The sequence below is a fragment of the Hermetia illucens genome, chromosome 2 (assembly GCF_905115235.1).
Source record: "Hermetia illucens chromosome 2, iHerIll2.2.curated.20191125, whole genome shotgun sequence".
NCBI classification, from domain to species: Eukaryota; Metazoa; Arthropoda; class Insecta; order Diptera; family Stratiomyidae; genus Hermetia; species Hermetia illucens.
This window is the reverse complement of record NC_051850.1, coordinates 140996062-141284419: the sequence shown is the minus strand read 5'-3', so window position 1 is coordinate 141284419 and position 288358 is coordinate 140996062. Positions and strand designations below refer to the sequence as shown.

General features: G+C 41.8%; 3 protein-coding genes and 5 non-coding genes across 9 annotated transcripts; 4 read left to right on the top strand and 4 right to left on the bottom strand.

Moving 5' to 3' along the window:
- Positions 1–9881: 9881 nt before the first annotated feature.
- LOC119649531 (leucine-rich repeat and immunoglobulin-like domain-containing nogo receptor-interacting protein 1) lies at positions 9882–11663 on the bottom strand. The gene is made up of 2 exons (XM_038051718.1): positions 11580–11663; positions 9882–11523 (listed from the first exon to the last, which is right to left on the bottom strand). Exons 1-2 carry the CDS (start codon positions 11600–11602, stop codon positions 10032–10034), a joined length of 1515 nt encoding a protein of 504 aa, XP_037907646.1. The 5' UTR covers positions 11603–11663; the 3' UTR covers positions 9882–10031.
- A 50946-nt stretch (positions 11664–62609) lies between these two features.
- Positions 62610–62691, bottom strand: Trnas-aga. Its single transcript has one exon. It is a non-coding gene; the product is annotated as a tRNA-Ser (tRNA).
- A 4620-nt stretch (positions 62692–67311) lies between these two features.
- Positions 67312–67393, bottom strand: Trnas-aga. Its single transcript has one exon. It is a non-coding gene; the product is annotated as a tRNA-Ser (tRNA).
- Positions 67394–78868: 11475 nt separating this feature from the next.
- Trnas-aga lies at positions 78869–78950 on the top strand. Its single transcript has one exon. It is a non-coding gene; the product is annotated as a tRNA-Ser (tRNA).
- A 7425-nt stretch (positions 78951–86375) lies between these two features.
- Positions 86376–86457, top strand: Trnas-aga. The gene has a single exon. It is a non-coding gene; the product is annotated as a tRNA-Ser (tRNA).
- Positions 86458–96300: 9843 nt separating this feature from the next.
- Positions 96301–96382, top strand: Trnas-aga. The gene has a single exon. It is a non-coding gene; the product is annotated as a tRNA-Ser (tRNA).
- A 29426-nt stretch (positions 96383–125808) lies between these two features.
- Positions 125809–262766, top strand: LOC119647827 (protein I'm not dead yet). 2 transcript variants are annotated; one of them, XM_038049066.1, is made up of 16 exons: positions 125809–126309; positions 200510–200539; positions 226588–226651; positions 226773–226911; positions 237643–237759; positions 237832–237980; positions 253822–253936; positions 254029–254114; positions 254177–254302; positions 254371–254493; positions 254733–254942; positions 255046–255146; positions 255214–255300; positions 255495–255688; positions 255760–255897; positions 261208–262766. In XM_038049066.1, the coding sequence occupies exons 3-16, from the start codon at positions 226608–226610 to the stop codon at positions 261340–261342; spliced, it is 1764 nt and encodes a 587-aa protein (XP_037904994.1). In that variant the 5' UTR covers positions 125809–126309; positions 200510–200539; positions 226588–226607; the 3' UTR covers positions 261343–262766. The 2 variants fall into 2 exon arrangements, with proteins under 2 accessions (XP_037904994.1, XP_037904993.1); XM_038049065.1 differs by lacking the exons at positions 125809–126309; positions 200510–200539 and adding an exon at positions 208939–209059 and having other exon boundaries at positions 261208–261342.
- A 10043-nt stretch (positions 262767–272809) lies between these two features.
- LOC119648947 (protein I'm not dead yet-like) lies at positions 272810–280754 on the bottom strand. The gene is made up of 13 exons (XM_038050862.1): positions 280622–280754; positions 280451–280567; positions 280243–280391; positions 280066–280180; positions 279943–280007; positions 279760–279885; positions 279564–279686; positions 279294–279503; positions 279140–279234; positions 278983–279069; positions 278728–278921; positions 278531–278668; positions 272810–273061 (listed from the first exon to the last, which is right to left on the bottom strand). The coding sequence occupies exons 2-13, from the start codon at positions 280535–280537 to the stop codon at positions 272921–272923; spliced, it is 1530 nt and encodes a 509-aa protein (XP_037906790.1). The 5' UTR covers positions 280538–280567; positions 280622–280754; the 3' UTR covers positions 272810–272920.
- Between the last annotated feature and the right edge of the window lie 7604 nt (positions 280755–288358).

The following is a 288358-nucleotide window of genomic DNA, read 5'->3' as shown; positions in this document are numbered from 1 at the left end:
TTTGGATTAGTCTGAATTTTTCATCTAGATTTTAACAAATTCAGAAATATATTAAATTGAAATGTTAGAAATGAAATACAGGCATACCTCGACGTGATAAACGTTAATTGGTTCCCAGAAAGTGCGTTATAAGTCGAAAATGTGATAAGTCGAAGCGTAAGAAATACATGCTCGTATGCATGGGGTAAAGAAGAGTTGAATTCTTCGTTAATTGTCGCTTGTAGCTTATGAAGTACCAAATGAAGCAGGTTAGCAAGTACAGTGAGGGGGAGTTTTCGGAGTGGTGGGTATCTATCCCGCTGTCTCAAAATGAGAAGTAATGATGGTCGCGAGATTACGTCGCTTGTCAGCAACCTAGTTCCGTAGTTGCACTGAAAGGATGCTGAGATTGGTTATTTCTTTACCAAGCTTTTAAGCAAGCATGGAGGTTTTCAGTATTCATCATCATCAACGGCGCAACAACCGGTATCCGGTCTAGGCCTGCCTTAACAAGGAACTTCAGACATCCCGGTTTTGCGTCGAGGTCCACCAATTCGATATCCCTTAAAGTTGTCTGGCGTCCTGGCCTACGCCATCGCTCCATCTTAGGCAGGGTCTACCTCGTCTTCTTTTTCTACCATAGATATTGCCCTTATAGACTTTCCGGGTGGGATCATCCTCATCCATACGGATTAAGTGATCCGCCCATCCTAACCTATTGAGCCGGATTTTATCCACAACCGGACGGTCATGATACCGCTCATAGATTTCGTCATTGTGTAGGCTACGGAATCGTCTATCCTCATGTAGGGGGCCAAAAATTCTTCGGAGGATTCTTCTCTCGAACGCGCTTGCTAAGAACCCAAGTTTCCGAGGAATACATGAGGACTGGCAAGATCATAGTCTTGTACAGTAAGAGCTTTGACCCTATGGTGACACGTTTCAAGCGGAAGAGTTTTTGTAAGCTGAAATACGCTCTGTTGGCTGACAACAACCGTGCGCGAATTTCATCATCGTAACTGTTATCGGTTATGATTTTCGACCCTAGATAGGAGAAATTGTCAACGGTCTCAAAGTTGTAGTCTCCTATCCTTATTCTTCCTGTTTGACCAGTACGGTTTGATGTTGTTGGTCGATTCGTCTTCGGAGCTGACGTTGCCACCATATATTTTGTCTTGCCTTTATTGATGTGCAGCCCAAGATCTCGCGCCGTCTGCTCGATCTGGATGAAGGCAGTTTGTACGTCTCGGGTGGTTCTGCCCATGATGTCGATATCGTCAGCATAGGCCAGTAGTTGGGTGGACTTGAAGAGAATCGTACTTCCTGCATTTACCCCAGCATCACGGATCGCTTTCTCGAGTGCCAGGTTGAAGAGGACGCATGATAGGGCATCCCCTTGTCGTAAACCGTTGTTGATTTCGAATGGTCTTGAGAGTGATCCTGCTGCTTTTATCTGGCCTCGCACATTGGTCAGGGTCAGCCTAGTCAGTCTTATTAATTTCGTCGAGATACCGTATTTTCTCATGGCCGTGTACAGTTTTACCCTGGCTATGCTGGCTATGCAACTGTTGTCCATATTCCAACAGTTTTTCCATCGCTTGCCACACAGAAAAAATCTGATCTGTTGCTGATTTGCCTGGAGTGAAGCCTCTTTGGTATGGGCCAATGATGTTCTGGGTGTATGGGGCTATCCGGCCTAGCAAGATAGTGGAGAATATCTTATAGATGATACTCAGCAACGTGATACTTGTATAATTGCTTCACTGTGTGATATCTCCCTTTATATGTATGAGACAGATAATGCCTCTTTGCCAATCGTCAGGCATTGATTCGCTGTCCCATACCTTGAGCATAAGTTGATGAACCACTTGATGTAACTGGTCGCCTCCATATTTAACCAATTCGGCTATAATTCCATCGGCTCCCGGCAACTTATGATTTTTTAACCGATGAATTGCACGGACTGTTTCTTCTAAACTTGGTGGTGGCAGTATTTGTCCGTCGTCTTCAGTTGGTGGGACCTCCAAATCGCCGATGTTTTCTAGGTCACAGACTTTTTGGTTCTCCCAGGCTTCCTTTTTCCATCTGTGAAGTCGCTTCTCCGCTCGACGGAGTTCGTGATAAGTCTCCGCGCTTGCCCGCGTTCTTTGAGAATGCAACATTACTCGGTAGGCAGCATTCTTCCGTTCCGTTGCTAGCTTACATTCATCGTCAAACCAACCGTTCCGACTCCTTTTGCGGCTGGGGCCAAGTATCTTTGTGGCCGTATCCATGATAACGTTCTTCAGGTGATTGTGAAGATCATTTGTTGATGCTTCATCTCCAGGTCCTCTGTTGACTGCGGTTATTGGGACATCCATTTCCCTCTTATAGATGTCGCGGAGGACTGTGTTGTGGATGGCCTCAGTGTTCACTCTCACCTGATTGTCAGAGGGGCTTCTACGTGGTATTGTTATTCGAGCTCGGAGCACCATGCCAACGAGATAGTGATCCGAGTCTATATTGGCCCCCCTATATGTTCTGACATTCATCAAGGCTGAGAGGTGGCGGCGTTCGATCAACACGTGGTCAATTTGGTTGAAAGTGGTCCCGTCTGGAGAGGCCCGTGTATGTTTGTGGACCGCTTTCCGTGCAAACCAGATACTCCCAACAACAATTTCGTGTGACCCTGCTAACTGAATAATCCGCAGTCCGTTATCATTTGCTTTTTCATGTAAGCTATGGGAGCCAACGTATCGCCTGAATACGTCCCTATTTGACTGTTAAAGTCCCCAAGTATGATTTTAATATCATATCTGGGACAGGCTTCGAGGGTTCGTTCTACTGCCTCGTAGAAGGTATCCTTCTCCGACTCTGAATTCTCCTCTGTAGGGGCGTGAACATTAATGAAGCTTATATTGCTAGAGAGACAGAGAGTATCTAGATTTGATGTATCCCTGGGTCCAAAACTATAAGTTGCGGGGTCAGCTGAGGCCATCCATGCGTTTGAGATAAGCAAACAACAACTTGTTGAGGCAACACTGCTGGCATTTCCTTAGTCAGATGTTCCCCTAGCTGTGTTCTTCGATGCCTCAGATACTGCGGTAGGCACCGCTCTGCACCAACGAGTGAATCAAATCTGGCAACCGTTGAGCTTCTTTCCAAAACAGCCTAACCCAGCTTAACGTAACTACAGCGTCTACGATCGTGAACTACTCGCAGCGTACCTCGCTATAAAGTACTTCTGGTTCTCCCTTGAAAGCAGGCCGTTCACTATGTTCACGGACCACAAGCCCCTCACATTCGCGCTTAGACGAAAGCCCAACAAAACGTCCCCTGGCAAACTTAGGCACTTGAGTTATATCAGTCAGTTTACTTCTGATATCCAACATGTCTCTAGTAAAGACAATATTGTTACAGACGTTTTGTCTTAAATTTCGAAGGTTACGGTGCCCGCCTTCGTGGATAATACGGCAATCGCCGAGGGACAAAAAGACGACCCAGAGCTTCAGAGCCTGAAGGCAATTCCAAATGTAAATTCAAGGAGTTCCCTATTTTCGGCTCAAACTCTTACTTACTCCGGCCGATGTTTGCAGGGAAATATTCCACGCGATTTACGATCTTGCGCACCCAGGCATCAGGACGACAAATTGGTAAGTCACCGAAAAATATTTCTGGCCGTCCATGAACAGCGACGTAAATTCTTGGGCTAGACAGTGCATCGCGTGCCAGAAGTGCAAGATCAACAAACATGTTCGAAAGAAGTAGGTGTGTTCCTTCGGTCAACCAAGGGCTTTCACATCATTCATCTCGACATCATCGGCCCTTTATGACATTCGCACGGATTCAATTATTGCCTCACAATCATCGACAGGTTTTCGTGGTGGCCTGAAGCAATACCTCTATTTGACATTACAACGCAATCATGTACCGTTGCCCTCTGTCAAGAGTGAATTTCTCACTTTGGTATTTCAGCCGTCAACATCACGGACCAGGGAATGCAATTCGAATCTACTCTTTCCGCGGAGTTAGGAAAGCTCCTTGGCTTTAAACGGCATAGAACTACTGCATAACATCCACAGTCCAATGGTATGCTGGAACGTTGGTACCGGACGCTGAAGGCCGCTCTAATGGCTCGCGACTATCCGTCGTGGTCGCGATCCTTGCCTTTCGTCCTCCTCGGCCTCCGTATAGCCCAGCAAGAGGAGTTCGCGGCTAACCCAGCGGAGATGGGTTACGAGGAGAATCTATGCCGCCCCTGTTGTGGACATCAGAGCAGGGTTAAACGACTTGGGAATGTTGCGTCTGCTTAGCGATGCGATTTCGAAGATGCGGCCGATTCCACTGTCCAGACACGTGACATTGGAGGTCAACAACCCCAGGAGTCTCGAGACGTGTGTCGAAATCCTCATCAGGATGGACGCCCTTCGGAAACCGCTGCAACCACCATACGAGAGCCCCTTTAAAGCTCTGGAACGAGGCGAGCACTCGTTCATACTCGACATCCGAGGCGGGCCCAAACGGGTGTCCTTGTCGAGGCATAAAGCCTCCGACGAGCTGGTGGCCGTTTTGAAAAAGTAGCTGTGAAGCGTCAGATTCGCCCGGTGACCTCCATTGGCGGAATCACGCAGATGGTTTGCTTCGCTGAACCCGCGCGGTTTCAGCTGGGGGCGGAGTGATGTGGCAGCACACGGGAGGCGCGAACCTAAGTGCTAACACCGCTGCATTCAATGGCCGCAGAAACAGCTGACGAACTGACATGAAACTGAAGCGAAAAATGTCAGGGAATGACAGTTTTTGGGTCAACAGAGTCAAGTCACTTCCGCCATTCGGAGAGAAGGAAAAAAGAAATTTAATGTTAACGGATTGAACATATTGGAAGTTTAAATATATTTCGGTGATATTGTTATTAACATAAAAGAGTTTAAATCAGAAGACGCTAAACTTCTATAAAGACCATATTAGCTTTCTGCCAAGACGAAGGCACTAAGCCCAGAGCAAAACATCCACGAAAAATATATCTTAGAAGTCGCTCTAAGTGTTCTATACCCTACTTTAGCATCACTGGGTAAATGCCATGTTTTGTGTTAGTATTCTCTTATGTGGTCTCATGTGTTGTATTGTATGTAGATCGTTAGCTGATTGGTGAAAAGGTTCACTGGGCTGAATTCAATAAGGATGTTGGGGTGTGCTCTTCCCACGTACTCGAGGAGAGCGATCGGATCTGACTCTGAAAGGCACTCATTTGGAGTGACTTTTGCTACGAAGTCGGAGGTTACTCGGTATCATTGGAACTGGAATAGCCCTCTGAGAGCATATACACCTAGAGAATTTTCGGAGGAAGTGCTCTTGGCTCGGTTGGCTCTCTATCCAAAGCAAGCATAGTTTGGTTTGGTATGAAATAAACATGGAATAATGTTACAACCGAAACCGCCTTCTCAGCTATTGCCTGAAACCATATTTTACCCTCCGTTAGCCGTGGTGTCGGATATATTGGAATGCCACGATAGCGAGTCATTCTCTCAGCATGGCTATCCCTTATCTCAGTACTACTGTGCATATTTGCTTAAGAAGTGTGGATTATGTTTTCTGGCATTTAACTTTCTGAAGCGCCTCATGATAATAATTCTTTTGTAGTTTTATAATGAATTTTTATTTTCTTTATTTACTGTGATATCTGGCGAGACGATCATGACTACCATGCGACCATGGTGTGTGTGTGTGTGTTTTGGGTGGCGGAGAGGCAATGCCTCAGAGCACTCAGACCTTAGTGGTCCATTGTACTCGATTCCCCCGTCTAACGGAATATCCCTGATTCGTTTATGTATGGCAGAATTTCCGTTAGTGGATGTGATGCTATCCGCTGCAGTTGGAGCACATCAGCCCCTAAATCTGACGTTTGATGCGTCCTTAAGCGGGGCACTCACAAAGAAAATGTTCCCTGGATTTCGGCTCCTCATTACAGGATGGACACGTATCATCTTGGATAACTCCTATTCTCAACATATGCCCAGCTGGTGATTTATGGCCAGTCAGAATGCCCACAATACTTCTGCAAGTCTTCCTGCTTTTCGACAGAATATGTATGTTTGTTTGGTTCTGACAGGAACAGTTTGGTCTGTCTAGCAGCATTAAGGCTTCGCCACCTGTCATTATGAGAAGCTTGTTCAGCCAATGCTACCGACATCCCAAATGCTAGTTCCGGTCCGGGTAAGGGGAAAGTTGAAGCCTCTTTTGCCAAGGCATCCGAGATTTCATTTCCCTCTACATCGCCCACTTCTCGTTTTTTTTTAAACGAGAGGTGGACTCCGGCTCCAGAACCATTTTCTGTCTTTGAGCCATCGGTGTAGAAGACGTCAGTATATCCTGACACGTATTCTTCTGGTTCGTCCTAGTTTTCTCTCCGTTTCTAGATAACAACGTATCTTGTACCAAACAGATATATGGGAATCTGAGAATCGGAAGCCATCACGAAAACTAGATTCAGTTCTCCCAATAACTCTTCCACTGCTTTGTGCCCTCCACGTCCATTGTTTTCCCATAGATCTAATCGAATTAGTCTATGAGCCGCTCTGATTGCAGTGCTCTCAATAAACAAATCCAAGGGCTGCAAATTGAGCAACGCATTCAGAGCTGCGCCGGATGTGGTGTTCATGGCACCTCTGTTACCCAGACACACAGTTCTTTTCAAAGTGGCTAGTTTACAGTGAAGCCCATGGTGTTTTATGTAGGTACCTGTCGAGAGACTTAACCCTACGGTCCTCTTATGACACGGATTGAATTTCTGACCACAATCAGAGCCCCGCTGAGACAAGCAACAACGGTACCAGTCTATACCAAGTGCATGGCTTAGCATTCATACTGGTGGATGCAAGAATTACCTAAATCTCTACCGAATTATGGAGTACGGCACCCGAGTTGATACGCAACACCACGCCGAGGTCCGAAGGGATCTTCTCGCTTGAGCATAACCACAACCACCATGAAACTCCCACTAGGGGGGACCAACCGCAAATAACCGAGCTGTCCTCACATACAACAGGAGTTCACCCGAAATATGTGAGTCCAGGGGCTTTCCCGGTTCCCATGGTACCAGTATACCCCTGGTAAGGTTTCGTGACCAATTTGCCACTTCAGATGAGACCCCGTGCAGACTCGGGTCTGATCGCCCTGATTAGGTCTTTGGAGCATTCGCCTACTGAATCACGGCCGGCAAACCAAGGTTATTACAGCGTCTCCCGGTGCTACCACTATGGAGGTTCTCCTCGGCCACTTGGTTTTGGTGTGGCCGATAGGGTTGCCGCCCCATCTTCCTCGCCGCCACCTCTGAGCACCTGGCTAGTTTGCAGCGAAAACTTTTCTGTTTTACCTTAACATCGGCTTAATGATAGCAACATATATCCACATTACTACCTGAGGCCTAGGTCCCCATGCCAAGGCAAAGACCCGCCTACACAGCCCATAAGCTGTGAGAGCTCGTTTCGTCTTTACCTCTACATGTACATAGCGTAGATCCACTTTATTAGAGTTTCGTCAACACCATGCTCTCTGGCGGCATCACAGACCTTTTGGAAGGGCGCACAGTCAAAAGCCTCTTCAATGTCCACGAATACCCCCATCGCGTACTCACCCTTCAGAGTTGCATCCTCTATCTTTGAAACCAAAGAATGAAAAGCAGACTCACAGGACTTTCCATGTGGGGTAAGCATGTTGGTTTTAATTTAGAGGATGCAACTTTAGCGCCTTCTTGCGAATGTGATGCTCAACCAGTCTCTCCACTTCTGAGACCTGTTTTCCCGTGTGGTAGTTCCAAGAGAGTCTGTATAGGCTCAACTCTGGAACTCGTGAAAGTACCATCCGGTTTTCTAAGAGAGTGCAACTTGGCCGACTCATCCTTATTAAGGACTCTGCACCACCTGGAAGTCTCCCTTTCACCTTCCAGTTCCTCACAATATGCTCTAAAAGGGTCCCGTTTCGAACATTTTACGAGCCTCTTATATTCATGCTGTGAGTTCTGGAAGTTTAGCCAGTCTTCATCTTTATTGCTTTTGCAAGTACGATTTATAAGTCGTCTGATTGACTTCCTGAGTCTGTGCAGTTCTCAGCTCCACCATGCCTCGGGAAATAGGACAAGCCTCTTCAAAGCACTCTAAAAGTGTGCGATTCAGAGTTTCCAATTGATCTTCTATCGACACAGGAGTCCTTAGTCGCCTAGGGAGCTCAACTTTGGCGCCAAGAAGTTCATTGAACTTTGTCCAATTCGATTTCTTAGGATTCTGTCTTTGTATTACAGGCTGTATGCCTAAATTCTAAGTAACGGTGATATGAGAGTGAGACTTCATCTAGTACTCGCCGGTTTCTTATCAACTCTAACAACTTCGAGTGCAGATTGTTAGGCCAATTACTTCACTTTTTCCAAGTTCCACGAACGTAGAGGCGCACCCTACGTTCGCGGTCATCAGACCAGCTGAAATGATAAAATCAAACAGCTTCTCTCCTCTAGGATTGCATTTGCTACTGCCCCAACAAATATGCTGAGCATTCGCATCACAACCTATTGAAAATTCAAGGCCACTTGATTCTGCATACACTACCAGATCGTCGGCGGAAGGCACAAAAAATCATAGGGCAAGTAGGCAGAGGCAACTATAACGTTTCTCTTCGTATCATTAACCTGGTATTGTAAGTTGATCGCAACAAGGTCCTGTGAACAGAATTGTCTCAGAACGCAGGCCCTCGGTCTCGAGGATCTTTCATCGAAGAAGATCCTGGTCCCCTTGACTGATCCAATACCACAGATTCTCTTAAAACGAACCCATGGCTCTTGAACCAGAAATATATAAGGACAGTCCTGCAACTTTGCCAGCTTTGCCGCCAGTAGATAGGAAGAAGCTTTGGCATGCTGCCAGTTGATTTGACTAACTCTTATGTTTGTAGTCATAAGTGCAGTCTAATATGAAAACCGCCGCTAACTGAAAAGTCTGCTGCATTCAGTGTGGATCTCACCGGGATTACCAGCTTGTCCTCACCTTCCACCGAAAGTTCCACTTTCTTGCGTCCGATTTCTTTGGATATCGCCACACTTGATGGTGTAGCAACGTCCATGTCCTCATTCGCAAGAAACTTCGTCTTCTTTCGCAGTGCCTTCCGTTGTCGTCGGCTAGAAGCCTTCCCAGATTCACGGAGTTCGGGCTACATGGATCTATTTTCATATACCAGCGTTAGACCAGTTACGTCCACATTATCAGTTTCCCTTTCTTCCGTTTTTCCGGGTACAGGCGGAGGAGAAGGTTCTGACAAACAAGCCTATAGTCCCTTCTCCTTTGCGGCTGAAGTTTCCTTCTGCCGAGCCTTCTTTCCCCGTATTTTAGAAGAGTTAGGTAACAGTGTCACCGACCGACCAGCCATAGTCAGATTTCTAGTTCCTCTCATTAAGGGAGTTGCTGTACTATCCTTTTTGGCTGACCGCGCCGTAGACGCCGGGTGTAGGTTTTCCACTGAAGTGGAAAGCCTGTCTTCCACAGATTTCTCCGTGGGGGAACATGAATTAGGTGAGGTCTCCAAAATCCGTGCTTCGGCTACGACCTGATTTCTTAGATTCGCGGGTGGATTCGAAGTCTGTGACTTCTTACCACTTGGAGAGTTACAATACTTTGTTTCCATCTTCATGTGTTTTTGGACACTCTTAGTGTAGTTGTAAACTACCACAAGCTCCCCCACCACGACAAGGTGGTGTCCGAGAGGGACCATGGTGATTTTCAACCATATTTTATCATTTAAACTACTTCAAGAAGGGGTGGCGCCACTTTATGAAGTTAAGATCTCATGCAAGGATAATGAGGAGATTGTCCTACGATAGCCCAATAAGAATTTTAGAGAAGGAATGTTGACTTCATTGTTTTAAGAGAAAAATTAAGTGAAAATTTCTTGAAAACATTCTCAAATTTATTCTTCATTTTATTTTTTTACAGTAGATTTTGTCAAAGGTAATTTTATTTAGCATTTTTGTACAGTTACAATTTAAAGAGAGTAGAAACAATATTAATGATTACTTTCAGAAACTGATCTGAAGTTTATTTCTTCCATACAAAAGTGGTACCATTTTCGCTGCATTCAATACCGCTTCTGTGTTCCACGCCACTCATGAACTCATCTGCATCCACCTGAAGAACCACGTCAGAACTTAAATTCGGAGGAGTCATAATTTGCAGTAAATAGGAACAGTTGAAGAGATTTCGACCCAAACCCAACTTGCGGAGAGATGAAAAAGCGTTGAACCGATAGCGTCCTGATATTTCTGTCAAGTTATTTCCACTTGCATAAAATTCCTCAAGATTGTCATGCATGTATGCCATAAACATTTCCAGGTTCAAGTGACCCAAACCATTTTCTGAAATGTCCAGAAATTTGAGTTTTCTTTGCTGTGAAAATGTTTTGTAAGTTATGCGTTTTAGATTTGTATGTCTGAGATTCAGTTTTTCCAAGTTTTTTAGCTGAGTAAAATCAGATGTCCTCACTGTCCCGAGACTGTTATATGACAACATCAATTCCTTTAAATTAATAAGTTTGGACACGTTTGCCAAACTGGTTAGGCTATTGTATGACAAACCGAGGTGTTCCATTGCTTGGCAGGATGTAGTACTCTCCCGAGCGTCGTTTCCATTCAAGCACTTCACATGGATTGAACTAAGCAGGTTGCTTGCAACATATAAGGTTGTCAAATTACCGCTTACAACTAGATCCAATTCCTTGAGAAAATTGTTCGACAAGAAAAGGGAGTGAATGTTGAGGCAACCTCGAAAGATATTAGAACCCAATGTGGACAGCAGGTTACTTGACAAATCTACATTAGTCAAATATTTTAAGTGATAAAACGCATACGGGGAAATATAACGAATCAAATTTCCGCGGAGATTCACATTTTCAAGTTTACTAGCACTATCAAACAAATTTCCTTCTATTTCAGTGAGTAGGTTTCCTGCGAGGTTTATTGTAGATAAATACGGGAATCGCTGCAAACCGTCGTCAGTTATTTCGGAAATTAAATTGTTGCTTAAATCAATTTCTTGTGCATTCCGGGCGAATATTAAAGAGTGTTGATTAATGTACGTAATTCTATTCTTGCTTAGGTTAAGCTTTGATAATTCCCATACCAATCTTTGCCTGTATATGATTGGGTCCAGCAATCGGATTCCAGTATTGGAAAGGTCTAGGTTTACTAAGTTTGGGAATTGGCGGTAAAAGGGATATGTGATTGGAAGCTTTTCGAAATAACAATCGTAAAATTTCACAGAAGTCACTTGCTTCATGCTGAACAACGCAGTTTCGTCAAAGATAAATCTTTCACCGGTGACCTTAACGAGAGAAACGTTTCGTCTGAAGAAGTGAGTGAATTGGGGAAACCTGTGTAATCCTGTTATTGTGCAGAATTCCCCGGTGGAACCGTATTCAGAATCCTTGCTATCATCGTCAGTTACATATTGGTTCTCTTCATCACATTTCAACTCTACCCCTTTTAACAATTGACTGTTGATTATTCTTATGGCTATAAGAATAATTATCCATCTGCAAAAGATCAATTATGAGCGTCCTAGGTTGTTTTAGATTTTAATACTATTTACCGAAGACACCACTTGCGACACATTTTTTCTCACTGAATGAATGAAGCCGGTGAAGATTCAAGATAAAAAGTCAGAATCAGACTGTCATCTAGGCAGAATACTACACTGATAGATTAGTTTATCTCCTACAGCAAAAGGAGATGCTGACACTTCATATCTTGAATCGAAGATAAGATGTAGAGCTGCAACATACTCGTAATAATAAACATAACTCATATTACAGCTTGAACTTCCATAAAAGGAATCATATGCCAAAGAGATTCCATAATGCAGAAAGTGATGTTGCGTGTCTTCTGATATTCGGTCGGGATTAGTAAATAACAAATCAGGTATGAAAGGTTTTGAGTATTTCTTATATAAAAAGATTTGAGTGGACATTTGTCCCATTAGTTCCTAGCACGCAATGTATGTGCATATATTATGTCAGAACATACCCTTTCGTGTGCTACTGACATTTAAAGCCTTCGGATTTACACTCCAGCACCAACTTTAACCTATTATAACTTTGTTAGTAATAGTGCAATTTCTACCAAATTTGGTAGGATCATGCTTGATTACAGCAAAATTTCATGATTCTAGGATGAACCTTATTACTAAAAATTATAGTAATGTACCCTTATTAACTTTATTTGAACAGATGTCGATAAGGGGGTATTTCTAAGCCAGATTTTTCGAATGAGTAGGTTCTGAAAATGTTTTCGTGAAAGAATAGACCACTTTTCAGCCACCCCTCTCCCCCCTTGTGCATTAAATGTCAGAGCTCAGACCAGCTTTGAAAAGTACTAACCGAGATCTCTCGTTTGATACCTCACATGACTATATCCGGTGAAAAAAAAATGTTATACCTCCTTTGGATATATGGAGATCCCCCCTTAAATTCCATATAGAATGATGTGACTCACTGTATGCGTAAGCGTTCACAGTTCCCACCAAATTTGGTATTAATCGGTGTAATTGCTTCAGAGAAAAATGGTCTTGTCACACAAGCACATTTTGAAAATTCATCATCAAGTGTGCATGTTGAGGGCATCATTGAAACCTACCATCCTGAATTCCTCGAGATGCTGAGGCAGAAACTAATCGCATTCGCAGGTATCAGAAGAGATTTCAACGAAAGACCAAAACCAAGGAAGATTTTTTAAAAACCTCAATGACTCCCGTGAGGAGAGAAAGGCTGTGACACCTTATACGTTTGAGCAAAGTCCTCCTCCTGACGTGAAAAAACAAGTAATGGGATGGGACCAGACGTTGATAGGATTCACAACTTAACCGTTTCAAGAGCACAGAGTATTGGCAAATCATTTTAATCAGATCAGCGCAATTGTTACAACTAGAAAAAAAAACTAACCTGGACCCCGGCACCTCTCCTAAGAACAAAGATAAATAATTGGAGAATGAAACTATCGGTATCCTCACAGACATCAGAAAAGATACCACGTGGTGATCGCTGGAAATTCTTTCTGAATAAAAAACTACAGACGGAGAAAGATGAAGACGAGTCTCCCGCAAACGGGAGAAATACCAACTGATCCTCCAGTTTGGGGTTTGAGTAGCGCAACGAAAAAGGAACAAATACAGAAAAGGAGCTGCTTAGCAGATAACCAATGCCCTATCCCAATATAGGACTGATGTAACAGCGTTGCGAGAGATGCGTTGGACAGGGAACGGTTTCCTAGAGAAGAGCCACTACATATATATTATAGTAGCCATACAATAAACCGTGTGCTAGGAGTAGGCTCCAATCTCTCCAATCGCAAAATAGATGTCAAAACGACGGGTTCGACGATAAAGGTAAGCTAGCAATAAAACGGAAGAATGCTCCATACCGGTCACGGGCAGAGACCTATCACAGATTTCTTCGAGTAGAGAAATGACTTCACAGACGGATAAACAATACTTGGGAGAACAAAAAAGTGTGTGAACTAGAAGAGTACAGGGAGCTACCGGACAAGACGCGCAAGTTTCTACCAACAAGTCAGCAGGATGGGCATATTGGAGTGATGGGTTGAGTATTTTGACGAACTGCTCAACAACCAGAGTTGGAGTTGGAGGTACCGTCAACTGAAGCCGATCGACAAATGCTGCCACCACCAAGTGTAGAAGAAACAGAGCGTTTAATTCATCGGTTTAAAAATCGTAAGTCGCCAGATGCCGGTGGAACTACAGTGGATTAACTAGACCAACCGATTAATTAATTTATGTTAAAGGTGTGGGGCAGCGACGACGATTGGCAACAAGGCATTATCTGTCCCATACATAAAAAGGAAGGTATCAGGCTGTGCAGAGAGGTACCACGTTGCTGAGTACCATGTATAAGATATTCTTTGCTATCTTGCTAGTTTGGTCAGCCCAATATGACCAAAACATCATCGGCTCATACCAAAGGGGCTTCACTCCAGGCAATTCAGCAACAGATCAGATTTTCTCTGGGCGGCAAGTGATCATAATGTTGGACTATGGCCATCAGTTTCACCAAGCAATCCACTTGGGCTGCCTATGATAGCACAGCCAGGATAAAACTGTACACGACCATGAGAGAATTCGATATCCCAACGAAATTGATAAGACTGACTAAACTGACCCTGGTCAATGTGCCACCACCATTCAGCATTAACAACGGTCTAAGGCATCCTCCTTAACCTTTACCTGGAAAAAGTGATCCACGATACTGATATAAATGCCAGAAGAACCATGGGCCAAGTTATGGGAAAATCAACCCGAGACATACAATCCACCATCAGGCAGATCGAGCAGGCGACGCGATATCGTGTGCTGTGCATTAATGAAGGTAAGCAGAATGATGCCATTTTTGTTGATTGTGGGACTGCAACAAATGATATGGAGGAGGTAACGAACCCGCATCCCTTGAAGCGAAGTGAGAAAACAGGTCCGTGAAGAGAAATGGATGACGAAGGATTGATAGAGACAAGGGCATAGCAAGGAAAAAGCGGTTCATGTCAACGACGAGAGAAATGGTGCAGTGCTAGCAAAAGTACTCAAGGTGGAAAATTTGCTGGAAGAGAGGGTTAATATCCTATATCCTATACACTCTACGAATTCATCGGGCCGAAGCATAATATTCACCGCTGTATTAAGGTGATCTCCTCTCTCTGGTCCGAAATCTTAAAGACACCTGCGAAAAAGTCACGGGCGAGTTAGGTTCGACGACCCAATGCAAGGTCAATACTAGACTCCACTGTAACTCAATTGCGGCAGGTACCTATTGCTACCAAAAGGGCGGAACGAGCCACTAAAATAAATCAAAAGTGGAAAGCTGCAGAGGGCGTAAAGAGGAACAGAGAAAGAATGGAGGGTACTGGCTAAACAACGACAAAAAAGCCGGAGTGTAACGTTTGTATTTCAAATCGGCCTCACAAATGAAATCCCAGAATAAAGGGGAGATATTTGGATAACTGTGAAGACAAAGAAGTAGCTACGGTAGACCTCGGAGACAATGTTACAAAGATTAGAAGAATGCAGAAGGGAAGAGCGCTCCTGGAGCTTTGGAAAGCGCAGGACGAAAGGACGCTTAACTACCATAACTTGGATGATAGATCCTTAAGTGAGGAGGTTACGATAAGGCAATTGATCCACGAGATAACTGCGGAATGCAGGAACCTTGACGAGATCACGATGAAGAAGAACATATAGAGGGAACTGGTGCGGCAATTTCAAATTGCAGACGGGAGTTTCGACGCAATAAAGAACGTGAATAAAACATACAGTGGCACGCAAACGGCAGCCAGCAGCTTACCAGCTGTTTGGGCAAACAATTTGTTGGAAGGTGGGAAAGTCAAGCTCGGATGGGTTGAATGCCGGATTTGGAGAAAATATCTCCTACCATGTGTTTTAAATGTCTGAAGTACGGTCATATAGCCAGATCTTGCACAAGCAAGCATGATAGATTTGACCGAAAAGCACACCTGGCACGAAATCCTTAATGTATATTGTGGAAAGATGAGGCTTTGATGACAAGGATCTCAACGCAGGAAGCGGAAAATTCCCCGTGCCTAGGAGGGAGCCAAAAGCAAAAAATAAATGAGGTTTGTTCAGATAAACCTCAACCATTGGGAGGCTGCACACGATCTTTTGAGCCCGTCAGTTTGAGAGGTCAATGTGGCCATTATTAGCAAACCATACAGAAGAAAAGTTAACGGACCACCGACAAAAGTGGAAGAAATAACCGCAACGCCTGGTAATGGGTTCGTAAGAGTATAAATTAACGGTGTTCATGTCTATAGCTTCCACGCTGCACCAAGCGCAACAAGCGTGGAATATGAGCAAATGTTATATGAAGTAGCATTATACGCAATTGTACGATCCCCCATTGTCATCACGGGAGGCTTCAACGCATGATTTACCGAGTAGGAAAGCAAGTTTTCTAATGACAGTGGACTGATATTGCGGAGAGCTTTTTCTTCGCTGGACATTGTTCTTGCTAATATTGGAAGTACCTATACCTTCCGTAAAGGGAGGGTAGGTTCATTGGTAGATATTAGCTTCGTCAGCAATGCGCTGATTAGGAATATTTCCTAGCGAGTTAGTAAACAATACAGGCATATCGGTCATCAAGTTATACTGTTCTCCATTACAGAGCAGGAAAATGGGGCATCCGAGGGACATAAAGTTATGCTTGACGAAGCAGGGGAGTATTCGCTGAGATATTTAAGGATAGTTCCATACCAACAGGTACAGCGAAAGAAAAATCTGTGTAATTTGTCAGAAACGTGGTCATAGCCTGTGATGACTCTATGGAAAGCACAGAAGTAACGCCCATAAATTAATCAAACCGTGGTGGAATGACGAAATCAGGCGACAATGTGTCAAATGTTTGCAAGCAAGAAGAAATTACCAATGCGCAAATAATGAGTAGGAAATTGCACAGAGAAAGGCGAAGTACAAAATTCGTCGGAGGGAGCTGCGGAAGGCGATCCGTGAAGGCGAGCGGAATTTCTTTAAAGAACTGTGCGAAGAGATAAACATCAACCTGTAGGGTGGAGTCTATAGAGCGGAATAGCTAAGTTGATCGGAAGCAGGGCCCCGCAGATCAAGTGCCCTGTTTTATTGCAAAGCACAGTGGCCAATTTATTTCCATAGCAAATGTACTATTACGGCCGAAAGAGATAATCCCCCAAAGGAGATAAGCCTCCCAAGTATAACAGAGGATGAGTTTACCATTGCCTGCGAAACATTTGTTTGGAAAGGACGTTTTCCCGACTCAGTGGAAAAGCAAATGCTGATGCTGTTACCACCATCTGGTGAGCCATCGTCCTATCGTCCCATTTGTTTACTGCACAGTATGGGCTGCTCCCAATCGTACAAGAAGCTGGAGGCATATCCGCACAATAAAGATTTCGCGGACGATCAAAGATGGACGTCATCAACACAGTAGTCAATCTGGCAGATGAAGCAATTACAGGTGTAAAGTAGTAGGGCGGTACCAAAACATACTATCATCACCCTCTATGTGAGGAGCGCTCTCACCTTACCGTAATGGCAGCTTATAATAAGATCCCTAAGCCAGTTGAATGTACCCATGTATATTCAGCGAATTATCAGGGACTATCTCGCGGATAGTAAGCTCCTCTATGATACTGACGTAGGTCCAGTTGAGTATTTGGTAACCGATGGTATGCCTCAAGGATCGATGCTGCGTCCACTACTCTGGAGCGTGATGTATGACCATATACTGCGCATCAAATTCCCGCAACAAACTACCCTTATTGGCTATGCAGACCAGATTGCAATATTCGTAGTTGACAAACACCTGGAGGATGTTGTCTGGGTATGTGAGACATCGGTTAGGCTGATCAAGAATTGGCTGGTATCGCATGGATTAGAGCTGGCGGCACACAAAACTGAGGCTGTACTATTTAACATTCGCAGACTGGAAGACAGTCTCCGGCTTCGTGTGGGACAGTATGTCATAGAGCCTTTCATCAACTACCTCGGTATTATGCTGGATCATTTATTGACCTTCAAGCACCACTTGAGTTACGCGGGCGAGAAAGAAGGGAAGTAGCAGTGTTAACTGGCATGATGTCCAATATTGGAGGACTCAGACCACCGGGGCTGTTGCTGGCCAGAGTGTGGGCATCCATTTTACTGTATGCAGCACCAGTTTGGCAAAGGTGTGCTCAGCCGTCTGAGCGCGTTAAGAATCGCTAGTGCATTCCAAACTACGTCAATCGGTAATTTACATAGTCACAAGAATGGTGCTCATTAATTTTTTTTTCTGAGGAGATACGAAGAGTATACATCTAAAAAGCAAAATTTTGCGAAGCTATGGAGACGTCCATTGTCACTTGACTTAGCTTCTGACTGTGCATGGTGGATACCGTAGATCCATCGTTGACGATTCTCGCTTCTATCCTGAATGTCTAATCGAATACGAGGACCTGGAGCACATACTCTTCGTGTGCCCGAGATTCGCTAATGAGAGAGGGCAGCTTGAGCTCCTCTTAACGATACCCTCACAAGTTGAGATGATCATTCCGCATATACTCGAATCCCAAGAAATGTGGAATGCAGTTAGCTTCACCATAACCTATATGTAGAAGGAGTTTCGAAGGTTAAAGCGCTTAGGAAAAAGAGGCAAGGGGAACAATTCACCGGCGGGTCGGAGTAAACCGGTAGGGGTTTAACCTGCGCCACGATGTAATGTCTCTAGATAGTTCCGTGCGGCATAGTGGGTAAGAAGAGGCGGTTCTGGTTGATTAAAGTCCCACACAGTGGCTTTCGATGTTTTCCAGTATAAATATATATATAAACAAAAAAAAAAACGAACAGACAGGCAGACAGACAGTAAACCAATTTTAATAGGGTTTGGTTTTACACAAAACCTTAAAAACGCCATCACAATGATCTAATAAGAATTAAAAGTATCTGCAGTAGTTTTTTGTGGCAATTTATGGACTTGTGGTGGAAAATCGGAAGAATTTTTTGATGACATGGCCATAAATCCAATTGCGAATTATTTTTTGAAATATTAAACCGTTCAAAGATAGCACAGAAAGCACTACAGCTGCATAATTTACATTGCAGAACATTGAGACCAGAAACATCCTATTTATTCATTTATTTGAGGGGAACAATACACAGAAAGATGCAAATCTCAATTAGGTATTGTGCTCATAAGAAGGAAAACTTATCGTGGGACGAGAAATTGAGTCAACGGAACCAAGCTCTAGAACGAAGAAGATACAATTCTGATGATTACGTAAAAGTAAGCGTCGTGCTCTACAAGGGACACCTCGAAAATTTCCGCGCTAGGTGAGAATCAATTCGGCAGACAATGTCTGAGGGAAGAAAGCAACCCAGCCTATGATCAGAGGACCAGAGCACAGAACTATCTAAATTACAAGAGGGAAGTATCGGTTCGCATCAACCATTAAGATATTAGAAGAGCACACCACTGTAAGCTCACAGTTACAGTAAGATACAAAGACAGAATTATTCATACTACCGCTAAAAATTATGCAAACTATGCATACATTAGTTGAAGCACTTCGGAAAAGCCGCAACAGATTCAAAAACTTCTCTCTAATTGGACTCCCCTCGGACGAAATGTTGTGGTGGGATAGCCTATAGTAATTCACTATTCACTAACAGTGTCCAAAACACATAAATATAGAAGGCACAGATTTTAACTCTCCAAATAGTAAGGGGTCACAGACTTTGAAACCACCTACGACTTTGAGCAATCAGATCACGGCTGAAGCACGAATTTTGGGAGACGTCAGAAATCTATAGAAGACATGCTCACCATTTCAGAGGGCTCATTGTTCACGGCGTGATCAGCCAGAAAGGACTCCCATAGTGAGAGGAACTGTAAACCCAACTACGGTCTCTCTGTAGCACTGTTGCCTAAATCTTAAAGAAAACAAACGAGGAAGTCACGGAAAAAAGGAAATTCAATAAAAAACTAGAGGAGACTAAAATTAAATCCAGCCTGGCAGAACCTTCTCTTACGTCTCTACCAAGAACTTCTAATCTAATATCGGTATGTGGAAACAGATCCGTGCAGCCTGGGCACCGTGGACTTGGGAAGGTTCCCAACTAACAGCAGCGGAAGGTACTGCGAAAGAAGGCGAAGCTTTTTGGGAATCGGGATATAGGCGGCTGCACCGCGTAGTGTGGTAATACTCAAAGAAATCAGATGTAAGGATGCAAAAGTTTCGGTGGAAGGTTAGGACACGTGTTTAATCAAGGCGAGATCCACGCTGGACGCAGAAGACTCTTCAATTAGCGGCGGTTTTCCCATTAAATTATTAGACTATGTTCACAGACATAAAGGTGTGTAAAATTAACCTGCAGCATGTCAAAGTCTTTTCCTACCGGTTTAATAAAATCTGTGTTATTCGATGAGAGATCCTCCTGATTGAGAGCCTGCGTCCTGATGTCAAATTTCTCAGAAGTAACCATGCTGATGCAATTCCGTTCGGGGAACTAGTTGCCTCAACTTACAATACCATATTAATGGCGAGAGAAGAAATGAGAATCCTATAGAACATACTGTGAGAAACTGGAAGCCGAAAGAGAGACTTAAAGGCTGTGCAGAGTTCTTAAAAGGGAGGAATCGGCCAAGTTGAGGTCTTTCAGAAAACCGGATGGAACTTTCACGAACTCCACAGTTCAATCAGCACAGACCCTCTTGGAAGTATACCATTCGGGAGGATGAGTGCCAGAAGAAGCGAAGAGTTTTGGCTATCGAAAACGGATTATGACTGGTTTCTGGAATGTGCGCAAACTACTCAACAACGAAAGCGACGATTCTCAGAATGTATGGTTCCTCCGATTGGAGCGGGAATTCCCACGATATTAACTAGACATTCTGGGCTTTTGTGCTTTTGTCCTCTGGAAAGTCGGGTGGTAGCAAACACGAATCCGATGTCGGGCTGTTTCTAAGGGCTACCGCAAGACATGCTCTTTTGACCTGGGAGCAGATGTCTGACCAGATTCTGACTGTAAGACTCCGGTCCAGGTTAAGGACCATCAAAATTGTACAATTCTATACACCAACAGAGACTTCCGATATAGTGGAGAAGGGGAATTTCTACGAGCAATTGCACGTAGTTCAGACGAGCTTTCCCAAAGGGGGATATTGTGATTGTGATGGGTGATCTGAATGCCAAGGTGGGCTCTGGCACCTCGCCCGGATATGTGATGGGGAAGCATGGTCTTGACGATTGCAACGATAAAGGTTACAGGTCTATGGATTTTTAAAGCTCCCATCGTAATATCATTGGCGGCACATTGTTGAAACGCAGAGCTTGCCATAAAGTCAGGTAGATTTCAACTGACCGACACCATACGGGCAATCAGTTTGATTATTTTACGATCACCAGTAGATTTAGGAGTTATCTCCTGGGCATGTTTAACAACTGCCGCTGCATCAACTATCTTGTTGATCGGTCGGCAGTAGTAACCTCTCTGAGAATAACTTGAGTATTGAGTTACCATTAGAAATGTTCTTACGTCGGGTGCTACGCAGGTGGAGGGGGTGCACTGCGGAATCGAGGAAACGCTTTGATGAGCGGAAAGAGTTGAAGACTCAAGGCTCTACCGCTGCGAGTGATGGTGGGCGTGGCGCGCTTGAACTCCAATACCGAGCGAAATCCCTTTCGATGGTGTGAACAGGCAGTGTATATGACATAGGCGGCATTCTGGTAAAACTAACAACATATGGTAGCGCAGAAAATCACGTGCTTCATTGAGGTAAATTCTCAGAGAATTTATACTTGTTATCGGTGACTTTCTTCATGCTGCCTTGTCCGAAAGACGAGAGGGTTAACGCGCTATACCCCTCCAAGGAATGAATGGCATTCACATCCCGACCGGAGTTGCAAACGCGTGTGTTATGGATTGCGGATAATGGCATGACCCACTTGGTCAGCTACGAATATCGCAGGTTCATTTTCCTTGAGAAAACCGTAATTCGGGGTAAAGGAATTGACTTGCCAATCGGATGAATTGCAGTGATGTTACATAACATTTTAGCAGCTCCACTGCAAATACCCCCCCCCCCTATTTTTGGAGTTAACGACGGGTAATTGCAGCATTGGGGCTCTGTAGCAAAGTTAACTGCTTCCTCACTACTCGTGGAATACAATTTGGGATAATATTTCAGATTCTCTTGATAGGAACGCAGACTGTACCCAAGACGGTTGAGACTTCGTTCTTGGATGTTTTAGCGGTTATGCCGTCAATCACCCAGGACGGAAGACATAGGCGTCGTATGGTTTGGACGAACCGACTGAACGAATTTATCGTCCCCGTCCATAACCCGATTTCCGGAACAAAGTCATGTTCCGGAATAGAACGTCATCAATCAATATCAGGTGATAGTGAAGAATAATGAACTTACCTTTCCAACTAGGCCATGAATCAGAGTGAAATTATGCGGTGTTTCCAACGATTAATTAATTGAAGTAATAAAAACTTATTGTTTCTTTTCCGTTGGTGTGGGTATTTTATTCTTGCAAATACCGATATTTCGGGAACCACTTGTTCCCTTCATCAGTGCAAACAAGTGAACTTGGACCAAACTTTTTTCCACTGTCTTCCGGCATGTGTTCTGACTGACGTGTTCTTCATTCGGGATTGAATTATAATATTAATAATCGTTGGTGCAACAATCCAAATGGATCAGGCCCTTGAAGTGTGTTAGAACACTTAATTCAAGACCGTAACAGTAGACTACTCTAATCCTAGAGTACCCTATATGAGGTAATAAGGTCAGCATTGCGCTCGCCTAAGATTATTACCCTGATTTGACTCAGGTACTCATTCACAGCTGAGTCGATTGGTATCCCACGTCAAATCACGATCGCTGTAGCAGTTAATGTTCTGTTTAATACCGGTTGCTAGGAGAAGAGCGCGCATCTTGAAAATGCAGTAATCATTAACTTACCACCGGATTCATACTTACTTACATAATAATACAATGCCGCGAACAAGGAAGGATTGCCCCCAGAGTCCGTTCATCATACCTGCCTTAATATATACTGATGTCTAGCCTTTATCGCTGAAGTTTCTACTAAAGTTTGGAGAGCTTCAAAATTCTCATCATTCATTTCACGCCTGAGTCTACACTCAGATTCCATTCGAGACCAATCCAATTGGGACCCAACCCTTAACCTCAGCAAGCCCCTTCTGTCTGCATTCCTGATCCCTGGTTCCAGTCGGCGCCACCTACTGAATTTAAAGTCTTACCCATGCTTAAGTATCGACCTTCGCACAAAAAAAAACATACAGACAAACGTCTTTGTGGCAAAACATTGCATTCGGTCAAATCGCTACTCGCCAAACAATAACCCTTGGGTTATGCTAAGGCTGAGGCGAATGGAGTGGCTGCGACTTCTGCCGCTAAAGGCAAGCCGAAGCGGCAGGAGTCCTCTCACAACCCCAACTGCTCAGCTCAAAAGGCACCAATCGAAGCCGATGAATGGGCGCTAGGATTGCGCGCAGCTTAGGAAGAAACTACTCCCAACTTTAAGGATTGCATCCTTGCAAGGCATCAAACTTTACTTTGACTCAGTACGTATATACTGCAAAATGTTACGGTTAAACTTTGGCAACGAAAAACGAATGATTGGATTAGACAGTACTGTTCCCCCTTAACGATGTGTGAGAGGGTGCGTGACTAACCCGGGCCGGAAACTTTTCTTATTCTCGGACCGGATATTAAGAAAGCTAGAAAACGGCCTGCCGAGTCTACTATGCACTTGGGACCGTTGCAAGTCTCGGCTTCAAAGGCCAATGAAGAAAACGTGCAGCGTGCGTAGATGAGATGCAATTTTCCCAATTAAATTCGCATAATCAACAGCTGCAAAACATTTATATACCTCATGGGTTGTTGGTGCAGAAATCAGAAACTTAAATTTCTGACATGTTGACCTTTGCATGCAAATAGAAGTTGTAGACCCCGCTCCTGCATGGTGGCTTTTAAAGACCCCCGACCTATCCTCGTTAACGGCCTATGGGATAGCGACACCATGACGTCCTATGAGGCCCAAAAACTCAACAGTGGAATATTCGTTAGAGCAATCCAATAGGCCAAGAGTAAAAGCATCGGGTTAATAGCAGGATGCGATATTAACGTCCACTATATATGCTGGGGAAGCTCGAGATTATTAGAGTATCTGGTAGGAATTGAACTGCAGATTGTCAATTTGAATAATGAACACACTTTTTTCAAGATGGTCACGCGAAGGGCTAAAGTATGTTACAGATATTGGCTGGAATCGTTTAAAAGGGACTCAAAAAGCTCTAAAGAAATGTGTAAGGTCAGCTTAACGATCATCATGAAGACGCTTTTGCGAACTCACCTGAGATGACTTTAAAGCTGACGCGAATCCTTGACTTGAGCGAGTAAAACTCGTTCCATAGATATAAGTCTGCGTACTGGATGGCATTATCTCTGCTCTAATTATGGAGAGACTGTATAATCCAAAATTCAGTGAAATCCACCTTCACGAACGTGAAAAATTTCCCACCTGTCACCAAACTTAGGACTGAAAAGAGTAGTAGATCAGTGCATAAAGGATACATGCATTCCTAGGTGGCGTTTTGCTGTAAGCAACACGCCTACCAGAAAGGGAAATCTTGGGAATCAGCACTCCATGAGCTTAAGGCAAAAATTGAGAAAACGTTATCGGAAAAGGAGTACTCCTTAAGCGCATTCTTGGACATGGATGGTGTCATCAATTATGCCTCATTCGCGGCAATTTGTGATGCAGTAAGGCAGCTTGGAATTGATCCGCTGGTAATCAGTTGGATCCTTCACATGTTGTAGTGGAGGAAGATTCACATATTGGCTGGAGGTAGGATGTCTTGTGGGCTGTTCACAAGGAGGTTTTCTCTCTCTTCTGCTATGACTTCTGGAGGACACAAAGGTTTTCACTTACTAGCAGATAATCCATAGTTGGTATCTCGGTAACGGACTTACGGACACCTTATCGGGGGTGGAATCCAGCTGGTACAAACAGTCAAGTATTGAGGTATACATCTTGGCGGGTTAGTCATGGAAGATAGATTGGGGTCAGGAGTGTTTTCGGAAAACCCGATTCCTGGTGAAGATGTAAGCAATTTTATTAGTAGCAGCAAAATATGGTAGGGTTGCACCGTTCGAATCTGTTCCGAGGGTCGGGCAGCGTTATCAACACTAAATAGCGACAGAATATCAAGCTAGATGATGAAGAGTTGCAACCAGCTGCTGCTGAAACTTGACAAACTAACTGAAACATTCCTAGTGTCGGTACCGGAGGACTCGAACAACACTGATAAATTGGCTCTGCAAGGGTCTGGATCTACAATTTTGGGACTAAAACTAGCATTTGGCATTCGGTCAGTCACTGCCAAATCTACTCTCAAAGGTGAAATTGCAAACGTTCGCGCAGCCGAATGGAGATATTTAAATTACGGCCGGTTGGCGAACATGTTTATTCTCTCTAATGAAGTGGAACATGAAAACACTGCTATGGCTATTAACGGAGCACTCCTCCTTAAACTGCCACATTGAGAAAGCTGGTCTCGTCTAAAGGTTGCTAATGTGAGGAAGGGGAGGAGACGGCCTTGCATTTAAATGCAGCCACCCGATCTCCTCAGACCTTAGAAAAAAACCTAGGTAAGAAACTTGTAAAGGCACACTGAGGAGACCATTGGATATGCTATTTTAGGAGACCGATTTAATCTTCACAACAGAACGTTATCATTGATACGGCCACAAACATACTTGGCCCCAGCCGCAAAAGGAGTCGGAACAGCTGGGTTGACGGCGAATGCAAGCTAGCAACGGAACGGAAGAATGCCCCATACCGAGTAATGTTGCATTCTCAAAAAACGCCGGCACGCGGAGAGACTTATCATTAACTCCGTCGAGCGGAGAAGCGTCTTCACAGTCGGAAAAAGGAAGCCTGGGAAAACCAACAAGTCTGTGAAGTAGAAAAGTACAGGGAACAACCGCACCAGGCACTGAAGGCACTGAAGGAAATTTTACCAATAAGTCAGCTGGATGAAGCCTTATACACCTCGATGCTCATCCTGCCGAGACAAAGAGGGAAATCTGATTTCCTACAGAATGGGCATATTGGAGCGATGGGTTGAGCTATGATGGGTTGGCTTTGATAAGCTGCTGAACAACCAGAACATCGGCGAGTTGGAGGTCCCGCCAACTGAAGACGAGAGACAAATACTGCCACCACCAAGTTTAGGAGAAACAGTCCGTACAATTCATCGACTAAAAAATCATAGGTCGCCAGGAGCCGATGGAATTATAGCCGAATTGGTTAAATATGGAGGCGACCAGTTAAACCAAGTAGTTCATCAACTTGTGCTTAAGATATGGGACAGCGAATCAATGCCTGACGATAGGCAACGAGGTATTATCAGTCTCATACATAAAAAGGGAGATATCACACAGTGCAGCAATTATAGAGGTATCATGTTGCTGAGTCCCATCTGTAAGAAATTCTCCTCTATCTTGTTAGGCCGGATAGCCCCATACGCCCAGAACATCATTGGCCCATACCAAAGAAGCTTCACTCCAGGCAAATCAGCAATATATCAGACTTTCTCTGTGCGGCAAGCGATGGAAAAACTGCTGGAATATGCACAACAGTTGCACCATCTATTCATCGACTTTAAAGCCGCCTATGATAGCGTAGCCAGGGTAAAACTGTGCACGGCCATATGAGAATTCGGTATCCCGACGAAATTAATAAGACTGACTAGGCTGACCCTGACCAATGTGCGAGGCCAGATAAAAAAAGGAGGATCACTCTCAAGACCATTCGACATCAACAACGGTCTACGACAAAGGGATGCCCTATCATGCGTCCTCTCTAACCTGGCCCTGGAGAAAACGATCCGTGATGCTGATGTAAATGCAAGAGGTACCATCCTCTTTAAGTCCACCCAATTACTGGCCTATGCTGACGATATCGACATCATAGAAAGAACCACCCGAGACGTACAAACTGCCTTCATCCAGATCGAGCAGGCGCTAAACGGCGCGAGATCTTGGGCTGCACATCAATGGAGGCAAGACAAAATACATAGTGGAATCGTCAGCATCGAAAACCAACCAACTAACAACACCAAACCGCACTGATCAAACGGGAAGAATAAAGATAGGAGAATACAACTTTGAGACCGTTGAAAATTTCTCCTATCTAGGGTCGAAAATCACAACCGATAACAGCTACGATGATGAAATCCACGCACGGTTTTTGTGAGCCAACAGCGCCTGTTTCAGCTTACAAAAACTGTTCCGCTCGAAACGTCTCACCATAGGGTCGAAACTCTTACTGTACGGGACAAAGATCTCGCCAGTCCTCATGTATTCCTCGAAGACTTGGGTTCTTAGCAAGAAGAATTGCGAACTCTTGGCCGCGTTCGAGAGAAGAATCCGCCGAGGAATTTTTGGCCCCCTACATGAGGATGGACTATTCCGTAGCCTACATAACGACGAAATCTATGAGCGATACCATGACCGTCCGGTTGTGGATAAACTCCGGCTCAATAGGTTACGGTGGGCGGATTACTTAATCCGAATGGATGAGGATGATCCAGCCCGGAAAGTCTATAAGGGCAATATCTATGGTTAAAAAAGAAGACGGGGCAGACCCTGCCTAAGATGGAGCGATGGCGTAGGTCAGGACGCCAGGGAGCTTTTAGGGATATCGAATTGGTGGACCTCCGCGCAAAACCGGGATGTCTGGAATTCCTTATTAAGGCAGGCCTAGACCGGATACCAGTTGTTGCGCCGTTGATGATGATGATGATTTAATAAGACAGACAATGGACCTAATTAAATACCTAACTGCTTAGAGCTACGTCCTCCCTTAATCAAACTGGATTCGTAGGAAGAAAAGTTGCGAATTTTTAGCCGCAAGAATATTCTGATTAATTTTTGCCCGCTTACAAGAGGGGAACCGATTAATTAACCTATCATCATCAATTAATTAACCTATATAGCAAAGAAACCGTTGCTCTTCTAATAAAATCCGGCTCATTGGGTTGCGGTGGGCGATCGCCTACCCCGTATCGGTAAAAATGATCTAGCCCGGAATGATTATAGAGACAATATTAATTGTAGAAAGCGAAGCCTACCTTAGATGCCACGATGGTGGAGGCCAGGATGCGAGGCACCTTTTAGGAAAATTGAATTAGTAGACCCCAAAAACGCAGCGCAAAAACGGCATGTCTGGAGTTCTTTCCTAAAGCAGGATTACACCGAATACTGATTGTTGAGACGTTGATGATGGCAAGAGGAAGGATGATTTTGTAGCTTGTATATCGATGAAATTTATGAGTGACATCATTAACCATTTGGTTGCGGATAAAATCCAGCTATTGGCCTGTAGCCTGGCATGTCAAAATCACTACATTTTTTTGACGTTTTCCAGAAGGCATCTGAAATCATTGAGGACGCGCTTTTATTGCTTCTAAAAGAAGGGAGATGAAAATAAAAAGGACTACACTACAACTGCGTGAAATTCGGAGTAGTAGGCTTCACTATTTATAGCAATGCAAGGAAAAGAAAGAGATAGCACTATACTTCACTTGTAACTGTAAGGACTTCTTAGATTTAAGTAAATGTATTAAAGAAGGATCTTCATTAACAAAGAAACTACATGCCGACTACTTTTAGGAGACTTTCTAAGGTTCGATAAAACCTACGAAAGGTGGAAGCGGGAATTTTCCGAATAATTGTAACTGAGATACTACAATGAGTTTAATGCAGCCAGCGTGTTTGGAGTTGCGGTTCCCCATAGTTCCTTTACCTAATCTACCCGGCGCCTCAAGACTCCAAAACTCTTATATGCTATAAGGAGGAGAACTCGGCTTAGATGGCGGACTGCTGTTTTAGGCAAACGATTTGGAATTGAGCCAACAATCTCAACTACGCACTGTATTTACTGCTCTAAATTCCCAAGTATTTCCCAGCTAATCAGACTACTTTGACTGCCTCCACCCTCTTGTCAGGGCTGAAATTTACAAAGAAAGATAATGAAGGCGAAAACATTGAAGTTTGCTGGTCACTTAGTCGTTACCATTATTAGGAGCCGCTAAATAAGCTCTGCGAAAGTTAGCTGGGTTTATTCTTGTTAATTTCCTGAAGCGTTGTTCACTAATTATACGGCGTCAACCCTCTTATATATTCATCAATTCCTTGTGATACAAAAGAGAAGTTTGCAAGGATTAGTACAATACGGTCACTCAGTTGTTAGGTATAGTTTTGTCAAGTTTTTTATTGTATTGAAGATGTTTAAGTTCCGCATCTCTCGCTTGATATTATACCTCAAAAACTAGAGATTTGAAAAGTAAACATGAATTAAAATTAGATATATCCATGGAATTCAGGTTTCTTGGTAAAGCCTAATAATTATTAACTTAAACGCATAAGAAATGAAAAAGAGCAGCTAAATATATGAAAAAGCCACTAATCGGATCAGTGTTACTTTTGCCGAATATTTGTCACATGCAGTTGCCTTCGAAACGAACCATAAGCAACTTCCACAAATCTAATAAATGCTTGGTTTATATGGAATGAATTTATAGATGTAAAAACCACGGTATCAATCCGACCGTACATTAAAGGAGGCAGAAACGTAAAAGACCTTCAAATTGTGCCCTAAAATCCTCACCTGCAAACATTCTTGGAAAAAATTTCCTAAATATCTAACAATATTGAAATTTTCTCTAGAAACCTCAATATTTTGATAAAGTAACGAAATCTCACTTTAGTTTCCATAAAAACTCCAAATAACGAATATTCCGGACCGTGGGCAGTGAACAAGTTGACCGCCATTTTGTCGCACCTCAGCATGCAACAAATATGTAGTTGGTAATCAAGGTAGCACTTTTACTATTCAGATTGGTTGCACGATAATCCATTGCAAATTGTTCAAATTTAAACTGTTTAAATGCTATGCTGCTCTGCACTTGTTGCAAATTAATACCGCATCCTTGAAGGCAGGACCCCACAAAGGCAACGACGATTTTCCAATTGGGTCCTATTCAAACTGAATTTTGGATCAATTTTATCGATGAATATCATACAGTGACCAAGTAGCTGTTTATCAATTAACTTGTTCACTTTTTATTAGAAAAATATGCAATATTTGCGGTTTCATCAAAAAAGAATTTAAAGGACGCCATTTCGGTTCCACTCGAACGCATTTCAATATTCAGTCCAACGCGGCACTCAAGTGTCATGACATGTTTTCAATTTATTCAAAACTTTTCATTAATTATTTACTAATCTTTACCGATAAACAGTTATTTTAAAGGATATTTTCTGCAAAAAAAGCAGTAAACTTAAACAAATTTTTAGGTTACATTAATGGACAAACACATTGCACACTATTGGCTAAGCACAGTTTCGGCGCATAAGCGGCATTTTCCACACCCACACACTCAAGTCCGGGAAGCACGCGAAAAGTCCTTTGTAGAGTTTTCCACTTGGATTCTCTCCATACACGAATATGTATTCCCACCGAATATTGTATAAATTTTTCCACGCGATATTGTGTAGAATTCGTCGGGTGTGCACGCAAGTCATTTAAAAATTTTTGAAGAACCGAATTTTAAGGGGTGCAAATTTCAACTAAATCAAAAATCATCCCTTCATCAGTTGCGCTGCATGGCGCGAAAAAAAACCGACATCAAGAGAAATTTAAAATCGAAATGAAAAAACGGGTTGTTGTTGTAAGTGGGCATAGTGAGTGATTCCCATTCATAATGTTCGTTCAGATTATACCGAAGGTAGAGGGTTGAGAGCAGGGGGATTTTCTTTATCCTTTTTTCCGTGTGTAAATTTCATTTTGATCCGTTGAACCAAGAGCAGATCTAACGAACGTGTTAAGGTGAGTGCGAGCATAAAAGATTGGAGTGATGAGGACGAGTTCAGCCTCGGATGGGTTGTATTTTTTTATTATTTTGATTTTCCAAAGGTTCACGCACCCCTTCATCAACAGACGATGGGACGCAGACGGCTCGTCGGGTATTGTACAACATAAAAAGCTGCGACGTCGGCAAACGCAATGGGTACACATACGTAGCCCGGTAATTCCTGAATTTCCTGCGCAATCATCGTTGTTTTGTGCGATCGCAAGTTTGGTGATCCTTTGACAAAGGCGATTTCAAGATATGTATGTACATAGTGTGCAATGAAAAAAGTGCTTCGTGGAAATTTGATTGGGAAATCCGTTTAGGCAGAAATGTAGATCTATTTGGGAGCTCGGTCTGGTGGGATTCTATGCAACAAAAACCAATTAATCACAATAATGTGTCATTCCTGATTTTTAGGGCCATTCCCGTATAAATTTTATTGTAGACCCTTAAAAGCCTGCTTGAGTAAAACCTGTAAATCCAGAGCCTTTGCCTGTTTTTTGTTTTTTGTTGGTGTGTTTTCTAATTAAGTTAAATCCATCTTAAGCCTATCGTGCAGATTCCTCATTGAGGAAAATCGTACTAAGGCACTTTCCTCTTACGTCTTAGAAAACCGAAAGGTGATTCAAAAAACACAGTCGCCTTCTTTTCTTCTTCTGTTTGGCTACAATGTTTTTTCCAAAAGTCCGAACTTCTCCAAAGAGACTCCTATTTGAGTCTTAATATCCTTCTCACTCCCCTCAAGGGTCGTCAGCGACATTAAACGATACGCGCTTTGACGTCCTTAAAGTGCCGGGGAAGGAGTTCTGACCCCCTAGCTGGCAGTATAGGTAGGTAGTAGCCTTGAGAAAGCCTCTCGGTGAAGGGCGAACCGCGAATGACCTGTACACGTCGGGACACACTGGGAGTCCTGGAAGCGGCCGAGAGCTGGCTGTCGGCGTGGATGGGCTGATGTGAGCCTAGCTCTCTGTGATGTGTATCAGGAGCCAATGCCCTGTAATGCCCCTTTTCTGAAAAAAACCAGTCAGAATCGATAGTCCTGAGCAGGCCGATTCGGACACGAACCGAGGAGGAAAAGTCCATCAGAAAATGCGCCTCACAGAAAAGGTCGAAGTGGAGGAAGCCATAAAGCGTCAATGTTCAGAGGTAACCAATGCCAGTATAGGTACTTCCGAGCAATATACAATGAAACTCCTTAGCAGCAGGAAAATCAAAATTGGGAGGGTAGTATGCATAGTACGTACGCGGATAGTCCCCACCAAGTGCTACAGGTGTTTGGACTATGGACACATATCAGCAACATACAAGGGACCGGGCAGGAGGACAGCATGCCAGAGATGCGGCCAGGTAGATTACAAAGCGACGATATGGGCGTTTAATGAGAGCGTCGTACACACTGCCGGCTCGGGACAGCGTCAAAACTTCTAAGGTGGAACTGGATAGGACGCGAATGGAATGATGCGCATTTTACAAATTGATATGCACCGCAGTGTAGCCGCTCACCAGTTACTAGTGCAGTTCGCTGCGGAGGTAAATGCTGATCTAGTGCTAATCAGCCAGCAATAACAAAACAGGAACCCGGCTTCATGGCATCTCGACTTATGCCATCTAGGTTCGGAAAGACGTTCGACTTCGTGTTTTTGCCCAAGGCTGAGGAAATAGGTTTGTTTGAATTCGGTGTTTGTGGATAATGTTTTTAGTGATTACCTGACGCCGAATGAGACGATGCAGGACTTGCGGAAAACACAGGGAAACGGATTCTGAAAATGGCGGCGAGAACTGGGCTCGTTGCTTTAAACACTGGATATACGCCAACGTTTCGGCGCCCAGGCTGCGAAGGAAGCATCCCTGACATCACTTTTGCGTCGAAATCTCTGGCATCATCGGTGGACGGGTAGCAAGTCCTGGAAGACTTCTCGGCAAGTGATCACTAGTGCACCGCGTTCGAGGTGATTGATGCTACTTGCCGGCGTGCACAATTCCGACGCTCCTCCTGTCTGTGGAATGTCGGGAGGGTGAGGACTTCGCTATAAGCTTATCATCCGGCTTTGCGGAAGCCCTACATACTATATAACTGCAGACCAGATGGACCGCATCGTACGGACATTATTCCCCAGACATCCTGTACGGGTTGACGTCAATAGGGCGGAAAGCTTCAAGGATTGTCCCCTTTTCTTAATGACAGAGTTCGAAGCAGCTGTTCTCATTATGAAAAATAAGAAGGCGCTAGGCCTTGATGGCAATCTGATGGAAGCTTACAAACTGGTGTTCCGCCAACGGCCAGACTTGCTGCTCATTCCGCTTGCCAAGCTAACTCTTGCAGATATTGGGGGATTATCTAAAAGATCACTCCCTGCTTTATGAGACGTTAGAGGGCCAGAGGAGGATGGAAATCACGTCGGGAGTAGCACAGGGATCCATCCTAGAACCTTTAGAACGCTTCCTACTATAATCTGCTGAGACTCGATATGCCCGAAGAGTGGCGCCTAGTCGGTTATCAGACGATGCGCTGGAAAAAAGCAAAGTAATCATCTTGACCAGAAAGAATCCCAACCCTGCGTTCCATATCGATCGGCGAGTAGTAGTTAAATACCTTGGTTTGATGCTCAACTCCAAGATGAGCTTTTTCGAGCAAATCAAAGCAGCAGCGGACAGGGCTGCAGCTGAAGTCTCGGCCTTGAGTTAGCTAATGGCGAAAATCGGGGACCCTACACCTAATAGGAGACGTGTCCTTATGAGAGCAACGCAGTCGGTTCTGCTCTATGGCGTGTAAGTATGGACTGATGCCCTTGACAAGGAGGTGAATCATAAGTGCCTTCCTCAAGTGCAGAGTCGTAGCGCTTTATGAGTGGCATCTGTTTAACGCAGATCGCGGGAGTGATCTCCTTGCCTACAGCCACAAGAGCGAACATTTTAGAGAAGTGGTTACCCGTGAAGAGCGTCAACACATCCACACCCCGTATGGTGAGATTGATTACTTCCTTACCCAATTTCTAAGTGGGCATGGAGGAACTTGCCCAAGATTGGGAAGGTGCGATCTCTTGATTGTGTGTTCTGCAATGGGGAGGCTGATAACGCTGAACATAAGTTTTTCTCTTGTGAAAGGTGGAACGACTTTCATCAGCAGCAGAAGACGGGGAACTTTGCGAGTGGCTTCTGCTTATGGCACTGTCTTAGAATTGACCGTAATGGTGATCGTGCTGTCCTTCTTGCTAGGGAGTGTAAAGCTATCTACCACCGTAAGGGCGAAAAATTAACTGCCCGTGAAGACCGTCAACGCACCCTTCCTGGGGGGCAACTATTTTGGCAAAACGAGCCAAGGGGCAGATATATTTCGCAGCTTATCGGTAATTTAGGCCGGTGACTGAACCGAACACAGGGTGGGGTTGATTACTTCCTTACCTAACTTCTAAGCGGGCATGGAGGTTTTCAGTCTTACCTGCACAGGGTACAAGTGATTGTGTTTTGCAATGGAGTGGCGGTCCCACAATTTTTAAATATGTTCTAAATTAAATAAAAAAAAAAAGAATCTGTGCATTAGAAATTTTCCCGCGAAACCTGCAGGAAGTATTACTTTTTTGTTTATTTTCTGCACGCTTCTGTCGCAGCCTCTGGTTTCCCTCAAGTTCCTGGGCAACATAACAGTCACCGGCCTCTCGGATGTTGCGACGTATTCGGGACAGCCAGAAGTCTCGTCCAACTCGAGTCGGTTCAAATATCTTCTATCTAATCAACGTATAACAAAGTAATTCGTTGTGCTTTTGTATAGCCCACTTCTCAATACACGGAATCGATGTGAGCCTAACAGCCCTTTCATTTCCTGTAGCTTCCAAGCAGCTTCTTTGAAGCGGACAGTCTCTTCGGACGAATTTGGCTTTTTCTCTCCGACAGAGATAGTGTGCTTTCTTTGCTAGAAGTTGGATAACACCAACTGGAACAGCATCGGTTCCAATTGCGCTAGACACTCTCATTGCGATTGGGCGACATTTCGACCCTCCTCCGGTTCATAGCGTTGTCTACTGCTCGTGCTCAATTAAGAGCCAGATACAATGTTGAAACGCCAGATGGCAGCCCTACTTCATTCTTTCACGCATAGTTTAAGTGTCCTTGAAGTCCATTTCCTAACATAAATTCGCCAAATGCCACCAGACAAAATACAAATACCTCGGATATCATATCGATTTATGCGGAAGTCTATCTTTATCTGAGCGCGTCAAAGAGGAGTGGAATTGTCATACCGTTCCTTCTAGTTCCTTCACTAGCAAGTGTAGTGTTAATTCGCCTGCAAGACTTCCAAAAGATTTTAAAAAGAGGAGGAGGAGTCATTTCTTTCACCGAATATAGTCATGTACTCATGTGTTCAGTTAGTAACTTTCGAAACTGGTCTTAATTCTGATACCAATTTGATGAAATTAATGGTTCACCTGGCTTTTCGAAATTCTTCCTCTTTCGCTATTGTGAATTAAACCCTCCAACATGGGTTTATAGGAGGTTGAGTAGGCTAGAGCTTCACCAGCCTCAGTAGTAGCACTAGGTTCTGCCTCATGTGATGGCGATGCATTGTGTCATGTGAAGAGGTCTTTCCGTGGAGACGTCATGAATGTTTGTTCATCCGTTGCTTTTCCAAACCAACCTAACGTCCTTTTCGATGGCCTTCTAGTTCGAAGGTTTTCTTGAATAAACTTTGTTTTTCGCTGCGATTGATGATGTTCCATATGCAACAACGCACCACTTTTTCGAAACCTTTTCTCTTTCGGGCTCATGTTGATTCCCTAGAGGATCCCCGCCCGTCTCTTTTCCGTACTCCTTTTTGCCGTAAATCGATGGCAACTGTGTCTTATCGGGGCACCAAGGTTCAGTATTTTAAAGGACCTTAATAGTTCTCATCTCATTTTTCATGGCTTAGTGCACGCTGTACTTGTCCTCAATAAACTTAGAAAACTCAATTATTTTTATTCCAAGCTACATGAAAAGTAGTTTGGTGACTGGATACACCATTAGGAGTTATTGATTCCTATACCTTTTGGTAGCTGTGACATTTTTGGAGATTTTGAACTTGTGGTCTTGGTTTTGGAGTGCTTCATATCCTTCGGCTTTGATGTTTTGTATAAAACAAAACCTTATTCAAATCGGTTATTTGTCTGTCCTAAGGCTGGACAGGGACCAGTTGCCTTCTTCAAAGAACGCGGGCCCAGAGACTTATCCCGAACTCCGTCTAGCGGAGACGCAACTTCACAGATGGAAAAAGGAAGCCTGAGAGTACCAAGGGGTCTGTGAACTCGAAAAGTACAGGAAGCAATCGCACCAGACCCGCAAGTTTTACCAATAAATCAGCAAGATCACGCCTTATACACATCAATGCTCATCTTGCCGAAAGAAAGAGGGAAATCTGATTTCCGACAGAATGGCCATGAGGGAATTCGGTATCCCGACCAAATTAATAAGAGTGACTAAGCTGACCCTAACCAATATACGAAACCAGATAAAATCAGCGGGATCATTGAGACCATTCGACATCAACAAAGGTCTAAGTCTGGAGAAAGTTATTCGCTATGCAGATGTGAATCCAAGAGACAACATTCTCTTCAAGTCCACCTAACTACTGGCCTATGCTAACGATGTTGACATCATGGGAAGAACGATCCGAAATGTACAGTCTATCTTTATCCAAAATGAGCAGGCGGCGCGAGATGTTGGGCTGCACATCAATGAAGACAAGACGAAGTACATGGTGGCAACGTCAGCAAAAAAAACACAAGAACAAACAATATTAAATCGCCCTGGTCAAACGAGAACAATAAAGATAAAAGACTACAACTTTGAGACTCTTACTGTTTAAGACTATGATCCTGACAGTCCTTATGTATTCTTCGCAGACTTGTGTTCTTAGCAAAAACAATTGGGAATCCTCCTCCCGAGATGCACAAACTGCCTTCATCCAGATCGAGCAGGCTGCGCGAGATCTTGGGCTGCACATCAATGAAGGCAAGACAAAATATATGGTGGTAACGTCAGCACCGAAAACCAACCCTCCAACAACATCAAACCGCACTGGCCCAACAGGAAGAATAAGGATGGGTTACGGTGGGCGGGTCACTTAATCCGTATGGATGAGGATGATCCCACCCGCAAAGTCTATGAAGGCAATATCTATGGTAGATAAAGAAGACAAGGCAGACCCTGCCTAAGATGGAGCATGGCCAGACAGCTTTTAGGGATATGGAATTGGTGGACCTCGGCGCAAAACGGGATGTCTGGAGTTCCTTATTAAGGCAGGCCTAGACCGAATACCAGGTGGTGGCGCCGTTGATGATGATGATCAATATGTACATAATAGAAGCCGATAAGTGTACGCGGGCGCTGCATCGGTAAATCGAAGGAATATTTTGAACTTTTATCTACGTACAAATGCAAAAACATATATTATACAATATTAGGCGAAAAAGGCTTTACGGTTTCTTACCAGGGCAGAGGCAAATCTGGGCTGGGAGCAGCGTGACCGAAGCGGTACGCAGATGTTAAATGTTCCTTCATATAATTTGCAGAACACGACATGACTGCGAATTATATTAAACGTGAATCCGCCATATTTTGGGCCAAAGCTTGGCCAGAGCTGAACATATTTTTTTAAGGGCTTCGGGGTCCTAAGTCCGTATCCACTTGATGTCGGACCGGACCAAATGAGGAGCAACGTACTCCCTCTGCTTCCTCTGACTTCCAGAAGAAGAGAGGAATAGTGCTGGGGTTCTGGAACAACTTGGTATGCAGAATAATCTCAACACTTCCACCCGGATGCTGCTAGGCAGCAAAACAGGAGAGAGAGCCGATAGGCCGGGAATTTTTCTCACTATCGGCGCTCCCGAACCCGATATTAAGAAGCTTCGAGAAAAATTGGGTTACTGGCTCTACTATGGACTAGGGACCGTCACGTTTCAAGTGTCCACTCCTGAAACCATTGAAGAGGACATATAGCCCTCGGTATCTTCATCTGAAGCATAGATCAGATGCCACATTTCCCAAATAAGTTTGCAACATTGTAAAGCGGCGACTGCACTTACCAGTCGTTGGATCAATAGCTGCAAGACATTTATATACCTCATACAAGAACTGTGGGTTGTTGGTGGGGTAGTAAGGGCCTAAACTTCAAACATGCTGACCTGTTCTATGCCAGTAGAAGTGATCGGCCCCGCTCCTGCATGGGAGTCTCAAAAGATTTCCAGGCTAATTTGGTTAATGACCTATGTGATGGCGACACCACATCGGATAAACTAACCAACAGGGAGATAAAGAGATACTATGCATATTTCCATTCATCAGAGCTATCCAATATGCCAAAAGTAAAGGCATGCGGTTAATAGCAGAAAGTGATATCAACGCTCACCAAATATACTGGGGAAGTTCCAACATTAACTCAAGAGAATCGAGACTACTGGAGTATCTAGTAGGAACCGATTTTCACATTCCTAATTTAGGTAATGCACCCACTTTCTTCAACGTGGTCAGGCGAGAGGTAATCGACATCACGGTAGCGTCCACTGACATCGCGGCTCTGGTCAGAGAGTGGTGAGTATCAAACGATATCGGTGGTAAGATCACAGACGCACACCATTGTGGAACTCGGATTTGGCAAAACCGAGGAGAATGACAAGGATGCTCCTCAATTGTGCTCTGAAGTGTGATTCAGTCGCTAGCTGGAATCATTATGAGAAGGCACAGAAGGCTCTAAAGAGCATAACATCAGCTAAACGATCATCAAGGCGACGCTTTTGCGAAGAGACTAATTCTCTTGAGGCAACCTCAAAGTTGAAGTGAATTCTAGTTAAAGAACGTAACCAGAAGCTGGGTTATTTACGTTTACAGAACGGTAGGTACACAGAAAGCAATGAACCCAGGCAGCACCCAACATCTAATCTCGGGGCGCATACAGCGTTCAATCGAGGGACTGGAATCTGGCAAGTAAAGTAATATCACTAGAGCGAGTAAAATGGACATTTAACTCGTTCCATAGATACAAATCTGCAGGTCCGAATGGCATCATTCCTGCACTAGTAAAAAAAGAAATGGATGCCCTGGCTCTATATATTCGGAATATATATGGCACATGCCTAGCACACGCTTATATTCCAATTAACTGGCGTGTTCCCAAACCAGAGAAACCCACCACACAGACGCAAAAAGCTTCCGACCGGTCAGTCTAACGTCCTTTCTACACACAATTATAAGTGGCCATGAAATCGAACCGGTTTTAATCAGTTGGATCCTTTACATGCTAGAGTGGAAAAAACTCCACATATTGGTCGGCCAGAAGTCTATTGAAGCAAGATTCTGTCACCGCTGTTATGGCTCTTGGTAATAGATATCCTGCTGTGGGTATTGGAGGACAAAAAAGTGTTTGCGCAAGCATTTACGGAGGACCTAGCCGTAATAATTACCGGCAAGTTTTGCGGAGACAGCATGTGACCGCTTAAATGCAACTCTGCATGAAATCCACAGTTGGTGCCTAAGCAATGAACTCACGGTGAACGCTAGGAAAACTGGACTGGTTATGTTCACTAGGAACATCAGGTGGGGTAGTTATACACTACCCACTTTAGCAAGGGGAAAATCCAGGTGACACCAACAGTCAAGGATTTAGGAGTACATTTCGGCTTCAAGTTAATGTGGGAGCACCATATCCAGGAACAATATCAGAAATCAGGAATGCAATAGGTAAGGCCTGGGGACTTTCACCAAAACGGATACACTGGATGTACACATCCATAATAAAACCCATTTTAATGTATGCATGCATTGCCTGGTGGCCGAGACTGAACTTTGCTATGAGCAAGAAGCTGCTAACGCAAATTCAGAGGCTTGGTTGCCTAAGTATTACTGGAGCAATTAGTACTACGTCGACTGCGGCACTTGAAGCTATCCTAAATTTACCCCCTTCCCCCTAACTTAGAGGTAAAACGGAAAGCAGCCAATGGCGCATATAGACTCGATACCATTGGATCGTGGAAAGGCGGCCAATCACATGGTCATGCGTCTATCTGGAATATCCTTGACGAACATCCAGATGCCGGCCGATCATACGGTTTCCAGATTAGTCTTTGAAAAAACATACACTGTCTAAATCACCAAAAGAGAAGAATGGTCGACAAATGACCATGAGTCTTTTCAGATTGCAGACTTAATAATCTTCACCGACGGGTCAGTCATGGAGGGCGGATCGAGCACAGGGGCGTTCTCGGGGAATCCGATTATGGAACTGGCCCGATCCCTGGGGAAAATGACGACCATATTCCATTTAATTGGCAGCAGAAGAATGTCTGCAACCAAAATGGAGGGGTCGCATCATTCGAATCTGTTCCGAGAGTCAGGCGGCATTATCAGCACTAAACAGCAACGACATATCAAGCCAGTTGGTGCGGAGCTATCATCAGGTGCTGCTGAAACTTGGCCGACCGAACGAAACATTCCTGATATGGGTGTCGGGGAACTCAAACATCGCTGGTAATGAGGAGGCTGACAGACTGGCCCGCCGAAGGTCTGGATCCACAATGATGGGCCCAGAACCAGCTCTACTGTGAAGGGTGAAATTGCAAAGATTCATGCAGCCGAGTGGAGAGATTTGAACTCTTAGCGAAAAGGCGAAAATCCTTGTGAAAGAACCTGGGGTCGCCAGAGCGGCATTTTTGTTGTCCCTTAAGAAGTGGGGCATGAAACTCTAGTTGGGCTTTTAACGAGCCACTGTTCCTTAAACTACCATATGGAAAAGATTGGGGTGGTGGTTTAGGCTATATGCAGCCAATGTGAGGAAGAGGAGGAGGAGAAGGCTCTGCACTTTTTATGCAGCTGCTCGACCTCCTCAGATCTCAGACACCTCGGTAAGGTTTTCTTCAATGAAGAATTTGCACACTATCTGCCTCTGGAGAATGTTGTCAGATTCGCTAAAACCTGCGAACACCATAGGCGGGAAGCCATTGAATAGACGATCTACGGAGATAGTAAAATGGGCCTAACAATGGCGTAAGTGCTCGGTGCGGCAGCTCTCCCCAGTAAACTAAAATAAACTACTCCCTCTTTTTCTGATCCACGGACCCCTCGTATAGGGCTTAGCACCCAAGCTTCAAAAATATTAGACGAAGATGGCTTTACAGTTTCTTGCCAGGGCAGAGGCAAATCGTCAGACGCTGCTGTCAGAGGTAGAGTCCCTAATAAAAAGAAGTTTTGATTGGTCCATAGTAGGACGATGACGAATTTAACCCTTAAAATATAAGTTTCCGCCCAAAAATCCATCTCTTCAAGATTGAAAAGTTCGGTAGAAATTCTGTAGTTATTGGGAAAGCGATAAACGTGTTATTTCTATTCACTCTGAACCATATTAAAATAAAATGTTATACAAAAGATAGCATGGAATTGGATAAGTAACCACCATAAAGTTACTCGCCTAAGTCTTTCACATGAAAGAATGACAAAATTGTTCGTTCCCAAGAAAAATTCAAATTTACAGCTCATATGCTGCTCATTTTAGCAAGAATTTAATTTATTTATTATTGAATATTCGTCAATAAATCGGTGCCTTTTTTCATTTTCTGAATTGATAAATTTTAAATAAGATTTCAATATAAAAAACACAAAGACTACAACCATGCCGCTAATTGCTCCCTTCATCAACACCAAACAATTCTTTTTCCCTACAAACTGTAAAACAAGGTGAGGTAAATCACCTTGATATGATGTTGCATCAAGAAATTTTTTTACATTGACGGTATTTACTCTTTGACTGTTTTCAAGAAAAATGCCATCAGCTGCAGTGCTCTGATGTGATATCGTTCCGGGAGTCTTCCCTCAAGACCAGCATCTGACGGGAAGAATAAGGGATGAACGGCACAGCAGAGAGCATGACGACGTACACGCAAATGGTCCTATAACGGTTGAGAAAAGTGTTTGTCATTCACATCCCTATCGCGCATGAGATTGAAATTAATAAAAGATACAATAAAAAATGTGAATTAGGGGTCTGAAAAGGATTTGTGTTGTTTTGGACTCCTTTGGAATACTGTTGCTCATTTGAAAGCGATATAGCACGCTTTCGATTAGGGAAATGTTAGTTTGTTTCAAGAGAGTTTCAAGACTACTTAATTTTGGGAAAACAAAGGCTTTAGGGAGACGAGTATTTTCGCGCTGTGCTTGAATTCAAGTATCTGCTGCTCTTGCTGCAACAATAATCCAAACAAAAAACAAGTATGTAAATACTTGAAAAAAGGGCTGAATGGACTTTTTCGATTGGGTTTATTTAAAAGCAAAAAAATAGTACACACATGTAAATGGGAATTCAAAAAGTATATCTATTCTGAAAATTGAACTCGAATTGCAACTAAAACTTTGATGAATTTTGACACCAAAGCCTTTCCATTTTATAAAGGCAGAAACAAGTCACGAACGCACTAAACTCCACTGAAAGTAAACCTGCCCAGATTCATATTTTATAAAATAAAGCACAACTAATATAACTCACCAATCCCACAATTGAAGCCATTTAAACATAGGCAATGTATCTTCAATTTGTCACACATCTGAACTCATTCAGCCAAAAATAATTGAAGGAACGTTGCAAATATTTGGTCTTGAAGCCCTCGATTTTCTCCCATATATGTCCCTTTTTTATGTTTTTGCTTTCAGGACTTCCATATTTTTGGAAAAATAAAAATCCGGAAAAGGATGATCTCTGGCAAGAACATGATCATTATTTTCGCAACAACGAAGGGGACTCACGAGCGAACAAAAGCATAAGGGTTACGCAATTTTTGATATTTAAGGTTTACGATTTCCGTGACTATGAGTTTTTCATTTTTTCGCCCTTCTTTTTTACGAAGTAGGGGTTCATACTTTTTGTAATGAGTATTTTTGGAAACTAACAGAAATGAGCCGCTCATTCTTGGTGCAACTACGCAATAGCTATACAATCTTGGCATTTTGCTTAGTTATTTAGTTTAGAAAAATATATAAACCTCCAAGTTAGAGAATAATCAGATAATCGTTTTGAACAATCAACACCAAGGGTGGAGCTATAAATCATTGTAGAAAATTGTCCTACAATCTACCCACGCAGCCGTCAACAGGCCGTTGCTCGTCACATTGCTAGAAAAGTGAATAGCTTTCTTGACCAAAATGCTGCACAACCAAAAATCCGATAAATTAATACGACTGGACCTCTTCTTTTTCTTCAGCCTTTGTCCCGTTCACAAGCGGGGTCGGCTCGTTGTGATCGGCTTCGCCATTTGGCTCTATCGAATGCCTGATCCGGGTGTAATCTCGAGGCTTTTAAATCCCCGTCTAGCGTATCAAGTCACCGTTGTTTAGGTCCGCTTTTTGGTCGTTTACCATCGACTTCGATGTTCAGACCAATCTTAGCAAGTGAATTCTCGTTTGCACGAATTGCGTGACCATACCATCGAAGACGCCTCTCTCGCAACTTTTCCACGATCGGTGCAACCCCATAACGATCGCGGATATCCTAATTTCGGATGTGATCTAAACGTATGACGCCACTAGTCCAACGTAGCATCTTCGTCTCCATTACCGCAAGACGACGTTCATTGCCTCTTATAGCCGGCCAACACTCAGAACCATAGAGAGCGACTGGACGGACGACATTACGGTAAATTTTAGATTTGAGACCTTCGTTGATACGTCGATCACAAAGAACACCAGTTGTGGAACGCCACTTCATCCAGGTTGCGTTAATGGGTGAAGCAATTTCATAACACAGTTCTCCATTGGCTGATAGCGTTGACCCGAGGTATTTAAATCGCTCAGTTCTGGGCAGATCACTGCCGCTGACAGTGATTGTGCCTGTTTCATGGGGATCGGTCGTCAAAAAAAAAAATAAAAAGCTCCATCATACGTTTGGAGCCGAACATCTTGCTGAAACGGATGTCGCAATTAAACGAAAAAAAAATCTAGACAAAGTCATCATCACTTTCTTTAAATTATAGTTGACATAGAAGCGTGGTCTCACTTCTTGCAAAATTTGAGACATTCCTTAATAAGTTATCGTGGAGTTAGATGGAGGTGGAGAGAGGAAAGCTCCTCACATTATTATAACATTTCGTTCTTATGTTTGGGACAGATAATACCTCGTATCCAATCATCATTGATCATCATTGATTCGTTGCCCCAAACGCTACGCATAAGCTGATGGAACTGTTTAGTCTAACTATTCCCCCAGTTCAGATCTAATTCGATCAATGAATTCCACGGTCCGTTTCTTCCTTTATGACGATGGTACCTCCAACTCACCGGTATTATGGTTGTTGAATAATTCATACGCCGAAACGATTGGAAGTCTATTCCTTATGCATCGAAATCTACATGGTTCAAACTTGCCGACTGATTGACTGACAAGGTGCAAACTTCCAATTATCACTAAAAAACCACTCCGACTTTCTTTGCGATTGGAGTCAAATATGTTTGCGGCTTTTAATGTTTTTCAGGTGATTCTGTGGATCAGTGGTTAATACTTCTTGCCAAGGCATCTGAAAGCTATGGTTTTAGAGGCACCTACTTCCCCTTTACCGAGAACTTTGTTCTGGATGGCTTTCAGCCTTTACTCTCACTTGCTTACCAAAGTTGATTGGAGGTGTCATTACTTATATCAACGAGATGATAAGTGGCCAATTTGTTTCATGCTGGTTCAGCAGGCATTTTCCAGGTGTTTTGCTTCAACGTGAGTACCAGGCCAGGCTTTCATCTTGGCCCTATCGTGCCCCTAAAAGGCACAGACACTTTACCTCAACCATAACTTGTCCGTTACAGAATTCTGAGACCTTTTGTGGGTTTCAATATTTCCTTTTCCTGAAAAACTCCCAAAGTCTCCCATCCCAGAAAATATGGAGCATCTTTTTCTGGATCTAATATTAGGACTTCTTCTTCTGTCCTGGTGGCTTTACCCGGTATAAGCACAGCGATATATTGCTGACTCTTGATCTACTTTCAGTAATATCCTATTTCCCAGCGCCCCCAGAGACACTGAAAGTAATTTTAAATCGACTTCACTACGATACAATTCCACACCTTCAAAATCCAGCTCAAATGTTGTTGCTTTTGGAGATGTTAATTGTGAGGGTGTAAAATACAGCAGCCGTTTAGCAGAGTGGAAAGTCTACTCCAAGCTCACATGTGAACATCGTTTGTTAAGCATAATATTGGGCTCGCATTAATCCAAAAGAGTGTCTAATAACTACACATTAAGGTCATACAAAAAGCATTCACTAAAATGAATGTTCTCAAATTTCTAAAAATGTCTCTCCACTTAAGGGGCGACATGAGGCACATCAAATGGTTGACACAAGTATCAGGGACTGCGTGGTAGTAAAGGGAATTCGTTTTCGTTAATCCTGACAATGTGTCTCAATAACACTATCGAACCACCTACTTTTGAGTGGTTACTACAAGAAGTCAACGCTATCGGTGACTATCGTAGCAAATATGCCGTAAAACAGCCTCTAGGTTGTCGAGAAGCTTAAGGATGCTAAAATTAGGCAACACGAAATCCTAGTTTCGTTTGATGTGAAAGCACTGTTTCCGAGTGTACCCGTCAAACAGGCCCTATACAATTTCGAAATGCGGCTCAACAAACACCGCACCTCAACCGAGGAAAAGAGGGAGATTCGCCAATATACAAAGCTAGCAAAAATTATATTTGGCTTGACGGTTTCGATCGCAAGGCAGAGGCGATCTCATCAAACGCTGCGCTGGTGGTCAAAGGGTAGTATAGGTCCCAGGGCGAAACGTGGATTGGTACCCACGATGGAGCATAAAACCTGCGAAATGCCTGCTGTGCCAACACCAACAGCTCTACTACCAAACCCTATCTCCACCTCCATGTGGCGACCGCTGGGAGCTCTTTCTTAACAAAAAGCTGCAAGCGGAGAAGGATGAAGGCGAGTCTCCCGCACCTAAAAACGAGACAAATTGTACCAACTGGTCCTCCAGGTTGGATGTTGGGTAGGGCTGATAACCCTACACGGAAAACAACTTGTTACGAAGCCACAACAGGAGCCTCGCACTGAACGGATTACACAACGACGAACCCGCGCATTTTCTCATGGAACGTGCGCTCCCTGTACAAAGATGAAGCTGATGAGCAACTAGCCGATATCCTGTCCCAATATAGGGCTGATGTAACAGCGTTACAGGAGATGCGCTGGACAGGGACCGGTTTCCTGGAGAAGAGCCACTACACCATATATTATAGTGGCCATTCAGTAAACCATGTACTCGGAGTAGGTTTCTTAGTCAGCCAAAAAATGAAACCTGCTGTTATCGGCTTTGAAAACATAAGCGAACGGCTATGCACTCTGCGCTTGCGAGGCAAATTTAGAAATATAAGCCTCATTAACGTTTACGCCCCTACAGAGGAGACTGCAAAGTCGGAGAAGGATACCTTCTACGAGACAGTAGAACGAACCCTCGAAGCTTGTCCCAGATATGATATCAAAATCATACTTGGGGATTTTAACAGCCAAGTAGGGAAGGAGCCCGTATTCAGGCGATACGTTGGCTCCCATAGCTTACACCAAAATACAAATGATAACGGACTACGGATTATTCAATTAGCAGTGTCACACGAAATGGTTGTTGGAAGTACCTGGTTGCGCGGAAAGCGGTCCACAAACATACATGGGCCTCACCAGACGGGACCACTTTCAACCAAATTGAACACGTGTTGATCGAACGCCGCCACCTCGCAGCCTTGATGAATGTCAGAACATATAGGGGAGCCAATAAGGACTCGGTTCATTATCTGGTTGGCATGGTGCTCCGAGCTCGAATAACAACTCCACCCAGAATCCCCTCTGACAATCGGATGAGAGTTAACATTGATGCCATTCATAACACAGCCCTCCGCAACACCTATAAGAGGGAAATGGATGCCGCAATAACCGCGGTCAACAGAAGACGTAGAGATGAAGCATCAACAAATGATCTTCACAACCACCTGAAGAACGTTATTATTGATACGGTCACAAAGATACTTGCCCCCAGCCGCAGGAAAAGTCGGAAAGGCTGGTTTGAAGATGAATGTAAGCTAGCAACGGAACGGAAGAATGCCGCATACCGAGTAATGTTGCATTCCCAAAGAACGCGGGCACGCAGTTTTACCAACAAGTCAGCAGAATGAAGCCTTATACACCGCGATGCTCATCCTGCCGAGACAAAGAGGGAAATCTGATTTCCGGCAGAATGGACATATTGGAGCGATGGGTTGAGTACTTTGATGAACTACTTAACAACCAGAACATCGGCGAGTTGGAGGTCCCGCCAACTGAAGAGGACGAACAAATGCTGCCACCACCAAATATAGAAGAAACAATCTCTGCAATTCATCGGCTTAAAAATCATAAATCGCCAGGAACCAATGGAATTACAGTCGAACGGATTAATATGATGGCGACCAGTTACACCATCAACTAGTGCTCAAGGTATGGGACAGCGAATCAATGCCTGACGCCGCCTATGATAGCATAGCCAGGGTAAAACTGTACACGGCCATGAGAGAATTCGGTATCCCGACGAAATTAATAAGACTGACTAGGTTGCCCCTGACCACTGTGCGAGCCAGGTAAAAGCAGGAGCATCACTCTCAAGACCATTTGACATCAACAACGGCCTACGAAAAGGGGATGCCCTATCATGCGTCCTCTTTAACCTAGCCCTCGAGAAAGTGATCCGTGATGCTGAGGTAAAACAAGAGGTACGATCCTCTTTAAGTCCACCCAACTACTGGCCTATGCTGACGATATGGACATCATGGGAAGAACCACCCGAGACGTACAAACTGTTTTCATCCAGATCGAGCAGGCGGTAATCGGCGCGAGATCTTGGGCTGCACATCAATGAAGGCAAGACAAAATATATGGTGGCAACGTCAGCACCGAAAACCAACCAACCAACAACATCAAACCGCACTAGTCAAACGGGAAGAATAAAGATAGGAGAATAAAACTTTGAGATCGTTGATAATTTCTCCTATCTAGGGTCGAAAATCAGAACCAATGATGATGATGAAGCTACGATGATGAAATCCGAGCGCGGTTGTCAGCCAACAGAGCCCATTTCAGCTTACAGAAACTGTTCCCCTCGAAACGTCTCACCATAGGGTGAAAGATCTTACTGTACAAGATCTTGCCAGTTCTCATGTATTCCTGGCAGATTTGGGTTCTTAGCAAGAAAAATTTCGAACTCTTGGTCGCGTTCGAGAGTGGAATCCTCCGAAGAATTTTTGGCCCCCTACATGAGGAAGGACGATTCCGTAGCCTACACAATGACGAAATCTATGAGCGATACGATGACCGTCCGGTTGTGGATAAAATCCGGCTCAATAGGTTACGGTGGGCAGTTAATCCGTATGGGTGAGGATGATCCAGCCCGGAAAGTTTATAAGGGCAATATCTATGGCAGAAAAAGAAGACGAGACAGACCCTGCCTAAGATGGAGCGATGGCGTGGGCCAGGACGCCAGACAGCTTTTGGGGATATCGAGTTGGTGGACCTCGGCGCAAAACCGGGATGTCTGGAGTTCCTTATTAAGACAGGCCTAGACCGGATACCGATTGTTGCGCCGTTGATGATGATGATGATGATGAACTCGCCTGATTTGAACCTAAACTGGTTTAAGCTAATGAAATGAAAAAAAAAATTCATTTCATTAGCTTAAACCAGTTTAGGTTCAAATCAGCTGGTCCGCAGGGTAGAGGCGCTGAGGCAGCGTCTGATGAGATCGCCTCTGCCCTGCGATCAAAACCGTCAAAGCCAAATATAATTTTTAAAAGTACAGGGTGCTCGCCCATGAACCGAGTAGTCCGTGCATTTAACAGAAGGAGTAAGTCAAACAACTGCAGCCCGCCATCAAGTGGATGGTGGGCTCAGGACACCTCATACCCAAACACAACAGCTAGCGTCAATATGTATGAGTGAAAACTACTTCACCTTCTGGAATGAATATTACAAAACCACCGCAGGCACGACAATGGGTAACCCACCTTCCCCCCCTCTACTAAGCGAAATGTTTATGGCAGGTCTATAGGGACTAATGGAACAGCGAGGGATAATGTCCACCTTTTGGGTTAGATATGTTGATGATGTAGTAGCCACCGTGAACAAATCGCTACTGAATTGATTGCTAAAAAAATCAATCAGCTCCATAAAAATATAGTATTCACCATGGAGACTGAGAAAAATACCATTCCTGGACATCAAAACAATTAGAAGGCAGAGAGCCCACCCAACGAGTCGTTCATAGCAGCTCTTTCCATTCATACCAGCATAAATTCGCGGTTTTTTCCACCGTATGATACATAGAATGCTAAACATCCCCCTTATCAAATCAAGATACATTAAAGAACTGGCTTATATCAAAAACACCGCGAGAAAGAACGGATGCAGCACCGATATTATAGACGCAATAATAAGGAAGAATCAGGCTTTCATTAATAGGAAACAATTGACGTCGCTACTAGGTATCAATGAGAAGACAACAGTGAGATCGAGCATTAGATACACCTCGCTGCGGCCCAGGATCAGTAATGCCCTTAAAGAATTGAAAATAGAGGCTGTCCCAACAAGCAGACATGCGTAACTTAAAACTCGACTTAGGACCGCAAAGGACCCGAAATCTAAGGAGGAAGAGAACAAGATCTATAAGATCACATACCGGGGATGCATCAGAACATATAATATATATAGGCCAGACTAAGCGGTTGGTAAAAATACGATTCAATGGACATACCAAAGAAGCGGAACTAGCGGCAAAAAACCACCTACAGCATGTCAAGTCTGCAGTCGCAAAACGCATAGTAGATAGCGGCCATAACAGTTCCTGGCACAACGTGGATATTATATAAAGTCCACAAACTAGACAAGTTGTTGAACACCCACATGGGTAACTGTAAGGGGATATTAGAATTTCAGAAATAAATTCACTTCACACTGATGTCGTGTTTGCGATTATATATAAAAGCAGCGATTACCATGACCGTGACCAGCGTCTGACGAGCTGCCTCTGCCCTGAACGAAACCGCCAGTCAATTTTTTAAAAACTTGTTTCTTTTTGTTATTGCAGAGTTCCACTTTGCCTTAAGAAAGTCCCCCACGGGCAAAGTAATCCCAGGAACATGGGTTAGTACCAAGGCACAGTATTTAATCTGAGAAAAGCTTGCTTAACCAACACCAACAGCTCTACTATCAAACCCCATCTCCATTTCCACGTGGTGAAGCCTGGGAAGATGAAGGCGAATCTCCGGCGTCTAGAAATGGACCAAATCATACGAATTAGTCGTGCAGGTTGTGGATTAAGTAGGACTGACAACCCTACAGGAAAATTTTTTTTACAAAGCTAAAAAAGGAGCGTCGGACTGGATGGACCTTACAACGACCGACCGGGGAATGAAAATAGAGGAACGATTTACTTATTTTCCCATGAAACGTGCGCTCCCTGTACAAAAAAGTCCTAATATAGGCCTGATGTAACACAACCTGATGTTACAGGAGATGCGCTAGATAGGGACCGGTTTCCTAGCGAGAAGCCACTACAGCAGATATTATAGTGGCTATCCAGTAAATGATTGGCTCGGGGTTAGTTTCCTAGTCAGCGAAAAAATGAAGCCTGCATAGCTTACATAAAAACACCAATGGTAACGGACTGCGAATTATTCATTTAGCAGTGCCACTGCAAATGCTTGTTGCGAGTACCTGGTTTGCATGAAAAGCGATCCACAAACAAACGTGGGCCTCTCCAGATGGGGCCACTTTCAACCAAATTAACCACGTGCTAATTGAACGCCGCCACCTATCAGACTTGATGAATCTCAGAACATATGATAGGAGGCTTGGGTCCAAGGTGCTCCGAGCTTGAATAACAGCACTCCCTTAAATGTTTCCGACAATCAGTTAATAGTGAACACTGAACACATCTATAACAGATTCCTCGAAACACCTATAACGCAAAAATGGATTCCGAAATAATGGCAGCTAACCCAGGTCCTGGCGATGAAGCATTGACAGGAAGCACCAGGGTGAGAAGTTTTACCAAAAAGTCAGTAGGAAGAAGCCTTATACTCGTACGCCTCGACACTTACCCTGCCGCGACTTCTTCTTTTTCTTCAGCCTTTGTCTTGTTCACAAGCGAAGTTCGCTCATCGTTATCGGTTTCGGCATTTGGGTCTATTAAATGCCAGATCTGGGTGCAATCGTGAGGCTTTTAAATCCCCATCAAGCTACCGTTGATTCGGCTAGCCTTTTAGTCGCTTACCATCGACTTCGATGTTCCAATCTTGGCAAGTGAATTCTCGTTAGCGCGAATTACGTGACCATACCATCGAAGACGCTTCTCTCGCTATCAACTGCAAATATCCTCATTTCAGATGTAATCAAAACGTGTCACACCACCAGTCCAACGTAACATCTTTATTTCTATTACCGCAAGACGCCGTTCATTGTCTTTTATAGTCGGGCAACACTCAAAACCATAGAGAGCGACAGGATGGACGACATTGCGTTAAATTTTAGATTTGAGACGTTCGTTGATCGATCCCTGTCGATTACAAAGATCAGTTGTAGAACGCCAGATAATACCGTATCTGGTTATCATTTCCAAACGAAGTGAAGGGTCATATGCTGATATTCTCAGGAGAGTGAAGGCAGACCCCGAACTCACCAACTTGGGCGACAATGCCAGTCGCATTAGACGGTCCAAAAAGGGAGATCTTGAAGCTCAAGAAATCTAAGGATGTAACTGCGGATAAATTCTTGAACCAAATCGGAAAGTCGTTAAGACAGGAAGCGGACATAGGGGCTAGTAGGTCGGCAATCACTATAATCTGCAAGGATGTAGATGCACCACAAAAGAGGAGTTTCGCGAAGCGTTGGAGAAGCAGTTCAATCTTGTCGGGCTACTTTCGTCAGCGATGACTCAAACACAAATCGCCATCATCAGCCTACCAGTAAAGACAGCACTCAAACTGTTAGTAGCAGAGATAAGAATAGGCTGGATTATATGTCGTCTTAGGGAGCAGGTGACGTTGAAGCGATGTTTTAGATGTCTTGGCTTCGGCCACATAGCGAAGCTATACACTAGTCCAAATGACAGATCAAAGCAATGCAAGACATGCGGAGTGGAAGGCTATATCAGCAAGGACTGCGGAGCGGAACCGAAATGCCTACTGTGCAAATGGAAGGAGAATGTGGACCATCGGCGCATTGCAGGCAACAGCAGGTGCCCGGAATACAGAAGAGCCCTTAACACAAATTGCAGATGAGGTTGATACAAATCAACCTCAACCACAGCAAGGTAGGGCAGAATCTACTCCCGCAAACCGTCCGATCGAAACCATGGTGGTAACATTTGCGTCAAAGACCAAAGGAGCCAAGCAGCGCTATGGGCTTGTAGAGAATAGATCTTCGAGGAAATAATGGAGCACCTGGAGGAGGGCTTCATCAGAGCGAAGGTGAAAAGCGTTCACATCTACAGCTGCTATGCTCTACCCAGTGCTACACTTTTCGAGCATGAGCAGATGCTTGCCGCTCTGCTTTTGGATGCAAGAGGACGTTGGCCGACCATAATAATAGGCTATTTTAATGCGCGGGCTCTTGAATGGGGCTCTTGGTGAGGGGACGGGTTTTTTTTTCCGAATCATTCACGGAGCTAGACGTGGTACTGGTGAATGTTGGGGCAACGTACATATTCCGGGAAAGACGCCTAGGGTCTATAGCGGACCTGACACACGTGAGTGCCGCTTTAGCCAGTAGAATGGTTTGGCATATCAGTGAGGACTATACTCACAATGACTACCAGGTAATTTGCATGGAAATCAAGGGCGGATCGAACTCGAAATTAGAATCGCTTGGCATGTCAATCTGTTTGTAAATCAAGGGCGGATTGAGCTCGAAAAGAGTCCTCGTAGAATGCCGTGCGGGGGATACCCTTTCCGCGGCGCTCAAACACGAAATATCCCTGAATGACGGAAGCAGGCGACGCTACTATGCCCAGAAGGTGATTGCTCATTGCTTACTGGTGGAACAACGAAATCTCAAGCTTGCGAGCCGCATATTTCCGGAAAAAGAGGCTTTGCCGGTGGCGACGATCGAGAGGAGGCACAGAGATACCTGCATGGCCACTTAAAAGAAGCTATACGGAGGAGCAAAAAAACTGCTTCAAACAGCTGTGTGATCATGTCGACAGAAAACCTTGGGCCTACATTATAGTAATGCAAAGGCTGCGGAGAGAGTCATCTGCAAGAGAATCCTACCCATCGTCAAAGCCAGCAATGATTTGTTGGAACGTCAGTTTGGTTTCCGACTATGGTGGATGCAATTAGCATGGTAGTAAACCTGGCAAAAGACGCACTGATTTCTGGCGGCTGCGGTGCCGTGTTGGCGCTGGATGTCAAAAACCCATTCAACTCGGCCAACTGGAAGAGAATTTAAGGGGCATTGGCTGACATAGGTGTCCCCGGGTATTTAGCGAATTTGGTGGTACGTCTCAGAGAGGACTCTCTGGTACCGCATGGACGGGGGCCCCAAAGCGAACATTTTCACAGCTGGTGTACCACGGGTATCGGTACTAGGTCCCCTGTTGAGGAATATCATGTATAATGGGGTGCTTGCTCTTCCCGTCCGAAGGGGACTACGATTGTCAGCTTTGTTGATGACCAAGTTGTGATTATTACAGCAAAACTTTCAGAAGATGTGGGGGTCTACGCGACGGAAAGCGTAAGAGCGGTAATGTCCTGGCTAGAAACAGCCGGGCTGACCTTGGCGGATGCGAAAACGGAAGCGGAAAATAACACTGTGAAAGTAGAAGTCAGTGGATATCAAAGTCAGCTATCAAATACTTGGGGGTGATAATTGACAGCAAATGGAGCTTTAGGGAACGCCTAGAAAATGCTTTCCAAAAGGCAGCCAGTGGCACCGCGTGCATATTGGTGAGTCGAAACGCTGTCGGAGATTGCTTCTAGCCGGATTGGTGAATACCATCATCCTCTACTCGTCACGTGTGTGGGCAGAGGTGTTTGCAAACGATCAAAAACGGAAGTGTTAAACTCGGTTTACCGGCTGATGGTTTTGAGGGTTTGCAATGCTTTTACAATCACATCAGATGAGGCAGCATTGGTGGTGGTAGGCATGATCTCTGTCAACATTCTGGTGAAAGAAATGAGTGTACTGTAATGTACAATGGAAGACGTATGGAGGGCCCACAGAGACTAGAAATGCGGCAAGGTCAGAGTCTGGGACGGGTCTACAAAGGGTCGGTGAACGCACAGGCTTATTCTTAACATTAGGGTGTGACTTCAGCGGAAACATGAGGACGCCAACTACCACATTACCCAGTTCCTCACGGGATACGGTGGTTGCTATAGACAATAACTGCATCACATGGGGTTGGATGATTCCCCGAATTGTCCTAGTTGCGGTGGCATACCGGAGTACTCAGAGCATGTCATGTATCACTGCCCAAGATTCGCAATGGAGAAGAGGAACCTAAACCAAGTATTGGGCAGGAGCGTGAGCCCGGAGATTTTAGTTGCAGAGATGCTGAGATTCGAGGAGAACCGGCTTACGGTCTGCTTCGCAATCGTGCAAATGCAGGAGGAGTTGCTGAAGAAGCAAAGAAGCAGGAAAGCCGAAAGGAGGAGAAGAACGGGTGCCTAAGGGCAAATCTACCCCGCGAAGTAATACCGAAATGGAGGTCCTGCGGGGCTTGGGCTGGAGAGACGGGGGTGGTTTTTAGTGCGTGCGAATCCTATATACGCCCGCTGCAGCTCCGGTGTTTGTGGGGCGGAACTGGGGCGGATATGTCTTCCTAAGATTTTCCACCTCCGTGTACGAACAAATGGAAAGTATGTACATACATTCCAGAAATCAACCAGTGTCCTGGTGCGATAATGGGAACGATCTTTTACTGGTCATTCCATCCTTATCCTATTTATCTTAAGTATTTTTAATAGGAAGAAAAATTCAAAACCTGCAAGTTTTCAGCCCATAATTTTTTCTTCCTTTTACGTCTTTTACGACAAGTATACGCACTCCATATAATCTAGTCATTCAAGCTTACAACCTTTGAATTATTTGGTTTCTCCGTTATTTCGAATAAAAAATTGCCACTCCCACCGTAGGGAAGCGCACATCGGCGTTATATAGCTTTTGTTCCTCAACTTTGACCCGAAATTTAATGTCAATCGGAATTCCGAGGCTGCACCCGATTTCAGCTACAATGACTGGACTAATAAGGGAGCCCCAATTTCAGTGATGCAATAAATTAATAACGAATACTAATCATCCCTGAGATATCTCGGTATTACGCGGCCATTCAGGTTGTAGTTACCCATCCCACCTCTTCTCTCCAATAGGCTTGGGATCGTCTTTGGCGGAGTTGTGAATCCATTTAACGGAGTTTGACTTAAATTCAGTATAATTCTGGCAACGCAAAAATTATTTAGTAATAATAAGTAATGGGTGTTCTTATGTATTATGTATCTGAATCTGCGATGAAAATAATAGGAATATCCCAGACAATTTTTAAAAATTACTTACTATGTAACCCATGCGTTGCATCCCAACGGAAATCAACACTTTGTACATACGCATAATAACATTATTGTAATGTTTCCGTAACCAAACAAAGGACCACGTATTCCTTGCATTCCAAAATAATACAATAAATCTGAAAGGATGCATGGTTCACCGATTAGAGTTTCGAAATGTGAGATCACGATCATCGCATTCAGTCAACATAATCACAGACTAAACTGCAAGATAACCCGATAGGCAGCCGCTGGGCAAATTGCATATCCGTGCATTTCGATATTGCACACCTTTCCCGATCCTGCGCGTACAAAGAGCTCGGATAAGCGGCCTGCAGCCATACAATCAGTTTAAAAAAGTGAATTAAAAAGAAAGAATTTTATTCGCTGAACTTGTCTTGTACCCCGACGAGATGCAATTTTCTTGATTCTCCCTTCTCATGTCGGTACGTACTGTCTGTGTGTATTCGATTATATGTCCTTTTGTTATAATCCCATCGCAACTGGGCTTAGTTGTTACACAACCGGTACCCGGTTGGTGTACCCTATCCTTTTTAGTAGCCTTCAATTAGGTGACGGACCCCTTTTTTGTGAACTTGGTCGCGCACCTTTTACCTCCATCAATACAATAGGCTGGAAATTTCGGTTGACTAGACATAAGGATGTTATCACTGTGGAAATCATACGGAAGGAAGTATGAGGAATTTAATTCGGTGCCAGATAGTGATCCCGGGTATTTGAGCGCTGTCGGATTCGAAATCTGTTATAGTTTTTTTGTAATGAAATGAATTCCCACTTCTCCGGCACAACCACAAGCAGTTTGAGGTAATTCGAAATTTTGTGAGGAATTACATATGAAGCCAAAAAGAATATTTTGCCAATTTGGGTAGACCGAAGTATTAACATTTTATTTTTTGTTTCAACGGTTTATCTCCCGTACCCCGCCGCTACCCACAATTTTCGAGAACGTATTTGAAATTTGATAATTAAAATTCGCCTTTGAATGTTTTCGATTTTGGTCCGAGGCAATATTCTGAATGTAAATGCCAGTATAGAAATATGAATACTTTCAATGCGCGTAGTTTGCTTTCCTGCGACCCGAATTCAGCATGAGTTTTATTCGTCGCACCTTCTGTTGCTAATCTGGAAGGACAAAGATAGCGAGCATTAAGTGAAAGCCAATTTAATTTCTTCTTCGCCATCATACAGTCAAAGTAACACGTGTATTAGTAATTCAGTTATAAACACGTCGGATAACCGGAAGCATGACGCTTCAGGTATAAAAGGTTTTGTGTTTCCCTCTGTGAAGAGCATAACGTAGTTCTCCATTGGCTTATATCATTGAGATATTGAAATTGCTCAGTTCTGGGCAGGTTACTGCTATTGCCAGAACTGAGCGATTTAAATATCTCGAGTCAATGCTATCAGCCAATGGAGAACTCCGTAATGAAATTGCTTCACGCATTAATGCAACCTGGATGAAGTGGCATTCCCCAGCTGGTATTCTTTGTGATCGACGTATCAGCGCACGTCCCAAATCTAAAGTTTACTGCAATGTCGTCCGTCTGCCGCTCTCTATAGTTCTGAGTGTTGGCCGAATATAAAGGACAATGATCAGAGATGTTGCATTGCACTGGTGGCGTGACACGTTTTGATTACGTCTGAAATGAGAATATCCACGATCGATATGGGTTTGCATCGATCGTGGAAAAACTGCAAGAGAGGCGTTTTCGATGGTGTGGTCATGTAATTCACGCTAACGAGAATTCAACAACCAGTATTGGTCAGAACATCGAAAGCAATGGTAAGCAGCCAAAAAGCCGGCCAAAACAATGGTGGCTTGATACGCTTGATGGGGATTTAAAGGTCTCGCGATTACATCCTGATCAGGCATTTGATAAAATAAAATGACGAAACCGATCACCACGAGCCGACCCCGCTTGTGAACTGAAGGCTGAAGAAAAAGAAAAAGATGTGAGGAGCGATGAGTGCATTCCATTGCCCTCTATTTTCTAGAAAGCGATTTAAATAAATCATTTGATGGAAAGCCCTGTGTTGATAATGGTAAACCTCATACGCTTCACACTCTGAGTTTAATATTATTAGCAAATGCCAACAATTTAACCAACATCAAATATAAACAAGTCAGGAAACCGGAAGCTAGACGCTTCAGGTACGAAAGGTTTTGTGTATTTCTTTTATAAATAGATTTGAGTGTGCATTTGTCCTCTTAGCATGTAACACGTAAAATATCCACTTTTAGGTGATATTGACATTCATAGTCTTGAATTTGCAGAGGAGCAACAGTTTTGACCTAGTATAACTTTGTTAGTAATAGTGCGATTTTCACCAAGGCAGGACCAGCCTATATTGCTGCAAAATTTTGTGATTCTAGGCTGAAGTTAAGGGGGGTTTTCCTTTCAATTACTAAAAATTATAGTAATGTACTATCATTAACTTTATTTGAACAGGTATCGGTATGTAGGGTATTTCGGAGCCTAGGCACCATATAGTGACAGTCCCCTGTTTTTTTCAGATTTTTCGGTTGGGTAGTTTCTGAGAATGGGTTCGTTAAAAAATGATCACTTTCAACCCCCCGCACTCCGCACTTTTCCAAGAAATGCCAAAACTAAGACTGGCTTCGAAAAGTATTAACTAAGACCTTTAATTTGATACCCTACATGACTACATTTGATGAAAAAAAAATTTACACCCCCCCTTTTGCATGTATGGGGACCCCCCCCCCCCTTAAATTCGACGTAAAAGGATGCAACTCACTATGCGTGAGCGTTCACAGTTCCCACCTTTCTACCAAATTTGGTGCAAATCGCTACAACTATCTCTGAGAAAAATGCGTGTGACGGACAGACTGACAGGGAGTAAACCGATTTTAATAAGGTTTTGTGTTTACACAAAACCTTAAAAAGGGCTAGGGAGAATTAGATTCTTCTTGAATGGAATTTTAATATTTCAGTCGAATTTCAATTATTCTCGTTAATTATGACGTCAGCATCTTACTTGTATGGCTTAGGATGCTTGATATTGAATTGATGAAATTGATAAGTTTGAACTTCTATAACTTTGACACTAAGAGTTAGATTTTCATGTGTATGTCCTCTATGCCGGTGCAAAATTTAGTATACCTAGGATGAACTTAAGGGGAGTTTTTTAGTCAATTTCTAAAAGTTGATAATATACTATTAGTAAGTTTATTTGAGCAGATACCGAAATGGGACATCTCTCGAACATTAGATTTCACCTAAGTGTTTTACACAAAACCTTAAAAAGGGCTGCAGTCAATTATTCCGGGTAATTGATGGTAATTGGTATTGGTAATTTGATTTGCATGGCTTTGGAAGCAGTAATTTCGAGGCGAAATTGCTAAGTTTGAACTGCTATAACTTTGGCGTTAATTGCCAGATTTCCACGAAATCTAGCACGTATATACGAAATATTGTCCTCTATGCTGGTACAGAATTCGGTCCTAGCATGAATTTAAGGGGGGTTTTTCAGTAAATTTATAAAAAGTAGTAATATACTATTAGTAAGTTTATTTGAGCAGATATCGGAATGGGACATCTTTTGAGGCCTAGATTTCATTTTCATCTTCCCTGATTTTTTTCGGATTTTTAGGTTGGATAGTTCCCGAAAATGAGTCCTGTCTCATTTCAAGTGCGTACATTTTGTCTCCTTACTTTGTACACTTACACTTTGTAATTTATGCCAAAACTAATGTCAGTAAAAATCGAGACCTTTCATTTGATACCCTACACAACTATATCCGGTGAAAAAAATTTTTGAATGTATAGGGAGCCCCCCTTTAAACTCCACCTAAATTTATGCCACTCGCTGTATAGCTCCCATCTGTCCACCAAATTTCGTTCGGATCGGTTTAGCCGCTTTGGAGAAAAATGCGTGTGACAGACAGACAGACAGACATTGAATCGATTTTAATAAGGTTTTGTTTTACACAAAACCTTAAAAAAGATAACAAACGAAAAGTTTAAACCATCACCAAGAAATGAAATTATTAGGTTGTTGCACATGAAATGGCCGATTTGGTACTAAAATTTGAAACGACTGTAAAGCTTATAAAAATTTATTTAATTAATCAAAGTAGGTGCCAGTCGATTCAAAACACTTCTCCCAGCGATATACAAGAGCATGTATGCTAGTTTTCCAATTTTCGGGGGTTGATAAACTCGTCGAAGGCAATTTTGATGTCCTCTTCATTCTTATATTGTTTTTCCGCCAAAAAAATGATCCAAATGCTTAAAAAAGTGGTAGTCGGTTGGCGAAAGGTCCGGTGAATATGGTGGATGAGGCAGACTATCATACTGCAATTCGTTCAACTTTTGAACCGTTGTTCTGGATACATGAGATCGTGCATTGCTGTGAAGGAGTATCACACCATCTCTGTTGACTAATCTCGGCCGTTGAATACTCAATTTTTGGTGCATTTCCTCGAGTTGGGCACATTATTTCTGTGCATTTATCGTTTCTCCAGGTGCCAAAAAAGAATAGTGGATAACTCCTCCACCTGTTTGGTGGTCTACAGCTGTTTGTACCTTATTCGGATGGAGGCTCGGTTTCGGCATATGCTTCTGTGGCTCAATAGCATCTAGCCATTGTGTTGATCGGCGACGATTGTCGTATAATATCCACTTTTCATGATATGTCACTATTCTGCACTTCTGTTGCGGGAGAATAAAGAACAGCAAATTTCCATTCAAAGCGCCATGTTTTACTCCGTAAGGGCATGCGCAACCCATTTGTCGAGCTTTTTCACCTTTCCAAGTTGTTACAAGTGCCGGGAAACTGTCGAGTAGTGTACGCCCAGTTTCTCTGCAATGTCTCTCACAGACTGACGTGTATTGGATTCGACTAGCAAACGCAGCTCATCGTTGTCAATCGATGGTCCTGGATGTCCGTTTGGCTCACTTTGAAGCTTTACGTCGCTTGACCGAAATTTTTCGAACCACCGCCGTGCGGTTCGTTCGCTTACCGTATCAACTCCAAATGCGTTGTTAATATCCCTGGTCGCCTCCGCTGCTTTATGACCGAGTTTGGACTCATACAAAAAAAGTAGTTCTTGGCTCTTTTCCATCCTTTTTTCCTTTTTATTCCCTGTTATTACAACGATGGTCAAAACTGAAATGACTCTTCGCCCTTCGCCCTTCGCCCTTCTGCAACAACCTAAAAAAACAGAATTGAAAAAATTCTGTGCGAAGTTAAATTGAAATAAGTCGGAATACTGGAAGAAGACCTTCGGGTAGAAAGGGTGAGGCTATGTGAGAAACCTTCTACACACAAGTAAATTACTAAAATATGCTAATATACTATTATTAGCTTTATTTGTGCAGATTTCGGAACAGGATGTATTTTGAAGCCCAGATTTCGTTTAGATACCACTGCGTTTTTTTCAGATTTTTCGGTTGAATAGGTTCTGAGAACGAGACCTGTTACATATCATATTTTGAGCCCTCACTCCCCTACATTTCACCTGATATCAAACATGAGACCAGTTTCAAAAAGTACTAATTAAGCCCTCTCATTTGATACCCCACACGACCATATTCTGCGCAAAAAAAAATTTGCACCCCTCCCCCCTTCACATGTATGGGGTGTCCTCTCCTCAAACTCAATACAAAATGGCGCCACTAGGTATATGCAAAGGGATTCACAGACCACACATTCTCACTAAATTTCGTGACAATCGGTTCAGCCGTGTGTGAATAAATCGCGTGTGACAGACAGACAGACCTGTGAGGAGTGGCGAGATCTCTCATCAGGTGCGACCCCAGTTGGCGGATTGGGGCATACCTGTTGATGTGTAAATATGTGTTCATACACTTTTCTGACTGTGCATGGGCTCAGAGGTGGCGGTGAGGAAGACGGGGCAGCAACCCTGTCGGGCAAACCAAAACCAAGTGGCCGAGGAGAAGCTCCATAGTGGTGGCACCGGGAGGCGCTGTACTCACTTTGGCTTGCCGACCGTGATGCAGTAGGCGAATGCTCCAAAGGCCTAATCAGGGTAATCAGACCCGAGTCTGCGCAGGGACTCATCTAAAGTGGTAATTTGGTCACGAAATCTTACCAGGGGTATACTGGTACCATGGGAATCGGAATAGACCCTGGACTCTCATATTCCGGGTGAACTCCTTTGTATGTGAGTACAGCTCGGTTGTTTGCGGTTGGTCCCCTAGTGGGAGTTTCATGGTGGTTGCGGTTATGCTCAAGCGAGAAGAGACCTTCGGGCCTCGGTGTGGTGTTGCGTTTCAGCACGGGTGCCGTACTCCTTAGTTTGGTAGAGATTTAGGTAGGTCTTGCATCCACCAGTATGAATGTTGAGTCATGCACTTGGTATAGACTGGTACCGTTGTTGTTTGTCTCAGCGGGGCTTTGATTGTGGTCACAAAATCAATCCATGTCTTAAGAAGACCGTGGGATTAAATCTTCCAGACAGATGCTCACGTAAAACCCTCAAGGACTTAACTGTGCATGGGCTAGTGTTTGCTCATCTCTTGCGCACGGACCAAAATGGCTGTGGAAAGAATACCCAAAACATAAAATCACTATGGGAGACGTGAGAAGGAGGAAACTTACAGCGCAGGGTCTCGGAATCCCAGCATCGGCGGCTTTTGGGAGTGCGCAAGCGGGCTTCTGGACGTCGATATGTCTCAACCGCAACGCCTCGATGGTGGGCAGCTTGGCCACCGTGCCATTCAATGCTACAAGAGTTTTAAATTTGGAAACAGAGTTGTTCAAGTGAAGTACCACTCTACCGAGGGCACTAGTAACAAAAACCCCTTCAGGGGACGACCCCTGAAGGTCACTGTCACTGTTCTTTGCTGCAATCTATTAAGAACTTGAAACCATGGCTACGAACTGATTGAGAAACTCGTTCTTCAAGAGCGTCAAGATCAACCCATCCAACCAGACCATATCAGAGGTCTTCTCTATGTCTATAATGCAAGTGCCTGCACAGTCACCATTGTTAATCCGCCGGCAAATATCGGACGTTACCTTCGTTATTGTATGTCCCCTTCGACTCGGCCTTCAAATAAAATCTCTCTTGCAATCAAACATTCATGGTAATTTCCCACCCTGTAAGGAGAATTTTTGCTTAATAACTTAATATTCAACAAAACCTTGGTAAAATTTTGAACAAAAAAGTCAAATTAAATACATAATGCCGGAATCTAAGAACTTGAACTACCCAAACAAATCTTTTTTTACAGAATGTTATTAAAGTACATGAGGGTTGTACAATAACTTATTCTCATACACAAACCAAACATCTACTAATCTTAGTGTTGAATCAATTTATCAAAGCTTCACACCATATTGCGCCTATGATAAGCACATTCTAGCCAAAGCAATCACCACCGTCTAATTAGAACATTTGTAACCGAACTGGAACATTGAATTTCAAATGGTAAATAATTCCAGGCCTTAATCATTAAAGTGAATATGAGTAAGTGAGAAAAAAATTATTGTACCAGATATATTGGAAAATATTCTAAAATTCAAATGGTGAAAAGAGAAAAAAAGATTTGCCCACTCGCAGTCGGTAGGATTCGAACCTACGCTCCCAGAGGGAATCTGATTTCTAGTCAGACGCCTTAACCGCTCGGCCACGACTGCTACGGAGACGTCCTTCATATAAGACTATGTAATGCTTATTGGAATATACATTTAACTACAAAAATGTCTTCAATTCTCTAATTACATTTATGGAAAACGTCACAAATCAAAAAGATCTATCGAAACTTAATAATTCCAAAACGGCTGAATATATAAAGCTAAGAATCGCATTAGTCCGAACGAAATGATTTAATTAGTGAATATGAATATTGTGTATGACTTGCGGGTGACGAACGCGAGGTATACAGAGGGTGACCAATTTATTAGAGCCACACACATTTTTCATCTAATTTTAAGAAGATGATATTTTTTCATAATAAATCTGTATTATTTAGTTGCTGTTATTATTGCTTTTGAAAGATATGTATTTCTATTATACTTTGTTATATTTTTGTTCAATGTTCTGGTGACAATGCATTTTTGAGCGTAGTTTATAGTGAAAACTGCTATTTTATGATATAATAATTATTTGGATGTACGTGTTCTACATTAATTTTGAGATTATTTAGGTTGATTTTAATCAAGTTTTATGATTTTACGTCGTGATAAGTACCTAGTTATTCATTAGTTACAGTTATTTCCGACTTGTCATAATCTCGGCAGATGCCGGATTTTACCTAATACTAGCATTAAGTGCCAAGAATTGAGGCTCTTACGATCCTTCCTACTTAAAAACGAAACTGGCGCTGGTGGTGGTGGCCGGTGGTAGATCAATGGGAGAATCCGTCGAGAACTCCTCGCAACATCAAGCACGTATGCAGAATGGTGTACATCTGCATGGTTTGAACCAGGCCAGATGCCATAAAGGACTTAGGTACAATACCTGTAGCTGACAATATTATAGGAACTACAACCACCCGCTCGAGATGTAAATATTCTTAGATTTCCCGAGCCACTGGCTCAGAGCACACCTTCTTATCCACGTATTTCCGTTCAATGTTGCTATTATGGAGAATAGCAACACCAATAATATACGCGGAGGAACCGGTCTTATCAGCTAAAAGCACGACAAGCTTGTTGTATGGATCCTGGCGAGCTTGCGGCTCATATCGGTAAACCTGACATGTTGGCGTGATCAGCCCATGCTTGTATGCAAGGTTTTGATGGATAACCTTACATACAGCGTTATGCCTGTCGATATATTGCACCGGTGCAATTACAGTGCAGCCAGAAATGAGATAGCCCGACCTCTCTAACGCCGAACCAGACATTCTGCACTGGTCGTTCTCCACCCGCTCTTTCATTATGAGCTTGTTATAGGCTCAGGTGGCGACCACACCGTCCTGAATGGTACACATATCCCTCCGTTTCAGCGAAGAGCTCCGCAGCAGTCAACCATCTGTTCGGCAACTGGTTGCCAAAGACAATTCACGTGTTTACCGTGCACTGCCTCCGACTTCCAACCATCGATCCGCTCTTGGTCCGACCTCACCCCACTCAGAGGACTGAAAGGTCGATCCTCCTAGTTAAGTGGAGTCAGCCCACAGACAGCGGCATGCAACCGGCGCCTAGATGTCGAACCTTCGAAGTTCCTGCACTTGAATCACGTACTCACTGAGGCGCTGCGGTAGCGTACCGCCATTCAAAGTGAAGCTATCCGCCCCCCCCTCCTCCTTTCACAACCGGGCTTAACACCAACTACGGCGGAGTTTGACGTGGTTATTTTTATATTTTCTAAATTATGGGATTTTATTATGAAATTAAGATCTCTCCTGTAAAAAATTTAAACCAAAAATGTTGATTTCTTGGATAAAAAGTTAGTAATCAATACTGATATTGATATTCTTGTTGATACCGTCACCTCTGCCCCCATCGTTTCGCGGCCGCGGTATAGACAGAACCAAACAGAAAGTTGGTGCAAAATTACAATTAACACCAAATGGGATGGCAAATGTGGTCGTAAAAGTTGACTTCAGCGGGATACGGCCATAATTGGCCCCAACCGCAAGAAAAGTCGGAACGGCTGGTTTGACGATGAATGTAAGCTAGCCACGGAACGGAAGAATGCCGCATACCGAGTAATGTTGCATTCTCAAAGAACGCGGGCACGCGCAGAGACTTATCACGAACTCCGTCGAGCAGAGAAGCGACTTCACAGACGGAAAAAGAAACCTGAGAGAACCAACAAGTCTGTGAACTAGAAAACTACAGGAAGTAACCGCAACAGGCGCGGAAGTTTTACCAACAAGTCAGTAATATGAAGCTTATACACCTCGATGCTGATCCTCCCGAGACAAAGAGGGAAATCTGATTTCTGATAGAATGGACATATTGGAGCGGAAGGTTGAGTTCTTTAGTGAACTGCTCAACAACCAGAACATCGGCGAGTTGGAGGTCCCGCCAACTGAAGACGACGAACAAATACTACCACCTTCAAGTCTAGAAGAAACAATCCGTGCAATTCATCGGCTTGAAAACCATAAGTCGCCAGGAACCGATGGGATTACAGCCGAATTGTTTAAATATGGAGGCGACCAAACAGTTGATCAACTGATGCTCAAAGTATAGGACAGCGAATCAATGCCTGACATCATAACTATGAAAAAACTGTTGGAATATAGCCATCAGTTGCACCATCTTTTCATCGACTTTTAAGCCGCCTATGATAGCCAGGGTAAAACTGTACACTTTCATGAGAGAATTCGGTATACCAACAAAATTGATAAGACTGACTAGACTGACTAGGCTGACCCTGACCAATGTGCGAGGCCAGATAAAAGCAGCAGGATCACTCTCGAGATCATTCAACATCAACAACGGTGTAAGACAAGGGGATGCCATATCATGTGTCCTCTTTAACCTGGGCCTGGAGAAAGTGATTCGCGAGTTCACCCAACTACCGGCCTACGCTGACGATATCGACATCATGGAAAGAAAAACCCGAGATGTACAGTCTACCTTCATCCAGATCGAGCAGGCGGTGGTCGGTGCGAAATCTTGGACTGCACATTAATGGAGGCAAAACGAAGTACATGGTGGCAACGTCAGCATCAAAACCAAAAGAACGAACAACATTGAATCGCACTGGTCAAACGAAAACAATGAAGATACGGGACTACAACTTTGAGACTGTTTAAAATTTCTCCTATCTAGGGTCGAAAATCACAACCGATAACAGCTACGTCGATGAAACCCGCATACGGTTGTTGGCAGCCAACAGAGCCTATTTCAGCTTACAAAAACTGTTTCGCTCGAAACGTCTCACCATTGCCAGTCCTTATGTATTCCTCGGAGACTTGGTTTCTTAGCAAGCAAAATTGCGAACTCTTGACCGCGTTCGAGAGAAGAATACTCCGAAGAATTTTTGGCTCCCCACATAAGGATGGACGAATCCGTAGCCTACATAATGACAAAACCTATGAGCGATACCATCACCGTCAGGTTGTGGATAAAATCCGGCTCAATAGGTTGTGGTGAGCGGGTTGTTTAATCCGTATGGATGAGGATGATCCCACCCGAAAAATCTATAAGGGCAATATCTATGGTAGAAAAAGAAGACGAGGCAGACCCTGCCTCAGATGGAGCGATGGCGTAGGTCACGACGTCAGACAGCTTTTAAGGATATCGAATTGGTGGACCTCGGTGCAAAACCGGGATGTCTGGAGTTCCTTATTAAGGCAGGCCTAGATCGCATACCGGTTGTTGCGCCGTTGATGATGATGATATTCGCGCGAAATTGCTAAGTTTGAGCTACTATAAGTTTGACGTTAATAAGTAGATTTTTAGAATCATTTGAACAGATATCGAAATGTGATATATTTTGAGCCCTAGACAGATAGACAGACAGGCAGATAGTAAACCGATTTTGATAAGGTTTTGTTTTACACAAAACGTTAAACATGAATAGTTTATCTCCAAAAACCAGCACTATCGGTTATAATTATTTGAAACTAAAATTGCCATCAGCAGGAACTTGGATACCTATGTATGTGTAAGCGTATAGAGGTGAGCCCGTGCTCAAGGGCGAGGAGGAGAAGTCACCAGCCGGGATAAGATAATAAATAATAAATTTTTCATATTAAAAGTAAGCTCTCCTCCCAAGTGTAGATTTTTGGCCCCACGCTCAAATAGCGCAAAATATCTAGGACACCTTCAATAGGACAGAAGTGTTTAGGTATCGAAACGACAACATAAATCACAGCACTCTTACACAAAAAATTGTGATTTGTTAATGAAATAAGTTTACAAACAGATATTTGGACCGAATTCACTAACGTGCCAAATATTTTCCACAATTTTCGCGTCAATATGAACGTCTTTATAACAAATGAAATTTCTATACAAAACGATAAACGCACTTTCAAATAATCAACAAATAAAATGATGACCTTCACATGTGGACATCACAACCAAATATCTATCTGCGAAGTGCGAAGTACGTGATTTTCGGCCTTTTCAACGAATATACTTCAAGTGCTTATTTCTATCTAAATGCAGATGCGCAAACAACAAATTATGGAAGATTTTCGATTTTCAGTAAGAAAGTTCGTAGATATATTAACACATTTAGATGTCGATCGGAAGCGATATTTCAACCTCGCTCATTTGCACTGAATTGTTAATTTGATCACCCACTTTCCATTTGCTACATAGAAAGATACAAAAGAAAGTTCCCATCTCCGCAGTCGGTAGGATTCGAACCTACGCTCCCAGAGGGAATCTGATTTCTAGTCAGACGCCTTAACCGCTCGGCCACGACTGCTGCATTAACCCATTGATGAGCCAATAATGTCCGCAAAAGATGAACACGATAAAAAAAGATAATAATAGTTTTATAAATTCAAGTTGATGGATTTGTGTGAATCTATAGGAGTTATAATGAAGCACGTAACTTTTTCTTCTACAAAATTATGATTACATGTAGATACGTATTCCGAGAATTGCGTGTACACTTCTTCTTTAGCTAAAGTACTTAAGGGGATCATCCTGTGTGAAGGCTGGTTTTCTTTCGCTTTTTTTAGAAATTTTTGTGAAGAACTGGATAAAGGTACAAATGCGAATTTTTCACCATATATTTGTTAATATGCATGCGTAGTAATTTTTCCAGCCCGATAGCATAGTTCATTACTGAAATACAGAGCAATTTATACACCCATCTTCAAAAAAAGGTGTTTTAGTGCTGCCACGCTAGAAGGCGCTGTGATCACTTTAACGAAAAAAAGTAAACGGCATTTTAACGTGCAGACCTAACTACAGTCCGCAAACTAGGATTATAAAAAAATACTAAAAGCTAAATTTTTGGCGGCGTTTTAAATTTTTTTTTGGGAATTTTGGTGTTTTTTCTAGGCTTTTTTAATGAATAAAAAAAAAATTGCTGAATCAATCGCAATTATCCTAGTTTGCGGACCGTAGAAATATGTTCTGAATAAGTCGTAAAAATTTCAAAGAATTTCGTTGAATAGATTTTGGGCTATGGTAGCAGCGGATTTTCAACAGGCGGTTTCGAGAAAAATGTATTTAAAAAGTAGAATGCGATTTTTAGCCATAAAATCTTAACTGAACATTAAATTGCTATACCTAGTCCATAAACCTTAAGTTTCATCAAGAAACACATGTACAGCCTTGGCTTCAATTCTTGTGCTTTTAGTGAAGTCATTCTGACCGATAAATACGCACTTTATTATGGTGATCGATATAAATCTGGCGTGTGACTTATTACGTATTTAACACTATAATTTCCGAACGACTCCGAATATCAAACAAGTCGGGAAACCGGAAGCTGAGTGCTTCAGGTAAGAAAGGTTTTGTTTGCTTCTTGTGTGAGTATATTTAAGTGTAGAACTATCCCATTTGTACGTAGCCCGTTAAGAATATGCATTTAGCATGTCCGATTTAGTACTTCAGGTTGTAAATTTACACGGTAAAGACAAATTTGAGCTACTATAACTTTGCTACTAATAGTATGATTTTGTTCAAACTTGGAGATAATATGCTTTATATTATATTTTATACTACTAGAAACTTTTATATGTCTGAGGTAAACTTCCCCCTAAGTAAAACCCCCCCTGGTTTTACTCAATTTTCCCAAAAATATGGTAATATACTATTATTAACTTAATTTGAACAGATATCGATATGCAGAGTATTTTGAGGCCTGGGCACCATATAGAGGCAGCTTCATGTTTTTTTTTCAGATCTTTCGGTTGCATAGTTTCTGAGAATGGGTCTGTTAAATAAATCATCACTTTCCACCCTTCCCACTCCCCGCCTTTGTAACAAATCTCAAAACCAAGACCGGCTTCGGAAAGTACTAATTAAGACCTTTGATATCCAACGATTTGTCAATTGGTATAGCCGTTTCTGAGAAAAGTGCCTGTGACAGACAGACAGATAAATACAGACGGACAGACAGACAGACAGACAGACAGAGAGGCAACAATCAAGGGAAAGCGCTCACCGCCGATCACCAACTCTGATTTGCTGGGGGGAATCATTAGCACTCTCTTCCTTCTCTTCCTTCCTTCGTTTCAAGTGAGTCGAACCTACCTACTGTCCAGGTAGATCCCGGTGAAATTCCCGAGGTAACCGCGAAAGAAGTCCTGGAAGCCGCGAAGAAGATTGCTGAAAATAAAGCCCCAGGTTTAGACGGCATTTCGAATAAAGCACTGACAGTGGCCATCGAGATAGTTCCAAGGTGGTCCTCTGAAACATTTACGACGTGCCTCATAGATGGGATTTTCCCGGAAGAGCGGTGGAAACAGAAGCTTGTGCTAATCCCGAAGCCAAATAAACCTTTGGGTGATCCTTCGTCTTATAGGCCTATATGCCTGCTAAACGGCATCAGCAAACTTTTCGGGTCATCTTCAATAGGCTTGTACCAATCACAGAAAGGGAGGGTGGTCTCTCGTACAGGCAGTTCGGATTCCGAAAGGCAAGATCTACTGTCAATGCCATCAGAACGGTGACGGAAATTGCGGAAAAAGCAATGGAAGCCAATAAATCTTGCGCGGTAGTTACTCTCGACATCAAGAATGCCTTTAATACGGCAAAATGGAACAAAATAATTGCGGTTTTAACTAAATTGGGCGCTCCTAAATATCTGGTGCACATAGTCATGAAATTTCTCCGGGAGAGGATATTGTGTTACGATTCGGACGATGGACCTAAGACATATGCAACAACCTGTGGGGTTCCACAAGGATCAGTCCTCGATCCTCTCCTGTGGATAATAATGTATGACGGAATTTTAAAGTTACTACTACCCAAAGGAGTGACAATCATTGGCTTCGCAGACGATATCGGAGTAACTATCGTCGCACAAGACATTGATGAGATCGAGGTACTCACAAACGAGGCAATTTTTGAAATCAGGTCTTGACTAGAGGAAGCTGGTCTGACACTCGCGGAACATAAAGCCGAGGTAGTTTTGATTACAAAGCGAAGGAAGCAGACGTCGATAAAGATCAGGATTGGAGAACACATAATACAGTCGCAGCCAACGCTTAAATACCTAGGAGTCATGGTTGACCAAAGACTGAAATTCAAGTCTGATCTTGAAAATTTAGCAACCACGGCTTCCGGAGTGGCTACATTGTTGGCAAAAATGTTGTCAAATATAGGTGGTCCTAGGCAAAGCCGTCGGCTCCTGATCTCGAGAGTTGTTAATTCCATCTTGCTTTATGCAGCTCCAGTCTGGGCATCGTCTTTGAAGGTAGAAGCAAACAGAAGAAAAATCGCAGCCCCATACCGATTGAGCGCATTACGTACGTCATGCGCTTACCGTACAACTTCAGATGAAGCAGCTTGTGTGATAGCCGGCATGATCCCCATCGACATCTTGGCGAACGAGGATCGACGCCTCTATGACCCATCATATGCAATCGGTGAGTCTTATACCAATCGTTGGCAATTGGCATGAAGTGATTCTATTTTGGAATGGCAGAAAATGTTGGATGATTCACCTAAAGGACGCTGGGCACACAAGATTATTGCAGATGTCTCTAAATGGATCAAGCGAAGGCACGGTGAGGTTAGTCACCACCTAACATAATTCCTAAGCGGACACGGAGGGTACCGTGCATACCTTTATCGCTTCGGGCGTGACGACTCCCCGTATTGCCCGATATGCGTGATGATTCCGGAAGATGCGGAGCATGTTGTTTTTAACTGCCCGCGGTTCGCTACACACAGAGCGGAGGCGGAAATTGACGCCGAGGCACGGTTGACACCCGAGAATATCGTGGACCACATGCTAGCCTCTGAAACATCTTGGAGGGTGGTGGAAAAATTAATGAAGGCGATCCACAATCTGTTGAGGAGGGAGGAGCTTCGGAGGAAAGTTACAAATAACGACAGAAGCTGCAGTTCATACTTGATCGTGCCTCGCCATGTAATACCGAAATGGCAGTCCCACGGGGTAAGCAAAGGAGAAGGAGGTGGTTTTAGTGAGTAAAAGTCTCACACAACCGTATGGCAGGAGCCAGTGGTAGGTTTTGAACCTTTCCACCTTCCAACGTATAAAAAAAAAAAGACAGACAGAGAGACATTGAACCGATTTTAATAAGGTTTTGTTTTGCAAACAAAAACTTAAAAATCACTTTGCCCACATATATTCTAAATCTAGATACAATTGATGCCAAAAAAAATAAATTCGATTCCGTGGATCCGACGCACGGGATGACCTCGTTAAGAAAGGAGAAAGTAGCTCCTGAAATACGTATGTATCTACGCTATCGGGCAAAGTAAAATGCAGACGCATCCATTTCAAAATCAGTACGGTTTTTACGAATGATAGCTTACCAATGCCCCTCTGTCATATTTCAATTATAAAATGGGGATTCCCCTGAAACAAAATTGGAATATAAATTATGAAATTGTGGAGTTCTCAGTAGGCTAGAACCCGAACAAACTCGTACAAACACATTCGAATTCGGACGAAATAAAGGTCAAAAAGCGCATTTGTCAAGAGCACATTGTTCCTAAAAAAATGTAAAAAGAGGATTGTGATTAAATATAAAGCTAATATCACATTTATTAGATTAAGCTCGATAAAACTGCATTCGGGATCTTTGGGCTTCTACATTTTCGCAATGAACACGTTATCGAAGGAAGCGAAAATTCTGTCAGTAAATGATCGTGCTTGGGGCCGAGGATATAAAGAATTGGCAGCGAAATATAAAATTTCCATTCCAAAATGACCAAAGGTTTTAAGAAATTGTGTGGCCGAAAAACTACTGCAGTGGATGAAAAATGTTGATACACAGTCTGCCTCAAAGTAAACAGGACCTTTTCAAAATAAGAACAACAAATGGTTTTTTTCGTCAAAATTGTTTTATTTTATTCAAAATAGTCTCCTTTCCGAATGACGATTTTAGGTCGTTGACCTGCATGGCTCGGAGGATGTCGGTACATGCCTTTTGCATGGCCAGAATGTCACCAAAGAGCATGCCTTTCATCGGTAAATGAAGTTTTCCGAATAGATAAAAGTCACAGGGTGCCAGATCAGGTGAATACGGGGAATGATTGGCCGGTAAAATGCGATTTTTGCTCAAAAAATCGGTGATGAGCGTCGACTGATGAGACATTACCGCATTATCGTGCAACAAATGCCACCTCCCTTCCTCACGTTACTCTGGCCAAATGCGAAACAACAGCTGCCTCAAGACACCAAAATAATATGACGCAGTAATCGTTTGGCCCGGTGGAAGGAAAAACAATACCCTTTGAATCGCAAAAACAAATGAACATTGTTTTCACTTTTGATTTCTGGAAACTAGATTTCCTAGTTGTTGGCTCGTTTTGTGGTCTCCATTCAGGACTTTGACACTTTGTTTCGGGATCGTATTGGAAACACCACGTTTCGTCACCAGTAACAATGCTTTAAAGGAGTTTTTGGCCATTTTCGGTGACGATATCCTTACAATGTTGTACTCTAAGTAATTTTTGGTCATCAGAGTTTGTACGGCACAAAGTGAGAATAAACCTTCCGATAGTGCAATTTTCCGATCACAATGCGATGAATCGAATGTTTGGCCATTCCCAACTCTATTTCCATAAAACATAACGACGAATTTTGAGAAAATCACGCATTTTTTCGATGCTCTCTTGTGTAATCACAAATTTCGCCTGGCCAACAAGAAAATCCCCATTGATGTCTTCACGACCGTGGTTAAAAAAGGTCGAAAAACTCCGCAAGATAAATAAAAGACGCTACCATTTTGAACAATTTGTGCAAAAAAGATCAGTTGAAGCAGGAATGACGAGTCGTTTTTCCAAAAGAAACCTCTACTGCCAACAATAGGAGATGACTCTTATTTGCAAAAAAAAACAACATATTAACATGCTCGAATCGTTTTGGCATAAAATAATTTGAGTTGAAAAGTTCAAAAAAAACCTAATCGAGTTTGGTATGAGCCTTTCCAGATACTAAAAACCAAAAATATTACAGACACGGTTAAACACGGTGCAGTTGCCTAACGGTATGGGGATACTTCTCTGCTGCAGGAGTCGGACAGCTGGCGAAAAGTAATTCAAAAATCACTAGAGGGCATTATGTAAATATTTTAAAAAATAACAATGGAGCTGCACGTGCAGAATAGTGCACAGAGTAGCAGAACCTCCATATGAGGGCTCGCACTGGCGGGGAGACTACAGAGTAAATCCTACCTGCTAGGAATTTGTCCTGCACCATTTACGAAACAGGCGGAAGAAAGGGAAGCCAGGGAGGTGAACGAAACTGCCTTGATGCCAGTTTGTGTGATCGGATCTATGCAAACCGTACTCTGTAAACCAGTGCAGGTGTTAAGTGGAAAACAGAAGAATGCTTCGCGTGATGAGATGAGAACTTTCATGGATGAGAACATGGGAACTGTTGTACCTCCATTTGCGACTATTCTCATAGAAATCAAACACGACAGTATCAAGTCTCTTGCGGTATTATGTGAAGGAAACCCCGTCACACGCAGACGGTGGCATACGCTTCTAACTGCTCTCCATTACACATCAGATTAAGTTTATTTCGAAAAATATGAAAACTGGCAAAATTAACATGCAGCATGCCAAAGCTTCCTCCTATCTGCTGGCAGTAAGGTTGACAAAGTTGCAGAAATACGCTCACATTTTCCTGATGTCAAACAAAGAGGCAACGGGACGGCGAATACAAAGACGGAACGCTAGGAAAATGGATTGGATAAAGTTCAATGAACTTCTTGGTAATAAAGTGCACCTCCCTACGCGATCGACACCGCCAACGAGCTGTTGGAGGAGATGAAGATCTACGGTCCGCCTGGCACTGGCGAACTCCCCACGCAAGCAGATAAATGTGCAGCACTCGAATCTGCTTGTCTCCTCCCATAGGAAGACATCGGCATCGCACTAATACAGGAGCCTTGGGTCGGAGGCAACCGAACTATCAAAAGGCTCCAAAGCAAATATTTTAATTTATTCCACAGCGCAGGAGACGCTGATCAGGACAGACCTAGAGCATGTATCCCCGCGAAGAGGAGTCTGCACGCTTTTCTGTGTCCGGATCTGAATTCCAGCTACCTAGTGGTGGTCAAACTGGAGTATATTTCCTCGGCTTACATGGCTCACAACCGATCAACTCCGCCAGAAGAACTGCAAAATTTGACGAACACCATAGCAACAAAGAAGGCCAACCTTTTGATAGGCTGCGACGCCAATGCAAGGCATACGCTCTGGGGCAGCTCGGAAATCAACGAGAGAGGAGAGTCTTTGATTTTATTATTACTTCAAACCTATCGGTATGTAACAGAGGCAGTACACCAACCTTCCACTTTCCCATCTCGGAGAACTGTGACGGTTGGGAGGAGATCCTTGATATCACTCTAATAGATTCTTAGGGTAGAGAACTGGAGAGTGTTTGACCAGAGATCCTTCTAGAGCATGATCCCAGCGCCAAGCGTAACATAGTCATTCTGACCGACAGACAAGCGACCAGCAAGGCCTTGTATTCAGCGAAGACATCCTCCAAGCGGGTGGGCAGTGTAGAGAGGCGCTGAACAGTCTGGGCTGCACGTTCAAACTCACCCTCCTCTAGGCCAGGCTCGACATAGTCTACAATTCGCATTGCCGAAGGTGCGGAGAAGGGGGGGACTCTCATTCACTTTCATAACAGCAGTCACGGTCGTGTGAGTTTGTGGCATCGAAACGGCGCATCACAGCGCTAATTGGTCTCCTCGTAGCGGCCCCTGATGCCTACCTATCCCAAACCATGTTTGTAAAAGTAATAAGAATGAAGACTGGTTAAACTTCCGGAATTTACAGCATGAATATAAGAGGTTCGTTAAGTCTTCGAAACAAGACTCCTTTAGAGCATACTGTGAGGAACTGGAAGGCGAAAGAGAGACCTCAAGGCTGTGCAGAGTCCCTAAAAGGGATGAATCGGCCAAGTTAGACTCTCTTGGAAAAGACGGTGGTACTTTTATGAACTTCAGGCTGGTATCAGTGCAGACCCTCTTGGAAGTTCACCATCTGGGTGAACTGGTAAGAGAAGTGGACGGCGGACTGTTGGCGGTTCCTGGAACTTCTTCAACATGTAGATGTTGCGAGGTGAACTGGGACATTGCGAAAGCGGTTGAATGAAAAAATAAAATGAAAATGAAAAGATGAGGGCTACCTTACTGTCCTTTGATCACTTAAAAGCACCTGCCATGGATGGTATCTATCCAGCAATGCTAAAGGAAGGTAGAACACTTAGAGCGACTGCTAAGAAATATTTTTCTAACAACTTGCTTGGGGCTACGTGCCTACCTCTCTGCAGAAGACTAAGGTAGTTTTCATAGGGTAGAAATGAAAACCAACATGCTCACCGACTTGGGAAATCCTGTGAGTCTGCTCTTCATTCTTTGATTTCAAAGATAGAGGATGCAACTGTGAAGAGCTAGAACACGATGGGAGTGTTCGTGGCCATTGATGGAGTGTTTGATTGTGCGCCTTTCCAAAAACTTTGTGATGCCGCCAGATGATACTTTATTTAAGGAGAACTACCTTTCAAGGAGGTGTGCTATGAAGTATACTGATCAACTCACTACTATGCGAATTGCAAAATTTGCCAATACAAGCTTAATCTCAAGTGGAATGTTGATGTTCTCGTTGTTGATGGGTATCTTGGAACGGTGTGTAGAAATATACAACCTGCCGTTAATTTGATAGGCAGTTAGTGCTTCAGGCATGGACTTTTAGTTAATCCAAATAAAACCACAATGATATTATTCATAAAAAGGAGAAAACTGGATGGACTCTGCCTTCCAGAGATGAGTATAACCATTCAACTCCCCGAAGAATTGCAATATCTGGGAGTCATTCCAGATAAAAACTTCTTTAGAACAAGCATGTAGAAGTAAAGTTGAAATGAACTCTCACAGCTTATGGGCTGTGCTAACGCACCTTGCCTCGATATGGGGAATCAGGCCTAATGTGGTAATGTGGATATACGGTGCTATCATTAGGCCGATGTTCACTTATGCTTTCGAAGTGTTGTGGGTTAAGGTAAGACGCAGCTCTAAATGCATTATTGCAACAAAAGAACAGAATAGCGTCTATCTGCCGAATAAAAACGAGAAGTGGGGTCTTCCTTTGGGACAATATGCGAGAGTTTTCCAGCTGAAGTATATGCGACCCTAAGTTTGATTGACGAGCGGTTGAAAGGCAGGCGCATTGCAATCTGCAGTGATAGGTAGGCTGCAATGAGGGCGTTGAGTAGTTCTTTAATCACCTGGAAAATCGTTCAGAAATATAGAAACCGTTTGAACTCTATCTCTATATTCAAAGTGGTGGAACTACTCTGGGTACCTGGCCACTGTGATGTAGTGGGAAATTAAATCTCGGATCATCATCATCATCAACGGCGAAACAACCGGTACCCGGTCTAGGTCTGCCTTAATAAGAAACTCCAGACATCCCGGTTTTGCGCCGAATTCCAACAATTCGATATCCCTAAGAGCTGTTTCGCATCCTGGCCTATGCCATCGTTCCATCTCAGGCAGCGTCTGCCTCGCCTTCTCTTTCTGCCATAGATATTTCCCTTATAGACTTTCCGGCCTGGATCATCCTCATCCATAGGGATTAAGTTACCCGCCCACCGTAACCTATTGAGCCGGATTTTATCCACAACCTGACAGTCATGGTATCGCTAATAAATTTCGTAGTTATGTAGGCTACGGAATCGTCCATCCTCATGTAGGGAGATTCTTCTCTCGAACGTGGCCAAGAGTTCACAATTTTTCTTACAATGAACCCAAGTCTACATTAGAACTGGTAAGATCATTATCTTGTACGGTAAGAGCTTTGACCCTATGGTGAGACGTTTCGAGCGAAACAGTTTCTTAAGTTGAAATAGGCTCTGTTGGCTGACAACAATCGTGCGCGGATTTCATTGTCGTAACTGTATCGGTTGTGATTTTCAACCCCATGTAGATGTAGAGGAGAAATGAGAAATGGTCTCAAAGTTGTAATCTCCTATCTTTATTCTTCACGTTTGACCAGTGCGATTTGATGTTGTTGATTGGTTGGTTTTTGGCGCTGGCATTGCTATCATATATTTTGTCTTGCCTTTATTGATGTGGAGCCGAAGATCTCGCGCCGCCTGCTCGATCTGGACGAAGGCAGTTTGTACATCTCGGGTCGTTCTTCCAATGATGTCAATATCGTTAGCGTAGGCCAATAATTGGGTGGACCTAGAGAGGATCGTACGTCACGCATTTACCTCACCATCCAAGATCCCTTTTTCAGGACCAGGTTAGAGAGGACGCATGATATGGCATCCCTTTGTCGTAGACCGTTGTTGATGTCGAATAGTCCTGAAAGTGATCCTGCTGCTTTTATCTAGGCTCGCATATTGGTGAGGGTCAGTCTAATCAGTCTTATCAATTTCGTTGGGATACCGAATTTTCTCATGATCGCGTACACTTTTACACGGGCTATGCTATCATAGGCGGCCTTGAATTAGGTGAAAAGATGGTGCAACTTATGGCCATGTTCCAACAGCTTTTCAGAGAGAGAAAATCTGATCTGTTGCTGATTTGCCTGGAGTGAAGCCTCTTTGATATGGGCGAATGATGTTCTGGGCTTATGGGGTTATCCGGCCTAGCAAGATAGTGGAGAATATCTTATAGATCCAAGACCAAGCTTTCGGAGACATTGGTTTCCTACTAGGATAAGATGAAGAAACGCACACAAAAAAACCATCTAGCTGACATCGACACACCAATACTACTTACCTACCTCGTCCCTATCCAAAAGGTGCACAATAAGATTCCGTGCTCCTTTGCCGATAAAGCTGCGCCTCCTGTGTATAGTCTTCGTGTGTTGATGACAAGATCGGTAAGTGGCTTATCTGTGGGTGAACCGCAATGGAGAGATGGTGGAAATATTTCAGAAAGATATCAGTACCTGAATTTCCTCACCCACCACTTTTACAAGCTCTGGGGCATTTGAAAAAAAATCGCCTATCAGTCACATTGATATTGAAGACGCACTCAATCTAGTGAAACCTGAAGAATCCAGCAGACCTGGAGCTATTGCAACTGAAATAGGAGAGCTGGAATCCAATAATACTGAGTCAGTGAGCTCTCCAGTCGCATTATTGAGGAGAATTGAACGCAAATAATTGACGGGACAGAACAACGTTACAATATGGAAGAAAAAAGGTGGCACCGGCGGAACGTTGAAACTCTGATTCGGCTGTTATCTCACACCATCAGATGAATTCCTTGGCAAGCGCATTTACGAGATAGTTGGAATCACTGTTAACCAAGTCAGGTGTGTCAAGAAATGTAGTACTGCTGATGCGATGCTTCTTTTCATGAACTAAAATGTACGATACAAGGATGGCTTCCTGCATTGAACGATGATTTAAAAACTCTTCGTCTCTGCTCCGAACAAGCTTCAGACGAGCAGATCTGCTACTAAACGGGACAAAAGGCTTAATAAGGAAAGGAAGATGTGGTTACACCGAATCATCCTTTTAATTCTTAGCTATTGTGTTATCCATTGATTTCCCTCACAGGGGATCATTGATGATAACCTTTCTAATTAACACAGGAGAAGGATTGGTCCTGTTATTACAGAAAGAAATTCCAAGAAAAAGATGCAGACAAAGTCATGTGGAAATGAGGACCGGATCCAAGCTAATTTTATCAGTTTAACTGAAGGTCTCATAAACACTTTTAAGTATCTTACCATGTCGGCAATAGTAGGACATTGAGGACTATCCAGAGCAGTCGTGGCCGAGCGGTTAAGGCGTCTGACTAGAAATCAGATTCCCTCTGGGAGCGTAGGTTCGAATCCTACCGACTGCGGTGAATAGTAGTTGAATACTATATTTTGGCAACTCAAAACTGTACATCATGCATCTAGGCACATACAAATAAGGTTAGATACTCGTATACTAGCTTAAACAATAGACAGACACTTTTTGATACGTTCATATGTCTTATCATTTCTGCTACAAAGCGGCGGAATGTTAGCGATTATAGTATTAATTGTAGCTACCTTATCAAAGTTGAACTAATTATCGTGAAATCATACAGAAGTGGCGGGTAACTTCGAACCCTTACCTCCTCGTACCGGTAGGCGAAAATTATACCTGACGTATCAAAAACCACTGAGAAAATAACTCCTGGTAGTATTATCTTACTGTGACGAATCCTGATGATGGTGCTGCCAAGTAGCTGCCGATACCCTGTCCCAATATAAGGCTGATGTAACAGCGTTGCAAGAGATGCGATTGACAGGGACCGGTTTCCTGGAGAACAGTCACTACACCATATATTATAGTGTCCATCTAGTAAACCATGCGCTCGGAGTAGGTTTCTTAGTCAGCCAAAAAATGAAACCTGCTGTTATCGGCTTTGAAAATATAAGCGGAAGGCTAGGCACTCTGCGTTTGTGAGGCAAATTTAGAAATATAAGCCTCATAAACGTTCATTCCCTACAGAGGAGACTACAGAGTCGGAGAAGGATACCTTCTATGAGGCAGCTGAGCGGACTCTCGAAGCCTGTCCCAAGTATGATATCAAAATCATACTTGGAGATATCAACAGTCAAGTAGGGACGCCGCCCGTATTCAGGCGATACGTCGGTTCCCATAGCTTACATAGGAATACCAATGATAACGGATTGCGCAATATTCAGTTAGCACTATCGCATGAAATGGTTTGGGAAGTACCTGGTTTGCGCGGAAAGCGGTCCACAAACATACCTGGGCCTCTCCACATAGGACCACTTTCAACCAAATTGACCACATGTTGATTGAACGCCGCCACCTCTCAGCCTTGATGAGTGTCCGAACATATAGGGGGGGGGGGGCAATAAGGACTGGGATCATTATCTGGTTGGCATGGTGTCCCGAGCTCGAATCACGACACCACCTACAATCTCCTCTGACAATCAGGTGAGAGTGAATACTGAAGCTATTCGCAACACAACCCACCGCTACACCTATAAAGGCGAAATGGATGCCGCAATAACCGCAGTCAAGTGGAGATGAAGCATCAACAAACGATCTTCACAACCACTTGAAGAACGTCATCATTGGTACGGCCACAAAGATACTTGGCCCCAGCCGCAAAAAAAGTCGGAACGGTTGGTTTGACGATGAATGTAAGCTAGCAACGGAACGGAAGAATGCCGCATACCGAGTAATGTTACATTCCCAAAGAACGCGGGCACGCGCAGAGACTTATCACGAACTCCGTTGAGCGGAGAAGCGACTTCACAGACGCAAAAAGAAAGCCAGGGAAAACCAACAAGCCTGTGAACTAGAAAAGTACAAGGAGCAACTGCACCAGGCGCGGTAGTTTTACCAACAAGTCAGCCCTATACACCTCGATGCTCATCCTGTCGAGACAAAGAGGGAAATCTGATTTCCGACAGAATGGGCATATTGGAACGCTGGGTTGAGTATTTTGATGAACTGCTCAACAACCAAAATATTGGCGATTTGGAGGTTTCGTCGACTGAAGACGACGGACAAATACTGGCACCACCAAGCATAGAAGAAACAGTCCGTGCAATTCATCGGCTTAAAAATCATAAGTCGCCAGGGGCCAATGGAATTACAGTCGAATTGGTTAAATATGAAGGCGCCAAGTGGTTCATCAACTAATGTCAAGGTATGGGACACCGAATCAATGCCTGACGACTGGGAACGACGCATTATCTCATATATAAAAAGGGGGATATCACGCAGTGCAGTCATTATAGAGGTATCACGTTGCTGAGTACCATCTATTTGATATTCTCCTCTATCTTGCTAGGCCGGAAAGCCCCATACGCTCAGGACATCATTGGCCCATACGAAAGAGGCTTCACTCCAGGTAAATCAGCAACAGATCAGATTTTCTATCTGCGGTAAGCGATGAAAGAACTGTTGGAATATGGACAACAGTTGCACCATCTGTTCATCGACTTTAAAGCCGCCTATGATAGCATAGCCAGGGTAAAACTGCACACGGCCATTAGAGAATTCGGTATCCCGATGAAAGTGATAAGACTGACTAGGCTTGTACCTGGCTCTGGAGAAAGTGATTCGCGGTGCCGGTGTAAATGCAAGTCCACCCAAATACTGGTCTACGCTGACGATATCGACATCATAGGAAGAGCAACTCGAGATGTACAGTCTACCTTCATCCAGATCGAACAGGTGGCGTGAGATCTTGAGCTACATACTAACGAAGGTAAGACGAAGTACATGGTGGCAACGTCAGCGCCAAAACTAAAAGAACGAACAACATCGAATCACACTGGCCACCGAAAACAATAAAGATAGGAGACTACAAGTTTGAGAACGTTGAAAATCTATCTAGAGTCGAAAATCACAACCGATAACATCTATGACAATAAAATCCACGCACGGTTGTTGGCAGCCAACAGAGTCTATTTCAGCTTACAAAAACTGTTTCGCTGGAAACATCTCCTCATAGGGTCAACGTTTTTACTGTACAAGACTATGATCTTGTCAGTCATTATGTATTCCTCGGAGACTTGGGTTCTTAGCAAAAAAGACTGCGAACTCTTGGCTGCTTTCGAGAAAAGAATTCTCCGAAGAATTTTTGGTCCCTACATGAGGATGGACGATTCCGAAGCCTACATAACGACGAAATCTATGAGCGATACCATGATCGCCTGGTTGTGGATAAAATCCGACTCAATAGGTTGCGGTGGGTGGATCACTTAATGCGTATGGATGACGATGATCCAGCCCGGAAGGTCTATAAGGGCAATAACTATGGTAGAAAAAGAGACAAGGCAGACCCTGCCTGAGATGGAGCGACGGTGTAGGTCAGGACGCCAGACAACTTTTAGTGATATCGAATTGGTGGCAACGAGGCATTATCTGTCTCATACATAAAAAGGGAGATATCATACAGTGCAGCAATTATAGAGGTATCACGTTGCTGAGTACCATCTATAAGATTTTCTCCACTATCTTGCTAGGTCGGATAGCCCCATACGCCCAGAACATCATTGGCCCATACCAACGAGGCTTCACTCCAGGCAAATCAGCAACAGATCAGATTTTCTCTCTGCGGCAAGCGATGGAAAAACTGTTGGAATATGGACAACAGTTGCACCATCTGTTCATCGACTTCAAAGCCGCCTATGATACCATAGCCAGGGTAAAACTGTACACTGCCATGAGAGAATTCGGTATCCCGACGAAATCAATAAGACTGACTAGGCTGACCCTGACCAATGTGCGGAGCCAGATAAAAGCAGCAGGATCACTCTCAAGACCATTCGACATCAACAACGGTCTACGACAAGGGGAAGCCCTATCATGCGTCCTCTTTAACTTGGCACTCGAGAAAGTGATCCGTGATGCTGAGGTAAATGCAAGAGGTACAATCCTCTTCAAGTCCACCCAACTACTGGCCTATGTTGATGATATCGACATCATGGGAAGAACCACCCGAGATATACAAACTGCCTTCATCCAGATCGAGCAGGCGGTGATCGGCGTGAGATCTTGGGCTGCACATCAATAAAGGCAAGACAAAATATATGGTGGCAACGTCTGCACCGAAGACGAATCAACCAACAACATCAAACCGCACTGGTCAAACACGAAGAAGAATAAGGACAGGAGAATACAACTTTGAGACCGTTAACAATTTCCCCTATCTAGGGTCGAAAATCACAACCGATAACAGCTACGATGATGAAATCCGCGTACGGTTGTTGTCAGCCAACAGAGCCTATTTCAGCTTACAAAGACTGTTCCGCTCGAAACGTCTCACCATAGGGTCAAAGCTCTTACTGTACAAGACAACGATCTTGCCAGTCCTTATGTATTCCTCGGGAATTTGGGTTCTTAGCAAGAAAAATTGCAAACTCTTGGCCGCGTTCGAGAGAAGAATCCTCCGAAGAATTTTTGGCCCCCTACACGAGGATGGACGATTCCGTAGCCTACACAATAACGAAATCTATGAGATGGTATCGCTGTCCGGTTGTAGATAAAATCCGGCTCAATAGGTTACGGTGGGCGGGTCACTTAATCCGTATGGATAAGGATGATCCCACCCGGAAAGTCTATAAGGGCAATATCTATGGTAGAAAAAGAAGACGAGGCAGATCCTGCCTAAGATGGAGCGATGGCGTAGGTCAGGACACCAGACAGCTTTTAGGGATATCGAACTGGCGGACCTCGGCGCAAAACCGGGATGTCTGGAGTTCCTTACCGGATACCGGTTGTTGCGCCGTTGATGATGATGAATTCCAATTGTATGTAAGTATAAGTTGAGTATGCAGATTATTCACTTTAATCTGAATATATATGGTGTCTTAAGGTAAAATAAATTTAAGAGAACAAGTCAAATTTGACCTACATACTATCACTTTATTAATAACATTAAGATTTCCACCAAATATTCCAATATCGCACTCCACGTTACAGCCTAAATTATTTTATGACTCTAGGATGAACTTATACCGAAATATTCCTCGGTTAGATAGTTGTTAAGAATGATTTAAATAACAACTTTTCAATTCCAGCACTGTTTCCCCTTCAGAAATTATTATCCAAAACCTTTAATTTAACTCCGCACATTGCTATATTATTTTATACCACCCTTTTGCATGTACGGGGACTCAAACTCAATATTTGCACAGAGAATCCAGAGTAGTTGGCGACAGTTATTCTTAGGTAGGTAGGTACTCTTAGCTAAAATGAAATGACTCATTGCGCCCCGAACGAAAAACTAGAAAATAAATGGTTTACGGTATGCAATATTGCTAACTTTCAAATGACTTCTGATATATAAATAAATAAATATAAGACATTAATACCAGAGTTCAAATACAATAATGTATTGATACCAGGATGGAGTATTAGAATGCACCATGAATGAGGGCCTCTTTGTGCAAAATAAGCTGACAAAGTGTAGACAACAATGTTGCTGGTGTTTAAACAAGGACCACGTGTAGAAACTTAGTTATTACTTATGTTTTCCCCTTTAAAGAAATATATTGTTGTAGCGAATCGAAGTATATCGTGAGGCCAAGCTGCAAGTAGTTATTAAATATATTTTTTTTATATAAGTGTAATCTTGCGGTATTTTTAGTCATTATATTATTTGAAATAATTAGATCATGATAATCGTTGGCGCAATAATCCATATTGGATCAGGGCTTTGAAGCGTGTTAGAGGACTACATTCGAGACCGTTACGGTACACTACAGGATTACAGTACCATTTAGGAGGCAATGTGGCCAGCATTGCGCTCGCCCGAGATTATTACCCTGATTTGATTCAGGTACTCATTCACAGCTGAGTCGACTGGTATCCGACGTCAAATCACGATACAAATTCCACTGCCACCAGTGAGATATGAACCGCGACCTTCCGTACGACAACCTTGTGCTCTAACCACTCAGCTATCCGGACATGATTTTGCTTTTTTGCTAGTTTCTTTTATTTTATTCGCACACACTGATATTTCGGGAACCACTTGTGTAGCACCGATCGCAAAATTTCGTGGCGGCATAGGGTGAACTTAAGGGGGGTTTTGCAGGGGGTTTGCCAAAAATTATAGTGACGTACTATTATTAACTTTATTTGAACAAATATCGGTATTTCGGAGCCTAGGCACAATATAGTGGCAGCTTCTTGATTTTTTCAGATTTTTCTGTTGCCTAGTTTCTGAGAATGGGTCCGTTAAAGGAATGATCAATTTCGATCCCTCGCACTCCCCACCTTTCCAACAAATGTCAAAGTTAAGACCGGCTTCAGAAAGTACTAACCACGACCTTTCATTTGGTACCCCATATGACTATATTTGGTGAAAAAAAATGTACACCCCCTTTTGCATGTATGGAGACCCCCATTAAATTTGTCATAGAATGATGTAACTAACTGTATGCGTGAGCGTCCACAGTTCCCAGCTTTCCACCAGATTTGGTGTCAATCGCTATAACCGTTTCTGAGAAAAGTGCGTGTGACAGACGGACTGACAGACAGCAAACGGATTTTAATAAGGTTTTGTTTTACACGAAACCCTAAAAATTACCCTCTTAAGCTAAAAATACATCATTGGAGTGCGTGTTGGAAACTGAAACGAATATGAACAAATCTCACACGACTTTCAATGAGGACTAGTCCTCCCATCCAAGCAGTTCACCTAGCATCAAGCAAGCAAGTCAAAGCTAACGCCTAAGTTAGTGAGATTTCGTCACACCCCAAACGAGGAAAAGATGCCAAAAACATGGGTCCCTTAGCGCACACTACATTTAACAGATATTACCAAAAAGTTAAGGACGGCTTTCAAACAAGATTAACACGTTCATTATCTCAAATCTAAAATCGATATGGGGTTCAACAAATCGTAGAATAATTGCGAGATAACCGTCTTCAATGGTATGGAGATGTAATTCAGGCTCAGAGAACTCACTTACACAAATTGTTTTGACCATCGAACAAAGATGGCTAGATACGCTGGATGGTGATTTGAGAACCTCTCGACTCCAACCAAACAAGGCCTTCAACCGAGCAAAATAGCACAACTAATCCAAGTGAACCGACTCCGCTTCTGAACGGAACAAAAACTGAGGAAGAAGGATACCCTTAATATTAATATTGAATTTACTATAGCGATTATTACCCCCGTGATTGACTTTGGTCTCACCAAACTAATGGAACTCCATTATTCTTTACAGGCCCCATGGTACCTGACGAATTCATACATCTATCTATGAAGACTTAAAAATTCCAGCTTCCCGATATGAAATTGCTAATTTAATAGATAGCTGTAAAGTAAAAATAATAAATGATCCTAACCTTTGAAAAGAATAGCGTTCCATTACATTGGTTAGGGGTGTTTATGTCTAGTTCTTAGGATTAAAAAACTTACGAACTCTTTACGTTACAAAAGATAAAATAATAAATGATACAATGACAAGCTGACCAGAAAAACGTATAAATAGTCATTGAGTCCATGATATGCCTCGAAATAATGTTAGCACTTCCACCATGGTCAATATAGTACACAGAGTCCTGGCTGTCCCGAGTTATGGGTTGCGATACTTGGTACCGGACTGTGCAACCCAGTCCGGAAAATTCGGCCCTTAGAAAAAAAGTCCAAAATCGGTCAAGATAAAATGAAGTCTTGAACTTCAAGCTAATAAAGGCCTCAGTAAAATGGATCAAATGTTTTGCTGAGGTCTTTAGTAACACTGGTAACTGTCTTACCATGTCTGGAACAATGGAACATTGAGGACCACCCGGAGCAGTCGTGGCCGAGCGGTTAAGGCGTCTGACTAGAAATCAGATTCCCTCTGGGAGCGTAGGTTCGAATCCTACCGACTGCGGTGAATAGTAGTTCAACACTATATTTTGCCAAATCAAAGCTGTACATTATATATCTAGACACATAGAAATAAGCAGGTTTATACTATTTTAAACAATAGACAGCCATACTTAGATATGTCTTATCATTTCCGTCCCGAAACAGCGAAATGTTATTGTACATATGTGGGATTAATTATAGTCGCAATTTCTTATCGAGATTGGCGTGATTATCATGAAGTGATACAAAAGGGGTGCCAACCATCACCATCAAAAATTTCACGGTTACATACCAAAAGCCATAAACGATTGCTGATATTATTCTCTAATTGTCACTGCCGCTGAACCAATAAAAATGCAATCACCTGAAAGGATAATAACAGCAAATATTATACAAATAGCCATTTAAACTAGTAACAAACATACAATCAGTACCTGTAACAACTCATGTAGATTATACAATACAATTATTATTATGCTGTTAAGGGGAAGTCGCACTGCGTCCTTAAAGAACAATTGTGCCTTTTTTGCTGGTTATAGTGTACCTTTTAATCATAATATCTCAAGGAGGTCTATAACTGTTAGAAATTTTAGTATGTCCTCCCAGACGCTTCGTCCTACCTTGCACAAATGCGGGACACTGTCCCGGAACGTGTATACAGATTTCATCACACTGCCTGTAGATATCCTTAGCTTCCCTGGGTGATACTTCTACCTAATCTTTGGAGTTTATGTAACTAACCCTGGCTTGTGTTCAGTTCTTTCTGCCCAGATTAGCGCCCCATAAGTAATCATTGGTGTTACTATTACAGTGTATATCTAAAGTAGTATCTTCGGTCTGCAACCCCATTTTTTCCTACTATGGACCTAGAAGTTATCAGAGTGCTCGTAGCTTTCCGGTAAGTGTTTCCAGTCCAGCGTCATTCCCAAATATTTGACCTCTGTTTCTCGTTTCATCTCCGTGTCCTGTAACCTTATGGCTCTCAGGTGATCAAGCTTTTGTCTCCTAGAGAATGGTACTATGGTGGTTTTGGCTAGATTGATCCCTAGTCCCACCTTCCTGCACGAGGGTATGCTCATATTTACCCCTACAGATTAAAACAATGTCGTCCACGTAACCCTGGTCCTGTATTCCAGTATTTGATAGCACGTTCAGGAGTTTGTCCACAACCATACTCCATATAAGCGGCGATAGTACCACGCCCTGTGGACAACCTTGAGTCGTATTCATGACAATAGAATTTTATTTACCTACGGTAGTTTTATTTACCTACTCTCTTCATTGCGGGTCGGGGTATCTTGTATCTCTGTGTGCGATGTATTGTTGAATGCTCCTTCAATATCCAAAAACGCACACAATGCTATTTTTTTGCTTCTATGGCATCCCGTACATCCGTCAACTCATACAGAGCAGTTTCAGTAAACCGTCTTGCCCGGTAAGTGTGTTGACACTGATATAGGAGATTACGCTTTAGAACGTTAGTTCTAATATAGCTATCTATGACCTTCTCCACCGTTTTGAGTATGAACGATGTTAGGCTAATTGGTCTCAAAAATTTACCCGCATTCGAAATAAAGACCACTTTTGTCCGTCTCCATGCCCTTGGTATATATGCTGATTTCTATGCCTCCATGGAATCGTGAATTAAAAATTCCCACTGCCCACCTTTCGATCCCTTCACAGAATTCCCTGAAGCTGTTCCGTTTTGCTTCCCTTATCGCGTTGCTATACGCAGCCAGTGCATTTTTGTACCTCGGTGAGTCCCCGGTTTGTTTTACCCGGTTGAAGAATTTTTGCACCTCTGCTCTCATTCTGGCCAGGTTTCTGTTTCGCCATGATTCTTCCCTTGATGACTTAACTGTCTTAGGTGGCTTCATATGACGACTAAGTTGAGGTTTTTCACCACTGATTCTAGTTCCAGTTTGCTCCTGATGTCACCGCCCCTTGGAGGTAGGTCATGTTGTTGCTCAGGTGCGTTCCATAGGCTTCATAATCCATTGTTCTGGGATTCCTTATTATTCTTTTTATTTCGGAATTGCCCTCAATGTCGTGATTATTCTGTGATTAGACATGGAGGGGTCATGCGACACCCTCCAATTCCCGACCAGTCCCTTCATTAGAGTCTAGTGTCTAGTGGTGGTAACAAATATTGGAGTGTTCCCTATGTTATATAGTTCTAATTTATTGCTAAGAATAAGTTCAAGAAAGTACTCACCTTTTCGATTGGTGTAGCTGCTTCCCCAGACTTCGTGATGGGCGTTGGCATCGCAGCTGAGGAGAAGTGGTAACGCCCTCTTCTCACAGTACTTCACCAGTTTAACGACTTGTTCCGGTGGAACCCAGATGTCATCTCCTGGGAAGTATCCCGATGTCACGACTGCCTCTCGAGTGCCCCATGCATGCTTCCTCCTTGCAGACCGCGAATCTGCCCCCGGTACAGCCAGGGCTCCTGAGCCAGCTATTCATATGTTCTCCTTGGAACTTGCCATTGCAATTACCGCAGATGCAGCTTTCGCATGATGGAGGTTTACCTGGGCTATCTTAGTGCTGGCCATTGACTCCATTATCATTTGAAGCTCTTCTCCACTGTCAGAGTGTCGCCAAGCGCTATGTCAGGCTTGCCTGCGCGTTGCTATCCACCCTAAAACGTGCACATGCACAGGTATGTTGCCAAATCGATAGTTGATATGGCAACTCCGACGTTTGATTGCCTCCAGGGATCGGTCATCTACCCCGATCGTGGGAGGTCTACCCTTGCCCTTCATCTTGCTTCTGAATACTCTCCATAATCGCGTATGGAGATACTCATTTTGAGCGATTAGGAGTTCCAAGAGATCTTCTGTCTCTATTGTCGCGGCTTTCGGGAGAAAAACTGTTACCATATGAGCTCCTGCTATATCATCCCCAGCACATATTGACAGTTCTGCTCGTCCCAACCTGGCAATTTAGGAACGATGGTCGTAAGCCATTCTGCAATATCTTGCGTCGCGCAGTCTATCAGTATATGACCTGGTCGAAAGCTTATCCCGAGGAACACAAGTTTCGCAGTGCATCCCTTGCACATTTGCCTGACAACAAGATCTTCGATGGTTTCTTGCTCCTCACGAGTGAGTATTTGCTTGAGAAACATTTTTGACAGTATGGCCAATTGAATGGCCATGACCACACTAGCGCAGCTAATGGTGGACTTCCAGCCTTCACCCTTGACCTGCCCGGGCTCCTTCCCTCTTGGGTTCAGGTTTTTATTTTTTGGGAGCATTCATGCTCGCTAATCTGTGCTGCTCCCCGCTTTCTTGGCTCCGGGAAAGATGGCTTAGGTCTATCCTGAGCCTTCTTGAGGACCTCTTTTGGTTTCAGGTCTTCCTTCAGGTAACCCAGGTACCATTTAGCACTTGCGCCACTGAGACCTGTCTCCTTCTTGACGTCTGATATATTTATCTCAGACGTGCTTTTGCATGTCCTTGCTTTTTGAGTAGTGGTATTTGTTGGTTGTTGTCCTAGCAGTATACCAATGTTGACATTGGATCCACTGCTTGACGTCCCAACTTCTCCTTTCTTGGGTGTAATCACATGGCTCACAGTATTTCGGTACGTGGTCCCGCTTGCTTGGCTGTAGTTTTTTTTTTTTTTATTTTAATACGGGTACTCATTTGATTCCCACGAGTATGGGGTTAGGAGGTCCGCCGTGTCACAGCCCCCCGTAGCACGGTAAGGTCTACCTTACTCACTGAGGAGACCAACATCAGTGAGTACTCAAACCACCGAAGACGCTGTTGCTAGCCAGAGTGTATCTTTCCAGGTTGGGCGAAAGGCCCTTAATGTTCACGCGCAGAGGAGGAAATTCCTTGCAGTATATCATCTGAGGTCGAGCAATGTCAGACGAAGTAACTTTCATAGGGGCCAATTGAGATTTTGGCTAAAGAGATGCAAAGATTGCGCAGTTATACCGTACGTGGTGACCACAATGCCGAAGAGCGACGATGGGAGGAGAAAACGCGAACAATCTGGGAAAGGCAGTAACTTTGGGATAATTCTCACTAACGGACGTAGACACACAGGCTAATTTCAAATGTCCAGCTTTGGATTAAGCGCAGCCATGACGAAATTATCACTAGCCGCAATTTCTGACCACGCACTGTGGAAACTATCGTTATTTGCATCGTTTCGGACATGCCGATACCCCCTTCTGTTCTTTATGACGACCCGGAGCACGTTCTCTTTGTGTGCTCGAGATTTGTAAGTAAGAGGGATCAACTAGACTGAGGAGACTCTTACAAGTGAAGCGATCAGTCGAATGCTCGAATCCCAAGAAGTATTCAGGAGGAGCTTCAAAAGTTAGGACACTTTATTTTAACCTTCAAAGTTGGGAGGCAGAGACGGAACAATTCTCACCGTACTAGGTCGGTACGGCTTTAACCAGCCCTCGATGTAATGTCTATAGACAATTTGTGTGGACCAACTTTTTCAAATGTTTTGTTTGAGTAGTTTCTGATAACGGGTCCTAGAAATAGTTCACTCCTTCCCTTTGCAACCAATGTCAAATCTAATATCTGCTACTGTACTAACCGATACCTTTCATTTGATACATTTGGTGATACATGACTATATTCGGTGGAAAAAAAATTCTATTCCCCTTTCCATGTGGGGGGACCTTAGAACGATGTAGCTCATTGCATGCGAGGGGGGTCACAGTGTCCACCTTTCCACCAAATTTGGTATCAATACGTATAACTGTTTCAGAGGAAGGCGGTGTGATAGACAGACGGAAAGGGGAAAAATAGCTCTCGGATGTTTCCCCAGCATTCCAAGGGAATCCACCCAGTAACCGCAGACAAAGGAAGGATCTTTCCCCGCATAGTGAAAATTACAAAAGTTTGCATTGATCCAAAAACCAGGTATTCCGATAGGCGAGCCAATATCCTTTAAGATAGATCTATCTGGGTTCAAACTAAGGGTTGAAGACGTACGATGTAATGGTTGGAGTTCCACAGGGGTCTGTTCTGGGCCCTCTGCTATAAAACATAATGTATGATGTTCTCATCGACGGATTCGCATCATCACGACGAAGTAGAGATCTATGCGAGCGAGACCACCTGCACCATAAAGTTTTGGCTTGAAGACTTCGCGCTGAAGTCTGCCGAACACAAAACGGAGTCAGTACTGTTTACAAAGCTGCGAAAATAGAAAACTGTTCAGATTTGCATTGGTGCACACAATGTTCACTCTCAGCCTTCACTAAACTACTTGAGAGTAACTTTCAATTCGAAACTGCGTTTTATTCCCAATTTAAAGCTCAGTGGGCAAAAACCAGCGACAATCACAAGAATGCTTCCAAATATAGGTGACGCAGAACACAGCCGACGAGTACTTTTATCTCAAATTGTTAACTCTGTTCTTTTATATTCGTGTTTACATCAGCGATAAAAATATGAGGAGTTGCCAGATCTCCCATCAGGCGCTACCCCAGGCGCAGATAGGGACCTACCTATTGATTTGTAAATATGTGCCCATGCACTTTCTTTTCTGTTTGTGCATGGGCTGGTGTTTGCCCATCTCCGGTCGTCAATATCCCTCGACTGCCTTGTTGGTAGACGTAGCATATAAGGTTACAAGCGATTTGTATTTGGAGAAGAAGGGAAGTACCACCTTACCGAGAACACCGGTAACAAGGCCAAACAGAGACGAACTGAAGCCATATCGTTGGACGACAAAAACGGTTATAACACTCACCGCGTATCTTCAATGGGCTCGACACAAAAGGTGCTTCATGCCCAAGAAAAAGGCCCATTCAAAAGAAGCTCATCAACTCTGAGACCTCCACCAATGTCAAAGATGGTAAAAGATAAGGTACGGGTAGGTCAATAAACGCCAAAGGTCAAGGAGCGCATAAGCGTACTGACAATTCCGAAAACCAGCACTAATAGTTCAGAAGTGGCAAAGCATACAGCCAATATATGAAAGTTGGCCAGCATTGCGAAGCCCAAGATGGACGAAATGGATGGAATAAAGTTGCCAACAAAAAAGCGAAAAGAAAAGCAAGAGTCGATTGTTATCTTCAGTAAGGGCAATCTGCCCTATGTGGATATACTCAAAAAGGTCAAATCTGACCCCGACCTAAAAGATTTGAGCGGAATTGTGAACAGAATCCGAAGAATTCAAAATAGGGATCTCAGGTTCGAACCGAAAATATCCAGCGTAGACAAAACTGAGGACTTCCGCACTCAAGTTGAGGAGAATTCCACAGTGCGTGCCCAAAAACATGAAATTTACACTCAATGTAAGGATCTTGATGAAGTGACATCGAAAGGAGAAATTCGTACTGCCTTGAAGGAGCAATTCCAGTTGGAAGGACTTGCAGAAGAGTCTGTTGTGAGTTTAAGAAAAGCCTATGACGGTACTCAAGCTGCTACAATACGAGTACCAGCGAAGTTAGCGCTGAAATTGTTAGCGGCCGGAAAAGTTCGGATTGGATGGGTAGTCTACCGTTTAAGAGAAGAGATTTCGCTAAACAGGTGTTGTAAATGCCTCGTGTTTCGGTACTCGGCAAAGGCATGCACCAGGGGAATTAATCGATCCGATCAATACAGAAGGTGTGGAGAGAAGGGCCATATTGCCAAAGAGTGCAAAAGGAACCTCAAATGCCTATTATTCGAGGTGAAAGAGGGGCAGAATAACCGGCATATTGCCAGCATTGGTAAATGTCCGAAGGCACTCACTGCAATGAGAAATTGAGGTTTATTCAAATAAATCTGGATCATTGCAGGGTGGCTCAGGATTTACTGAGCAGACCACGTTCGAATCTGAGGTGGAAATTGCTATCATGAGTGAGCCGTATAAAAACCGTCATGGTGGCATATGGGTCACAAATTCGACTGGTGGAGCGGCGATATGGGTTTGCGGTCAACAGGCCATACAATGTACTGCAAGTAAGGCAGCCAGTCGCTTTGTGTGGGCGAAAATAAGTGCTATATACACAGCCGCTACGGCAATTCCGCAAGTCACCATAGACGAACTGCTGGAAGTCTGCAGTAGAATGGGAGACAACAAAACCCTGGCCAGGATGAAGTACCCAATAAGGCCTTTAAGCTTGCCGTGAAATCTAGACCGGGCTGATAACTGAGTTGTTTGACGCGTGCATATCCAAGGGAATATTTCGAGCGGCAATGAAATGGCAGAAGTTGATACTTGTGTCTAAGCCTTGTAAACCTCCAGGTGATCCATCCTCGTACAGACCCCTATGTCTTCTGGACACTGTGGAGAAAATATTAGAGTGGGTATTCTATAATAGATTACTTCCAGTTGTTGAGAGCCAAGGAGACCTTCCAGATCGGCAGTATGGGTTCCATTTAGTCAGATCAACCATTGATGCCATCAAATTGGCTTGGGTGGAGATGCAATTCACGGAAAGAGTAGTACCAGCAAATATTGTGTGGTAATAAACCTGGACGAGAAAAATTTAATACGGAAATCCCTAGCTAAGATTGGTATTCCCGCCTATCTCGCTGGTATTGTCGATAGTTATTAGCTGAAAGGAAGCTCTGGTAAGACACCGATGACGGACCCCAGGAGTAGGTTGTTTGGGCGGGTGTCCCGCAGGGCTCCATATTGGGTCACTATTGTGAAACATCATGTACAACGATTTACTTAATCTTCCCCTTTCGGAGGAAGCCACGATGGTGGGTTACGCTGGTTGTTATCGCATCTCGAAGAAGCGGGGTTATACTGACGCGAGGCAATCAGTGCTAGTAAGGGTTATTTAGAGAACTCTGTGAAGCCAACCTCTCTTTTATGGCAGTCGAAGAACGCTTAGAGGAAGAGACCCGTAAAGCGATGGCAAGAGCTTCAGGAACGCTCGGGAAAGGGCCGGCAGACTCACAGGCTCAACCCTACCATCAAGGAATGGTTAACTATAATATTATACACAGTTTCTCACGGGCCACGAAGTACCTGCACAGATTTATACTGGACACCTCACCCGACTGTCCAAATTGTGATGGAGTCTTAGAGAACCCGAAGCATGTTTTCTTCCACTGTCCAGAATTTATGGTAGAAAATAGGAATCTAGAGGAAACTCTAGGTGAGGTGTTGGTACCAGAAAATCGGGTGCGTCGACAAATGAGGCAATACTCTAATATTCTTATAAAGGAAATACACAAAACCTAATTCTATAGATCATACACATCCAGTATCCCATAAAATAACACATTCTTAGGAAGATATCAAGAAATTGTTTCATGCAAAAGACCCGCACGAGCCATACCCAAGATTCGCCGTTTGCATTAACAAAAATTAAGACAAAGCAATTTTTAAATTTTGAATAGAAGCCAATTATTCCTCGAATGAGCCACTAATAATTTCGTTAGTCAAATGCATTTTATCATCAAATTCTGAACTAAAAATAAATCATTTAATTTCCGATTGGCACCGCGATTTCGGAAACATCACAGCGGAATTCGTGGAGCGCCAGACTATTCCAAGTCACCAGACTCTCTATTATGAAACCTCGAAAATAAAAAAGATACGAGTCAGCGTTTGCGTAGTTCTTCCCAAGTGGGTGTGTCATATCACACCTGAGCATGCTAGTTCCTACAATCTAGATCTAGATCAGGTGTCGGTGGAAACGTTGGATATAAATTCACGAGTGAGTTAATTGATAATGAATCATGTTGCGGCAACTGTGATAATTTCCCCCAATTATCAATGTAAACGAAACGTTGGACTTGTTTGCTCAAAAGCGCATGTGGGGACGTTATCTCGTACCATGGGACCGAAATTTCATCAAAAGTAGTCTAGAATGCATAATACTTGTTTGAAAGTTGACAAATTCGTTTAAAGCGTAATTAATACGAAACCAATTAATCGCAAGAGACGCATGATAAGCTGGTGATGTAAGGATGACGTGAAAGCTAGAAATGCAAATTTTCTTGTTTTTCCTGCCGACCTACATTTTCAGCAGACAGATAAACGAGTATGTAATTACCAGCTCTGGAATCAGCGTAAGTGATAAGCTGGTGCTGTTGCCCTTTCGGTTATGAGCTAAATCGCTTGATAATCAATATCTGAGTCTTAAGGGGACCAGGTTATCGAAATGTCGATGCAGCTAATTGATTGACTCCTATATAAAAAGCGAAATTATTGATATTGAGATAGCTTTCACAACCATTTGATATCATACTCATTGATAAAGGTAAATTTCTCCTTTTCGGAATAAAATTCAGTACATTCAAGAGAATAAAACTAAAGAAATTTTACAAACGACGTCAAGATACAAGTACAATTCGAAAAATACATATAGACATGCAATACATGTTCGTTTCCAGAGATTGGCCATAAATGCAATATCTTTACGTTTGCACCTAAATCTACCTCGTCAGATATAACCAGAAAGAATTAGTTCACCTTGTCTAGACACTTTTCTCATCTCTGATCATAAAAAATAATAAAGATCTCCCATGAACTTCGATTTTCCTTGTTATCTTGTACAAAAAAGATACTCAATGAATCGAAAGTGAAAACACTCACTAAAGAAATCTTTTCTTAGTGGGTAAACAACGTCAAAACTTTATTTTCGTTATCACTGAGTGTGTTGTTTAGGAGAATTTTGATTTTTTACTTCAAGGTGACATCATTTTGAAGTGCCAATTTTTGGAACGTGCAAAATGTTAGATAAAATTAGAAGGCAGCTTGTACCGAGTGTATGCCACATATTGTGTTCTATTTTTTAGATGACCTTCGAATCAGGGATTATCTGTGATTACATAATTTCATTACTTTAAGGCCAATGTTGATATACAAGTAAGATTTTTCTTTTTTTATTTGAGATTGAAGAGAAATCGCAGAAACGTTCACATGAGGGTTAAATGTGGCAGTCGTGGCCGAGCGGTTAAGGCGTCTGACTAGAAATCAGATTCCCTCTGGGAGCGTAGGTTCGAATCCTACCGACTGCGAGGATCATTTCTTTTTATTACTATGGAATAGCAATGATTACTTAAAATGATTTTATAATTTTGCACACACATTGTAATATGTTACTTAAAAATTCATCAATGAGTTTAACTGTGCTCAGTAAGTGACCAAAACGTAATAGGAACTCCTTTTTAGGGTTTTTTGATTGAATGTCTGTCTGCCTGCCTGTCACACCCGATTTACCCCAAAACTGCTGAACTGATTGTTTCGAAATTTGGTGTGAACATGTGGTCTGTATGTCCCTTTTCACGCAGAGAATGACACTATTTTGTGATGAGTTTCAAGCAGGGTGAACCTCTTTTCACAGAATATGGTCATGTGAGGAACAAAATGAAAGGCCTGGATTAGTGTTTTTGCAACTGATCTTATTTCTGACCTTAACTGAAAGATAGGGGAGTGAGGGCTCAAAATTTGTACCCCAAAAAGTGAAATAGGTCTCGTTCTCAGAACCTACCCAACCGAAATATCTGAAAAAAAACAATGATGCATCTCTTCAAAATCTAGGCCGCAAAATACATCCCGTTCCAATATCTCCACAAATAAAGTTAATAATATACTAGTATATTGCCATATTTTGAAAATTTACCCGAAAACTCTTAAGGGGGATTTTTATCTGATAACCCTTAAGGAGGGTTTTTATCCTAGAGGTAACATACAAGCAGACCAAGCATAGGCGCTAGTTCAGGCGATAATATACGACATAACTCTGGAAAGTTTGAACGCAATCCAACTATTATTAACAAAGTTATTGGAAGTCAAATTGTACATTTCATGGAAATTTATTGCATTCTGGGACGTGTATGACGTCATCATCATACGTATAAAGTGAACTTATATGAAAGGCGGGGTCCATGGAGACACTTTGGATTTTCTTTTTTAGATTTTCTTAGTTATTTGAATATCAGTACCAATTACTGGAGACAGGCAGGCGAGTAGTGTTCAATAAGGTGTATGTATGTATGCTTTCGTGCGCAGAGTGCGTGGATATGCGTTAGATCAAATTTGTGCGCAGTATTTATGTCTTTAATTTGTGTGTTTATGTTCATATTTTGTTTGATAATGTATGACGGCCTTTTTTGCATTTTTCGTTATGTACGATGGATATAGAGTTGCTCACATAAGATGAACACGAAACCTTTATACCTGAAGCGCCGAGCTTCCCGTATTCCCAGTGTACACAGTCTAGACAACATCATGTCCACCGTATTTGAATTGGGTGACGTCACTTAGGTAGCGACTATAAAGTAGTCCGTTTCGGTTTGAAAATCGTTCCGAATATTTTATAGAGAAGTGTGAAAATTTGTGGTTTTAATTTTTCTATCAATCGTGTTTGGCTGGTTTGACGATGAATGTAAGCTAGCTACGGAACAGAAGAATGCTACATACCGTGTAATGTTATATTCTCAAAGAACGCGGGCACGCGGAGAGACTTATCACGAACTCTGTCGAGCGGAGAAGCGACTTCATAGACGGAAAAAGGAACCCTGGGAGAACCAACAAGTCTGTGAACTCGAAAGGTACAGGGAGAAACCACACCAGGCACAAAGAGCGGAAGTTTTACCAACAAGTCACTAGGATGAAGCCCTACACACCCCGATGCTCATCCTGCCGAGACAAAGAGGGAGATCTGATTTCCGACAGAATGAGCATATTGGAGCGATGAGTTGAGTATTTTGATGAACTGCTCAACAACCAAAATATCGGCGAGTTAGAGGTCCCGCCAACTGAAGACGACGGAGAAATACTGCCACCACCAAGTATAGGAGAAACAGTCCGTGCAATTCATCGGCTTTAAAATCATAAGTCGCCAGGAGCCGATGAAATTACAGCCGAATTGGCTAGATATGGAGGCGACAAATTACACCAAATGTTGATGAACCACCACCTGATACTCAAAGTATGGGGCAGCGAATCAATGCTTGACGATTGGCAACGAGACATTATCTGTCTCATACATGAAAACGGGGATATCACGCAGCGCATCAATTATAGAGGTATCACGTTGCTGAGTACCATCTATAAGATATTCCCCTCTATCTTGTTAGGCCGGATAGCCCCATACGCTTAGAACACCATTGGCCCATACCAAAGAGGCTTCACTTCACGCAAATCAGCAACAGATCAGATTTTCTCTCTACGACAAGCAATGGAAAACTGTTGGAATATGGACATCAATTGCACCATTTATCATCGACTTTAAAGCCACATATGATAGCATAGTCAGAGCAAAACTGTATGCGGCCATGAGAGAATTCGGTATCCCGACAAAATGGATAAGACTTACTAGGCTGACTCTGGCCAATGTGCGAGGCCAGATATAAGCAGCAGGATCACTATCAAGACCGATCAACATCAACAACGGTCTTCGACAAGGGGATGCCCTATCATGCGTCCTCTTCAACTTGGCCCTGGAGGAAGTGATTCGCGATGCCAATGTAAATGCGAGAGCTACCATCCTCTTTAAGTCCACCTAACTACTAGACTACGCTAATGACGATGTTCAGTCTACCTGCATCCAGATCGAGCAGGTCTCGCGAGATCTTGGGCTGCACATTAATGAAGGCAAGACAATGTACATGGTGGCAACGATAGCGCCAAAACCAAAAGAATGAACAACATCAAATCGCACTGGTCAAACGAAAACAAGGAAGACGGGAGACTACAACTTTTAGACCGTTGAAAATTGAATATGACGATGAAATCCACACACGGTTGTTGGCAGCCAACAGAGCCCATTTCAGCTTAAGAAACTGTTCCGCTCGAAACGTCCCACCATAGGGTCAAAGCTCTTAATGTACAAGACTATGATCTTGCCAGTTCTTATGTATTCCTCAAAGGCTTGGATTCTTAGCAAAAAAACTACGAACTCTTAGCCGCGTTCGAGAGAAGAATCCTCCGAAGAATTTTTGGCTCCCCTATATGAGGATAGACAATTCCGTAGCCTACATAACGACGAAATCTATGAGCGATACCTTAACCGTCAGGTTGTGGTTAAATCCAGATCAATAGGTTGCCATGAGCGGGTTGCTTAATCCGTATGGATGAGGATGATCCCACCCGAAAAATCTATAACGGCAATATCAATGGCGTAGTGATATCGAATTGGTGGACCTCGGCGTAAAACCGGGATGTCTGGAGTTCCTTATTAAGGCAGGTCTAGATCGGACTCCGGTTGTTACGCCGTTGATAATGATGAATGTCGCTCGAAATTGTTAGGTTTTAACTATGATAATATAACTTTGACGTTAATAGTCATGAAATTTGGCACGTGTATGCAAGGTGTGTTCCTCCATGCTGTTGCAAACTCTTAGCCGCATTCGGGAGAAGAATCCTCGGAAGTATTTTTGCCCCCCTACATATGGATCGACGATTCCGTAGCCTACATAACGACGAAATCTATGAGCGATACCACGACCATCTTGTTGTGGATAAAATCCAGGTCAACAGGTTGCGGTGTGCGGATCACTTAATCCGTATGGATGAGGATGATCCAGCCCGGAAAGTCTATAAGGGCAATATCTATGGTAGAAATAGAAGACGAGACAGACCATGTCTGAGGTGGAGCGATGATGTAGGTCAGGACGCCAGACAGCTTTTAGGGATATCGAATTTGTGGACCTCGGCGCAAAATCGGAGTGTCTGAAGTTCCTTATTAAGGCAGGCCTAGACCGAATGCCGATTTTTGCGCCGTTAATGATGATGATTCTGCTCTATAAATATTAAATTTAACATTGGAATCTTATATTTGCTACTAGATTTGCTAATTAGAATTTGTGGGGACACTAATGTTACCCGGTGTCATCCTTGCCACTTCTCTCAGAAGCTTCAATTGCATGTTGCCACCAAGCTCTCTTGCGCGTCCAACTTCTTCCTGTTTCCGCATTGCTTGATGACTTATACGTTGTTCCATGTGATGCTATGTCTCTCTTCAATCATGTGCCATCCTATCATAGCACGGTTAAAGGACGACGTGGTTCCGAGTCAGTATTTACGGCAGCAGGGTAATGAAAACCACGAGGCGTTAGATGTTATTCAATTTTAAGATGAAATTTAAAAAAAATTGAAAAGGGCTAGACGTGTTCTTCAAAGATGGAGGCATAATTCATCAGACGCTACCTCGCCTTTACCTTGTGAGCCATGTGACCGAAAATCAGTAGGTATGTATTATTTTCTGCTTATATTATTCATCTTGCCTCCTTCTTGGGCGAAACCGTCTAGCCTTTGTTCTTCCATTGGGGGGACGAGGGGTCCGCGCCCAGTAAGTTCTTTTGCATTTAATGCGGCCCACCACGGGAAAAAAGGCAACTCAGAGTTCCCAATAAAAAACACTTAGACGTCTACAAATAGCAGAACGTACAATTTTTCGCTAAAAGGTATTTTTACGAAAAGGGAAATTCGGAAAATTGTAAATTCGAATAAAAGGATGCGTTGGTCTAGTGAGGATATTTCTTCTGCCATTTCTCTTTACTCTGCTGGACCACGAGTATACAGGCTCTTATAAAAGGGAAAAGTAGCACTGCTAGCAGAGTCGACACTAAAGAAAAGAAAAGAAAGGCTGCAAAGACAAAACTAAATCTTGAAATCGTGGATTCTGGTGGTGGTCAACGCTATCAGCCAATGCACAACTGTGTTATGAAATTGATACCCGCATTAACGATGGATGAAGTGGCGTTCCACAACTGGTGTTCTTTGTAATCGACGTATCAACGAACGTCTCAAATTTGAAATTTACCGCAATGTCGTCCATCCTGTTACTCTCTATGGTTCTCAGTGTTAGCCGACTGTAAAAGACAATGAACGACGTATTGCGGTAATGGAGACGAGGATGTTGCGTTGGACTAGTGACGTGACACGTTTTGATCAAATCCGACATGAGGATATCCGTGATCGTTATGGGGCGTCTTCGATGGTATGGTCACGCAATTCGCGCTAACGAGAATTCACTTGCCAAGATTAGTCTGAACATCGAAGTCGATGGTAAACGACCAAAAGGCAGGCCGAAACAACGGTGATTTGATGCGACGAAAAAATTAAAGATCATCTCTTCGCCGGTCTACCAGCAGTGCATGGACGCGTAGGCGAGACACTGGTACAGGGGTACATGAAATAAAGGTACAAAACCAAACATAAAAATAATCCTACACAAAACCTTCACATACCCATAGATAAGGTGATTCCTAGATTAAACAACAAACTACTTGTTATCAAGATTATAATAGACATGCAGCAAAAAATACTTATAAACTTGAGTCGCCTAGGGCACAAATAAAAACTTATAAATTTCCTGTAGACAGACTGCATATCAAATTTCACTTGTGCCAATAACTTACTTACAGATATTGCAAGAACAGAAGATTACAACCTTTGGAGAAAAATAATACCACAGAAAGGTCGTTGAAATGGGAATCTTGGGAAAAAGTAGGTGTGAGAAGATGGCTAATCCACGTTGATGCTTCAGATATATGTTATTTTGTTCTATTTAAAACTCCTTACTGTTAGCAAGATCGATTAATACATATTATGGTGTAATTGTAAAGGTTTTTAAGGAAAAAAAATTAAGAATGGCGGATCTATAGCTGTTTTCAATATTGCTCTTTTTGGGGAATGGTTTGCGGTGGACACGATAACTCGATGGCGTTTCATCCGAAGTCAGAATTTTAAAAAGTTGTTGTTAGTATATCGTATTATCTACTTGCTGAACGCAGGATTTGTCAAACTTCTAACTTTTCAAAAAATTACGACGATTTTAGCAAAATTTTTACTTTTTCGAGGTGTTCAATTTCTCCCTTTTAACTTAAAAAAATATTTATTTTAATAATTGAAAGTCCTGTGTTCAGTGACTTGTTATTATTATAATAAATAGTGGTAAATAAAAAACATCGATTTTATACTGGCAACAAGCTGTTCTAGTTTCTTTCAAACTTCAAAATTCTATGCACTACTACAGTGGAACAGCAACGTAATGCTTTATAAATAGCTACAACTTCGCAGCTAATGCTCCGATCGTTATAAAATTTGGTGACAATATTTTTGAGGTAATGTACTTTTATTATTGTTCTGTAAAGGGAAAGTCGCACTGCGTCCTTGAAGAACTATTGTGCCCCTTTTACTGGTTATAGTGTAGCTATTGATTATAGTATCTCAAGCAAGCCTATAACCGTTAGGAACTTTAGTATGTTCCCTACTTCCAGATCTTCCAGCCTTGCATCTGGTTTTAAGTGTTTTCCCAGATGTCTCGACCTACTTTGCACAAGTGCCGGACACTGTCCCAGGACGTGTATAGAGGTTTCGTCCTCCTCCTCACAAAACCTGCAGGCACTGTCCGTAGATATCCCTAGCTTCCCTAGATGATAGTCCAGCCGGCAATGACCAGTGACAAATTCCCACTATGATTCGGAGGTTCTTTTTGGTGAGGTTTAAGCAATTCTTTGTGCGCATGGGTTCGTATCCCCCAATAAGTACCCTGGACTGCTTGCCCAAGATTGTTCCCTCAACCGTTCCTCTTCATTTCTTAGATTCATAGCCATGGAACCGTTTCCGATTCCGCAGAAGGGTTCTGACCCGTATAAAGGCGTCCCTGCTCCCTGCTTGGCTAGTTCGTCCGCTGCTTCGTTGCCTTCCAACCCAGCATGGCCTGGAACCCAAAGTATCCAGACCCTGTTGGACGAGCCGAGTGTATTCAGTCTCTCAAGGCATTCCCATACCAGTTTAGAGTTCACCTGGTTGGACCTAAGTGCCTTGATCGCTGCTTGGCTATCGGTGAGAATAGCTACGTTCTGCCACCTGTAGTTCCTTTGCAGATTCAAGGAGGCACATTTGTCTATGGCGTATATTTCCGCCTGGAATATGCTAGTGTACCTGCCCATTGGCTCAAAGTACATTTTCCTTGGACCAATGACACCGGCACCCGCTCCCTCTGCTGTGAGGGATCCGTCAGTGTACCAAGTAATCAGTTGCTGGTTTAAGCCGTATGTCGCAGCCACGCTCTCCCAGTTTGCCTTGTTACTCCAACGTATTTCAAACCTCTTATCGAAGTGAAACCTCGTTGTCATGTTATCCCTTGGTATCAGTAATTCAGGATACCGCCTAGAAAGAATATCAATCTTCGATTTAGGCAGGTCCCCACCTCACTCATACTAGCGGCCATCCTGAATATTGATCTCCTTGCCTGCATCTGTATGTGCAGATGAAGGGGAAGGACCTCCAGGGATGCCATTGGGTATGTCCTCATTGCCCCACTGATACACACGCAAGCCAGCCTTTGGAGCTTATGTAATTCCCTGGCTTGTGTGCTGAGTTTTGTTTCTTTCTGCCCAGATTACCGCTCCATAGGTAATCATTTTCCTTACAATTGCAGTATATATCCAAAGTAGTATCTTCGGGCTGCAACCCCATTTTTTTCCTGCTATGGTTCTGCAAGTCATCAGAGCCCTCGTGGCTTTCCGACAAGTGTTTCCGACATGTGTCTTCCAGAGTAATTTTTGGTCTAGCGTAATTCCCAAATATTTGACCTCTGCTTCTCGTTTCACCTCCATATCATGTAATGTTATGGCTCTCAGGTGATCCACCTTACGCCTCCTAGTGAATGGTACTATGGTGGTTTTGGTTGGGTTGATCCGCAGTTCCACCTTCCTGCACCAGGCACTAGCAACCCTTAGTCCAGTTTGGATTCTATCACATTGGGTATCTTCATATTTGCCCCTACAAATTAAAACAATGTCGTCCGCGTAACCCTGGACTTGTATTCCAGTATTTGTTAACACGTCCAGGAGTTCATCCACTACCAAACTCCACATCAGCGGCGATAGTACCCCACCCTGTGGACAGCCTTGAGTGGTGTTCATGATAATAATATAATAATATATGGTGTTCATGATAATAATAATTTGCCTGCTTTCCAGCATTTTGCCCATCCAGAGTGCCAGGGTGTTTCCCACTCATTTGCGGCTCAGCGCGATGTTTTGTCGAATGCTCCTTCGATATCCAAAAACGCGCACAGTGTAATTTCTTTTGTTTCTATGGCATCCCATAGTACCGCTGTCAGCTGATACAGAGCAGTTTCAGTTGACCGTCCTGCCCGGTAAGCGTGTTGACAGTGATGTAGGGGATTACGCTTTAGAACGTTAGTTCTAATATAGTTGTCTGTGACCTTCTCCACCGTTTTGAGTATGAACGATGTTAGGCAAATTGGTCTGAAAGATTTAGGGTGAAAAGGATCCTTTTTACCCGCTTTCGGAATTAAGACCACTTTTGCCCGTCTCCATGCCCTTGGTATGTAACCCAGTGCTATGCTCCCCCTTAACCCCCTCAGAAGAGACTCTAAGATAATTCCTAGACCTCTCTGGATAAGTGCTGGGAAAATGTCATCTACTCCGGGAGATTTCAGTGGTTTAAAACTTCCCACTGCCCATCTTAGCCCAGCTTCTGAGCATACCTCTTTTGCTAGTTTCCAGCTCTCCTTTCTTCCCCTTTTATTCGTTGTTGGGGTGTCAGGCAGACTGTTGTCGCCTGCTACCGAGGGGTAGGACCCCGGGAAATGAGTTCTGAGAAGCAGGTGTACCCTGTCCTCCTCATTCTCGGTAAATGTCCCATCTTCCTTTTTCAAGCAGACAGAGGATATTCCCCCGTCTTTGGCTACAGCCTTGCACAGCTTGGTTGCTTCTGTGGTCTGTTCAATCCCTTCACAGAATTCCCTGAAGTTCCGTTTCGCTTCCCTGATCGCGTTGCTATACGCAGTCAGTGCATTTTTATACCCCTGCCAGTCCCCGGTTCATTTTGCCCGGTTAACAAACTATAATGTACTTAAGGAATATGCAATAAGATTTTTTGCCGATTTCCGCTGATATCACAACTGTACATATCCCCTGGAAGCAGTAACCTGGTTGTCTATCCGCGAAATAAAGGTTTCCAAAATATCAAGCCGGTAATAAGATACGCAGATATTCACTATTTTTATTTAGATCTCTGAAAATCACAAGCATATTCACTACTTAGTTTGTTTCTTTCAAAAATCATCTCATTTTACACAGAATTTATATAATTTAAATGGCGGCAATTTTCGTCAATTCCGCGATCATGTAACAAGTTTTTTCTGTTCCACTACCCCTATTTATAGGAGCCTACATGTTACCCGGTGCAGAGTCCAAATTAAATCCACCAAAATTGTAAAAACAATTTTCAGACCAAGTTGACGCTTATTCTAAAACTCTTAAATAATAGGAACTATTTGTTGTTATTGTACTATCCAACGAAAGGTATGCACGTCATAACAATCTAATTTTACAAAATATTGAAAAAAGATACTTAGTATAGTACAAGACATGGGTGTGCGTCTGTCAGATACAAGGTTGGCCATAATATGGGAAAATTCGTAAATAAAAATTCGTTCATTTGCGAACAATTTCCATCTATTTTTTTCCCGTCAACAAACAATTCATAAAAGTATATTTTTATATTTTCTTAAAGGAATCCACATCAGCAGTGCCACAAACACGGACAGACATATAAGATACCAATGAAAATTAATGAAAATGGAGCAACTCATATTGGTCAGTGATTTGATAACAAATAAAAATGAACAGATACAATTGGGTTTGATTCATTGAAAGCACCCCTATGTGTCTAGTGGGGCCATATCGACTGATGTCTTTCTTTTAACGGTCGTTATCAAATTTTTAAGTGTAGAAATGATCTTTGACTGACCCACACAAAAATTGTCCAATAATAGATACAGTTGCGTAAGTCGTGGCGACATTGAAATACATGCAAAGTGTGATTTTTTCCGAAGATTCGCAGATTGACAGTGATCCAAAAAATACACATTAAGAATGGAATGAGTCTCGGATCATGTGTTTTCTGAGCACACGTTCCACAGACAATAATGTTTTATTTTTAATTTTTGTCGAACTGATTTTTACGAGCAAAAAAATCTTTTCTAAGAGGAAATAGATCTTAGAGTACAAAAGTTAAAGGTTTGGTGCAAAGTTGAAAGTTTTAGTGTTGAACGAGTAAAACTGGAAATGAGTAGAAAAATATAGAAAAATATATAAGGGGTTTACCTGCGCGAATATTAAATTATAGAAACTACCCGGAATAATCTAAAGCATGTAAGCTAGAGCAAGCATGTAACATTCTCATCAGTTAAAAGCAAATTGTACTTTTTCAAACCATGTTCTCTCGGTACCAGCCTCGATTCTCTTCAGCTTCACAAATTCATTCCTTTCCCCATCGTTTAGATTTTACATATTTTATGGTGTTTATGGACCCACCCCATTGGTTTTTTTTTGTCCTCACCTCTCTAGCTTGTCTAGCACTTACGGAAAAAACTACCGACCAATTTTCTTCAGACTTATGAACTCCCTTGTTGTATTTTGTGTGCAGAAATTCATCTACAGCTACTCCTTATTCCTCGAAACCCATGTGCTAAAACAGTACTTACTCTGCTTTCGCTGGCTGCTGCTGGACAATTATTGGAATTATCCGGTCCAAAACGGAACAAGTACTTTTTTGTTGAGTATATATAAATGTTGCGATTACCACCTAACCCTAGTTTCGGTCATGCTGCTCTCAGGACAGAGGTGAGGCAGCATCTGAAGAGTTGCCTCTGCCCTGGACGAAACCGTCAGACAACTTTTTTAGAGCAAGTACTGTCAAAAGCAAAGATAATTTCCTACTAATAATTGGGTAAGGTAGTAGTCGGTTCCATCATATCTCACCTCAAGCTCTTTCTGCAGATTTTGTTTGGCCATGATTGTATGTCTTTGCCCAATATCAGAACGAGTATGACAAGCTTATTCTTGAAGTAGGCATTTCTGAAGTAAATGGCTCGTCTGCGATCATTATTATTGCATAATAGAAACCCTCAGAACCGGCAGGGGTAAAATAAATTTGGATCCTGCCCCTCACTTACCACTGCTGGTTTGAGGAGTCTCCAACTGCGTATCTTCTAGTCGACTTTCATCAACCGCGGACGTTGCCTCTTCAAACTTAGTTTAGCAATGATAATCACATCCGCAAATTTGATTTCGACATTCACTTTTTCACCGCTCCTTTTCCTACGGTTAGTGATCAAAATCATTTCCTAGACCGAACACGCGTTAATAAACAGGACTTCATCACCTTGTGTGTCATGTGCCACTATGGGGTGTCTCCTACTCAAACCGTAGTGGGCAAGAAGATTACATACAGGAGAAGCAAATCGTTTTTTTAGGCGGCACGGAATATCATTGCAAATACGGAGTTAAGTAAGAAGTAGCTAACTGGCTCGTATGTCGATTACACCTAGATCCCATCCCATGCATCACATACACGACACTAACGCCAGAGCAAATGCCAGAAACTTTCCACACACAAGCGATTCAAGAAAGTCGAACATGTGCAATGTTTCTCTTCCACCATACAAATTCAAACAAAGCGCCGGGAAACCAATCTCCGGTATGTAGTCTTCTTGGCAGTGGACCATTGAACTCAATGCCCCTTTTAGCAAAACATGCTAGATTCGTTTACGTACCATACGATTTCCATTAGTGCTACTCACTAGAGCTAGAATATATCAGGTCTGACGTCTGATGCGTATATATGCAGGCACTAACACAGGAAATGTTTCATAGATTCCATTTCTTCGTTATAGGCTGGACACATATCAGTTTTTACAATTCCTATTTTGAATATTCACAATAATTCACTCACAATAATTTTGCATGTCTTCCTGCCTTTAAACAGGCTAAACTTTGAGGTAGGTTCTTTTGGTTTTGACAGGAAAAATTCGATGTATCTAGCGGCACTTAGGCTCTATCACTTGTTCGTATTGAAAGCCTGTGCTCAGTTTTGGATAGCAGCATTTGTTACTACACTCCACTTACTGTTCCAATCGATGGTCCCGGTCCTGGCATAGAAGACTCAAACCGCGTGCACTGAAGTATCCGAAACTTTATTCCCTCTACACTACAGTGACAAGGTACTTCGCCTAGGTAGTTTCGCCTTATTAAATCAAGAAAGAGTCTTACATTCGTGAAATATTTTTGAGGTAATCAAGAGACTGCTCAACAACTTCAAGGTTGCTCAATCGCTCGTCAGTCGATCAGTTTCGCACTCTCAGGATTCCATATACCTTAACTTGAAATATAATTGTATATTTTCTCAAAGAGAAAGCCCTCTTCTTGGTTATATTTGAGAGGTAGGTCCCGGCCTCGGATCCAGAACGTTTATGAGATATCAGTGTGAAAGGCCTCCGTATACCCCAGTCTCTCCCAATTTTCTCAATACGTTGCTCTACATCTATGTCTATCTTCGAACAAGGTCAGAGAATTGCAAAGCATGACAAGAACTGGAATGAATTTTTCCAATATCTCTTCCAAAGCTCTGTGGCTCTCATGTTTGATGTCTTCTCCCAGACCCAACCGAATTGTATTATTACCCAATGTTTGCAAATTGGGTAGTGCATCTAGAGCAGTGCCAGATATGGGAGGCTTATGGCGTCGGTAGTAGCCAAACATACAATTGTTTGCAGCGGAGTAGCTTACAATGAAAATGCCATTGTCTTATTTTAACCCACCACACTATGGTTGCATAGATGGACATTGACCTGCGTCCCCATGTTTCGACAAAGGTCCACCTGCATCGCCCATAAGCGGTGAGAGTTATCCCAGATATTCCACTTCTTCGAAAAGTTAAAGGATTATTCCCTTCATCCTTGAGATGCAAAGCCCTTTCAGCTTTCTCCTTTTTAAGATTTTGTGTCAACAAAAACTTTATTAAAATTGGTTCTGTCTGGCTGTCTGTCTGTAATTCGCACTTTACTCCAAAACGGCTAAACCGATTCGGTGGACATATGGAAACTATAAAAAAATTTTACTTGAAGTCTAGCATCCACCAGTCTATAATTCACTGCAACATTTCTGAAGTGCTAATCGTTAAGTCTCAATTCTGTAAATCATTCATCTGTTTTCAGTTTGGAGCTTTTTCTATTTGCCGTAACCGATTAGCACAGATCTAATTCCAAAAACTGACATCAAATCTTTAGCCTTCAAGTCTTCAACTTAAATTTTTTCCACTTTTTCGGTGTAAGCAAAGGAAAGGGAATCATTCTATTAGTTGGAATTACCTGGTCTGTAGCCCTCTCACCAGTTTAAGCCCCAATTACAAGAGTTCTACCGTCTTCCGCGTGCAGATCCATTGTAAAGAAAAACCTTACAGATATTGGAATTTCTTCTAATTTGTTTGAGTTAAAGTCTATTAACGTTCTTGACTCTCCAAATGAAAATGACGCACTACAGTTTCCTGATATAACCGCAATCTTTTCCAGAAAAATGCCGCATTATATGGTGACTTTCGCTGAGCAATTTTAAACTTTTTGGTCCAGTTCAAACACCACACCGAAACCCTCCACATTTATGACTTTATTCTTCTTGGCAGTCATGAACTTTACCTTACAGCATCCAAAATCAATGCCTGCGTTCTGATTATAAAGGTCCGGCTGCAGTCGGGTTTGCAGTTTATCCCATTGTTGATGTCACCCTGGTCTTCTTCATAGATAGTTGCGCCGTAGACGCTAAGTATAAGATTTCCAATAAAGTGGAGAGTATACTTTAGACAGATTTCTCCGTAAGAAAACATAATTGTAGTGAGGTCTTGAAGATCCGTGCCTCGCCCACGATGTGATTGCTCAAAATTACGAGTAGATACGAAGTCTGCGACTACTTACCAGTTGAAGAGTCAATATCTGTGGTTCCCATATTCATGTCTTGGACCCTCTTAGTATGTTAGGGCCCTATTCCAGACGGCACTACCACGTCAAGGTGGAAGGAAGTCTTGGTAGCAGACATACCCCCCCCCCCCGGCAATGTATCTTCTAGGCCCACACTTCAAGAGTCTTCTCCGAAAAGTAAAAGAACACTCATCTAAATGAAGGCATTGATCTAAATTTGATTGTTGCGCCATCGATCATTAATGGAATTGAAATATGGACTATTATCAGATTATGCGTTCACTGCCATGTACCGCACACCTTTTCTGCACCCTCAACAGGAAAAAAAAATTTAATAGGCAAATTTTAATCAATTGCCAAATGGTAAAGTGTGTGTACCATAACTTAAGAGATCTGTCGAACACTGAGCCTATAACGCTATCATTCAATGGTGAACTTTGTTATGAAATTGCTCCATACATCAGCGCAACTTGGATGAAATGACGATTCACAACTGGCATTCTTTGTGATTATCCCATCAACGAACTATCAAACAAAATGAACCCCGCCTCGCAGTAATGTAGACAAAGACCATAATACCCCATGATCGCGTTCGTAATGAGGACATCCGCAATCAATACATGGTTGCACCGACCGAGCGCAAGAGAGGCGTCTTCGACGAAATGTCATGTAATTCGCGCTGATGAGAACTCAGTCGGAGTCGATGGGAAACGACCAAAAGACCGAACGAAATAACGATGATTTGATACGCTAGAATTGCCTTGAAAGCCTCTCGACTATATGCTTCGATTCAAACGAGCGGACCCGTTATAAAACAGGAGAAAAGGCTAAAGGAAAAAAGTCTGTTGTATCTTCAGTTCCTTTTTTTCTAAATTAAAATCTTCTTTAAGGCCTTGTAGATTATTTTTTCAATAATAAGGCCGTCAGTTTTGAAGTATATTCATGTATCTCTATAGCGACGACGGCATTCCGCTGTAGTTTAAGTTTGGTAAAAGCCTCTGAGATTTCGACCCAATGTCACTAAAGCGTTTCCCTCCGTTTCCTATCTTCCTGGTATCTTTCGACAGTCTTAGTTGTGTAGAACGATCATCTTGTTTCATTCATTCATCCATCATACTTTTTCTCTTATTGAAGTTAACACCACTTCCTTGATGAAGAAATCTTTCCCTTTAATAGGCACCATATTTAGCAATGGCAAGTGAGGCTCAGTGGCGCGTTGAATCCAAGCACAGCTGAAATGTACCGGAAGTTGAAGGTTTCAGGTATAAAGGCTTTGCGTTCATTTTGTATGAGAAATTTCCTGTGGACGTTTCTCTATTTGTACATAGCTAAAAATTCAAAATATTACTTGATATATCCAACTAATTCATATGAGTTCACTTTATGCGATCATGACATCATACACGTTTTAGATTGCGATAAATTCACGTGCAGCACAAAACTCTGATTTTATATAACATTGTTTATAATAGTTGTACCCTTCCAAAACTATGTATTTTGTACTCCTAGGATGAACTTAAGGGGGGTTTTCGGATAAATATTAAAAATATGCTAATATGCCATTATTAACTTTATTTGAGAAGTTATCGGAATGGGATGCATTTTCAGACTTATAATATAATAGATTTTGTATAGGTGCACAATTGTGATTTTCTTCAGATTTCCCCGTTAGATAGGTTCTGGGACCGAAACCCTTTTGGTAGCATATGTTTCACGCAATGTCAGAAATAAGTTTCGAAAAGTACTAATCGAACCCTTTCATACGATAGCCGACATGACCATATTCTGTGAGAAAGAAAACCTCCCTTCTCACCCCCCCCCCCCCCCCTCTTAAACTTAACACAAAGTACATGTTCCTATCGGATTCGTGACAATTGTAGCCGTTTCCGAAAAATCATGTGAGACAGACAGACAGGCAGGGTCGGTTTTACAGAAAATAAGGTAAGTTTATGTAACTACCTATAGTGCATTACAAGAGTGGCAGGAAGAGTTTTCGATAATTTGCGTCAAAAGAGAAGTTTCTGACCTTGAATGACATTTTCCATCACATGCTTGCCAAAAAATTAAAAATTGCATAGATAACCTTACCGAATAATCAGTTATAAAGTTGCATGTTTCTGGGTCAGTCGGCCTCTAACGATAGCAAGTAATAATGTGATTGAAACCCGAATCTGCATATCATATATTAATATGTAGTGAATAATGTCGTTAATCTATGTGTATTGATGTTAAGGTAACACGGGGGTCGATTTGTCCGTCCTTCTTGAAAGATGGCGTTTCACCCCTCCACCTCGAAAGCCTATGGCACCCTATCATCCGGATCTTGAGTTGAATACTTGCGGCGTCACGGATAAATGGCTAAGCAATTTCATTTATTTTTGTTTCATAGTCAAATATTTCCGGCAGCATGAACATTTTTTTGTAACTATTCATCTAATAAATGAGGTGCCAGCGTGACGAAGGAAATCGAATTCCCTTTTTGAGCGGTAGGGTAGGTGGATATCAGTGGCCGCTCTCAGGAGCCCAATTAGTCCTATGGTGCGCCGTCTTGATGCCACAAACTCCTAACACCATGACTGCTGCCATTAGAGCAGGAAGGCGGAGTCCGGCTCAGACCTTAGAGCCTGCCCGTAGCATTCACGAGGAAAAATAGTTCTCCCACCCCTCCCACCCTAGAGATCTCTCTGAGATCCTCAGAGAATGATTTACCTAGTGTCCATAGCCTAGCTCTGAGCTCTCGCGATCGGGTTTTGTGATATGCGCGATAAATTCTCCTTGACTTGTCACAGGTGGTGACCCTTCACCACCTGAAGTCCGCGACTGCTGAGTAGTGCGAGTAGATTTTACCCTAGACAGTGGCCAGTGGGGCACAGACTGTACCTGCCGAACGGATACCAAGAGCAGAGCCCATCAGTTCGTCAGCCCGCTCGTTTCCCTCTATGCTCCCATGATCGGGAACCCGTAGGAGGGTGACCTTGAGCGTGCCGCTCAGACTGTTCAACGCGGTTCCGTATTCACCAGCCTGAAGATATCGCAGCTGAGTACAAAGCTTTAACGGCCGCTTGACTGTCAGAATGAGCATGTTACGCTTGGGGTTTGGGTCATGCTCCAGCCATCGGCAAGCATCCAGTATCGCCAGTAATTCCGCTTGGAATTCACTGCCTGATTTCAGACACACTTACATGAAATACTGATAGCATTTTACATTCAGCAAAAGTGGTCAAAGGGTAGTATAGGTCCCAGGGCGAAATGTGGATTGATACCCACGATGGAGCATAAAACCTGAGAAACGCCTGCTGAACCAACACCAACAGCTCTACTACCAAACCCCATCTCCACCTCCACGTTGAACGCTGGGAGCTCTTTCTTAACGAAAAGCTACAGACGAAGAAGGATGAAGGCGGGACGCCCGCACCTAAAAACGGGACAAATTATACCAGCTGGTCATCCAGGTTGGCAGTTGGGTAGGGCTGAGAACCCTACATGGAAAACAAATTGTTACGAAGCCACAAAAGGAACCTCGGACTGGATGGATTACACAACGACAAACCCGGCAACGACAAAGGAATAACGATTTGCGCATTTTCTCATGGAACGTGCGCTCCCTGTACAGAGATGAAGCTGCCAAGTAGCTAGCCGATACCCTGTCCTAATATAGGACTGATGTAAGAGCGGTGCAGGAGATGCGTTGGACAGGGACCAGTTTCCTGAGAAGAGTCGCTACATCAAATATTATAGCGGCCATCCAGTAAACCATGTGCTCGGAGTAGGTTTCTTAATCAGCCAAAAAATGAAACCCGCCGTTATCGGCTTTGAAAATATAAGCGAACGGCTATGCACTCTGCGCTTGCGAGGCAAATTTAGAAATATAAGCCTCATTAACGTTCACGCCCCTACAGAGGACACTGCAGAGTCGAAGAAGAATACCTTCTACGTAGCAGTGGAACGAACCCTCGAAGTCTGTCCCAGATACGATATCAAAGTCATACTTGGGGATTTTAACAGCCAAGTAGAGACGGAGACCATGTTCGGGCGATACATTGGCTCCTATAGCTTACATCAAAACACAAATAATAACGGATTGCGAATTATTCAATTAGCAGTGTCAAACGAAATGGTTGTTGGAAGTATCTGGTTTCCGCGGAAAGCGGAACATCTGATTTGACGATGAATGTAAGCTAGCAACGGAACGGAAGAATGCTACATACCGAGTAATGTTGCACTCTCAAAGGGCGCGGGCGGAGAAGCGACTTCACAGACGGAAAAAAGAAGCCTGGGAGAATCAACAGGTCTATGAATTCAAAAAGTACAGGGAGCAACCGCACCAGGCGCGGAAGTTTTACCAACAAGTCAGCAGGATGAAGCCTTATACACCTCGATGCTCATCCTGCCGAGATAAAGAGGGAAATCTGATTTCCTACAGAATGGGCATATTGGAGCGATGGGTTGAGCTATGATGGGTTGGCTTTGATAAGCTGCTGAACAACCAGAACATCGGCGAGTTGGAGGTCCCGCCAACTGAAGACGACGGAGAAATACTGCCACCACCAAGTATAGAAGAAACAGTCCGTGCAATCCACCTTCTTAAAAACCATAAGTCTCCAGGAGCCAATGGAATTACAGCCGAATTGGTTAAATATGGAGGCGACCAATTACACCAAGTGGTTCATCAACTTGTGCTCTAGGTGTGGGATAGCCTGACGACTGGCAAACATAAACATACATAAAACGGGAGATATCACACAGTGCAGCATTTATAGAGGTATCACATTGCTGAGTACCATCTATAAGATATTCTCTGCTGTCTTGCTAAGCCGGATAGGCCCATACGCCCAGAACATCATTGGCCCATACCAAAGAGGCTTCACAGATCAGATTTTCTCTCTGCGGCAAGCGCTGGAAAAACCGTTCGAATATGGACATTAGTTGCACCATCTTTTCATCGATTTTAAAACGGCCTATGACAGCATAGCCAGGGTAAAACTGTACACGGCCATGAGAGAATTCGGTATTCCAACAAAATTAATAAGACTGACTAGACTGACCCTGACCAATGTGCGAGGCCAGATAAAAGCAGCAGGATCACTTTCAAGACCATTCGACATCAACAACGGTCTACGACAAGGGAATGCCTATCATGCGTCCTCCTTAACATGGCCCTCGAGAAAGTGATCCGTGATACTGAGGTAAATGCGAGAGGTACGATCCTCTTTAAGTCCACGTTACTACCTGCTTATGCTGACAATATCAACATCATGGGAACAACGTTCCGAGACGTACAAACTGCTTTCATCCAGACCGAGCAGGCGCCGCGAGATCTTGGGCTCCATATCAATGAAGGCAAGACAAAATATATGGTGGCAATGTCAGCACGAAAAACTAGCCAACCAATAGCATCAAACCGCACTGGTCAAACGGAAAGAATAAAGGTAGAAGACTGCAACTTGGAGACCGTGGATAATTTCTCCTATCTAGGGGCGAAAATCACAACCGATAACAGCTACGATGGTGAAATTCGCGCACGGTTATTAGTTGCATACAGAACCTATTTCAGCTTACAAAAACTGTTCCGCTCGAAACGTCTCACCATGATCTTGCCGGTCCTCATGTATTCCTCGGAGACTTGGGTTCATAGCAAGAAAAATTGCGAACTCTTGGCCGCATTCGAGAGAAGAATCCTCCGAAGAATTTTTGGCCCCCTACATGAGGATGGATGATTCCACAGCCCTACATAACAACGAAATCTATGAGCGATACCATAATCGACAGGTTCTGGATAAAATGCGACTCAATAGGTTATGGTGGGCGGGTCACTTAATCCGTACGGATGAGGATGATCCCACCCGGAAAGTCTATAAGGGCAATATCTATGGTAGATGGAACTGCCTGAGATGGAACCATGGCGTAGGCCTGTACGCCAGACAGCTTTTAGGAATTTCGAATTGGTGGACCTCGGCGCAAAACCGGGATGTCTGGAGTTTCTTATTGAGGCAGCCCTAGACCAGATGCCGGTTGTTGCGCCGTTAATTATAATGAAAAGTGTACGGTTTTGTGGTACATGGACGAAATTTCCATTTTGGCGCAAATGAAAGGGATCGTTTATTTTAATACGCATATTGTCCGCGCCTGTGTAGCACTGAAAGGAGCAACAAGTGGTTCCTGAAAAATTGGTATACGCGTATTAGAATAAAAAATACTAGCGAAAAGAAGAAAACCGTCCAATCATTTGCGTTTACTTAATCGCATTCCTGCACCCCTAGAGAATAGTGACAGGCAAGCGGGTTTCGCCAGTACATTTCAGTTGAGCTGCTGAAAAACCTGTACTGTCAACATTAGCATGGATAATTTGGCTCTACGCGTTTAGCTCTCCAAAAGCCGCATGGACTCAATTTTCACACGCAGGAAAATAATAAAAATTACAGCCTCAAACGAGAAAGGAGTGTCTTTTTATCATCATGGTAAAGTTTGCTTTTCCAAGCCCTTTCCCGGGTTGATGAGGTAAGCTAATTATGCAGGAGGAAGAAAAGATCCGTCCTCTCTAACCTTAAAATATGACGCCACCCTAGAAAAGACCTATTTTCATGTTATCAACCTCAGGGAGTCTGAGCGAAGGAGCCGAACCGTCTCCAGCGCACCTTGCAAGTCGCGTCGATAATTGTTTCAACAATACACTGCCTAATAACATGAATATAGCCCATTTTTGAGGCTCGTTGACATTTTAAAGGCATGTGTGCTAAATAGGTTTTCAGCAGAACTAAGGCGGAACCTTTCTCTTTCTCCCGCATACGCTTGGACAAATCTCTAGCATGGTGATATTCAACATACCCACTTTCTTAAGCTGCGTTAGAGAAAAAACCTCCCGTTTTGCAATACATACTCTCCCTACCCAATTCGGGGGTGGGGTTCAAAATGACATCAAAATAGCCCCACTTTAAAGCGCCATAAGTCTTTCAAGGGTTTCACCGTCGCAATTCTTCAAAGCGGTTATAGAAGGGCGACCTCCCTTTTCCTCCTATACGTCATTCCGATCTACTTCCTTTTTGAGGATACGGTTGAATTTTCAACCTTTACTTTAGGTACTCATTGCGAGACATTATTTTCAATGTTTTTTTCCATCCTAGCATATTTCCCAAAAAAGCGTCGAGTTAACACGCACGGGACTAGTGCAATCATATGATCTATTTCTGAAGTTTTCTCCACAATCATCAGTGACGCAAATAACGGAAATAAACCAAAAAAAAAATAAATACAACAAAGTAATAATTTTTAGAGCTCCGATGCGACTTGCGTTGAATATTTCTCGTCTCAAAGTCTCTTGTTCGCCACAGACATTCCCGCTTTGTGTAAGAAATCTTTTCTTCGACTGCATTTCAGATTTAAGTTATTATGCTTGGCAATGATAAAGCATAATTTGAATCGAGGTGATAACCGGTAGCACATGTTTGAAATATATCGCATGCGAGTAGCATTACATGTGGCACGTTCTCTGCTTCACATTCGAGTTGCACGCGGACGTGATGCCGGCCACACACTCTCACTTGTTGATGACGTGTGCACGTGGTAAATGACGCTGCGACGGTAGACGACGCTCGCTTGCTGACTCGCACATGTGTGCATCAGCGGCTCTCAATATCGCAGCTGACTATTTCGCAGTTGGACTGGCGATGAAATCAGCGCTTATAATTGTACTCACATAGTGAATGGAAATTTGGAAGATGCGTACATGCGTTCCACGTGACCATGTGTGTAAATGCAAAGAGCAAATACACACTATCAATAAACGATTTATGTAAGCCTTTTGAACTCACAGCATAGCTCCTGATACTCAGTAACCATTTCCATGCTGAATGTTAGTAGCAAAGGCTCCATAACGGTTTGTATTTATACTCACCTGGGTTCTCGTCTGGTGGTTTCTGATTATAGGTCACCTGGACAAGTAGCTGAATGCTGAAAAGTGGGGACATCAGACTTTAGCATGACGAGCCCCTATGAATCTGATTACCGCAACCCAGTGCCTCAAAGTTCACACAACTCGAACTATTCCAATTGGCTCTGAGTATGCTGGGGTAATATACACATATGGCTACACTTCTGCTATAATATACCCTAGATGAAACCCTACTACGCATTGGACATAACATACTTCCATTTATTTGGATTAAGAATCCGCTGTTAATCTTCTCGTACCATATCCCCAAATGTATTAGTAGTGGAAGAAGCCCTCAAAGCCTGATTCAGGGGCGATATCAAAACCACACTTGGAGATTTTAATAGCCAAGTAGGGACAAAATTTGTATTCGGGCGATACGTCGCTTTCCCTAGCTTGTATGAAACTAGCAATGACAATGGACTGCGAATTATCCAACTACTTATGTACCAGTGTCGCACGAAATAGTCGTTGCAAGTACCTGGTTGGCACGGATACAGATCCACAAAAAACCGGGGGTCTCTCCAAACAGGACTATTTTCAACCAAATTGACCATGTACTAATTAAATTCGGCCACAATGTCAAAAAATAAATATCAATATAGACTTGGATCTTGGAGGTATTCGAATACTAACATTATCCCGAATCTCCTCTAAGAATTGGGTTAAAATAAGCCAACCCCAAAAACGGCCTTCGCAACGCCTATTATTGGGAAATGGATGATTGCAGCTATCAGATGTCCTGTACATGGAACATCAATAAATGAACTCCACAGCCATCTAAAGAACGTGGTCACTGGTGCGATCACAAACATATTTGGTTCCAATAGGGTTAGCTTGCGCGATCATGATTGTAAGCTACTGTCGAGCGAAGACCACACTACACATGCGAAAAAAAGAAGTCTGGGAGACGCAGCTGCACTAGACCCGTAAGTTTTATCAGCAAGTCAGCTGGATGAAGTCATACTCTCTCTCTCCATGCTCATCTTGTCGAGACAAGGAGGCAAATCTAATTTCCGACCATATGAGTATATTAAAACGATTGATTGAACGAACGATTGAGTATTTAGATGAGCTGCCCAACAATCAGGATATCAGCGAGTTGGAAATACTGCTAAAGGAATAGAGGGAAACGCGAAGAAACGGTCCATTCAATTCATCAGCTTAAACATCATAAGTTGCCAGGAGCTAATAGATTTACAACCGAACTGGTTAAATATGAAAGCGTGGGAAGTACAACTCGAGAGAGAGTGTGTGTGTGCGAGATCTTGGGCACATTACATTAATGAAAGTAAGCCGACATAGCAATGTTACCACCAAAAGCAAAAGCAACAACTGCGCGAAGAAGGTTCCAAAGAATATTTCTGAGGAGAAAAAGCGGCATCGAATGAGCGTCGCAGAAGACTGTTTGGAACAAGTGGAAAACGATCCCACGCTGCTTGATCGAGGCGATGAGAGCTGGTTTTTCCAATACGATCCGGAAACCAAACTCCAAAGCTCACAACGGTTGTCTACGCACGCGCCCCGCCCGAACAAACTCGCATTCGCAAGTCGAAGGTGAAAATGATGATTATTACCTTTTTTGATAGCCGTGGAATCCTCCACAAAGAATTTGTGGACCTTCATCACGACAACGCGCCGTGCCACACCGCCCTCAGCGTGTCCCAGTATTTAGCCTTTAAGGGGATCGTCGTGCTGCAACAGCCGCCTTATTCGCCCGATGTGGGATGGCAGAGTTGTAGAATAATTTTTAAATATACGGTTTTTATGGAATCAGCCTCATTACTTAATTCTCTAACCTCGTATTGTATTTTTTAAAAGAGAACTCATAACTGATGGGGGGCACACAAATCTCTGAATATAATAAGACGTTGATTTATTGAAAATAAAATAATCTATACCAGGTAATTTTTTGCTAGCAAAGAAAGAGGATTTAAGTCTGACTTTTTGATCCGACTCATGAGTCGACTATTTCGAGGTCCGAAATACTAGTATCTACAAGCACTGTTGACCTTTTTGATTACCTGTTTTGCATCCCTATCATGCTAAAATGTGGTGTTTGTAGAAAACATAGGCATGGACTGAAATTCAGTATTTATTATTGCAATATATTGTGCTACCCAATTTCAGCATTAATTTTCCAATATTAAGTGTACAAAAAAGCTACGTAGCATCGTCGACTTGCTTCTGTGCTCAACAGTTTATTTATGGTGGCTCGCTTTTAAACACACTTTTCCTTTCCCTTTAAGTAAACCTTAAAACCTGCTTCCAATCCTCTTGTAACCAATCTAAGTATTCAGTAGCATAGCACTTTTTCGCATTTATATTTTTTTGTATTTTCTTGTTTCGGGAGCTTAAATGCTTTAATGGAGCTAAGTGCTGAAAATACAGGCTCCGGGGAGAGAATTATGCGGGCCCCTCTATTATCTCTTCAGCTTCAGTTATTTCATTTTATGTTTCTATTCCGAACCTCTTAGAAAACTACAGATCGGAAGAGTATCACCTCGTTTTCCCTTTTCTCCTTGATGAGAAAACAAAAATACAGTTGTACGTTTGTCAGGCTTGAGCGAGCCTGAGCGAGCGAAATAAGACGATGGGACTGTGGAGAGTACTCTTCTTCTCATGCCATATTTACGTCAATGTGCTTTTGTACTCAGAAATACGGATTGTCGTATTGCTTCTGGCGGCTACCGCAAGGTGAGCTCTCTTGTCCTGGGAACCGGTTTCTGACAGGTTTTTAGCTATAAGATTACGATCTAGGTTAAGAAGCATTAAGAAACTTCCGATATAGTGGAGGAGGATGCTTTCTACGGCAAATACACGCAAGTCAAGGGAGACTTCCTAAAGGTGACATCATGATCATGGTAACTGATCTAAATGCTAAGGTGCAAACACCTTGTTCGGAAATATGATGGGGAAGCACAATCTTGGTGGTCATAACGACAATGGTGGAAGGTTTGTGAATTTGACTTCAATTGACCAACAGCGTACAAGTAATCAGATTGGCCACTTTGCGATCAACAGTAGACTTAGGAGTTGTCTCCTAGAATCTGTGTAACAAGAGACGCGCTGATCATCTGAGGCTCGCTTACTTTCGCGACAGAGGATTTTGAGGTCCAATGCGAAGTTGGTCAAGGTCACATCTCACCGATTTTATTTCTAGTTGTTATTGGTCACGTTCTTCATACTGCCTTGTCCAGACGATGTGAAGAAATTTAATAGACATTTTACATCAAACACCTCGCGACACTGATGACATCTGCTTGCTCTATCACCGGCTCAGGATTTGAAAAGAAAGGACAGTAAAGTTGGACTGAAAATAAACACAAACAAAACCAAGATTCTCAGTCTAGTGGGTCATCGCACATTGCACGCCTTGATTAATTTTTATACTTCAGAAGCGTTGTTTCTGGAAGAGTGCATTTAAGCGAACAGTATAAGATAATGCATGGGCGTGGTTAAGGAATGTGGCCAATTCCTTAGAGCATGTTCTGGAAGAGGTTCATACTTTGGTATTTCACTCACATTTTGTTGTTTTATGATACTAGATGTAATTGATTGTATCGCACTTTATTGATAGCAAGCTCAAAGCGGGGATTGAATTTTAGAAATTAATTTTGTTTAACCTCTAAATATTGATCGATTTGGAACTGTTATGTTCCCGCTTTTGGGTTTTAAGCTAATAGGCTTCGTTGTGCATGGATCCAGAAGAAAATTATCTAGATTTATAAACATCTCCGATCCCCGAAAAGTGCAGTTTTTTTAAACTCCAGCTGTGGAAGTATTCGTAGAGTTAGAAAAAGTATTTGTCGGTGGCTTTGACTGCCTTGCTGGGCTGCTAAGGCTCGAAGGAAAGATGGGCAAATTGTATCAGTTCGGTGCCAATATCAAGCGCCGCCACTTAGCAGTGAAAATGTTATACAGCGTTGAACCGGAAACGCCGCCGCGTAATATACCGAAAATGTTATCCCCCATGATAACAAAGAAGTAGCTTCCTTCAAAGAAATTTATCGCAGGTCTAATCATCGATATAAGACATTCGTTTTCTATTCTTTTATGAATAAGTCTCCTGTACAGGGTCGAAGGCCTTTTGAAATTCTAATGAACATCTTAACTCTACCTAAATCTAAGCCGCTGGTAAATAATAATATTTTTGAGGTTACAGTGCTAGACTAACCTGAATGTCTATGCTCTTTAAAAATAGTTTTCATAAGTTTGTTTGAAATGGGCCCTGCTGACTTCTTACTATTTCGATTTTTGGTACGAACTGTCAGTTACCATAACCCAGGGTGACATTATCCAGTTTACAAATTTCGAGTTATTTTTTTGCTGAAAGGATAATGGAATACTGAAAATGTTTTAGGCAAAAGTGAAGTGCGTAGATACACCACTATCTGTCGTTGCATCATGGTGAGAAATCGCATCATTCCATTATCTCATTTTCAGTGCTTGCTTCGTCAGGCTCAGCAGTCATTTTGCGCTTTCTTGAGGTGGCGATAGCTGAACTTATGCTGACAAAAGTGGAAGTCACAACGGTTGGCTGGTCAGCTATTTGTTCATCAACTTTATCAACTTTTAGGGGCAAAAGGGGGCTAATTATTATTAGCTTTGTACTGATGAAGGGAGTAAGTTGCTCCCGAAATATATATATACATAATAAAATAAAATTGTAGTTGGGATTAAGCTAATGGTCTATTAATTTTGGACTTAACTACAAACAGAAGGCGATATCTAACATGTTAGGACGGATAGATATGTTTGACCCCAAAGTTTTTCCACATGTTTTTATTGAATCTTATTTCCAAGAGTTTTTCGGCGAATCCCATAGTTCTCAGCAGTTGGCTAATGGACAACCCCCAGTCAACAACATCACAAATCACCTTTTATGTGGGTGGCATTTCGCTTAGATACTCTAAAATAAGTAAATACCAAAATATATTATTATTGACCATTACTCATTCATAAATATTCAAGTAAGGGTTCATTTCACGATTGGCTCAAGTGGGAAAAGCGACCCAAAATTTCTTATAGGAGCCGGGGCGAAATCACCCATAAGGATTAGACCTGCTCAGTATGGTTTAGAAAGTTTAAAAGTCTCCTTTATCCTTATTATAAAAGCAACAAGAACATATAAAAGGAATGTCATTTTCGTGGCACCCACCATTTTGAAATGATACTGTGCATTAAAAGTGAGTTGATCATGGAAAAAAGCGTGATGAATAACACCTTTCTGATTAAAAAAAAAAAACAGTTGCCATCACCTTACCGGCTGACAGTTTCGCTTTGGCCTTTTCGCCGCTCTTCCTCCACTCCATACTGATCTGTTTCCATTCAGGTGTGGAATGGTGCACCCAAGTTTCATCACATGTGATAATTCTACCCAAACCGCGCCTTCCTCTTGCTGGAATCGTCCGGACAGTCGCTGAAAAACTTCCAGTCGATGCTGCTTGCCTTCCGATAGGACACGCTGCACCCATCTTGAACTGACTTTTCGAAACTCGAAGTTATCTATCGGAATTTTTTGGATACTTCTACAGCATGTTAAGCATGTTACATGTTAACTCTCTGAACAATATCGAATAAGGATATTCGTCAACTTTGCTCTATGAGCTTGCAGATTTATCTTATATTTCCGCGGTATCACTCGTCTTTGGGAGGCGACTGCGACTCAGATTCTTGACTTCTTCACGCCCTCCCGAGAAAAAAAGTTCCTCACAGGTATTCTCTCCGCGCAAACACTCGGGTCCGTGGAAGAGTATTTTCTCCGAACTGTACGCGCAATCGCCACGAAATTTCGGTCCGATTCACTCCTTAACTAGCCAAGAACTTAATAATAATTTTTTGCTCCACGTACACGTGTATTTCTTTCTCGTTCGTTCGAGAAAATCACTGTCTGTCCTCCCTTTTTAATGAAAATATCGACTATATATGTCCGGATAGCTCAGTGGTTAGAGCACTAGGCTGTCATACGGAAGGTCGCGGTTCAAATCTCACTGGTGGCAGTGGAATTTGCATCGTGATTTGACGTCGGATACCAGTCGACTCAGCTGTGAATGAGTACCTGAGTCAAATCAGGGTAATAATCTCGGGCGAGCGCAATGCTGACCACATTGCCTCCTAGTGTACCGTTACGGTCTTGAATGAAGTGCTCTAACACACTTCAAGGCCCTGATCCAATATGGATTGTTGCGCCAACGATTATTATTATTATTATTATTATCGACTATCAGCACATCAATCCTTTCCAGGTATAAGACTTAAGAATCTTAAAAAACAAATCAGTCCCGTTTATATTTGATACTTCCTCGTACTTTTTCCAGAAGGAATTTTTAATTAAAATTTAACAAAGTCACCAAAGTGAACAAAGCCACCTCCGTTTATGGTATAGTTAATGATACTATATTTTTAAGGTTTTGTTTGCAAAGCTGTCTGTCTGCCTGTCTGTCTGTCTGACTGTCTGTCACACGCACTTTTCTCAGAAACGGCTACATCGATTGACACGAAATTTGGTGAGCAGGTGGAAACTATGAACGCCCAGACATGCAGTGAGTGATATCCTTCTATGTTGAGATTTAGGGTGGGTCCCAATACATGCAAAAGGGGGGTGTAAAATTTTTTTTCACCGAATATAGTCATGTTGGGTATGAAATGAAAGGCATCGATTAGTACTTTTCAAAGCCGGTCTTAGTTTTGGGGTTTTACTGGAAAGCCGGGTAGTGGGAGGGGTGGAAAGTGATGATTTCTTTAACGGACCCATTCTCAGAAACTACCAAACCAAAAAATCTGAAAAAAACATGAAGCTGCCTCTATATGGTGTCCAGGCCTCAAAATACTCTCCATATCGATATCTGATCAAATTAAGTTAATAATAGTATATTACCATATTTTTAGGGAAATTTAGTAAAACCTCCTTTAATTTTATCCCAGAGTCATTGGTAGTTATATAAAATATAATATGAAGCATATTATCTGCAAGTTTGATCAAAATCATGCTATTACTAACAAAGTTACAGTAGCTCAAAGTTGATTTTACCGTGTAAATTTACTGGAACTAAATGTCAATATCACACTAAAGTGAGTAGTGAGTGGTAAATGTATATACATAAATATACATAAATATACTCACAGAAGAAACAAACAAAACCTTGCAGCGCCGAGTTTTTGGTTTCCCGACTTGTTTAGTAATTGACCGCAAACCATCCCCGTTCCCCTCTTAAATTTATCTTAGAATCATGAAATTTCTTGATAGTTTGGTGGAAGTCGTTCTATTATTGTAAAAATTATAACGTGCCAAAGTTGTCAGTTCTGGGGAAATTTGGTGCAATGTAAGATTTTGAATGTCAGTATTACGCTAAAGTGAATAGTCTGACATAACATATGCAAGTGTAACCACCGTGTATTCAAATGCTATCACATAAAAAATATACAAAACCTTTCACACATAAATGCTATGGTGTCTATTTCCGGCTTTCCATTTCATTTTCGATAACGCTGTGCTGTAATTTTATTATTGTTACACTTAATATTGGACCAAGATTAAGAAAAAAGTCCATAGTGCGGCCCAGATTCGAACCCCAGAAAAAAAAAGCTGAAGTCATCTCCACAGCGTCATTCTACGGAGACCAAATTCCACAAAACCTTATCGAATTTTATCTAGAGTATCTTAAAATTGAGCGCAGATAAATTATAGTATTCACCCTTTGGTTGTTGCTTCTGTTGCACCCAAGTGAGCACAACGTCGCGCCGCCAACGCAAAGTGGAAAACCACACACTCGCGTCCATTTAGCGTTCATTTTCAGTTCGGTTTTGGTTTCGATTTCGGTTGCTTTCCGGCTGTGAAGGCTCCGTACTGAAGTAGAAGTGAGGTCTCGTCGCTGATAAATGCACAGAACCGTTCTGGCAGCGTAGCCGCCGTCATCGCTGCCGCACTATCGCCATAGTCGTCGCGTGTGTTAACTTAAATCCCAACACGTCCCCAGTACAGTGCAATTGAAGTGCATTTAGTGTTTTTACATATATGCCCAGTCATTTTCCCACAAACCCATTGGCGGTTGTAAGCCAGTTCTAGGAAGTTTCGAAAAAGATACTCCGTATCTGATTATTCACAAATTACAAAGTTTTCAAGTGAAAGTGATAACGTTCGTATCTGGTGAGGATTTGGCCTTTGATTTCGATCGGGTCGTGCACTAACAACTAGTTGCATCGACTTTCAGTGGAGTCATCGTTGGCATCGTGGCGACGTTGTAAAGGGCACGGTTGCAGAGTTCTTGTGGATGCAGTAAGTTTTGTTGAATGTTGAATTTGTACTACTTGGTCTTCTGCTGGGGGATTTTTTCTGAATTAGTAGGAAATACCAGAGTCAGCGAAAAACTGTTCACCCTAGTGATAAGGAACGCTCGCACATTGCGAATTTGTCGTTATCGCTACTTAGATGGATAATAGTCATGCCTTGACTGCGGTTGTGATTCGAGGAATAAGTTGGCCATATACTGAAAACTAGGGACTGGGTCAATTTCGAAGAAGGCTATCTCGTAGGAGCACCTTAAATTTAGGTAATAGTTATGTAGTGCGGCCCTTCATGAAAGAGCTCTTGCTCCATTAGAAATTTAAACCAATTTACCAGAAACCAATCTGTATGCGTACGAATTCTATTTATAGGAGATATCTGTGATCCGAAAGCATTCAGAAACCCAACAAATCAATGAGTGCTGCATTAATTTTCCATCGCCAACAAATCGAATAGCCAGTTCTCTGGCTATAAAAACATCTCCGGAGTTGACTAGATAATGGTCCTTTTATCTTCTTGACGTCTGCCTGCTATCATTGTCCGCTTAGTCCGCTTTGTATTGAATATTTATGGAGCCTCTTTGTTAGCAAGGACGATTTGCCGCGAATATATGTATCTCTCCTCAGATTTACTCGGATGATTTGCGAACTAGAAATAGACCTGGATGCTATTTTTAAACGGAATTCACTCCGGTAGTATGCATGTACTGTGCACTGAAGTTCTTATTATTCCAAAGATGCTGCTTGACGACTTGTTAGTCTTCTGATACCAGTTTTAGATACATATATGCATGTACACATAATGATATCCTTTGAAATTTGTATTTAAATGGTACGGAGGTCCTATTATCTGATACACATAGATGTCTCTCGCAGTTTGTTTTTGAAAAGTCGCTCTATTCGATAGTATCTGCGTATGTTTATTGAAAATATTCTTTTGAATATTTGTTTAAATAGTTTCTAGCCTTCCAAACTTGATTTGATAGTAGTTATGGTAATAGCTTGTGACCTTCGTCACCTCTCGAAATTCGTCAGAGATTTACAATCTGTAACTAATACGTCGTAATCCGGTCTTTCACTGTGGTGTACAGAGTGTCAACATATTTTTGAATCATTTAAGATAATAAATGATAATGTCTATGCCCGAGTTGAAATGCAGTGATTCCTTGTAATTCAAGCAGTTTATAATAAACACACCCACTTTTCTAACAAAATTTGGAAGAAAATGGCTTTGAATAGATATCGAACTATTTTTTCAAATAGGAGTTCATGAATAGTCTCTTTCTAAGTACCAACCACGTGGATTCCATGAATGTTACTCCAGAATATTAAGTTCTGATGTGTTATATATGTAGATACTCCGGTGTGTACAATGTGAATTATGTCTTGTAGGCATATGTATGTGCTGTGCTCTTTGACCGCATGGAACTTGCCTTACAATTGTACCAACACCAACAATGCTTGTCTCTGATAGCCACGCACTGTCTACCCGTGTAAATCAAATTTCCATGGTATTTTTTAATGTGTCAATATTGTCTTGCCAGTGGCGTCACAATTATGGGATAAAATATTTCTTCTAGTATAAGAAAGGGAATGTTACCTTTAAGGCAGTTTTTCCTCAGCCGATATTAGTTTCGAGATACATACCTCGATTTGGCACAGAAGGATATTAGTTAATTTTGTTAAAAATTCCTAATCTGAATTACCTTCCGTCAAGTACTCTAACGTCCTAGCCAAACGGAAGAACAAATAATCGCACTGAAAGTATCTCAAGAACATCTATGAAAGGATATTAAGATAAATTCCAATATCTACCAAAAAAGATTTTCCAATTAGGACAATTTACTGACACAAAAAGTGTAGCCTCGTAGTTTACATAAAACCTTTCCTTTTAGCTCAAACAAGAAAATTATATTCTCCATTTGTTCAACCTTCACTTGGGAAAAGAACCCTCATAAAACTCACACATTTAATTGTATAGATCATCGTAAAAGTCTTTCAGGAAGTGTATACGTGTAGCCAATATGTAATTTCCGAACCTGAAGAAGAAATGCCCTATATAATTTGACGACACATTAAAGAAGAAACATACGAACACAATATGTTGACAAATAACAATGAAAAAGGGTCAAGGGACTTTTCGGGCGTTCAAAACACAAAAGAAAAATCGAGAAGCAGAAAGCACTTGGAAATTGGTATTTTCCTTCGGCGATTAGTAACACATGATAACCTAACATACCTTCCTCGAACGGGCCACACAGCACAAACTGAATATCGTAGCAATCCCAGATGTGGAATTATGATAGTAGCCAGCGAGATAATGGGAATGAAATCGTACACAACTTTGTAGTAACATTCAGTCTACATATCCCTACTGGAAGAAAGGAAGATAACTGAAGATAACTGAAAATGATTTCTACAGTTGTCCTGGAACTTCATATAATTCACTACCTCGCAATAACGTTAAAATACGATTTGGGATCTTAACGGTCAAAATGGAAGCGAGGGACGTACCCGGAAGAACAACTAGAGGACATAGCCATGGAGGCCAATAATGACACTGGACAACACCTCATTGGTTTCGCTTCTAGTACGGATACGCTGGTAAGCCATACAGACTTCCCAGCCAGGCGCATATACAAAAGAACTTGTGCATCTCTAGATACCCAAACGTACAGCCATTTTGATCCTTGCTTAGTAAAAGTCACCTATAGTCACATATCGGTGTCGCATATCTACACTTTATAAAGACAAAGCCAATTCCATTAAGAGACTCAACATTGAGATAAATCCAGAATGAAGCAGTGACCTAGGCACATATTTCTATTTTGGAAAAGAAAATAATAACCCTATTCAATGACCTGGAAAATATACACGACCCCCTGATAAAAAAGAACGATTAGTTTCACGAAGAGTGCCAAGAAGCGTTTGAAGCCAACATATACAACGACCTGCTAGAACCAAGGAAGATCTATACGACAGCCTTTTTGGCCAATTTTGGGCTAACAAACCAGGCAAACTGCTTATACTTGGCCGCGTTCGAGAGAAGAATCCTCCGAAGAATCTTTGGCTCCCTACTTGAGGATGGGCGATTCCATGGCCTACATAACAACGAAATCCATGACCAATACCATGACCGTCTGGTTGTGGATAAAATCCGGCTCAGCAGATGCCAGACAGCTTTTTTGGATACCGAATTGGTGGATCTCGGCGCAAAACATGGGTGTCTGTAGTTCCTTATTAAGGCAGGCCTAGACCGGATATCAGTTGTTGTGCCGTTGATGATGGTGAAACAAGGCAAGCCAAATTATACATATAAAGAAGACAAGGATAAAAAATAGATTCTAACCAAAAATAAGTATGTGCAGACCAAGAAGATAGTATATAGGAGATTCATCTGCTCGCCCTTTCGTCGAAACTTCATGGGAAAGACATCATTGCGCATTTTCGACAGTCGACGATAATTGCGCGAGTAAAATTCTGCGCATAAGGTCTTGTGTTAGTGCATTGGTGTGGCCCACGTGGTTGCAAGCACATGACTGCGGGTATGTGGCATTGCACAGTTGTTTATGGCTTGTCACATGGAATGAGGAAACACACATAAGAAAACCATTTAGGCGACATCGACATACGGATACACCACATAGGACAGTTAGCTACCTAATCCCTACCCGAAAGACACAATGGCATCCTGTATACAATGTTCTTGGTATAGAGAAAAAAGGTCATACTTTGGAGATGTCCTCGCCCTTTCCGACACAATACTAACCACTGCGTGAAAAAAGGCCATCTGCATATTTATCGAACAAATCAGGAAATACAGGTAGCATAACATGAAAGTATCATCTATCTAATCTAGAAACAATCCGGGATACCGGAAGCTGGTCAATTCGAGTATAAAGGTTTTGTGTTCATCTTATGTGAGAAACTCTCTATGGACGATTTTCGATTCGTACATAGTTAAGAATGCAAAATATTGCCTCATATTTTGCCAAACTCCACATACGTGTTCATCTTAAATAAACAAACAAGCAGACTTGTATATGTGCGCATCTAAATTGATCTAAAGCATCCTCACGCACTTCCACTTTACTCCGTGCACAAAAGCATACATATATATGGTATGTACTTAAATTAAAAACCGCTGATAGCCAGGTACATGTCTATTATTTTGGTTACTACCTGCAAGCTTTATTAGTACATACACATACATAGACATATTTACCTCGAGCAATTGACACTGATATGCAAATAACAAAAAAAGGCAAAAAAGGAAAACTAAAAAGTCGCCATGGTCGTCGCCGTTCATATAAGTTTACTTTATATGATGATGACGTCATACACATTTTAGGGTGCAATAAAAATTTGCCTTTCTATAACTTTGTTGATAATAGTTAGATGGAGTTCAAACCGAACAGAACAGAACAGAATTGTGTCCTATGTTATCACCTATGTTGATGTAAAATTTTGTACTTCTGCGATGAACTTAAGGAGGGTTTTCCGATAAATTTCGAATACATGATAATATGCTATTATTAACTTTATTTGTGCAGATATCCGAACGGGATGTATTTTGAGGCCTAGATTTCTTATAAATGCATCACTGTGATTTTTTTTCAGATTTTTCGGTTGGATTAGTTCTGAGAAAGAGACCTGTATGTTTTTGGGGCGCACATTTTGAACCCTATCTCCCCTACGTCTCTTCCAATATCAGAAATAAGATTAGTTTCGAAAAGTCCTAATTGAGCTCTTTCATCTGTTAGCCCACATGACCGTATTCTGTAAAAAAATATACTTCCCTTGGGGAGCCTCCCTTCAAATTCAACAGAAAATGGCTGGCTGCTGGCCCTCGCTGCACATGTTCTCACCAAATTTCGTGGCAATCCGTGCAGCGGCTTCTGAATAGATTTTAATAAGGTTTTGTTTCTAGCAAAGTTTGTGGCAATTATGGGGTCGAAGAGGTGGGGGTATTTCACTGCTTTGTTTAGCCTGCCAAATTTTCATCATATATTCATCAAAATTCTAAAAAACCATCTGAAGTTCCACGCGTGTCGTGGAAATAAGAAATGGGTTCTTCATAGTGAAACAAGTACTCAAAAATACGACAGTATTGATGGGGATGTACTACATGAAGTTGTGACAGGCTTAGCTTTATAGTTGTGAATTTAAAATAAGTAAGACAAACGGTTTAAAACGAAACAATGGGCTGACCCCAATGCTCTTCAACTTGGATCTCGATCAAGCAGTCAAAAAAATTTCAATATATACCGAAGGCGTGTTGCTCCTGAAGCCAACGCCGATGGTTGCATATGCGATCTTATCGTGCTCCTCTCCGGTGCCAAAGAAGCCTTCACGAAGCTCGGCGAAGCAACGAAAAAGGCAAAATCAATTAACAAAAAACCAATATAATGGCCCAAACTAGACAACAAATGCCAGCTAGACAACATAACGAAATCAGTGAATATAACTTGGTGAACGTTGATAGCTTTACATATATTGGGAGTAAGTTATTGAAGGGCGACCACGAATACAGGAAACAAACACGAGAATCAGAGTGAAATTATGCGGTGTTTCCAACGATTAATTAATTGAAATAATAAAAACTTGTTGTTTCTTTTTCGTTGGTGTGGGTATTTATTCTTGCAAATACCGATATTTCGGGAACCACTTGTTCCCTTCATCAGTACAAACAAGTTTCCGCACTGATGAAGGGAACAAGTGGTTCCCGAAATATCGGTATTTGCAAGAATAAATACCCACACCAACGAAAAAGAAACAACAAGTTTTTATTATTTCAAACACGAGAATACCATATAATTTACAAAAAAGATATATTAATCAATCCTTTCCATCATAAAATGGAAATACAAACCCAGGAAGATGAAACTCCGTGTTCATAAAGCAATTATTAGATCTGTTTTATGTGGCGATGCGAAACTTCACCCAGCCTATGAAAGAAAGATGTTATGAAAAATCCTTGGAGCAGATCGAGGGGATGACGGACGAAAAATCTCTGTATGCTAAATAAGAGGGTTGTATCTTGGGTGATAAAACTGCGAAAGCTCCAACTGACTGCCAAATGATCAGCTTATAAATGCTCAAAAGGGAAAATCAATGGCTCCAGATCCTTTGGAAAGCTGAGAAAACGATGAGAGGACTCAGGTTTCATTATTAGGTTTAAGGAACTGGCGGACGCGGTTATTTTAACGAGAAGGCAAAAGGCGTAGTGGTAGTGGTACCATTTCCTATATTATATGCCCTTACGATTGGACCATTGCTAGAATGTGCTCCAATTGTCCTCCTTCTACAGCAAATCTCTGACATTGCAAAAGTACGTTCTGCGAATCTATATAATTCATTTAGAGCAAAAGGGGGGACGGTCATATACAAAATGATATAGAAATTGGCAACATTCCTATTGGTTTGCATCATTTAGCACTAAGTTTTTGGGACCAACCCATAAGTCCGCTATCCCAACACTTCTGAGGTATTCTAATTGAGTTTTTCCCTCCTGATACCGTTTCTTTCGCCTTTACCTTGGCCATCACTGCTCCTGTTTCTGTTTAATCCAATGTTGTCGCAAAGGTACTAGCGACCCGAAGCATATTAAGATAGTATATTCATGATATTTTCCGCGATATGGTTTCATTTTTAGGGCTCTTATTCCCCAATAAACTTCTCAGAAATTTAGATTGTCTAGATCCTAGTTACTGCCGCCTTCTTCGTTTTATCTCTCCTCCAGTTGAAATGCTTTTTAAAATTCAGCCAGTGATTTAACACCTCAAGACGCATGATGTGACATGTCCTCAAATTTCAAAATTTACTCCACTTTCTGATTCTTAACTAAAATGCTCTACTCCTCCAACCCCAGTTATGATATAACAACGAAATATTGATTAGCCCCACCGATGCCGCACGCACTTAAGCTACTTTTTTGGTATGTTTCAACGGCTACAATCACAATATCGTCGGCTTTACCAATAAGAGCAACCTGTCGAGGCAACTTGGTTTGCAACACGCGACTTCAAGGCGTTCCGAACGCGCAGTGCAGATATTTAAGGTACTTTACCAGCTACTTTCTATTCAACTGTGTCGTGGAAGAATTTCCTTCTACGAGGAGTTGCCAAATTTGCTGTCTGGCACAACTATTCGTCGAGATAAGGGGGCGCTCACCAGATTTGTTATGAACGGATATGTTTGTGTATAAGGATGCTTGTATGCAGGTTGATGCGAAGTGACCATCCGGGGACAAAAATTGGAAGTGGAAAGGATTCCCAGAAATAAAACCAAATTCGGATGAAGAGACGAGTAAAAACTAACGGTGCAGGATTTTGAAAACCCAGTACCGGCGGATTTTGGGATTGGGAAAACGAGTTCCTGACAGTCGATATACAAAGATTGCAGTACCTTACTAATGGTACCAATTACAACCCTACCCAACTACTGGCGAAGCACTCAAATCAAAATGCTGGGGGTTACATTTTTTTCGGGAAAGGAAACTTCTAAACGGTCGAGGTAGGAATCGCAAGACATTCTAAAAGCAGTCATTCTAAACGGACTCCTTCAAATTACTATACGAGTATGCCAACTGTATGAACTTATGGCCAATCAAGCCTTGGAGTGGGGCTTATAGGGTGATGATAAAAAGGCCATTGGGACAGAAATCAGCGCAAGGTGACAAACCCGTACTCCGTCAAAAAAAAAAAAAATTTCATCTCTGCTTCCTCACAATAAAAAGAGCGAAAGGCAAACGGCAGTTCAACCCACGGAGCGCACGAAGCGCCCACTTGTCGAAGAAGAATTGCGGGAAATATATCGGTGACAATAAAGCCTCAATTTTGAATAGCATTTACAACAACGCTCCTTGTGAAAATTAAGCCTGATTTATTCGACAACATTTTCGAGGCGAGCTGAAAAAAAATAATTTACCCTGTCTAATAGAAAAATTAACCTTTCTGTTGTTTTCCAAACCCAATAAGCAACATGGAGATCCAGCATTATATTGCCTGATCTGTCCGTTACCTGCTTGTTACCGATCGTCGACAATGACAATCGCCTGTCGGAGCGCTAGTTTGAACTTCACCATGCCCACTCCACAATGGATGTAATAAAAGCACGACACTAAACCAGGCAAGCGACTCCTTGAATTCTGACGCGTGTCTCGTGTTGGTATTGGATCGGAAAAATGCATTCAACCATGCTAATCAGAGTCAAATTTAAGGCATATTGGCCGAAATTGGTTCTTTTGGGTATTTGGCTGGCACGATTTGTTTTAGGAGCAAAGAGAATTCGCCATCACAGCGAAAGAGTCGCAAGGTGCGATGCTGGGCCCTCAATTATGAAATGAGATGTTTAATGGTATGCTTATGCTTCTCGCCTCAGCAGTGACTGCGACTGTGGGTTTCATGCATGATTTGGTCGTAACTGTTACAGCGTAGCATCAAAAGGATGGATAGCTCTAGGCAATGAAGGTTGTGAGAACAGTGAAGTCCTAGCTGGGAGTTAAGCCTGGCTTCTGAGAGAATGAAAGTGTCATTGATAACGAATCATAGAAGAAAATACATTCCCAACTGGAAGTCAGTTGACATACAATGGTCTTTAAATCGGCATCCAGATGTTTGGGGTTGTTAATTGACACCAAACTAAATTTTGGGAGGCACCACAGCGGCATCTGAATGAATATTGGCGAGCCAAACACAATCGGAGGAAACTACCATATTGCTCAATTCTTCCATCAACTCCAATATATGCATATAATGTTTTACTTCCTGAAATTCGGGAGCAAAACAAAGAATCTGAGTGAGACGCTGAGGGTGAACATATGTCCGACAAAATAATTGGAAAGATCCTCAAATTTAAAAAAGTGGAGCTAGTCTGAAAGTTTTGTTTCCAAGGCTATCTTCTATCAGAAAATTGAAATTTCCTTCATAAACCCATTTTGGTCTGCACACGACGGGTGAACAAATTTTTACTACTGAATTCACTCGCAAATAAATTTATATGTATGCGTCTGTGTGGGTTCAGCAGTCGAGGACACATCTGATGAGAGATCACACAATTCCTCAGAGGGGTCCATATATCCATCTTTTGAAAATGCAACCACCATCAGAAAGCATAACTATGTTAATAATGATGCCCTTGTATAAGCCTAGGCTCCAAAATTCATCCCATGAAGCTATCTACTCAAAGAAAGTAATAATAATATTAGAAATTATTTTGGAAATTTATTTTAAAAGCTGCTTTAAATTAAATAAAATTTAAATAAAATCATAATATAGACCACGATAATGGAAAATTAATAAAGTTATAGTAGATCAAAGTCGTTCTTTCCATATGAATTCATTGCTCCCGGAAACAGCGTAGGTTGTCAGTATCATATTTAAGATAGAATAGTTGGGCATCCCAATTCCTCGCGTATGCAAACATAACACTTTTCATACCTGAATCAGCAAACTTTTAATCTCCAGTTTGTTTTAAATTTTTCGAAAATTTCACAAGAAATGTCAGTATTATGTAGGTATATGATGGTATATGAAAATCTACGTGCTAGGTTGCTTGGTTTGCATATTTATTTGTAAAAAAAATTCATAGATTTATGAATTTACGTTTTATACAATGCATCTTTCGCAATTTTCCTTTCGGTTTTGGTAGAATCAATAGTTATATCATTTCTAACTTGGACCAATGAGATGACCTAGTTAGCGTAGCTCTTCTCTAATCAATCAGTGTTTGAATTCAACATCAAGTATCGTGCTAAGGTATCTATTTATTTGACAGCTTTCCCTGAGTAAATTTCGAATTTCACAAGTCTCTCTTGCGAGTTACTCATTCATTCATCATCGAGACCACCACCTGTCTATTGTTGTTTTGCAAGATACATATCTGAATTTTTTCTTCGGTGATGACAAAATCTTCATGGTCTAGGTTGCGTGCAATTCATTCCATGCCGATCCAACGAAGACAGACGACCTTGGGATTTTGCGCGGCCTTCGTTTTAGACTTTAAACAAGTTTGTGAATTGGTTGGAGCAGGTTTTTTTGCGTATGAAGAAAGGGAGTTGTCGGAAGGTGGAAAGGTTAAGAATTGGTACAATTTGTGGCATAAGTTGCTCGGTCCGGGTCATGCATGTAACCTTAAAGTTTCTGTTCTGTAAAATTGTCCCTTCTGTATGAAAAGTGAGCTCTGGTGCAATCCAAGGTTTCTAAGCTAGTGAGACCAGATTGGAGAATAGACCTGAAGTAGAAGGTCAATTGCGTCCATTTCGTTTTTGTGGTGGTGTTTTTCGAGTTTCTGTGAGAATTGTTGCGTGACCACTTTCTTTACTATCGCGTAATATATTAGGGTGACAACTTTCATTCTTTTCATTTATTAGGTTTCATACCATTAACAAAATTATTGAAACCATACCAGAACCTGAAATACTAAGTATGGAATATAGGCCGGTTGAAGCCGAAAAACTTGTGAGCCAAGTGTCACGATCGAGAGAGAAGATATACTATCCAGGCAGAGCCTTTAGGTTCTACTCCCTACCTCGACAGCCTCCAGCCATTGTAGTTGAAGATGCCATGTACTATGAGTGCCACCGAGAATTAGGTGGAAGAGCGAAATGGACCCTCACATTAAAGATTTATTTTAAATTTAATATTGACTGACTTTAATCGGTTTCATCTTTTCGAAATAACCGAATAGCAACACAAAAAATCCAATCAAGGAAAATAGAATGCGAAAATAATATAAAATCGTATATTGTAAATCATTGTAATTATATTTTGAAGGAAATTAAGCATTCCTTTCCCAAGCCCGTCAGAGAGTAGATTTCGCTGTAACGTCTACATTTTGTTAAGCTTTTCTTATAATTTTCTATTTTTCTAAAGAGCGTCGATAAATAACAAACTTTCACTTTAGGCGTTGACAAATAATACTTTAATACATTCAATGTTAAGCTTCTAGGGATGAGAGGAATCAGTTAAACAAAACTGTCACAGTGACGCCCTATGGTCTATGTGATAGCTTATATCGATGACAACGCCTGCTGCAGAAGAATTGAGGGTAGCGATGTTAGAGCTTATGCTCTCCGGTCCTCCGTCGAGGATTACAAACTGAAGCAACCAATATTTAGACTTCTACGGTAGATTCACTCGCGAAGATGAGTTCATTGATAATTTCCACAAAAAAGAGTGGCCAGTTCATCCGAGATCTTCTACTTGGCTGGTACACGTAGACAAAAAATTAACTGAAAGATTACGACGCTTCTGCTACATAGAAACAAAAGCAAACAGTTAAATAGCAAGGCAGTTTTATTTACTATACAAAAAGGGTCATGAATCCTTTTAGTTTTCAAGTTATATAATAGAACAATTGCAAAACAATGCGAACTTTTATAAAATTGTTGGGTTTTGGGTAGAAATTTTGATGTTAAATTAAAATAATTATTTTAAAGCGAATATTTTAAAATAAATGTAGGAAAATGAAGATGGAATTATAGGAAATTGGGACAATCAAGAAACAAAGTGATTCAACGAGCCAATAAATAGTATATTGAGATCGATATTACTCCCATAGCATTTCTCCGTGGTTTGTTATAGAGGCGGCCAAAATTCAGAGGATCTGATCCTATTACTTACGACTTCCGACAGTTCTTTATGTGCCGTAAAGAGTAAGGTAACGCTCCCAGTATTTTACAGCCTTACTTATAAGTCCAACATTCCGTAGAAGAAAGGTAGCTAATATACTGAAGAAAGGGGTAAGTCTTAGTATGCAAACATCATCCGAAAGTATTCATCTTCTTTGTTTTTGAGTTTATTATATTTGAAACTAGCGTGCATTTTTTAGTCCGAGGTCTCTAATTTGTTTCTCTACGTCCTTTTCTTTTTTGACACAATTCATAATCATCACTCATTCAAAAATTTCTGCTGTGTTTGTGGCAACATTTCTCGCCTGGCTTTAGTTTTCTGTAACTTGCTCTTTTGCATTTATTATCGATTCATTCTTCACTTTGTTGTTCTTCTTTTGTTCTTTTATTACATATTTTTCAATATTTTAGTTTCAGTATTGATATCCTCTGATTTATATCTTGTTTAAAATTTATTGATGAGTTTGAGAATTAATCCCCTAGCACGTTTAATGAGTTAGGTTTGGACGTTCATTGCGCATGACGTCTTCGTCTGGTAACGACTAGGTGATGACCCTACAACCCTTTTATTGCACCATACCATTGCCTGAAACCTTTCATGTGCTTCTCTGGGTTTCCTTATGAAGGAAAGCTGCGTCAACTAGCATCATTCCTGTACTACTTGCAAGGATACTCAGCCGAATACCATTAATAAATGTTTAAGGGTGCAACAAAAATTCTCCGGAAACATTTAATGTGTTCCCTATTTTGGCATTGAAGTCGCATAGGATTAGCTGTATGTCATATCGGGTCCAACTGCTGCGGTTTTTCTTCTTTCCCCTTTAATATATGCAGTTGATGTTTAGGCGGATAAGCTTGGGATGTTGTTAAATCTTCCTTTGATTTGAACATACATAACTTTCCAATAATTACGATGAAGTTTACATTTTTGCTTTTGAGTTTTACTAAAAAGCTCGCTACCAACCTCGGCCTGCTCTGTGTTAATCTTTATATAAGATAAAATCTTCTTTTTTTCTCAATCCTTCCATCAATTTGCCATCGGATCTCCTGAAAATATTCATATTATTTTTTTGTTGAGGATGCTGGGAGTCCTGAGTCCGCATCCACTTGATGACGGATCGGACCACTTGTAAAGCAACATACTTCCTCCCTTGTGGTCCATGCTTGTATTTGTTTCATCTCTCTTTATCATTGTTCTCACTTACCAAGTGCGAAACCGAGAATTGTTAGTTCGTTGTCGTTTGGTGTTTTCGATACCAATGTGCTTCACTCGCTTTCGAAGTGCATTATTCGCACATATGGCAGCCAAGGTAAATTGTCCGCCTAGCGCCACGAGCGTTTATACCTACCACAAGCAGGTTAATCCGGGTATACCGCGATATTCTGGGTCACCAGAGCCTCCTTTGATAGACAGAGGGCCAGACAAAAAACTTGTGGTGGAGAGTAAGTTGCGCTATCGTCTGTTAATAGCTAGATAAGAGATACCACAAGAAGGTTTCTCGAAAGACTTTCCAGCATTTCCATCTTTCCGATTTACTTTTTATGTCCTTATTACTAAACGGGTAGGCATCGGTCGAATTTTTATGGACAGTTTGGCTTTAATTCCTTCAACCTCGCGTTCATCTAGAAGGTTGACACAATCCCAGCCAGTATGCAGTGGATAACTACACTCATATAACGTAGGGAATAACGAACCTGGAAAATGGCTCGATAGGGTACTCTTATTGTATTATCCCCTTACATTGGGATCTAAAATTGAAGTTTTCAGTCAAATGAACCTTAGCAGAACATACAGGCTGCAATATGAGGATCATAACTCAATCCTACAGAAAACGTCTTCCTCCATAGATGTATATCTATTTATCTTATTTCTCAGAACATAATTCTTATGGTCTGTAAAAATGATCACTCGCCGCGAACCACAGAGGTTGTTTCTCATGGATGTAAGGACACACAATGAAAAGCAATGAAGGTGTTAGACCTTTTCCTGAAACTTCCAATATGGGCTAAGAATTATTAAATTTCTCCATTTTTCGTAGTATATTCCAGATGACAGTGAAGAACTGTTCTGTTTTATGTAAAACGTGAAACAAAATTTTTTCTTAGTTTTGCTAATTTTCTTACCGCCTTAGAAAAGCATCTGAATTAAAATATAATTAAAACCTAAATAACTGGAAAGCGTCGGAATGAAAATAATTACAAAAACATATAAACAAAAAGGAAATTATTTTTAGTCTCAATCTGATCTTTCTCCACACGAAACAATTAATACGTAGCTTCCCCTTCCATGTGCTATAAATATCAAGTCAATATTGTACGCCAAACATGTATACGCGGAATTCAGAGCTTATCTAAAATTCATTCTACGGATCCAATCTGCTTACCAAGTACGTGGAGCATAATTCGAAAAATTGCATAATAATCAAAAAAATAAATGGTTTTTTTAAGTTTGACCGCCATCTGTCCTTTAGAGAAAATTCCCTTGTATTTCTTATTTTTTTTTATGGTTGAAATTTAATTAAGTTTTTAAGTATGATGGAGTTTACGCATTCCCTGAAAGGCTAAATGATATTTCATAATTTTTATTGTAAAAGTTGTAAAGTTATAAGTCGTAATCTGTATTCTACGTAACCTGAAAAACGACATATTCAAACAAGTTTAGTTAGAGCACAGCTACTTTGTAAACAGATACAGATTGAATTTAAAATTCTAAAATTTCAAAGGTGGGGGACCCAAATTTGTTGTAGTTTGAAATTTGAGAGGCATTTCTTGGAACACCAAACCAAGATTTGATCGACGGAAGATGGAATTATCGTTTAGCTTACCACACTTCCGGTAATGATAAAGGGGGTCGTATGATTTGAAATTTACTCATTCCTGGTCTATCTAATTCTAGGGTTGCATTTGTGTTGTAATATGATTTCCAAATGGGAGATTACATTTTCTAAGAAAATGGCGAAAGTGGCAGATAGGTATTTATTCACAACGTATCTAAGACGGCAATAATAATTATAATAATTAATAATAAATTGCAGAGCAGATATCTACCTGATTTTCATAAAAGATACCTATATATATATGATTATCATTGGTGCGACAACCAATTGGGCTAGGGCCCTGAAGTGCGTTACGGCACTTCATTCACTACACTATACTGTAGCAGGCAATGTGAGCAGCATGGCGCTCACCCCTCATTATTATTCTGGTTTGACTCAGGTACTCATTGAGAGCTGAGTCTACTGGTATCCAACATACAGTCACGATATAAATCACTCTGTCACCAGTGAGATTCGAACTTTCTGCTACGCTGTAGCCACTAAGCTATCCGCATAAAAAGATACTTAACCCAATGAAAAATTACTAAACAAGGGTGTTCTTGTTGGTCACTTCTTTTTCTAAACTTGGTTCTTTAATTCGGTGCAGTTGTTGTTGTGGTTGTTTTTGTTTGTCCCCTGGGACCCGACAGGCTAACAGTCCAAACAGGACCTGATACTACCCACGAAGTACAAAAACAATACTGACGGACTTAGCCTATGCTGCAGAAACACAATGGTAGGAAATGCCGTGCCGCGAAGAAACTGAAACTATATGTATTATAATCTGACCTGAGCCTTCTTAAAGAAGTATAAAGGGTCATCAATGATGCAAGGATCTCTACTCAAAAAGATTTGTTGAAGGTTACAAAACTTATTATGCCATCTACACTTAACCCGAAACCGAGGATAATCTTTACACCCGAATGTTTTGTGTTCGTTGGTTTCTCTAATCATGTAAGTATTACATTTGTCCGAATCTATGTTTTCAAACCTTTTAAGAACAACTTTGTTATTTGTGTAGTTGGTTTGAAGACGATTCATTGATTTTTCTTCGGAATCTGTAAACTGAACTATGGGTAAAGCAGTGTGAATGTTAGAAAAAAATGATCCTTTGACACGTGGTATCGCCAAAAAGTCATCTTCCCACTCTTTATAGGAGTATTCCTGAATTGCCTTTAGAATATCCACTAAACTTGTGTGACTAGAGCGCAGAGCCTTACGGATCTCTACATTGACGAATTCATTTAATGCACCGGACACCATAGAACTTTTGAAGACATAAAGAGGGGTCAAAAGCAAGGGCTTGTATTTTAGCTCCTGGGTGATGCGATGGCATAGTTTGGGTAAGCAACTTTCTCCTCACCCATCCTAAAAGCCACCTTGATGGCCTGAAGCACAGCAAAAATTTTAACCGCCGAAACCAAACTAACATCCAAGGAGAAACGTACGACTTGCGTCCCATTCGGACCAACCATCGCACAGGCAGACAGGTACAACTTATAGATCGAGAAGAGACCATTTTCAATATCCACGTTCTGAACCACCAATGGTTTGTGGATTTCTTCCCTTTAATATAAGAAGTTCTTTGGCTTTCAGGAGGAGCCTTTTGAATCGGAGAGACGGCTCCTTGGCGAAGCGAAAGTCTGGTGCAAAAGTGTATTTTTTCGGATTGATAGTGGACGTAGAGGGATATTATATAATGGGCCTTACCACAGATCCATAGAGATAACTGGCTTTACGGGGTGTGAGATCCCAAGAAAAACCAGTTGAAAAACCTGCCTGCCTTTACGGTTTTAGGAATAATGGAGTTCAATTGGTCTCTGATCGAACACGTCCTCGTTATTTGCTTACCTAAAAAGGTGATGGTTTTGACATGGCCAAGGGTAAGATTATTAATTTTAATAAGCAAGGGTGTTATCCTGCTGTCTTGAAGGATGTAGATTGGGATTTGGTTATGTTGATTGGTAGTTTCAATCTTCGGGATTCATCAACGAACGCATTCACTTGCCTTTGCAAATATTTGAAAGTCGATAACCAATCGTCACTACCGGCTAAAGTGAGGAAATCGTCCAAATATTGGTAACTGAATGTAGGTAGGTAACTGACAATGTAATTAGAAAGGCGACAAGAATGTCGGCAAGATGATATAATTCTTAATTATATAAATGATAGTCTTTCACACATAGCTTTCAAAATATAGTATTGTAGTTGAATGCCATAAACACAGATATTGACTTATTATTTGTTGGTCCTAGGTTTAGCCAAAACGCACTCAAAAATATTTCTTCAATTTTTCGAAAAACCTCCCCCCCCTTATTGGGCCAGGCTTTGCAGCAAAAAATAGAAGTTTAATTCTGTCACAACAAACTTGATCTGTGTTAAGACCAATAATCCTGGAGTACTGAAACAGGATCAATACGATAACGTATTATCGTATGTCGTAAAGAATTATTGAAACGAATTAGTTCAAACTTAGAATCACTAAGCAATAAAGATTTTAGATAACCTCTCCCAAATGTCTTTGAAAAGTGGACAATGGGCTTGAAAATTAAATTTGATTCAGCGTTTTATTGGTGGCAGAGAGTAAATGATTGTTCGTTTGTGTTTCGCTGGACGGATTTTTCTTTGTTGTCGTTTTGTTAAAAATGACTACTCGTACTCGTACTTGTACTCGTAAAGTTCAAGACGCATGTTCCTGAGTCAGCACTTTACAGTCTACATAGGTTAACTTCCGTATAATTTGATTTAACCGGGGCAATGGCCTGATCATATATATCATAGTAATAAGCCATGTGCAATTATCATATATAATATGACGTCTCACTTTAAAGGGTAAAGCGAACACTGCTGTGCTTTTAGAACGACTCATTCGTTCGTCACTCTAGGATAGTGTAATCCATCGTATGATTTAGCCAGTAATTCATTTGACAACTTTTCTTAAGAAGTAACCTATCCTATATATATCCTACCTATAGTTCCTTAGGGTGTTCCAATATATACTAGATCTATTGCACCGTATGTCAACTGTACAGAACTACACCATTCTACATATGAATTCGATGTTAGGGAAGATTCTGCACCAGTTTCCATGTTAACCGACCTCCAGTCACCTTACCAAAACCCATGGGTTTTTTTTATCCGGCGCATTTATCTAATTCTAACCGCTTAAAATTTAATACTCACGGGGTATGATTTTATTTTTCACGAACTGGAGTACGTCAGGATTCATCCTTAATGCTTCAATTTGAGCGTCTCCTGTATATCAACGTTAGATGTTCGTTCAAAGTCTAATAACACGATAGCATACATACGTCCATTTGGACTTGATAGGAGTGTTGTATAGTACCGGCTCATAGTCAGCGGCTAGCTGGCTGGGGTATATAGCTTCATTTGGTTGGGGAACAGATATCAAATTTGTTGTCACTGCTGACCATGTGCGCAAATCTAAATAGTGAAGGAGTAGTATAGCACCAATGATACTACATTGTTGAACGTTGAGGTAACGATGTCGTGTTTAGCAAACAACTTTCTATCCGAGAGACCATGAAAGGTCTGCATTTTATGAAAAGTCAAAGGTGTCATACTTTCGATTTTATATATGAGACCTCAGAATAGCTACTTTTACTTCAAATACCTTGACTTCTGTGATTACGGCCTTTCTGGTGTTGTGTTGCCTTGCATGAATCGAACCATTTCAGTAAGAGTATAAGTTTTCTCGCCTCTCGGACGTTGTGAAGTAGCTCGTCTGGTTACAAAATTTGCTCGATAAATTTCTTTGAGGTGTTCACCAAATGAAGTTCGCTACTCCTCATCACACCGCATGCCCCCAAATCGGGTAATCGTTCTGTTGCTTCGCAGAGTGAATCGTAGGCACCTGGTGATAGATTTTCAGGATATTGTTTAAAAACTGAGAGCTTTTTTGTGTTAAAATTCATTTTTAACTGCACCTAAGGTACCTTCTTAAGCTGAGAATACGAAGGGCTTGCTTCTTTTGGCATAGTCTGTTCTTTCGCTTAAGAGATTATTGATTAGTTTCGAAGATAAGGTTGCCGAACCCAGTTGTGTCTTTTTACTAGGTGTTGGATGAGAGGTGGCCGCCGCAGGGCCACCATGCCATCTGGCCCCTCATGAAGAGGAATGGAAGCCGGGGGCCTCTCGTTGCGTGGGTGCCAGAATCGACCTAGCCTAGAGTCGATGAGCCTTTCGCCGTCAATCCTGCGCGCGTTAGCCTTTTAGTGATTTTCTTCCCTCCCTTATCAAGTCGTTTGCCCCATTTAGTGAAGAAATTTTCGGTAGTATCAACCCGCCTCGAGACTTCACGTCCCTGAAGGAGTGTTTTACCCCAAGTAGGTTTAGTTTTGGCGTTGAGTCTAAGCATGTGAGTAAAATCTTTGTGTTCGGACAGCAAGATAATATTTGCGAACCAAGAACCCCGACCCTCATCTCGCCGAACTGCTAACATTCGGGTCAGCTCCAGCACGTGCTGTCTGATTCCATATATTATCTCGCGCAGTCGGCGTTCATGACTGGCAAACTTGTTAGAGGAGTTTAGTTGGTTGCCAGCCTTGGTGACTGTGTTGCTGCCGACGTAATGCAACACCTTACTTTCATCATAACAAATGTTTACCATAATATCATCCAATGTACATATGAGTCGAAAGTTATTGATGGCTTCCTCTTAAAATATTCAAAAAGTCAATCGACAGCAATTTCCATCACGACCAAACACTACTTTTACCATGAAAATACGCATAGAAAAAAAAAATCAAAAACAAGAGTGAATCCAACGAGTTATTCCTGGCAATCTCCTTTCTCCTCCGACAACTAAATGTGATTGAAACACTGTGGAAGATACAGCACTTGAAGATCGAGGTTCTTTGATGCCCAAGTGCACCTGTTGGCATCTCTTGTCAAGCGCTTTGAATGACCGGTGTCGATCACCTTTGGACTGCTGACAACTTATGTAGTTACAGGTTCAGTACACTACCTTTTTTTTGCACAAATTTTTGGTTGGTAACGTGCAACGTGGCACGACCTCCAAGATGCGAAGTGTGGTGTGCTGTGTCAAATATACGTCGTATATTCCGCCAAACAACATTTCCGTTACCGAGGTCAACGGGTTCGGACATTGAATTGGTATCATATAATTGCTGGAGATGTTGGTCCTTATCTTATTCAGCTGTCAACTCTTCAGTGTCAAACTTCTCTGGTAAGAAGATAGCATAAGTTCGCGGCAGAGCATCGGCTACCAAGTTAGCTTCTCTACGTACATTCCACTATGAAGATCAGGTAGCGAACCTGGCGGGTCGAGGTACATCTTCTTTGAGTAGGTTGATAAACGTTGTTACTAAAACTAATTTGTCCCTTTCAGAGAATGCTAGCTCTAAGAAAACGAATGGAACGCTAGATTGGGTACATAGTTAGGAATTCTAACAATATCAGCTTTTGGAGAATTGGAAGGGATTGCAGATTGAATTCATATGAACTCAACTAGGGAAGCAAAGCGAGGGTACCACCAGCTTATAGTAATTTAAGGTATTCCAGAGTTAGAAGAACGGGCCGAATCCTAGACTGAGTTCGTAGGAATTCCAGAAACGGCAGCGTTACGGACACCAAAGACTCTTAGCTTTAGAGGTATAGATGAGACGCGAGGCAAATTTCATAGAAATTCAAGAAGTATTTGGTACTAAACTTAGGGCTGTTGGATGAACGACAATAACCCATTTTGAATATGTACTCAAATTCTTTCTTTGTTATTTTTAAGCGATGAGGTTTGAATCGATAAGGTCGCTCCGTGACTAGCGGTCCATTAGCAACGATGTGATATTGGACTTCATGTTGGCTACTAATGTGAAGAGACGCATTGCATTGGGCAGCATTTAAACAATTCATGGTGTAGTGAGTTGCCTGTCACCACAAAAACGGTAAGTTATCCAGGTAGCGACAACGATGTGTGGCTTGAGGATCCGTTGGTATTTTATTAGTTTGCACGGGAACTCATCTGAAGTGGCAATTTGGTCACGAAATGGAATAGCCCCTGGGCTCTCATACTTCGGGTGAATTCTCGTTGTATATGAGTACAGCTCGGTTGTTTGCAGTTGGCCCTCTAGTGGGAGTTTAATGAGGGTTGTGGCTATGCTCAAGCCAAAAGAGACCTTCGGGCCTCGGCGTGGTGTTGCGTTTCAACAGGGGTGCCGTATTCCTTAGTTCGGTAGAGATTTAGGTAGGTCTTGCATCCACCAGTATGAATGCTAAGCCATGCACTTGGTATAGACTCTTACCGTTGTTGCTTGTCTCAGCGGGGCTTTGATTGTAATCACAAAATCAATCCGTGTCCTAAGAAGACCGTGGGATTAAGTGTTATAGACATGTACTAACGTAAAATCCTGTAGGACTTAACTGCCCGGTGGACTTCATATATGGAAAACTCCTAAATGAACTACCCATGCAGGTTGACGCTCATATGATAGCTTGTTGGCTGACAGAATGGCAGCAAGGAGTTTGGTATCGATGGTTTTTAGTCTTTTGTATGCACGACTGTGGACTATTAAAAAGTCGGCCCCATGTGTGTTATCAATTTTGAATCCGAAATTTTGCTCTAGATTTTTTGATAGGCGCAACGCCTTTTAAATGGGCTCATTATTCTGTGGGTCGTTTAGCGAGCTTTAGGTGTCATCATTTGTGAGCAGGAGATTCCGTGCGTGTGTGTCATCGATATAGAGAAGCTATGTATGAACTCCTCCTTTATTTACCGTCATGTGGCTATAAACCTATGAAAACTCAAAACCCCCTATTCCCATCAAGAAAGATTTATCAAAAGTTGGAATATAATTCTGACGTAATTCAGTTGGGTGCCTCACCTCGATTAGTAGTGTCACGTGCAATTACAATGCAGCTAGCGCCTTTTGTGGTCAGCTTCTGTTGGCTGGTTTTATACGGCTGATGAAGAAAATGGTATGGCTCAATCCCTACAAGTTTGCATGATGAGGACTGTCGACTTTTAAACAGGCGCATGTGAAGTGACACGCGGCGCTAAGTTTCAAGAGACTAATGTTGACCTCCATTGTGATGCTATTTTTTGAGATCCCACGTTGGGCGCCATTTTCGCATTTATTAGAAAACCTTCCCAGGCCAACTTTTCCAATAAGGGAAGAGCTCTACTTCACACTAAATTAGTAGCTATCAACAGAGCATATTTTCTTGCACATACAGTTACTCAAAAAAGTATCCGGACATGACCGTTGTATAGACATTTTCAAAGAAATATAAACAATTGTGGCACATTTGCTTAATGATTATTTGTTATATTTATCTTTGATTGGTTTATAATAAATTTCCAAAAAAAAAAAATTTCTCAGTTTCCGCTTTAAAAAAAAATAGCTCCGCTGTTAAGAACGCTACAAAAAATAAAGTCAAAAAAGTATCCGGACAGAAAGCGTTTGAAGGAAACTTACCCCTTTAATGTAAAATTTAATATCTTGTTGGACCTCCTCGATTTTTTATTACTTCCCTTAGTCGACTAGGCATCGATTTGACAAGTTTCTCACAAAATTGTGGACTGATCGTCGCCCACTCTTCCTTCAAAGCTTTTCTAAGTGTAATTAGACTTGAAATTTTGCAGTTTTGAATTTTTCTTTTCAAATGTTCCCACAAATACTCTATTGGATTTAGATCCGGACTTTGCGCCGGAGTATCTATCACTTTTGGGAAATTGTACAGCCGCCAAAGTCTACAAACGTAGGAGTTATGTTTGGGATCATTGTCCTCATAATAACAAAAATGCTCCATTTGCATTTTCCTTGCGCTTTGAAGTAAGTTTTCCTTAAGGACTGTGAGATGCTGATATTTGTCATATTTCCCATTTATAAACTTTAAATTGCCAACTCCCGCTGCTGACATACAGCCCCATACCAACTGAGAACCACCGCCATGTTTCACCGTGCACTTTAAATTTTTCAAATTCAGCTCCGTATTTGGCTGCCGCCATACAAAATTACTTCCATCTGATCCAAATATGTTATATTTGCTTTCATCGGCAAATATAACGGTTTTCCAAAAATCGTAAGACCTATTTATATGTGCAATAGCAAACCGTAGCCTTTTTTGCCGATTTTGCTTACTTATATAGGGCTTTTTTCTGGGAACTCTACCGTGGAAATTATTCTTTCGAAGAATATTTCTAATTGTTTCGACACTTGTAACTTTACCAAACCTCTTTTCCGCCTGAGCTCTCAACTTAACTGCACTTAGTTTGGGGTTTATTTTCATTTTCCGCACGATCCATCTTTCTTCTCGGTCATTAAACTTTCGTGGACGGCCTGATCGCCCTTTCTTATCGATGAAACCCGTTTTTTTAAAGCGTGTAATTATTTCATGAACCGTCGATTTATTCACTTTCACGATTTCCGCGATCGCTCGTATCGGTTTATTGTCCATGAAAAGATCAATAATAACTTTTCTAACATCACTACTAATCTCCAGCGTTTTCCGACCCATCTTTATTAAACGTGTGTATACACAGAAGAATTAAATGCCCTACTAATCAATGTTTAATCACCATGTTAAATCAAAAGACAACTCAGTTGCAATATTGTGCATTTTCCAAGAATTCATCGCTGTCCGGATACTTTTTTGACTTTCATAACAAGCATATATACATAAATTCTCAGAAAAACAACTGTACTAAAACGAAATGATGATTTTTTTTCGCTCATTCGAAAGTGTTGCTATAAAATATTATTATCGTGGAAAACGAAATTATGTTACTATTTTACAAATCTATGTTTTTCGCATTACAATTCTAAATTAACCATTGTCCGGATACTTTTTTGAGTAACTGTATATTGATACAACTCTAGGACATATACGGCAGAATATACGTATATACCGCTATGCAAGCTACTTGGGAAAGTGGACGGGATTACAGGCACTTCTAGCCCTCTATGTCATTTTAACGAAATTTCCCATAACTAATTCATTTCACGCTCTCAAATATCGCGGAGTAACACTATCGTTTCAATGTGAATACCGTATTTGATCTACTATTCCCCTACAGTTTCTTTAAGAAAAGGGCTATACGGACATTCGACTGTTATTGTAATGGAAATTCAGGAATAGTGTTGTTTGTCATTTTTATTTTTAATCTTTTTGAATTTTTTTCAAATATTCATCAAATTCGTGCTCACCGCTAAACCACTTATCGCCCTTGAATAGCTTCCTTTAAACCATTGCCTCTGCCTTTCTCAGAAATACAATGAAAACCGTTGTGTATATATATCTTAAAAAGGTATTTTTTGAGAAAACATTCCCGCTAAGATAAGCCCAAGAAAGGCAGATTTACTCTAAACCAGTGAGTTTCAAAAACTCATCCTGGAATTATAAAATAAAAACTTCTCGGTACGCCTCTGAACTCTACGGATTACGTGTGTTGTGGGTTTTCCACTCGAATTAGTTAATTGAAAAAAAAAGAAAATTCATCTTTCTTGGAGCATTTATTGGGACTGTAGATAGGAAGACTTTCGATTCAAAATATATAACATTTCCCAGACTATCATTAGTAGCTGACGCACTTTCTGTTTGTTCGCCTCCAATACATGGAGCGACGAGCAGCGCTGTGTTGCGTGCGTATATAGACTTTGTTATTTTTGTTTTCCGTTTTCTACTGCGGTCTTCTATCTTTATCAAGTATTAGATATTGACTGATAAGAACGCAGGAAATATAGTACGCGGGCTATTATAGCTATTATAGTTCCCAAAAGAATGAATAACAATACACTTTGGGACGACACCTTATTTTGAGAGTCAGGCGATCGAATTACCTGCGATACCTCTCGTTTCAGGTGGGGCCAAGGTATACGGAGGCAATATGTGCATATGAGTGGTCATGCATATATACATAGGTGTTTCCTGATTCTGGTTTTGTTGATATTATTGGATCCGGTGAGGCTTTACTGGTGAATAACCCAATGTCTCGATGATTTCCCATTGAAAGAAATATTTAACGATTCAGTCGGACCAAGAGCTGACTGCGGGTCATTAAGCCTTTCTTCCATGTACATTGGTGTATCTGCATAAATATATACTTTCTTGGTTCAGCAGTGCGGTTACTTTTATCGCTGTAGAATTGCAAGTTGATGAACTTCAGATACAGGTTGATCAGTAATATACATATATGTATTTACGAACACATTTCAATTTAGTTTAATGCTCCATTATAAAAATAAAGGTAGCACAAATTTTCTGTGAAATGATTTTTAAGAAGGTTACATCAGTGAAGGAAAATTCAAGGTGTCTGCTCTTAAGCTCCTAGTGAAAAAAAAAGTCTTAATAAACTCTTAATATTAAATGAAAGGAGTTGATGAGTACTTTCTTTTGGTACTGGCTGGAAGTTAGAAGTGTAGACCTAAAGTGCGACAATCCTTATCCTCCAAAAGTACCGAATTAATTGTCCATAACATGTGCCCAAAAGTAAATTTGAAAATGTTGGTATAATAGAATGGATTGTAAACAAGTTGCAACAGATTAAAAATCTTTCTTTATTTAATTTTAATTATCTATGCCAGGATTGCGTGGAGTAGCATATTTGATTACGTGCATACCGTAAAACTGTGCGTCATTAGAGAAACACATGATTTCACTCATTATTTGCGCCCTGGCTCCATTTTTGTGTGTAGAATGACGGTAATAGCGTGAATTTTTCAAAAATTAGCAAAGAAGAGCGTAACTTTAAGAGCTTTGCTTTATCCGGTACATATTGGAATACTCATTGCCGAACAGTCCCTAAAATAAAACAAGTCGGGAAACAGGAAGCTTGACGCTTCAGGTATAAAAGGTTTTATGTTTCCCTATGTGAGGAGCATAACGTAGCTCTCTATTGGCTTATAGCATTGACCCGAGATATTGAAATCGCTCAGTTCTGTACAGGTAACTGCCATTGCCAGAACTGAGCGATTTAAATATCTCGAAGGGCAGGTTACTGCCATTGCCAGAACTCAGCGATTTAAATATCTCGAGTCAATGCTATCAGCCAATGGAGAACTGCGTAATGAAATTGTTTCACGCATTAATGCAACCTGGATGAAGTGGCATTCCCCAACTGGTGTTCTTTGTGATCGACGTATCAGCGCACGTCCCAAATCTAAAATTTACTGCAATGTCGTCCGTCTGCCGCTCTCTATAGTTCTGAGTGTTGGCCGACTATAAAGGACAATGAACGGCGTCTTGCGGTAATGGGGACGAAGATGTTGCATTGCACTGGTGGCGTGGCACGTTTTGATTACGTCTGAAATGATAATATCCGCGATCGATATGGGTTTGCACCGATCGTGGAAAAACTGCAAGAGAGGCGTTTTCGATGGTGTGGTCACGTAATTCACGCTAACGAGAATTCAACAACCAGTATTGAAATAGTTATCGTTCCGATGCTTGTAGTTCTTCTAAATAAAAATAAAACTAGTTAGCTTGCTCCTACTACAATATATTTTAATAGTTAGTAAATACGTATTTCGAGAGTTACTTACTCTCTTCCTCAGTACTGAAGCTACCTAGTTTTATTTTTTTTTTAACCAGTATTGGTCAAAATATCGAAAGCAATGGTAAGCAACCAAAAAGGCGGGGGGGGGGGGCGGTTTGTTTAACACAAAACCTTAAAAACGGAAACGTTTGTTGATGTCGCACTTGCTAACATTCGGTAGTTAGTTATGTGCTCCATTGAAAATGCTTAAGAATTTTATTAGTCGCAAATTTTAGGCTAAGAAATAAAATGAAAAAGCTCCTCCTGTTTTTATCACGGTTTGCTACCGCAGCGTGATAGGTATGCTTCCCTGCACAAAACATACTTATCAATTTCAATATTGTCGGTGGCTTATAGAGCCCGAATATTTTTCCTGCGATTTGATTAAAGCTTTCACCCTCTGAATTCCTTCAGTCAGAACCGATTGACATGGAGTTTGGGGTGGGGGTAGAGGGACTACAGGAAAAAAATAAAAGGATTCATTCTTTTTGTTATTTAGTATATAAATGCGTGGTTTGAACTATTGCCCTAACAGTCCCATTGCTGAAATTCGTTTATTGAATTCCTGGAAAAGCTACCACCGAATACACCTCTCACGTAATTTTTTCTTGACGGGCGCAACTCCATATTAATTGACGTCACTGAACCAACGTAACCAACGTGTCTCCATTACCGCATTGATTGTCTTTGATGGCCGGCCAGCACTCGAAAGTATAGAGTTCGACGGAACGAATGACACTGCAGTTGATTTTAGATTTAAAATTTGTAAGGGACTTATGAAAATTAGTTCATTCCTATTGAAAGTTTAGTACGGGACTTCCCATATATCAAGGAGTACTACCAATAGCACCACAACAGCCAATGGGTAAATCGTGCTTTACGTATATTGTTTGAAACACATTCCTAACGGTCAAGTCATATATGAAGGCTGTTTGAAAAGTGATGATACTAGTCCCAGGGAGGGAAATTGGGTTGAGCAAAGTCGTAACACTGAATAGATTGAACCTGTGTGATAATTTTCGTAAAACTTTTTAGTACTCGCCTCCGATAATTTTCGTTATCATTATCAACGGCGCAACAACCGGAATGCGTTCTAGGCCTCCCTTAGAAGGGAACTGAAAACATCCCGGTTTTGCGCAGAGGTTAATCAATTCGATATCCATAAAAACTGCCTGTCATACTAGCCTATGCCATCGCTCCATCTGAGCCAGGCTCTGCCACGTCTTCTTTTCCTAACACCCTTATAAAATTTCCAAGCTGGATCACTCTCACCCATACGAATTAAATAACCCGCCCACCGCAATTGCAATTTTTCTCACTAAAAACCCAAGTGTATGACGAATGTAAAAGGATTGGCAATATCTCTCGTACACTGAGAGGTTTAACTCTATGAGACGTTTCGAGCGACACAATTTCTGTAAGCTGAAATAGTATTTATTTACTACCAACAACCAACGGTTATGATTTTTGACCCTAGATAAGAGTAATGAACATTGGTCCCAAATTTGTAGGGTCTTATTTGTACTGTTCTCATTTGACCAGTGCGATTTAAGGCTCATGCATCTCTGTGTTTTGGTACTGACATTAACATCATATACTTTATCTTGCCTTCATTAATGTGCAGCTCAAGACCTCGGGCGACTTCTGCTCGATCTGGATGAATGTAAACTATACACCTCTAGTTGTTCTTCCCATAATGTCAGTATCGTTAGCATAGGCCAGTAGTTGAGTAAATTTAAAAAGGATAGGAACCTCTCGAATTTACATCAGCATCGCAGAAAATTTTCTCCAGGGCCAGGTCAAAAAGGATACATGATAGGGCATCCCTTTGTCTTAACTCATTATTTATGGTTGAATTGTCTCGAAAGTGATCCTGCTGCTTTCATGTGGCCTTGTACGTCGGCCAGGGTTAGTCTAATCAGTCTTATCAATTTCGCGATATACTGTATTCTTTCACGACCGTGTTTAGTTCTCCCTGGTTGAGCTACCATAAGCAATGAAAAGATGGTGCAACTAATGGTTATATTCCGACAGTTTTTCTGTCGCCTGCCACAAAGAGATGGTGTGCTTATACCGAAGCCTAAATCTTAGTATTCTGTAACGTAATACCTCTCAAACATCCCCACTTTTATTTATGAGACAGATAAAGCCTTTTGCCAGTCATCTGACACTAATTTGCTGTCCCACATCTTGAGTATAAGTTGATGAAATGCTTGATGTAGTTGGTCGTCTTCATATTTAAATAGTTCGGCTTCTGCACCTGGTGCGGTTGCTCCCAGTACCTCTTGAGTTCACAAATCCGTTGGTTCTCCCTGACTTTCTTTTTCTGTCTGTGAGGTCGCTTCTCCGCTCGAATAAGTTTCGACTTTTTTTGCGACTGGGACCCAGTATTGTTTTGTGGGCGTATTAATGGTAACATTCTCCAGCGGTTGTGAAAATCATTTGGCGATGCTTCACCTCCAAGACCTCTGTTAACTGCGGTTATTGCGGCATCCGTTTCCTCTTTATAGGTGTTATGGAAAACTCTGTTACGTATGTGCCAGTATGGATGTGATCCTGAACTAAATCAACAAGGTTCCTAGTGGAAAATGACATCGCCTCCTGTGTAATTACCAATGGAACATTTTTTGAATAAACCTCTTTTTAACATTATTCGGAAATGAATGTGTTTTTGTAAAAAAAATAGTTGTTCAGTTTATGATGGTATCGAACTCCATTTGGCCGAGGTCCATGATCCGGTGAGAGAGTAAACAGATGTCATCAACGTAGTTGAGGTGTCTGAGGAAAGATTTCATTCTCCATTGAACTCCGGACAAGGCAATATGAAGAGCATCACCGATAACAAAAAAAAAAGAATATCAAGATGTCAAGATGCCATCCTGGCGGACTTCGCTTTCGACTTCAAAGTCCTCAGAGATTTTGCCTCAGTGCAGCACGCGACATTTTGTGCTATCATATGTCGCTCTGATAATAGCTATTAGTTTCTCTGGAATGTCCCTCCTGCGTAGCCCACTCCAGATACACTCCCTGCTCACATTGTTGAAGCCTTTCTCGAAATCGATGAAGAGCTGTCCTTTGATGCGTTCCAGAATTATTTTAGTTATTATCTTTGTAACGGCAGGGAGCACGCAGATAACCCTCCACTTCTCACACTTAAAACCGGTAACCGTCGTGGCCGACCATGCCCGACGACCTGCGTAGCATACGAGAAAAGAATATTGTTGATGACGGCACAATGCTCATCGATATTCTCAGGCGGATTACCCAGTATATGTGCCGTTCGATCAGCAAGATAGCACTACCACTGCCGAGCGACAACTGGTTCATACAAGTGTTCGATATTGAACTTAGGGGGACGCAGCTCTCTAACCTTGCGAGAAATGACGAACGCAACACGCAAGCGAACCTAAGATCGTGATTTCTTTGAAGGCCGATCCCAGCGCCTCTCTTGTTATGCACATCCAGAAGATAACGCTTATATCTACTGTTGATCGCGAAGTAGTCGATCTCATTGCCCGTATGACGTGCCATCAACGACGAGGCGACCAAGGCGCCAAGACAGTTTTTCCCCATCACATGTCCCCCCCCCCGCATCTTGATATTTAGATCACCCACCACAACCACAATGTCACCTTTCGAAAGTCTTCCCTGAACTGCATTTAATTGCTCATAAACGGCATCTTTCTCCACAATATCGGAAGTCTTCGTCGATGCGTAGTCTTTGTGATGCTTCTTAATCTGGGTGGAAATCTTGCAGTTAGAAGTTTGTCCAAATCCGGCTACCAGGTCAAGAGAGCGCACCTTGTTATAGAAGTCAGAAGCAACCCGACAACGGATTCGCGTCTGCTATCACTTGGCTGTCCACAGTACAAAAGCACATTGCCGCAAGAGGGAGAGCAGTACTCTTCAGAGCCCCACCATTTTACTTCACTTAGCCCCAAAATGTCCAGTTTATATCATTGGAATTTCCGCTCAAAAAAGCGAGCAATGCGTGGACCGTCGCTACCGTTATTGAGCAGCCTGTGCACATTCCAGAAACCAATCATAGTCCGTTTTTGATGGCCAAAGGTCTGTGCCGTGGGGTTAGTCTCGGTTCGAGGCGTTGTTGACCTTTCGATAGCAGTAAATGTTCAAAATTTGCAGGTTTCTAGCCATCAATTTTCTATCCCTTTTAATCGCCTCCTACGATAAGCAAGGAAGACTTTGAGTGTATTCTTAAGCCCCAACTCATAGGGCGCAAAGGTAAAATGGCGGAGCCTAAATGCTACCAGCCAAACCAAGCTTTTCATGTCGAAACCAGACAAACATACTGCAAAGTATTTATTCCAAAAAGCTGGATATGCAGCAATTCAAACGTTCGGCTTTCTCGTGAAAGGAATTATTTGATAGTCACTACTACTCTATTTTCGAAGGACCCAATTTGTCTTGGTCGAAAGTTGGATTATACAAACAAAAGAAGATAAATTCCTTGGATTTTGCGTGTTTTGATATATATGGCCTTTTAAAAGGCCACCAATTTCTTTTATCACGCAATCGTTATCTTCAAATCAAACTACCATAAATCGCCAGAATGAACATGACAAATGAAATTAACTCAGATATACAGCAAAATTTATTTGTGTCACCTGTGAATAGTGGGTTAAGTGCATAAATAACATGTTCAAAACAATATTAATGAAAGTTTGATAATTGCTCAACTTGATAAAAACTTAAGCTGTAATTTCATAAATTTGATAGTATAGTTGCCTTCATAATCAAAACAAACATTACTTTTTTTTAAAGATAAATTTCATATAATACGCCATTATTGCCTGAACTAACGTCTAACATACGGTAAAAAATATTCATTGGCAAACGCCGGGTCCTTCGACTATGTATAATTGCGGCAATTTTTATCTATTTCATGGACTCCCCCTTTAGTTGAATTATGGAGGCTTTCCAGAAGCTTCATCAATGGGTTCAGCATGGTCCATGAGGTCCTAAATCTGCAGAATTGCTATTTCCACTTCTTCGTACATAACGGAAGTCTGAGATCTTTCCCAATGAGTAGAAGAAGGAAATAATCGTTAAAATTGTAAAGAAGTTCGACCTCTTCATCGATTTCGAAAACGATTTTCGACAGCGTCAACAGAAAGTGTGTCTTTATTGTTCTACGTAAGAAGGCCATTCCGGCCAAACTTCTGACTATTATAAATTTGTTGACGCCGGCCTTATTCGCGTAGAAATTAAATCGCGTAGAACTTAGCTCATTATTAATTGGCACTGATACGGACAAATGAAACAGTAGCGCAGGTTGGAACCCCCACGCAGAATCCCGTCGCAATGTTAGTCCACCTCCTCCATCCTCACATTCAGTTGTTAAGGATATGCGGTATCCTAAGTCCATGGATCCCTAGTTTGGGGCGTAGCACCCAAGCATTCAAAAATCAAAAAACCAAAAATGACTAACCGTTTCGTCCAGAGCAGAGGCAACTCTTCAGACCCTGCCTCACCTCTGGCCTGGGAGCAGCGTGACCGAAAGTGGCAACAGGTGGAAAAACGCTCCTTTAAATCATCGCAAACACACGACAAGGTTGCGAATTATATTGAACTAAACCACCAGTTGTTTTAGTCTAAGCTAGACTAAAGCTGGGTAGTTGTTTAGGATATGCGGGATCCTAAGGCCACATTCACATGATGGTGGACCAGACCAAATGGAGAGCAACCTACTCCCACGTTTTTGGTCCACGGACCCCTAGTTTGGGACACACCACCCAAGAATTCAAAAATCAAAAAAGCAAAAATGACTAACGGTTTTGTCTAGGTCCACTTTCGATCACGCTGCTCCCAAGGCAGAGGTGGACAGCATCTGAAGAATTGCCTCTACCCTGGACAAAAACGTTAGTCATTTATGGTTTTTTTGATTTCCCACATTTAGATTGGCTGGTTCGGGGGGAGATATTTTGCTGACGTTTTTTATTGCAACATCGAAACCTTAACCTCTCCATTAAGCTCTGGATCCGCGCTTCAAACCACCAAAGTAGTAATTAAAGCGCTGGCTACATTTCAGCTAATTGTTATGCCGAATCGTGAACAATCTTTCCGTCAGGATCAGAGGTATCTTAAAAATATGCACACACTTTTTACAACAGGAAACATTTATATGGCTCATCAAATACCAAAAATTTTCAAGGTTTTGCGTACAACAAAACTTTATTAAAATCGGTTTACTGTCTATCTGTTTGTCGGTCTGTCTGGCTGCCATACGTATTTGTTCGGAAACGGTTGTAGCGATTGACACCAATTTGGCGGATAGATAGGAACTGTGAATTCTCCCGCATACAGTGAGTTACACCGATCTACGTCGAATTTAAGGGGGTCCCCATACATGCAAAAGGGGGGGGGGGAATTTTTTCAACAAATGTTGTCATGTCGGGTATCAAATGAAAGATCTTGGATAGTACTTTCCGAATCCGGTCTTAGTTTTAACATTTGTTGGAAAGGTGGGGAGTGCAGAGGGTCGAAAATGATCACTTCTTTCACAAACCCATTCTCAGAAACTACCCAACCGCAAATCTAAAAAAAAAAGATGCTGCCACTATATGGTGCCTAGGCTCCGTAATACCCTCTATACCGATATTTGTTCGAATAAAGTTAATAATAGTATATTACTGTAATTTTTAGTAATTGACCGCAAAACCCCCTAAAGTTCATTCTAGAATTACGAAGTTTTGCAGCAATGTAAACTATACATATAACATGATAAAAATAAAACTAGGTAGCTTCCTCCTACTATATTTCAATAGTTAGTAAATACGTATTTCGAGAACTACTTACTCTCTTCCTCAGTACTTAAGCTAAGGAGGCAGGTTAATGCGTTGCATTTTACAAGATCCCAACTGCACTTTTGTCTGTTCTCTAGGGAAATTATCTACTAGGAAATTGTTTTCTAAATATTATAATTTATGCTTTTGAAAAACATGGAACTGGCGTCGCACGTCCAACAAATAAACAATGTTCTGGCATTCTGCAGTTTGAGGACTACCCGCTTAGGAAAAATGCACTTAACTGTACGCGAGCATGAGAATATACATAACATTGAATGCTAAAATTTGTTAAATGTTAGTAAATATCCATTAGAATTAATTGTTAATACCAACTTTCCATCCACAAATTCGTTGTTTTCGAAAGTGTTTCCATTCTAACAATTTCTCCTTATTTTCTCGATATCATTTTATGCAGTATTGTTAACAATGATTATATAAGGCACTTCTTCAGGAAAAAAAAAAATAATTTACAGCGAAAATTTAAAGCATTCAAATCAAAGGTTCTGTCTTTTTGAAACGCATCACAGAATTTATATTGTTCGCATGCCGGAACAGCTGGGCGTGCACTCAGAAGAATGAAAATATATGTATTTATTGGAGCCATGCATCATTAATTATTATAAATGACTTTCACTTAGTTCGAGTAATTTTCCAGAAATTGGTCGATAAATTCATGATTCAAGCTGTGTTTGCAGTTTCTCCACCCTGTGGATTTACCATCGTAGTTTGTTCGCATGTTGCTTCATAACATCGATTGTTTCTGTTTGCTGATAGTGTCACTGCATAGAAGCAAATACGGGCCGGAATCGTTCTAACTTATTTGTAGCAATTGTACTTGGTCAGTTGGATTTCAGGCGAAATGTCCAATAATCAATAGTTTAAGGTTGTCGCGTTCTCGTGGGGAACTTTCAGGAGTGGTTGTTTTTAAAATGGGTTATAAATTATGAATAGTTGTTGAATACTTCAATAATAATGTCGGAAAGCCAAGGAAACATAAAATACTGAAAGTTGATAATAATTGAGAGAAAACCTTCGAATTTATTTTTCCAACTCGTTCATACACACAATCTATTCCTATTTGCATAAATAAGGAATCTTTTAGATGTTGAGTCACATAACTTATCAGGGGCATAAAACGAAAGGTTACATCCGACTACATAGCATGTGGGGTTCTCCTAAGAAAGGGGTAAGCTAGATCACATAAGCGCTAAGATATGTCAATTTGCATGAGAGGACATGCTTTCAGTTCAAGGGCCCGATAGTTCTAACTAATCTTTTACTTCTCATACCGCTCCTTCATTGTTTGCATCCAAGATCTGAATTCAAGGGGCGATCTAAGTCATGGGTACTTATAACTATCTATTGTCTTATTGCTTATTTCTTACTTGCGAAATAAAACCCTGTAAACCATAAACATAAGCGAGGACATTTATGCTACCTACGGGGACTACAAAATTTACTTCTGAGGAAAGCATAAGGTAGATCCCATCATTCAATTACATGTTTTCCAGTGCACCCACACTACTCATTCCTTACGATAATTATTTCTCCATTCACATTCTTTGTTTTCGCGAATTTTCAAGAAATACGCATCCCTTGCCAAGTATCTAGTTTTAAAAAAAAGTTCGTGTCGTTTTTATAGGAAAATCCATTTTGCTTTTTCAGATACCGACTCTCAAATCCCCCGAAATTATCTCGATCCTGTGTTCATTGGCCTCTATTCTCGGTCAACACTCAGAACCGTAGAGGGCGACAGGCCGAATGACACTGCGGTAAATTTTGGATTTGAAGTGTTTGTTGCTACTTCAATCAGAAAGGACGCCAGTTGTGGAGTGAACTTATTTCATAACACAGTTAACCACTGCCTGATACCATTAACCGAAGAAATTTAAAATGCTCAGTTCTCAACAGGTCGCTTCACCTGACAGTGATGATAGTGTCTGCTTCATTGCGGTCGGTCGTCCAAAATTCTGTTTTATGCAGATTCAGTCTCAGGCGGCGATCATTCCACTCTTTGAGAAGTTGTTAGAGTTAATCTTTACTATGAAACGCCAGGAAAACATCATCTGCATATAGTATTGTATACGACGTTGAACGTTAGATGTCCGGTATGATAGTGTCCATAAGAAGAACAAAGGGAAGTGAGGAGAGGGAGCTTCTTTGATGAACACCAATAACGATACGAAACGGTTTTGATATACTTGTCACATTTTGAACTTTACTCTTCAGATCACGGAAGAGCAATTTGACCTCATTGCATGCTCCAAACCATTTTCCCCAATGACACCTGTTATTGGTACATAGACTTCTTTCCGGGACTTGGGAATGTTTCGTTATTGTTCAGGTAAAGTCACTATGTCATATCTGGATTGAACTAGTTGTAGTGTAGTTGCTGACAGAAGAAGTGAATTATGTAGTTTTGACAATCTTCTTTTCAACTTAAGGGTTGAAAATGTCACTCAGGCATTAGGAGGCAAGATTCAGAGAAATTGAAGAGATGTTAGATGGCGTTATTCATTTTTCGGATTCCGAAGTAATTCAAATCTAAGTGCCCCCTCGAAATACTTAATTTTGTTCCTTTTTTTAGGCCTCATTGAGAACATCTTTTAGGTTTTCGGTAATTTTAGGCTTGAAAGCCGATAGTGCCGTGAATTAGTATTGGGAGTGTGGGCTCGAGAAGGCCGGTTTGCTTGGATTGCGTAACTTTCTGGGCGTTGGAGTGGCAAGCCGTATAGAGGACTTCTCTGTCAAAAAGACCGTCTTGCTTTTTGTATTGATGGGATGGATGGGAATTTGGGAGAATTGGTTTCTTTCGCTGCCAGTGGCCCTTAAATGGAACTGGTTTGCTCCAACCACATTCAGAAGCGTTGTCACTGTTTCGCCGAAATGTGTTTCAGCTGCCTCCAGGACTTCCCAAGAACCGTGCACTCCTCTTCCATAGTTTTGCCCCATGTAACTGTAAGGCGATCGACTCATTGGACATCATGGGATAGTGAGTATGATATAACCCGCGAAGGAGTTGCCACGCTTTCTTAATGTATCCATTGCCGCTTCAACCTTCTGTTCAAAACATTCACGGAATAGGTCGACGATCTGAATCTAATATATCGAAGTAAGGCTAATTAAGAGGGATTATTGATAAATGTCCAGATAGCTGAGTGGTTAGAGCACAAGGCTGTTGTACGGAAGGTCGCGGTTCAAATCTCGCTGGCGGCAGTGGGATTTGTATCGTGATTTGACATCGGATACCAGTCGACTCAGCTGTGAATGAGGACCTGAGTCAAATCGGTAATAATCTCGGGCGAGCGCAATGCTGACCACATTACCTCCTACAGTGTACTGTAGTGTACCGTTACGGTCTTGAATGAAGTGCTCTAACACACTTCAAGGCCCTGATCCAATATGGATTGTTGTGCCAACGATTATTATTATTATTGATGAATTATACCCGGTGTATAGTATATAGTCTATTTATTTTATACCGGCTCTTTGTAACTTTTTTTAAGGTTGTGTGAAACAAAACCCTATTAAAATCGATCCAATGGCTATTTATTTACTCAGAACGGCTGAACCGATTGTCACGAAATTTTGTGGAAATATGTGGTCTATGTGTCCTTTTACATGCAGTGAGTGGTGGCATTTTGCGTTTAGTTTTGAAGGGGGCTCCCCATACATGCGAAAGGGGGGTGTAAATATTTTTTTCACAGAATATGGTCATGGGGGGTATCAAATCAAAGGCTTTTTTCCGAAAAATCTTGTTTCTGATATTGGATGAAATATAGGGGCGATAAGGCTCAACATGTGTGCCCCGAAAAGTGAAGCAGGTCTCATTCTCAGAACCTATCTAACCAAAAAATCTGAAAAATCACAAAGATGCACCTTTGTGAAACCTAGGCCTCAAAATACACCCCATTCCGATATCTGCACAAATAAAATCAATAATAGTATATTACGAGCACTATGTTTTAGAAATTTACCGGAAAATCCCCCTTAAGTTTTTCGAGGGAGGTAGGTGCGAATAGTAACCAATATAATATTTGTGTACCTGGTTATCAGCGGTTTTTAATTTACGTACGTGCTTTTGTGCATGGAGTAAAGTGGAAATGCGTGAAGATGCGTTAGATCAATTTGTCAATGCGGTAATAGACAATGTTTGTTTATTTAGGATGAACACGGTATTTATGTCGTTGATATGTATCCACATATGTGTATCTTACAATTGGAAAAACATTGTGGAATATTTTGTATTCTTAGCTACATATGTAGGTACGAATGGAAAATCGTGCATAGAGAGTTTCTCGTATAAGATGAACAGAAAACCTTTTACCTGAAGCGTCGAGGTTCCGGTATTCCGAGCTTTACCTAAGAGTGAAGAACAGTGCTTTGTTGGGTACTCAAATGATATTTTTGAGAGAGATTCTGGCACTACTATGTCTTGATAGCGCGCTTTCACCATGATTTAGAGAACAATTTAATTCATAATGATAGCTGCAGTGTAGTTGCTGTGAGTAAAAAATTGGTGGTGCTGTAAGAGCTGCAGGGTCAACATTCGCCGGTATAAAGGTGTGAAGCTATCTATAATAGTATCGGCAAGGCCGGCTACACATCGTATATACGCTCCCCTTCGCAGGATCTTTTCCAATATTCGCAAGAGCTTCTAGTAATTTTTATGCCTGGCTGCAGATCAGCCTTACGATTAATAGGGTTGCCTGATTTCCCCGCTTAAATCAGTCACGAAGACAATCCGTTTCTTTCCCTTTATGTTTACTTACCACTGCTCTCAGAAAGCACACTGATACAGGGGACAGTTGGTTCCCGAAATACTGTGTATGTGTTTGTTAGCGACACAATTTTAGTCAAAAAAGGAAATACTACTCCAGATCAACAAGCTACTTTCTAACTACAACCATTGTTACTAATGTTTTAACCCCTTTTAATATGCAACAATCAAAATTTTGAAAAAATGGTAATAAATGGACTATTCTTTTCATTTTTTTCAGGGTAAGGACTACAAAGCATACAGATAGCATACATACTATTAAGCACAGGTATACTACTGCTAATATTAGCTAATAAGAAAACGAAACAAAACTACTCATCCTATTAGATCGGTATTAGGATTTCCAGTATGGTTTACATTAAAGAAAAGATTCTCTTGAACCATGTTATTCATAAGGTACGCCCACTTCATAAATGAGTGATATCAATTAATTGGATTAATTGTGCAATTTCGGTGGGTCCCAGGTCGAAATCTTCTCTCTACGACCCAACAAATCAGTGTTTGCATAGATGTCTTCTTCTCGAAAATCCATACCATCTGTGGTTTGCAATGTGAAAAATATTTTTAATTTAATTTACTTACAGAAGAGTGACGTGAATTTCTAAAATGTGACTAAATGTAATCTTACTTTTTTCGCTAAATGCGAGGTAGTTAGCTATTAATGAACTGTGATAATCAAAGCATTCCATATTTGATTTCTCATTAACGGTAGGGTTAGCTACCCTACCTCAACCCCAGCTACTAAGTGAGTAAAAGGAAGTAAAAAGAATAACCTTTGCCAATAGGACCCAGAAAGAACTATTCCATGGGGGACTTGGGGGGGGACTTAGATTTTTTGATATCATCTCTATCGCAATAATAATGTTTTCACACCTCTGACGCACTATCTTTAGCACTTTTTCATTGGAATAAAGCTGCAAAATTCTGCAAAATATTTGAGAATTGAATCATCGTTTCCTGTTTATCTCGAGGTCTTATACAAAATCAATAAAGCTGCCAAATATCTTCTTTGCATAAGATGTCGTCGACTATTGCATCATCAGCGGATATTTCGTAAGGAAAAATGAATTACTATCAAATATTATCTTAGTTTATGTAATTATAATTAGCATTAGAAAGATATTCTATCTTAAAATTATTAGATATGAAGATCACAATTAGAACCCTTCATGGCCTTTTCACTTTTCTAAGAAGTTTCTCAATACTCTTTTGGGATGCTCAAGATGTTCCTTCATGTCGAATATTGTCGACCATGAAGGGACGGCGACTTTACCAAACCGAAAAAGTAGCGAATTATTACTGTTCAAATCATCTAAATGCATCTTGAACGAAGCACTCGTTGACGTAGTACACTTACTTTCCAATTCGGATATTAGGTTGGGTCCTTGATTCGTTCGGCCAAACACCATTGCCAAAAATGCGCGTGACTCGTACTTGAGTAGGTTTTAGAACCAGGAACAAAGAACGAAACCAAATGGTATTAACCTCCTTCTGCCTTTACTGGAACTGAGAGACAGTCTTTAGGGTGGTTCGTTTCCAATATGAATGTCTTTAAACCTATATTGGAGCCCACTTTCCGTCATACTTTCCCCAACCACTTATGAAAAGTAAAATATCAAACTAGTGCGACGACTTCATTTCCATGAAGTAGTTACCAAACATGAAACAAGTACGTATTGACGAATGCTTTATTGGTACAAAGATGCTGGGGGTTCCAAATGGTTCCAATATGCTGCTCTACAGCTTTGATTGAATAGCTCTCCTCATGGTTAACAGTGATTCGCTATAGTAGAGGCGACCAGCATGGGACCATAAATCGTCTATTTAGGATACAAAAGTGGCTTTTGGATGGCCGGAAATTGACTTCAGCCTCTGAATGTTCTTTCGTTCCTATGCTTCCCGAGGATTTACTTCTCCTAAGTTTTTTCGTTCTAGAAATGCCTGCAAATACGGGCCTTCGGACTTCTTAAAATGTGTTTCGCTGTCTTTTTGTTGAATGGCAATACTTTGCTTTCTAATATTTATAGTTTTCACATTGAGGAATGAGGAAGGAAAAGGAAGAGGAGGGGTCCTTGAATGATATTTAACCACAACCACCTTGACGATGCACTGGTTATTTGCGATGTTTCCCTGAACTACTCTCCAATATATATCACTCTTGATGTTTCCTCTTATTTTTTCAATACATTTTTTTTTATTTCGCTGCCAATTGCTGCTGTCAACCTCAGATTGGCAAACTGTCGGTTAGTACGTTCTGCTTTTCTCAGGGGGGTTGTCGACCCCACGATAACTTGTTTTAACACAACCATTCCGGGTTTGTTCCCTTTCCTTCCACTGAGGATTTTTTTCAATGAGCCAAGGGATGATGAAGGGATTTTATTTCCTTAGATCAAATTACAGCAAACATACAAAATTTTATAAAAATAAGCTACGGTTGGCAACCTGCGGCAAAGATCTGAAAAAAGTAGATGATTAGAACCCTAAGCAAATGGTTTTTACTGCGAGTATCCCTCCTGGCCATTATGAATCGAGCCTTTTATTGCTCCTTCCATACATTGCCCCCAACAATCTCGATTCGTGTCCAGTTCTATTCTCAAATCCTAACATTAACTTGTGTTGTAGTCGTATATGATGCTCTTCCATCTTTTCGGCGATTTTCCTTCTGGTCATGTGCCTTGAGCTTCACCTTTCAACGTGCGCTTGGGGAATCTTGCGTCCTGTAGACCTTTGGCCTGTCTACAGCAGCTTTCAAAATTTGATTAGAATGGATACAGCTGGATAATCCGAGTTTGAAGTGAAGCACTGCGTGAACTCCCCTCATATGGTTTGGGATTCCGTGTTCTTCACGGTCAGTTTCTTTATGCGTACCTAACAGATTGAAAATAGTTGTAACGCAAAGGAGTCCAAGGGTTCGAACCGGGTCACTTTTTTCAAGGATCCATTTCAAGATCTTAAAAAAATATGATAAATAAAATTAATTACAATTTATTAAATATGGGATATAGCGCATCGACCACACCATCGCTCCCGGTTGAAATGCGCTTCAGTTCCCCCCACCAGTTCCAGAGATACCTGCACTCCTCCTCTACTGTTCTGCCACAAGTGCTCTTGTTGCCAAGCCTACCAATTTCTTCGTTTGTAATAGTATCAAGCCAGCGTACTTTAATGATACGACCCAGACAAGTGTTGACGAAATCTATTGTCATACTTTGCAAATTTACCTTGGGTCACCCTTAAGTTCTCCCTAAGTTCATAAGTTTTTGCAGCAATAATCTATATTGCTGGAGCATTATTCAGTTTGATGAACAAATTTATCCCTTTCACGTCAAATTAGCTGACGCTTCAGATATAAAGGTTTTGTGTTCATCATATGCAAGAAATTTTCTACGCATATTTTTTCATTCGTATATGAAGACAATATCTAACCTCTTATACCTTATGCCAGAACCAAATTTTCTAGTTTTAGCATGAACTTAAGGGGGGTTTCCGGCTAAATTTCTAAAGTATGCTAATATACTATTATTAACTTTATTTGTGCAAATATCGGAAAGGGATGTATTGTGAGGCCTAGATTTCGTTCAAATACACCACTGTCATTTTTTTCAGATTCTTTAGTTGAATAGGTTCTGAGATCGGGACATGTTAAACTTTTTGAGGGTCATATTTTAGCCCTCACATGGGATGAAAGGTAGGGCCATCCCATGTCAAATATCACATCACATTGACATACCACATGGCCATATTCTGTGAAAAAAAATTATGCGCCCTCCATTCACATGTGTGGGGAGCCCCCTTTAAACTTATACAAAATGGCGCCACTAGCTGAATATAAACGGAACAACAGACCACTGTGAGAACTTCCGTGCTTAGTTTTTGAAATTCTGTTTCATGTAATTTTTTACTTTTAGTCCACAATAGGCGAAGGTGTAGATTAAAAAAATAAATGAAGTAGCTACTTTTTTCAAATTCTTCTTTTGAGCTCCAGTCCCATAAGCCGAGGGGTGCAATCAAACCGAAGTCTGCAAAGGACTCATCTGAAACGGCTCCTGGTGTAAATCCTCATCGGAAGTTATCTGGTACCATAGGAACCAGGTTCGCCCTCTGATAATATATTCTGCAGGAGGATTCATGGAGGATGAGCTCTCGGCCAGGCTATTTGCTACCAGCACCTTCGTGGGAATTGGATAAGATAAACCTTGCGGCTCCTGGTATGAATACTGAGCTTGCACCCAGTAGTTTAGTTAGTTTAGTTTACTGGGGGGAGCCGCAGCTCCGAGCACTCAGGCTATTGTTAGGCCCATTGTACTATTCCCGTAAATGGCCTATTCAATGGCTTCCCGCCTACGGTGTTTGCAGCCTTTAGCGAATCTGAGAACATTCTCCAGAGGCAGAGAGGTGTCTTCGTCTGAGATCTGAGGATGCCGGGCAGCTGCATAAAAAGTGCAGGGCCGTCTCTCCTTCCTCCTCACATTGGCTGCACATAGCCGAAACCATTACCCCATGGATCTCAGTTCACGACGTGACTTTCGCAATAGTATTATATAAGGTAGTAACTGAGTATCCAGTTGCCACTAAACCCAGCTTCCGGTTTCCAATTTATTTACTAATAGTCTAAATGAATTAGTACACCCACCTAGTAACCCTAACGTGAAAACGTTTGGTTTATATTTGCGAAATCACGTTTCTCATGTTTTTCTCATAACAACAATCACGGCGTTGACCAATCACTCATTATTATAGAGATGTGTACTGTGAATGCGCGTCCATGGAATGTTACTAATTAGTAGAATATATTGTACATTACGTATCGCTCTCCAGCTAATATGTAATAAACATAAATATGTTGAATCACTTTGCCATGTCATAACTATTGACTTAGTTAGTTTTAACCAAATGCAAACGTCAATAAGGGAATGGAGTGTTTGTTGCTTTCAAAACGAAAATAACAAATAAATGGAGTCCTATTTTGAATAAAGCAATCGCTTTAATTGTCGGGGCAACCTTCCTTTATCATGGGGTGTTATTTTATTCTTGAATTCATTAAAGTTTGTGTAGTCTTTTGACACGAATTTGGTGTCCATTTCCCAAAAGGGTTCTTTCACTTTTTAGTCTGCTTCCAATATACTTTTTGCCATCCAGGAAATTAGCTTTTCCCGAGAGATGATTATAACTTCAATCGAGATGAAGATAATTTGCGAAAATGTGTGCTTCCTAAGTAGTCTTCGCAACGTGGAAGCCCATATAGTGCAGTTGATGAACTTTTGATACACACTTCGATATCTAATACATTTCGCAAGAAATCTATTGACTAGAATCGATGAACTTCTACTTTAGGGTCTTGGGGAGTTTTGTTGCTATATGCAATTGAATGCAAACAATTATTGTTAGTTACAAGTTTCTTGATAGAAATGAGAATATATGTATATGGCGAAGTTCCTATTTAAGGCATCACTGATCACGAATGTCAACAATGTTTAGGAAAATTTTGAAACCTAAAAAACAAACACGAAACTTCAGTGCTAAGTGGAATGTTGTTTTCGAGTTTCTTATTCGAACCCCAAGAGCTTTGAATTTTTCAAATATTTGTCAAGCAATTTATCTCTCTTGAATTTCTAATCAACATAACAATACTCCCATTATTTCCTTCAATACATAGTTCAAATTTTACTTAGTGAAGCAAATTTTGATTATTGGACAAACCAACATTATCTGCGATCTACCTTTATCAGGTTTATGTATTTACATGCGTATCATCCTCAGCAATATTAATGCCGGCTTACATTCTACAGCAGTTTGTATCTAATCTATGGAATAAAAATCTGTACTAATATTAGAAACAATAAATAATTTATCAACTTTTAACTAGTCTTTTTCCATCAACTCACTAATATTGCTAACGAGTCAATAAAAATCTTTTCGCCAAAATGATAAAAGTTTCAAGCGGTTTTAGTGATAAATCGGTTATAAATTTTAATTTGAAATTTGTTTGCCTGTATCGTAAAAATTATCAATTTTTGGGGGAGTGCGAATTGATTTTGTTTTATGATCATTGGCGATCATGTTTGATTTACGTGTAAATTTTTTTCGAATAAAAATTTGATAATCACATGATGATTGATTAAGAATGAGCTTCATAAGCTGTCTTTTGTTATTAGTGCCACGTGCTCACCTGTGTGATGAGCGTGATGGTGTTATTGCGGATATTGCGCTGCAGTTGCATTATCTTTGCTCTAAATGATTGCCTAAAGGAGCTGTAATGATCCATCACTTTGGGGATGATCGAAATCCCGGTTGTACTTAGTCAACCGCAGAGGCTGGGTTTTTTCGAAACCTAAGGAAAAAGTTGCAAATTCGATTCGATTTTTTTTCAAGGCTTTTAGGAAATCTCGGCCTTTGACCAATGCCAACCCTGATGGTCCTTTTCATCGCTCTTAAACTTGTGGCGCCCAACAAGGGTCATAGTCGATTCCGGCTAAACTCCACATTCACTTGACTTCCTCTATTTGATATTGGGTTCTACGTATTTTGCTCTGAAGCATGTGTTCCTTTACCTCGTTCGCATCACACCTCAAATAGTAGAGTTTCGTTTCCAATCCTTCGTTGGCTTACTTCAAGATTGACTTACAGGAGTCTCTGAACTTACGGATTTTTACGGCTATACGCTGAAAGGTATTGCGTCCGAGATTCCTTCCTTTCTTACGTGTCAAATGACGATCTTTTTAATCAAATTTATTTGAAAAGTTAGTTATTTCTTCATCTTCGTCCGGATTAAGCGACGGGTAAGATGGAAGTTTGTTGAAGTACGGGGGCAGTTAGTATGAGCTATGCTTATCCCGTCTTCAATATTTCCTTGTCAGTTTCTTTTCTGATTCCAAACGAGGAAGTCCAAATTGTAGCTTACTCCCTTTGGTTGATTATTTTGTCTTATTATCTGCGACGAAGAGCCACTTGGTTGATATTTCTTCATTTGAGAATGCACGGTGTTCGGGAATTACCTTGCACACGAATCCAAACTAATTTTGGGGCTTTTTAGCCTCAGCGAGTTGAGTTTTTGGCGTCAAATAATTTGCGAAGAGGAGTTTTGTGGAAATGATTGGTTATTATTCATTCCTTCAATTTTTAAATTATACATAATATTCATTTCCTTTGATAGTTGTTGTCGTTTTGATATATTTGCTTTCGCTACTTTCTACTTTTTACATATTTTATCGTTTTGTTTTGCCTTTGTCCTGTTATATTGTATATTTGTAAATTCTTCTTTCCAACTTGAAAATTACACTTGACAGACATGTCGTGTCACAGATATCGCTTCGCATGAGACTGACATAGCCTTCTGTTTCCTCCCTTCTCTCGTTCTTTCGGGCTCTTCTGAGTTTGACTCTACGGTCCACAACGGTGATGGATGACAACCCGAGGCCACGAGGTAAGATCCCCTGGGTAACGCTGATCCTTCCACGTAGGACGAAAGGGCGACGAATGACTATATTGCTTCGCGAGCTGAATTACAGGTTCAAGCAGAATTGGCTACTTTCCAATCATTAAATTCCGAGACTCTTCCAATATATCAAGCGTTACAAGAGTCTACTACTTCAAGGCGTGCGGCACATATAAGTGACAGACATGACGACGGACTTAAAAGCAGGTTTCAAACGGGTAACTTTTACGCACTGAACGATGGCTCTAGAACCCCAGATACGGTTAATTATACCTGTGGTGATCAACTTTCTATATCTTGGATTCATTGATCAATTCAACCCTACAAGGGGATTTCAGGCTGCAATGCACACATGCGCATACTCATTTCAGAGGTAGAGAAGCAGATTGGTGCCGGATGAATCGATTGTTGATATGACGCAAGCCCGCACCCAAGATCTACGATTTCGACAGCTGCCTTGAAGCCGGGCGTTCGCTGGCCGGCTAATAAAAAACTCCTTATCCGAAGACAAATTAGCAGAGTATTGTGGACTAAGGCACAGCTTCTCTACTTTCCGGGCAGTATGGTTTATTAGTTATGCAAGTTAATGCAACAGAGCCAGAATTTAGAATTGCGTCTCTCACTCTTCTCAATTACAAATTGATTCTAGGAAGTTCGATATTGTCTTCTACAGGGTGCGGCAGCATAACTTCCTTTTCTCAAAACTCAATAAAAACTATTGTATGCATCGGAAAATATTTATTTATTTTTTATAATGTAGGTACATGTCTAAAGTTTTTATTTACATTGTTTTAAAGATCAAATCTGTTAGGTGACGTCCCCCATTCTCCATACATTGCGTAAACCGATTTCTAGCGTTTGTCATGACTCTTGTTAGCATAGCAGGTGTTATGTTGGCAATTTTTTCTTGGATGTTGGTCTTCAAATCTTGTAGGCTTCTTGGACGGTTCACATAAACATGGGATTTCAAAAAACCCATAGAAAAAATCACAAGGGAACAGATCGGTAGAGCGTGCCGGCCATTCCAAATCGCCTCTAATTGAGATAAGGCGCTCTGGAAAGTGTTCCCTCAAAACAGCCATCGATGCTCTTGAAGTGTGTGCTGTTGCACCGTCTTGTTGGAACCAAGTGTCCCCCAAATCCAAATTTTCTAGCCGTGAGAAAAAAAAATTCTGTAGCATGTTTACATACCGGTCCGAATTCACTGTCACTGTAACCTCATTTTCCTCAAAAAACCAGGGACCAATAATTCCAGCTGAGGAAATTGCACACCACACTGTGACTTTGGGTGAATGCAAAGGCTTTTGATGCAATTCTCGAGTGTTGGTGTCAGCCCAGTAGCACATGTTTTGTTTGTTAACCGACCCACACAAATGAAAATAGGCTTCATCGCTAAAAAAAACAATAGCACCCTCGGGAACGACATCAAGAAGAAGCTCACACGCGTTCATCCGAGAATTGAAGTCACGTTCTGAAAGTTCCTGCACTATCGCCATCTTATAGGGATGAAAATGAAGATCATCACGAAGAATTCTTCTCACAGAACGATCGGATAGTCCAAGGGCAGATGCGTGTTTGCGCGCAGAACGCCGTGGCGATCGCAACATTGACGCTCTCACTGCTTCAATGTCCTCAGGTGATCTAACGGGCCGAGGGACTCCAGTTCTTCCTTTTGTCGCACTTGCAGTTTGTCTGAATGTAGTGACCCATGTAACAATTGATTTGCGGTCTGGGACGGGAGCCAACGGGGTTAAATTAAAACGATTCCGAAATGCACGCTGTGTTGCAATAACCGAACATCCGCTTGAAAAGTAAACCTCAACGGGAAATGCACGCTCCTCACTATTTCAACGCATGATGGCGACTGAACCGTGTCGGGACAAAACTTTACAGTATCCCCTCTTGAACGAGACCACTAGCGCTCCGCTATGACATCAACTAACTGAGTGGCGCGCATTTTAAAAAAGGAAGTTATGCTGCCGCACCCTGTATTTGTAGTCAAGCCTTAAACTGATAGACCAGTAGCTTACTCCAAACTGCAATTTTTATTTTACAGTGTATATATATTTCGGGAGGAACTTATCCCCTTCATCAGTACAAAGCTACTAGTAGCTAAGTAGCGAGCGAGCGAGTACGAATTATTGTCAATAGAAGAAAAAAAATCTGCTAAACTTAAAATTCAAATATCTGATCAGTAAATATCAACGCGAGCAACTCTTTCGCGGCAAAGAAAAAGCAAAGGGATAAGGAACATAGTCCCATTCTCTCATGAAAATTAATCCTATGTTATAAGATATACAAAACTAATAATACTAACAAACTATACAACAAAATTAATTAGTAGTAAACTTATACCTAAATCCCGCGCTGATGGGGACCGAATGTGTCCTTGCAGGTAACACATCAAACATTGCTCCATTATAAGCTGAACTTAGTGATCTCGTTTGGATTAAAGTCTACGCATCATGGTGCATGTATTCTGTAAATAGGACCTTATATTTAGTGCAAAATTACACACAATAATCTAATCCTTTTATTTATCGATCGGGAAACTTGATCCTTTATATCGTTAACCTTATCGTCGGCATGGTGCTTTCATTCTCGATAGCGGTCAGAGTCGCGATGGATTCGATGGACAATGTTGTCATCCCGGACATGGCTGCATCCTCATCTTGCACAGGTACCGCCTCCTTGTGGTTCGCAACAAACGGTCAAGGTGCTATTGAGGCGCACATCGACGCCTGCGCCAGACACGACTACCAAAAGGGTGGGGCTTTCCAAACTCTTAAGGGCGCTCTCGAGACGCATTTTTGGGAAACAATCCCAGCGACTCACTCACCCCCCTAAAAGTGACTTCTTAACCGAGTAATGAAAAATGTTCATGGAAAATCTCTCGGTAGATTTGGAAATGGTATGTAGATAAGGTGTTAATGATAGTCACGAAAAATGAAATAGACAAAATTCTTGAAAAGTTGAACAAAGCAAACGGAAATAGAAGGCAATTTCGTTCCTACACGTAAAGATACTCCGGAAAGATCTAATATGACACTTATAGGTAATTGATGAATACTCGACGGACTATTCGACACATTTTGAACCATGATTTTGTTGAAAAAATGGTCACAATCCACACGATCGTGGCAACTACAGTAAATCAGGAGAGAAGACAGAAGGCGCATGGTCGAGCTAGGTTATGATGCGCTTGACATCTGTATCCTTCGTAAATCCCATAAAGTGTGGCACGGTTTACGCTGTGGCAAATGTAAAATACTATAGTGCTGCTCGGAGAAGCAGGAGCTGCCGCAAATAATGGGGATTACCTTGTTTACACCATCTTAAAGCAACTCTTAATTGGCCGAGCACTCTTACCCTTGTGTATTTGAAAGGTAAACATGTTGAAAACACTATTATTAACTTAGGTTTGGCGTAGGAAAATGCCTCCAGCTGCCTCAGACTACAAACAGACAAATCACAGAGTCAAACGTCTGCGTCACACAAATGTATGAGTCACATACCTGTTTGGTATGTGAGACGGACACAGACATTTGTCTGCCTCAAACATAAGTTAATAATCGTCTTTTCAATTATGTTGCTTCTAGTGGGCCGGCTCCTTCAGTCCTGCAATTTCTACGGGGTTTTTTGTTTCCTGTGAATATCAGGTTTTTCTTAGGGAGTAGAAGCAGGGGACTCCATAGAGAAGCACCCGTTTTTAGTATGATAACTAAATGGGTATATGCGTACCAGCGGCTCCTGAAGCTCGCCATCTACCCACAGTTTGGCCTATCAATTAAGCTTGAATGGTCCGCATTTGCCCGGCGACCTTGCGGTGAATGGGAGGCTCTGGGTTGTCAATTTGGACTCTTCAAGCGGCCGATGATCGGAAGAAAAACCAACTAGCCAGACGTGTTTGTTTAGACGGTGAGGAAGGATTTCTTGTTTGTTTAGGATGTGATCGAGAATTGAACGTGAATGGCGGACTCAAAATTTCGCCTGTCTGGTCAGCGTCGTCGGAGTAATATGCCTGAGAAAATTTCAAATGAAGTGCTACAGCGGCATATGAATCATACATCCGTAAAGTTATTAAGGCCAATGCTCGACAATTCCCAAGGAGTCTCAGCACTTGCAATAAATCATATGCATCACATTTAGGAAATTCATTCTATTTTATCAATTGTTATCAAATTAATAGGGCGCATCTGCGCATCTTAATAGCAACTTATAATGATACAGATGCCTCATATTGCATCGAAATAAACTCTCAGAGGAGTCGATATCGGTACTTCATGTTGTTTTGCCCGGAAGGCGCGAAAGAATTCAACAGACCAGTTAAAATACACCATCACCAAGTTAAGATCTTCCCACTTCAATAGGGAATAGGAAACGGAACACATTAAAAATGGGCGACAACTCCATTGAGGATTATGCTGTGCAATAGATCTTACTACCCCAAGATAGTCGACGAGTCGGTCGACCTAGAGTTTCATGGCGCAGGACTGTAGAGAAAAAGTACAAGTATATTGCCCGTAAATCGTAGATGTGGTTGACGCGCTATGTCCCACATAGAACTTTATCACAACCATATAATTAAGAGTTTTTCCGGGAGTTGGCAGAAAAAAGAGATATTTATGAGATAAAGGGGCTGATCAATTTTAGCTATTCATTTGAAACTTTTTCATTATGTACTCCCTAGCCTCATTGAAACGCAATTCACAGGAATACTTCGGTTCTAATCAATGAGGAGATAAGGTCACCTTCAGTGGATATTCATTTGAGCAGACTTTTACCTGAATCGGAAGTAGTCCATGTTGTCTTTTCCTCTGTACACGTATACATAATTACGGAAACTCCCATGGCTTCCTTTAGTTGACTTGTGGCACCGTTGTCACCTCACACGTTACAAGGTCTTTCCTCAAACGAAATTTAAACTTCCGCCTTATGGAAAAGAGAATAAAAATGATCTTAATTTCGTGTGTAGATAGTAAAGTCTATAGCATTATAGACAGCGCTCGCTTCTATCAAGCAAACTTAGTTTAATAAAGAAAGAAAACTACTTTGCTGCCGCTGATATGGCCCTTTAAGTGAGACTTTGAAATAGGAGGGTTTTGGCAGCTATAATATAATGTCATTTCAATCTTTATTAGCAATCCCTTCAATGGTATCATTATTTTGAGCTGGATTACAATTCGGTCCCAATGAAGAGATGTTGATCGCTTCGTAATGTTACCTTAGCTTCTTGTTCAATAGTTGAGTGTTGGTGGCGACTTACCGCTAAAGTTTTTTCTCGTGGCCTCAATGGTTACATTTTCTACCATAGAGTGCTCGGTTTAATCTAGCTAGATTAGAAACTTGTTTAATTTGAATTAGCTAGCAACTGCTGCGGAGAACATGGTCAGCGACAGTTAGATCAGACTGATTAGTCAATCGAAAAGAAATACCCTGGCTCAACCCATGAGTTCTGCTTATTTACGCAGGGTATTTTCCAGTGGTCAGTACGGAAAATTAATATGAACATGAGCTTGTTTGCCTTCCAAGTAATGGGACCATAGACCACAACAATAAATGAATTAATTCCTCTGAATTGGCTGCGCAACTATTTGCAATAATGTCTCAAATGATTACTGGAAGGTCACTTAGTACTTTCCCATGTGTAATTTCCCTATATTGGCAGGTCATTTTAGAACTTGATCTATTTAAGATAAGTAAAAAAACCTGAGTTTCCATGTATTCATAAATGAGCAATTACGGGAAATTAAACTAATTACGAAGAAGCGTTAAATGTTTTCTTTATCTGCCTAGCCTGAGTCGAACAATTATTGCATTATTTTCAATGATAGTGGACTAGGTTAAGTCGTGAGTGGTACTCATGAGAAAAGTTAAGACGTGTGGCCTATAATGCATTTAAACATTAATTAAAAAGATAAGACTATTGTGTTCGTAACTGGTAAGTTCAGTGTGTTTTTCTCTATATAGTTTCCGTTGAGTGGTATTTCAACTACGCATTGTATTGCAATTAAATAAGATTTTTCACGTTCATAAATATCCACAAAGCAAACAGATTATGTGTGAATTTGGAACAGGGTTGAAGGTGGTTATGTTTAGCGGAGGGACATTGGAACTACCATACAAAATGCGACTTTAAAACCGTTGATAAGGGCGTGCCGAACCTCGTAAACGACGCCTACCGGATAAGGAACCTCGACATTGATCATCATCTAATGGCAATTGCCACATGCAGTTTTGTCCACGTTGCTGAAATAGTTTATCTTTGAACATACCATTATGCCGCGGTATTTCGCCATCGACTGGGACTTAACCGTGTACTCAGTCGTCCATCTACTGACACTTTACATCACCATTGCAAGTGTGCACTGGGCTTGTTCGATTGTGGCGTAGTCGACTATATAGGATTTGTCACATATCTCACGCAGTAAATTATTATATAAAGCGTTCCAGAGATCTAATCCAAAGGTAGATCCCTTAGTCGCTCCTAATGGGACCTTTAGTAGGCCGTAGTTAGTCTCTTAATATCTGCAAATGGTAGCTTGAAACGTGAAAGAAAAAGGATATATTTTTTTAAATTAGGGGCACACCGTTCGTCTAATCGCATACAGTACTATCTCAATCGCATAAACTGTAGATCGCCATGTGGATCGACAGCACAAAACTGCTCCTTCTATTTCCTTTACAGTGAAGACCGGACAACTTGCAGTATGCGTCTCCCCGTCGATAATGTCCGCTCGGATAGGGTGGAGATGAAAGTCCTGGAGGTTTAATGTGAGTACCTGCCGTGTAGGCATAATCCCACGCTCCTCTTCGGACACGGATTGATTTTGGGACCGCAATCAGAGCCCCGCCATGACTAGTATAGCGGTACTGGTTTATACTGAGTGCAGGCTCAGCATTGATACCAGTGGATGCGAGGCCTATCTAACACCTGTGCCGCAACTAAGGGGTACGGCACCCTAGTTGTAAAGCGCAACTCCACGCTTGAGCTCCGAGGTGCTCTGCCCGCGATGTAGGCATAACCACAACCACCATAAAACTCCCACTAGGGGGCCAACCGCAAATAACCGGGCCGAGAACACATCCCCCAGGAATTCTCCTGGAGCACATGCTCTCAGAGGGCCATCCCGGTTCCCATGGTACCAGATAACCTCCAGTGAGGCTCCGTGGCAGAGCCACTTCAGATGATTTCCTTGCAGACTTGGGTCTGATCGCCCTCCTCGAGTACGTGGCGATAGGGTGGACAATGAAAAGTGCCTGCATAATCTGCTTTTATGGAATAGAGTGATCGATGAATTCCAAATTTTTGGATGATCATGTTCGAAAAATGGGCCACTGGAATCTGAATGCTCAGAGACGTACCCATAGCTGTGAGACTTAAAACACCGGTTCAACACCGCCCTTCCCCATATCCTACAGATGATACACTCGATCCCCTCTGGAAATTAGCTTGCCGTTTCCAGCGTTCTCACAAGGGCGCTATGATTTTCCTTTTTTGGAACTGACAGATGTAGCAAATCTAGATGGCAAGGTTTGATTGCTTTCTTGAGCTTTTCTTTGTCCAAATCTCCTGTTTCAATAGTGAATGGTTTGCCCCTTTTCTCTTTTCTAAATGCAGTTGTTACTATCGTAGCCGACTTGTACTTTGCTATCGTGGGATCATTACGGTCGCTGGCCATTAGTTAATTTGCTCGTTCATTTTCATAGTCGCAGTTTGGCCTCTTTGATTCTCCCTTATGAATTTCTCTCGGTGCTTCATACGTAGCTGATTCCCGTCGGTTTCTCCGCCCCTTCTTTTGTTTGTTCTCTCTAATTGTTTTTGCAAATCTGAAATTCGTATTATGCCATCGCCACTGATCATATTAGTTCAACATTGGACTAGCTTAGTGGCAATCCAGGGCTATTAACTGGGAGGAGTAAGTCGACTCCAGTGTCCTGGTTATCCAACCCCAATTCCCAGAACGCTCAAAGTCTTCGCCGATGTTACACATTTTTGTTTAAGGATTAAGCAGTCCTAGGTCCGCATCCAATTGATGTCGAACCAGGCCACATGGAATGCAACTTACCCTCACTTGTTTGTTCCATGGTTTTCTCTTTTCAGGCTTAACATTTAAATATCAAAAATTGAAAGGAGGCGATGATGACTTACGGTTTCGGACAGGGGCAACTATCAGTCACTTCTACCCTGGGAGCAAACTGATTAAAGCGGTGCGCAGGTGTTATACGCTGGGTTCTTTTTATAATTTTAATTCGCAAAACAAAACCTGGATGCGAATTATATCGAACGTATGTAACCGTGTGTAAAACACAACCTTATTAAAATGGATTTACTATCTGTCTCTCCGTTCGTCCATTTGTCACATTTACTACCTCAGAAACGGTTGCTCCTATTGATACGAAATTTGGTAGAAAGGTGATGCAAAATTTGGCCGAGTATAGGCGTGTGGAATTTGTATCGTGATTTGACGTCGGATACCAGTCGACTTAGCTGCGAATGAGTACCTGAGTCAAATCAGGGTGATAATCTCGGGCGAGCGCAATGCTAACCACATTGCCTCCTAGTGTACCGTTACGGTCTTGAATAAAGTGCTTTAACACACTTCAAGGCCCTAATCCAACATGGATTGTTGCGCTAACGGTTATTATTATTATAGGCGTGTGGGGTATCAAATGAAAGGTCTTGATTAGTACTTTCTGAAACCGATAATAATTTTGACATTGGTTGCAAAAGGGAAGAGGGCAAGGTTGCGAAAGGGGGTCAACTAGTTCAAGAACCCGTTCTCTGTAATTACCCAACCTAAATATCTGAAAAGAAATACGGTGCCTCAAGCATCTAGGCCCCAAAATACTCTTCATACTGATTGATACTTGTCCAAATAAGTTAGTAATATTGTATTATCCATATTCATAATAAGTATATCTTTCAGAAATTGACTGGGAACCTCCCTTTAGTTTTCTCCTAAGGTCATCAAGTAGTAGAGGCTATATTATATGTTAGAGCATGGTACTACTAAGTTTGGTGGAAATTTCATTATTACTAACAGAATTATAAGAGGTCAAAGGTGTCTTTTGTGTATACATTTTTTTTTTGCATTTTAAGACTTTAAACGTCATTATCATACTGAAGAGAATAATCTGACAAACTAAATGCATAATCAATAGGAACTAGGCAAATGCCGACTCAAATATCCTTATATAAGTAATACACAAAATCTTTCCTGCCTGAAACGTGTAGTTTCCAATTTCCCAGCTTGTTTTTACTGATGTTGTTATCGTTATAATTAGATACTAAGTTCTTAAGGCAGTTCCAGCTGTAATGGAGTTATTGAACTATTTCTTTCTGAAAAGAGTGGAAATGTTTGAATTTTCAACCCTACCTCGTGAGTTGGAAGAGATTGGTAGGATATGTAGTAGAATAAGTAAAGTTCCCCTTTCTAATCTAAGCGTTAAATAATTACGGCTGTCAGAAAAAAGGAGGGTGTATAAGAGAAAGCAGAAATCGGTCATCTCCCTTTGAAAGGTTATGGTGACCATATCATATGATTAATAAGTTTATTGGTTACCACCTATCCAACCCCAGAGATCGCCCCCCTTACACGGTTTTATTTATATAATAATGGCGCTAAAATAGTTCTTTATAAGATATAAATCACCCCTAACCCTGCCATAGTGGTTTGACGCAGGCTTATCTTGCTTTTTAGTTGCTTTTGACGTCAACATGACTACGAAAACAATTGGCAATGTGGTAGAGTAGTCGGTTAAGCGTCGGTCTCTCAGGTTCAAGCCTCGGTTGCGTTATGGACATTCAGTTCACCTTTGTGCTCAATTCGCCGCGCTGTAGGCTTATCAGTTGTATAGCATTGAATGTGATGATAATAAAACTGACGAACAGTCTCATAGAAACATAAAAGAAGGGAAAGGAAAATGTGATAGGAAGAAAGAAGAAGAAGAAAACTTGTTTGCACTGATGAAGGGAACAAGTGGTTCCCGAAATATCGGTATTTGCAAGAATAAATACCCACACCAACGAAAAAGAAACAACAAGTTTTATTATTTCAATTAATTAATCGTTGGAAACACCGCATAATTTCACTCTGAGGAAGAAAGAGATTGTGTAGATAAATTATTTTCCAGACTGGTCTGGTCCTAACTGAGGCTTTCAATTTATTGGTCCTCCTCCCTTAATGGCCTTGGTTTGACAGCGAAGAGATAGTTCATCTTCTCTTTTCTTTCGTTCAATAATTATGTCAACAAAAATTGTCGAAAACCCATTATAAAAAAATCGAATTATTCCAAGGAAATAAATCACTTCAGGAGCTCTATAAATGAATTATCTCTTCAATTCCAATCGATTGGAGATCATCCACCGGAAGTATCAAAAGTGTGACGTAAACCATTGTGTAGTGATAAGAAAAAAGGCAATGCGTAAAAGACGTTATTAAAATGAAGGCCGAATATAATTCCAGTTTCGTAGACTGGGTCATTGCGAACATCTTTGCGCTGAATTCAGTCTGGATAAGTCAGACCAGTTACGTATGCCATTTCTTGTAGATATTTTCGCCAGCATCTACGATTAGACCACTGAACTCATTTCCAAGTAAGATACAGACTTCAATATTTATTCACTGTAGACTCATGAAATTACCTGCACTTGGAACGAATAAGGAGAAGTTGAAGAATGAGACTAAATGGAAATTAAATAACTACAGAAGTTCACAAAATCACTGAAATCAGTTGAAAGATAGTATTATATAATAGAAATGCAGCTTGAAATCATTACAATTCTGGATAGGAACAGAAAACGATAAAAACTGCATCAGTTCAGTTAATTTTGTTCTAAAATCTTGTTCCTACAGATTTATTAGATATTCTCCTGAAATGGAAATGTGTAGGCATTTTTCTCACTGCTAATTAGAAAATATTAGCCAATCAACAATTATATAAACTATTCAATCAGCAATTATCTTCGGTTGTTAATTCCAACAGTAGAATAATAGAGGGTAGTATCTACCGCATTCAATTGTGATTAAGACTAGAAATCAGATAATAACCTCTAGACTTGGAGTGGAATATATTTTCAATCGTGTTGCTTCTGTATATGCAACAGCAACAAAGTTAAACAGTAAAAGTTGCTCTCAAGAAAAATGAATTTAATATAAAGTAACTATAAGACATTATATAAGATAATCATGCAAATTTTATGTAAACCTTGAAGGTCATCCATTCATTTTTATGCGTATACCTACACACATAAATATATGTATAAGATACCTGCATTCTCATTCATTATCTTTTAGTTCCTTAGATAAAAATGCCTTGAACACCTGCCAATTGAGTGATAAACATGCGTACGTCAATTCATAATTCAATTATATGCAGATACATGCATGAGTAGATATACATATCTGAATACAGACATCGATTTCATGCTAGAACTACTATATTTGCATTCCAGCGGAAAGTTTTACCTAAATATTTATCTTATGGCACTAACACAAATTTCAGAATAAATATCTTTCACGTGGGGTTTATTTCTAGTAGTTCAAGTTTCCAAAGATACTTGTAGCCAATCTAGCATGTATACATGTGTGAATCCTAGTAAATGGACACGAATTAACTCATGTTACTTCTGCGCAACAGATTAATTCTACAAAAAGCTCATTTTGTTGGATGAATTTTGCGACAGAAAACTACGATATTTTGTGGTTTCTGTGGTATGTCATCTTGATCAAAGCATGGATACTGTTCTATGAATATTCATTTGATCAGAGATCAAATATTATCTAAAATGATAACTTTCTGCTCGTGAGCTGCAAAAACAAATATTAGATTTTTTTCGTTATAATAGATACTCTTTGCTGAATCTGTGATGCTATGGATATTTGATTTCTTTCTTCAAAAAATTGCCACTCGCACTTAGTCAATATTTGTGTAGAGTTGAACGTTTGCTAAATTTTCAAGAATATCTGATGGCCATTAGCAAATTGCATAAAATTGCAATCCAAATTTAGAGCCATTTCATGTTTGTTTGATGTTTTTGTTCCCTTCTGCTGCGAGTTCAGAAACACGCAAAAAATTCGTGACTTTACCTCTTGGGGTACAAGGGGCCATTGTTCCTGGTACAAACGAAAGTTAGTTAGTTTAGTTTACTGGGGGGAGCTGCAGCTCCAAGCACTCAGGCCATTATTAGGCCCTTTGAACTATCCCCGTAAATCGCCTATTTAATGGCTTCCCGCCTACATCGTTCGCAGGCTTTAGCGAATCTGAGAATATTCTCCAGAGGCAGAGAACGTGCAGATTCTTCATTGGAGAAAACCTTGCCAAGGTGTCCTCGTCTGAGATGTGAGGGGGCCGGGCAGCTGCATAAAAAGTGCAGGACCGTCTCCTACTCGTCTTTACATTGGCTGCCCATAGCCCATAGGAAACTACCACCCCAAATTTTTGCATATGGTGTCCCGTTAAAAACCCTAATAGTGTTTTCATGTCCCACTTCTTAAGGGACAAGAAAAATGCCGCTCTAGTGACCCTAGGCTCTTTCACAAGGATTTTCACCTGCCGGCAAGAGGCCAAATTTCTCCACTTGGCTGCGTGAATCCTTGCAATTTCACCCTTCAGAGTAGACTTGACAGTGGATGGCCGGATTCCAAAAGCTGGTTCTGGCCCCACCATTGTGGATCGAGATCCTCGGCGAGCCAGTCTGTAAGCCTCCTCATTATCCAGCGACGTTAGAGTGCCCCGGCACCCTCATCAGGAATGTTTCGTTCAGTCGGCCAAGTTTTAGCAGCACCTGATACAAATTCCACACCAACTGGCTTGATATGTCGTTGCTGTTTAGTGCTGACAATGCCGCGCGACTGTCGGAAGAGATTCGAATGGTGCGACCCCTCCATTTTTGTTGCAGACATTCTTCTGCTGCCTATGAAATGGCACATATCTCCGCAATATGGTCATCATTTTTCCGAGGGATCGGGCCAGTTTTATAATCGGATTACCCGAGGACACCCCTGCGCCTGATCCACTGTTCATGACTGACCCCTAGTGCAGTGCAAACGAAAACTTGCGACTTCAAAAGTTGCCTATTCGTCTTTATTATTATTATTCATTCGATATATCCACTGTTTTTTAAAGAACTGTAGTGTCCTTCAACGTTTATAGGGTGCCTATCGGAGCAATAGCATTTTGATCAATTCTATAATCGACATTAATTTTAGATGTCTGGGAATCTTTCAGGTGTACCAGAAACCGTTTGGAGATTCCATTGCCTTTCCACAAGCAAATAATTTCCTGAAATGATAATATTTTTTAAGGAGTAACTTAACGTATAGTGATCTTTGAGTACCCTCATTGTGTTTCTAAGAGACTTCTTCTTATAGTTCATAGAAATCTACCGGAGCGCTTTAGAGTATATGTTCCCCAAATGCGTCTTAGATTGTTCTATCCCTAGTAGGTGCGTTCGTCCAGAATTATTTGGTTAAATCACCCTTCTTCCTCTTTACTTCCCATAACTATAGGCTTCTTCTGTTTACAATTTTTGTTGCAAAGAGTCAGTCATCATCATGCAGATCACTTTTTTCAGGGATATGTTGAAGAGGATACTCGGCATCCCCGTTGTTAATGTTGCTTTTATCTAGTCTCAAACTGATAAGACTAACTAGGCTGACTCACCCCAACGTAGTCAGCCTAGTTTGTCTTATCAGATTCGTCAGGATACCGAATTCTCTCATGGCCGTGTAGAGGTTTATTCTGGCTATGCTATCATAGGCGACCTTGAAGTCAATGAATAGATGGTGCAACTGATGGCCATATTCCAACAGGTTTTTCATTGTTTATCCCAGAGAGAGATCTGATCTGTTTCTGATTTGCCTGGAGTGAAGCTTCTTTGATGTTGGGAACGTATAGGGCTATCCGGACTAGTAAGGTAAAGGTGATTATTGTATATAGACCAAAACAGCGTGGCACTCCCACAATTAATATTCAAAGTGCTGCTACATTTATGGGCAAAAAATCCGCTACCTCAAGCCTCTGCTTCGTGTAGTTCCATATCTAACCAATTCGGTAGTAATTTAATCGGTCTCTGGAGCCAATCCTGATTCGATTCATCGCCTCGTCGCTTAACCCACAACCATAATCAATGCCCCATATTTTTAGTAATAATACCCTAACTTATTGAGGCGCTTAAGATGGATTCATGAGTGAAAATTGTAAGGATTCTTTTAATTCGCTTTCGAAACAAAGACAACTTTCTCACACCTCTACGTTTTTACTATATATCCTAAGGTTTCAATACATCCGACAATTCTCAAAAGGAGAACCTCTCGACGTCTTTGAGGCAGTGATGAGAAAATACCATTTACACTGAGTGTGTTTTGAATGGTCGAACGGTTTCCACCGGGCATCTTCGTCTAACTGGTGCAGCACGTGATATTATGCGTTGTTATATGTCGATCTGATGATAACTATCAGTTTATGCGGAACATCCATCTTGCGTAGTACATTCTAGATACACTCCCAGTTCACTTCCCAAGATGCCGCAATCAAAGCGGAACCTTTCTTCGGAATCGTAATGATAATCCCTGATACTGTTCATTAGGAAATATCTCCGCTTTAATGCATATACGAATGAAAGGAAGTAACAACTCTGAGAAACTGTAGAATCTACACATAAACGTCAAGGCCGGTGGCTTCACTTCCTTTGAATGGGTAGATAGTAAAGATAATTTCGGTTCTGTTTGAAAGAGCAGTCTGCATGCTACGGTGATCTACAATATCATCCACGGGAGGTGGAACTTCACCAGATATCCTACGATTAAGAATGATGGTCAAGTGTTTCTCCCACCTTTTCAGCCGCTCATCCGCTTACGATCGCTTTCAAGTTCTTCTGTGATGCCGTATACAATTTCGGAATCTTTGTTAATTGTGGGAGCTTCTGCTTCCCTCACCAACGCAATAGTGGAACTCTTTTTGTCGCGGCGTGAGCTACGCTGAACCTTCCATACTTTTTCATGAAAATGGAGCTCCAGACTGTCGTGCTCTTACCCCAGCTTGCCCCCAACAACAGAGTCATTAACTCCTTGCAGTCATCCTTCCATCTCTATGTTTCTACAGCCAGCCAGTCTTGTAACGGACTTTTGGAACATGGACGACAACTTCTTTCGCACCAGAGAGAGTCATTGCTGATAGCGGCCCAGTCAATATTGTAGGGCAGGTTGTCTAAAGTTTTTCCACTGCTGGACGATAGCTAAACCGCAGAGATGGCCAATATTAAATTTGGGGGTCGAAGTTCTGTTCCTCTGCTAGTAGACGTGATACGGAGATGAAAATAAGTGACTACCAATGTATGTTCCCCATCGAGACCGATGTTATGCGCATTCGAAGACATTCAGAAGGCAACTCTACTGCTGATCACAATATTATATAGCCGGCCACTCAAAACTCAACCGTTTTGTGGCAGGCCCTGTACGAAAACGGTGCGCCGCCACTGACGCCGTTGACGAGGCGGTGAAAGTTTTTGTTATTCCACGCTCCCTTATCAGGTGCCTAAGCAAGCTGCCTTCAGAGCCCGCCTTGTCTTCCAGATTACCCACAATTGTCGCAATGTCACCTTTAGGAGATGTTTTCTGAACTGCATGCAGTTCCTCAAAGAAAGCATCCTACGCCTTTACATCAGGGAACTTCATTGATGCGTAGGATTGCGCAATTGTAATGCCGCTCAACCTCCACCGTAATTTTCCAATTAAAACCCTGTCAGAAAGCGGCTCCCAGGTTAAGAGAGCGAAGTTCACGATAGTCGTTCGAAGCAGTCTGATACCAAATTATTGTCTGCTACAACTTAGCTATCTTACCTATCTTTTTTCGCATTGATTTTTAGTCAGGAATCCCGTGGACTTTCCTTTAACCTCTAGATTTTGGTGCTACGCCTCGCCGTCTCCACTTATATTGTTAAACACAGGCAGAACTCTGGAATCTGTATAATATATCTGGTATTACTATACTTCTCTTTGTCAAATTGTTTCTCTGGGAAATTACCAACCACTCCTTGGATTTGTCTGAAACTGAAATTTTGTTGCCTTATGCAGTTTCCATTCTGGATATTTCAATTATAGACACTAATGTGTACTGTGGGGACCGGCTTCTTGGAGAAGAGCCAATACCTCATATATTATAGTACCTACCCAGTTAGCTATGTGCTAGGTAGCCAACCGAAAAATGAAACCTACTGTTATCCGCTTGGAAAACATAACCGAAAGGTGCTTCGGGCTCGAATAACAACCACAGCTACAATCCCCTCTGACGATAAAGTGAGATTGAATACTGAAGCCATCCAAAACACAGCCCTCTGCAACACCTATAAGAGGGAAATGGATGCCGAAATAACCGCAGTCAACAAAGATCCTGGAGATGAAGCATCAACAAATGATCTTCATAATCATCATTGATACAGCCGCAAACATACCGGGCCCCAGTCGAAAAAAAAAGTGAGAACGGCTGGTTTGACGATGAATGTAAGCTAGCAACGGACCGAAAGAATGCCGCATACCGAGTAATGTTGCATTATCAAAGAACGCGGGCACGCGCAGAGACTTATCACGAACTCCGTCGAGCAGAGAAGCGACTTCACAGACGGAAAAAGGAAACCTGGGAGAACCAACAAGTCTGTGAACTAGAAAAGTACAGGGAGCAACCGCACCAGGTGCGGAAGTTTTACCAACAGGTCAGCAGGATGAAGCCCTATACACCTCGATGCGCATCCTGCCGAGACAAAGAGGGAAAACTGATTTCCGATGGAATGGGCATATTGGAGCGATGGGTTGAGTACTTTGATGAGCTAATGAACAACCAGAACATCGGCGAGTTGGAGGTCCCGCCAATTGAAGACGATGGACAAATACTGCCACAGTTCGTGCAATTCATCGGCTTAGAAATCATAAGTCGCCAGGAGCCTATGAGATTCCAACTTAATTTCGTTAAATATGAAGGCGACCAATTACACCAAATGGTTCATCAATTTATGCTCAAGAAGTGGGACAGCGAATTAATGCCTGACGACTGGCAGAGAGGTATTATGTGCCCCATACATAAAAACAGCAGGTTCTCAGCAAAAAAAATTACCAACTCTTTACCGCGTTCGAGAGAAGAATCACCCAAAAAATTGATTTGATTTCTATCCTTTTTAGTCGCCTTTTAAGATAAGCAGAAACTACTTCGAGTGTATTCTTAAACCCGATTCACAGGGCAAATCATAGCGATATTTTAGAAAACTGTAATAAAGGGAAAATTGATTTAGTACCGAATTATTTTTATTAAAATCACACGTTAAAATTAATTAGTAATTACATTTCAAACGTGCTTCATGCTCACTTCTGGTGATATATGAGGTGAGTTATGCTCGCTCATTACCTAATCTGAAATAATTCACTGCTACGCATTTTCTTATCTTCATGCAATTTTCATTTGTATAATTAATTCCTTTGTTTTAATGGAATGCAATGAAGCTTTGCCAGTTAATGATATATACCTGAAAGGTTTATTGCAACTAATTCCAATTCTAACGTTATTAATATTCTAATTTACCCTAATAATTAGCTTTTATCAAGCCCTTGTTGAACGGAGGTTGATTTTTGTGTGAGATTTGTATACAGTTACTGTAATTACTCATATGTACTTCGGTTTACGTAATTTAATTTGACCATGCCCATATATACACAAGTTTGGAACCGAGAATCCCGAATGTAGTGAATGACATCATTCTACGTTCTGCATCCAGAAAAGAGGTGTAACTTTAAATACATTCCCCATCAGTCTAGAGTTGACATCACTTGCAAATTGAAGATGTATGGCGGTCATAAAGTCCACTAATCTTAGAAACTACCCCGTATAGTGTTGTCAGCATCCAAGCGCAGCTCTACTGTAGTGTCCCACCTACTGGCGCTTGTACTCGACCAAGTTCGGGAATGTGAGGTAATCCTTTTCGATACTTCAATTCCTTTCCACAGAGTACCGTGCTGTTTGGCAGTGGCACGAGGTTATGTAGGAAGATCCTGTGGGTTTGGTTGATCCCTCCAAACAGGGCCGACAAAAGACTCCATCGCTTCACGAGTTCAAGGTTATGCTCAAACACGTACCCGGTGTGTCAGGTTACACTGCAGCTGTTTACTGCCTAATATTTACAATTTTTGCTGACTAGATGACAGGACCCGATCTGATAACTTCCAAGGACTTAATAACAAATTCGGATTCAAATTTACAAACATGAAGAACTGGAAAATGACGACTTGCTTTTGGGACGATCGCTTAATGACTTTCATCGGATCGTGTCTATTCAACATCGCGTCCTGAGAGCTGAAATCTTTACCCATCAAACGAAGGCGAAGCGCAAGACTCGCAAGTTTGTGATGCAGAGAGAAGACTTAGAGAAGCGAGAGAACATTCCTACCAATCGCATAGTTTTCAGACTTAGCGTCTGCAGAAGAAATGGGCATGCAATGCATTTCGATAAATCCTCAACTTTTGGGTTCCTTTTGATCTGCTGGAATTATCGGCAGATTGAACATATAGGCGAAGACTGTTTGGGTGATCATCGAGTCTGTAGCTACGCGGACCCGTCAGACTACAAGGACAATGTGACAATGTTTTCTACAGTAACGTCGAAAGGCAGTCCAATTCGTAAACTTTGATGAGCACGGATTTGGCCCCAAGCACTGGCCAAGGGTACGTGATAAACTTGGTTAACATGACATGTTGACATGGAAGGGATTGAAATTTCATAGTGAACCATCCCCCATTCCAGTTCCTGGCAAGCGCAAGTGCAGGAGCATATCGACGGGATACTTGAGCAGAGTTGAACTTGGGTGTTGTTGGACCTGCTTGACCAATTCGATCACTTTTCGTACTTCTCCTTCATTCGTCTCATCGACTTAAAATTATACTTTAAATTTTGCCACGGCGAGATGAAATTATTTCCTATAATGAAATTTCCCATTAAGAGCTATTGAGATTCTACAGTGTAGTAGAAATTGATTTTTAAATTTATGGCTATTAACTGGTTTTATACTCTGTATCTAACCATATGCCCTAGATTATTTAATAACATTTCAGATAACAATTCACTGGCGCTTTATGATGAACATGTCACATCACTCACAATGAAAGGTTTACATTCATATATTTTAGAGATAAAACACCATAAATCAAATGGCATAGAGCGCGTGACAGGTTAGTTAGATTAATACATCATAAAAGCAAATAAGTTATTTATATCAACAATAACAATCAACAATATGAATATTAAAATTTATTAAATGTTCACTTTGAAAGGTAAAGACTGGTCTTTTGTTTATTTGTGGATAATGAGTTAAGTTAATGTTTTATTTTGACGTTAGAATAACATTTGTATGAATTATACAATTGCGGATGTTCAAAAGAGCGTCTGAGTTAACCATTGTTAACTACGAAGGCAGAGCCTGCTTACCTTTCAGAAGGTCAAAAAGGCCCTGAAACCAACTACCAATGGATACTGTGAAATTTTCTATCGTCTAATATAAAAATAAAATAAAATGAAAGAAGAGGAAATCCACGGACAACATCGTCGTCTGATACTTTTCTTGGCAACTAAGGATAAACAAGGAGAGCACAAGACCCTCCAGTTAAAAACAACGTTTATCTTATCAACTTCATTTTAATTCTGTTTTTATTTACCTCTGAGTGTGAGTTAGTGAATGAAATTAAATGCTCAAACTTTAATAGCTTACTACTAATACGGAGATGTTTAATAAATCCTAAAAAAAATTAAAAAAAGCCAAAATTTTTAATCAGCCCAAAAAGTAAAATTTTTGAAGGTTCTAAAAGCAGACATCTGTCTCCTTATTTATCGTAAAAAATTGTCGACTGGGCCATTTTTTTAAAGTTAAAAGAAAAGACTGTCAATAGGAGCTAAAACCATTGAATACGGTATATGTATGTTCAAAAAATTCGTACTTTAACTCCAAGATTTTGCTCATTGTATCCGTGCATTGTGTTGATGGAAGGAGACTTTGTTTTTCAAATAATGACAGTTATTCTTGATTTCACCGCTCAACCAGTGTAATAATGACGCATTATACTGTCTAGATATTGTTTTCTCTCTACTGAGAGCAATCGTGGCACCTATCCTACCGAAATTTCTCTGACAACCAATTTTGCTTGCAAAATAGACAACACTTTACCCTAAGATATGCCTTTGACCTCAATTATTTCGAACATTTTGACTCATCGATCACTAAAAGCTATATGTCACATGTCCCGATTTGCTCAATTATAAACAATTGCAAACACAGGGATAGATGCGCCATGAACTCATCTTCAGTCTCTTTCGGAATTAAGCCTTTGGTATATAAGTGCCCAAAGCTATTTTTTTTTAAATTTTTTTAAATGAGCTAAAATTTCTTCCTTCAATTGACAATCTATCCTCATCATCATCAACGGCGCAACAACCGGTATCCGGTCTAGGCCTGCCTTAATAAGGAACTCCAGACATCCCGGTTTTGCGCCGAGGTCCACCAATTCGATATCCCTAAAAGCTGTCTGGCGTCCTGGCCCACGCCATCGCTCCATCTTAGGCAGGGTCTGCCTCGTCTTCTTTTCCTACCATAGATATTGCCCTTATAGACTTTCCGGGTGGGATCATCCTCATCCATACGGATTAAGTGACCCGCCCACCGTAACCTATTGAGCCTGATTTTATCCACAACCGGACGGTCATGGTATCGCTCATAGATTTCGTCATTGTGTAGGCTACGGAATCGTCCATCCTCATGTAGGGGGCCAAAAATTCTTCGGAGGATTCTTCTCTCGAACGCGGCCAAGAGTTCGCAATTCGCATGAGGACTGGCAAGATCATAGTCTTGTACAGTAAGAGCTTTGACCCTATGGAGAGACGTTTCGAGCGGAATAGTCTTTGTAAGCTGAAATAGGCTCTGTTGGCTGACAACAACCGTGCGCGGGTTTCAACATCGTAGTTGTTATCGGTTATGATTTTCGACCCTAGATAGGAGAAATTGTCAACGGTCTCAAAGTTGTATTCTCCTATCCTTATTCTTCTTCGTGTTTGTGTTTGACCAGTGCGGTTTGATGTTGTTGGTTAATTCGTCTTCGGTGCTGACGTTGCCACCATATATTTTGTCTTGCCTTCATTGATGTGCAGCCCAAGATCTCGCGCCGCCTGCTCGATCTGGATGAAGGCAGTTTGTACGTCTCGGGTGGTTCTTCCCATGATGTCGATATCGTCAGCATAGGCCAGTAGTTGGGTGGACTTGAAGAGGATCGTACCTCTTGCATTCACCTCAACATCACGGATCACCTTCTCGAGGGCCAGGTTAAAGAGGACGCATGATAGCGCATCCCCTTGTCGTAGACCGTTGTTGATGTCGAATGGTCTTGAGAGTGATCCTGCTGCTTTTATCTGGCCCCGCACATTGGTCAGGGTCAGCCTAGTCAGTCTTATTAATTTCGTCGGGATACCGAATTCCCTCATGGCCGTGTACAGTTTTACCCTGGCTATGCTATCATAGGCGCCTTTAAAGTCGATGAACAGATGGTGCAACTGTTGTCCAAATTCCAACAGTTTTTCCATCGCCTGCCGCAGAGAGAAAATCTGATCTGTTGCTGATTTGCCTGGAGTGAAGCCTCTTTGGTATGGACCAATGATGTTCTGAGCGTATGGGGCTATCCGGCCTAGCAAGATAGTGGAGAATATCTTATAGATGGTACTCAGCAACGTGATACCTCTATAATTGCTGCACTGTGTGATATCTCCCTTTTTATGTATGAGACAGATTATGCCTCGTTGCCAATCGTCAGGCATTGATTCGCTGTCCCATACCTTGAGCACAAGTTGATGAACCACTTGGTGTAACTGGTCGCCTCCATATTTAACCAATTCGGCTGTAATTCCATCGGCTCCTGGCGACTTATGATTTTTTAGCCGATGAATTGCACGGACTGTTTCTCCTAAACTTGGTGGTGGCAGTATTTGTCCGTCGTCTTCAGTTGGCGGGACCTCCAACTCGCCGATGTTCTGGTTGTTCAGTAGCTCATCAAAGTACTCAACCCATCGCTCTAATATGCCCATTCTGTCGGAAATCAGTTTCCTTCTTTGTCTCGGCAGGATGAGCATCGGGGTGTATAAGGCTTCATCCTGCTGACTTGTTGGTAAAAAAAAATCTATCCTCATGGACATGATTAAAACTTTGACAGTTATTTGTTGAGAAATTACTGAAAACATGCCCTTCCTGGTATCATGGCCGGCGTCTCTTAGATTTTCTGAGGACATACGAGGAGGTACCTAAAAAACGGGAATTTCGTTATAACTTCTTTATTTCTCTATATTTTTACGCCAAATTTTGATCACCTTCAAAGTATTCGCCTTTGACTACAACGCACTTCTCCAAACGATTTTTCCATTGTTCAAAACATTTTTTAAATTCACTCATCGAGATGTCCTTTAAGCCTTCCAGCGATTTTTGTTTCACCTCCTCCACAGTGGCAAAACGCTTTCCTTTCATATTCCTTTTGAGTCGTATCCATAGCACCACGATTCATCACCAGTAGTAACCTTGGAAAAAAATTCAGGGTCTTTTTCCAGCTGATTTTGAAGCTCAAAACATGCCTGAAGTTGACGCTCCCTTTGCTTATCTGTGAGAAGGCGGGGGACGGATCTGGCTGCAACCCTTCTCATGTGCAAATCTTCGGATAAAATTCTCTGAATTGAACTCCATGACATTTCCGACATCTAAGACAGTTAATCAATGGTTCGGCGACGGTCTTCACGAACGAGGGCGTTGGTTTTGTGTTCATCAGTTCTTGACGTTGAGGGGCGTCCTGAACGAAGTTGGTCTTCAATAGACATTTTTCCATTTTTAAAACGTGAAAACCAATCGTAGACTCTGGTTTTACTTAAGGCAGCATCCCCATAAGCAGTCTTAAGCATTACAATAGTTTCCCCGGCCGATTTCTTCGACAGGAAACAAAATCTCACAGCAGCGCGTTATTCTCGACAATCTGCCATTACGTTTTCGCCGAAATATAAAAAGTTGTTTTACTAAAAAAAATCTTACAAGCGAACCGATGCATTCACAACGACACAACTTCACACCTCGCAACGGAGATATGGTCAAACAATAGGTTCCCCACTCTCCCTCCCCACCACAGCGTAATTCCCGGAAGTTATGGGTCCCCCCCCCGAATTGAACGCGCCTCGTATATCCTATGGTATATTTTACATCAGTCGTCACGGCTAGGGTGGTCTAAGAGTCCTAAGCCTGCATTTAATTCCGCTTATACCGTTATGACAAATGACAATTTTAAAAGTCTTTAGGGTTTTATAATTTCTTGGAATAATATTTTTTGAATAATCTGATCTGCCACAATCCTGTTTCGTATGTGAGCTAATTGTGGGCACAAAGTAGTTTTATTTTGTTATTTACTGATGAAAAAAATAACCCGGCTCCATAGATTTCCAAAAGACTTCGACCTACCTTTAATGCTAGAATTTGTTTCAATTTACTTTTTTAACACCAATCTAATCCTCTAATCTGTGGCTCATCCAACTGCATCAGCAGATCTGGATTATTTGGTTTTCCGCTCAAGAAGACAGGTCAATCTTCGAGGTTTCTCGGAACATTAAGGAACCCATTTGAGGGAAGTTATTAGAAGGAGAAAGGAACTTCGAATCAACTGTGTTCAATTTTGAGATATCCAGTCCTCATAATATTATCAAATTCCATTAAAATAAAATCAGTCATTTCGCACCATATTCAGAAGGAGAATCGAAAATACTACTAGTCTATAAAACCTAATAAAGTTACGTATCAGTAGAAATTTTTCCATCTAATTTAATTGAAAACGAATATGACAGATTGAATTTACTATAGCAAATATCTATGATATAAGCGAGAAAATAATGTGAAATTAATATAATGTATGCATACATATGCGATTAGATAAACTGATAAACAATTTGTTGGTTATAGGGAAAACGAGTCATTATAAAAGTCTGACGAACAACAATTTATGCTCCAATGATTAGTGTTGATCATGTATTATATTAGGTTGGGGGAAAAAGTAATGTCGTATTTGTGATCGAATTTTAACGCTTTATTTAACATACTTAGAATTATCCGATTTAAGTCAAATATGCCGGTTTTGTTTGCAAACTTGTTGCCATTTAGAAGGCAACTCCACTATCCCTCTCCTTTAAACCCCCCCTCCTTATCTGCAAGCCTCTTTTGAGGTGAACTTAGTAGTACCAAGAGCGTTTTGCATGGACTGGAAGAGATGGTAATCAGTTGGTGCTAGGTACGGACTATACGGTGGGTGCGATAGGACATCCCATCCGAGCTCCCGTAGCTTCTGGCGGGCCATCAAAGATGTGTGAGGCCGAACGTTGTCCTGGTGGAACAGAACAACATTCCTATTGACCAATTCTGGCCGCTTCTGATCAATCGCCTGCTTCAAACGGTCGAGTTGCTCACAGTAGAGGACCGAATTGAGGGTCTGGCCATAGTTGAGTAGCTCGTAGTGGATGACTCCCTTCCAATCCCAACAAACACGCAGCAAAACCATCCATTCGGGCTTGGCGATAGTGTGGGCCGGCTCGCCGCGCTTCGAACACGATATTTTCGCTTGAGATTTTTGTACGTGATCGACTTTTCATCACCAGTCACTATCCATTTCAAAAATGGGTCGAATTCGTTCCGTTTCAGCAGTCCATCGCAGGCGTTGATTCGGTCCAGGACATTTTTTTGGGTCAACTCGTGTGGCACCCAAACATCCAGCTTTTTTTGGAATCCAATCTTCTGCAAGTGGTTCCAAACGATTTTATGGTCCTTACCCAGTTCCTGGCCAATCGATCGAATGCCGGTCTACTTGGATAATTTCGACGATTTTATCGGTTTCTACGACGATTGGCCTACCAGTACGGGGTGTATCTTCGACATCCAGTACACAAGAACAAAATCAATCGAACCAACGCTGTGCTGTGCGAATCGTTACAGTATCGGACACATAAACTTCACAATTTTTTTTCGCCGCCTTTGTTGCATTTTTACCTCTCAGGTAGCAAAAATGTAAAATATGACGAATTTCTTGCTTGGTGGACTCCATTATTGACGCAATATAACTTGTGACTGAAACGTACGATCATAAAACTGTCAAAGAGACACCTGTGGCCCAAATTGTCGTCTCCAAATCGCCGTATAGTATGAGCCGATGCGATAAGTACAACACAAGGTATGTCAAAGTGTCGACATCTATTGACAAAATACGACATTACTTTTTCCCCAACCTAATATATGTATATACATTGTATAATATTATTTACACTTATTAACTAAAATTGCAACAAAAATACAGCAATCAGTTTTATGTCACCATTTTTATCGTCATTTTGGGAGCCTCCAAATTATAAAATAATAATAAACCAAGCGGGATTCCCTTTTATCTGCAATGCACAGCTTCATATTGGCGGAAAGTTAATGCAGAAGTAAAAACTAAAGTTTCGAATGGAATTTGTCATTAGACATTATGAGTTGTGAAAATTGTAACCAAGCAATTAAGTGTTGAAAATTGATTCACAAATTTGTGACACCATCCTTATTAGAAAATTTGGAATTTTCCGTGAAGCCAGTCACACACGTTAAGTTTTAGCTGGCAGTTGGAACTGTACAGTCCACCTATACAGTCTAATCTCTACGTGTGAATTTCTAATTTTCTTTTCTTTTAAGTGAAAAGCTGAACTAACTGCTTTGTGTGTGGAGGTTAAACTGTACAATTCTTCGTTAAGTTCGTATCAGGAACAAGTGCCTTTTATTTTTTTTATTTATTTGACTGTTAAAACTTAGCTAAGCGGTGAAGAAGGGATTAGGCAGCTTCCGAAATAAAGACTTAAATGCTAAATAAAATCTATTTGTAAAAAAAAGAAGTTCTGTGTTTAAATTCTACAGTGAGTTTAGAAGCATTGAAAACGATAACTAATCTAGTTGAAGGAGTTTGGAGCTCTAGTGAAAATGGTGCGTGTTTCAATATATGTTCATACATAAAAGGAGGTAAAAGAGTTGGTGATGCTAACTCAAGTGGTAGAAACAACACTTAACCGTATGTCTCTATTGCATTACTTCCTATCAGTTCTCTGAACGGTATCAAACCATAAAACAAATTGATGGACGGAATCCAGTTTCTTTCGAGTTAGGTTTAAATTGTGAGGATCATTTCAATGCGAGTTAACATCATTTAGACTTTAACTCCAATTCTAATTGATAACATAAGATTGCGTTAGAATTTCGTGTTATTATTATTCAAATTCAAATAAGTTCCAAGAGAAGAACTCATCATCATCATCATCAACGGCCCAACAACCGCTATCCGGTCTAGGCCTGCCTTAGTGAGGAACTCCAGATATCCCTTTTTGCGCCGAGGTCCACCAATTCGATATCTCTAAAAGCTGTCTGACGTTCTGACCTACGTCATCGCTCCATCTCAGCCAAGGTCTGCCTCGTCTTCTTTTCCTACCATAGATATTGCCTCTATAGACTTTCCGGGCTGGATCATCGTTCTTCCCATGATGTCGATATCGTCAGCATAGGCCAGTAGTTGGGTGGACTTAAAGAGAATCGTACTTCTTGCATTTACCTCAGCATCACGGATCGCTTCCTCCTTTCCCTTGTCGTAGACCGTTGTTGATGTCGAATGGCCTTCAGAGTGATCCTGCTGCTTTTATGAGCCTAATCATTCTTATCAATTTCATCGGGATACCGAATTCTCTCATGGCCGTGTACAGTTTTACCCTGGCTATGCTATCATAGGCGGCTTTAAAGTCGATGAAAAGATGGTGCAATTGATGTCCATATTCCAACAGTTTTTCCATCGTTTGCCGCAGAGAGAAAATCTTATCTGTTGCTGATTTGCTTGGAGTGAAGCCTCTTTGGTATGGACCAATGATATTCTGGGCGAATGAGGCTATCCGGCCCAGCAAGATAGTGGAGAATATCTTATAGATGGTACTCAGCAACGTGATACCTCCATAACTGCTGTGTGATAACTTCCTTTTTATGTATGAGACAGATAATGCCTCTTTGCCAGTCGTGAGACATTGATTCGCTCTCCCACACCTTGAGCACAAGTTGATGAACCTCGAAGAACTCAACCCATCGCTCCAATATTCCCATTCTGTAGGAAATCAGATTTCCCTCTTTGTCTCAGCAGGATGAACATCGATGTGTGTAAGGCTTCATCTTGCTGACTTGTTGGTAAAACTTGCGCTCCTGGTGCGATTGCTCCCTGTACTTTTCTAGTTCACAGACTTGTTGATTCTTCCAGGCTTCCTTTTTCTGTCTGTGAAGTCGCTTCTCCGCTCGACGGAGTTCGTGATAAGGTTCTGCGTGTGCGCGCGTTCTTTGAGAATGCAACATTACTCGGTACGCAGTATTCTTCCATTCCGTTGCTAGCTAACATTTATCATCAAACCAGCCGTTCCGACTCCTTTTGCGGCTGCGGCCAAGTATGTTTGTGGCCGTATTTATGATACCGCTCTTCAGGTGATTGTGAAGATCATTTGTTGATGCTTCATCTCCAGGATCTCTGTTGACTGCGCTTATTGCGGCATCCATTTCCCTCTTATAGGTGTTGCGGAGGTCTGTGTTGTCGATGGATTCAGTGTTAACTCTCACCTGATTGTCAGAGGAGATTCTGTATGGTCTTGTTATTCGACCTCGGAGCACCATGCCAACGAGATAGTGATCCGAGTCTATGTTGGCCCCCCTATATGTTCTGACATTCATCAAGGCTGAGAGGTGGCGGCGTTCGATCAACACGTGGTCAATTTGGTTAAAAGTGGTCCCGTCTGGAGAGGCCCACGTGTGTTTGTGGACCGCTTTCCGGGCAAACCTGGTACTTCCAATAACCATTTCGTGTGACACTGCTAATTGAATTAATTGAATGGTCCGCAGTCTGTTATCATTTGTATTTCGGTGTAAGCTATGGAAGCCGACGTATCGCCTGAATACGAGCTCCTTCCCTACTTGGCTGTTAAAATCCCCAAGTATGATTTTGATGTCATATCTGGGACAGGTTTCGAGAGTTCGTTCTACTACCTCGTAGAAGGTATCCTTCTCCGACTCTGCGGTCTCCTCTGTAGGGGCGTGAACGTTAATGAGGCTTATATTTCTAAACTTGCCTCGCAAGCGCAGAGTGCATAGTGGTTCGCTTATGTTTTCAAAGCCGATAACAGCAGGATTGATTTTTTGGCTAACTACGAAGCCTACTCCGAGCATATGGTTTACTGGATGGCCATTATAGTATATGGTGTAGTGACTCTTCTCCAGGAAACCGGTCCCTGTTCAACGCATCTCCTGTAACGCTGTTACATCAGCCCTATATTGGGACAGGGTATCGGCGAGCTGCTCAGCAGCTTCATCTCTGTACAGGGAGCAGGGAGGAAGCACACATTCCATGAGAAAATGCACAAATCGTTATTCCTTTGTCTTTACCGGGTTCGTCGTTGCGTAATCCGTCCAGTCCGATGCTCCTGTTGTGGCTTCGTAACAAGTTGTTTTCCGTGTAGAGGTGTCAGTCCTAGCCAACCCCCAACCTGGGGGACCAGGTGGTACAATTTGTCCCATTTTTAGGCGCGGGAGACTCACCTTCATCCTTCTCCGTCTGCAACTTTTCGTTAAGAAAGAGCTCCCAGCGATCACCACGTGGAGGTGGAGATAGGGTTTGGTAGTAGAGCTGTTGGTGTTGGTTCAGCAGGCGTTTCCCAGGTTTTATGCTCCATCGTGGGTACCAATCCACGTTTAGCCCGGGGACCTATACTACCCTTTGACCAGAGAAGAAATACCCCAGAATATTCAACCCGGCCCAAGTGTCGAATCCCGCTCAACAAAATCCATTTTTTTGCGGAATGGGAATCTGACAGAAACGTACGTATTATCGCCACCCAGGTGCCGAAACGTAAACGTAAATTGAAGTATTGTCCAGGACTAGAACAACTAAATACATATTTATCTGAGATTGGGTACTACTAATAAAATGAGTGCATTTTGAAGTAGATCCCAAAACATTGGAGCCGATCGTTGATTCTGTCGTTTCTGCCCCAATAACAACATCTATTCATTAAGAGCTGTGCAAAATAGAACGAATGATTAATTATTTAATTTAATTTTTCTTTTTCTATTTTCAGGTTTACACTGGATAATTGATTTATTAGGTACGTATTTTCTGACATTGTGATTAAAAATACAGCAGGAATCGATTTATTCTTTGTGCAGTTAAATGCGTTGCGTGTTGTTAGCCATGATTTTATTTTACCTGAATAGCTCAAATTCGCGCTATAGCGCAGATTTAATAATCGTTGACCGAATCCATACTCGCAATTTGGATGTCATTTTGGCTGTATCCTTCATTGACTTTGTGTTTTCCCTGAATTATTGTTTTCATGCGACATTTCTGCAAACCAAACTGCATTCCAATATCCTTACTGAACTGAATGCCATCACGGACCGAAGTTTATATTTGGCCTACGATTTGATGTCGTCAAAATACAAAATAATAATAGATGGCTTAATATCATCATCATCAACGGCGCAACAACCGGTATCTGATCTAGGCCTACCTTAATGAGGAACTCCAGATATCCCTTTTTGCGCCGAGGTCCACCAATTCGATATCCCTAAAAGCTGGTATCACTCATAGATTTTGTCGTTATATAGACTACGGAGTCGTCCATCCTCATGTAGGGGGCCAAAAATTCTTCGGCTGATGATCTCTCGAACGCGGTCAAGAGTTTACAATTTTTATTGCTAAGAATCCAAGTATTCGAAGAATAAATAAGGACTGGCAAGATCGTAGGCTCCGAATGTGATTTAGAGTCGAAGGCCGATTCTAATCATTGTAAGCTGGCGTGTGCTTCGTTTTTGCTGGAAAGCTTGCTTCGCAGCTCCTGTTTTTATTATAAGCTTTTCTTTCTAGTCTTTTCTGCTTCCTTCTTGCACTTCAGCTATCCATTTCGATCATCAAGATGTTTTGTTCGTGTAGAGAAGCAAAGTAAGGACCTGGGAAAGACTGGTCGACGATTTGAAGGGCAAGACGCACCGTTTTCCTTTACGATGAGATAAGCTATACCCTGGGTGAAGATTAGTGTAACTACTTTCGGATCGGCATTTATTTGATTAAAATGAATTGTTCTCTTGAATTCCTGGTGCCATCCAATTATCTGCTTTTCCAAGGACTACTTCAATATCATTTCAAGGGGGGCGTGGAATGAACGCAGAAGTTATGCAAGCTACGCTGCTTCTGAATTGTAACGGCTAGGTTCATTCCGAATGCTTCTCCAGAAGTCTGGTGCCTAATCCAGATCGAGATTGCTTGCCGACCTGAGTTGATGAGATTTCGATAAAATCCTCTTCGGTTTTGGAAGAACAAGATATTATCTGTCCTTCGCTGAAAGTCCTTTTCATACTCGCGGTTGCGATTGAAGCATACCGCAAGTTTCTGCTTCAGTACCTCCGAAATTTTAGTAATAGGCATATTATAATCGTAATACATCCATATTATTCTCTATTAATCACTCCAAAATGTTGATTGTGGAACGAGCAACAAGGACAACGGGAAGGTAGATCACAATGGATTTACCGGAGACTAGGAATGCTGTAATTTTGAAAAGACACGTGGAGGATTAGTTCGATGGTGCCTGCCTGCACGAAAATAGTTAACATTTGAAAATCAGAGCTTGTGTAAGTCAGAGCCCCACAGCAGTACTATTTGTGGGTTGTGTTCGCCGAGGAATAATTCGAACAAATTATGATTAATTCGAATAGGTTTGTTTCTTTGTTTTGATCCTGCCTATGAGTTGGTTGGACTGATAAACAAACAATTGAATTCTACGATAACTTGACTGATGTGGGGACCCATATGACTAGCGGGTTTAAGTTGCCGCTGTTGACGACAAGAAAGCTTGACAATGGCAGCCAGTTAGTCCGGCATTAACTCCACTTTTCATGTTTTTCCTTATAACAATTTTGACAAAATTGGAGTGTTTCTATTGTTGGGTGAAGGGATTGTCAGCTTCACAGTTAATGGATTTCATTTTCACACTACACTTTCACTTGTGACAGTTCAAAGTTACATGTCCTCACTACCGACTCTGCCTACACTTGGAAACTTATTTATTATTGGTCCGTTCAAGCAAATTAAGCTGCGGTTTGTCGCGTTGATTAGAATAAGACGCTCTGTCTAGGTTGTTTGGAACCTAATCAGTTATCAGTTCTCTCTCGCTTTTATTCTAAAAAAGGGCTTGATGGACAACATGTTGATTTTTCCGTGAATTTTCTGATCCTGAGACTTGTTCACCTAAAATAAATAAAACTGTTGTCAACCTTAAATAGGGTATTTTTTGCAGGTTTCAGAATTGCTGCCAAAAAAACCATAAGCCTTAAGCCAGGACTGAATCCTATTTTTGGCTGAGAGACAGCTCTACTCGTGACTGGCTAAGAAAAGTAATATGTAATACTAACATTGGGCTCAGGGTCGGAGCCAAGTATTTTCGTAAAATAATTGTGTAAGCACTCGGTTGTTATCACAGCTGTTTTTAGAGGTACCCTGCTGATATTCCTATGGTGTTTTTAGATTTATTTATAAAGATTTTAAATACTGGGATATGTTCTTCTTCCGAAATATTTATTATATTAATTCTATAGTTTAACCTCGTTGAGACTTATCACTTTTGAAAGGGTGAGGTAAGGGTAAGGGCTGCGTTACTTTGATTGCTGAAAATGTGTAAAGAAAATAGCATCTGCTGTGTCATCGGATTCAAAACTGGAGGTGACTGCAGTTTATCCATATGGTTAATCTCGCAGATTCAGTTCAATATCAGTTGACAATAGTACAATTCCATGAAGAGTTGTTGACCCTTCGCTGTTGAGTGAAACCACAGCGTTCCTCTTTCACCTCTGTCGTCATTAAACTATTCAGCAGCACCTATTCAAACGCATAAATAATCATTTTAATTTAACTACTAGTAGCAAAAAATCTATAAAATTTTTCAGTGACTTTGATTTAAATTTATAATGAAAATTATTTCTTATTGTTCAGTTGAAAAGAGCAGCCACATGCCATGGACTATACACTGATAAATTTGATAAAGGAACTATAAAATAGTCTATGCTTAGATATAATAAATAAATAGAAGTTAAAATGTTACGAACACAATGAATGAACGGAATCGAAATGTAGTTTAATCTTCAGATTAACACTTACTATGGCATTTTTGACAGGAACAAATTGCAATAGTAGCATCTTTTATTGAAATATATTTGTATCCATTTACATATTTCTTACCCAGAGTAGAAATGCTTCGCCGCTACCAATATTACCAGTTTTGCAGTCACCTCATTGCGAAATTCATATGTTCACATATTAAGCTGGTAGAAATGCTACTTTATCATTGCGAATGTTTGCATTTCTGGTGAAAAGTCTGCATATTATACAAATTCACAGACAGTTTCATAATTTGAGCCAGAAACCCATAGACTTTACTCGTATATTTAGATGCAAACACGAGTGCGAATAGACAAGTTATTAGCACTTTAATGGAATGACCGCGTTCCAGATACTTTAATTCATTGACTAGAATAATTTATTATAAAATTTTCAATTTAAAATGTTAAATTGCGATGATAATTTTAAATGACTTTTCCACTGAATCAGGGTTCAGGGATGATCTTGTTGTCAGACAAAACCTTTAATAGGGATCAGAGAACAATCAATTGAGTTTACAAACAATATAACGCGGTACCACATTTGCTTATCAAATTCAAATCCATCAATTTAAATGCTCAGAATACGTAGCTCGTGCAGTTGGGGATCATAAAAGTGAACACCCAAGTTGATCGTTGGCAACTATGAGGGCAATGTTATCAAATAACCCCGGAAGGTTGCAGGTTTGACCGTCCAGATTCACGAGAATTCAAACAGAACTCCGCCATAGTACCCGTCGATATGTGCTTCCTTCATTGAAGCTGTAGTTAGCCGCTGAAGGATCAGAGTGTTCAGAATTCGTTAATTTTATGGTTCGTCTGATAAGTCTGCCCCCGTAGTTGACAGCCACATCTACCTATTAAACATCATTACTAAATGCAACCCAACGTGGTATTGATTTCCAGCATCTTCATCTCCCGATTTGTTCTCACACAGAAAGTTCTTGTCAATATCTAAGTTGCGCCAATTGCCATTCAATATAGGAATATCTGCGGAAACATACGCATACAGTCATGCGTTATATTATCAAATCTGTCTGAGAAAAACTCATAATTGCTTTAAAATCGGTTTACTGTCCCTCTGTCTGTCTGTCCGCCACACGCACTTTTCTCGGAGGCGGTTATAGCGATTGACACCAAATTTGTTAGAAAGGTGAGCATATAGTGAGTTACATCCTTTTACGACGAATTTAAGCGGGGTCCCCATACATGCTAAACGGGGGTGTAAATTTTTTTTTCATCAAATATAGTCATGTTGGGTATCAAATTAAAGGTCTCGGTTAGTACTTTTCGAAGCCGGTCTTAGTTTCGACTTTCGTTGAAAAGGTGGGGAGTGCGGGGGGTTGAAAGTGGTCATTTTTTTAACGAACCCATTCTCAGGAACTACCAAACGGATAAATATGAAAAAAATCAGGGGGCTGCCACTATATAGTACCTAGGCTCCGAAATACCCTCCATATCGATACCTGTTCAAATAAAGTTAATAATAGTATATTACTATAATTTTTAGTAATTGACTGGAAAACCCCCCTTAAGTTCACCTTAGAATCACACACAACTTTGCAGCAATGTAGTCAACAGTATAGAGCGTGATCTTTTTTTTTCGGTGAAAATCGCGCTATTACTAACGCACAAATTCAAGACTATGAATGTCAATATCACTTGAAAGTGTCTATTTTCACATAATATATGCATATTTTACGTGCTACATGCTAATGGGACAAATGCATACTCAAATCTCTTTATAAAAGAAATACACAAAACCTTTCATACCTGAAGCGTCTAGCTTCCGGTGTCCCGACTTGTTTATTGTAAAAATGTTTAATTAGATGACATGGTGATGAGTCATCTAATTAAACATTTTTACATTTACATTACCAACATCCCGGTTTTTTGCCGACGGCCACCAATTATATATTCCTAGCAGCGTTTTTTTCTATTATAGATAGTACCCCTACAGGCTTTTCCAGCTAGATCATCCTCACCAATATGGATCAGGTAAACGATCCACTGTGGCCTCTTGAATAGGATTTTATGCACAACCAAACGCAGCTCAGTTCGTCCATTCTACTATGGGGGGTCGAAAACTCTTGGCAAGATTCTCCTCTCGAATGCGGCCAAGTTTCCGAGGCAGACATGAGGACTAGCACGATGATTGTCTTGTGCAGTAGAAACTTTGATCCCGTGGTGAGACATTTCGAGCGGAACAGCTCAGTAAGCTTGAATAAGCTGTACTGGCTGCATCATGCAAACATTTGGTCGTCAAAACTATTATCGATGGTGATTTTCAACTCTAAATAGGAAAAATTCTCAATGGCTTCAAACTGGTAAACTTCTATCTTGATTGATTGCTTTCGTTTTTAGTGCTAACGTTGCCATTATGTACTTCGTCTTACCTTCATTAGTGTTGCACTCCATCATAGACAGTGCCAAACTTATTTGAGAGAGGTGGAGGGAAGAGTCACCATAGTGTGAATGGCCGTATAACTCCCTCGGACTAATGGTAGATGCTAATAAGACGGGAATTCGGTGCTCACTGAAAGAGTAGCTCCTCTGGTGTATTGACCCTGCTTGTCGCAAAAGGCGACTAAAAAAGATTTGTGGGCTAGTAACGTGCAATTCTCGAACTCCTCATGTCTCAGAAATGGCTACCACATTTCTGAGTCGGACTAATCTCTCGTTTATAACATTTTGCTTTCGTTAACGGTTTATATGAACGGAATATGCGAAGCCTTATCGAGGATCCCCAGAATGACCACTGGATCCAGCTTCAGCGATATTGACTGAGGTTCTGAGGTTAAGCGGGGTAAGATGCTGCGACTCTGGAAAACACCGCTCTCCCTTTCGTGGCAGTGTGTTTGACGAAAACAAGCAAGAATCCGGTGCCGGATTTATGCGTATCACTTCCGCTATTCGCGCCCTCATGCCCTAGGAAATGATACCCCTTCCAGAATACTAACAGAGAAATTGTGCTCCAGGATGAGGAACATTTCAATAGAAAATTCTTATGTACAGAAGGAGGCTTTCTTAGAGATTCAGGTCCAAGTGATCCTTCCTTAATATGACATTGCGATCGTGATGGGTAATCTGAACGATAAGATGAACTCTGATAACACCTTGCTTAAATATGTGCTATGAAAATACGAACCTGGAGACAATAATGATAAGAGTGAGAGATTTTTGGCTTTCTGCAAGTTCATCGCCTCGTATTTGATGGAACTTTGTTGGAGTGTAAACAGTCGTTAGCAGTGTGTTAAAGAGGTCCCATGAGATCTGACCGATTACCAAAATTTGGAAGCGGATCGAAAATCGTAGCGAACTGAAGGCTCTTATTACCACTGCGAGTGCGGGGAACGTGCTTAAGATCCGCTACAACGGTAAATCTCATGTGATGCCGCGCAATGTGCACTCTGACAAAGAGGAGATTTCGCCGCGGTATACCGCATCACGAAGGAGCTTCCAGGTTGTCGCAAGTCTTTCGAAGGTCCTATTAGGACAAGATAATTTCTACACCGAACTTTTCATTGCAGTTTCTGTTGTCTCTACAGAATTGTTTCTTCTACTCCCGTGTAAAGAAAACTAACATTAAGGTTCCGAAAAAGTCATCTATTTTCAGTGCGAACATTGAAGGGTCATTTTCGTGCCCCTTGCAAAAATAATAGCTAAAATTTTTCTAAGACGCATCAAATAAAATCTCGAATCTCGATCTGATCAACAGGGAGCAGGCTATATTCCCCTTTAGATGCTCCTGCACGGATCACATCAACACTCTTCTGATTATTTTGGGACAGGATCCTTGTGTCTACTGCATGTACATTAAAAATGCCTAAGCCTTACGGCAAAACTTCTGCTCCGGTATTTTTTCGGGCAAGCTGATAGAAGATTTCTTGAAAAGTGCGTTCTTGCGCCCAAACCCATCGCTCAAATCTGTCAATATGGTTGGAAATCAAATTTCCCTTGGGCGAGCTTCGAGGTGTATACGGCTTAATCGTGGTGACTTATTGGTAAAAGTTTCGCATCTGGCGAATCTGCTCCCTGTACTTATGTAGTTCACAGGCTTGTTCGTTTTCCCAGAAGACAGTGAAATCAATTCTCTATTCAACAAAGTTCGTGGTAAGTCCTTGTGCGTGTTCACCTTCTTTAAGATTCCTGCATTGCCCATTATACAGCATTCCTCCATTCCGCTGCTAACCTACATTCTTCATCGAACCAGTTCCAATTTTGTTTATGGTTGGGGCCTAATATGTTTGTGACCATATTAATGATGATATTCTTCAGATGGTTGTGAAGATCGTTTGTCGATATTTTGTCTCCAGAATATTTGATAGTTTCGATTATTGAGACGTCCATGTCCCCTTATAGGTGTTACGGAGGGATTTGTTATGGAAGGCTTCAGTGTTTACTCGCATCTGATTATCAGAGGGGATTCGAGGTGGTATTGTTATTCCAGCCTGGAACACCATGCCAACAATATATTGATCTGACTTTACATTAGCTCTCTATACGTTCTGGCATTCATCAAAACTGATAGGTAACCGTGTTCAATTAACACGTAGTCAATTTCATTGAAAGGCGTCCCGTCTAAAGAGCTCCACTTTTGCTTATGTATCTTTTTCCGCGCAAACTAAGTACTTGTATGCGTGACAGTGGTAGTTGGATAATCCATAGTTCATTATCATTGACTATTTTGTACAAGGTGTGGTAGTCGACGTAACACCTAAACACGGAGTCTGTCCTACCTGGCTGTCAAGTGTCCAACCTTCAGTCATACCTGGGGTGCGCTTAAAGGTTCGTTCCACTGCCTCATAGAAGGTACGAGTATCCTTCTTCGAGGTTACTGTTTCTTCGATAACAGCAGGTTTCATTTTTTTTTTGCCTGAAAGACGTACTATATATAATATAGTGGCTCTTCTCCATAAAGCCGATCTCGGTCCAGTGAACTTCTGTGCAGTAGCATCAGGCTTATATTGGGGCAGTGTGTCGGCTAGCTGCTGAACGGCTTTCATTCTCTGCATTGTTTGACTTCTACTTTTGTCGAGTCCGTCAGTGAGTTGTCAGTCCAATGACTTCCGTCGCTTCAGTAGAGATCGTTTTCTATGTGGGGTTGTCAGCTTCATCCTTCCCCGTCTTCCCGTTAAGAAAGAACTCCCATCGATCACCATGTGAAGGTGGGGATAGAATGTAGCAAAACAGTTGACACCAGCTATATCCTTTGACCGAGAGTCTAGTAAGCGAGACTGCGACCAGAAGTAAAGCTTTGAAACAATGTTGCCCTTATATGGGTCTAATAATGTGGGACACCACTGTATACATACACTAATATAAATAATTTCTTTCAGATTGATTTTGCGGGTATTATCTGTGGACGACAGAGATAAACAATACACTGCAGCTTCTTCTGCTGTTAATTAATGTGAATGATCGATGAGACTTTGGAATTCAATATTCTTACCCTGAATTGATTGGGAGACTTTGTACGTACTACAAAAAAAAACATTTATCGCATTGCTACTAGATAAGGAACGATATTATCAGTAAAACTGGAGAGACATAAACATTTTTTGGAACACACGCGTGATCTCACCTAGTGACAAATTAAATTGCATTAACTTGCGTCTTGCAGAATAATACAAAAAAAATATCTTTTAATGAATTTTTTATGTAAATTTCATGAATTTTGTATTCCTTTTTACTAATCTTGTAAACCGCGGCTTGTATGTAAATCGTATTCCATTCTTGACCTTCCCAAAATTATACAAGTTCAGCATTGCTCCCAGAAGCGGTGCTCATGTCAATGGCCATCTAAAATTAGAATTTCTTGAAGAATTCCATGACGCAAGGAATACATTTTTATTGGTAATGAAAACAAAACCCAACCCCAATTATTTGTGGAAGGTTGTTCAAGCATATCAATTGTTACTAACTAACAAAATTGATTTTCATTTAAATTCAGACGCAGGATTGGGTGATGAAAAGTTTATGTAAACTTTTTTCTCAAGTTGTGTGTATGAATTATATTTACTTTCCAGCCTATCCTAATAGTTTTCAAGTCATTTAAAAAAAAGTTAACTTTTACTTATGTAACTTCTAATTGCTGATATATGGCACATACAAACAATCTAAACAAATAATAAAATAGTTTGCTCATTGTTATTACGACACATACGTAATAGGTTATTTGTGCCTATTTGTTTCCGACGTAGACTGGACCGTGCATCTTTCCGACTCCTTTGCAAATTCTATCTGAACTCAGCATGGCACTTCAATTTCACGGAAAAATAACAATTTCCCATGAAATAAACATTTTCTAAAATCGTTTCTGTTTATCAAATGTGAAAAATTAAATTGTAACGATTTGAATGTGTCCGGGTTCAGAACGGGTACTTGGTAGAAAGTGTTTTCAGCCTTGTTGATGAAACAATTCTGCATAGTTTTAAAGTGGTATAACTAGGTTGCAGGTTTGGTAGGGGTGACATCCTTACACGGAAAACCAAAGTTACGAAACCACAAAAGAAGCCTTGACGTGGAAAGACTATACAACGACAAACCCGGCAACGAAAACGGAATAACGATTTACAAGGGATGTATTAGACAGGGACCGGATTCCTGGAGAGAAGTCACTACACCCGTCAGTCATAAAATAAACCCTGATGTAATCGGCTTTGAAAATATAAGTAAACGGTTATGCACTCTGAGCCTTCGAGTAAAATTTTGAAATATATGCTTCACTAACGTTCCCGCCCCTATGGAGGAGACCGCAGTGCCGGAGAAGGATACCTTCTACGAGGCAGTAGTACGAACCCTCGAAACCTGTTCCAGGTATGATTTCAAAATCATATTTGGAGATTTTTATAGCCAAGTAGGGACGGAGACCGTATTCGAGCGATACGTCGGCTTCCATAGCTTACGCAAAACTACCAATGATAACGGACGCCAACTCTCAGCCTTGATGAATGTCAGAACATATAAGAGGTCAATATAGACTCGAATTGCTATCTCGCTGGTATGGTTCTCCGAGTTCGAATAACAATACCACCTCCGACAATCAGGTAAAAGTGAACAATGAAGGCATCCAGAACCCAGCCCTCCGTAATACTATAAGGGAGATGCCGCAATATCCTTAGTTAACAGAGGCTCTAGAGATGAACCATCGATAAATGATCTTCATAACCAATCTTCATATCTTGGTGCCGCCACAAACGTTCTTCGCCCTAATCTCAAAAAAAGTTGGGACGACTGGTTGGAAGATGAATGTAAGCTAGTATCTCGGAACAGAAAAATGCTGCCGAACAGAAAAGCCTGGGAGAACCAACAGGTCTGTGAACTTGAAAAGTAAGGGAGCAACCACACCAGTGGCGCAAAATTTTACCAACAAGTCAGCAGGAAGAAGCCTTATACACCTCGATGCTCATCCTGCCGAGATAAAGAGGGAAATCTGATTTCCGACAGAATGGGCATATTGGAACGATGGGTTGAGTACTTTGATGAACTACTGAACAACCAGAACATCGGCGAGTTGGAGGTCCCGCCAATTGAGGACGACGGACATATGGTGCCACCAACAAATCTGAAAGAAACAGTCCGTATAATCCATCGATTTAAAAATCATAAATCGCCAGGAGTCGATGGAATTACAACTGGTTAAATATCGAGGCGACCAATGCTTGACGATTGGCAACGAGCCATTATTTGTCCCATACATAAAAAGGTATAGCCCCATACGCACGGAACATCATCGCCCCACACCAAGGAGGCTTCCAGGCAAATCTGATTCCCGGTAGAATGAGCGTATTGGACCGATGGGTTGAGTATTTTGATGAACTGCTCAACAACAGGAATATCAGCGAGTTGCGGGTCCCGCCAGCTGAGGACGACGGACAAATGCTGCCACCAGCAAGTTTGGGAGAAACATCGGCTTAAAAATCATAAGTCGCCAGGAGCCGATGGAATTACAGCGAAATTGGTTAAAGATGGCCAGTCTGACGACTGGCAACCAGTCATTATCTGTTCCATACATATGAAGGGTGATATCATACAGTGCAGTAATTAAAGAGGTATCATGTTGCTGTGTACCATCTATAAGATATTTTCCCCATACGCCTAGAACATCATCGGCCAATACCAAGAAGGCTTTCAGGCAAATCAGCAGCATATCAGCTTTCCTCTGTGCGGCAAGCGGCAGAAAAACTGCTGAAATGTGGAGATTAGTAACACCATCTCTTCATACACTTCAAGGCCGTCTATGATAGCATAGTAGAGTAAAACTGCATGGCCACGAAAGACCAGATAAAAGCAGGAAAATCACTCTCGAAACCATTCACCATCAACAATTCTTAAAGAAGGGAATGTCCTATCATATATCCTTTTTAACCTGGTTTGGTAAAAAGTGTTCCGCGATGTAAGTGTTCACCCAACTACTGGCCTATGCTAACGAAATTGACATTATGGGAAGAACAACCAGAGATGTACAATCTACCTTCATCCATATCGAGGAGGCTACGATTGGCGCAAAATCTTGGGCTATACATTAATGAAGGCAAGGCGTAGTACATGGTGGCAACGTCAGCACCAAAAAACAAAAAACCAAGTAACATCAAATCATGCTGGTCAAATGAGAACAATAAAGTTAGGACACTAGAACTTTGAAGTCGTCGATAATTTCTCCTATCTAGGGTCGAAAATTACAACCGATGATAGCTACGACAATGAAATCCGGGTACGGTTGTTGGCAGCCAACAGGACCTGTTTTAGCTTACAAAAACTGTTCCGCTCGAAACGTCTCTATAGGGTCAAAGCTCCTACTGTCCTCGGGAACCCGAGGAACATAGGGAAAAAAATTACGGGGTTTCTTGATAAATTTCTAAAATATATTGTGCTATTATTAAATAGCAGATATCGAAATGAGGTGCATTTTGGGGCCTAGATTTCACATAGATGCGCCATTGTGTTTTTTCTCAAACCTATTGTGTTGGACACTCATTTTCATATTATCAGGTTCACCCTTTTATTTAAAAATCTGAGCCGGCTGCCCTCTGCCCCTTGCCACTATCATAGATTTTGTTCTGTATTTAACCACACAAAATACTGCATACGCTTCGCCGATTGCTGCCCCTCCATTGATTAGGTACGTTTACGGCGTGGGTAACGCTCCGTCGTGTGACTCACATAAGATAAGTCAAGGATCCTTTAAACTCCCGGTACAGGAGGTTCACGCTCTTCGTGCCGTCGTCGCCTCCACTACATGGAAGACTGAAATGTGAGAGAGTTTCTCTTCACCCTAATTATCTTTACGGAGAAATGCTCAACACTCCACTGCAGCTAGAATGAAGACTGCCTCGGAGTGCAATCTTCTGCCTCTTTTGCAGTTCCTCCAGTTTGTATCCATATATCTATGGATATCTTGCCCATCTTTTAAGACCTGTCTGTTGATACGTTTAGTCTTATCTCTAACTGACTTCGTGGCTTGCCTGTAGTTACTGTTCCATAGCACGGTCGCGTCGTTCTTAATAACTAGTCGTATACTTTGGGCGAAATATATCACATCGACACCTCACTAAAGGGAGTGGTTTCCAATCGCTCACCCCAAACTTGTTTGGTGGTTCTCAAACATAACCTATCTGCGTTAGTATTTTACTAGCTTTGCTCCAAAAGAAAAACGATTTGGAAACAAAACTTGCTTTCGCTCAGATCGAAAAACTTTCCGAGAGTTATTATTTGGGATATGGGAGGAGGAGAGTTCCTATATCAGGTTTCGAATGTCTGACAGATGAAAGGAGGCCACTATAAGATGGACCGCGTGGATGACCAAAAAAGTCATCCGCAGCGACGGTCGGTGCAAATTCCAATCTTTGTGAAGCTAGATTCAATGTCTTATGGGATTGACGCCTTGTCTGATGCAGTCGCGTAATGCATTGTGACAAACTTGTAGATCTCATTGCTGGTGACCACATCGATGAGCATTTTCTTTTTTTCTCCCACACAGTGCTTCCTCTCTCTTAATTTATAAGAATCACGCGCATCTTTTCAAGTAACTTGATCGTTTTCATGTACACCGCCGTATCCGTGGTGGTGATGACTAGTTAATGGATCTGCATGTTAAATTTAGCCAAAAATGCAAATAGGAATTAATTAGCTCAACAAGGTGATCAGCTTATTGGTGTCATAAATGTCTATCTCCGCTCGCTAGGCGAATCCTTTTGCTGCTAGTCGAAATTTCCGTCGGTCGACAGTCTCGTCGAATTGTTTCTGAGGACCATTCTGTGCTCGGAGGAGACAACGATTTGTCCATTAATGACAAGACCTTAAATCTCTGCTTGAATCACTTCGTTCCTTTCATCAGTACCTGTGGTAATTTGGAAAGCAACATCAATAATTTCAATATGGTTTTCTCTTCTTAGGGTGCTGTGAAGGATTTCTACTCCGTTGTGCATCTTGGGGGTGACTTGCGTGTGCTTTTCGTGGGCGACATAATTATCACTTTAACGGCCTTCCAGTCTCCTTGGAGTCCATTTCCGACTCTCGTTATCAAAGGGCGCTTGGATTAGTTCACCTCTTCATTGTACGAATGTGGTAAGAAGAGAATCTCTTCCGTTTCATTTGTGTTCTTATCAACGACCTCCCTGAAGGGCTTCCTTCATCCTCAAAATTTTGCGAGAGTTTCACATCTCTAGAAACCAAAATTTTCTCTATTTGCAAGGACCAGAGGTATTATGTATTAATATTCTCTAAGAAAAAAAAATGACTGACGGTTTCGTCCAGGGCGGAGGCAACTTATCGCACGCTGCCTCACCCCGGCTCTCGAAGTAACGTAACCGCAAATAGCGGCAGGTAGTTATCCCTCCATTTAGATATAATCGCAAACATGACATGAATGCAAATTATATTGAAGTGAAAACTGTCGTAAGTTCAGACCTAAACCTCAACAAAAAATTCTCTAAATAGCCAACCAATATGGATTTCAGGCCCCTCAAATTTAATTTTCCTTTGTCGAGTGACTTGTCCAGCATATGCCTCGAAAAGAAGAAGTGCACATTGCGTGCCATGTTTATAGTCATGATTGCTGCCACTCAAAAAGACAGTGACAATCTCGACTGCATGTGCATTTATTGACCAGAATCCTATTCCTCTACTCAGTGACGCTGTTTTGTTTATAGAGTTGGACGACATTATTGAATTCCGACTATATTGAACATTTTTGTGATCTCAGAGTTTACGTAGTCTCTCCTCTGCCGAAGTGTACCGTTCTTGGGTTACCCTCCTCGCTGTACATTATCAAACCATTGATTTCGGAAACCGCAAGTGATTGATTACATTTTTCAACCTATTTCTCTTCTTTCGACATCGAAAGTGCTAATTTAGATACTCTTGTTCGCTTTAACCTGGATAGTAGCATTGCTGGCATACCGGGAGACTTTTCTATGTGCGAGAAAAGTTTCTTTGCATAAATGACACGGATGTTGTTTGCCACATGCTTTCAATCGCAATGACTGTGAGATAGGTGTCTTCTTCGACCTAGTCTGCCTTTCCAGCTTGCTGCCTTGATGCATAAATAAATCCCAAGTTGCCCCCATATTTCTTTGGACTTGGTGTAACTTGCTTGAATTTGGCTGGGCTTGTGTTGCAGGAACCGTTTGGTGTCCCTCTAAGGCATATTTTCACTTTCTATCTTTGGGGCTAGGTTTTCTTTGACGGCTGTCCCCCGGCATAATATCGGGCCCTTGGCTTGTATTCCACTTACTTCGTAATTATTATTAACAAGTTGCCTTGCGTCAGTCTCTCTATAGTAATTATTATTCGGTTAAGGGGGTCATCCCGTGTGAAGGCCGTTTTTTTTGCCGTTTTCTGAAAAATTATTGTGAAGGACTGGATAAAGATAGAAACGTGATTTTTTCACCATATGTTTATTGATATCTCTAGTATATGTGATAAATTTTTCAGCTTGATTTCGTAGCTAGTTTCCGAAATAGGTGTTAATTTATGCACCCATCTCCAAAAAAAGGTGTTTTTCTGCTGCCACGCTGGAGGGCGCTGTGTTCATCTGAGGGAAAAAAACTAAACGGCATTTTAATATGGACAATATTCCACGGTCCGCAAACTAGGATAATTAGAAAATATTAAAAGGTAAATTTTTGGTGGGCTTTTAAACTTAATTTTTTGGATTTTGGTGTTTTTTTACGGCTTTTTTTATGAATAAAAAAAAAACTACCCGTCCGATTGCAATTATCCTAGTTTGCGGACCGTAGAAATATGTACTAAAGAAGCCGTGAAAATTTCAAAGAATTTGGTTGGATAGATTTTGAGCTATGGTGGCAGCCGATTTTCAAGATGGGGTTTCGAGAAAAACGCATTTGAAAATTTAAATGTGATTATCAATAGTAAAATTTTAGCTCACCATTAATCTGCTATACCTGGTCCATAGAGAGCACCCTCCGTTTCTTCAAAAAAGTCTTGTAAGGCCGATTGTTGCTCTCTGGTGTCAATTGTGGCTCTTTTAGCGAGGTCAGTCGATCGTCGTTCGGACCGCCAAATTCGCGCTTCATTTAGGCGGTCGGCATAAACCTGACATATGTGACCAACTTGACATCCCATTGTCACTACGATTTTGAGAATGCCATTGAATCCTTCATTGAAAATAATTACAGCCAGAAAAGTGGCTATGTCTACGACCTTGGCCGCAGAATGAATGTGTTTAGGAGCGAAAGTTCAGATCAATGCATTTAACGACTCATTGTTATTCTGGGTCTCTGCTCCTAAACATCTGTTCAAGAGATCATCTCGTGACAAATCTTCGTAGATTGATTTGATGACTGTTTGAACTTCTTCAGTCAAAGGTGCCTTCTCGTGGTGAAAACTATCCAGTTCTCCTTTAGCTTCCGCTTTACGCCATTTGCACCAACTGTCCTCGCCTGCTGCACAATTTTGATGCTGAGGATTTTCGTCCGTAGAACATTTATCGAAGAAAGTTTCCCAAATTTCTTACTTCATTCCTTCTATCGAATTTGCGTGAATAGCCAGCCCAGAAAATATAGTGAGGTCCTTATCAGTAAGTTTTCTAGCCCCTTTTCCACCAATGCCTTTGTGATTCTTCTTTGCATTTCTAAGCCGCATTCCCATTCTTTTCTCGACATGTCCTACGTATTCCTTTTTTACTACTACGTATATTTTATTATTTGCAGAAATTTGCAGAAATACCGGAAAAAATCCCAGCAAAATCCAATACACAATATACAAAACTTGTCGCAATTGGAACATCCATGTTCATGCTTGCTAAAAGTTTCTTTGCTGATGTTGATGCGAAGTCCTTTTTCTTCTCTGATAACTATCGATTCCCATGAAATACTCATTTTTTAGTGCGAGCATGACGTTGAACGTTAAAGCGATCTCCCTTCGTACGATCCATTTAAAGAAATCACTGAACACAGAAACAGCACAATACTTACAACAAAATATAACTGAGTATAACTTGAACGCCTTTCAGTGCTCACTCTAGACTGGATTATCCTTTTTATTCCAAACAGCAAATAAGTTTAGACAATTGATTGGTTTTTCATCTTTTTATATTTATACCTGTGTTCAAATTTATGAAGCTCAGCTAAAAAACTAACAGGTAAAAAAAGATTCGATGCTCTTTTTCATCGAGTACTCTAGCCGCGGCTGCAAACTCCTCACCTGTTTAACCCTGTAATTTCTGAAGGACTCGGAATATCGGAAAATCCCTTTGCCCACATATTCTCCACTATATATAGATACAATTCATGCATAAAAAAAAAAATCGATTTCTCCAACCCGGCACACGGGATGACCCCCTTAAGGGAAAGTCGCACCGCGTTCTAAAAGAACTATTGTGCCCTTTTTACTAGTTGTAGTGTACCAATTGGTCATAATATCTCCAGCAAGCCTATAATCGTCAGGAAATTTAGTATGTTTCCTACTTCCAGATCTTTCAATTTTGCACCTGGTATTAAGTGTTCCCCCAGATGCCTCGACACAAAACCTGCAGGCAGTGGCCGTAAATATCTCTAGCTTCCCTGGTGATAGTTCAGCCGAGAGCTTCTTTTTGGTGAGGTTTAAGTAATCCTTTGTGCGCATGGGTTCGTATCCCCCAATAAGTACGCTGGACTGCTCCGTCCCTGGTAGGCCCGCCCAGTATAGTTCCCTGAACCGTTCCTCTTCATTTCTTAGAGTCATAGCTATGAAACCGTTTTCGGATTTCACAGAAGGGTTCTGGCCCGTGTAAAAGCGTCCCTGTTCCCTCCTTGGCTAGTTCGTCCGCTGCCTCATTGCCTTCCAAGCCAGCATGGCCTGGAACCCAAAGTATCCAGACCTTGTTGGAAGAGCCGAATGTATTCAGTTTTTCAAGGCATTTCCATACCAGTTTAGGGTTCACCTGGTTGGAAATGCCTTGATCGCTGCTTGGCTATCGGCGAGGATAGCAATGTTCTGCCCCCTGTAGTTCCTTTGGAGATTAAAGGAGGCACATCTGTCTATGGCATATATTTCCGCCTGGCATATGCTAGTGTACCTGCCCACCGGCTCAAAGTACATTTTTCTTGGACCAATTACACCGCCACCCGCTCCCTGTTGTGAGAGATCCGTCAGTAATCGGTTGCTGGTTTGAGCCGTATGTCGCAGCCACGCTCTCCCAGTTTACCTTGTTATTCCAACGTGTTTCAAACTTCTTAGTTGAGTGAAACCTCGTTGTCATGTTTTCCCTTGATATGAGTAACTCGGAATACCGCCTAGAAAGAATATCAATCTTCCTTCGGTTTAGGCAGCTCCTCGCCTCACTAATACTCCCGGCCATCCTGAATATTGCCCTCCTTGCCTGCATCTGTATTTGCAGCTGGAGAGGGGTTGTGTGTGTGTGTGTGTGTGTATGGTGGGAGAGAAGCTACAGCTTCTGAGCACTCAGGCCGTGTTGGCCCATTGTACTCGCCTCCCCCGTCTAACGGAATATTCCGGATTCGTTAACGTATCGCAGGATTTCCGTTAGTGGATGTGATCCTACCCGTCGCAATTGGAGGACATCGGCACCAAAGATCTGATGCCTGATGCGTCCATAGGTGGGGCATTCAAATAGGAAATGCTCCGTGGATTCCGCTTCCTCATTACAGGAGGGACACGTATCATCTTCGGTAATTCCTATTCTGAACATATGCCCAGCTAGTGAATTATGGCCTGTCAGAATGCCCACAATACACCTGCAAGTCCTCCTGCTTTTCGACAGGATAAACTTTGCGGTACGTATGTTGGGTTCTGGCAGGAAAAGTTTGGTGTGCCGAGCAGCATTTAAGCTCTGCCACCTGTTATTATGGGAAACTTGTTCCCAGTTTTTGAAATGCTACTGATACCCCAATTGCTGGCTCCGGTCCCGGCATAGGGGAGATTGACCCCTCTTTCGCTAAAGCGTCCGAGAGAGGTTAATCCTAGAAGGACCTCCAAGGACGCCGTTGGGCATGTCCCCATTGCTCCCTCTATAGTAAACTTGCACTTATGAGTGGGCACTATCGAGGGAATTTTCATTACATCCTTCGACAAAAGCTAGAGGTGTGTATTTTTTCCAGGTATTCAATAGGAGTGGATTGATGATTTTTGACAATTTTTTGTCTAAGACCTCCCTTGCGAGAGCCTATCATGCAACGCACTTCAAAGTCAGTATCTTTTTTCTGTTCTACGTCATCAACGCTTTAACTTCAGATGAAAAACAGGGGAACGCAAGAATTCGTTCATTCAAGTGAATTATTTATCTTCAGTTTTTATCATGAATCATTTAATTGATAACTACATGTTCAACTCACCTATATTTTCACGATAATTTACCTTAATTACTGAAAACTCAATTATTACATATGTGTAATATTATTCTCACGATTAATCCAACTCGTTTACAATTAAACGGCTTCCATCTATGTGATTAATTTACCAGCTAATAGGTACATCCGATTACTACATCGTACATACTGCGATACAACAGAGATTAACATCCATTTGAAATTATATAAAAGCGTGAACGTTGGCCTAAGATTTGATCATAGTTCTCACAAATTTATGGCTTAAGGAACTGCTCAACAGTAAGAAAGAATTATTATTTATTACTTTTGTTTTATTGTTGATTAACATTCAAAATTGCTTACTTAGACACTGTATTCTAACCCACTTAGTGCATGTTTTAAATTTCTTGCAAGTACCAATAAAGATATGATTATATTATGATTGAATGAATGGAATTGGTGGCAAACATGTTTCAGGCCATTATAAAAGGACATTCTGCTGGTTAAACTACGGAATTGTGGGGAACCGCAGTTGCAACCACTCTAGTCCCCGAATTACGTCCATTGTAATATAGCCTTAGACATTTTCTTAGTCGATTTAATGACTGCAACCGTCCCAGGTTTTGTAAATCTAGGAATACTTTTGTATGCAGGGAGTTATCTGGTTTCCTTTATCACAAAGCCTACAGAACTGAGATTGCTACCCCATATGATAACTTGGGCAGCTTTGTCGTTGCCCACCTCCACCTGGAATATGGTCATTAATTTACCGAAGATTAGGCCAGGTTCGCAATTATTTTTTTTTTTTCAAAAGCATCATCGAGCCTGGTCTTTCTTTCCGGCCAACCCGTCGGTGAAGATTATTATGTCCCAAGGATATCTGACAACCGCCAATTCTTCTTTTTTAGTGATTATGATAATTCTGAACCTCTCTTCAGTTAACAAATCGATCATCTGGATGGGAATCCGAGATTGTTACGCGGACACTCAGTGCTGGTTTATACATTCCTTACTCTGTTTTCCACGTATTTCGATAAAGCCGCTAGTTCCATTACAAAATCAATCCACAAGAGTATAATATCCTTTGATGCCCGCTGCTGCGTTGCGCTATATTAGCCATTGCCACCATGATATCGATGACTTCTTGCCTGGCTCCATTGACGAACGTGGATTCATTTGCCAAGATCAGTCGGCTGCATGAAAACATCCAGAAGGTAGTCTTCTGGACACGCAGTTATTATATAACCTCAAACATATTTTGTTACGCATCAAAGATGCTAAGAAAACACTTGTTAAAAAGAGCAAGACAGCCTAAGCCCCAACTGTTATGATCCGAACAGTCATTAATGCTTCAATTTACCTTTACCAGTTGTTCCATTTTACCCTTTGCTGAGATAGATTCCTTCTTAGTCTTAATACAAACTAAGGGTTGCTTTTTGCTCGGAGGTTAATCCGAAAGCATATTTTTGGCTGGATACTTACCCGGGTGTAAGACTTTGACTTCCACAGGTGCAGCTTGGACTGTTAAAGGCTGCATTTGAAATGGATTTGCTCCCAATTGACAATTTAGAAAAGCCTGAGCCTAAGATAATTAGATCTCCGCAGGACCTTTTCGCACAATAAAGCTAGTTTAAACTAAGAGGCGTCTGATAGCCAGAGTTTATCTTTCGTGACCACAATTTAGCCCCTATGACCACTCGCCCTCAACACGATAGTCACATCTTCGCTTGGGGTTTGATTATCGCTTAGCTCCAGGTTGCCCTCTGGCTCTCCAGAGGAGGGCTCTTATTGAGCTCGTTAACTCTCAAAATATTACTTCATACCGCTACTTCACTCTCCTCCTCCTCCTCTTATTTTATTAATCGTACTTCTAGAGTTCAAAATTGAATTTCTAGTTTTCAATCTTCCCCAAAAAGAGGGATGGGGTAATCGATATTTTGCCTGAAGTAGCAAATTCTCCTAATCTAAAAATGGCTTTAATTCACGGGTTCTAGAGTAACAGGGCAGAGAGACCATCGGAAGGGTGAGCAGTTTCTCACAGGCTTTTGTCCATTTGGATATATTACTGGCTGATGAATATATTGTAGACACCTACACAAAAGCAGGGTCCGGTTCAGTTGTCGATCTCACTTTTATCAAAAGGGGAAGGTCTTGTCACGTTAACAAGGGCTTCACATACAACGATAACCAGATAATCATTTTGTAATTAGGAGCCACAGAACAGGCCCGTATATCCAACCAAAATCGAAAAGAATATTGGTCTGCAAAAGCATTTGATGAAGTAACATATATGTAAGTGTGGTTAGACCAACCTAATAAGGCATGCTCTTTTATGGAGACAGCTTTCCATATAACGCAATTTATCGTGAAAACATGTGACTCGTCCATGCCAAGGAGACAACATTCGCCAGTAGAAGACCCACCTACAAAAAGAAACTTAAACGAAGCTACTAAAGCTATGTAAACCCAGGACGGAATTATCATACAATGATTTAGGTTCGTTCGTCTCCATACCGAATAAGCCATTGAAGCTCACCGTGAAGTATATACCGGACACCTTAGGTAAGTTGTTCGAGGGGACATTTTCCGCATCATGGAGGCGGCAGAAATTGATGCTTCGGTTTCGTCCAGGGCCAAGGCAACTCATCAGACGTTGCCTTACCTCTGCTGTGGAAGCAGTGTGACCGAAAGCGACAGGTGGCAATCGCTCCTCCTTTAAACTCATATTTCTGTTAAACCCTGTAGTGGAAAACTTGGCGACTGTGATATAAAATGCTATAGGAGATCATAATGGAGAGGAAATGATATCCGCACCGGATCTTGTTTGTAAGAGACATAAGCATAGGCAGTCGAGTTTGGTCGAGAGACTCGGAAAGCAATACGGATAGTCTCCAGATCGGGATCAACAGTAGAAAAGAAAAACGTAGAAACCAGCAAACTAGAATAGCGTTTCTTTCACTGAGAGAAAGCATAAATGAGCTCTATGAATCCATTAAGGAAAGGTGAAATATCCATTAAAACGTGACGATTGCGTACCGGGCATTAAGTTGTCGTATATTAGAGTACTAAAGGAGAAAACGTCAGGTAGTAAGATCACGCCAGAAAAGGAGTTGACATCTTCTCAACATAAGGCAAGTGGTATCCCGGGGAAACGGAGTAGGGACGGTGTTAGTGAAACTCTGGTGGGCACTATGCGGCCAAGAACAAAGTAGCTTCTTCATCAAGGGAAACTGACCAGGCGAAAATTCCGGGAATAGTTGGCAGTTCCTATATTACTGCCTCAGCGTTAGCAAAAGTGAAAGAATCAGCAACTCATAAACTCGAACAATGGATAAATACGGACAGCAAAAACAGCAAAAAGGACAAAAGGAAAATCCATCTAGAAATTATCGTTCTTATTTTTATAATTGTCTATGACAGTCAACTTGACTATAGTTATAATAATAATAATAATCGTTAGCGCTACAATACATTTGGATCAGGGTGTTAGAGCACTTTATTCAAGACCGTACAGACTACAGGATTACAGTACCCTATAAGAGGCAATGTGGTTAGCATTGCGTTCGCCCGAGATTATTACCCTGATTTGACTCAGGTGCTCATTCACAGCTGAACCGACTGGTATCCGACGTGAAATCACGATACAAATTCCACTGCCACCAGTGAGATTTGAACCGCGACCTTCCGTACCACAGCCTTGCGCTCTAGCCACTCAGCAATCCGGACATTATAGCTAGAAAACCAAAAAAATGCTAATGTTTCCTAGAATGTCGAAAAATATTTTTTATTTCCCAGATACCGGTATTTCGAGGACTTTTCTTTGGTGTTCTAACTAACCTTTATTTAAAAAAAATTGTCCCAATAGATATCCCTTGGAAAGGAAAAGCGGATCCAAAATTGACAGACTTGGCCGGTAGTGCGAGCCGTATTAGGCAAATACAGAAAGAAGATCTGATGTTGGATCAAAATTCCTGGAGGAACGATACATTTACAAATGCGGCGTTATAGACATGCGGAAGGCAAGCCATACAAAAAACCGTAGCACTCCCGGGAGCCGATTTTGGAACGACAAAAATCAACGGCGTTCATATCTATAGCAATACAATATGATGCACGATTGTTAGGTTTTGGACAATTAATTAAGATTTTTTGAGAATTGTGGGGTTGATGCGGACTTAGGACCCCATAATTCTCAAAAAAATATTTTCAGCTCTGGCCAATCTCTGGTCAATAAGGCGGATTTGCGCTCAATATAATTCGTAGTCATGTCATGTTCTGCCAATTATAGAAAAAAGCACTCAACATCTTGGAGCCGCTTCGGTCACGCTGCTCCCAAAGCAGAGGTGAGGTAGCGTCTGACGATTTGCCTCTGCCCTGTTAAGAAACCGTAAAGCTGTCATCGCCTGACATTTTTGTAAAGTGTGGGTGCTAAGCCCTAAACGAGGGGTCCGTGGACCAAAAAAAGAGGGTGTAAATTGCTCCCCATTTGGTCCGATCCAGCATTAAGTTGATGCGGACTTAGGACTCCATAATTCTCAAAAAAATAAAAACCAAAAGCCTCAAATTATTGCGGCGATTTCAACGCATGGGTCTTGGATTGGGGAAGGTGAGTGACATACATTTGGGCTTTCGAAGAGGATGCATTCTCGGTGGTTATAGAAGGTGATTCATCTATGTCAGCAAGCATTGGGATAAGTAACTTTACAATGCCGCGACGACGTTTCCACCACAGTAGTAAACCATACTACCCGTGGAACCAGGAAATCTCGTTGATCATCAAGATCATCGCGTCTGCGAGCGAGGAGACTGTGCCAAATGACAAGAAGGAATCGAGAGAAGGAATACCAGCATATTTATAATAGCCTTAAGAAAGCCATACGGGAAATTAAGCGTATTTGCTACAGGCAGCTGTGCGTTGAGCCAATGAGAACCCGTGGAGCGTGGCCTATAAGGTTGCAATGAAGAAGACTTTTAGGCAAAAATCATCCCAAGTGGCGTGCCCGCGACTCTTCAAAATAATTACAATTTGTTCCCCCATTCCGAAGGAAATCTACCTCAGCCAACGGTTCAACAGGACGCCTTCGAGAGATCTGTAGGGATTGGGTGGAAGAGATTGGAAGAAGAGAGGTTGATTTTGGCACCGCATCCTCACAAATCATTTCTCATATCGCACTATTTGTACCAGAGGAGGCAACGTTGATTGATTTTGCAGACACCTGGCGGTGGTTGCATTTGCGAAGCACCCCGAGGATGTGGAAATTCGTGTAAAATCATCCAAACTGGACCTTTCGAGTGACAAGACTTACTATAAATGGGCGGCCCTTATTACCAATCGCACAAAAAATTTCCTTCTCTTCTTCTGCCTTTGTCCCGTTCAGAAATTGGGTCGACTCGTCTTGATCCTTTGCGCCACTTTGCTCTTGGTTTGTCAGCGTATCAAGCCACCGTTGTTTTGGTCGGTCTTTGGTGGCGCCAAAGACTAGCGAGGAGGATACCTAATATCGGGGGCTAAAATTTAGTAGCCAGCAACTTAACGCAATGCTGGTGAAATCCCCCGTTCTATATGTGGTTTCTGTCTTGACGAATTCAAGAAGAGTAAGTTCGGTATACCGGACAATCGCAGGCCGCGCTGCGCTTATAGACTAGTATTTGGTGTGTCATCGCGGGAATGCAGACTTCCAAAAAGTCATCAACCGAGGAGCCAGAGCCAGTTATGTTCCATTGTGGGAGTCATCGGAACCCATAACCTCGAGGAGGAAAGGCTGAGGTTGGAAGCAAATTGCGGCAAACACAATAATAACGGAGCCCGGGAAACACAAGGTACGCATGATTTAGTTGTGCTGGTATAGACCAGAGCCCTCCTCGTGAAGTAATACTTGATAGTGACCCTGTGGGGGTTCGAACGGAAAAAGGGGGGATGGTTTTAGTGAATGAGAACACCGCACACTTCTGCGACTCTAAGATTTTCACCTTCCTCCATAAAAATATACTTATAGGCTTCGATTATGCTCCTGAAGCAGGGACACGCAGATTGATTCCTAGATACTGGACAGAATTATTTGCCGAAGAAAGCAGGTACTGAATTCAGGAACTGTAGCAGCATCTTTGGGTCACAGCTCGCATAAATGGAAGTATTTTTGTAGCTATAATACTATTTAATATTTGATAATTTAAGGAAACTTAAATAATTTCCAATTTTTATCTAAAATTTATAATGCATATGTCTGCTCTTTGGTTACATTTCTGGAGAGCAAATACTTACGATTTGCCGAAGTTGAATTCTATTAATCTATCCAAAAAATTCTAGAAAAGCTTCAATTAGTTGATATTTGTATAAACTGGACACGATTGCATTCATGATCCAATAATTAGGTCTTAACATTGAGTAACATAAAAGACTGGTTGCAATGAAAAACATGATACCAGTATCAATCAGGGGGTCGTTCTCGTCCAACTTGAAATGCAACCTACCATATTAATATGAACTCGATCTGTAAAGTTGATTGGTCGGACTCTGTTTAACTGAAACAAAACTTGTTTAAAAAATATTCTCTTCCAATTTTTCCTTTGACGTAAGCCCCGTTTTGTCCAATTTAAATGGCGTGTAAAGTATTGAATTTCCAGTCTTGAACCTGATATTTATTCGTAACACAATGAAACGAAGCGCCATCGAGGGCCGATAAACTTGTCCTTTGACTTTGGCCCATGTAAATCGAACAATACCCTTACGTTTGCTGGAAATGTTTAAATAAATTCGACAATGACTGGTCAACTCGTTATCGGTTAGCTTCTTTTGTATTTAATTTACCGCGTTCGTGCAGTCAATTTAGGCTCATTTTGCATGCAGAGGTCATTGAAATTCCGGACTTAAGTTTAATTGGTTAATTCTAACGAATCCAGACTTGAATATGCAACAAGTGAATTCGTTGATACGTGCTCACGATAACATCATAGTGTTTGTTGCAAGGCTGGTTACAATATTGTTTTCTGAACTGTTGTGATGGTTTCCCTAGGCTTTGTTATGGGAAATCGTTTTATGTATTCTGTCCATCATAAGTGAATCATGGTCAAGGTTCCCCGAAAACAATAGCTTTGACCAATTCAACGCCCTTGAACTTCCTTCTCGTATAGCAAAGTATTTGACACACTGGCAGTTGTATATTTTCAATATCTATTTAATAAGTTTATTCACTTTGACGGTGCACTCCAGTAATTGCATATCTTTTTTGCAGGTTTAAAGTGATTCGGCAACATGGAGAAAGCAGAGGACAAGGCGACGAACGGACTTGATGTCCAGTAAGTAGAGTTTCTATTCTGTATTCTGTAATTCCACTAATCCAAATACTGGGATCATTTTTGACCCATAATCCAGAATATCCCTAACCTACTTACACTGTTCATTTCGTGCTTGTTGCAGGTATAATATAGATCAAAGGAAACTTTCCTTTTGTAAGCGGGTGGCGATGTTCATAAAAATCTATTGGAGGGCGATAGTTGTTGTCATAACACCATTCATATTTTTACCTGTAATGTTCGTAGATCCTACAAAAATAAAGGTAAGCATATTTTTTTATTTCATTATTCGGGTCGGTGAAATATTTTTGTTACCTTGTGATATCATACCCAGTGCACATTTTTAGTTCAACTATAGCGAAGCATACGCGTTTTGTGAATCTTTCAGCACCTTTTTACATGGCTACTTTTGCGTGTTCCCCTTGCTCACTTTCAAAGTTATAAATTATAACCTTCTATAATTAGATAGTGGAAAGAACCCTAAACCAGCAGCTATGGAAAATTCATCTATAATCTCTAAAGCGGGATGGATGGGTGGGCTTCTGTAAGATCGAGTTTTATGACCCCATATTCTTCTTTTTCTTCCCGTTCCTTTCGTCCCGTTCACAAGCGGGGTCGGCTCGTCGTGATCGGTTTCACCATTTGGCTCTATCAAATGCCCGGTCTGGGTGCAATCTCGAGGCTTTTAAATCCCCATCCAACATTTCAAGCCACCGTTGTTTCGGCCTGCCGTTTGGTCGTTTACCATCGACTTCGATGTTCAGACCATTCTTGGCAAGTGAATTCTCGTTAGCACGAAATGCGTGACTATACCATCGAAGGCATCTCTCTCGCAATTTTTCCATAATCGGTGCCACCCATATCGATCGCGGATATCCTCCTTTCGGATGTTATCCAAACGTGTCACGTCACTAGTCCAACGCAACATCTTCGCCTCCATTACCGCAAGACGCCGTTCACTGTCTTTTATATTCGGCCAACACTCAGAACCATAGAGAACAGCAGGACGGACAACATTGCGGTGAATTTTAGATTTGAGATGTTCGTTGATACGTCGATCACAAAGAACACCAGCTGTGGAACGCCACTTCATCCAGGTTGCGTTAATGCGTGAGTTTTATGACTCCATATATATCCTATTTAAGCTTAGGGTTTGAGGGATCTTTAGTCCGCCACAAGCTCTTTGTAGCTCTCCCTTTGGCTACCGAATATACCATATAAGGTCTTACCGATGGCTCTTTTTGGTGCGGTTCTCCACAATTTCCCGTTCGGGAAATGTCAATAGTTGACAGGTTTTAGTGGTACTCGTTTTTATGTGAAAGGTCGAAAAGTGAGAAAAACTCTCGTGTTAGAGGTATAGGCCAAATTCAGAATTTTCCATTTCCAATTCAGATTTTTCCATTTCAAATTCAGAATTTTTCCAATATTCTACCTATCAAGTTCTATACCAACTTTTTATCACCGGTTAAAGATAGAGCTTGGATTGATTGTAAAAAGTCTGGACTGACCACCAATTTTCTAATATCATTTGCTTTAATGAAATGTCTGAAAATATAATGTTCCAATGGCGTTTTTTAGAACGGGTTAGTGTTTCAAAGTAATAGAAGCGCCACAATTTGAACTTCTTAACACTTGGGAAGTCCTCTCGGTTGTCAGGTCATGAAAAAAAGGAGTTTAAGAGGATTATATTCTTTCCGGAATACGGAATACGAAATACGGCTCTGATTTTTTTCACAGCACCCCACCTTCATCCTATCCAGTAATAAAAAGCTGGTATAAAACTTATATATAGAATGTTGAACAAATTCTAAATTCGAAATGGAAAATTTTGAAATTGACTTGGAAAATTCTGAAGTTAGTTTGGAAAATTCTGAATTGGTTCGGAAAATATTCAATTAGACTTGCAAAACATATATCACCATGGCAAAATTGGAATTTTCAACCCTACCCAATTAAGGGTAGGTAAAAAATTTGGGCGGCTATCTCCCTTTGAAAAGTTATTAACGAGGCTGGGGTGTAAATATCGGTTGGGAAACAGTCACTGGTGACTTCGATCGACAACGGTCTTGAAATTGAATTAGCATAGAACGAAACCTTTTTGTTTGACCGATGGTACAGGAGGTTAAGGTTGTCCTCGATGCTGTGACGGATTGTCAGGATCGATAGTTAAGAAAGCCATTTTCAGTCTTTCCGTGGGAATGTCGGTTTCCTAACCTTAATAGTCAAATATGGACCAAAACTGAAATGATGTTGCAATTTGTTGAGAAAAACTCGCGGATCGCTGTCGTTATTGGCGTTCAGAAACCGGTAATCTCAAAAAGATACTAAATACCAAATCAGTGAAGCAAGCATCTACATCCTTTACGTTGGCCAGGGACAGGTGGTTTCCCCGCAACACATGATGACAGCTTTTAAGGCATGATTCCATCACTCAAGTAAAGTTATGGTGCGTTTACAGCCTAAGAGTTTAGCTAACTCGAACTGGGCACCCTCATCTCTAGTCACAAAGTTTGGTACTCGACATAGGGAAATCTGCATTCGGTGTTGGAGCCAAATCATCCAATAGGGGAACCTGTCCAATTCATTTAAACAGTATCGGTGAGGATGAGAAGTCGGAAGTGGTCCAACATTCACCAAATGAACATGCTCAAACCTCTCGCTTATAGAGGTTTACAGACATGTTGGGCCACAGGAATCATCTTTGCAACGCTCGGAATGTAACACAATTTCCTGGATGCAAATGAATATGAAATGTATAAAATACAACGAACCACCGAATTATCGACGTAGTGTTATCATAGAAAAGTATTTTTTCACCCTCAATGCCGACGGGTTTCAACATTACAGATGAGCGGGTACTGTTTGCTTTGTTCACATACCTCAGTATCCTTTTCTTGTTCGACTCCTAGCCCATCTGTATCAACGCTTCCTGAATAAGTGATGGCGTCTTAACAAAGATATTTGCGATGCTCTGTACGTGGACTATTTCCGTTAAAAACTGCGAAATTAACTTTAAATGTCTCTGTAGACGTGGACATGCCTTTTCTGAAAATGCGAATATACGAATATAATATATAATATATAATGTACACCTTCTAGAATGTGCCAGAAGTGGCAAATGCTGCAGTAAATTTCCAATAACTTTCGGTCGAAAGTGGAGTAACTCTGCTTAACAGTAGTTAACAGAGTGCAAGAAATACTGGACGTTTTCTGGAATGACCGTTTGGGGATTCGTCAAACGGTGACCAAATTTGTAATTTCGCGTAACCGTCGAGATGGAATTGGGGCTATTGGGGCCTGGATGTAGTGGGGTCAACTAATTATTTATTATCTCTGCCACAAGCGCGCTATGGCACAAGAAGTCTGTATCAATTAAGAAACGGTGCAAGATATCGTCGACTTTCGCTTGATAAGGCAACGACGACATTAATTTTCCCTTCGGTTTACCCAAATGCGCGAGTTGTTGCATTTTCGTGCAACTGCATCAAATTTGATGTGAAAATAGCACAATCGGCCATTTGAACTTGAACATATATTATAGGTACTGAAAGATCGACACAAGGACATAAAAGTCGACTTTTGCGTCTGTGGTTACGATTTCTTTCGAGATGGGGACACACGGATGGCTAATAATTCTTCCTTGACTGAGTGGAGAGGGTCTCCTGCTGAACCAATGGTCATAGGAACATTAGCTGGTAAACAAGTTTCCAAGACATTTCCATCGTCAAAGATGTTTTCTGATACTTTCGTACCGCCTTAAAATCCCGTTGCTGGGCTGGTAAGAGGCTCGAATATTTCTGTCTGCTCAGATACCGCGTATATTTGGATCATTTAATTTTTTAACGTGGTGATACCACTGTGTTCCGATTTGGGCCAAGATTTCCGGATTTAATTCACTCACAATGTTGTCAAATATCAGTTCGTGCTTAGTGATGAAAAAGGCTCAAACCTGTGCTTCCATTCTCCCAAACCAGAAACTGGAAGGAACATGCCAGTGGCAACGTTGGCTACTACAATAGAATTGTTAAAATCGTCGCCCTTTTCGTAATCAGTAAGTTTTGCCTCGTCTGAAATCGTGCTAAGAATATGGCTAACCTCGCCTTCATGCGTTCCTCAATTCATTTCCCCCAATTTTCACAAAGGAGGAGGTCACACTGATTGTTCTATAAGCTTTGACTTGGAGTAGATCTCGCCTTTGATTTATTAGGAAAGGTACTGTAACTTGTCTCCATGCTCTCGGTATATAGTTAAGTGGAACACTAGATCTACATATTTTTACTAATTGCTATTCCATGAATAAAATCCCCCCCTTTTTGAACAGGTGATTTGTAGGATTCAAATGAGTTTACCGCTTATTTGACCACACCCAATTATTCTTGTTTTCCCATTCTGCAGAACCGAGCCATCCATTTTACTTGTTACTTGAGAAACTGGGAAGCTTCTTTCTAGTAGAGTTTCTAGAATTTCTTTCCTCGTTTTTGTATATATTCCCTCGGGCTCATACAACGTCATAATGGGATTAAATTTCTTGAAGGCGCAATCCTTTTGACAATTGATGGACCTCGGTGCAAAACCAAGATGTTTGGAATTCCTTACTAAACCATCTCTAGATCGGATACCGGTTATTGCATTCTGGTAATATCTTTGTTTCGTCATAGAGTTTTCTTTACGCGTCCCTTTTGGCTTCACGATTCTCTTAGTTGTACTAAGTGAGTGCTCGGTTGCACTCCTTCCATTTATCCTTTGGCTTTGCGCTGTCACGAGTTAATAAGGTAGTGATTCCTTGACATAATTTGATTTGCTGGCGCTTCCTTATCATCCCAAAACTATTTTCACAAGAGCTGACGGTCTCTTTGCGAAAACCATTCACAACCATTTGTTTGCCACATTTAATTTAAGAACTTTGTTCAAAATGTTTTTCTTTCATGTTGTGTAGGTTTTTGAGTATTGTTTTCTGGATGATCATTTTTACCAATTTCATGCAAATGTATTTTTTACCCCAGATCCGTTTAGAACCAATGATGCTCCATTCTTTGCTGTTGCACTTCTAGTCTAGAGTTTTACACTTGGCCAGTAGGTTTCCTGGACGTGGAATACGTGGAATACCACCACACCATGGTGTGCAAAGCAATATCGTCGGTTGTAACCAAACTTTAACGCATTAGTTCGCATCGGTCTAGGGAGCCAAGTCTGTGTTGTCCTGCTTGAAAATTGGTTTTGTCTCCCTGTACTTTTGATCAACATTGTCATTTTCAGAGGAACGGGTGCTTCTCTGAAGATTTTCCCAAGCGCGTTGGTCCGCTGGCTTACCGCTTGGTTTTCCATCGAGAGTTTCAAACTATGACTTATTCCCAGTGATCCTTTGATCGCTGCCTTTTGGATATATTTAGAGCTCCATTGTGTCCAATATTAAGCTTACGCACAGAGTAATCTGGGCCGACTTATACTTTGAGTTGAGGTTTGGTTATTGTTAAACATCAAGTTTCCCCTCAAGGTGGAAATATACTACTAAGCTCCTTGAAACCCCAAGGTAGGTAGGCAATATCTTCAAAGTTACTCAAAAAAACAAACAAATTATTTCCTATGTCTGGTATGTATCGTTGCAGTTAGAGAATAACTTCTTGGAAAATTGTATTCGTCGTTAATTCCGAAAGTACAGCAATCTATTATGACGATTTCTCCATGAATTGCATTTATCTTTTGGGAATTTACTGAATGCAGTATGGAGTAAAACTTGCCAGATTAGCGCTGGCTAAGAACAGTATGACGCTCACCGCTCTAGCTGCAAGAATACATAGTGTACTGCGGGATCCCGACATTTGGCATCACTGAAATGATCTTCATTCGAAATTGAAACGGACTAAAATACTCTGATTACATACCCCAGGCAAGACAGATTTTTTGTTTTTATTTACTTGCCATTAACATTATTTGCACTATCGACACCCGCTGGACCCTGTGTGAATCTGAACCTTGGTTTTCGTAATTCTTGGGCTGTAATGGGTCTGGCGGAAATTCTTTTCACATTAAATGTCTGGGTATTTCCACAGCATCTCTAGACATTCGTTCTATATATTGCTGAGGTGCCACGCTTACTGAGAAAGTTTATCTGTTCCGTTGGCAACAATTCAACAAGTCGTTGATACGTCACTTTGCAATGCATTTGAATAGACGCAAATCTTGTCTGTTGCTGCATCCGATATCAATGAATCCGCCATCAGAAAGTAGTCGCTGACTCATACATTTTTTATCATGTAGGCGAATATTAGGTGTAACACTGTGGAACTGATGCCCTTTACCTTATTTTCTTTGGCCAGCATTGTGCCGGTTTCTAAGTTTCTATTATATTTAAAGTGACTTCTCCATCAAAAGAGCTTTTCATTTCTAGAGTAGCATATGCTATTCCTCCCGATTAAGTCCTGGAATACATCAAAACTGGGTTATCTTGTCCACGCAGTGTCTCTTGCAAGTGAAGCTAGCGAAGAATAGCAATGGCGACCTAATAATAACTACCTTCAAAATGACCTTTCGACTGACTTAGACACCATCATTCCACAAAACCAATCAGCAAAGAGAAATAGAGAAACCATAAAACTAATCTCAAATCTTTGATTTTAATTTATCTGTCTGATATTCAAACATCAAATTAACATGTACCGCTACGGTAACTTGGTGTTCTTACCTTACCTTGGCATCTCCTGGCCATGTTGTGATATCCTCTTTAAATGTTGTAAATCTTCAAGGGAAATACAGGGAATATTCTCAAATTGAAGTAACGCGCAAGGAGGGCCGAAAATTCACTCGATTTTTCAATAATGAACCAGAACCAGAAGAGCCTATTCGGTTTTTGATTTGTTTCAAGTTTAGCCTATGTTGACTGGGCCCTAGGATGGGTTACAACTTCTTTTCCTGTCTTTATGAAGCAAGTGCTTTAACATATTCTTCTCTCATAGGCGATCACCCTCCGGAAGTTTTCGGAAATACGGACCTTTTCACCTTCATGTCTCAAAAGGAGATATCACATCACCTGATAGTGATATTACACAAAGTCATGGTTCTTGCCAAAATCTATTACTTACTACTTACAAGTACATCCATTTTCTACCGTCTTCTTCGGCATTGCAAAGAATCCCCATAGTTAAAAGTTATCATATACAGGTTTTAACACTAACAGATTCGCTAGTAATAGTCGGCATCGGCACATGCTACATTTGTGAATTGCTACTTGGTAGCGTTGAACGCCTTCGCCGTTCTTCGGGCTAAGGAACTGCTCGTTTGTGTTTTCTTCAGCTTCCGAGAGGCTGACGTGGAGCGATGCTTGAATTTGTGCAGAAACTCCGCAAGTCAGAAATGATGTTGACTAAAGAAATTCTCAGATAGCATTGACTCGCTACGCAAAAGGTTCGATTCCTTCTGGAGTGATATAGTGTCCCAAGTAGTTGCAGGAGGAGATCCAAGACGCGCTTTCAAGCATTGATCGAAAGTTTGAAATCACGCAAACGTAGCTCTAGCCTAAATTTAAGGGGGGCTTCCGGCTAAATTTCCAAAATGTGGAAATATACTGGGATTTTTTCAGAGTTTTCGTTTGGATAGGTAGACCTGTTAAACTTTTTGAGGGTCATATTTGGAGATCAAATAATGAACCAGTTTCGAAAAGTACAAATTGAGCCCTTTTATTTGATACCCCACATGACCATATTATGCAAAAAAAATGTTCACCCCCCCCTTTCACATTCTCTTAAATTCAATACAAAATAGTGCCATCTGCTTTATGTAAAGGGAACACCAGACCACACGCTCTAACCAATTTTCGTGACAATCGGTCTAGTATCCTTTCAAGACTCTCATATTCTTACATTGGTATTGCATGTTGCGCCCGGCGTATTTGCATCGTGTCCGAACAAACAAACAAACTCTACTGAAAAAGGCCACTTGCTGCCGTATTCGGAGAAGTAAAATAAAATCATTGACGAAAAGGAAAGTAAAATCTGTTTGTTTGTTCGGACATTCTTACATTGTTTAGTTATTCTTCGTCTACCGGCTGTAATTTTTGTGCTTCCTTATTTTGACTGGGGACGATATTCTACCAATAACATAATTCTATTATACATTCATGCATGCCTAGTAAATATTCAAAATCAGAATAACATCACATAAAAGCTGTTTGTTCAGTTATTTCCGTAAACTGCACCACAAGTCAAGCTAAATAGCTTGAAAATGGTCACTATATCGAATCGCTGTCGTTACTTCTGGAAACGCCTACTTGTTTTTCGGCACATTTGTTACCTTTAACTTCCTTCAGCTGGTGAATTCAAGGAGATCATTCTCAATGCCGACAAGAGGAGTCGGTCTAAATACAAATCCACTTTCATCTTCAAAAGCTGGTACATCTACTGTCAGTAGTGATGCGATTGGTAGTGTCTACAGTCTACGCCGCTACACTTGGAAAAGAGTTTGCTCACGGGCTTGGTGAACTTGATTAACATGTCTAATGTCTCTCTCTCTTTGTCTCTCTCTTTCACGCTTGAAAATTTATTGCATACTTCTGTATCGCACCTTCGTAAGTTGTTTTTTAACTCACTAAAGTTTTTCATGGCTGAATAATACACTGAGACCACAACTATCTCCAAGAAGTCACTTCTCCTCCAGCCACAATCCCAGCACAGCTCTCTCTTCCAAATGCAAAATCGATCTTCTTGTGTCCAGCCATAGCTGTCTACTCAATCAGCTGGTCTCGATCCCACTAGGTCCTGAGTCCGCCGAATCTGGCCTTAAACTTCTGAATTCAAAGGTGGAACAGCAACAACTACAAAAACACTTACCAAGCCTCGTTCAGAAACAAACGGCCGCATGCGCCCAATAACCCGACGATCCCTCCGCTATGTTGGGACATTGTGTTGCTAAAACAACAATAACGTTCCAAGCATAGGTACAAGCAAGTAAGGTGAACATATATTCTCCCCGTTCAATATTCGCTTGAAAATTGTTAATAAATTTGGAAATTATTAATAAATAAAATTAGCACTTGTTCAAATGTAAATAGATTCTCGAGTTATAGAGAATTATGGGGAATTAGGAAATTGAAAGGAGTGAATTGGGAAAGCTAAGGTGTGTTACAACGGGAGAAAATGAAGGAACGTTGCATGTCATTAAATGCATTATCTCGTCAGATTATCTCTGATGAAGGAAAAGGAATGTTGCATATGTTACAAACCCGCGGACACTGCATAAGGCTAAAACGTTTACGGTGATGGAGCTATGAATCCTACAAGTGGAAGCAAGCGGTATCGCGAATTTAAAAACGTCTGTACTTTACGTGCATGATGATTAGAGGAGCGGAATATCTTTAATTGTGACTGATGAATCAATCACAGATTGATGTCAGATGAACTTTTTGCGATGTTTCTGCAGATCCAGATCTTTGTTGTACGAAACAACTCCAGAAACCTTCAAATATGGGAAACTGTCTGCAAGGTAGTTCCTATAACAACTAATAGAACCACACAAGTTGCATGGAGTTCAGATCTCCATAGAGTTTTTGGAGCGCTCCAAACTCGAAGGAGATGATTCTCTCCATTCCGTTGTTATGCGTCCCCACGTACTCGAGGAGGGCGATCAGCCCCAAGTCTGCAAGGGACTCATCTAAAGTGGCTCCTGCCATGAAGCTTCACCGGAGGTTATCTGATACAATGGGAACAGGGATGGCCCTCTGAGAGCATATGTTCCAGGGGAATTCCTGAAGGATGCGCTCTTGGCATGGTTATTTGCGGTGGTGGAAGTGTCATGGTGGTTGTGGTTGTACCCATATCGCGGACAGAGCTCCTTGTGAACTCAAGTGGGGAGTTGCACTGTACAACTCGGGCGCCGTACTCCTTAGTTGCGGTAAAGGCCTCGGATAGGCCTTGCATCCATTAGTATGAATGCTGAGTCTGCACTCAATATAAACCAGTACCGTTGTGCCAGTCATGGTGGGGTTCTGATTGTGGTCTCGAAATCAATCCGTATCCGAGGGGAACCGTGGGATTATGCCTACACGGCAAGTACTCACGTTATACCCCCAGGGCCTTCATTCCGTTGTTATGGAGGGTTGACTTACTCACTACAAGCCGGAAATCTTTTCACCCTCATTCAACAAATTCAAAAAAACACAATTTCACCCAAAAAAACCATGGTGCTCCTGTTTTGGGACCATAAGGGTATAATTTTGATTAAAAATCTAGACCGTCAACGCAAAAAGATACTGTGAGGCTCTAAGAAAATTGAAAAGGGTGATTCAAAATGAAAGGAGAAGATGCTGGCAAAGAAAATTTGCCTGCTGTACGAAACTACTTGGCCTCACACAACCAACATCACGTAGCAACTCCCGAACTCGTTTGGATGGGGCGTCTGGAACCACCGCTCGCGTTTTTCTGCGCTGGTGCTATGCGCAGGTTACTACTATCTGTTCACTGCCCTGAAAATGCACACAGGTACGAAAAAGTTTTCAAGGAGTGAGGACGTGAACGACTTTTTCTAGGCAGATATCAAAATATTAACCTGCCTTACCGACTGCATCGACAGAGATGGCGACTATGTTGAAGAATAACCTACATTGATTAGAAATGTAAACATGTATTTTTTTAAACAAAAATTAAGTAAACCTACATTCTGAACGTGCGTCGCAAGACAATTACGATAGGGGGATAAGGGATTCAAATTTTCAATACAGCGTTCCATGAAATAGACAGGCTTATAGGCCACCATATTTGGCTCTCTTAGAATTCCTATTATAAACCAATAATATTCCCTTTAATAATAGAACAAAATTGCTCCTGAAATGATTCTAAATAATTGAGAAAAGCCCTCATGGTCGCGCCTTATGCCGATCTCCAATGTGAAAATGCCCTTATGTTATTTATCCATCCCAACCGCTGTACTTTGGAACTGATCAATCATTCCAAAGCAAATGATTCGCATTCAATCAAAACTAATCATATTTTATTGAATCATTACAGGCTTACAAATGTATGTATGTAGTATTAATTATGTCAATTTATTGGGTCACTGAAGCGCTGCCGCTGCCTGTTACTTCGATGATTCCTATGGTACTGTTCCCTTGTATGGGAATTCTGGTGAGTAAGAGTAGCTGATGCAAAAGTATCTAGAATCTTCGTTAATATTCGCATTTCCCTAACCAATTACAGGACACAGAGCGAACGTGTATGGTGTACTTCAAAGAAACTATGCTTATGTTCATTGGCGGTCTTATTCTTGCCCTGGCTGTAGAGTATTGTAATCTCCACAAACGAATAGCACTTAAAGTTATTTCTATTATTGGATGCAGTCAAAGGAGGTAATTCATCTTAATAAAATACTTAATAATAGTTTCAGATGCATTTATTGAAATATCCTTGTTTACAACAAATATGTCATTGGTTTTTACGTTTACACTCAGATCCATTAGTTCAAGTGCTAACAGATTAGAACGCGACAACTCGATTTCATTGAGGGAGAAAGGCAATGATCGATGATCAACATTTTTAAATGTAAACTGAAGACGACCCAGTTGTTATCAATTCGAATATGGTAGAAATGTTATAATTGCTATAATTGCGATGTGTGACAACTTTTCTGCTGACATAATCATTTTAATACCAGGGACTTTGGATTTATTAATAATTCTCGATTTGATTTGTGTCTTAACTTTGAGCTATTCTAGATAGGGGGAATCTATATATTATAGATATAATCTGGAACCATGAAGCAACAAAAACCAATAATCTGGGCTTGGATTCGCATGAAAGCGAAATGACAGCCTGCATTTTCTATATTTCGTTACAAAGATATTTCCAAAAGTGCATTATTTCAGCTACATATTATCAAATGTAATAGCGATGCATAATATTAGAAGGGCCTTTGTATTCCAATATATACCAATCAGATACGCAATTTGTGACTTATCAAATACCATCGCATACATAACTTTAGCGAAATGTTACCATCTATCAAGTTTGATGCTCGATAATACAAGCCAGTATTCCATAAATTGTTCTTTTATCAACGTTTTCCCATCACAGACCTACTCATAACGAGCCTCTTTGAATTTAAATTAATGAAAGATTGACTCGTACAGTTACGAAGTCGAGACTACTGAAGGCGTACTCTGCTAAGAAGCAGGCGAATGCTTCCCCCAGTAGTATCACTACGCAACAATATACTTAATGAAATGAAAGACCTTGGAGCGATCCGTATTTATTTAAAGAAGCATTCATTCTGGGAGATATCTTAGATAAGTATTTGCTGGATAGAAACGGAATACACAAAGCATCCATATATTTACATGCACTTTGTATTCTATACCCATGCAAGCCTCTCAAACAAATTGACTTAAGAGAATTTATTCGTGACTGAATGAATTGTGCTGAACGTATTCGATAGTGCACCGCATGATTCTATATGTAAAGATACTGAAATTGGACTGAAAGCTGAATGGGACAATTAGCTGAAAAAAATTTGCTCAAATGGTTTAATTTAAATTTTAATAATACTCTCAATAATGTAAGTATGTGATATTCTTCGCGCTTGCCTCTGATTCTTATTCCTTCATGAAACATCGTCTCACCTCTGCCCTAGACCCAACATGACTGCAAATGCCTAATGTGATAAAGATTGAGTTGCCAACAACATCACCGAAAGAGATGTGTAAAGCACCTCAAAGGGCTATGATTTTCCCCAATTTTATATACGGTAAATAAAATGATATTTGAAAAAGAAACGGATACTATTATTCGGGGTGTTCGGACGGTGTACAGGAAGAAGCAACGTCTGCTTAGGGGGTTGAAGATTGTAAGGCGACGCGTCAAGGTACCCAGTGGGCCAAATTTTTTGTTGCATTAAACGTGCATGTCGTGGTACATTTAGTCACTGTCTGTGTTTACGATGGTTCCAGCAAATCGTTGAGGATTTAAGCTCGTCTACTTCCAAAGTTGTGTCTCGGAAAACATCTACGACCACGAGGCGTACGTACACCTCATACCTTTTCAGCCGTGGCGGCCAACACCTCCAGCGACCTCGAGTTCGTGCAGGCCAAGATGACGCGGGTGCTCTCCGGATGTCGTTGCAGCCAGAGAGACCCCAGCAGTTCTGAGCCAACCTTATCCCCACCCAACTGCCTCATTTCACGAAGCAACTGGCTGGGGGTACGGTCGCCTAACATCAGCTCATTCAGCAAGTGATTAAGCTTTACGTCGCCAAAAGGGAATCACCCTAACCGCGACTGCCGGCAGCGGTGGTATCGCGCCTTCCGCGGATTTCTCTTCACGCGATATATTCCTAATGATCCAGGGAGAGCGGAGAAAATAGGAGAAGGGACGACACACCAGAGCGAAGAACGGCTGTGGCCCAACTAAATTTGCATCTGTCGACGCAACGATTTCCGCAGTCACGCGGAAAACGTGCAGAGACCGAAGGGAGTAAATGATAAAAAAACTGAAAAACCCCGCCGACCGTAGCAAAATTTCAATTTAAACTCGAATCAGTAAAAAATTAAATGAAAATTTAATGCAAAAATGAAATAAAATAATTGAATAATGAAATTAGATAAACCATGTTGCCTGGCTTTCTGGCGTTGTTCCAGCTGAATGTCGACTGAACCCCTTGTTTGCTATTATACTGCACTAAGAAACCTGTGGAGCTCGCACAGTAGGATTTTATCACGATAACAGTACCCCTTTAAAACACTAATTTTTAGAACCGATATAATCTTTTAAAATGAGGGGTGGGGTGACTATCGTCGTTCCTCAACGAGATTTAGAGAGTGAACCTTCCTTTGTCCTCATCAAAATGACATACAAACGAACATTTTAAGGCGCCTTCACTTTTTAAGAAGGTTAGTATCACGAATTTTCAAGCTAGTCAAAGAGGTGGGGTGTCCTTTTCCCCTCCATAATCTCCTCAAAAATGAATTCAATTTTTGCTTTTCGGTTTTATGTAAAACTATAAAAAAGTTCTAATTAACACGGGTCATAATATTGGCATTGTCTGCAATAGAGGAAAATAAGGGCTGAAAAACTGTAAACTTAAAGTGACACAAAACTCTTTCTTAGAAATTACCGAGCCAAATCGAGAAAATATGAAATTTAGACCTCAAAATACATCTCATTCGGGCAGCTACTCAAAAAAATCCACTTTCTGTTGAGTCATCATGTGCAAGCTTTCTGATAGCTGACTTTCATATGCCTCTGCAAAATAGTTGTAGCAAGTAACATTTAAATGCATCGAGTAAATGCTTGCTACCCTGTTCAAATTTCACAATGCGCATTTTTCGCATTTTTAAGCTTCAGGCCGAATTTTCATCGTCCCCTTAGTGGCCACTAACATATTAGACTTAGAATGAGAGCTCATTCTGAATCTAAGTGGCACAAAGATATAATGATTCGAAACAATTCAAGAATCTGACAAGGCATCTCAAAAATCCCCTCTAAATCTAAGCAGTGGGAGCTGGCAACAGGTGGTGGCCAAATAAGAATATAGAGCGCAGAAGACTTAAAATAAAATCCACACCCGCTTCAGCTCAACTGCATACGGGCGGAGGAACTTTTACAAACTTTTACCTCCGGCTTACCAATCCTTCCCTGCCAGACCACTATTAAAATATTACTGAGTGCCATGGACTTGCCATTTGGCCTCCATAATTTGGATTATTTGATTTTTTCTCTCTTGCTCTGCATCCCAAATTTTTACAATTGCGGAGATATGTAACTACAAGCCGGTTTCGGTCTTCAGCTCCTTCCGAACTATGGTCTTAAGGTATATGCTCATCTTGAGCGCATTGTTCAAACGCGAATCTGGAGTAATGGAGCTGTACGTGTTCTGGATTCGCTATCATTTCGCCGATTCTAGGCCAATTCAGGGAATCGTGCAATTTAAAGTGGAACAAGGACTATTCTTAACACCGAAGGCCTGTAAGGGGCTGCAAAGGTTGTGGTTTGTTCTCCTGTGTGCGTCTACTTGTTGCCAATTTGCAGAGTCAACTGCATTTCTCATGTCCAGAAGTGGTTGTGCCTCTAACTAAGTTCGCATAGATTGAAAGTCCAAGCCATCAGGTAAATAAAGCAATCTGCAGTTTTCATATTGAAGGATATATATAGTTATTATTTTTTGAGAAGGCGCGAGCTGAGCACCTGCAGTGCTTTTCGATGCTGCGGACCATTCCTCAAGGGTTTGTATATGAAATTTGACTATTACACCCTATTGTGGTGACACCGTATGTTTTCATAAATCGCAAACCAAATCGTATCCTCCTCAAAAGTATTTTTACTCTTTTTGTACCCCGAACCCCTCTTTAATCTGGACACAGATGACTTGTTTTTAAGGTTTCTTGTCAAGCAAAACCTTATTTGATTCGATACGATGTCTATATATCTGTCTGCCACACCCGATTTATTAGGAAACAGCTGGACTGATTGTCACGAAAATTGGTGAGAATCCCTTTACATATAGCAAGTGGTGCCATTTTGTATTAACTCTAAGGGGATAGGGCGTGCGAAAGTGGGGGGGGGGGGGGGGGGGGAATCAGAGTAATCTAGGCCTCAAAATACATCCTGTTCCGATATCTCCACAAATAAGGTGAATAATAGTTTATTAGCATATTTTAGAAATTTCCCCGAAAACTCACCTTAAGTTCATGCTAGAAGTACAGTGCGATAAGGGATAATATAGAGTATAACCTTAGAAAGTTTGAAGGAAATCGAACCATTGTTAACAAAGTGGTAGAAGGTAAAACTTTTGCATTTCATGTTAATTTCTTGCATTCTAAAACGTGTATGAAGTCAACATAACATTCGTCAATACCACAACAAAGTGAGTTTATATGAATGGGAGTCGCATGAAACCTTTACATATATCAGAAGCACCAGCGTCCGGTATTTTATCTTATTTACTGCCAATGGGTCCTCCATGCTAATTTGGCCCTTACATATATTAGGTCTTCCATTTCTTTCCGTTTCTGATATTCGGACGGCACTCTCTTCCTTCTGTACAGCATACAATTTGAGTCAGCTATACAATCACTGCTGATATGACTCTAGTTTTGCATTTTCTGGTTAGCTTAGACCTATCAAGCGTAAATCCACATATGGTCACTATTTGATCAAGGCCAGGGAATCTGTAGCATGATTTCCAACTCGATATGTAACCAAATCTATGTTCAATCTCCTTCGTAGTGGTCTCTTCAATATACTTGCATTCATTGATGACCTGCACCCCAACCCTTGTCCGCTTCCTGCTCTGATACCTTATCTATTTGGCCCAAAAACCTTGTCGGTTCTTGAGTGCTATAATGAGATCCTGGACTTTTGTTTGAGAATCGAAGGATTTCTAAGTCCCCCATTGTGTTAATGGCCGACCGGACCAGTTGGAAAGCAACGTACTTCCACGGTGGTGGCCCACGGAACCCTCATTCTTGGGCAAATTACAAAAAGTATATGACTACGGTGAAGCAGCGTCTGATGAGTTGCGTCTGCCCTGGACGAAACCGCAAGTCATATAACGAGATCCTCGTTCTAGGATCTAATATGATTAAAATTCGCTTTCGGGTTGACGAGTTCTTAATCTCTTTTAACATTTCTAAGGAGAAGATTGTCTCTGATTGTCTCCATCTTTTGTACTTTTTTTCTTGGCCCCATGTTCTCCCTTTGAAGTCCGCATGATAGATGCTGAGTCCGCCAAACCTAGTGGTTCTGTTTTCTTAGGGCAGGAGCCCTCCAGCTTTATACTGTGCCCATTTCATTGCCATTGAGGGAACCTTACCCACGTTGGCTAGTACATCATACCCTTCCCTTTCGATGTGCCTTTGCTGCTTTTGTCCTGGGCCTTCCCATATGCTAACCTGACATTTTCTGTCACGGTCGGTTTATCCCTCTTCTCCCTGATGAATTCACAAAGGCCCATTATTTTATCACCAAGTGAAATAAATGCCATTTCAACTTAATTACTTCACCAACTTCACGAATTGAGGCAATATTCTTCTAACAAACACTATATCCTTCTGACGGTCGCTACCCTCTTGCCTCTGAAGATTCTAAATGGCCGCTGAGTCCAGTTCCACTCTCTCCTGCACACTTATAATATTAAATGCGACACAGGCCGATATATAAAAAACTCATTAAAACTCAAATATACCTAACTAGACTGGTTACACAATACGAAGATGAATTCTGTATAAAAGAATGAACGCCGAGTCGTTCCATTTCGTATAGGAGAGATATGCTGGAGCCATCGTATACGCTGTTAATAGTGGTCATCATGAATTGAATGCACATAATATTCCACCGAAATAATGACTTACCTATTAGTTAGGCAGTAAGACTCCTCTCAAAGCTCTTTTGCTTCCTATCACTGAAAAGGATAAATACTTTGTCTTAGTAATCTACCAAATAACGCCCAGGTGAGGACAGACACTCTGCTAACTTATACGGACTAAATTTAACTAAATTTCCTTCAAGTACTTACTCTTTGCAGTTTCATCCTTAATCTATCTTAGCCATACTACCAAAGAATGGTTTTTGAATGAAAATAACAGTGCTATTGTGATCGTTAAGGGAGATTTGACAACCGTTGATAATTTCTCCTATCTAGGGTCCAAAATCACAACCGATAACAACTACGATGATGAAATCCGCGCACGGTTGTTGTCAGCCAACAGAGCCTATTTCAGCTTACAGAAACTGTTTTGCTCGAAACATCTCACCATAGGGCCAAAGCTCTTACTGTACAAGACAATGATCTTGCCAGTCCTCATGTATTCCTCGGAAACTTGGGTTCTTAGCAAGAAAAATTGCGAACTCTTCGCCGCGTTCGAGAGAAGAATCCTCCGAAGAATTTTTGGCCCCCTTTTGGCTCAATAGGTTACGGTGGGCGGGTCACTCAATCCGTATGGGTGATGATGATCCCAGCCGGAAAGTCTATAAGGACAATATCTAAGGTAGAAAAAGAAGACGAGGTAGACCCTGCCTGAGATGGAGCGATGGCGTAGGTCAGGACGCCAGACAGCTTTTAGAGATATCGAATTGGTGGACCTCGGCACAAAACCGGGATGTCTGGAATTCCTTATTAAGGCAGGCCTAGACCGGATACCGGTTGTTGCGCCGTTGAAGATGATGATGATGCAGGAAGATTTGTAGGCCTTAGGAGTTTTAACAACACCTTACTTGAGGATGATTTGGAAATTTGATCGAATTGTTATTGGTAATATAGCTCAGAACTCGCCGTAGACCACTTACACATCGGCAGCAAACGTCGCATCAGGTCAACCATACCACGACCAACAGTAGATCTAGAGGTTGTGATCATAGACTGACGCCAGTTTCGTTTCTCCGAGCAGTTGACAGTCGCATATCTACATATATGCTCACAAAGAAGGAGAACTTCGACTCCTTAAGTCCAACTCGATCCGCTGTCACGATCTGGTTGCCATTTGGTAGATACAGATATCTTGAGCAATCCATCAAACGATATTAATGAACCACTTTAATCCCTGGCGGAAACAGAAAGTTCACTTTAACATCTCCAAAGGGGCGGAAAAATGGAAGCATATTGCACCGCCGTGCGAAGAAGTCGAGTAGGAGTGAATGGAGCGTAAAGAAGTACGGCGGGACTTGCCTTAACAAAGGAACTTGGTATTAGAATTGTAGCTATATTTTATCTCTCAAAGCGCCACCCCTGTAAATAAGGAAAACTGTTTCTATCACTCGGTTACTATTTCTGCTCACTTTTTAAATCCTGCAAAACTCATCCGCCCATCTTAGGTGAAATAATTATGGGACATCTGCGCTTTTGTTGCTATTATAGAGATAATGGCTACAATATTATCTCAATGCAAAAAATAACTTTTTGAAAGTTTAATAGATGAATGATGCTATCCTCAGCAAACCAAGAACATCTTTTTTGGATGAAGAAAGTTTGTTACCTCATTGTTCTCGTCATCCGATAGGGATTGGGCAACTTCAATAGCTTTAGAAAGGTTAGATTTGCATAGGCGTGTTGAGAAGATGACGGAAAGGTTGCACATTATCAAAAGGCGATTCCCAACAAAGGCGAAGAGTAATTTTTTAACATTTAAATAGCGAAAGATAGTTGTGGGGTAAAGGTTTGTCAGTGGTTTGAGTTCATTACATAAAAATGACAAGATGGACGTGATATCTATCTATCTATATCTATCCGTCATGTAGAGATCCGTCATATATATTTTGGCATTAAACAGCAGACAAGGATGTGGGATTAGAAGACACCGTTTTGTGACGTCATGAAAATGTTATTACCACGGGAAAAAATAGGAAAAGTATTGAAGATATCAGTACCACTTCCCAAAGCCAGCCTTTGCAAAACTTGAGATTGGAATGGCACCTTTGATCATGCATAAAAATCAATTTGTGGCATTTTGACCACGACACTGGAAATGTATTGCGTTTTTGATTATGGTTGAAAGTCAGCTCCTTCAGTCCTTTATCCCTGTGCGAAACTTGCCTTCACCTTTAAATTTGTTTTGCTGCTATAAGCTTATCTCTTTCAGAACGGAGACTATCGTTCTGGACGTACATACACTTTGTTGCCTTTGCATCAGTGCTGTGTCGAAAATACACAGTTAACAAGTCAGAATACCGGAAGCTCGTGCTTCGGGTATAAAGGTTTTGTGTTCATCTTATCTAAGAAATTTCAACGCACATTTTTCTACCCGTATACAGCTACAAAACTACGAGACATACGTACATATTACAGCCGTAGATGTTACGCTCACCCTAAACAAACAAACTGCCTATTTTCGAATACTGTACACATATATGCACGTATATAAATTGATCATACCCATATTTCCGTTTTACTCCTTATATCTATCTGAATTAGGCAATACCCGCAAAGTTCATTAGCACGCATATACTATATACCTACATACACACATGTCCCGTTGGAATAATTGATATTCATATACAAATGATTAAAGAACTAAAACAAAATAATTCTTTTCCACCCAATTCATACGAACCTACTTCGTTGTGGTATTGAAAAATTGATATGTGATGATGACGTCATGCAGGTTGTAGAGTGCACGAAATTCACAAAAAATTGTAAAGTTTTACCCCGTATAACTTTGTTAATAATAGTTGGATTTGACCAAACTGTGCATTATGTTCTTCATTACACGCATGGTAAATTTTGTACTTCTGGGATGAACTTAAGGGAGGTGCCGGGTAAATTTCTAAAATATGGAAATATACTATTATTAACTTTATTTGTGCAGAGATCGGAACCGGATATATTTTGAGGCCTAGATTTCATAGAGATGCACTATTGAGATTTTTTTCCGATTTTTCGGTTGGATAGGTTCTGAGAACGAGACCTGTTACACTTTTTGGGGGTCATATTTTGAGCCCTCACTCCCCTATTTTTCACCCAATATCAAATATTGAACCAGTTTCGAAAAGTACTAATTGAGACCTTTCATTTGATACCCCACATGGCCACATTTTATGAAAAAAAATGTTGCACCCTCCTTTCACATGTATGGGGAGCCCCCCTTAAACTTAACACAAAATGGCGTCAGTTGCTGCATGTAAAGGGAACGGCAGATCACATACTCCTACCAATTTTCATGACAATCGGTTCAGCCGTTTCCGAATAAATCGGGTGTGACAGACAGACAGACAGACGGACAGACAGACATCGAATCGATTCTAATAAGGTTTTGTTTCACACAAAACCTTAATAAAAATCAAGGAGGAAAATAAAGCCGCACTTCACACTCGAAAAAGTAGTGAAAAGTGACCTTGTAAATCCAGTCAAACTAAACCGTAGGTTCCCAGAAGTAAACAGTAACACGTGGTAGCCTGATGCTTCTCCACCGGGTTTGACAACGTGAGTGGAGCTCAGGTATATTTTAACAAATATCAACTGTTTAATCTTGTGAAAGTTCTGATTCCCTCTCTAAAAGTTGCCACAACTGACACGACTGACAGGAAAATGGAGAACGATTCGATTCACTCTTAGGTGGTCTATCTGCACTGGTCGCTTTTGGAGAGGAGTGTCAAATCATTTGGCTATCATTCTTGGAATTTGTCAGTAAATTGTCTACATAGATATATTTTGATATGTAAATCAATAGACAAGCAATTTCCCCAAGAGATCTTTCAGCCACTTATAGTTGACTCTTTATACTAATAGACACAGATATACATATTATCGTTCGATCACTTCGCTATAGAATTATAGAGAAGACTGAAATGATAAACATAACAAATACTGATACAAACTAAAATGTAAAACATTCACAGAATAATCATTTATATTCTGAATAATGTTGTCACATAAAGAACTTGTTTACGCTCATAAAAGCTTTTTCGTTCATTTGAAAAACAAACAGAGCAAAGAACACAAAATGATGATATAATATCCAATTTCTAAATATTTAGCATCACTCTCACGTTTGGTGGAATTCAATTCCTATCGTTCGCAATTTGCATTCCATCAAAATATTGTAGTGACTATTGGACACACCTCCTCATATCAACAATCGGACTGCGGTAGCTACAGTAGCAGAAGAATTAAAAGAGTCCACACTTAAGTGGCTGTAATTCAATTAAACTTCATTAGTTTCCCACTTGAAGAAATGTGGACAAATGTTATTTGGAAGTTCCAAATAAAACAGTTGGTCATAAATGATACGTTTCTCTTCTGTAATTAACAATAACAGGTTTCCTGATATAGAAGATACAACGATTGGTATTTTCCCATTTAATGCGCAATATCGTCTTGCAGGTTCGTGGAAGTAGCTTGAATTGCATTTCACAGTTTTGATCGTTTATGGTTTCCAATTACGAGGTCTTTGCACTTTCAGGTTTCCAATGGGTTTGATTTCCTTGAAGTACTTGCGCCATATGACATTCTGTGAAAACCATATTAATAAAACATGGGAAAACGTACATATACTCATCATCGACCAGCGGGGAAACCAACAAAGCAAAGTATGGTCTCAGTCCAAGGCAGGTCATCCAACGTTCGCTTTTGCCAACTACAATAGAATGTTGTTTGGTCGCCCCACAGCACATACTCATCACACTTCCTTGACCTCATTTCTCTATAAGTCCTCTTAATGACACTTCATATTCTGCACAAAAACCAAGTAAAGACAGATTCTTCAATTAAATTTCCCGAATATTATCCCTACATCAGCCCTGTGCCTGAATAACTCCTCCCTTTGACTTAATGTGGAAATTTACAAAACTACTGGAAAGAACCTCCCAAATGTCATAATTACAGGCTTCCCAAACAAATGGACTGCTTTAAAGTTATTCAAAACCTTTATCCAAAAAGTCTTATGAAAGATATTCAATCAACATTAAGTGGCATTTTGATATAAAATTTTTCAAATTTCGCAAATCATTTGGCAGAACACTGGCATAATTATTGTTTGTCTACCAGGAACCAGGGTAGTTCGTTTGGCAAAGACGATCCCAAATCCACTTAAGAAAGGAAGAGGGAAGAATCAGTATAACCTGATTGGCCGTGTAACAGCCTGGAATCTCGTGCAGAAAATCTCACTTGCTATATTGATAGTTGCCACACAATACTTCAAGGTATCAATCGTTCCACTGAAGTAGGAACTCTCCTTTGAATCATAGGTTAAAAGTTCACTCACTCCCTGCTTTTCGTAAAAAATCTGTCAAAATGGAAAGAAATGCGTAAGGCTCCTCAATAACTGTATCGAGAGTTTCCAGAATGCTCACTTTCTGAAACTCTCTCTTCTCGCTCTTATGGCGTAGAATACAAAAATATTCTGGTAAGCTTGGTGTTAGTAGAAACGAATTACACGTCAGGTTGCTGTTGACAGTTCGTTAGGCAAAATCTTATGACTTACGGATTGATTTCAGGTAGGATTTTGATTTGAATAGTACGTTTCAATGCACTATCGGATTTTCCCTATATAAAAAACAGATGCACCCAGTAAAGGAAGCGTTCCTTAAAGTCGACACAGTTGGCGTGATGAGTGATCTAGAAGTCAAGGTAGATTCTGATCAAACATTGCGCGAGAATGTGTTCGGGAGGAGAGAGCTTGATGTTGATGATCGAAGGTTTGTAGGTTAGGCTCGAGCCCAAGGCTTCTCATACGGTCAGTCGGGTTTCAGCTGACAGGTCACAGATATAATCAGATCAACCATATCGGGGTCAGCAGTTTTCTGGATATAACCACCAAACCGGACGCCAAAATCTGATATTACCTCTCTTCGCGTATGTGTCGTGATCGTATATACTCTCGATAACTAGAAGCTTCAGTACCGCAAATTTAACACCTGCCGGTTTCGCGATCTGTACGAAAACCTTAATTTTCGCACATGGCGAAACAATCTGCCAGAAAATATTGGTAGGCACTGGGCAAGTATCAAATATACTTCACCTCTAGCCGTAGTCAAACTGTTGGTCGGATTAATTGTGGAAACGTCGAAGATTAAAAAACTTAAGTAGCTGAAATTTCTGCTCTCACTGCAAGTAGTGAAAAAAGGCAGAATTCCAATACCGCATCAGAAACAGGCTTACTAATGGTCGAAAATTTGTCGATGCTCTGGTAGGCTTCTCATCCGCGCAGCTTCTTAAGTGGAAGGAGCACTCCTCCACAGTTCCTAGTCGGTATATGATATTCAGAGAAGTTCAATATCTCATAGATCAAATAGCTGTTCGACATAGCAGGCGGATATATGTAGGCTTTTCCAAACAGAGTGAAACAATCTCGACCATCAATGCATTGAAACACAGTAAAGCCAGGGTTCTGCTCCCTGCAATCCCTTCGGAATTACAATTTTCACTTCTTCGAAAATCTTCAAATATGGGGCTTTCCCAAGAAATAGAAAAACGGGATGTTCATCAAGAAACGTGAGAAATGCACCCGGATGAAGTGCAATAATTGGAGAGGTATTCGGTTACACCCTGAACCCCGCCTTTTTGTGGGAGGAGGACCTCACTCTGGATGCACCTCTATTGGATGCAGTACATGAAAAGTGACTGCCATTATACTATCACTCAAAAGCTCCCAACTGTGAATTCCCTTTCCTGCTATTTGATGGTTAAGTTAGCTTTCCTGAAATGGGTTTTCCATTTGCGATAGTATAGCGGGGTAAAGCAAGGTCTTGGGGTTGGCTTTGGCCCGCTATTGAATGTTTCGTTCACATCGACTTAAGCTTGTTAAGTTTTGTACGAAAATTTTGTAAGAAGTGCCCGACGTCGTAGTGGCGTCGTCGTGGATATTGGATCTGCTCCATGATGATTAGTCTGACTAGATTACGTAGAGATCTTCCTGTTGGATACAGTGGGAAAGCAGATAAAGATACTCCCCAACAACAAGCTGTAACCCATACCCAACTATACGGTGGTTGGGCGCATCAAACACCGTAGTAAATTTGGCAAAAGACGCTCTAAATTCTAGTGGTTGCTGTGCCGTGTTACCCTTACATGTCACAAACGCATTCAGATTGTTGCCTATTGCCCCAAGGGAAAAGCTCCCTTCTCGTTTTTATTCGAAAGATAGACTGCTGCTCCAGAATCATGTTCTGTTTTTGAGCCACTTGAGCCCTCTACTGTGTCTTCTATCATCATCGTCTGGAATGCTTGATCTTGCCGTTGCAAAAGAGGCTACAATTGTCAGCTTTGACGATGACCTGTTTGTAGATTTTGCCTTAAAGCACCCAGAGGATGCATAGGCCTACCTGACGGAAACAGTGAAAGCGTTAAAGTCTTGACCTGGGAAGAGCTGGGCTGATGCTGGCGGGGGAGCCTTAATGTCGAATCGTAGAAAACAAAACTGTGAAGGTGAAAGTCGGTGGACTTTCAGTCGTGTCTAAGCCAACTATCAAATAGCTACGTGAAATAATTCACGTCAAACTGGCTTCAGAGAATACCTAGTGCCTATGTGCGGAAAGGTAGCGTGCTGTACTAAGCAAAACATATGGAATGGCACGCTGAACGCATTGTCGAATTGTCCTCAATGCAGTGGCGTACTGGAGAATCTGGAGCATATGATGAGATAAATCTCCGGGTCCAAATGATATAATGCTAGTTATGCTACAGAAGCAGCAAGAAAGCTGTGGTTTGTCGAAATTTACCGGAGTTGTACCTCTTTGGGATACGTATCACACTCTTGGAGACAAGGGTGCGTGGTTTTCATACCGAAAGCGGGTAGGCCATGAGTCTGCGAATGACTTTGGACAAATCAATCTCACCTTTTTCTTTGAAGGCCCTAGAGTGCGCTCTGGACATGCACTTAAGGTTATGGAAAGAACGCCTTTCTCAGAGTATCAACACACGTACCTCAAAGGCGAATCTACAGAACCCGCTATCCATCAGCTAATTGGCATGGTGAGCGGTCACTTCAGTGCAAGCAGGACACTATAGCTGCTTCCTGCATATAGAGAGCATTCCACAACTTTAGTACCAATACTATCAAGGAAGCCTTAACCATTATTGGATTCGACGGGTATCTTACGCATTGTATAATATCCATGCTAAAAATTAGAATAATCCAGTCTGATCTAGGAGGTAGCACACACAACGTTATCTTCTCTGCGGTGCTCTGGTTGAGGGTGATGGACGAAATTCTACGGATATTGGACAGGAGCGGGATGAAAGTGGTGACGGTTGCCGACGACTTAGTGATATTGGTGTTTTTGGTGGTGATATTTCCCTTGATTATAAACGACATCATGGAAGGCACTTTCGATAAGGTGTTCCTGCGGCCCGGGGCCCGGGGTTAAATAAGACATAGAAGGTTATGCTTGCAAGAGGATCTTGACAAAGAAATGGGGTCCGGCAGAGGATAGTTCTCTAAGTATGCACAGCCGTGGTACGTCTCATTCTAACGTACGGTTCCATTGTGTGGTGACAGGCGCTGAACAAAAAGGACAATAGAACAAAGATAATAGGATTCAAAGAACAGCGTGTGCAGGTGTTACCAGAGCTCTGCAAATCTACCTGTCAGATGCTCTCAATGTACTCCTACGCCCCCTCCCCCTAGACATCCACATCGAATACACTGTAGTGCATGGTGCTTTCAGACTACGTGAGTCCGGATGATGGATGATGATTGTAATAACATCCTAGATAAAGTACCTTGGGAACTCTGGGCACTCTCACGGTCTATGCCACACGTACGCTAAACTTAACGAGAAACTTCGCTGTGGACTTTCCAACCATGGCAGACTGGAAGGCGGCGGTATGTTGCAAAGTTATAACACAGTATTCTTCCCGCATCGCCAAGGAGGATTTGCCCCGCCTAAAACAAAACCCGGTCGCCAGAAATACAAGATTACGGCATTCTGCATGGGTCGCTAGCCTATAGAAAACCATGTCACTAGACTCGGAGTACCCTATAATTTACATTATCGAAGCTGCGGAAAAGAGGGAAACCCCCAGGCACGTCCTTTGCGACTGCCTGCCAGGCTATGGACACTGGGCAAACCATTTCTTGAGGATCTCAGAGAGATCTCTAGCTGCAGCTTGGGAAGGGTGTTTTCCTTATTGAGTGCTATGGACTCTGAAGATCTGAGCCGGTTGGACTCTACCCCCTTGCTGTTACCGCAGCGGTCTTAGGAGTTTATGGTGTCAAAACGGCACGCCACAGTGCTAATTGGACTCCTGGGAGCCGTCACCGAGACCTAGCTACCTAGCCATCCTCCGCAATTTGGGGTGGAGAAACCTGGGCGTGGTTTTTAATGCGTGCAAATCTCATACGCACTCGCTGTAGCTCAGACATTTGTCCGGCTGGACTGGCGCGAATATGTCTTTCTAAGGTTTTAAAACCTCCGAACAAAAACAAAAAAAAATATGTAGAAGGAGACAGAATGAAAGACGATGAAAATATCGTCATTTCAGGGTATACTATGTCAGCTATGTCTGATAGGTCCAGGTTTTTCGATTTCCTTCTCGTCGATTATCTCGATATGAATAGGTAAGATGGTGGTAATAGGTATGGGGCCGAGTGTTGCTGGATGATGAGATGTCCGGGCATTAGAGCTTCTCAATGAAGTCCATTTTTATTTCGCACACAACTGTAGGGACTATATTAGAAAGAATACATAAAATACCAAGATATCTTAGTTTTTTTTTGTGAACTAGTACATCCGACTGTAATCATGCTTTTTACCAATTTTTCCCAGGCTACATTTTGGCTTAATGGCTGTGACAATGTTTATTTCAATGTGGATTTCAAACACAGCAGCAACGGCAATGATGTGCCCCATCCTGGTAGCCGTACTTGAAGAACTTGAAGCGGTAAGTCTGAGAACCCAATTAAATCTTAAAGAGATAAAAAGTTGCTTGGAACAATTGTAAGAATAATATTCGAAATCGTAATTAATTTTCAGCAAGGACTTGGCAAACTTTATGTCGAAAGAAGTCCAAAGAAAGCTGAAGAAGAAGGAATGCTGCGGCAAACAAAGACCGAAGAAGAGTAATATCTTATTAACAGTTTATTTATGTCCCTGTATCTACTTAAAAAAAATCCCCTTTCAGGCCACCATATCCATCAAAAGCTACAATCTGTTATTTCTGCGGAGCGGCATATGCAGCATCTTTGGGAGGCTGTGGTGCTATAATTGGATCTGGTACCAATTTAACTTTCAAGGGTATCTACGAAAGGTATGTTTAATAAATTCAGTTCCATTGCGTTTTTAGATGTTGATCTTTATTGTGTTCTGGTTTTGTAGTCGGTTTCCAGACTCACCTGGTCTAGATTTCCCAAGATGGATGTTCTACAATGTACCGCCGATGCTTATTTATACATTCTTATCATGGGTTTACCTTCAATTTGTATTCATGGGTCTATTCAGGTGAGTACAGTGGAGCAAGTAATCGATCTTGCTTTCATTTTTTTATAATTAATAAATAATGATAGCTCCTCGAATGAGTAGAATTTGTTTTACTATCATATCAGATAAAGGAAGTTTTTTTTTTGTAAATCCCAGAATGTACTAAGAAGGATTGTTATATTGCAATGGCGAACTAAGTTCTCAGAGAGACGCAGCTGGAAATCTTTTAACGTTAAAAATGTCATTCCAAATGTTTTCAGACCAAACAGCCCCGAAGCTAAAGCTGCGAATATTGGCAAAGCTGGTGAAGAAGTCGCTAGAAATGTAATCATTGCAAGATATAAAGAATTAGGAAAAATGACAGCCCACGAGAAAAGTGTTGCAGTTCTCTTCATTATCTCCATTATCCTCTTCTTCACAAGAAAACCAGGCGTATTTCCAGGTTGGGCCGAATGGATCGCACCCGGAACGTAAGTTTTCAATTTCTTATGTGTAATAAGTGTAATTAAAGTATTTAGTTTTTTAATAATAGGTACGTATAGTTACTAACAATGTCTTCTTGTTTATCTATAGAAAAATCAAGGATGCCACCCCAGCTATGTTCATGGTCATCACCTTGTTCATTCTTCCCGCCAGCTTCAGTTTCTTCAAATTCTGCAAAGGCACTAAGCCATGTTAGTATGGAAATATGAGGTCCCATTATTTGAATCCCACCAAAATTATATTTTTCCACCCTTATAGCGGACTTGCCCACTCAACCCTCAACTGCCTTGATTACATGGAAATTCGTCCAATCGAAAACACCCTGGAGTTTGATTTTCTTGCTCGGTAAGTATTAAGTTTATCCAAATAAGGCAAACAAAGGATAATTTTATCTCGTTTCCTGATGGTGATGTGAAATCAATTTGGGGAAACGTCGAAACAAAAGTACTCGAAAAAGGTTTCTTTAGTCCTTCCTCGAGATATCTAAGACATAAAACGTTTGCATCTCTTCAATGCTCATGGAATCTACTTTATTTCAGGTGGAGGTTTTGCCTTGGCTGAAGGTGGTAATGAATCTGGAATGTCACTACTTCTTGGAAATGCGTTGACAGGCTTGAAATCACTACCACCCATGCTCCTACTGTTCCTCGTGTGCCTTACCGCCCAGTTCTTGACTGAATTCACATCAAACGTAGCTATCGCCAATATTATGCTTCCTGTCTTGGCTGAAATGGTAAGTACATATTGCAAAGTACGCCTTCTTTTTTGAACGCAGAAATTAATCTTTTGCAAATTTATTTGCAGTCCATTGGTATCAGGAGGCATCCACTATACTTGATGTTCCCAGCAGCTCTTTCTTGCAGTTATGCATTCCATTTGCCCGTCGGAACCCCACCAAATGCTATTGCTGCTGGATATGTAAATATTCGATCAAAAGATATGGTAAGAACTTTCCCCATACAAAATGTTTATACTTTGATAGGTTAACAAAGAAATTATGAAAGAACAATAATTCAAGCACTAACTTTATGGATAATTTCAATACTTGCGTCTTTTTCGTGGGTCTCCTTATATCCGTTTTATAATTCACACCGTTTTTCTGAAGGACGTCTAAATTATCTTTGCAACCTGTTGAGCCGGATTTCATCCACAACCACACGGTCATAGTATCACTCATAGATTTCGCCGTTATGTAGGATACGCAATCGTCCATCCTCATGTTGAGTACCAAAAATTCTTCGGATTATTCTTCTCTCGAACGCGGCCAAAAGTTCGCAATTTTTCTTGCTAACAACCCAAGTGTCCGAGGAATACATCAGGACTGACAACATCATTGTCTTGTATAGTTTTTGTAAGCTGAAATAGGCTCTGTTGGCTGACAACAACCGTGCACCGATTTCCTCATCGTAGCTGTTATCGGTTGTGATTTTCGACCCTAGATAGGAAAAATTTTCAACGGTTTCAAAGTTGTACTCTCCTATATTTATTCTTCCCGTTTGACCAGTGTGGTGTGATGTTGTTGGTTAGTTATTATAGTTTTTGGTGCCATACATTTTGTCTTGCCTTCATTGAGCCCAAGATCTCGCGCCGCCTGCTCGATCTGGATGAAGACAGTTTGTACGTCTCGGGTCGTTCTTCCCATAATGTCGATATCGTCAGCATAGGCCAGTTGTTGGGTGAACTTAAAGAGGATCGTACCCCTCGCATTTACCTCAGCATCACGGATCACTTTCTCGAGGGCCAGGTTAAAAAGGACGCATGATAGGGCATCCCATTGTCGTAGACCGTTGTTGATGTCGAAGTGTCTTGAGAGTGATAATGCTGCTTTTATCTGGCCTCGCACATTGGTCAGGGTAAGCCTAGTCAGTCTTATTAATTTCGTCGGGATACCGAATACTGACTATACTATCATAGGCGGCTTTAAAGTCGATGAACAGATGGTGCAACTGTTGTCCATATTCCAACAGTTTTTCCATCGCTTGCGGCAGAGAGAAAATCTGATCTGTTGCTGATTTGCCTAGTATGGGCCAATGGTGTTCTGAGAGTATGGGGCTATCCGGCCTAGCAAGATAGTGGAGAATATCTTTGACACATTACTTCGGGCTAACCCTCCCGTTCTCCCGGCTTTGGGAGCCTTCAAGTCAGGAAATCACTTTCACCAACGGGAGGGGAGGGGAGGAAGAGAGTTGTTAATTTAGGGAACCCCTTGCAATCCGGTCCCTCCGCCGGTCGAGTTCAATTTTCTTAGCAATAAGAAGAGCCCGATCATAATGCGCAACACTACTCCAGCTGCCAGCGCTCTTCAGCATCTCTCTGACAATGTTGTCTGGAGAGAGCACCCCTGTGCTTACATAAAGCTGCTGACGAAAACCGTCCCACCATTCGAAAGAGAAAAAGGTGTGTTCAGCATCATCTGCCACTCCATTGCAGAACACACAATCAGGAGATAGCGCCTTCCCAGCCCTATGCAAGTAAGACTGAAAACCTCCATGCCCGCTTAGAAGTTGGGTAAGGAAGTAATCAATCTCACCGTGCATTCGGTTCAGCCACGGATCTAAATTGTCGATGAGCCGTGCAGTACATCTGGCCCTCGGCTCTCTTTGGCAAAAGAGTTACCACTCGAGAAGGGTGCCTTAACGTTCTTCACGGGCAACCATCTCTCTTCAGTTTTCGCCCTTACGGCGGTAGATAAGGTGGGCAATGGGGATCACTCCTGCGATCACCATTACCGCCGGTACTGAGACAGTCCGACAAGCAAACGCCACTTGCAAAGCTCCCCGTCTCTGCACTTGGGCAAGGCGTTTACGATGTACCTCCTTGTCAAGAGCATCAGCCCATACCTCCGCGCCATAGCGCAAAACCGGCTGCATTGCCGGACGTCTCCTAGTTGATATAGGGCCCCCAACATTCGTCATTAGCCGACTCAGACCGAGACTCCAGCTGCAGACCTGTCCGCTGCCGCTTTGATTTGCTCGAAGAAGCTCATCTTCGAGTCGAGCATTAAACCGCTGATTTTGACTCTATAGTCAACTCACCAATCGATATGGGATGCAGGGTCGGGATTTTCTTTCTGGTCAAGAACTACTTCGGTTTTTTCCAGCGCAAGACTGAAACATGAGCAGTCATCCATCCGCTTACCCGTCGCATTAATATGCTAAATCTACTTTGCGCTTGTTCAACAGTACGTCCGGCAACACCTGCCGCAACGTCCTCTGTATAACCGACCAGGACCCCGAAAGGTCGGGCATATCGAATCACAGCAAACTAACGTAGGAAGCGTTCCAGAGGCCCTAGGATGGATCCCTGTGCTACCCGCGACGTGATTTTCATTCTCCTCTGGCCCTCTAGCGTCTCATAGAGCAGAAAGCGGTCTTTCAGATAATTCCTCAATGTCCGCAAGGGGTAGCTTGGCACGTGAAATGAGTTTTCTAATGTGCCTAGCATATCTGTCCATCTTAGGGAATTGAAGACATTTCTGACATCAAGCGTTATGGGGAGCGTCGAGATCGACGGATGTGTGCCTAGCCTTGATAAACCGCATCTACGACCTCCATAATAGCATCCACTGTGGATCTCTCTGTTCTGAAACCGAACTGCCTTGGGGATAAGTCCGCGGCAGCGCAGATCGCTTCAGTGACTCTACTCCTGATGAGCTTCTCGAGCACTTTCCCGGCCGTGTCAAGCACACAGCGGTCGATATGCAGATGGGAGCTCCAGATCTAGTTTTCTCTTGTTGATTAACGCGAGTCTGGTCACCTTCCAGCGACAAGGAAAAATGCCCCTCTTCAAGCAAGCTTTGAACGCCCCAAGCAGCAAGTCTGGCCGGTGGTGCAACACCAGTCTGTAGACTTCCACCGGGATGCCATCAGTACATGGCGCCGTTTTGTTTTTCATAGCGGGAACCGCTTCTTCGAACTCTCTCATTGTGAAAAGGGGGCAATCCCCGACGCTTTCCGCGCTTTCGTCATCAACCAGTACAGGATGTCTGGGGAATAATGCCCCTACAATGCAGTCCATCTGGTCGCAGAGTCTCGATTTTCCGGGTAACAAGCTTATAGCCAAGCCCCCACAGGTCCTCATTCACCTCGTTGACAAGGTTCTGCCAGCCGCGAGCTTTGCTTTTATTTATCGCGCTGTGGAGTTTCCTTTTTGCTGATCTATACTGTGCCTTTATGGCACATGCCTCCTCGTTGGACTCTCATAGTATTGTCCTTAGTAGTTCGTTAAAAACGTACCTTTTCGTACTCTTAGTTCACACTTTCATGAGTGATTAGAGCACTAAGAGCGCCATTTAAATTTCAGTGCTAACGGAGGAATTTGTATTCTAGGCTGAATGCCAAATATCAACTGTGAATGCGTTTCTGAATCAAAATAGGTTGGCAATCTTGAACGAGTGTAATGCTGACCGCATGGAAAGTGAACCCTACTGTTGCTCAAAAGCTCTAACTTGTTCGGGACGTGCGATCGTGCCCCTACTGTTAATCAAAATCTCCAACTTGCTCGGGACGTGTCATCGGAATACTATTTCGAATAGAAACTGAGTCTGCGCACAGACCAGTTACCGGTGGAGTTAATCACAAGGTGAAAGTCGCAATTGATAGAATAGATCATGCATGGAGGACGGGAGATAATTCTATTGTTGATTACGTCATTCTTCTATCTCTCTCCAGGAACTCTTGACGAGAATAGTAGATGAAGAGTATAGGGTTCTCGGGAAGTTCTAGAAAAGCGCATTTCAGCGGACCGTATACGATGACGCATAGTTGTAGTTAGCGCGCTGTGCTCCATCAAAGGGTGAATGACAACTATCGGGTAAAATGAATATGCTACCACAGAGTCATGCTTTTAATTTCCTCCTATATATGTATATCTAGGTTTCTGATTCAGTTCTTGCCCTATTTCAGACAATGTTTTTAAAGAGCGCGATTCACACGCACCCACCGTACCTGATTATTTATTTCCTCAGGTGCTGGAATGGAATGCGCCTTACAATGAGGTCGACATTACCAGGAGCAGAAAAACCAGTGATTGTTAATATTTGAATAGGATGTAAAATATGAAACCTCAAAAAAAAAGTTATTGCTTTTTCATCAAGAAATCTTCTCCGTTAACATCCACAAATTTCATTGTTAGTTGCATCTAATGTGTAACATAAGTTATTATCCTGAAGGCTATCCAGAGGGCTAATCCAATAACTTAGTCGAAAGTGGTAAAGTTGACCGTGCAGGTCCGCCAGCATGCGCTTGTGTTAGCCAAGCTCGGAGGATCTTTCCGATACTTTAGTCCCTTTCATATCATTAACCAAAATTTCGCGTGTCATGACTCCAGCGCGTTGGAACCACACCAAAAACTGTAATACAAAAAAAGGAATATTGGAAGATATTTTGCAAACTGTCGGTTCGAAGCTGAAAGTAAAAAAAACACAAAAAGAACGCGCGGGAGTTGTTGAAAAATACGTGCCTTCTGGCTCAGATCTTAATAAGATGGACCAGTCCCTAATCCCTCTCGACATATTCTAAAAGGGTTTAGAGTGGGAGGGATCGGCAAGGGGAATCCATACTCATATTTTAGTGAAACGAAGTGTATCGATCATAATAAAGTAAAAACAACACAAACATTAATTAATATGAAACTAGAAAAAATAATATAGAAATAAAATAACAAAAATAATGAAATAAATAAAGCGAAAATACATTTCTGGCTGCACACAGTTCAGGTTTTTCATCATTTTTTCAACAACGTTTTACCCGAACTTCATCTCGAAATTCCTCACAAGAATTCTTACCAAATCAGATATCCATGTCTGTCCCACAATGACACAAAATTGTATCGCCCCCGCACAACAGGAGTAACTTTAAATTGCCTTTTTGCCGCTGGCAAATGCATCTTATCGCATGTAGTAACAGCAAAAAAACCAAGCTGCACTGCAAATAGTGCGGTGCATATTAGTTAATTTCACCGCTTTACTTACAAAAAAATTTCTCTACTGCCTGCACCAATCCGGTAGGAAGAAATGCACTTAATGTCATGCTAACATGGGCATGTATATAGTAGGACGATGCAATTTATGAGAAATGAGATAAAATCAATAATCATTTTGATATTCGAATATATAGAATTATGTAACGATTAAATAGGGTTTACGATTTCGGAGGATTTTAACGGGATGGGATTTTGGAAGTTTTCAAATCTTTAATCAAAAATTGAAATTGAAATGCATAAAATTTAATGAATATCTTTCATTCATTGCAGGCAATTGCTGGAATTGGACCAACCATTTTCACTTTGATTGTTATTTGGTTGACATTCCCAACGTGGGGAGCTGTTGTATATCCCGAGCTAAACGAATTCCCCGACTGGGCCTTGCCACTAAATAAAACGGTGTAATGACAACACTCATCCACGGATCCAAAAAGGACAATTTGGATCAATTTTAATTTTTTAGACTAAAAGTAAATTAGAAAATATTATTTTGTTTGTTTTCCTAAAATTTTCCAGGCGACCCCTTGAGTGTCAAGTGGAGTAAATGGTTCTATGTTAGCTTAGCCCAGAAGTCAGCCATTATTGTGTGATGTAATCTGATATTATGAGTAAGAGCCCTTGAATATTACAGTTGGGGAACGAGGCTTGATTTTTAGAAAGCTCCAAAAACGACAAAAAAAATAATTCCACACAACAGACTTTAAAATCTATCTGGCCTAGGCTCTCTGCTATGTCAAAATTAGGTTTTAAGTTCGAATATTTGTTTTTTTTATTTTTGCTAGAAAATCAAAAATTGTCAACAGTATGAATAATTTATTCTTGCTCAATAGTTCAATTACTTTTAAGTTTACGGGCAAACTGTTTAGGTTTAGACATTTTGTTTTATTCTTATTGTTTCGATAGTAATTTAAGGAACGAACGTGCACTTATGTAGTTAAAAAAGATACGCGGTTTCATTAAGTGTTAGAATCAACAAGAAACTATTATATGGGCATAGATTTTCACAACTACAAGTGTAGAGTGAAAGCATAGAGAAACTTGTGATACATTCATCATCATCTTTTCTGTCTCTAATTTATCGAAAATCAATGCATTTTTATAAAGCCATAAAGATACATGTGGTTTTGCCGTGAAATAGCTAAATAGACAAAGAACTGGAAGTAATTGAAGGAGGAAGGCTTTGTGTAGCTGTTCATCTATTGAGGGTCTGTGCAATCATTTGTAAAGTGTGAAGACATACTGAGAAGTTTCTGCACAACTAGATGGCACACAATATCCTTTGTTAGAAGAAAAAAACTCCCACTTCAGCCATATCAACAGCATAAATATTTTATAAATTAGCGCAAAGCAAATGTATTTAAGGCAGAAGATAGAAGGTTGTTGCCGCCTCTGCATTAATTCAAATCACTAATAAAATGCCTTTGATAAAGTCTAGAAATGAGAAAAGCATTACTGTCTTCCGATATATGTACACAACCGTAGCAAAAGGATTTCAATGTAGGAAATGTTTTTGAAAAGATATTCGCATGTGTCGTAAAGGATGTTATACATATATTTTGTTAAATGCATTTACACACATTGTTAAACATGTTTCAGACGTATTTACGATTTGAACAGGATCGATATTTGCCGAAGCACATTCTGTTACATTACAAAGCACAAAAATTTACACTTTCTGTTCGAACGACGCGCAAATACATTAAAGTTAGAATAAGAGATTTGTCTCTAATTAGAAGAGAGAAATGTTTTATTTTTGTATAGAATAAAATTAGAGAAATACTGAAAATGTTCAATATGACGAAGTTTGGTAAATAAAATGGTAAATAATATTGCATTGGTCCTCATTTTTCCTAAAAGGAACCGATATTACGAAGCCATGAAAGGAGCCTCGGACAGGATGGATTTTACAACGACCAGCTCGGCAACGACAACGGATTAAGGATTTCTGCATTTTTTCATGGAACGTGTGCTCCCTGTACAGACCGAATGCTGCTGAGCAGCTAGTCGATACCCTATCTCAATATATGGCTGCTGCAACAGCGTTGCAAGCGATGCGATGGAGAGTGACCGGTTTCCTGGAGAAGAGTCGCTACACCATATATTATAGCGGCCATCCAGTAAACCATGTGCTCGGAGTAGGTTTCTTAGTCAGCCAAAAAATGAAACCTGCTGTTATAAGCTTTAAAAATATAAGCGAAAGGCTATGCACTCATAAACGTCCACGCCCCTACAGAGGATACTGCAGAGTCGGAGAGGGATACCTTCTACGAGGCAGTTGAACGGACCCTCGAAGTCTGTCCCAAGTATGATATCAAAATCATACTAGGAGTTTTCAACAGTCAAGTTAGGACGGAGCCCGTATTCAGGCGATACGTCGGCTCCCATAGTTTACATAGGGATACCAATGATAACGGATTGCGGATTATCCAGTTAGCAGTATCGCACGAAATAATTGTTGGAAGTACCTGGTTTGCGCGGAAAGTGGTCTACAAACATACGTGGGCCTCTCCAGACGGGACCACTTTCAATCAAATTGTCAAATTGACCACGTGCTGATTGAACGCCGCCACCTCTCAGCATTGATGAATATCAGAACCTATAGGGGGACCAATATAGACTCGGATCTAGTTGGCATGGTGCCCCGAGCTCGAATTACGACACCGCCTACAATCCCCTCTTACAATCAGATGAGAGTGGATACTGACGCCATCCATAACACAGCCCTCCGCGACACATATAAGAGGCAAATGGGTGCCGCAATAACCGCAATCAACAGAGATCCTGGAGATAAAGCATCAACAAATGATCTTCACAACCACCTGAAGAACATTATCATTGATACGGCCACAAAGATACTTGACCCCAGCCGCAAGAAAAGTCGGAACGGCTGGTTTGACGATGAATGTTAGCTAGCAACGGAACAGAAGAATGCTGCATACCGAGTAATGTTGCATTTTCAAAGAAAGCAGGCATGCGCAGAGACTTATCGCGAATTCCGTCGAGCGGAGAAGCGACTTCATAGGCGGAAAAAGGAAGCCAGAGAAAACAAACAAGTCTGTGAACTAGAAAAGTACAGGGAGCAACCGCACCAGGCGCGGAAGTTTTACCAACAAGTCAGCAGGATGAAGCCTTATACACCTCGATGCTCATCCTGCCGAGATAAAGAGGGAAATCTGATTTCCGACAGAATGGGCATATTGGAACGATGGGTTGAGTACTTTGATGAACTACTGAACAACCAGAACATCGGCGAGTTGGAGGTCCCGCCAACTGAAGACGACGGACAAATACTGCCACCACCAAGTTCATCATAAGTTATCAGGAGCCGATGGAATTATAGCCGAATTAGTTGAATACGGAGGCGACCCGTTACACCAAGTAGTTCATCAAGCTGTGCTCAAGGTATGGAACAGCGAATCAATGCCTGACGACTGGCAACGATGGTGCAATATATCACACAGTCCAGCAATTGTAGAGGTATCACGTTGCTGATTACCATCTTCAAAATACGCTATCTTGCTAGGCCGGATAGCCCCATACGCCAAGAACATCATTCGTCCATACCAAAGAGGTTTCACTCCAGGCAAATCAGCAACAGATCAGATTTTCTCTCAGCGGCAGTTGATGGAAAAACTGTTGGAATATGGACATCAGTTGCACCATCTATTCATCGATTTTAAAGCCGTCTCTGATAGCATAGCCAGGGTAAAACTGTACACGGCCATGAGAGAATTCGGTATCCCGACCAAATTGATAAGACTGACTAGGCTGACCCTGACCAATGTGCCAGATAAAAGCAGCAGGATCACTCTCAAGACCATTCGACATCAACAACGGCCTACGACATGCGCCCTCTTTAACCTGGCCCTCGAGAAAGTGATTTGTGATGCTGAGGTAAATGCGAGGGGTACGATCCTCCTTAAGTCCACCCAACTACTGGCTTATGCTGACGATATCGACATCATGGGAAGAACGACCCGAGACGCACAAACTGCCTTCATCCAGATCGAGCAGGCGGCGCAAGATCTTGTGCTGCACATCAATGAAAGCTAACCAACCAACAACATCAAATCGCACTGGTCAAACGAGAAGAATAAAGATGGGAAACTACAACTTTGAGACCGTTGAAAATTTCTCCTATCTAAGGTTGAAAATCACAACCGATAACAGCTACGATGATGAAATCCGCGCACGGTTGTTGTGAGCCAACAGAGCCTATTTCAGTGTACAAAAACTGTTCCGCTCGAAACGGAAAGCTCATAAGGTCAAAGCTCTTACTGTACAAGACAATAATCTTGCCAGTGCTCATGTTTTCTTCGGAGACTTGGGTTCTTAGCAAGAAAAATTGCGAACTCTTGGCCGCGTTCGAGAGAAGAATCCTCCGAAAAATTGTTGGCCTCCTACATAAGGATGGACGTTTTCGTAGCATACATAACGACGAAATCTATGGGCGATACCACTACCGTCTGGTTGTGGATAAAATTCCGCTCAATAGGTTACGGTGGGCGGGTCACTTAATCTGTATGGATGAGGATGATCCCACCCGGAAAGTCTATAAGGGCAATATCTATGGTAGAAAAAGAAGACGAGCCAGACCCTGCCTGAGATGAAACGATGACGTAGGTCAGGACGCCAGATAGCTTTTAAGAATATCGAATTGGTGGACCTACCTCCCTCCTCCCCTCTCTCCTGAGGTACTTTGCAATCGATCTCTGGGAAGTCATCCGGATAGTCTTGGATCAGCGGTGGCAATATCTTCACGACGCCGTGTGGTATTTTGTTCCTGATTTGGGCATGAAAACAGGGAGCACCCTTCAATTTACGGTTGAAGGATGCTCCCTAAGATTAATTCAATTCAAACTAAGAGAAGTTTTCTAAAAAGCGGCACGACCGTATGGAAAATGTAAATGACGACATTGCTTGAAAAATGCTTGCTCTCAATTTACCACAAGAAATACAAATAAATGGAAAATGCTCTTCCAAAGGCCTTCCAGATTCCTGATAATTCTCAGCTTCAAAACTAAGGAGAAGGAACTATTGCAGAAATGGTCCTTCTAATATAATACCAAGGGAGTGTAGAAGAAGAAGTCAGCAATCCTTGGTGGGTCGCTTACGACACAGGTAGTGAAATTTCCGAGGTGCCCGAGCAAGTAGTTGTGATCCTTTAGCTGGTCCTAGGTAGTAGCCTCGAGAAAGCTTCTCGGTCAAGAATGCACTGGTAATGACCAGTACACGCCGGATCACACTGAGAGTCCCGAGAGTCGTCCACAACTCCTTGCTGAAGTCGATGGGATGATGTAAGCCTAGTTCTGCTAAGATGGTAGTTGTGGCCTACATCAGTAGCCAATCCTTTCGAGACCCTGGTCGAGTAATGTGCGTTAAACGGGTATTAGTAGATAGTTCGTGAATTCCGGAATTAGCGAAGTGTAGGTCCGGCCTCAGGGAACTGGGCTGGAGCTATGTCCCTCCCCGAGGGTACACCCATTCCTAATTATTTGCAGAGCACTTCCTTTCACATGATGCAATGATGATAAAAAGCTTCAATGGAGAAAGAGTCGCTCGCTGTAGTGTTTAGTGAAGGGGTCAACAAGGGCCGGAATATGACAAAAAATCGGAATGCATACAGCAAAATAAAGAAAAAGACTCCCACTCGACTGAGGTAACCGGGACGAAGGCGGCAATTGAATGAGTATCACGCAGTGCTGTTTCTCCAGAAAGACGCACAGCGGAAACCATTGAAGTTGCACTGATGGCTTCAAATATAAGCCGAACGGGAGTACAGTTCATTGTTGTTGAGAAAGCCGAATAGAGAAGGATTATCAAGTAAACCACGGCGGTCGTCGGCGCAAAACCGGGATGTCTGAAATTCCTTATTAAGGCAGGGCTAAACCGTATACCGGTTGTTGCGCCGTTGGTGATGATGATGAAAAGGAAGTTCCTTTCTGGACGAATTCCCTCCTATGGTAGTTCATCTCTCATCTGGTAACTTGGCGTTGCATTGACTCTATAACACTGCAGGCATTTTCTGTTGACTCGGCATTTGATGGCTTGATTGGCTAGTTCGTTAGTTTAGTTAACTGGGGGGAGCCGCAGCCCCGAGCACTCAGGCCATTATTAGGCCCATTGTACTATCCCCGCAGTTGCCTATTCAATGGCTTCCCGCCTACGGTGTTCGCAGGTTTTAGCGAATCTGAGAACATTCTCCAGAGGCAGAGAGTGTGCAGATTCTTCATTGAAGAAAACCTTGCCAAGGTGTCTTCGTCTGAGATCTGAGGATGCCGGGCCGCTGCCTAAAAAGTGCAGGGCCGTCTCCTCCTCCTCCTCACATTGGCTGCACACAGCCGAAACCACTACCCCAATCTTTTCCATATGCTAGTTTAAGGGGCAGTGTCCCGTCAAAAGCCCTACTAGGGTTTTCATGTCCGACTTCTTAAGAGACAACAAAAACGCCGCTCTAGTGGCCCTAGGCTCCTTCACAAGGATTTTCGCTTGCTGGCAAGAGTCCAAATTTTTCCACTTGGTTGCGTGAATCCTTGCAATTTCACTCTTCAGAGTAGACTTGACAGTAGATGGCCGGATTCCAAGAGCTGGTTCTGGCCCCACCATTGTGGATCCAGACCCCGAGCTAGTCTGTCAGCCTCCTCATTGCCGGCGATGTTAGAGTGCCCCGGCACCCACATCAGGAATGTTTCGTTCAGTCGGCCAAGTTTCAGCAGCACCTGATGACAACTCCACACCAACTTGCTTGATGTGTTGTTGCCATTTAGCGCTGATAATGCCGCCCGACTGTCAGAAGAGATTCGAATGGTGCGACCCCTCCATTTCTGTCGCAGACATTCTTCTGCTGCCAATGAAATGGCATATACCTTCGCCTGGAATATGGTCGTCATTTTTCCGAGAGGTCGGGCCAGTTCTATAATCGGATTCTCCGAAAACACCCCTGCACCTGATCCATCCTCCATGACTGACCCGTCGGTGAAGATTATTAGGTCTGTAATCTGAAAAGACTCATAGCCACTTGTCGACCATTCTTCTCTTTCAGTGATTACGACAGTATACGTCTTGTCAAAGACGAATCTGGAAACCATATGGTCGGACGGCATCAGGGCTACCGGATGTTTTTCAAGAAATTTCCAGATAGACGCATGCCCGTTGGATTGGCCGCCTTTCCACGCCCCAATGGTATCGAGCCTATATGCGTCGTTGGGCGCTTTCCGTTTCACCTCCAAGTGAATTGGGGGTAAATTTAGGATAGCTTCAAGTGCTGCAGTCGGCGTAGTACTCATTGCTCCAGTAATACTTAGGCAACCAAGTCTCTGAATCTGCGTTAGCAGCTTCCTGCTGTTAGCAAAGTTCAGTCTTGGCCACCAGACGATGCATGCATACATCAAAATGGGTTTTATTATGGATGTATACATCCAGTGTATCCGTTTAGGTGAAAGTCCCCAGGTCTTACCTATCGCATTCCTACAGCACCAGAGCAATATGCAGGATTTCTGATATTGTTCCTGGATATGATGCTTCCACGTTAACTTGGAGTCGAAATGTACTCCTAAGTACTTGACTGTTTGTGTCAGCTGGATTTCCGCCCCTGCTAAGATGGGTAGCGTATAACTACCCCACCTGACGTTCCTAGTGAACATAACTAGTCCAGTCTTCCTAGCGTTCACCGTGGGTCCATTGCGGAGGCACCAGCTGTGGATTACATGCAGAGTTGCATTCAAGCGGTCACATACTGTATCCGCAAACTTGCCGGTAATTATTACGGCTAGGTCGTCCGCAAATGCTTGCGCGAAGACTTTTTTGTCCTCCAGGAGCCACAGCAGGGTATCCATCACCAAGAGCCATAACAGTGGAGAGAGAACCCCTCCTGGGCAGCCCCTGAGACATCCTGCTTCAATAGACTTTTGACCGACCGATATGTGGGTTTTTCTCCACTCTAGCATGTGAAGGATCCAACTGATTAGCAGCAGTTCGATTCCATGCTGTCTTGCCGCATCACAAATTGCCGCGAATGAGGCATAATTAAAGGCACCTTCGATGTCCATGAATGCGCCTAAGGTGTATTCTTTTTCGGACATCGCCTTTTCAATTTTTGCCGTAAGTTCATGGAGTGCTGTCTCCGTGGATTTGCCTTTCTGGTAGGCGTGTTGCCTATGGTGAAGTGGCCACTTAGGAATGTGTGTATCCCTTATGAACCGATCTACTAGTCTTTCTAGTCATTTTAGCAGAAAGGCCGTTAGGCTGATCGGTCGAAAGCTTTTTGCATCTGTGTAGGTGGGTTTTCCTGGTTTGGGAATGAACAACATCTTCACATCCCGCCATTTAATTGGAATATAAGCGTGTGCTAGGCATGCGCGATATATGTTCCGAATATGTAGACCCATGGCATCCATTCCTTCTATTACTAGCGCAGGGATGATGCCACCCGGACCTGCAGACTTGTATCTATGGAACGAGTTAAATGCCCATTTCACTCGCTCCAGTACTTTGCATGCCAGATTCCAATCTCTCGGTTGAGGGCTGTATGCACCTGTTGGCCCCGAGATTAGATTTTGGATGCTGCCTGGGAAGTGTACTTCAAGCAAATGATTTGCCGTTTCTTCATCGCTTTCTGTGTACTTCCCATTCTGTAAACGTAAATAACCCAGTTTCTGGCTACGTTCTTTGACCAGAATCCGCTTCAGCTTTGAGGTTGCCTCAAGAGAGTTAGTCTCTTCGCAAAAGCGTCTCCAAGATAATCGTTTGGCCGATCTTATGCTCTTCTTTAGAGCCTTCTGTGCCTCTTTATAGCGATTCCAGCTAGTGCTTGATTCACCCTTCAGAGCACGATTGAGGAGCATCCTTGTCGTTCTCCTCTGTTTTGCCAAATCCGAGTTCCACCATGGTGTTTTACCCTTCTTTGGCATCTTGAGTGGACAGCTTTCTTCGAAAGCTTCTCTCATGCTAGTTGTAATCATCTGGGTTGTCTTCTCAATTCCAGTAAGGGATTTGATGCGCTTCCGAGGGATCGTGATTCGGGCGCTCAATTCTGTTTGATACATTACCCAATCTGTCTTCCGCGGATTCCGAAATAGAGTGGGTCTGTGATCCGAGAGTGTGATATCGTTTGATACTCTCCACTCTCCGATCAGCTTGATTGGCTAAATGTCTTCGTGCTAAAATCATTTGACGCTTCATGCCATAACTCACTGGAATTGTTGTATCCTTCCGCATTCCTTGCGCAATCGCCCAGTCTTATAAAGTGTTCAGATTTTCTATAGCAAATGGTTTATCATTGTGAAAAAGTCAATTTCAGTTGAATATGCTTCATGTTAAATCATACGAACACAGCAGATTACTGCTTACTCTAACTAGGAGGTAGATAGAGTTATTAGGTTTATTCTTCCATATGAAGCAGTCTGACAAACTTCGAGAGTGATGAGAATCTACTACTACTTTTGACACTCACGAAGGATGTGTTGCCCGTTAGCACTTCAACATCAGCTGCAGCATTTTCGGTGTTCAAAATTCCCTTGGTCTTTGAAGGACGTTAACGATTGACTTCTCATCCACGATGACGAGCAATTGCATAGATGGAAAGAACACTTCACCATGATTCTTAGCCGTACTGCATCCGGTGAGGTTCCTTCTCTTTTGGATGAAATGGCTGGTCTCTGTATCTGACGTGCTCTGTGCAGGACCGGCATTCCTAAGAAACTAATAGTTATTGTCAGAGCGACATTTGGTAGCGCAAAGTGTCACGTGCTGTACATGCTTGATATCATCTAAGTACATCAAGTGTGTGAGTTCGCACTTAGCAGGTAGGCCATATTTGATTGCGAAACCATACCCTCTACCATCATTCAGTAGCCATGAAAGGGGGTTCAGTGCCATGCAAAACCAAATGCGACTCAACGAATCTCTCCGTATACGGATGGGCTCCGAGGTATTAGCACCCTCAGTTGTACGCACTGAAAAGGTAGTACGCCACCCTTCAATGACTGTTGCCAAAAACTTTCGGCTCAATGCGATACAGATGTAGGACATTGATTAGCCAGGTATACGGGACGCTATCGAAAGCCTTGGCATAATCAATATAGCAACTAAAGAGCTTGTTTGGTCTCTAGTTTCTTGTCCTACAACTACCGAGTCGAAAATGAGTTGCTCTTTGCAATCCCTTGACCCGACTCGACAGCCATTCTGCTCCTCAGACAGAATGTTGTTGGTCTCGAGATGCATTGACTCTTCCACTAATAATGGACGTTATGAATTTGTAGAGGGTTGGTAAGCAAGTAATCGGTCTTGTGTCTGTGGGGGCCTGCAGTGAGGATGGGTGGAAGTTCCTCAGGCCGACTATTCACCTAACTTATGCTAAATTCATGCCAGGCGTATTGGCATGGCGGGTGCCTTCGGCGATGATCCACTCAGCGTGTTCAGCATGCTGGGCGGGTAACCCCCAAAGTCCATCCCAGTATCTTCTCGCTTAAGTTATCAAAATCTGTGCTGTCTGGACGCTCGGTTGGGGTTCGTTGGGAGATCTGATAAAGCTCCGCTGGTTCCTCACGTATGTTGTATTTTGGACACGTCTGGAGTGATTTTCGTGATGCCGTTGTGCCCCACTGTATACGACAGGATGTTTCTGCTTTAGTGAATTTCAACTACGGGTGTCTCACTGGGAATAGCATAGTTTCTGTAAGCCCACTGCAATTTATTTCTCACCCGTCCAGCTTTATCAGTGCTGATTTGAGTCAGTCTAGTAACAGGACCTTAGTGAGTCCCGCCGACGTTCCAAATGAATTTTCCATGGTAGATCTCTTCGGTAATTCAAACAAACAGCAATCTGACAGCTGTAACTGCACCACACACCCCATTTCCGAGAGTTCTATACATGCTCTTTGGAATTCGTCCCGATTCCTAGCGGAAACTTCAGCTGGATGGTGGAGAAGAGTGCTTTGGCGAGTAATGAAACTATTGTCTGCAGCGAGCGTCATGCCATTCTCTTCAGCAACTGTCTGAATAACGGACACTTCCCTGTAACCTGGAAATCAGCTCTCCTAATACTTATTCCTAAGAACCGTTGTATAGGCAACCTCAAAAATATAAAGCCCATCTCTCTTCTATCCAATATTAGAAAAATATTCGAACAAATTTGACTAATCCACCTCAACAAGCACTTCTCCTCTCTCATTCCACTAAGGCAATTCGGTTCCGAAAACTTCAGATCCACGAAACAAACAATTCTCTATCTGCAAGACCACATTCTCAACGATCTGGAGAACAGACAATGCACTATGGCCTGCGCCTTAAACCTTGAAAAGTCATTCGATTCAGTTTGAAAATAGGACCTGCTCTTCAAGCTATTCCAGACTAATTGCCCCTGACCTTATTTATAATACTTGTGGATTTCCTCTCCAATAGAACCTGGTACGTATGCTTCGACCATCCTAAGTTTTTCCTCCATAATCTTCCTCCATGGCCTACCTTTGCCTGCTGTAAATTTCCCCACGCATACGGTATCCCAGACTCCGCCACTCCTGCTCCGCTCTCGGCGACAATGTCCTTCCCGATTGAAATCAACATCGAAGTCGATTGCTGGATGAATATCCGATAAGAGGTTTTACTTGATAGGTCTGAAACTAAGTGTTCAGCTTGATTTTCATGCAATTGAATCTAAAAGGTATGCAGAAAGAGCTTCCGAGTGTCCTCCCACCCACTAATACACTCTCTTGGTATTGACTCGTACCTCCATTCCAAGATGGGAGATCTCTCGATAAACGCTGGATTAGACTGCTTGAGACGTGTTTCAATCAGTACTGCATAGTACTTGGCAGTTACTGGGTGAATTATTAATAGTAATAAAATGTTGACGTATCAAAAGATAATGTAGCTCTAAAATAACGCTTTATTAATTTATCAACGCGGTGAAATAGGCATCCAACATAAATTTGAGCAGTATGGACTTTTTCGACACTTTCCTGGGTTTGCCAAGCTTTATCGTCACCTAGAAGGAGGTCGAATTGCCTTTTTTCGTCGCCCATGGTGGAAATTTACTCATTTCTGGATAAATGACTAGTCCGTACGTTGGGAATGTTATCCAAATCAATAGAAGTGTTATGATGGTGGGTCCGATTCCAGCTATAGACTGCGAAAGGAAGTATCACAAATTAGTTTTTGGAAAACGGAAAAGCAACATGAGTTTAACGATAAAGAAGTCGGAAATCGGGAGCTGTAAAAGATTTTATGATTTTTTAAAGTAAGAGATCTTTAGGTGGAAAATTTCCCACTCTTTTATGGTCTATTAGAGAGCAGTGAAATTATACGAAAAACACAATTTTGACCAACTGTAACTTTCTAAATTATAGTAAGATTTGCTCTAAACTTTTCAATGTGATGGCCTTTATCATGACCAGGAGGTACTATTATGATTTTTTTTCATGTTTTTCCTTAAATAGTTTCTGGGAAGGAGTCCTGACTCATTTCTACCTTTTGAGTTCCCATTCAACTATTTCAGAACCGATACTAAAACTAATGCTTTTTGGAGAAAAAAGTGATTCAAAGAATTATATCAATAATAAAAAGCGAAGACGGCTTCATGGTTTCGTACCAGGGCAAAGGCAACCCATCAGACCCCCGCTACTCAGAGAGGAAGTATATCTGTGCATCAGTCTATTGAAAACATGATGAGAGCGATTAGCACTCTATACAATAGTAGCAAGGATAAAATCCCGCGAACAATACACAGACGACGTGGTTGTCGCTTCTTTAAAACTCAAAATGCAGTAAAGACGAAGTAAACGATTTTTTCCTATCCTTGGATGCTAAAAAGGTGATAAAATATACACCAACTTTCTGTGGAAGATCAAATACAACCCCAAGCTGGCAGACCTTGGGAAAACCTCAATCTACAAAGACGTTTTTATAAAGGAAACTTCAACGCTGCAACAAAAGGTAGAAAAGTACTATAAACAACACGCGTTAATAACAGCCAAAGGACATTAAAGAAGTTGCCCCAAAGAAAAACATCCATGAGATCTTGAAAAAAAACAATTCAAAACCGCCTGAATTGCAATAGTCTCCTCTATTGGGTTTAAAGAAGAAAATAAATCGCGGCACCCAAATACCGCGATTCACGAAGGTATCTTGGATACTTTCGAATAAACGGCAAAAACAACGCTGAAGTTGGCGAATTGTCAAAACATCCCTGCGTCAAATGTCTTGAGCTTGGCCACATAGCAACATTATGAACTCGTGACTGCGAAGGTACAGACAATGTGGAGGAGAATGCCTTTACAGAATACAAAATTGAATTTGAATGTATGCTTTGCAAAGGTAAGGAGAGTGTTGACTATTGGGACCCCGCTGGCAGCAGAAGATATCCAATGTTTAGGATACCGCTGAACAAAATGAGGTTGATACAAATCAATCTCGAAACCACTGCGAGAGAGCTCAAGGCTTACTTTTCCACAAACCACTATGGGAAGGAAATCTAAGTGGCTCTGAGCCCATATTGCATTGGCGATGGAATTCTTAAGGAAGGCATTTGTATCTACGGTTTTTGTGTTCCACCAAACACAATGGAGGCACAATATGGGAAAATACTAGCTGTGTTGGTTTTGGAGGGTAGAAGTCAAAATCTTGTAGACATGTCCATGCATCGACAACATGGATTGGAGTAGTCGAACTACAAAGAAGAACATACATCAAAAAGGGGCAAAGACGGCTACGATTCCGTACCAGGGCAACAACCGGCTCGCTTCGATCACGCTGCTTCCAGGGCAAAGGTGAGGCAGCGTCTGATGAGTTGCCTCTGCCTTGGTAGGTAGCTGTCTTCGTCCCTTTTTGATTTGTAACCTTTAGGTGTTAAACCCAAAAAGAGAAGACCGTGGAATATAAAGAGTGGCGGCAAGTTGCTCTCCATTTAGTCTGGCCGACATGAAGTGGATACGGACTTAGGACTTCTCAATCCCTAAACAAAAGAAAAACATACATGTTTTGCTTGAGACATTAATGGAACTACATCTAGGAGTTGTCAATGTACCTACTTTCCGGCGGACAGGCGCCGACTTTCCGGTCGACCATTGCTTTCGAGCAAAAAGACTCAGTCAGTGGAAAAATAGAAAATGGACAAAAAGTGAAACAAACGCTGAAAATTTCCACTCATCAGGGTGGAAATTTGTAAGAGATTCGATGATAACAAAGCTCCCAGCTTCGAGCTCGCTGTTAAGACTAGACCAGACTGGTTTATCAGCGTACCTAAGGCACGTGAATCGTAAGGAGTTTTGAGAGAGGCGGAGAATAATTTTGCTACCGGGGCCCAATGCTCAACGTATCATCATACCACATGATAGGCGTTCTACAAATGTTAGGGAAACAACTTTACAGCAATCTATCCGCTATCATCGAGTATGATGGCGTATCGGCAGGTTCGTCGAAAGAAGGTTGCGAATGTGGTGATTCGCCCCGGTTGACAGCTTTTTTCTGACAGATATAGTATTGAAGTCAACTCAAGTCAAACTGTTTTCCAGCATTTGTTATGCCGTGATGCTTCTGGATGTTAAATTTGCTTTTAATTCAGTCAATTGGGCATATGTAGAGTGTTAATTGGCTAATTACTTAAGTAAGCTGCCTGAAGAATACATCATCACAACAGTAGTCCTACGAGGCTCCGTGCAATGACGTGGTCGTCTTGCCGTGCCAATAGAGGTTACTACTATGTAATTCAAGCACGCTAATCGTTGTGAAACAAAATGAAGATGTTGAACTGTATGATAATGCCATCAACTTCATTCAAATGAAACTGTAAATGCTCAATGTTAACTGAACAAAAGTTGAAAACGGTCTTGGTTTCCAGCCGTGAAAATAGAAATACGGCTAGTTTGCAGGTCGTTGCGACACCATCATTTTTAAACCGATTCTCAAGTGTCTACTGGTACTGGTGGCAAAGTGTAGTTTTAAGATATATCTGTATATCAGCTGATACCAAAGGAGGTTCCAATGGAATCAGAGGCATGACTCCCTCAGCTCGGCTGGCATCACATGCCCCTCTTTTTTTACTACGCTTTCTTCCATGAAGAAATGGTTTAGCCAGGCCAGGGAGACCCTTTTGATTATGGCTCCGAAATCGAAGCTAAAATGCGGCTATCAATTTACGACCCCATTTATTTATTATCCAAGAAGGCGGCAATTACTAGCATACCGCTGCTCAATATTAGAGACCCGAGATGCAACCACAGATTACTCGTGGCTAGAGTGGTTCGCATCATATTTTCGTACACAGTAAAGCTCTGAACCTGGATGCCGGGATCAAGAGGAGAGGGTCAGCACCTTACCTTGCCATCCGCTAGCCATAAGAATTGATGAAGCGCTTTTCGATCGTGGTATTCGAGTCACGAGTAGGTCGGATCCACGCGCGCTATCAAACAGGTTGCTTTTTTATTTTTCTAGACTTTCGCCAAATCCACACGATATTCCCCACTTCACCTTTCAGGTTTTGGTACCTTTCCAAAGCATCGGATCAGGGAAACGCGAAATTTTGTTACTAGCATGCAAGAGATTGAAGTTTCAAAAAGACCCCCCCCCCCCCCACATTCACGAGCCTGCCACAGAAACGTTCAACCGGGTGTCATATCCCTCGACCCTCATGTTTAACTTAGCCATTTTTTTAGGTTTCGGCATTGCTCTGATTTCATGAATGATACCTTGTCATCCCGCGTTTCATTAGTCATTATAGAAAACAACCGGAAGAAGGTGAACATTACTTATCATTAAGATGCATTGAGGGTGTGAAGAGCTTTTAGTACAACCTTAAGCGAGGTATCAGGTATTATTGACTTTGGATCTCGTAATAACTAAGATGCACTTTCTGAACGAGAAATATAAAACGAATCACCCGAAGACTGTACTAAATACAAAAACGCAGCAATACAGGAACCATGGTGGCACCCATGTTGGGATGACTCGCAAAGGGTTGCTGGACTCTTACTTTGTATTCCGGTATTGAGAAGTGGATTTATTGATCGGCACGGTGACATGAACTTCTACTTGATGTGGCATGGTGGTTAGGAGCAGTATGTATATATACTGATTCGGGTTGATCGATTTTCCCTACTGCCCTGAATATAGTAGTACACCTATTTGGGAAATAAAAGGGAACAGAATTTCGAACAAATACTGAAGACAGAAGGAACGGTAACGGCAATTCAGGCAGAGCTGGCGAAGGCCGTTAACGGCGAACTTACCGGTTACGACTTTCGACTATCGTACTAGGACACAAGCTAGTTTTTGGAATGTGCGCACCTGTCTCCACCATGCTATCGAGAGCCTCCAGAAAGCTCGCTTTCTCTAACTTGAGCCACGGGTCCAGCGTTATAAGCTGGACATTCTGGGGTAGGGTTAGATGTTAAATGTTCGGCTTCTTGTGGATGAAAAGGCTAGCCTTCGTTATGACTTCTCTGCGCCTTGTTATCCGAGTATTTTAGCAAATCCAACGAATGAATGGGAATACATAGCGCAGAAGAGTGGAGAAGTAGTGTAAGTTTCTCATGAAGTCTTCGAAGCAACTGAAACACATTAAGCAAGCCATTAACGATGGCGCGCAAGTTTGATTAACGGGCTGTGTCCCATTGGGTAACTGATTACAAATAATGGTACCATTTCCACCAAACTGTCCATATCCAATTTGTTCTTTGAACACCTCAGTCCGCCACGTGCCATTTTACAAAACTTTACTTATCCTTAAGCTGACTCGTGGCTCTCCACCAGAGCTCGATTGTGCGCGTGGAGAAGTTAAAACCTGGTGATGAGTGCCGCAATCAAGAGGTATGATCCCGGATAGATTATATTCTCCATCGGCGCTTCTGAAACCTCAGCTATTCATGAGGCGCGACCTTTCAGGTTCCCAGCCGGCCTTGTCAACCTCAGGCCATTTGGGGGATGAAGAGAGAGTTTTATCTCCATCTTTAGCTCCTGTGTTTACTTCCAGAAGGTACACGCGATATCACATGTTTCTTTGGTTTTTAGGTTAAGATGCAGATCCAGGCATCGACTTAAGGACACGTGAGGTGTTCAAAGTACCTTTACACCATTCCCCATATTCTCGAACCCGTCTAGCAAAGAGGCGAGTAAGCGCGTTTCAATGGGATACTGCAATGCTGCAGTATTTGCGTTCACACCTTACCGGTCAATACGAGTATCATCAAACTTTTTGGATCTTTGAGATAACTCTCCCCTCTTGACGGACTTTGGCCAACCAGGATGGTCTTTTGGCCATCTCCCAATCCTTATAGGTTATAGCAAAGTACTAACCGAAACATGCTATTTCATACCCCAAATGGCTTTATTCAGTGAAAAAATATACACCCTCTTTTGCCTGAATTGGAACCACCCTTAAATGCAACATAGAACGATATGGTTCATTGCATGAATGAGAGTTCAGGGTTCTAACTTCACACCAAATTTCGTGCCAACGGAAATCATCGTTTTTGAGGGAAGTGCTTGTGACGGACACACAGATAGACAGAGAGCAAACCTATTTTGATAAGTTTTCGTTTTTCACAAAATACGTGGTATCCTACGCTCCCTATTGGAACAGGAATAAACTTAAATACTTTACCATTTCCTTTGTACGAATATTGGCATAGCCTGCAACTAGCGCATTCGGTGGAGTGCCTACTGGTAAATGGAAGGCATAACTTGCAGTTATTGCCGCTGGCATCATTAAATAAAGGGGATGAATTCTTATCACCACAGCCTGAAAATTTATGGATCCCAGATTACTTTTTCTATCCACCGTAGTTCACCAAAACCTACCATCTCCGCCAAAACTGGAAGTGTTATATTAGCTATAGCAACATTTGATGTAAATTCCGTCAGGAATTGGATTGAAAGGAGAACTATGAACAAAATAGCCAACGGCGGCAATGATTTCAATCCAGACAATGCATTACCTAAGAGCTCCGACATCCCCGACGACGAACTACCCTCTGCTAGGGCGAAACCACCGCCTAAAATATTAAAAATTAGTAAATGTCAAGTCAATTTTGTCCGAAATTTCCTTAGGTAGACCTAGCAGAAACACCAAGCTCCACGGAGTATGTGTATGGACAAACCCCCAAGTTATCAGTCCTGTAGATGGCTTTTTAGGTAATTTTTCTGAAATTTGATATGGTTTAAAGTAGATCTATTATGGTTAAAACCTGGTTAAAGGTAAAAGTATAATTACCTCCTCCGCGACAAAATTTGAAAAAGCTCCACACAGCAGGAATCATGAACAATGCGATAACGATAAATATTGCTGGGGTTGCATCTTTAATCGACCTGAAAAGGCAAGTTATAAGGGGATTGGAAGAATCGATGGTTTTTTCCATTTTTTTTACGTTTTAGGGGCTATTACATCAGCCCATCCTGGAAAGAAGCCCGGCGAACGAGAAAAGTATAGAAGTATAGATAAAATGAAAAGGATAGCAACGAAAATTTCATGGCTTCTAATTGGCCCAAGGTCCTGGTATCGCTTGGCAATGACTTCTTTTGCCGCTTCTTCGCCAGCTGGACCCACATTCGACGCCTTCGCATCTTGACTTTTTGGCCTGCAATAAATCATTGTATGCACAGTTTAAACCTATTTCAAAGTATTTAGTTAGTTTCACCTAAACATTCCTGCAAATACTATCTGCAAATATAAATACGTCAAGAACGTAGCGGCAAGCATTGGTGGGACATTATAAAATGTCCATCTAGGGAAGTCAATACCGGGAGCAGCGGGAAAGCGACTGAAATTGTTTCGAATGATTGCAGATTAATAAGCTTTCAACGAATCAAAGTAGTAGAAGCGACAAGACTAACCTCTCATAAATGCCTTTAAAGGTTAAATTAGTGCCCGTTCCGATTAAGGATCCTAGTCCTCCAATCGACGAAGCATACGCAGCGCCCATGAAGTAGCACACAGACGTCCGTGATGGATTTGGTGGCCTGAGGAAATCATATTAAAGGTTTTGAGATTCAGGCCATCTGCCGGATTGAACTTACTCATCAGAATCTTCAGCAGCTTCTTCATCAACCTTCTTGTCTGTGTAGAATTGGCCAATTCCTTGCTACAAATTAAATGTGAATAGTGAAGCCTATTAGGACAGTAGCGTAAATTTGGCCTACTCGTTCAAGTTCCTCCAAGATCGCAACTATGATTGGGCACATCATCGCCGTGGCTGCTGTATTCGAAATCCACATAGAGACAAACATTGTGACCGACATTAATCCTAAATTTAGTCTGCAAATCAATGAAACGGTTATTTGCAAGGATGGCAACAAATTCACGGGAGCTTATCTTACCTCGGCTGGCTACACCCCACAATGGAAATTACCTTCAAGGCTATCCTATTATGCAGATTGCAAAACTCGATAGCCAGGGCCAAAATCAGGCCTCCGATAAACATTACGTTGGTTTCCTTGAAGTAACACATAGTCGTCCTGTTGGTGTCCTGCAAAAATGATTAAAATTCGATTCGAATTGAACTGTGGGAGAAACGTGCAGCATCACCAAAATCCCTAGGCAAGGAAACATCACAATCGGAATCATGGATGTAACGGCCAGCGGAAGCGCTTCTGTAACCCAATAAATCGCCATCACCAGCACAATGTATAGGCACCGAAAAGCCTATGGGAAATACAATTGAACCAAGAAAATTACAAAAGAATTAACTTGCGAAACCAATTGATCATCCGGATTTATGAAAAGGACAGGTAGGAAGACCAATGGAGCGACCACAAGAATTATTCCTCTCCAATATAATTTTGCGAACAGACCGCACTTCTGCCCACCAGTGAGCTGCCTGCAAAAGAAAGGCTTAGGAAGGAAACCAAGTAGTTTCGAATAGCAAAAATGTACTGAGGTTCCTCGTCTGCCATTTCTGCATGGGGAGCCCTAAAAAACGTTCACTTTAACATAAAAATAATCTAAACCCTCCTCAGAAACGTGCTGCTACTTACCTAAGGTCTCAATCTCCTTTTAATCCCCACCTTCAATCAAAGTCAATCTCGGCTTGATCACCACCTTCAGCCGAAGGATACAGCTGTCCTTATTGTGTTAGAGAGGTCCCTGATGGATAATTGAAATATAATACGGCAACAAAGGTTTCTACACTTCTCCCTGGTGTGGTTATAGCACTGATAAAAATCTGAAACCGCATCTTGTAACGCTATTTATGCCAAAGCACTAAAACTAATTCGAACATGAGTTTTTACCTAAACAATTAACAGAATCGATTTTTGAATTTAGGTACAATAGCTTTTTTCGCACTCGAGGTTCCAGGGCTCTGCTTAACAATCGCCCATTCGCTTCGCCTTGACATTTACAGGCATTACACGCTATTAAATTTCTGAATTTCAATTTATGGTTTCGGTTTTAGAATCGGAAGGATTGGCCTGAGAACCGGTGCACATTGATTGGGAACGAAATTGGCATTAAAATCACCACGCAGTCAACAGAGAAAATTCACTTGGTTAATTGACATTTGCTTTATAAAAAATGAGCGCCTACTTTGGTCTGATGTCGTGAGAAGAAAGCCAATATTTTTTAATTAAATATTTATTATTTGATTCCACCAAACATAGGAAGCATCGAATAGACATCCACTCTTGATATTAACAAATAATATTAATAATTCCATATGAACACTGAGATATTTGGCTTAGTGTTTACTTTTGTTTAAGATCGACCCTTGATCAAAAAACTATAGGAATTAATTCAGATAATTTAAAATCCAAGATGATTTATCAGAGTCGTTTTTCCCACCACCAATCCTCGTAACACTTTCTATGTTTTTGTGTAAAACCAACTGGTTGGTTGGTTAATTGTCTGAAGCTATTGTCACGAAATTTGGAGAAACCTTTTGTATTCTTGATTGAATTTAAGCAGGGGGAGGGGGGGATATGGCCATGTCAAATCAAAGGATTCAATTAGTACTTTTCGGAATTGAACCAACTTTTAATATCGGTTGAAAAGTGAGGAAGTTAGCAAATCTCGCCCCCAGATCTTATCCAACGGAAACATCTGAAAAAAAAGTCATGATAACATATCAGTATCGAATCTCAGACTCAAAATATATCCCATTCCAATATATGCCCAAATTAGTGACGTTATATTTTCGCCTACCAGGGAAGGACCGACGATTTCTCTTGTCATTACCCGCCAACGATCAAAGGGTAGGGGAACCACCTGCCAAACCAACACCAACATCTCTACTACCAAACTCTATCTCCGCAAAGATAGAAAGCAGTCCGTAGACAAATATGAGGCTTTCTTGACGGAATCCAACCAAATTGGTCACGTGTTAATATATAGAAAGCCGGCACCTCTCAACTTCTATAAATGTCAGAATATAATATATAGGGGGGCTAATAGAAACTCAGATGACGACACCACTTCGAATCCCCTCTGGCAAGCAGATTAAAATGACCACTAAAGCCATGCATAACAATATCCTCCGTAATAATAATAATATGTACAGATAATATATGTATTATATAATATAATATAACTCCACCGTAGCCCGTCCCAAGCCTGGTTGTGAAAGGAGGAAGAATGGATAGCTTCAGCCTGAATGGCTGTACGCGTCTTAGGGGATAGATGAGGAAAGTGCAGGAACTTTGCAGTCTTGCAGATTACTCACTGAGGAAGCTATCACCACACTTGGCGTAAAATGCAAACCCAAAAAGGAAGGAGAGAGGGGAAGGAAAAATTGGAGGTCCGGTAAGGGTAACTGGCGGGAGTCGTCTGACTTGGTGGCTGGGTCGGGCTCCCGTAATAGACAGCACTCCCCGAAACCGCTAATCGTGGGGAGGTTCGACGTCTAGGCGCCTTGATGACCAGGAGCATTCCTCCGCCTGCTGTAGCTGTTTAGCCACAATCTGTGGTGACCACTTCAGCAGGTTCGCGTAGACAGCGAATAAAATGGGCTGAAGAAATGAACTTCTTCCTCATCCGCTCCTACTACGAAATAACGGCGGGACGGGTACAACATCTTGCAGCAACTTATTGCACCAAAGATTCTTTGAGCGTTTGCCGCAATTCGCGCACGTGACTGTGCAGCGAGTCGCAGACCATACCGCTTTATTACTCGCAGCGACACAATCCCAGCCATCATTAGGGAGCGTGTTCGACTTGAGGTCATCACGGGGACTGGTGACCAAGAGTCGATGGAGGCAGAGGCAGTGGCATCAACAACACCACGCCGCACTGCAGTGAACAGTCTCAGCACTCGCCGAAGCACTTTTCTCCACCATCCAGCTGAAGTCCTCGCTGAGGTTCGGGACGAATTCCAAAAACTGTGTACAGAATTCTCGAAAATGGATCCTTTGCAGGTATTCCCAGGCTCTATGCATCTCCAGCTACTCCGAGAATTCTATTTCAAATCAATGATGAGATTGCATCTCCACTGATATGTTGGTGCTACAACTATAATCACTTGTCTATTGTGGTGCAGTTACGGCTGTCAGATTGCACGGTCAGACGATTCACTTTCGCGTTATTGGTTTGAGTAATCGAAGAGATCCACCATGGAAAATTCGTCTAGAACGTCTGTGGGGCTCACTCAGGCAGGACATTGATAGACTGATTCAAATCAACTTTAACAATGCCAGCAGACGGATGAGAAATAAAGTACAAACGGTATACCGAAACTATGCTATCCCCATCGAAATACCCGAAATTCTGAACACACTAAAGACAGTACACACAGTACAGTACAGCTTTCGGTGACGGAAGCGAACGGGTATTAGAGTGGAGTTTGGAGGTTACTAGCCCAGCATGCTAAGCATGCTGAGTGGATCACCGCCGAAGGCACTCGCCATGCCAATACGCCTGGCATGAATTTTGCGGATGTTACCGAAGAGGAAGTTCGACGAACCATAAACAGCTCGAAGAACTGAAGGGGCCCAGGTCTGGATAGGGTGCATGTCTGATATAAGAAATTTATCATCGTACACAGTCGGTTGGCACGCAGTATAAATGAGGTCATTAGTCGGCCGGAGGAATTTCCACCCTTCCTTACTGCGGAGATTACCTACCTTATCCCTAAGAAGGACACCGTGCAGAACCCCGCAGACACAAGGCCGATTGCTTGCTTACCAACCCTCTACAAATTCATAACTTCCATTATTACTGGACGGGTCAATACGCACCATGCGACCAACAACATTCTGTCCGAGGAGCAGAAGGGGTGGCGAGTCGAGTCAAGCGGTCGCAAAGAGAAACTCAATATCCACTAGGTAGTTGTAGGACAAGCAACTAGAGGCCAAACAAACCTCTTTAGTTACTATCTCGATTATGCCAAGGCTTTCGACAGCGTACCGCATACCTGGCTAATCGACGCCCTACGTCTATATCAGTCAGTCTTGACAGGGTGGCAAACTGCCTTATCAGTGCGTTCATCTGTGGATGCTAATACCACAGAGCCCATCCATATATGCAGAGGCATCTTCCCGGGGGATTTGTTGAGTCCTCTTTAGTTTTGCATGGCACTGAACCCCCCTTCCAAGGTTACTGAATGATGCTATAGGGCATGGTTTCGCAATCAAATTTGGCCTAGGTTCACTTGGTATACTTAGATTATATCAAGCTGTATGCTGGTACTGATGACCATCTTACGGTCTGTTACGAATAGTAGATATGTTTAGCTGATATTGGGGTGGATTAGACAAGTGTCAAATCCGAATTGTCTTTGATAACCATTTGTCGAACAGATGTCAGTGTGCTGGGGAGCTCTTTGCTGAGACGGAGGGATTCATGTATGCCATTCAGGACGGGGTGGTCGCCACCCGAGCTTATGAAAAGCTCATAATGAAAAAGCGCATGGAGAACGATCAGTGCAGAATGTGTGGTTCGGCATTCAAGACGTGGGACCATCCCATTTCCAGCTGCACTGTTATGGCACTGGTGCAATACACCATCAGGCATAATGCTGTATGTAAGGCGATCCATCAAAACCTTGCATACAAGCATGGGCTGATCACGGGAACATATCCGGTTTATCAATATGAGCCACAAGCAGTACTTGATAGTTCTGCTTACAGCATGTATTAGGACCGGCAAGGTTTAACTGACCGTGAACAACGAGCGACTGGCTCGGGAAATCAAAGAAATTTGGAGTCCCGGGTGGGTGTTTGTAGTCCCCATAATGTTGTCAGCTACAGGTATCGTACCTAAATCCCTCACGGCTTCCCTTGATGTTCAGGGACTGCTACACAGTCTGGTTCAAACCATGCAGAAATAGACCATTCTGAATACGTGCTCGATGTTACGGAAAGTTCTCGACGAATGCTTCCATGCTACTGCCGGCGTGTGGCGATCACATCCAAGCTTTTTCTTGATGTGGTATACACTTCCATTCATCATTACATTCTGCCGCTTCTTCCGTTTCTCTGACCAACGCAATAACAAATTCTCTATTATCATGGCGTACACAACAGTAAACTTCCCGTTTGGTATCGGCTTCGTCGTTATCGTCACGGTCGTCATCACTCTGAGCGGTCAACAGAACCTCCAACCTCTTCCGTTCACCGATCCGATTCCGCAGACAGTAGTCGACGACCTGCGTAACATCTGAGAACAGGGCATTTTCGATGGCATCCCAATAATCACCGATATTGTCACGCGGGTTACTCAAGATGTTTGTCATCCGATCAGCAGGATAGCTCTCCCACTATCGAGCGACAGCTGGGTCGTACAAGCGGTCGATGTTAAACTTAGGAGGTCGCAGCTCCCCAACCCTGCGGACGCAACACGTAAGCGACCGTCAGATGGTAATCCCTTTCGAGGTCGATGTTAGCGCCTCTCTTGTTACGCACATTCAGAAGACAACTTCTAAATCTACTGTTGATCGGAAAGTGGTCGATCTGATTGCTCGTACGGCGTCGATCAATTGAAACCCAACTGACCTTATGGCAGGCTCTGTCCTCAAACAATGTGCCACCAATGACGAGGCACCAATTCGATATCCCTAAAAGCTGTCTGGCGTCTTGACTTACGCCATCGCTCCATCTCAGGCAAGGTCTACCTCGTCTTTTTTTTCTACCATAGATATTGCCCTTATAGACTTTCTGGGCTGGATCATCCTCATCAATACGGATTAAGTGACCCGCCCAGACGGCCCTGGTATCCAGCTTCAAGTAAGGGAGCAAAAATTCTTCGGAGGATTCTTCTCTCGAATGCGGCCCAGAGTTCGCAAGTTTTCTCACTAAGAACCCAAGTCTCCGAGGAATACATGAGGCCTGGCAAGATCATTATCGTGTACGGTAAGAGCTTTGACCCTATGGTGAGAAATGTGAAATAGGCTCTGTTGGCTACCAATAACCGTACGCGGATTTCATCGTCATAGCTGTTATCGGTTGTGATTTTCGACCCTAGATAGGAGAAATTATCAACGGTTTCAAAGTTGTAGTCTCCGATATTTATCCTTCCCGTTTAACTAGTGCGGTTTGATGTTGTTGGTTGGTTGGTTTTTGGTGCTGATGTTGCCACCGTATATTTTGTCTTCATTGATGTGCAGCCCGAGATCTCGCGCCGCCTGCTCGATCTGGATGAAGGGAGTTTGTACGTTTCGGGTCATAGCATAGGCCAGTAGTTGAGTGAACTTAAAGAGGATCGTACCCCTCACATTTACCTCAGCATCACGAGCCACTTTCTCCAGGGCTAGGTTAAAGAGGACGCATGATAGGGCATTCCGTTGTCGTAGACCGTTGTTGCTTTTATCTGGCCTCGCACATTGGTCATTGGTCAGGGTCAGCCTAGTCAGTCTTATCAATTTCGTCGAGATACCGAATGGTGTACAGTTTTACCCTGGGTATGCTATCATAGCATACCATGCCGCAGAAAGAAAATCTTATCTGTTGCTGATTTGTCTGGAGTGAAGCTTCTTTGGTATGGGCCAATGATGTTCTGGGCGTATCCGGCCTAGCAATATAGCGCAGAATATCTTATAGAAGGTACTCAGCAACGCGATACCTCTATAATCGCTGCACTCTGTGATATCTCCCTTTTTATGTATGAGACAGATAACGCCTCTTTGCCAGTCGTCAGGCATTGATTCGCTGTCCCAAACTTTGAACCACTTGGTGTGATTGATTGCCTCCATATTTAACCAATTCGGCTGTAATTTCATCGGCTCCTGGCGACTTATGATTTTTAATCCGATGAATTGCACGGACTGTTTCTTCTATACTTAGTGGTGGCCTCCAACTCCCCGATGTTCTGGTTATTCAGTAGTTCATGAAAGTACTCATCCCATCGCTCCAATATATCCATTCTGTTGGAAACCAGATTTCCCTCTGTCTTGGTAGGATGAGCATCGAGGTGTGTAAAGCTTCATCCTGCTGACTTGTTGGTAAAACTTCCGCGCCTAGTGCGGTTGCTCCCTGTACTTTTCGAGCTCACAGAGCTGTTAGTACCTCCAGGCTTTCTTTTTCCGTCTGTGAAGTCGCTTCTCTGCTCGACGGAGTTCATGATAAGCCTCCTCCTTTGAGAATGCAATATTACTCGGTATGCAGCGTTCCTCCGTTCCGTTGCTAGCTTACATTCATCATCAAATCAGCCGTGCCGACTCTTTTTGCGGCTGGAGCCAAATATGTTTGTGACCGTATCAATCCTTCAGGTTATTGTGAAGATCATTTGTCGATGCTTCATCTCCAGGATCTCTATTGACTGCAGTTATTGCAGCATCCATTTCCCTCTCATAGGTGTTGCGGAGGGCTGTGTTCTGGATGGCTTCAGTGTTAACTTTCACCTGATTGTCACAGGGGATTCTGGGTGGTGTTGTTATTCGAGCTCGGAGCACCATGCCAACAAGATACTGATTCGAGTTTATATTGTCCCCCCTATATGTGCTGACATTCATCAATGCTGAAAGGTGGTGACGTTCGATCAACACGTGGTGAATTTAGTTGAAACGGGTCCCATTTGGAGAGGCCCATGTATGTTTTGTGGGCCGCTTTCCACGCAAAACAAATACTTCCAACAACCATTTCATGTGACACTGCTAATTGAATAATCCGCAGTCCCTTATCATTTGTATTTTAATGTAAACTATGGGAGCCAACATATCACCTGAATACGGACTCCATTCTTACTTGGCTGTTAAAATCCCCAAGTACGATTTTGATATCATATCTGAGACAGGCTTCGAGGGTACGTTCTACTGCCTCGTAGAAGGTATCCTTCTCCGACTCTGCTGTTCTCCTTTGTAGGGGCGTGAACGTTAATAGGCTTATATATTTTTAAATTTGCCAGAGCTGTTTGCTTATGTTTTCAAAGCTGATAACAGCAAAACTGCTCCGAGTACAGGATTTACTGGATAGCCCCTATAATATACGGTGTAGTGGCTCTTCTCCAGGAAACCGGAATCAGGAATCGATTACGTTTGAAGTAAACATAATAAATTGTTGTCCTTTAAAT

What these genes read in the sequence shown, in the direction of transcription:
- LOC119647827 (XM_038049066.1), top strand. Translation starts at nt 226,608, where the DNA reads ATGGAGAAAGCAGAGGACAAGGCGACGAACGGACTTGATGTCCA. An exon ending in TAGATCCTACAAAAATAAAG is followed by an intron (nt 226,912 to 237,642) that starts GTAAGCATATTT and finishes GAATCATTACAG; the next exon opens with GCTTACAAATGTATGTATGT. An exon ending in ATTGGATGCAGTCAAAGGAG is followed by an intron (nt 237,981 to 253,821) that starts GTAATTCATCTT and finishes AATTTTTCCCAG; the next exon opens with GCTACATTTTGGCTTAATGG.
- LOC119649531 (XM_038051718.1), bottom strand. Translation starts at nt 11,602, where the DNA reads ATGTGTCGCAAGTGGTGTCTTCG. An exon ending in TGTCGCAAGTGGTGTCTTCG is followed by an intron (nt 11,524 to 11,579) that starts GTAAATAGTATT and finishes GATCTTTTGCAG; the next exon opens with ATGGATAATTATTCTTATAG.
- LOC119648947 (XM_038050862.1), bottom strand. Translation starts at nt 280,537, where the DNA reads ATGGCGATTTATTGGGTTACAGAAGCGCTTCCGCTGGCCGTTACATCC. An exon ending in GTGGGGTGTAGCCAGCCGAG is followed by an intron (nt 280,181 to 280,242) that starts GTAAGATAAGCT and finishes ATTGATTTGCAG; the next exon opens with ACTAAATTTAGGATTAATGT. An exon ending in ATATTCGTACAAAGGAAATG is followed by an intron (nt 273,062 to 278,530) that starts GTAAAGTATTTA and finishes TTCCTTTCGCAG; the next exon opens with TCTATAGCTGGAATCGGACC.